Source organism: Barbus barbus (assembly GCF_936440315.1).
Source record: "Barbus barbus genome assembly, chromosome: 12".
NCBI lineage: Eukaryota > Metazoa > Chordata > Actinopteri > Cypriniformes > Cyprinidae > Barbus > Barbus barbus.
The window spans coordinates 2,102,501-2,336,229 of NC_136740.1; the positions used below are offsets into that span (position 1 = coordinate 2,102,501).

The following is a 233,729-nucleotide window of genomic DNA, read 5'->3' on the forward strand; positions in this document are numbered from 1 at the left end:
GTTGCTCTAGTTGGCTTTCCTGCCTGAGATTAAACGTTCTTCCAAAACACCCATTAAACCCATTCAGCCTCACCTCAACATCCCAGCTGAAAAAACTGCTAGTTGTCACGTGGGAAAGTTGTCAGATCCGGGGCGATATATTTCAGTCACTAGAACATTTTTAGTTAAAAGTCCAATTACAAAAATGTTTTTCTCTGTTTTTTCTTCAGTTAGATGTTTTAATGTTTTTCAAAGAAGTGTCCTATGCTCACCAAGGCTGTATTTATTTGATCAAAAATACAGTAAAACATTAATATTTTTAAAATATTACTAGAATTTAAAATAACTGTTTTCTATGCAAATTTATTGTAAACTGTAATGTATTCCTGTGATGTGCAGCTGTATTTCCAGCATCATTACTCCAGTCTTCAGTGTCACATGATCTTCAGAAATCATAATAATATACTGACTTACTGCTCAACAAACATTTCTGATTATTATCAATGATGAACACAGTTGTGCAGGTTCATGTTTTTGTGGAAACCGTGATACACTACCATTGGGTTAATATAAAAAAGAAAAATGTATACTTTTATTAATCAAAGACACATTAAATTGATCAAAAGTTACAGTAAAGACATTTATAATGTTACAAAAGATTTCTATTTCATATAAATTGTTCTTTCAAATTTTCTAATCATCAAAGTATCAAAAAAAGTATCCCGATTTTCATGAAATATTAAGTAACAAACTGTTTTAACATTGATAATAATAAAAAAAAACATTATTAGAAATAAATTAAAAACTTTTTTTTTATAATTATTCCAAACTTTTGACTGGCAGTGTGTGTGTGTGTGTGTGTGTGTGTAATACATGGGAGGTGACTGCTGGATCACGGTTTGTGTCTGTTTGGTAGTTCAATGTAAAATATACATGCAAGTTTACATTATTGCTTCTTACAGTACATGATACACTCACTCAAGAGGTGAGTTAAGGTAATGCTATGATTAATTCAGTGGTTTATCATAATGCTGTATATCCTCTTCACACTCAGGGGTCGTGTGCGCAGACATTAGGTTAATTCTCCTTCGCTCTTCGTCAGCACAGATCTGACCTATGAGGCTGATGTGCACTGAGGATGAAAAAGACTTCAGTCCTATGACACAAAGACTTGCAAAAACTTAAATAGATGATACTAACGCTTGTTCCTTGAGTAAGTAATGAGACTCTGCGTCAGTTGGCTATTGCCATTGATTTGGCTCCTTTAAGGTATCTTGTGTGCACTATATATACAGCTGGACATAGAAATAACACTGACAATACCTGGCAGCCAGGTGTAAACTCGATTTCCAATTTGTAAAATTTGACAAGGTTGAGTGGAGAGGACCAGCCTGCTACCACACAAATGTCATCTAAAGAAACTCCCTTAAAAAGAGCCTGAGATGATGCTACGCTCCTCGTAGAGTGAGTCTTAACACCGAGAGGTGAAACCAGCCTGTGCACCTCATAGGTCAAAGAAATCACATGCCTTACCATATACGGCATCCTTTACTTCGTGGCAGGCTCCAAAACAAAGAAAAAACTGATCAGATTTACACCACTGGCTTGTGCAGTCAACATAATTATTCTAAGCTCTAACGAGGCAAAGTTTGTTACTTACTGTAACTTAAAAGACAGAGAAGATGACTACAAAACGACAAGCTGCGAGCAAAAGGGCACAGAGGCAACCTTAGATAGATAAGAAAAAAAGAGCTTAAAACAGGAGCAAAATCCTGCGATGCATTCACTGATAAAGACTGGAGGTCACCAATGCTCTTGAGAGATGTTAAGGCCAGTAACAGAACAGTCTTCAAAGTCAGAATCTATTCTGAAGTCATTTCCACAGGCTCAAACAGAGACCTGGAGAGCATTTCTAATATAACAGGTCCCAATAATGAACAAAGGATTGAAAAGCCTTGGCCAATACATTCCTCTTTTAAAGGGGTCCTATTATGCTTTTTCACTTGTTGAATGTTAGTCAGTGTGTAGTGTGTATGTTTGGGCATAAAACGATCTACAAAGTTACAAATCTCAAAGTCCACCCCAAAGGGAGATATTTTGCTTTAAAAAAAATCCCTTTTCAAGAACTACAGCGAACGGCTCGTTTGGACTACAAAGTTGTTTTCCTGTATTTGTGACATCACAAATTGTAAATCCCGCCTACGGAAATTTGACTGGTTGGGGAGAACTCTTGGTTGAGCACTGCACGCTTCAAAATCAAAACCCAGTGCTGGTGTTTATATCACTGTATTTCTGTTTATACTGTTTTCAGAAAATTTTGGATGTCATTTTCATTTAATCTTGCATATAATGTCTGATAAAGCAGCGTTTGTGAGCGGAGCTCTGTTTTGTGTACAGCGTTACTCTCCTGCTCCAACAGCACCTCCTGCTGATTTGGAGATATATGCCGCCACAAATAGTGTAAGTCTGTGGGACTATGGTATAAATAAATTCAACTGTATAACAGTTTCACTGCAATTCATGTTATAATGTTAGAATTAAAGAATAATAAACATAATACATATTACCTTTGCACTTATCTGTACATAGTCAATGCAGTTATTTTTAAGCTGTTGTTGACATCCCATCTAAAACGTGATTTAGCCAAAAAAACAACAACATTACCACTCTAATATGCCTTGCAATTTCCGTGCGTGCAAAGGTTCTGCGAGATCTTCTTGTTCAATATTCTCGGGGTCTGAATAGATATGGCAATATTGATGAACTTGCTGTTCTGGCAAGGGGCGGGGCAATACTGAAACGCTGTCTAAGCTGTTCGCCAATCACAACGCACTGGGACAGCTAACCAATCACGACACATTTCGTTTTTTGGCCTTCATCAAACCCGGAACTAATGGAGCCGTTTGTGTCAGGCTGGGGAGAAAGGTATTGTAATAATGTAAATTGTGTGACAAATAATGCAATTTTCAAACCAAGCATGAGAGCATGTTCTAGTACACCCCCAAAACAAAGTCAAGACTTTGTAAAAGAGCGTAATACATTATACAATATACAGTACTCTTTTCAATATACAGTACTAATTTTTGAAGCCCAAAGTTGGCGGAGCTAGCAGCAGCCATCTTGGCAGTGTGTCACTCCTGGATAATCGAAAATGGGCAACGAGGCGGGATGTGGGTGGAGCTGTGGTGCCTGTTTGCTGAAACCACACCCACCTAGCTTGACATGCAGGCAATCTACTGTCACTCAAGTGGCCAAGTAGGAAGCACTCAGTTGAAGCAAGGTGGATTGTACTCGAAATTGGAAGGTATCCCCCTAAATTGCCAATTGCAAATCTATACAACTGGGATGTGCTGGTGAGCTGTGGGATAAGGCTGTGAATCCCAGCCTGTCTTGACGTGGAGATCAATAAAAAAAAGGCAGCTGTCTACATTTTGTGCATGGACTATAGCCAGTAAGAAAAAGCTAATCAAACTTACACTGTGCTGAAGCTGGCTATTCCAACTTGTGTCTATATGTGCTTTCTTGCACTATAGGGTCCCACTTTATATTAGGTGGCCTTAACTACTATGTACTTACATTTAAATTAATCATTTGATACAATGCACTTATTGTGTACATACATGTTTTTACATTGTACTTATATTTTAAAAATACCTATATGTAATTACATATGTAATTAGTTTCTGTAGTTAAATTTATAATTACACTGTTGACCCATCCCTTACACCTTAACCCACCCTTAAACCTACCCATACTACCAAACCTGTCCCTAACCTTACCCGTATCCCACCTCAATAGCAGCAAAAGTGTTTTGCAATACAATATGACCACAATAAGTACATTGTACTTATTTTTTGATGTAAGTACATAGTAGTTAAGGCCACCTAATATAAAGTGTGACCCACTATAGAGAAGCTCAACAGCACATCAGCCAATGAACTGACATGTGACTGTTTAGGCTTCAAACAATTGGTTCCACCCAGGGGTGTTCCCATAGCATCAACTACTGATGCAGCATCGAAGTGAGCCTATGCAAGGGAACAGTTATTTTAAATTAATATTTCACAGTTTTACTCTTGTAATCTTGTATTTTTGATCAAATAAACACATCCTTGGTGAGCATAAGAGACTTCAAAAACTTACAGAGTTAGAAAAAATCTTACAGTCGACCACAAACTTCTGAACAGTAGTGTGTGCTTTTACTGTAAGTTTATACAGGCCACAATGTAGAACAAACAGAGACCTTTTATACACCGCAAAAATGTTAAATTAAAAAAATTAAAAATCAGGAAGGGGGCCAACACTTTTTCACTCCACTGTAACTCGTATCACACGTCTCGTAGCTCCATTGTGAACTCATCTGACTGTTGCCAGTACAGGACAGTCACAGGTGAGCTGACCTCTGACCCCTGACCTCCGGCTGTGTGCCGAGCAGATTTCTGTCTTCCTGGAAACAGAAGCAGAGCTGACACACAAACACCCAACATCAGGTCACAACAAACACATTTACACAAGTTAACTAACCTGACTGGAGAACAATGTGATAATGATACTAATGTCTTCATGTAGTTTACTTTCATGGCTTTGTTGCTGCTCTTTTTCTGAGAGTTTTTAATTACAAATATCACAGAAGCTGATTGATCAGTCAAGACATTGTTTGGTTAAATGCTCTCAAGTAATTTCTTACATTTCTGTGCTAGTTTTATGTCTCTCATTTCACCCTATGGTCTAAGAAAACATGAAATAAAACACCAATATCTCATATTACTATTTTTTTCCCAGTCACTGTTTTACATTTCTATTCTGTTGAACAGAAAGACAAGCTAGCTTTTTAAGCATCATATCATAATAATCCAGTTTGTATCCTCCTTGTTTGGCACAAAATAAAGGAAGTTTATGGATTATCACACTGCCATATTTTACAGTGATTGTCTGTTACATTGGATGGTAATTAATGAGTCACTAATTTGAGCCAAAGTCTGTCCCGTTCACCTTTCTCTCAGTCTTTCTGTGCTTTGTGTTTGTGCATATTCCCTCTGACCTCAATCAGCGTCCATCTGTCTCGGTGGCTGCTGTGCTGGATTCTGCTCAGACTTTAATTAGGCCGGTTATCTTGTTAAGACCCGTGACAGCATGTGGCACAACATGGCCTCCAGAGAGGAGCAAAGACTCTATGTCCACAGTCTGGAGAGCGTCTTGAGCAGGAGATACAGCAAGTCAACAAAGTAGAAAAAGCTCTTTGGTTTATCATCTCAAATCCTGCTGCAAAACATGATCATCAGGATGTGTTTATGCAGCTTTGAAATCATAAGTGAAGCACCAAATTTTAAAATGTATGTTCTTTATTTAATTTACGGTTACAGTTATGCATTTAATTAGCGGACACTTTTATACAAAGCAACGTGCAAAAAGGAACAAAAGCGAGTGTGGTTACTTAACAAAAACTATTGAAAAAAGTCACTTTTAACAAAATAAAGTTTGTTAAATAAAATAAAATTATAAACATGTTTTAAAAAAGACAAAAAATAATAAAAATGACAAAAACAACAGAATAACTCAAATTGAAATACTAATTAAAAGGTCCCACTTTATATTAGGTGGCCTTAACTACTATGCACTCACATTTAAATTAATCATTTGGTACAATGCACTTAGTGTACATACATGTTTTTACATTGTACTTATAGTTTTAAAAATACCCATATGTAGTTACATCTGTAATTAATTTCTGTAATTACATTTATAATTACACTGTTGACCATCACTTACACCTTAACCCACCCTTAAACCTACCCATACCACCCTAACCTGTCCCTAACCTACCCGTATCCCACCTCAATAGCAGCAGAAGTGTTTTGAAATACAATATGAACACAATAAGTACATTGTACTTATTTTTTGATGCAAGTACATAGTAGTTAAGGCCACCTAATATAAAGTGTGACCAATTAAAATATCATTAAAAAACTATAATAATACAGTGAATTCTATTTACATAGAAACAGCAAGTGGAAACACATTGATTTTAACAACTAAAACATATACCAATAATCTTTGTTTTATTCACAACTTGGAAAAAAACTTTTTTACACTCTTTAAGTCAACAACATTTGCAAAATACAATGCCAGGTTATTAGACAACTAGATTAGGAAGTAAGCTGTTCACTCAAGTTCTCATGCTAATAATATATTGTTATAATAAATGTTTATATATATACAGTATATATATATAAGCATTTTCACTAGTGCTTTTGGAGACGCTGTCTATATTGTCTACTTGGACAGAAACAAATGTCAAACCTAAAGGTCTTTCTATAACATCCCAAACAATTAATTGCGTCATATAAACACAACAGTGAAACTGTAAAGAAATTACTGACTGCAAGCTCTGGGGTTAATGAGCACAGGACAAAAGAGACTTTAATTGCTGTTGAGCAGCGGGGCCTACAGAAGAGAAGAGGTGGAGGTGGAAGAAAAGAGGAGGAGAGGAGAGGAGGGGAGGCGTGTGTTAAACAGACTCTACTGGATTAAATCCCTTACAAGCCGTCTGGTGACTGATTTGGACTAGCAGTACAGGACAAACACAGAGACTAACCTGCAGGAGTCCACAGAAACCAACAGCCTCAATACAGAACATCAGCTGTTACTGTAAGTCTCTGTTATTGACAGATTGTTTATGGCTATCATAGATCCTGCCTGTGTTTGACTCGTGGATTGTTCTGTAGCACAGGTAAGGAGATGAGATGATCTGATGTGTGTGTCTTACTCCGGTGTGAATGACACTGATGGACGCGCTCCAGTTCTCTGCGTCTCTCTTTATATTATACTCTATATGATTATATTTCATGAAGACTGTCTAAGGATTGCTGATAACATTAGACTGCATTTTTCTTGTACTTGATTGTTTAGCTGCTTATTTTCAGAGAGTCTATGATTATTAATTTGATCAACAGATGTTAGAACTCTTCAGATTTTTCTTTATGAATTGGGTTTTAGTTGAGGTCATGATTGAGTAGTTAATGATTAAAACATTTGCATTTATCATGATAGTCATAACTGCAATACTGTTTCTCATGGTATTGTTAATATAGGATCTCATTGTAAGAAACTAGAAGCACGAAGCTTCTAATATTTTGTGTCATTTGGTTAAGTTTATACCTCTTTTCTCTTTTTTGACAGTGGTTGAGTTACCACAGTGTTGTCGATAAACGTTGTGATTAACACTGATAAAGGACTAGAAACTTGTACTTGTAGTGTATTTCAAATAATTGTTTTAATATACTGTACTTAGAGATATTATAAAATTTAATTAAACTTGTGTACTTAAAGTACATTTTTAAAATGTGCACATTGTAGTAATGCCAAATTAAAGGATTTACTTTCAAGTACAAGTGTTAATAATCTTGCGTTGTACTTTAAAGCACATTTATTTGGTTATGTTGACTAACGTACTAAAGCACATGCTGATTATAATTTTAACTGTATTGTATAATTCAATAATACAGTTGCAACAACAGAAATAATTATGATATTACATATAAACATGTACTTAAGTACCTACTTAAATAGATCAAAAACACTAACAGCTAACTGCATTTAATATAAATTAAAACAGCAATACGCATTCATTTAATTGTCAGTAACATGCAGTTATTCTTGTTAATTGCATTCATTTCTCAGACAGATTTTCTTTTGGCTGTAATTCTATTGTAGCATTGTAAATGCTCTCAAATATCTGAGAGGAACAATAGTGACGTTTAAATGAAAGATGACATATTTCACATTTAATTCTTTTTTTTTTTACATTTTTGTTTAACACATTTGTGTTATGACTAAAGCAGAATTAAAGGCATTTAAAGATCCATATGGTTCTTTACTAGACTAGATATAGTTGTTTATATATATTTTTAATGGATTCAGCAGAAGGCGCATTAAACTGCCTTGTGTGTGTCTGACTTAAAGTTCTGCCTTCATTCGAACCCGACAATCTGGCTAATCGTGGATTTAGACAGGAAGATAAACTGAGATGAAGTGTAGATTGAGAGAGACTGGGGAAACGGCTTCACGCTGTTCTCAACCACTTCCATCTGTCATCCTTTCTAAGCTTGTGATCTTCACGCACCAGATTTGATCATGTGCTTCATTCTTCCTGTATATGGGTGGCTGAAGCTGTATGTGCTTTTATTATATATATATATATTGTTTTATATTGAGGCCAAGGGGTTTTTCTGGTTTCATCAAAGGTTGCCTGTCTCACAGCAGAATCCTTCCACAATTGAACACGAAGCACTGGCAGATGCACTCACCCGACAGACACAACCGTTACTAGACAAACCACAGGCAAAACCCACACAATCTGCCATCTAAGTTGTCTGCTGTTGATGGAGAGACCGTGAGGCCTGGATTTATTTGAATCAGAATTGTATAAATGTCAGTCAGGGATGAGTATTATTAATTTAGTCATTAGACATATATTATTTTTAAATTCAATAATGTTACAACAGTTAACAGTCATCAAAACTAATTTGAATTTTGCCAGAGAGCATCACACAATGTTGTTTGCATCTCCAATAAATAAATAAATAGAACCCAAAATTGGATGCTGAATTGGAGTTTGACTTGGAGGAATGACAGGAAGAGGAATTTACTGAAATAAAATTCAAAGACATTCAACAAAAGAATTTCCATAGTAACAAATATTAACACAACTGATTATTTCAATTTATTTGTTGAAATATTGTATAATTTTTTCTCAACTTCAATAATGACACAACAATTAACAGCATCACAACAAATTTGAACTTTGATAAACAGCATCACATAATTTTCAGATAACTAAACAGAAATAATGACTTCAAACATTTTAATCTATTGATTATATGTTGTTGTTTAGCTCAGTTTTGAAGACTTTTCTGGGAAATGATGCATTCTTCCAGCATGATCCATCAAATTAAAATGAGTAAATATAGCAAAATAAATATAAATTAAATACAAATGTCTATTTCTATCATTTAAAACACTTTAAAACATTTTAATGTGTCTGGTATTACACTTTTTGTACATGATACATATACTGTAAAGTTCAGCAGAGTTTCTCTGCATTTCATTCCATTTGAATCCTACTTCCGTAAATTCTGCATCCTGTTTTCTACTAATACGGTACAGTCGTACTCAACGCTCCCTCTCTTCTTTAAGCTGTGGACAGTATATAACTCCAGCTGCCTTCCTGCCAGCCATCAGTTCAAGCGCTTAATTAATCCAATTAATGGGCAAAGTTCATTAGGTAGAGTAGATACATAACACTCTCTCTCTCTCAAACACACGCTAATCCTCTGCAGACCCTTGATGACGACTCTTTTCTTGATCTATCCTCATTAGGACAGACTCTGACGTACACACTTCCACTTGTGCGGGCGTAAATGTTCACACTGTATTAATTCAGTAGCTTCGAGGAACTTAAACTGATAATCCTGAACTCTTAAATGGTTCTTGGTGTTAAATTGCAGGTTCTACAGATTAGTCTAATGGTTTCTGAGGTTTTTTAAAGTATCAGTAGATGCTTTTCAGAAGAACTAGAGAGTGTAAAAGTTCACTGAAGATCATATAAAGGATTGGTCACAATTTGGGGACCAGTTCTCGCTATTAACTATGACTTTTGCCTTTTGCCTCCTAATTTGCTGCTTATACATAGTTAGTAAGGTAGTTGTTAAGTTTAGGTATGGAGCTTAAAGGTTAAGGGGTCTAGAATAGGATCATACAGAATAAGGCGTTAATATATGCTTAGTATAGTAGTAATAAACAGCCAATACGCTATTAAATGCATTCTAATAAGCAACTAGTTAATAGTGAGAATTGGTCCTTAAACTAAAGTGTTACCAAAAGATGTGGCGTCAGGCTGTCAAACCCCTTCGGTTATAGCAGGAGCCTTTATTTTTAAGTAGAAAATTGTAGTAAGGCTGGGTGGTATGATAGTACATACTGTACGGTGCAATGCTGCAAATCATGTACCATTTATGTGTTGTTCCTCATGGTTAAATTTTACTCGCAACAGAGTAAACACTGCAAATTGCAACTGAAGTTGTTGTAATGTCATATAGGTCATAAGGGTCAAATGGGTCACTGAACCACTGACACTGAAAAAAAGTGCACTTAATTGTACCAAAAGTGCACGTGTAATTCAAATCTTAGAAGCTTTTTTTTTTTTTAATAACTGTAACGAAATAAAAGGCAACTTACATACTTAAAGAGAGACACTTTATGGCTGCTTCGGTTTGTTGCTCCTTGGTACTTTTTCTGTTTTTGTTTGTTTGTCCTGTCTTAAGCAACATTTTTCCGATCAGCTTCACTAGAAACGCACTCTTGGACACAAGAAATAGCACACCAGATAACCTTTTGCCGACGTTTGAACATTCAGACATTTTACTGGACATTTTAGTTGGAGGAGCTGCATTTCTTGCGCTCCAGGCGACGCAAGCGAGGGAAGCGCACTGGTGCGCTCATGAAATCCATACAGCGCGGTTTAAGGACTCCGCTGCCGAGTATTCACCTGGCAAATCTCCGCTCCCTTGCAAATAAATCAGACAAACTACAACTCCTCACCCACACAAAAAAGGACTTTTTAAACTCTTCTGTGTTTTGTTTCACGGAAACCTGGCTGAACGAATCTGTCCCGGACAGCGCGTTACATCTAGACGGATTCCAGCTATTCAGAGTAGACCACATCACCGAGTCGTCTGGGAAAACGAGAGGCGGTGGATTATGTTTTTATATCAATGAAAGCTGGTGTACAGATGTGACAGTTTTAAAGAAGATGTGCTGCCCAAACCTGGAAGCTGTCTTTATTAACTGCAAGCCTTTCTATTCGGCGCGTGAGTTTTCCTCTTTTATTCTGGTTAGTGTGTACATTCCTCCTGAGTGCCGCGCTAGAACTGTTGGCCGTTACTCTGACTCTTTCATTATCATTCTCTGTGATTTTAATAAAGCTAATCTCACCTGCGAACTGCCTAAATACAGACAACACATCACATGCCCCACCAGGAACAGCAATATACTGGACCATTGCTACACTGTTTTAAAGGATGCGTATCTCTCTGTCCCCCGTGTAGCACTGGGACTCTCTGATCACTGTTTGGTTCATCTTCCACCAGCCTACAGGCAGAAACTTAAATCTGCTAAGCCTGTAGAAAAAACTGTAAAGAGATGGACTGTTGAAGCAGAGCAGGATTAATAGGCCTGTTTCGAACTTACTGATTGGAGTGTTTTTGAGGCTGCAGCTACTGATCTGGATCAGCTCACCGACGCCGCGACATCCTACATTGGTTTCTGTGAGGACATGTGTACCCACCAGGACTTACTTAACATTTAACAACGACAAACCTTGGTTCAGTACAAAACTCAAACAGCTTCGCCAGGTCAAAGAGGATGCTCACAGGAGTGGGAACAAAGCCTTGTACAAACAGGCCAAATACACACTGAATAGAGAGATAAGAGTGGCAAAGAAAAACTACTCTGAAATGCTAAAAAAAACGACTCTACATCAGTGTGGAAAGGCCTGAAAGCCATCACCAGTTACAAGACCCCTCCCCCCAGGTCCGAGGCCAATCAACAACTGGCTGAAGACTTGAATAAGTTGTATTGCAGATTTGAAATACAAATACCTGGTCTGACACCCCACACCCACTCTGACCGTCTCACAGCCATTAACACCTTCCCCCTCCCTCCACCCTACTGTTTCTTAGCCTGTAATCAAGATCTGTGAAGAAGATGTAAGCAAAGTCTTCAGGAAACAGAAGATAAGGAAAGCCAAAGGCCCAGACAGTGTCTCTCCAGCCTGCCTCAAAGCCTGTGCTGTCCAGCTATCATCCATCTTCACATTGATCTTCCTGCTTCAAACGCTCCACCATCATCTCTGTACCCAAGAAACCAAAAATCAAAGGACTTAATGACTACAGACGTGTTGCGTCTGTGGTGATGAAGTCATTTGAGAGGCTCGTGTTTGCTCACCTGAAGGACTTTACTGGTCCCTTGCTGGACCCCCTGCAATTTGCTTATGGAGCAAACAGGTCTGTGGATGATGCAGTCAACAAGGGACTACACTTCATCCTCCAACATCTGGACAAACCAGGGATTTACGCAAGGATCCTGTTTGTGGACTTCAGCTCCGCCTTCAACACCATCATCCCAGACACCCTTCAGAATAAACTGACACAGCTCTCCATCCCACCTCCGTCTGTCAGTGGATCACGAGCTTCCTGACAGACAGGCAGCAGCTAGTGAGGCTGGGAAAACTCACATCCAACACCTGCACCATCAGCACTGGAGCTCCTCAGGGCTGCGTTCTCTCCCCACTGCTCTTCTCCCTCTACACCATCGACTGCACATCTAAAGACCCCTCTGTCAAACTTCTGAAGTTTGCAGATGAAACTACACTCATCGGCCTCATCCAGGATGGTGACGAGTCTGCTTACAGACAGGAGGTTGATCAGCTAGCTGTCTGGTGCAGTCACAACAACCTGGAGCTCAACACTCTCAAAACTGTAGAGATGATAGTGGACTTCAGGAGAAACCCCCCTGCTCTCCCCCCACTCACCATCATGAACAGCACTGTGACTGCAGTGGAGTCATTCAGGTTCCTGGGCGCCACCATCTCCCAGGACCTGAAGTGGGACAATCACATAGACTCCTTCGTGAAAAAGGCTCAGCAGAGATTGTACTTTCTTCGTCAACAGAAAAAGTTGAACCTGCCACAGGTGCACATGACACAGTTTTACTCTGCTGTTATTGAGTCGGTCCTGTGCTCTTCTATAACTGTATGGTTTGGGTCAGCCAACAAATCAGATATAAGAAGACTGCAGCGGACTGTTAGGTCAGCAGAAAGGATCATTGGTGTCCACCTGCCCAGCCTTCAAGACTTGTACTTCTCCAGAGTGAAGAAACGGGCAGGTAACATCATCACAGTCCCTTCTCACCCTGGACACGACCTGTTTGCGCTTCTCCCCTCAGGCAGACGCTACAGATCTCTGTGCACTAGAACATCTAGGCATAAAAACATTTTTTCCCCCATGCCATCTCCAGCCTAAACAACTAACACAGGAATTATTACCTGTGTCCTGTAATTCATTTCCCATCTCTAATTATTGACTCTCCCCCTAGTACTTTGTAAATATATATGAATATTTTTCTAAACAGCTGTATATATAGAGTAAATGAGGCACAAATCTGTACATAAATCTTCTGTTCCAGATTCTTACACATTATTATTATTATTATTATAAGTCTTATTTAAATGTTTCTGTTCTCATGTCAGATATGTATATATGTATGTATGCATGTATGTACCAGAACTTCTTAAAAACCACAACAAATTTTGTTTGCGCACACTTGGCGAATAAAGCTGATTCTGATTCTGATTAATGACGGTCTCTTAACACTTAAGTCCACTTTTAAAAAGTGCAGTTTGCAATAATGTCAAATTAAAAGTTTTAAAGGTGCCATAGAATGCATTGATACAGTATTTTAAATTGTTCTCTGATATCTACACAGAAGGTATGTGGCTTAGGTAAGGGCAAAAAATCTCCAGAAACGATTTTACATGTCCATTTACAACCCTAGGATTTCTCCCTAGAATGAAACGGTCTGTTATTGGCTTATTTGGCAGGGTCATGAATAATAATGAGCTCTGCTCTGATTGGCTGTTTCACAGTGCTGCTCAATGTTGAGCTCTGCTCTGATTGGCTGTTTCACAGTACGGCTCATCAGCAAGACAGAAGCACAGGGAGGAAAATATATATTTAAATACTTTCTCTCGCAGTTATATCGTCGGGTAATTATACTGTATATAAAACGCGGGCATCAGGGAGCCGTTATTAATATGCGAGGCATTGAAACTGCTTTTGAACAATCGATCGCGTTATAGTTTCACTTTCAAGAGAGCGATCACACAAACTATGTTTACATTATGGAGCAACAGTACTTACCACACATTTCACAAGATCAGATGCTTGTCAGTGGTGCTCAGGATCTGTAAGTCATTCGCCATCATCCTCATCTCTCCTTACTGAGAGTGAAATCGTATGTACTGTCACAGGCTACCGCTAGCAAGGAGCTAACCATGTCCCTTTAGTGGCTCGCGTTATTTGCTTTCTGTGCCTTTCTGAATACAGACACCAACCCATCCCTGCACTTCACACCCCCTGCACGTCCTGGAACATAAAATTTATTTTGTTATTTTCGCTGTTGTCTGCGCTTGTTTGTTTACAATACCTGCAGAGCTTCTGATGGTTCGGCCGGCTTAGAACAAGGGCGGGTTTATGCAAATGTTGGGGGCGTAGTGATCCCGACTGTTGCGTCACAGTCGGTGTTATGTTCTGATTCGCCTGTTTTTCAGTGGTCTTTTTTAATCACGAGATTTACATATGAAGGAGGAAACTATGGTGTTTGAGGCTCACTGTATGTCATTTCCATGTACAGAACTGTTATTATTTAAATATGCCAGGGTAAAGACAGTTTTTCATTCTATGGCACCTTTAAAGTACATTTTAAATCATAGTTTTATAATGATAATCCTTTGTGAAGTACACCTATTTTGATGTGTTGACCAACATATTAGTATAGTATTTGATTATAGTAAGTATTTGATTATAATTTTAACTGTAGTGTGTTATTTGATATTACTTTTAAAGTTAATACATTTTAAATGTAGTCAATTGCAACTTCATCATACACAAATGTGTAATTACTTAAGATCCAAATTTCATAGAAATTACATTAAAGTATATTTTAGTTTATCATAAATGCTTGTCAGTGCATTCAGCAGTAAAATTTAACCAACTTCAACTTTTCCTTTCCTTCCTTTAAAAAACAATAAAATTATAAAATTGCATGTAAAGATGCAAGTCCACATAAAGTGGGTCAAAAATAGTATGAATGTCATAAAAATGTAATAGTTTAAAGTAAAAGATGTTCCAGTCTTCTGAAAACGTATCAGGACAAGAGTTTTCTTTAATTGTTTCTCCAGGCTTTAGACGAGCCGCTGCGAAGAGGCAAGAGCAGGATCATCAGCCGGATTTCATGTAAATACACCTGGAGAGGAGGAGGCTGAGTAAGACACAGTAAGCAGCAAGAGACAGTTTTACAGGATTTAGACAGAAGCAGGCTGGCTCTTCTTCTACTGAAGATACGGATCTAGAAGCTTTAAGAATCAAATAGCTGACTATTTGATTAATTTGACTGCATTCAACCCACAAATGCATCCAGCAAGCTCAAAAAAGAGCGAGGGGCTTTTCTCCTTCTTCGTCTATGCCATCTGTCTTTCCGTAAGCACTGGGACAGGAATGCCGGGTGCAGACTACAATCCTCATCCTCGCTTCATCTGCACCCCACTTCCCGCTGATGCCGATCCCGAGTGTTTCACCACAGCGGGCGGCCCCAGGGGCCCCGGATCCGGACACCACGGCGGGCCCAGCGGGAACAGCAACGGCTGGTGGGGGATGTCCGAGGAGGCCAAAGCCACGATCCTGCACCTGCGGGAGAGTTTGGTGCAGCAGAAGGAAACCATCCTGGACCAGAGGGAGACCATCCGGGATCTGACTGCCAAACTGAACCTGTGCGAGGGATTGAGCCGCACACCTGCACACCTGACCCATCACGCCCACCATTCCTACCCCACAGCACCCGACACCGGACACCTCGGGCTGGAGCTGGGCCACTATGGCGACGGGGTCGGAGGGCATCACGCTGCGCTGAGCGAGAAGCATGTGACGGGGGAGATTCCTTCACCCTCGTCCACACCGGAGCAGATGAGCAGGATGCTGCAGAGCCTAAAGGAGCGGCTGGACAACCTGCAGGTACACATTTATATTAGGGCTGTCAGTTTAACGCATAAAATTAATTAATTAGTTATTAAAACATAACACGATTAAAATATGGAAGTCGTCATAGTTGGGTAAACTTGAAGAGCAGTGAATGGGAGGAGCATTCCCATTTGCTCAAATAGCAAAAGAAAAACTCCACAATATTTTCATGACTTTCAATAAAAGGAAAAAATCGAGAGAGACTTATAACGGCAGTCAGAAGAGAGAACTATGTCAAATTTACCATCCATCCCATAGACGCTGCATTAGAAACACCTGCGCATTAGCGTAAACTAGTTTTTTTGTAATTTGATGCAAAGGTAATTTAATACAAATAATAGTGTTAGAATATTTCTTTCTATAGCTACAATTTACACTCACCTAAAGGATTATTAGGAACACCATACTAATACTGTGTTTGACCCCCTTTCGACTTCAGAACTGCCTTAATTCTACGTGGCATTGATTCAACAAGGTGCTGAAAGCATTCTTTAGAAATGTTGGCCCATATTGATAGGATAGCATCTTGCAGTTGATGGAGATTTGTGGGATGCACATCCAGGGCACGAAGCTCCCGTTCCACCACATCCCAAAGATGCTCTATTGGGTTGAGATCTGGTGACTGTGGGGGCCATTTTAGTACAGTGAACTCATTGTCATGTTCAAGAAACCAATTTGAAATGATTCGAGCTTTGTGACATGGTGCATTATCCTGCTGGAAGTAGCCATCAGAGGATGGGTACATGGTGGTCATAAAGGGGTGGACATGGTCAGAAACAATGCTCAGGTAGGCCGTGGCATTTAAACGATGCCCAATTGGCACTAAGGGGCCTAAAGTGTGCCAAGAAAACATCCCCCACACCATTACACCACCACCACCAGCCTGCACAGTGGTAACAAGGCATGATGGATCCATGTTCTCATTCTGTTTACGCCAAATTCTGACTCTACCATCTGAATGTCTCAACAGAAATCGAGACTCATCAGACCAGGCAACATTTTTCCAGTCTTCAACTGTCCAATTTTGGTGAGCTCGTGCAAATTGTAGCCTCTTTTTCCTATTTGTAGTGGAGATGAGTGGTACCCGGTGGGGTCTTCTGCTGTTGTAGCCCTCAAGGTTAGGGCTGAACGATATATCGTTATCGTATCTATATCTAGATATGAACTTTCAAGATATTACTATCGAAAAAAGCAACGATATAGACAATATAGATTTCCCCTCTCCGCGCTCGCCCCGCCCTGCATACAACTCTGGCAGTCACACAACGAACATCAGTTTTACGAGTGCCCTTGAATGCACCGCTAAAGACAACGCGCACACACTACAGAGACAGCGGAGAAATTAAAAAGAAAGAAAATGAGTGCGGGAGATAATGCGGCCGGTGGTAGTGCAGAATCTGACTTGGTGCCAAAACATAAATCATCTTCCATTATTTTGAGGTATTTTGGATTCAGAAAAGACGATGTAAACCAGAGTGACGTGTTGTGCAGGTCGTGCTTAACAAAAATTGCGACTAAGCAAGGTAGCACAACAAACATGTTTCACCACCTGAAACAACACCATCGCGTGCTGCATGAAGAGTGCATGACAATGAGAGAAACACCGGGGACTTCTCAGTCATCCCAAAATAAGCCAAAGCAAAGTTTGATTGCTGACGCGTTCAGTAGCGTTACGAGTCGACGTCCACCAGTGAGTTCTTAAAAATAAAACTACACTTTCCAATTTTTTTTGTATTATGATGTTTTTATTTTTCTGAGAAATGCTTGGTTTTCACTGAACCCGTAGTCATATCGTATCGATATCGAGATATCTGGCATGAAAATCGAGATATGAAATTTTGTCCATATCGTTCAGCCCTACTCAAGGTTGTGCGTGTTGTGGCTTCACAAATGCTTTGCTGGATACCTCGGTTGTAACGAGTGGTTATTTCAGTCAAAGTTGCTCTTCTATCAGCTTGAATCAGTCGGCCCATTCTCCTCTGACCTCTAGCATCAACAAGGCATTTTCGCCCATACTGGATGTTTTGCCCTTTTCACACCATTCTTTGTAAACCCTAGAAATGGTTGTGCGTGAAAATCCCAGTAACTGAGCAGATTGTGAAATACTCAGACCGGCCCGTCTGGCACCAACAACCATGCCACGCTCAAAATTGCTTAAATCACCTTTCTTTCCCATTCTGACATTCAGTTTGGAGTTCAGGAGATTGTCTTGACCAGGACCACACCCCTAAATGCATTGAAGCAACTGCCATGTGATTGGTTGATTAGATAATTGCATTAATGAGAAATTGAACAGGTGTTCCTAATAATCCTTTAGGTGAGTGTATGTCTACTTGATACTTTCTCATTTAACACAATAAAGGCTTTAAATGATCTTTTGTTGGTATTTTCACAGCCAAATTTAATTTGTGATTAATTAGATTAATTAATCAACACATCATGTAATTAATAAGATTACAAATTTGAATGGACTGACAGCCCTAATTTATATGCATTTCTACAGAATTTTATACAGTACAGATGGGTTTCAAAGCAGCTTCACAGTAATAAACAGGGAAATAACAGTGTTGTACAGTTATGAAACAAATTCAGTTTCCGCTGTAAAGCCGCTCTACAGAAGACAACAGTGTCATTATTCAGCTCAGTTCAGTTCAATTACAGATTCGATGTTGCTAAGTTCATTGATTCATGAATTTGATTCGGCTATATGTAGATTATTTTGTAGCTACTATGTAGTTTTTATAGTATAGTCTGTACAGTATTTCAGCTTTAGTTTGTTATTTTAGTACATCAAGTTAAACTAAATGAAAATGAGAAATGTATAGTTGAAATGAAATGTTGATTTTTTTTTTACAGTTTATTTCAGATGACATTTATTTTGTTTCAAGTAATACATTGACTATAATAACTCTAATTCATATATATTCATTATTAATAATACAAGGGATGATAAAAATGATTGGGCACTAAGTTTTTTGTGGTTTAGGGTGGAGTGGTGATAGTCAATGGATCCTATAAATCAGGGGTGCCCAAACTCGGTTCCGGAGGGCCTCTGCAGGACACCAGTTTGGGCACCCCTGCTATAAATAGTGCTGAAAGATTCTGGTCTGTCATTTTGAACTGATCTAATTTTATTTAATAACAATGGTTTCATCAGTTGGAGTGATATAAACATGTTGGATTTTTGATATGCAATCTGAACAAACTGCAAAAAAAAGAAAAAAAAGGACTCTGGACTTCGAGGTCGGAGCCGTTACCAGGATCAGCAGCATACAGTACAGTACCTTTTCTCAGACCGCTGTGATTGTGTTTGCAGACGAGAAACACCTCCAGCAGCTACTCCAGCTCACTGAAGGACCTCCTGCAGAGAAAGATCGGCGCTCTGGAGCAACAGATGCAACACCATCACTATGCCTCGCAAACCAGCGCCGCTCACACCGACCACGAGCACGAGGGGGAGGATGACGGTCACCATGACGACAGAGACCACGACAGCCATGATGACCACGGTGATCCTCACGACGAGAGTGATCACCACGACGACGACAGCCACCATGACAACAACAGCCACGACGACGGACACCAAGACTACGGTCACCATGACAACAAGGCCTCCGAGCATGGCTTCGAGAGCTTGTCGTATAACCTGCAGGGTCACAGAGAAGCACAGGGTGCAGGAGCACACAGCAAACTGGACGCAGTTCTCAGTCAGCTGCAGCACAGGCTCACTGATGCGGGTGAGACAGCTGATCAGATGAACCCTGCTTAAGAGCACTTCAGCTGGACCAGTCCGACCGCTTTCGGCCCTTAGATGCTCTAGATAGATCCTGGTCAAGTCACCTTTATTTATATAGAGCTCTTAACAATACAGATTGTGTCAAAGCAGCTTAACAGTATCAATTAGGAAAATAATGTGTCAATAATGCAAAACGATAATAGTAAACATTCAGTTTTCAGTGACCATAAAAGCAGTTCATCATTGAATTCAGTGATTATCATCATCCAGCTCAGTTCAGTTCAAATAGTATCTCTGCAATCAAGCCGACTCGACGATATCACTGGAAATGAAGTGTCCAGCGATATCGTCAAGATGATTCAAGATCCTGGTCAAGATGATTAGGGCTGGTAGGCCAGTAAAAAGTCAGTTACTAAGTTGCTATAACCTGTTTTTACCTTTAATCAGAGTGAAATTTGTTAAAAGAAAACAAACAAACAAAAAAACTGATGGTTTATTTATTTTTGAGTGAGAATGTCATCATTGAAATTTTAATGTAGAAATTTAGACAGTGCTGGGTAGATACTGTTACCGATTACAAATGACACTGTAGTTAGTAGCGCAAACTATCAGATTACTTAATTAAGAGTAGTTTTTCATTTCTTTTAGATTATTTCTGATCTAACTCGTTTATCACATAGCTTTAAATAAAATTATTTTGTACCATTTTGATACAAAATTTCACAAAGAGAACGAAAATAAATTCCATTCCGTGGAGAAAAGAGAAAATAAATAAATGATGAATAATTTACCGTGTGAATGATAGGTAATCATGTAGTCAATAAAAAGTATTTGTAATCTGATTATTTTTAGAATCTAATTACATAATCTAGATAATAATGCTGACATTAAATCAGTTACTAAATTTAGACAATGTAGAAGTGTAATTAATATAAAATCAACAGCAAAAAAAAAAATGAAAAAAATTGTTTAAACTGAATTAACTAAATTAAATAAATCTTTAACAATTAATTTAATGACTAAAAAGTATTTATACCATTTACAGACTCCATAAAATATTCATATAAGTATTCAAAAAAACTTTCATCCATATTTCCTGACAAATGTGCATCTCTCCTTCTTCGAGTCTGGTTTAGACTAGTTAGACTTAATCTTAAAAGCTAATCATATCATTTTTTTCTTTAAGACTGGTCATAACTTTTTTAAATCAGTAACAGAAATTGTTAGATTGGTCTAATCTGAAAAGTAAAACTGATTACTCCTTGATTAGCTGCATGTTAGTCAAACTAGTTCTTAACATACTGGTTATAAATCACACGGTTCTGCCTGTAAAGCAAACCCTGACGCTGATTATCATCTTCACAGGCTCCAGAAAGAAGAGCAAACCCACAGAAGCTTTCCAGATCGGCTTCCCCATGAGGACCAACTACATGTACGGCCGGCTGAAGAGCACTCTGCTGCACGAGATCTTCTCCTTCACGCTGTGTCTGTGGATGAAGGCTGGCATCGGGCCGGGGCTCGGGACGCCCTTCTCCTACTCTGTGCCTGGACAGGCCAACGAGCTGGTGCTCATCGAGTGGGGAAACAACCCCATGGAGCTGCTGGTCGATGACAGAGTGAGTGAAAGAGATGTGCACATATTTTATCATTTGGACCCAGAAATACAGAATTATTGAGAATTTTCTTTTTGGATTCCAACTGGAGTTTAAAGGTTTGGGGTTGGTAAGATTTTTTATGTTTTTTTTTTTTAATTTTGTTTATGATTTTTTATGTATCTTGTGCTCAGCAAAGCTGCATTTATTTGTTCAAAAATACAGTAAAATTGTGAAATATGATTGGAATTTAAAATAACTTTTTTCTCTGTGAATATCTGTTAAACTGTAATTTATTTCTGTGATGTGCAGCTGTATTTTCAGCATCATTACTCCAGTCTTCAGTGTCACATGATCTTCAGAAATCATAATAATATACTGATTTGCTGCTCAAGAAACATTTCTGATTATTATCAATGATGAACACAGTTGTGCTGCACAATATTTTTCTGGAAACTGTGATGCATTTTATTTTTCAGGATTCACAGATGAATAGAAAGTTCAAAAGAACAGCATTTATTTGAAATAGAAATCTTTCTAGGAATTTCAATTCACCCTGCAGGATCTTATTTGAATTCTAGAGGATTCTATTTGATCCCATTTGGATCTTGGAGGATTAAATATTAAACATTCCAAAAATGAGCCTAGTTCACATTCCTTAAGAGAATTCTGTGTGATCTTGCTCTTTGTTCTGATCTGATCTCTCTCTCTCTGTGTGTGTGTGTTGACAGGCTGTCACGTTACCGCTCTCGGTCAGTGATGGTAAATGGCACCACGTGTGTGTAACGTGGTCGACGCGGGACGGCCTGTGGGAAGCCTATCAGGACGGAGTGAAGAGAGGCTCAGGAGAAAACCTCTCACCCTGGCATCCCATCAAACCTGGAGGTGTCTTCATACTGGGACAGGAACAGGTAACATTCAGACACAGCATACTGCTCATATTCCTCATTTTACTTGCACCATTAATAAAAAAACATGAATAAATTAGCAACTGCATAGCAACACCCTGGCAACCATCCACAACCCCCTAACACTGCGGCAAAAGCACTGATAGATATTTAAACCAAAAAGAAGTGAGCTTAATTGCATTGAAAGACCACCTGTAGAGTAAAATCTTAAAATCTTAACTTTATTAATGAAATGCCACTTAAGTGTATTTAAAGAGACACTTTCATGGCTTTTTTTAACACACTTAAAACAATTCTAAAAATGTGCTCTTTGTTATAATGTCAAATTATGTTTTCTTTAAAGTACATTTTAAATCAGTATGTTTAATAATGTTTTGTCAAGTTTTAAAGCACACTTATTTTAATGTGTTGACTAACATACACATGAATTTAAACTGTAGTGTATTATGTGTGGTGTGTTAAATACATTTAGGCCCGGTTTCACAAACGGGGCTTAGCTTAAGCCTGGACTAGGCCTTAGTTAAATTAAGATATTTAAGCAATTTTTACAAAAATGCCTTAGAAGAAAACATTAAGGTGTGCATCTTGACACAGAACAATGAGACTGACATAGTTTAAGATATGTCAGAGCAAGATATTTGCAGTTGAGACAGCTCAAACATGCATTTTAGTCTGGGACTAGCTTAAGCCTCGTCTGTGAAACCGGGGGTTAAAGTTTAAATTGCAACTTCATTTTTACAAATGTGTAATTCTGAATATATTTAAATACATGACACAAGTTTGACCATAAAGGTTAGAAATGCCATTAAAGTAGTTTATCATAAATGCTTGTCAGTGCATTCAGCAGTAACACTTCAACCTCAAAGATAATAGAAGTCATTACGATATTACATATAAAGATGTACTTACTTAAGTGGGTCAGAAACACTCTAACGTTCAGCTAATTGCATTTAATATAAATTGAATCTATAATAAATAATTCTAAATAACTTGCAATTGTCTAAAAAAAATTACATTCAGTTTATACTTAAGTATATTTTTTCTAAAGTATATTATTTCCATAATAAATACTCCTTTTTTTTTACAACTATGCTAAAGAATACATATTTTTCCACAAGGAAAGTCATATACGATATGAATAAGCCAGTAAAGTTGTATTCAAAGTTGGCTTTAAGTATAAAGTTGCAAAATGTTGAAGTGATTGCCTGTATTTCATTTACATTTAGTCATTTAGCAGATGCTTATATCCAAAGAGCCTTACAAATGAGGACAGTAGAAGCAATCAAAACCAACAAAAGAGCAAAAATATGCAAGTGCTACGACAAGCTAAAACAAATCAGCTTAACACAGTACTCATAGCAAGTTTTTTAAAAGTTTTAAGTCCAAAAATAAATAAATACACATATATATTTATCATATATACACACACACCAAGTATATAACACACTAAACTCATTCTCTAATATAATATTCCCCAATCTCCCAGGACACACTGGGCGGCCGTTTCGACGCGACGCAGGCGTTTGTTGGTGAAATCTCAGATGTTCAGATGTGGTCTCATGTTCTCACACCGCATGACATCTACAGCCTGGCGTTGTGCGGAGGTCACATGACCGGTGACATCATCGCCTGGACGGAGTCAGTGGTGGAGCTGCACGGCGGGGTCACCAAATACCCCTTTGACCCCTGCCATTAAAGAGAAGGGCAATCCACTCACAAGTGATTTCAAAGCATTCTGATGATGACTCGTAACCTGATCATAATGCAAAATTCATTCAATATGGCCTTCTGTTTACATGAGAAACTTGAACGACCCCTTGACCTCCAGGATTTCAACAGGGACCCGTTCTGTATCGTTTCAGTGTTTTGTGTAGCAAATGTTTTCTTGCTTAACTTTTTTATTTTTACTCTACAATGGCTCTTCAGTGCCATTCAATGTTTGATGCATGACATATCGTCCTAACTCGGATAGAAAACCGTAGATCAGAAATAGGATGTGAAGACAGAAGTGTTATAAATGTAGGTGTAAAAAATAGAAACAGGCTCTATTTGAGCAGTGAGCTGAAGTTAAAAGATTGATTGAATCTTAAGATACAGCGAAACCAAAGAGAAGAGTCACACACCGCGCGCTGCCGTTGTGTTTGTACATCGTTTTTGTGTTTTCTAATTCTTAGGTTTGACTGTACTGTCCAGATGTTAAAATGTGTAGCCATCTCAAAGCTGAGCTAAATAAGCAGCTATTCTGTGATACGTGTTGAGTTTCAGATTGTGTCGTAATTTAGTTTAATCTACTGTTTAATTTACTGTAAAGGTTTCAAAAGAATATAATTTTCCACTAATGTTTGTGCATTGGAATTTGTTATGCATTTATTGTTTTTAATCAACCTGTTTTCATTTGTTTGCAGTTTTGAAAGCAGAAAGACAATAAAGGGACTGAATTTTAAAACAACTTTCATAGCAATTTCATGATTTCTGACTAATTCTAAAAACTGTTTGCATAATATTGTAAATGATTTTCATAGCATTTCCAAAGTGAATTCTTCCGGCTCGTCTGCAGTCCTGCAGTATTGATCTCTCAGTGAAACAGAAGCCTGATCTTATGCTGGTCTTCACTGCTATTATTACAAACTCAGCTATTTAAGCATGTGCTTTATTGAAGGAAGTCAAAGTATAATTAATGCAATTTGTTTGTAAAGATATTGTTAGCTATAAAACTTGTGCAGTTATGGTAATTCAGAAGGGAAACTTTGTTGTCAGTTGAGAGCAATATTACCCCAACAAGCCAATGTAAACATCTCAATTGCATTGTCTGTAAATTTGAAACAAACAAACACACAGAGATCTTACTTTTTATTAGTTTTCTAAAGAACATTCTCAAAACAACCTAAGAGGATAGCTAAAAAGGGCTTATTTATTTATTACTCCAAATGTATAACCGGGTATCTGCAGGATTTTTCTAATTCAATTTACAACCTTTAAAGACCTTAACTTAACATTTCAGTCTTTAAACTATTTTTAAGAAAAGGAAAGATCAACAGTATGAATTATTGTATTAATTTAAACAATTATCATCAATCATTATATTAAATTACATGTATCTTAGTGTCTTAATTGTTTATATTTTTATAATGCATTAGCTTCTTGTCGATCCACTGGTTGACATTTAAAAATATGTAGGAAAAACAGCAGAAGGGCTTATTGAAAAAGCAAATTCATTCTCGGCCAGCAGGGTTCACTTTCGGAACAGCAGAATATAGCGGATTTCAGTCCTTCACGGTGTAGTGTGTTACCAATTGTCTTCTTGGTGACTATGGTCCCAGCTGCCTTGAGATCATTGACAAGATCCTCCCGTGTAGTTCTGGGCTGATTCCTCACCGTTCTCATGATCATTGAAACTCCACGAGGTGAGATCTTGCATGGAGCCCCAGTCCGAGGGAGATTGACTAATCGCACCAACTGTTGTCTCCTTCTCACCAAGCTGCTTGGTGATGGTCTTGTAGCCCATTCCAGCCTTGTGTAGGTCTACAGTCTTGTCCCTGACATCCTTGGACAGCTCTTTGGTCTTGGCCATGGTAGTGAAGAGGCTGGAATGGAAGATACAGATTCTATGCACAGAAGTCTTTATACACACAACGAGCTGAAATTAGGAGTATCTTCTTAAAGTGACAGGACTAATCTGTGTTCCACATATGCACATAACCAATCCGTGGGAGCCAAAAGTCCTGCTGGTTGGTAGGGGATCAAATACTTATTTGACTTACTAAAATGTAAGTGGGCAAACTTACAAAATCAGCAGGGGTTCAAATAATTATTTCCCCCCACTGTACACATATACACACGCACACACATCTTGGTCTAGTTTAACTTGAAGTACTGAAGCTAAACCTTAAATAAACAAACAAATAAAGGCAAATAAAATAAATGAATAAAATCTGTAAATTTTTTTTTTTAAGACAAAAATTAACAAAATAACTTAAAGACAAATAATTAAAAAATTTAACTGAAATTAAAGAGAAAACTAAAAAAAATCTAATTCAAAATGTTACCAAAAATATATATAATTGAAAAAAAATATATACTTTTCCTATACACTGTCCATGAGTACAAAATTGCAACTTCATAAAAATTGTTTCTCATGAATTGAATACTCATAGTTTCTAATGAAGTGACATTCAGCCAAGTATGGTGACCCATACTCGGAATTCGTGCTCTGCATTTAACCCATCCAACGTGCACACACACACAGCAGTGAACACACACACACACACACACACACACACAGCAGTGAACACACACACACACACACACACACACACAGACACACACACAGCAGTGAACACACAGACACACACACAGACACACACACAGACACAGACACACACACAGACACACACACACACACACACACACACACACAGCAGTGAACACACAGACACACACACAGACACACACACACACAGACACACCCGGAGCAGTGGGCATTTATTCTGCGGCGCCCGGGGAGCAGTTGGGGGTTCGGTGTCTTGCTCAAGGGCACCTCAGTCGTGGTATTGAGGGTGGAGAGAGCGCTGGACATTCACTCCCCCCACCTACAATCCCTGCCGGCCGGGGACTCGAACCCACAACCTTTGGATTACAAGTCCGACTCTCTAACCATTAGGCCACGACTTCCCCTTCTATTTTGTGTGTTTAACAAAACAAATATTTCTAAGTACCCCTGTTTGGGAATAATACGATTCACCAGCAGCAATCAATAAAGCACACGCAACATGAATGTTTTTATCCATTTTGTTTATTAGAGTTGATTGGCACCAGTGTACCATAACTGAGTTTTCATTTTGCTACATGAATTTTCCAACAATCTGTACCATTCTGTGGCCAATCAGAAGCCGGGAGAGAAAACAAAGAGGAGGAAGAGGAAATGCTTTCATCTGTCCTACTGTATTCACAGACTAGCTGAAAGGCTTTGGCACCTTTGCACTTCTCATCAAGAATGCCCAGATTTTTCCAGAGTCTCCGAAACATCATTCTTGCGTCTTCATCAGACCACGTCATGCCCGAAATATGAGTTTAAACGCATAGCTTATATCAAGGAATGTACTGCTGCAGTCAGCAGCTGATGCTATTTAACACTTGGAGTCTCTCAGTCACATACGGACAGCCTGTGGCTTCGCATACAATACACCGTGAAGCGGATTCACTTCAAACGATTCGGTACGGATGCTGTATACTGGCATCCTTTACATGTGCAGCAAAGCTTAAACCAGTTAAGATCTGCAGTACTAGTTACATACTCGTAGAGAGCAAAACAAGCTGTGGTTTAGTCGAAACTGTGCTGAACTCTAGTAAAGTGCCTTATAAACATGGATTCTAACTCCAAACTATTAAATAGGTCTCAATCACTACAGCCAAGCTTTATACTAATCGGGAAAAATCACAAAAGTCAAGCAAAATGCACTGCTAAACAACTCTCAGTATTGACCGTATCATAATTAGTATATTTAAATAGAGCGGTTATTATGTTAGACTACAGACGCTATTAGTGTTCTGTATGATCAGTCGTTTTAAAGATCGTTATGGATTATTTTATTTCTGATTTTGTTACCGCTTTGTAATCTGTAGCCTATTTGAACAGCGATGCCAATTCTTTGCCCAGCATGTTCATGAGTTTAGAAATACAGAACGCTAATAGTCGCCCAAAACACTGGCGAAAGACGCTTCAGTTCAGTACAACATGCAACCCCCATCCTTATTTCTCACATAGAAAGAAAGAACAATAAATAAAAAATGCTATCAATTTGTGTTGTAAACAAACATAACAACATGTATTTACAAACAGAAAGGCAAAATATCATGTACATTGGAAAAAGCTGCCATGGACTCCTTCAAACTGAACAGCACTGAGTAAGAGGAGTGACTAGTGTTTCACACAAGCAACAATACAGGTCATCACATCATCTGGCACATATCTCAAGATCGGGGATAAGAGGAAAACATCTTTCCTTGGGGATAAAGCAGCAGACACGTCTTTCTCTGCCATAGCAAACACACATTCTGAAAGATAGGACTTCAAATTGAAATAGTTCACCCAAAAATGAAAATTTGCTGAAAATGTACTTACTCTCAGGCTTGATGGGAACATGTCTGGAGAAATGTGTCTCTGCATCAGTGTCTCAGCAATGGATGCTCTGCAGTGAATGGGTGCCGTCAGAATGAGAGTCCAAACAGCTGATAAAAACACCACAATAATCCACACCACTCCAGTCCATCAGTTAACATCTGGAGAACACAAAAGCTGAAACACATCCAGCATTAAGATGTTTTTAACTAAAATATGAGAACATAATCCATAATAACACTTCCTCCAGTGAAAAAGTCCACATCAAAATCCAGCCACGTATTTGTTTAGATCGGTTTCAGCTTGTAAACGGGGTTTGATCTGTGCAGATTTCTCTCCTGATTCAAACCAGGTGACTGATTCACTAGAGGAAGCGTTATTATGCAAAACGGACTCATATTTTCAACAGTTTGACAACAAATCCATCTTTAAGGCATTTTTATCAGCTGTTTGGACTGACGGCACCCATTCACTGCATAGCAACCATTGCTGAGACAGTGATGCAATGACACACTTCTACAAACCTGATGAAAAAACATCTTGAATGGACTGTGGGTGAGGAAATTTTCAGCAAATGACCATAATCAGTCCTTTAATAACATCTTTTTAATTTTTTTTGCTTGAAGTAGGAAAGAGTTAGAGAGCGAATCTCATCAAATTTGTCAAGATCAAGAGTCAAATTTCATTCCAGAAATACGAAATTAGATTTCATTCCACCAAACGCCTGTATGCATCTATGAGGAAATGTGCTTAGTTATGGAAATAATGCCAAATAATAATAATAAATACATAAATATCAGCCTTTTTAAATCACACACAATCTGTTTTCTTAGTGTGTGGTATAATCTGGACATGTTTTCGTGAGACTCCCCCAAGAACAGTTTTGCAGCCCCTGTGGTTGAGTTTAAACCTAGTTAAGTTGAAACACTATTGTGAGAACATTCAGAAACAGGGCTGTGGGACTGTTAAGGCTCTTTTCTTAAGGTGAAGGAGCTTATTCAAGGATTCACAAATAATAATGTGCATTTCTACAGATGTTCTGATGGGTCAGTGAAGTTCAACACATCAACTGTGCACAGGAAATGACATCACCGGTGGGCCGATACCAACATTAGTGTAAAACGCATAACCTGTTTCATAGATATGCTGAAGTGATATGTAACCAATAGGTAAACTGAAGTGATACACTCAGCTCAGTAACGCTCGATATGTGGCATGAACAGCAATGACCTTCATTTACATCTTCATTTATAACATGTAAATAAACTCAAATGAGTCAGAGATAAATAGTGTCAGTTCAGAAAAAATAACATTAAGACCGGCAGCAGAATAGACTCAGTAACTCAACGGCGACCGAGCTAACAAAAGCCTTCAGCGTGAACAAAACGTCCGACTCGTCTCTGCTAAAGCTTCGGTTACAGCCGTCCCTGATGATGATGGTGATGAAGAATACATCAGGCTGTTTGGTCGTCTACCCTGTTTGTGTAAGAACTTCACAGTAAAATGCTGTAAATAACAGGAACGGCAGTTGAAACCCACCGAAAGTGAGAGCGGAGGGAGTGTGAGATGAGGATGGATATTTATGCAGGTTTATGAATGTCATGTTTGTCAGTGAAGTCCTATAGAATGTCAGCATAATATAGTGAGTGTCTGTACAGACTAGTGTGGTAGTGAATAACACTGTGTAGTGTGCAAGTGTAGGAGAAGTATGGAAATAAATGATGCAGTCCAGACCACTGAAATCCAAACAGAAGATGACGACGTTCTGGTTTCCCAATGACATCCATCTCTCCATAAAACCAGAATAACAGATTGGTCTGACGAGAGCTACCTTAATGAAGGATCATTGGTTTCCCAGAGAATGGAGGAAGCGTATGGATGGATGGATTGAGGAGGAATGGAGGACTTTCAGGGCTGCTCTTCTTTCTTTTTTAGGGAAATGCGTTTCTTCCTGGCTGCAAGCATCTCATAGAAGGGGTCCACACTCACAGCAGATCTGAAACAAAACAGATCATCTCATGTGCTATACTTAAACCAGTTATGTCTACTGTATCATAATTCATATGCACACTTCTAATTCCTCTAATGATCTGCATGATCAAAACTTTGCTGTTAAACCTGTCGCACACAATCTACTCCATGACTTTTTTTAGTGTAATTGGTGCAATTGCTTCAGCTGGTGCTTCACGTTTCTTTTCGCTGTGAAATCTTGACTGATTTTTATCAAATAACTGTAGTCATATTTCCAGATGAACACTTACTGGGCTGAAGCAGCTCGGCTTTACTTGATTCTCCAACAATCATTTCTAGAAAAATCAGCGAGTCTCAAATCTGATCATCAGGATCTTTTGAGGAATGTTTATTTGTTCATCTCTCAATCATCATTGTCTTGCATTACATGTTTTTTGAGTATTAAAATATCATCTTACTAGGACAATATTGGAGATATAGTGTGACAACTGATATTTAAATCATTTTATATAAGTATCTGCTATGCTGTTACAGCATCAGAATTTCATCTTACTTTTTGTCCATTAAAATATCAGCATCTGCCCTGTTGGTGAGGGACATATTGGAAGGCTTGTGAGGTCAAAATCTACATTTCAGAAGTGTGTATCTGCTAAAATCATTTTTGCACCCTGAGAAGTACACTAGCATAAATAATGCTATTCCTATCAGGAGATGCAAATATACTTCAGTTATGTAAACATTTGTCAGAGGCTGATAAAAGTTTGGACTGAAGTCAGGTTAAATAACTTGCGCCCCTTGTTGTTAATCGTCCTTATCTCTTTCACATGCCGTGTCCTCTGAGATCTTCATGAATCCCTTCAGTGCAGATAGTGTACTCACTTGATGCTGTGGATCCATTCGTCCTTCTCCTCCGGGGTGGGAGCTGAGATCCGGTACACCATGTGGTTTCCCTCCACCACTCGACCGTCGGCCTCAGTCTTACACGCTTTAATCAGCTGCCCGCGGTTATTAGGGATGTAGAGCTCAAAACAGTTCTGCACAGAAAACACATCACCATCAACAAGCAGAGCTCACAATCTGTCTCTGATATACAGCCCAGCACTAATGGTCAATAAAGAAACCTGCAGTTGATCTATGAAAAGTGTTATGGAAATTGTTATATGTAATTAGCTGCATTTGACTGTGTAATGAGAATGTCAACAGACTTACTGGCTTTCTGGGATCTTCGACCTCTCGAATGCTCAGGTTCTCCAATGGTATAATGCCTCTGGGCTCCTTATCCTACACACACACACACACACACACACACACACACACACAGTCAGTCAGTACTAGCTATTATGGGTCAATTCAGTCCTTTTAGTACATATACTACAAAGGTTTGAGGTCAGTCCTCTGCTTACCAAAGCTGCATTTATTTAAAGCTGCCCAAAAATACAGTAAAAATAATAATATTGTGAAAAATTACGTTTTCTACGTTAATCTCTGTTAAACGTAATTTATTCCTGTGATCAAAGCTGAATTTTCAGCATCATTACTCCAGTCTTCAGTGTCACATGATCTTCAGAAATCATTCTAATATACTGATTTACTCCTCAACAAACATTTCTAGTTATTATCAATGTTGAAAAAAGTTGTGATGCCCAATAATTTTTGTGAAAACAGATACATTTTTATTTTTCAGGATTCACAGATGAATAGAAAGTTCAAAAGAACAGCATTTATGTGAAATATTTTGGAACATTATAAATGTCTTTGTAATTTTTCATCAATTTAACACATTAAATGCATTTAAAAATAATTACTGACCCCTAGCTTATACATCTAAAAAAATTAGAATATCGTGAAAAACTGATTTTTTTTTGTAATTTATTTCAAAAAGTGAAACTTTCATATTTATTTTAGATTTATAACATGTAAAGTAAGACATTTCAAAAGTTTTTTGTTTTAATTTTGATGATTAGAGCTTACAGCTCATGAAAGTCAAAATCCAGTATCTCAAAATATTAGAATAATATCAATCAAAAAAAGGATTTGCAAAGCAGAAGTTCAAGTTCTTTAAAGTATGTTCATTTCTGCACTCAATAGTTGGTCGGGGCTCCTTTAGCACAAACTCCAGCATCAGTGAGGAATGGCATGGAAGCGATCAGCCTGTGGCTCTGCTGAGGCACTATTGAGTCTTCAGCTCGTCTGGATTGTTGGATCGACTGTTTCTCATCTTTCTCTTGAAAATATCCCATAGATTCCATATGAGGTTCAGGTCAGGCATGTTGGCTGGCCAATCAAGCACAGTAATATCATGGTCAGCAAAGCACTTGGAAGTGTTTTTGGCAGTGTGGGCAGGTGCTAAAGTCCTGCTGGAAAAGCAAATCAGCATCTCCATAAAGCTTGTCAGCAGATGGAAGCATAAAGTGCTCCAAAATCTCCTGGTAGACGGCTGCATTAACTTTGGACTTGATAAAACACAGTGGACCAACACCAGCAGATGACATGGCAGCCCAAATCATTAGTGACTTCAGAAACTTCACACTGGACTTCAAGCAACATGGATTCTGTGCCTCTCCACTCTTACTCCAGACATTGATTTCCAAATAAAATGCAAAATTTTAATTTATCTGAAAAGAGGACTTTGGAGCACTGAGCAACAGTCCAGTTCTTTTTCTCCACAGCCCAGGTAAGATGCTTCTGACGTTGTCTCTGGTTCAGAAGTGGCTTGGTAGCCCTTTTCCTGAAGACGTCTGAGCGTGGAGACTCTTGATAGTTTTGTTTAGTCTTGATAGACTCTTGTTAGTTTTTCAGTATGTTTGAAAGTATATTATTTCGGCTATTGGTACTTCCAGGCTCTCTCTCTCTCACGCACGCGTGGTTTAAAACACCAAATAGTTATGAAATAGCCCATGCACGATAATATCGCGTATCGGCGATCTCACAGGCTGGCGATATGACGATATGAAAAATGACCATATCGCCCAACACTACTGTAGAAATGGTTGTTTAATGAAACTCAAATGTAAATATTCTAATATATTGAGATGCTGGATTTTGACTTTCATGAGCTGTAAGCTCTAATCATCAAAATTAAAACAAAAAAACTTTGAAATGTCTTACTTTACATGTTATAAATGTAAAATATATATGAAAGTTTCACTTTTTGAAATAAGTTACAAAAAAGTTTTTCACGATATTCAAATTTTTGGAGATGCACCTGTACATAAGGGATAATATGCAGTACAATCAATTACTGCAAGGATCTCTAATACTTGATTCTGATTGGTCATTTGCAGGATTTTGTGGTCAAATAATTTCACACAATTATGCTGAACTGTATAACTGACTTTCCGGAGCCAGTGATTTCCTACATATTTGTGCTTGTTTCAAATCGCTTATATTACAATCCAATAAGTTGATCCCATTTATTTATTGAGTTTCATGTCAGGGCCCCAATTTTGATATGACAATTATCATGATTCATTATCCTGCCTAATAAATGGATAATTACCAAAAAATACATTTATTTGGTATATAAAGCTGTTTGTATTTCAGAGAGCTGCATATTAAGATGAAGCATGGTGATATGGTTCTTGACTTACTGTTGTGTACTCAAAGTAATAGAGGCAGTTGTCAGTCAGAATGAACCACCGCCTCTTCCATGTTTTCACACGCCCTCCTGAGAAAGAAGATTACATGGATTAGAGGTGTAAATCACACAAGAAATGAATCATTTCCTCTGTGTCAGCCTGCTAAACTACACAGATACAGCAAGACACGTCTACACACGTTAGTAGAGTATACTGCCTTATAAAACCAAACAAAATTTCTTCTAAATTAACCGGACGATTAGGCCTGATGGGTGATGTTTGTCATGTTGACCAGTCCAAAACTCTTCACCACGATGCTAATGAGTACTGGTTAGTTGCTGTTGTTTACTGGTAAGAGTCAAAAGAGCTCATCTACAGGTCTCTGTGAGTATTTATGTGAGAGGCAGGTCACTTTGCAGGTCTGCAGAGGAAAATGGTGCATCTGATCACTAGTGATGGGACGTTTTTTTAAACTTTGGATCGACTGAATCAATTGCTTTGCAAAATGATTCACCATTTTAATGCTTTTATTTGTCAGAACAGTGTAAATGTAACAAAAACTCTGCCAAAGCGTGCATTAAAATATATTTTATAAACCAGCTGCAGATGATATATTATTGGAAACGTAATGTATTAAATGCAGTTAACAAGTGAAGTGTCTGTTTAATACGTTTTATCTTATTAATTTGTGGCACTTATAATGTTGTTTTATGGAGAGCTTCATTAGTCAGGCCACTACGAAAATAACAACAACAAATTGTCCTTTTTTTATACAAATGTGTCATTAAAATGTCCACAAATATATAAAACCATGTCTATGGTAAAAACTGCATGGACACTGGTTCATGTGGAGATTGTGAAACGTGTGATACTTCCAAACTGTTACGAACAAAGCCTTGAGTACTACTTAGTTAACACTTAGTAAAGTATCAGCATACTTCTCTTCAACAAGCTACATTATTCGAGGAATTATGTCTGGAGCATAAATGCTATAATAATGATGCTTTCCAAACATAACTAATTAGAGATAATAATAATAATAATTCATTACATTTATATAGCGCTTTTCTGCTTTTCTAAGCACTCAAAGCGCTCTACATTGTGAGGGGTGGTGTCTCCTCGTCCACCACCAGTGTGCAGCATCCACCTGGATGATGCGACGGCAGCCATAGTGCGCCAGAACGCCCACCACACACCAGCTACAGGTGGAGAGGAGACAGAGTGATGAAGCCAATCAGTGTAAGGGGATGATTAGGAGGCCATGATGGTCAGAGACCAATGGGGAAATTTGGCCAGGATGCCGAGGTCACACCTCTACTCTTTTCGAAAGACATCCTGGGATTTTTAATGACCACAGAGAGTCAGGACCTCGGTTTAACGTCTCATCCGAAAGACGGATGCACCGATTGCAATTTTCTTGGCCGATTCCAATTTACGTTTTTTTTTTTGTAAGTGTGACCTACCGATAACGATTTTTGCCGATTCCATTTTTTTTCTAAAAACTTTAATTGACAGCATATACAAACAAAAATCCATGCAATTTTTTTTTTCATTACAATTCCCCCAATCTGGACAAAGTTACCGATGTTCTCTTACTTAAACAACTCTCAAAAAGTGCTCTGTGACTAGAAAAGAGGTAGAAACTGAAAATGAGTTGCTGTATAACAATACAGATGTCATTTCCCACTAGGTTTCTTAAATTGGCATTTTCTCACTCACCTTATTAAATTCTTACACTGTTTCAGTTAATTCAGTTAGAATAAAAATAAATTGTAGAGCTGTTACCATTCAAATGAAATCAGTATCAACTGATCAACAGACTATCTGATGAAGCTGAGGTGCCAGAAATGCACTTACACTGCAAAACCTCAAATGCATAAAGAATTTGATAAGATTCATGTTTTAAATATTTTTTAAACACACAAATAAGAAATATTGGGAAAAATGCAATGATAGCATTAAATGAAACCAAACCAGTAGGTGGCGGCAAATGACTGTTTGAATGAGTGAGTCATTAGTCCTTTATTCAACAGGTTCGTTCAAATGGTTGATTCCTTCAGAAACGAGGCAAGTGACTGTCTTTATGAATGGGTTACTGAATCATTGACTCACTTGATTCATTCAAAAACATGGATTCATTCAGTAATGAAACACTGCTGTGTTGCTCGGAGACACACAAGAGTTCTGCTGTGGCTTTGATTGGAACTATTTTCATCAGCGAAATTGAGCAAAAACAGACAATATTGTGTCTAAAATGCAAGTCACTTAATTTTAACTCTTGTTTATTGAACTACTATTGTATCATTTTGGTCAGTATGCATATAACTTTCTGTGTGTGCTGTTGAGCTCATTTGTTTTGAATTCTGCATGAGTCTCTCTCACACACTCACTCACTCATCTGGCACGACAAAAATACATTATCAGTCAGCGTAAGTGTGACGTCAAAACAGACCGTCGGTCGATCGGTGCATCTCTATCACTAATAACATCATTCAGCACCAATCTGAGATGTCCTTCTCTACGAGATGTTCTAGTGAGGGAGAAAAGGCTGTACGTACCTCCTGAAGGGTGGACGGCACCAGCATCAGCAGAGAAATCACAGGTCAAGCAGAGCAGGAGCCAGAAGAGATGGGGAAAAGGGAACGGGGACGGATCACAGGAAACAGAAACACAGAGACATGGGGAGAGGGAAGAAGATTTAAAAGCTTTTAGTGCTTGAGAGATCACAGAGCTCGCCATGCAGAAAGAAAGTAAATCTCTGAAAGTGCCAAACACATTAGAAGTGATTTTTTTTTTTTTTTAGGAAAACAGAGCAAAGCACAGCAATGAAATAACAGAAAATCATGCGACGCAATGATGGAGACCCTGCCAACCACTTCAGTTCAACAGAAACGCTCTCGGAGAACATCAGGACAGACTCACCCAGTTTGAGGAGCCAGCCTTCTCTGTCCGGGTTGAAGAAAGTGTGCGTCAGGTCATTCCCATCATCCTCTGGGATCTTGAAGGGCTCGTTCTTGATGCTGTCATACAAATTCTGAAGAAAACAATAACAGTGATTATTAAAAAAAAAAAAAAATGTGAGGCATTATTATAAAAAAAAAAAAAAAAAAATTTCACACTGACTGTGATTTGGGGCGACACAGAGACCTGAATAAGGCCATTTTAACTCTATTTATGCCCAAATTCCATTTTATTAAAAAAAAAATTCTAATTCCACATTTTCTTTCATTTTTCTTCTATTTTTTCCCATTGTAATTTTTCTGGATTATATTTTAGTAATTTTTAGTGATCAAAAAGCATGTCAAATTCATTGAAATCATGAAACGTATACAACTGAACATCAATTTATTAAGTTTAACTGTTTTTTTTTTTTGGTCCTATTTTAAAGGTTTGATTTAACTGCAACAATTGTAACAAACAAATTCATAATTCAAAAATTATGAACATCATAATTCAAATTCAAAAAAACGGAATTCATAAAACTTTAAAAATGGAATAATTTACTAACATTTTTACAATAACAGGGCCCTATGGAACATTTTATTTTTTAGAAAATTTGTGCTGTATGTTTGAAATTTTCTGGATTTCTGATTTAATACAAATTTATTACCAAAAATGGTGGTTATCAAATGAAGGCATAAAAACCCCTATTTAATTAATATTTGAAAATTAATCAATCAAAGAATGTTTTGGTTTTTGCAAGAGTTTACTGTTAAAATTAAAACATGGAAAGAAAAAATTGTGGGATATTTCTTAAATATAGTTACTAATGCTAATAATAAATATGACAGAGTGCCATAGCAGTCTTTTTGCACTTTAACGTTCACAGACACAAGTCCATAATATAATGATTTGATTAAACGTATAGACTTACATTTGATTTATTCAAGCAAAAATGCCAAATTCAGTTTTATTCTATTTTTATGAGTGGACTCTTTGATTCCGTCTAAGTTTTCCACATCACAGAAATCACAGGGCACTTCAGAAGTCGTTCATTTTCATTATTTTAACATTGAAAAAAACGACACAGTTCAGAAGAGACATTAACGCTGATTTCTTATGCGGGCGCACACTCACTCTGAGCAGATCCTCTGGTAAATCTCCTCCTTCGTTGATGCCTCTGTTCATGCTGATGAAGCGCTCCACCGTGGGCTTGTCCCTCACATTAGGGTTGTGCAGACTGGTGTTCAACATGATGATGGCAAACGACAGCACGTAACAGGTGTCTGCGAGGAGAACAGAGTTTAAGGACTGAGAGACATGGTGGGTCTACTCTAGGCAAACAATAAAACACTCCTGAACTGTAGTAGTAACAGGTTTGTGGTTGACAAGTTCTGAAATGTTCTCTGAATTACACAAGCAGTCAAATCCAGACACACCTACTCAATAATGACTATCCTGCGCAGTGTGCATTTCTGACTAACAGTGAAGTAACGCCGATGGGTATAATGTATGCATGTAAGACCTGTGCTCTGGAAGACTCCAGGATTGCAGTGACAGTATCTCTGTGCAAAAGCCTCCATCATCCTGTCGATCTTCTGAGCCTCGCCGGGCAAGCGGAAGCTCCACAGAAACTGCCTGTAGTAAACATAAACGTACGGACACATCAGGAACACATGCACTGCACAACAACTGTATGAATACTATTCAACGATATATATATTTATGAAGAAACATCCAGAAAAGCTGCAAATATAAAAATCTGCTGTCTTACCGAAGTGCTTGTACCAAGTTCAGATCCGTGAATTCGTGAAGATCAACAAAAGCTTGCAATACTTTAATATTGAAGTCATCTCTGAAAGAGACGGAGAGTCATATTTTAACAACATCTCTGTTTTTTAATATGTTCGGTTCTGACTAAACAGGCAGCAGGGATTTATCACAATGATAGATTAAGTCAAATCAAATTAATTTGGTATAGCACTTTTCACATTGTTTCAAAGTAGCTTTACATAAAATCAGGATGTTAATGTTTATAATATCTTCATGCATTATAGTTGCATTTAGCAGATTAGAGCTGGGCGATTACATTTTGCAACGATACAAGCAAGTGATAAGCAAGGCTAGTTTTAAATGATTAAAAATAAATACTGTAATTAGCATGCTGTTTTTAGCCGTTAGACAGTTTGCAGGGTATGCACTCCTATGCACTTCCACTTCAGCCATACACAAACATCGACCATTAGATGCAATGCTTTTTTTTTTTTTGAGCATCTGAAATATAGTTTTTATACAGTTTTGTACCTGCTTAGCATATGTTATCGCACAACAAATATATCAAACTGCTTTTTTCACCAATTAGAAACTTCTTTTTTTTACACTATCATAAAAAATAATACAAATTCTTGATAATTGTAGCATGTAAGTGTAACACATAATAATTAACAATACCTTTCACCCAGATAGTCTCCTATTGCAGTTTTATTGAGTCCTTCTCCTTTGTACAGAAACTGGGCAATGTCCTCTGGAGTGTGTCTCAGAAGCTCATTCTCCACTAGGAATACAATGCCCTGTGAAACAGAGGACAACATGCAGAAAAATGAAGAAATAACAAGATTTAACATAAAAACAAAACACTAAATATGCTCCTGCAACATAATAATATGACAAATACTTTAGTAACATATTTTTATGAATGTCAGGAAAACCTTTGTGTTTTTGATTAAATATATATTAAAAAAATAATTAATTAATTCTTTATTTAGCAAGGACACACGACATTGACAGTGAAAACATTTACAACATTGAATAGACTTCTGTTTAAAAAAAATATAACTATATATATATATATAAAATTTATTTTTTTTACTTTCTAGTCATCAAAGGATCCTGAAAAAAATTATCACAGTTTCTACAAAAATATTGTGCAGCACAACTGTTTCCATCATTGATAATAATCAGAAATGTTTGTTGAGCAGTAAATCAGTATATTATAATGATTTCTGAAGATCATGTGACACTGAAGACTGCAGTAATGATGCTGAAAATACAGCTTTGATCACAGAAATACATTACAGTTTAACATAGATTCACATAGAAAACAGCTGTTTTAAACTGAAATAATATTTCACAATTTTGCTGTTTTTTTGATCAAATAAATGCAGGCTTATTGAGCAGAAGAGACTTTCAAAAACAGAAAAACATTAACCAAATTTCTGAACGGTAGTGTATATATACAGTTGTGCTCATAAATTTACATGCCCCTTGCAGAATATGCTAAATATGTATAATTTTATCAAAAAAGAGGGATCATAAAAATAACATGTTATTGTTTATTTAATACTGTCCAGAATAAGCCATTTCACATAACAGATATTTATATATTCTCCACAAGACAAAATAATAACTGAATTTATAAAAATGACACTGTTCAAAAGTTTACACACCCTTGAATCTTAATACTGTGTGTCATTTCCTGGATGATCCACAACAGTTTTTGTGTTTTGTGATAGCTGTTCATGAGTCTCTTGTTGGTTCTGAGCAGTTCATCTGCCTGCTGTTCTTCAGAAAAATCCTCCAGCTCCTGCACGTTCTTTGGTTTTCCAGCATCTTCTGCATATTTGAACCCTTTCCAACAGTGACTGTATGCTTTTGAAATCCATCTTTTCATACTGAGGACAATTTGGGTATTCATACACAGCTATTACAAAAGGTGAAAACATTTACAGATGCTCATGAAGGCAACGCAATGCATTAAGAGCTAGGGGTGCAAACTTTTTGAATTGGATGATCAGGGTAAATTGTACTCATTTAGTCTTCTGGGAAACATATAAGTATTTATGTAGCTTCTTAAGTGAAAAAAAAACAAATCTTTAAACAAAATAAGAAAAATGTACGCATCATCATGCTGTTCAAAAGTTTACACCCTCTGGCTCTTAATACATTGTGTTGCCTTCGTGAGCATCTGTAAATGTTTCCACTTTTTGTCCTCAGTATGAAAAGATGGATTTCAAAACCATACAGTCATACTGCTTGGAAAGGGTTCAAATATGCAGAAAATGCTGGAAAACCAAAGAACGTACAGGAGCTGGAGGATTTTTCTGAAGAACAGCAGGCAGATGAACTGCTCAGAACCAACAAGGGACTCATGAACAGCTATCACAAAACAGAATGGAAACAACACAGATTATTGTGATTCAAGGGTATGTAAACTTTTGAACGGGGTCTTTTTTGTTATTTTTGTCTTGTGGAGTATACATAAATGTTATGTTATGTGAAATAGCTTATTCAGGAGAGTACTAAATAAAAATAACATGCAATTTTCATGATCCCTCTTATTTAGTTAAAATGATTAACATTTGCATATTCTGCAAGGGACATGTAATCTTATGAGCGCAACTGTATATTAAAATGCAACCCTGTGATATTATTGCTGGTAAGCAATAGCTCTTTTTTTTTTAAACAGGACGGCTTACCTTTTTCGGGTCCATGTTGAATTTCTTCCTGCCCATGGCCACATGCCGACTCTTCTGTAATGTTTTACTTCAAAAAACAGAGAGGAGGTCAATACTGTTTTCACGTTTAAGGGGTGAAGTACAAGGACTCACTTTGAGTGTCCTACAAACCTACAGCATGGAAAGTTCAAGTTCATGTCAACGACTGCACTGTACACACACAGCTACTGAGAGATAACATATGAAAATATGAAATGATAACATCTGTGTGCTTTTATTTGAGCAAACACTGGAGAACCAGAAGCACACACCGGTTCCCATCAATACAACAGGCAGATGTGAGACTAACCTGCCCTCTGTGCTGCTCTCCAGCCCCTCCACCTCTATAATGGCTTCTCTCAGCTCCTCTTTCAGTCTCTGGATCTCCAGAATCAGCGCTCCTTTCCTGCGGCGGATCTCCTCCAGCTCGGAGCGCTCCTCTGGGCTCAGGTCCGCTGGGACTGTGGAGAGAGGGAAAGGGGGCAAAATGAGGACGCAGGGTCTTTTCCGTTCCTATTGACTATACATCCAGGCCTCTTTCACACAAACCCCCTGTTTTCCATGTTAATGGTCTCTTGTTTTCCTGCTGCCCTTGACATTCTGTAATTGCTGGCGTGTCTAATATCATTCACTTTATGATGTGAGATGGAAACGCAAACATGATTCGGGGCTGCACACATGCGCAGGAGCTGTTTACATACTGGAGACGTTTATATTCAGATTATCTGTGGACTAACGGACGACTCTTACGACACCAGCTGGTGTTTGGAGGGTTTCAAGGAAGCAAGCCAGGACAGAACAGAGCCAAACCCACAGCAGCTCAGAAAGCAGCGCCTGCAGGCAGAGACACATACTCTGACGCTCCTCCTCGAAAAACAGATTTACACAATCTTCAGCTCAATCCCTCAAAAACATGACACTATCAGTCAGTGATATGCAGTACAACGGGGTCTAAAGTCTGAGATCGCTTCTACTTTGCATTTTTCTACTTCATACAATTTGTTTCCATTGCACTTCAAAATATCAGAATGGCAATTATGTTACATTTGGGCAACAGAACCAGAAGTACAACCCACACCAATCCCTTTCATCCACCTTGTTTCAAGTATTTTAGCTAACACTTTATTTTAGGGTCTCTTAACTAGTTGCTTATTAGCATGCATATTACTAGAATATTAGCCATTTATTAGTAGTAATTAAATACATATTAATGCCTTATTCTACATCCCTAATCCTACCTAATACCTGAACTTAACAACTACCTTATAACTATTAATAAGCAGCAAATTAGGAACTTATTGAGGGACAAGTCATATTTTAAAAGTGAATAAGTGTTCCCTATTCTAAAGTGTTACTGTATTTTAATTTAAAAAGGTGCAAAATAAGCCATATTTGTTTCTAAAACAGCAGTTGCAAAAAATGTTTAAAGGCAACGATTTAAAGCAAAAACTGTGCCACTTCAAATGATGTCAGTTTTGTCATTTCATCTGTCATTTGAACCGATTTATGTTTCATCTGCAAATCCTAATTTTGCACAAATACCGAAAATATATATTTTTCATTTCTTTTTTCATTTAAATTAAATAATATTCAAAACAACCATCCAAAAATACCATAAATCCCTTGTTTCAAAGGGATTCAAAGGGTTCAGAATAGCAAAGATTTTATTCTAAAACAGCAGTTACATAAAATAACACACAGGTTAACAATGACCAAAATAAAACTCCCAGATCAATTACACGTATTTACATCTGATTAGTCACTCAGAAATAGACATGATGTGCTCATCACAATGTTTCTTTCTTATTTAAACCCCAGGTGTTTAATGTGGACTTTTATACTAGGCCTCCAGCCTATCTTCAGGATCTTCCAGTGAGGCATGAAGTGTGAGGCTGAACATCACAACAAGGCTATATCTGTCTAAGAATTCAAAGAAAAACAGAAGATACTGAAATATCCAAGAATGCCCCCCAAAATATATGTGATGAACAGCTGAAAAATATGACATAAGGCTCTAAGAAACTACGAAAAACACAATGTTGACATTAATTCATTCAGCTTCTGATAAAACCAAATAAACACATTAGAGATGTAAACAACTGAAGGAGGCCAAACATGAATGAATCCAGAACGACGCCTGCTGATGAGAGGCTGAATTATGTACAAACAGCTGACATTAGAGTTTAAAGCTTTGAAATAAGCACAATATGACGCCTTCTTCTCCCCAGAGCTCGTGTGAATAAAGAAACAACGCTTGACTTACTGTAGTCCACATCATCCATTTTGGGGGCTTTGCTTTTAGGCATATATGTGTCGGAATCGAATGTCATTCAATAACCGAGAGATAAGGATATATAAAAATATACCCCACAAACGAAAAGGAAATAAATAAATAACTAGGCGGAGGACCGAAAGGACTCAGACAAAGGAGGAGTCGAGAGCGGAAGTTGCGCCTCAGCAGTAAAATCCACGACGCGGAACCGCGGCCATCTTGGTAAGGGCTACTTCTGTTTAGGTCGGTAGAATTTTTTAATATTATGTAATAATGGCATTTATTACACTAGTACTTACTTAGTACGCAATAGTGGGGATAATTTATAGTTTTGCAACACTGTTCCCTTTAACTTTTGTAACTTTGTGGCGATGGTGTTGCAACCAACTAACAGTAGGGCTATAAAATGGACATCTCTTTAAATTTGAGCATGAATTTATTTTGCAAATCAAAAAATACCAACCCCCATCAACCCCTTCCCCACGTCCACCACATTTCAAGATCTTTGATTCAGCTCAAGGTACACAATAGTTAATGTGCTAACACGATATGCTAGTTGGCAGTGTATTTAGTTTGTAGTAATAGTAATTATTCCTACAGGCCTATAATTAGAAAAAAAGTATTAAACCAAATGTTTTCATTATATACAACAACTTATGTGTGCTGAAATAGTAGTATGAAACAATGCACACTGTCCTAAAATAATTTGATTATACCATTCTGTGGGTGGATTATATTTAGCCAGCTGATTTGTGTTTGTTTGTATTTTTGTCCGAAATTAATGCACATGAACCAGAGGAAGAAGAACAAGATTCAGGCTTTCTTCCTCATTTCAACACCTTATCAAGGAGCTTTTGGGCCACAATCACCATTGGTTCGCTCACTTGGGTTTTTAGCCTTTCTAAAGCTAATTTCTGAAAATATGTAGAATAAAAAGAGCTATATCATGAGTCTGATGACTTATGGAAATTCTGTCACATTTGCTGATATGCTGTATAAAGTGATATGCTATAGAAATATGTATACAGCACTGCAGAATTTCCCATTCTGACCATCTCTGTATGATGGTGTTCTATGAGTTCATGTGATAGACTTATATTAGTCAAATACATGTTCAAAGAAATCACCACAACACATCTTTATTCTTTGAGAACAAATAATTATTTATTTATTTTTTGCCAAACTCAATAAAGTCTTGTAAAAAAAGAACAGGAATAGGATTGGCAAAGCCTTAAATCAAGCATCATGTCTTAAAATCATAAATATTTTCAAATTCTTTAAAAAACATGACCTCAGGCTTCAGCAACAGTTCAATAGGATAACAAAAACACTACATATCAAGTATAATATTGTAATATAACAAAAATGTCATAACTGACAGTTACACTGTAACTATAAGGCAGTGCCAGATATTAAAGAAGATTATGATACTTGTTTTGTTATGATGTAACAGTACTATGACCTATATGACAACCAAATGGAAAAATAGTTGTTGGAACAATACAGTAGCTGAGATTTGGGTTCTATGTAAATGTGAAAAAAAAGGTATAATGGAACAAATGTGTGTGGTCTTACATCTGTTTATTATTCAGCCTGGTTCACTAACATATTAGTGTTTTACTCTGAATAATGATTGCTTTTATTTAGGGCACTTGGTATTACAGGGATCTCCTGACTGGAAAAGTCTATAAACACTAACCAAAGGGAACATAGACAGGGCACCTAGCATAGAGCCCAGCTGCACCACAGCTCCACACCACACGAGAGCGCTGTGACCTTCATCCCGCAGGATCACTCCAATAATCACCTTCACATAGGACAAAGTCAGGACAAATACGACCCAGGTTATGACCTAAAGATAAAGGGAGAAAGAGAAAACAGAGATTATGTGAGTTCTGTTGCCCTCACATTACATGTTTGCTTAAGTATGCAGTAGCATGCACACTATGTAGTATATACTGAATATCTCATTAATGTAGTAAGAGAAGTAGACTACACTGTTAAAATGAAAGGTTCCAAAAAGGGATTCTTTGGAATGATGCCACAGAATAACTATTTTTTAGAAGAACCTTTCAGTAAACATTTGTAAAAGAACCATTCTGAACAGCATTTTAAAGATCTAAAGAACCTTTTTCCACTATAAAGAACCTTTTGTGCAATGTAAACATTCCATGGAACGTTAACGGTTCTTCATAGAACCACTTATGCCAAAAAAAGAACCTTATTTTTTAAGATTGTAAATTCCAGTGCCAGTAAATTTACTTTACAGTCACATTTACTGGTCTAACCTATGCTTGTAATAAAATATGGAACAACTAAGACCAATGGAAAGCATTGTGTTAGAGTCTTACGATGAGTGCTGCTCCTAGGTCATGATTGATCAGCAGAGGGCAAGGGCTTAGTGTCGCCATGGCCATTATATATGCTCCAAACCCTGTGCCGGTCACTGTCAGAACCCCCATCAGCACCAGAGACCTTTGACATTATTAAAGGAAGCATGTCAGCCAATCAAATCCAATTCAGACATGGCTTAGTTGCATGAATTTAGTGCATCATTGTTCTCACCTGATTGGCACAAACATGGCAATGAAGCAAGCCACTGGATTGGCTACTGAAGACAAAGTGGCTGCAAGATGATAGGCCTGATTTCCATACGGCAAACAGGAGTAAGACTGGACCGAGGGCAGGACTGCATTGGTCAGTGCATTTACCCAGGCCAGAACCACAAATATGAAGACCAGCTCCATTGTGCTGTAGGTTCCTTTTCCAAATGAACTCTGTTGCTTCATCACCGGGCCTTCAGGAAAATCCAACATGGGCCTTTGTTCTGGAGTTTCATTATTTGGGGACTGGCTCATATCAATCTTCTCCACCCGCTGAGAATCATTAATATAACCTTTGCTCTTGTGTTCCCGCGCCACAGCTGGGTGGAAGTTGAGTAACAAGAAAGCACCCAGGCACACCAACATCATCGCACTGAGGAACAGGAAGAAACCCTGAGCGGAGAAGTTGGCCGGCTGGTAGTGTGCCTTCAGTTCTCCATCGAAGCCCCAGGATGAGTTCCCCATGCTAAAGTTTGCATTAGCACTGGCATTTTTGCAGTGGACCACCCCTACGCCTTGGATAAGAGCCACCAGTGCTGGGACAAGGCCGCTTAGACCTTCTCCAATGAAGTAGGTGGTGAGGTACTGAGGCTGTAGACGCATCATGAAGGGTAGAAAGGTGACAGACGAGGTGCAGTCCACCACAGACAGCAGAAAGCTGAGGGACAGTAGGGCAGCACTGTGTTCGCCTCCTCCAAAAGTAAGCGTGTAGTTCCAGAGGAATGCCAGGAGGAAGGTGGCCACCACACCGACCGTCACGATGGTGTAGATAACGGGCCGCTCGTCCAGCACGCCCGGTCTGAAGCGGTGCATGAGCGTGATGAAGAGAGGCCCGATGTTGGCCATCTGGATAATGATTGTGAGGTAGGAGGGCAGGTACCAACCCTCAGGAATGGAGGGGACGATCAGAGGTAGCTCCACCCACATCCCGTTAATGGCCACCCATGATCCGATGCCAAAGAGGCAGGCCAACACGTGTGTGAACAGCGACATGATGAAGGCACTGAGGTCCACACGTCAAAAAGGCAACTGGTTTTTAAAGGTTATCTGAAACATGGAAGTACAGGGAAACTAATTAGTTTTGCAATAGCAATTTCTTTGACTTTTAAAGTGCTGTCAGAAAACTTAAATACATTTGATAAACTGAAGCAGTACCAATACTACTTTAACATTGTACTGTGCATAACAGAAAAGAGAATATTTGAGAACAGAAGCTGAGAAGCTCAGATTTCATGATGCCATAATGCCAGTCTCAGCCTCAGACGTCATGCCCACAGACCGTTAGCTGAACATCTGATGCATATCGCACGCAAAATTGGAAACACTTGAGGAGTTTCGAAGTCATCAGTCGGATTGGTTGAATTATATAGGATTTCCAGGAGATGTGTGTGTCGCGCTCTTTAACATTCTGCCTGAAAAACAAAGATGCCGTGACGCCAAACCCCCTCACGAAAGAAGAGAGCTGTTGTGTTTACAACTGTATTCATCAGGATCAACTAAACACTGCATTTTCAAACGTATGTGAAATATTTAAAGTTTGTGGCATAGAATCTTTTGAAAAAATTAACCATGGTTGTATTACAGTAACCACAGTATTTGTAGTAAAACTGTAGTAACCACAAATTTACCATGGTAATAATAATAATACATTTTAGTACTTACTATATGTAACACCATGTTTATTTTTCATGAGGTACCCTCAAAGGTGCACCTTTGTAACTTATCTATACCCTTAAAGCATGCATACTTGTACGGTACTAATATGCTCCTGTTTAGGGGTATAGGTGCACCTTTGAGGTTACTGCCCCAGTAAAGGGCTAAAATACAATTTTAGTATATTTCATTTCTGACAGTGTAAACAAAAAAAGGCCTGTGAAATGTTTAAAAAAAACATGGCTTTAAAATTTAATATTAAGTGAGTATAATTACTGATTATATTCTTTTAATAATTTAAAAGATCATTTTAGTTTACAGGTATCGATATCGACGATACTGGGCTTGAAAAGATCAGTATCGGATCGAAAATAAAATAAGAGGTATCGCCCATCCCTAAAAGAAACTATGCTTCTAACCTAGGGGTGGTTTATATTTGGTTAATATTTGCGCACTATCAGCACCGGGTGATGACGGAATAAATGCTCATAATCCAGCATACGGCACTCGCATTGAACAAGAGTGAATGGTTTGTCCGCTGTTGTTGTAATGTACTGGGAAGCCAGAATGTGCATCCATTAACAGATACATACATTAACCGAACCCTGTTTTTTTTTACGCGTTAAAAAACCGTGGTCCCAGCGCGTACCGAACCGTATTTGGAGAACCGTACAGTTAGATTTTTTTCCACAAACCGTTCCACACCTATTCTGACCACAGGTCGAGGGCTGTATGTGAGGCCATGTGGTTTGTGAAGGTTTCTTGGAACTGTGGCTTTGGAAAATGCAGACCATGTTGGTAATTACAGAAGTCAAGACCATAGTTGGCTAAGAATGCTTTGGCAAACCAATCCAAAAATGACCAATCCATCGTCCTGCAAGGTTTAGCTCCATCAAACCTGCGTCTAGAAGTTTCTAGTGATCCTAAAGACCTTGATTAGCTTGTTCAGATGTGTTTAATCAGGGCTGGACCTAAACTTTGCTGGAAAGTGGCCCTCTGGTAGCAAGATTAGGCATCCCTATAATGACTTTTGCCTTTGCACGCATAACTAATTACACTAAAAATATCATATAAAAAAACAAACATGCATTTTCAGTTGTATTTACTTCCCTTTATCGAGTTCCATTTTTACTGCTATTGAATTTTTGCAGTTCTCTCTTATATTTCTGTTTTGGTAATGTTTGAAATCACACTCTGAATCAGAGATGTCACAAGACCTTTCCCATTCAAACTTACAGTGCTAAAGCCGAACAGATTACACATAATAAACTCACCAGACTTAATACTACACCAACAGTTCCAGTAATTACTGCTGTATTCACTCCCTGATCACCTTCCTTGTTCTATGACAACCATTTCCTTCTACCTGATTATGTTATCAATTGAGCCCATTCACAATAATCAGTTTGTGCTCATACCAGTGGCTATGGACTCTTCAGTGCCCTTGAATCTCCTTTTGGCTCTTTGGTTTATAAAACACCACTTTTAGTGTACTAAACTGGCTAATCTCACAAACACACACATACACGTCCCACCTGATTGTCCTGAGGTTTCAGTCCATTCTGACAGCAGTTTAATCAGCCTTCAGCAAGAGAGTTTGAGCTCTGTTTTTCTCGCTCTTTATGTTCCTGTAGGCTCTGAAATTCACCTGAGGGTAATAGAAGCATGCAGGCGCGAGCTGTGTAAAGCAGGGGTCCTTTATCCCAGTGGGCTAGCATTCAAAACCATGTGCCCGACTGCCCGGCGGAGGGTGAACAGGGAAGGCGAGAGTAAGCATGACGCAGTAACTCCTCCCTCTCTCTCCCTCCCTCCCTCCCTCTCTCTCCCTCCCTCCCTCCCTCTCTCTCTCTCTCTCCCTCTCTCTCTCCCTCCCTCCCTCCCTCTCTCCCTCCCTCCCTCCCTCTCTCTCTCTCTCTCTCTCCCTCCCTCCCTCCCCTTCCCTCCCTCTCTCTCTCCCTCCCTCCCGCCCTCTCTCTCCCTCTCTCCCTCCCTCTCTCCCTCCGTCCCTCCCTCCCTCTCTCTCTCTCCCTCCCTCCCGCCCTCTCTCTCCCTCTCTCCCTCCCTCTCTCCCTCCGTCCCTCCCTCCCTCTCTCTCTCTCCCTCGCTCTCTCTCTCTCATAACAACCTTGACATTGAGCTGAAGCAGGAAGTGTAGCTTATTACATGACAGAGGCTGAAGCAGCTGCAATTCAAATGATCATTTAACCCTCTCTGTAAACTCTGGCAACAATTGTTAAAATAACATTTATTTATTTATGTTTATTTACTAAATATGGGTTAAACACCATACAATTGCAGCTCACAGTCTAGTATTTATCATAACAGTTTTGGGAGGAACACATTTAATGGGGGAGCTGGGGCATTATTTTAACATTGTGATGACTGGGAAAACAGCCCAATTATCCAGAATTAACCCTATAACTGGAGTCTCTCAGTATGACAAAGTCACACAACCTTTGCCAAAAAGAAGTGTGCTTAACTGTGTTGAATGTGCACTTTTAGTGTACTCCTAATCTTAAAAATATATTTAAAAAGCTGTGTTTGCAGATAAAATAATATTAATGAAATAAAAGGCTACTTAAGTGAACTGAAAGAGAGAGAGACACTTTCATGACTGTTTCTTAACACATCTGAGTAGACTTTTAAAAAGTGCATTTTGTAATAATATTAATTTAAAAGTTTAGTTTGAAGTACATTTGAAATAATTGTGTTTTAGTCTTTTGTCATGTTTTAAAGATTTTGATGTGTTGACTAACATACTAATGCACATGTAAAGTACTTGATTATAATTGTAACTGTTTGTCATTTGATATATTTAAAATTAATATACTTTAAAAGTACTAAATTGCATCCTTACAAATGTGTAATTACAAATATACTTAAATACATGACATACACGATATGCTTTAAGTATATTTGTGTTTATTATAAATGTTTGTCAGTACATTTGGTAGTACATTTGAACCATATTTCAAAGACAGTAGAAGTAATTAGGAAAATACATATAAATATGTACTTAAGTCCTACTTAAGTGGGTCAGGAAGCACTTAACTAAAATTTACTAAGCAATGAACTACATTTTCAGCTAATTGCATTTAATATAAATTTAAACTATAAAACATATTTAATTAATTGCAATTAATTAATGGCTGAACATCTGTGGGAGATAAATGATTGAAAATGAAAATCATTAAATTTTCACTGAATCTGTTTCAAAATCTTCTCAATAAACCTGCATAATTAGTTCATACTGTACATCTCTCATCCAATATCTTTTGTTGCTTTCTTTACAAAAATAAACAACTAACTGTTCACAAAGTGCTCTTTAAATTACTTTTAAATACATATTTAATTATTTATTGTAGTCACAATATGTTGATGACTGTGGCTCTGTCATTCACCACCTGTTACTCAAGTCATGTGTTATACGTGAGGCTTTTTAAAAATCTTTCTTTCAAATGGATTTCATGTCCTTTAAACTCAACACTCTTATTGTATTTAAGCTTACTGTCGCTCTATTATTACAAAAGACAAAAAATCACTAGATTATAAAATGTGCAAGCTTAATGAGATCCTGAAAGCCTTTACTGTCACACAATGGGAACCTACACACATGTGAAGCACAGTCATATATTATTTAGAAACACTGAGAAACAACTGGCATTTGAAAAATAATTTTTGGGGGATAATTGTTGAACTTAAGAGTGATTCTTGACCCACTTAAATACGACTTAAGTGCATCTTTGTATGTAATCTCGTAATTACTTCTATTGTTTATTGATATGGTTAAAAGTGCTACTGCTGAATGTATTGACAGGCATTTATGATAAACTAAAATATACTTTAATTTTATTTCTATTCAGACTTGCATGTATTTAAATATATTTATAATGACACACCTGTAAAGATGAAGTTGTAATTTAGTGCATTTAATATATATTAATATTAAATAATTTAAAATTATAATCAAGTACTTTACATGTGCTTTAGTATGTTAGTCAACGCATCAAAATAAGTGTATTCTTTAAAACATGACAAAAGATTAATAAAACAAAAAGGTTTTAAAATGTACTTTATAGTAAACTTTTAATTTGACATTATTGCAGTTTTTGAAAAGGTGTACTTCTGTGTGTTTAGAGAAACATAGTCATGAAAGTGTCTATTCTTCACACAGAGCTATCATATGACATAGGAAGACATGGAGCTAGTTATATGATATTTTAATGGTGTTTTTGGAGCCTGGTGGAAATGGTCGCTCTGAACTGTCATTGTATGGAAAGGCTGTTAGATTAAAGATTCGTGAAAAACACTTTTAGATGTTTCTTTTCTCAAGGTTTTATGCACTACATGTTGTCAAGTAAATTTCTGTGAATGATTTATTTGAAAAGTCCTCTGACACTGATGTGTTCTGGCTCTGAACTCTTTCTTAATAACTTCTCTGCCAAGAGTCCAGCTCCATGGTCACTTGTTAAGATGAGCTCCTCCAAGGCATCGCAGTGAGAGCTGTCAGCATTTATAATATCCTTGAACGGCATGGAGTGTAAATCAGTCGTAGCCTTTGTTAGCACACAAAGAATGTTGAGGCTAGAGAAGATCATTTCAGAAGAAACAATTCCCAAAAAACCTAAAACAGTCCGGTGTGAGACAGCAGAATTAGCACTTATTATGAGAAACTTTGTAGTGTAAGTTTTGCAAGGCCATACTGTAAAAATATCCTGTCATATCAGAAAAACAACTGGTAGCTGTGTAAACATATTAACACAAACTGTACATTTTACAGTTTAAAATGGTCAATTACAAAAAAGTAGCATTTTCTGCTGAATTATCAAGGCTACACTGTTTTTAAAATCTGTTTTTACCTTTATAATATACTGACAATCACCTTAAAAACAGGTTGCAAAGAGAAAACACACAATTAATCAAAACTCATCGCGAGTAGCTTTTCCAAAAGCTGAGCTAAAACTAATATATAGAAGATGCAAATAAACCACTTTTTTGTGCGTACTGGCACTTCTGACATGTTGCCGGTACTCATATGATCCCATATATGATTAGATATTATATAGAAACTATGTAAATCACACTGCCCAGGCGGGATAACCCCTCATCTCGACCAATCACGTGAATGAATGCAAGCAGGGTCGGTCTACTTCATTGTGTGCTGCGCGAGAGCATGTCAGGGGATGCGTGCGGAGTAGTAGAATAATAATTAATTATTGATTACTAATTTGAATCAGGACTTTATAACGAAAATCATATCTTAAAATGAAAAGAAGCAGGCTTTTGCAATCACATCATTTTAAACCTTAAACTCCTGGAAGGTCTGAGGATCCAGTGAATGAATTCAAACAGTAAGCTCAAAACAGCGCTAATGCAGAGAAAACACGGCCGATTTCATCAGCGATTATGGAGAGAAAAGTGTAACCCACACAATTAACTATCATGTTTTAATCACATATTATGTATGTCTTTTAATAACTATTGAACGACTTTATGGATTTATATTCGTGTTTGGTATGTATGAGTTTGAAAATTCATGCTTTAAATGTTTCTTCCAATCAATTCTTTGTCAAATGTATCATAGTCTTGTTATAGAAATCATGTCCAAAATTATACTTTACAAGAGCGGGAAAATTTGGACCATGTGACTGATACAGGATTTATGATGGGGAAGAAACAGAGCAACACCCCTAGCTAAGATCATTTCTAATTGGTCAAGACATCCATTGGGACGGGTCCGAAAGCCGAGTTTAAAACTCAGCACACCATCAAATTCCTTCTCTCTTCTGTTTTGCTTCAACTTTTGCCACCGCGTGTTGACGCTGTTTTTTAGCGCTCTTTGAGCGTGCTCTGGCCTACATGCCAGCTGCTAGCACGATGAGAAGAAAAACCACCTAGTCTCGTTACATCCTTTTATCCTTTTACTTTAATTTCTGTTCTTTCCGTTGAGTTTGTGTTCTGTAAAAGTTAAGTTTGCCGCAAAGTCCAGTTCGACTGCACCTGCTTCAAACTTCAGCTAGCAACTGAAACCATCTCCAGCCAACGCCCAATGTTTGGCTTCCCAAGATATCACTACAAACGACCACTGAACAGCCAATCAGCAACCTCGGGAAACCCCCTTTCCTGCAACGACAACGACAAAAGTGAATCCCTTAACTCCCAGGGCAACGCAACAAGTAACTTGCAGATTTTTGCTGAGCTGGTGCATTTAATATAAATCTTATCCTCACTGAGAAACTCAATGCGAGGGTTAATTAAGTGATTGATGGTTGTTCAGGTCTATGCAATTGAACATATTGCTGTAAACTTGGGATATCACATTTTCATTCTATTAAACTCATCCTTTCCTCACTTTTAATGTGCTAGATTAGTTTACATGTCTTAGATTTATCAAATGAAGCCTTATTTATATTGAAAAGAGAAGTATCTTGTGTTTTGTGCTTACAAGTTAATGTCTTAAACTGCCGATCTTTGTTACTGTGCTATTTAATAGTGTTTTCACTATATTTTGGATTTACGGCTTGTGAATCGCAGTGATTCTGTTCAAATTCCCTATAAAATCATAAATCATTCCCTTTGAGCTAAATTGACCTGTTTCCCTTAAATTACATATTACCTTTACACCCGTATCTCAGGGAACCGAGGTTATGTAAGTAACCGAGTATGTTTTCTTTGTTGTATTTAAAATGAACAAAAATCAGTGTATTCCTGTACTTAATCAAATTCCTGTTTGCTCCTCTTTCTGCCAAATGATTTGTCATAGTATTTGGTGTCCCTCATGGTAAGAAAATACAAGCACAAGCACATAAAGTTTAAGCACATTTCATTTAACTCCAAAACACAAGATGAAATGTGTAATCCTAAATATGCCAAAAACAGCTGTGAAAAATCAATATGGAAAATTCTTACCACAGTGCATCATCCTGGGACTTTTCTTGGCGCTGAATTTTGCAAAAATGCACACAGCAGTTTATAGACCAATTTATACACAACTCTCTATGAAATATTTTATTTGAACAGGTTTATAATTACAAGAAATGTTATGATTAGTGTCATTCCACAACTAGGTCTTAAAAGCACTTTAGCACTGATCACAAATTCTATGTAACCTTATTTTACAAGATCACAAACGTACAGTAAATAAGCAATAATGCTACTGAACATACCATTATTTACAGCATCAAAGATTTACAGTACAATAATAGCAGGTGCATAGCAGAAGAGGATCTCTTTCCAGAAGTGGATTACATAAACCAGCATTTATAAGGTGATGAATAATCACAGAAGTGAAATGGATTTTGAGTGTCAAATGGATTTTGCATAGATAATCAATTACTACCAGACATTATTATTTCTTGCCAGGCAATAAGACAATCATCACAGTTCATTCAACCACATTCAGTAGCACTGCTCAATGACTAAACACTGACCACCTCAATATGCAAATTTATGTGCCGTATTTTTGGCCAAATATTTGATTATTAATGCCTTCATTTGTTGATTCTCAGATGGAACAGATTAAAGCAAAGCAAAAAGCTAAAGCAAAGTATGCCTGCTAAGAAAAAAACTCAAATGCTGCAATCCCGAACCCTCAAAACCCATTTCAGCTCTCCAAACTTAAGAGAACAGAACCGCATATGCACAAAATTAAAAGACACACATATTTTATATGTAATTTGAATCAAATGCTACATCCATAACACTTGGTACAATGGTATAAGAATTCAACCCACGACATTCACAAATAGGTTTAAGGCAAAAAATGAATACAGCAGACTTTGCCCTGAGCAGGACGCTGTAAAAAAGCAGGTCATATCAATGTTGATTTGTTTGGCTCAAATAAAAGTCAAAAATCACAGCTGGTGCTGATAAAGGAGCATTTGTGATGAGTATTAATTCAGATAATCTCATTGAGACCTACACTTTCATATCCTCAAAGGAAGTTATTACAACCGATGGCATGATTGTTCAAAATCAAATAAGACAGTTCTTTATGGGAAAAGAAAAACAAAGCAAATATTCTATAGATATGTCTATATACTGGGACACTGAGGTGTATAATTAAGGAGACAAAACAGTAAACGCAATGCTAAAATACCTCCCTAAACAGACTCAAAGTATTTAAAGACCTCATGAAATGACTTTTCTATGTTGAGTTGTTCGTCCAAGTCAAGTTGGAATGATTGTATTTACACCACCATGAAATTATAATTACCAGGATTTTCTTAAACTCCAACTTCTAGAGTTGGTAACGTGCTAATCAAAGAATCATGGCAGATCGTTTTTTCGATTAGACTATAATAAGAATATTGACAGTAAAATTAAACGTGACTCCGCTTGCATTTCTGCAAAACTGCATTTTACTGCAGTTTCCAGATTAAATGAACACTAGAGGCAGTACACACCAACAACTGCCACACAAATTATGTTTATGGGGCAGATTATTGATGAATAAATGCTTATTTTTGCATGTCGTCTTGCACAATACTCTGTTATGAATACAGAATACCTTTACCATAGTGCATTATTTGTAAACTAATACATTTTGTCATTTGCATCACATAATCAGCTCCATATGTGTGGCATACATTTCTGACGCAGTAAACTTGCTCGGTAGCCCACCTGGTAAAGTACTGCACTTGCAATTAGCAAGCTAAAAACGGCATGCTTTCTTCAGCAAATGTGTTTTTATCTCACATTTGCTTTTGTAAGCAATATAGGTTAGATTCCATTGATGAAAAGCCACAACATGTACAATATAACCAATGTAATGAAACATTGCCACAGTCACATTTAACTGTTTAGGAGACATTTGTACATGCTATTTAGCATCACACACTAGACCTTTCGATTTGAAACTGCCATGAAATGTGCTATAACCAACACAATATCATTTTGCAACCATTTTGTATCCACAGGCACATTTCCTTTTTTTTCATGGCACTGTGCTGTTTAATAAATCTGCATCTGCAATGGGGCAAAATTATATAGCTTAAAGTGCCTCTTGTAGTCATGTCATGTGAAAAGTGCACTAAAATGTACCTGGAACAATGTATGGTTATGGTTTTGCTATTTGCTATTTACACATTTCAGGAAATGCAGGCATAGTCATGTATTTCTTGGGCTCATTTACCACCGTTAACCAGTATTTACTATTTGCTAATGGTGGCAGGTGGTATATTTCATGTGGTCTTTAAATTCTTACTCTAGACCCTGAAATATTCTAGCACTTCAGACCTGAGGATATAATAGCCACACTTACACAAAACAATAACATGGACCCCAAAAGCTCAGCTTATCATAAAGCCTAAACCGTAAAACAGCAGTATTTTGGTTTGTATTTTGCATCACTGACTGTGGGGAGAAACTGATACAAAGGCAGTGGCTTTACTCTTGAGGATGCAGGGTCAGATTGAACATTTGTCCCTACATCAGGCAACAACAGAAAATAAAGACATCTGTGCATATATGCTGTGTGAAGCAATACATCTTTGATACTACAGGCGTCTTGCTGCTCAAACCCATGCAAAACATTCCATCGGTCTCTCGTTACACACAAAGCAGGGAGTCCATTTTGTAAAAACAAAGTCTGTGAAGGTAAAAAGTCAATGTTATGCTATGAAACGGATGGTGTAACACACCTCAGAGCACTAGTGGCCAGCCATGAGAGTGAACTGTCTGAGCATGGCCACTGATCTGAGGCCTGCTGGGGTGGTTTTCTGTCCATCCTGCGGATCAGGAACGCCTGCCTGGTTGAGCTCATGGTATGGGACAAGATGTGGTCATGTTGGCGGTCTTTCTGCCTCATCTAAAGAAAACAAATCACAAAATCACTCAATGTGCTAATAATCTACTGGGACTTGGCCCAAGTCACAAAATGGGACTTAAAAATAACATTTAGACAGTGAAAATAGGACTACACTAATAATTGTACGGAGCCCCACAGATGGCATGCAGGACAAAAAATAAAGAAAATCTTGCGCACGATTTACTAATCCGTTCACTTGATTTAAGTAAACTGTGTGCACGAAATAATTCCTTCTATTGTCTGGATTCTCATAAATTGATGTAGATGCCTCTCATTTGATTCCATGCAATGCTGCAAGGCTTTTGAGAATGTGTGTATAACTCATTCCCAACTAAAAATAAAACCCAATTAAAGTGTCTCTGTCAATAACATAACAGCAGCAACAGGTTTATGAGAATGCAGACAGAAAGTGTAACCCCCCCCCCCTACTGATTTAAGATCAGTAAGAAGGTTTTTTTCTTCTTTTTTTTGGGAAGAAAAAAATATATTTATAGATGACATTTATTATCTTACAAAATATTTATATTTAAAATAAATGCAGTTATTTTGAACTTTCTATTAATCAAAAAAAAAATTTCTATTCATCAAAAAAAATCATCAGCGCAAATATGTTTTTAACATAGATAATGATTATAAATGCTTCTTGAGCAGCACATCAGCATATTAGATGGATTTCATGTGACACTGGAGACTGGAGTAATGATGCTGAAAATTCAGCTTTGATCACAGCAATCAATTACATTTTACAGTATATTCACATAGAAACAGCAATATTTCACAATATTACTGTATTTTTAATTCAGTAGAGTGCAGCACCGTATAATACAATACAGTAATACAATTTTTCATTTGTTTTAACCATAATCTAAAAGCCATAACATTTTACATCTAGACATTTTTATGTGAAAACAAGACAAAATGAGGCAAATGCAGACTGCAGCAGAGCGGTGAGTTTAACCTGTAGGTGAAGGTGAGTCAATGTCGGCAGAGAAATGGTCGCTCCCCAACGCTGCAATAGAGCTCCTGGGTCGAATGCATCTCTCACCAGAGAAACTTCTGCGTAGTAATGCCTATATCAGCACAAAAACAGAGTTATTTATAAAAATCCATCTGACCAGTGACACACAGGCACAAGAAACTTTTGGAGCATCTCAGTATTGTATGTACGAATGTGGTTTGTTAGTTAGCGGTTAGCTGGTGTACCTTGCGTGTCAGCGGGCTGCTGGGAGCCGAAGCGCTGCTGTATAAACTGAGGCTGGAGTTGGATCTGCTGACGGTCAGGCCTTTAGCGCTGCCTCTGCGGCCCGACGCCTCGAACGCGTCCGGAGAGAGATACTTCTCCTTTATCTTCAGGTTTGTGCGTCCCTTTACTGTGTGTGCAGAAGGAATGATGCATAAAAGTCTTTACTGACACTACAAATAACATAAATGCAGCCTTGCTGAATAAGTATTATTATTAATAAGCCAGACTTAGGAGTTTAAGGCAAAAATTGTTGGTTATAGTTAGTTATTAGTGAGAATTGGTCCCTAAACTAAAGTGTGACCCATTAAATAAAATTACACAGAAAATAGCAAGATCTTCTAAGCTGTCGGCATATTGTTTGTCATCTGATTTCATCCACAATAAGCAGATTTTGAATAAGTGTGAGATATTCACCTCTACAGGGGTCATTCTTCACTAGAAACTCATCTAATGCCGTCCATCCACCACCAACTCGAACCATCAGACTGCTTCTGAGAATACGAACCATCCGCAACTGCTGAGAGTCTCCAAACTGGGGAAAATCACAGAAATATCATCAGGCATGTAGTCATGAATATATAGCTGTGCTGCCCCATTTACTCCTGCTATTAACATCTGATTTGAGCATTCGGATGGCATAAGGCTGTGTATACACTCGTTGGTTCTGGTTTTAGTCCATTTAGTTCTAGACTAAGCATTGTGAGATAAGTTGATCTTAAGGACCATTGGTGGCAGTAGATCTTAAAAAAAAAAAAAGCAAGATTTTTTAGTTTTCTCAACTTTTTGCTGTCTGCTGAAACTGGTTGCCTTAAACTTTTACTTTTGCTCAACTTTTTTTTACAGTGTAGGCTTACAACGCTTTTAGGAAACGTAGCCCTGGTTTGTTTAGCATTCACACCGACCAACATTTCCTATGATGAGAAGAACAGATATGCTTGTACATTCTGTCCTTTTTACAGTTGAATCTTGTGACATATGTCCTGTTTTTGGTTCTTTAGTGAATGGTAGATGTCTTTGGTCCGTGTTGCATTCATATATCAGTCGAACCGTACCAGAATTGTGATCAGATCACCCAAGACCAGGTGTTAATATCAGGTATACACAGCATTATTTGTACTGAGAATAGAATTTCACTTACCCTGTAGCGATTTGCACTTATTTGCTCTACTTGATATCTCTTTGGACAGTTGCATTGAGAGACCTGACGACTGACCTGCAGAGTTGAGGTTTTCGTTAGTTGTCTTACAGAAATACTCAAGGCAGGTAAGAATGTAAAAACAGAGCTACACATACCTCCTCATTGATTTGGTCTGCATCAATTGTCTTTCTGTAAGGGTCTCGGCTTGGATGGAGGGCACTCACAAATTCATAGTAGTCAATGAATCCATCACCGTTAACATCAAATATGTTAGCGACCGCAGTCATTTCCAGGGAGTTGGTGGGAAATTCTGTACATATGCAAAGTCAAATATTGCAAACGGATACATATATACTCATTCGACCAGGCGATATGAAATTTTCCCATACGTATATTCTCTGGGTGGATGAAGATATGCTTATAACATATATAAAACCATGTACATATATTAATGATATCTATTTGATAATAGTTATATAATATTATATGATGCAACGATCTATGTCGGCAATATATGCATATATATATATATACACACATATATATATACTGTGTACTCTCTCTCTCTATATATATATATATATATGCAAATTTATTAAAACATCATATATACAAAAAATCTGTATGTTTATATATGTTTTGCATTTTTTATATATATACATGTATAAATACGTGTCTTTTTATGTTTACTCCTAATATCAACATGTATTGACTGGTTTTTAGGATGGACATAAAAAATCGTAAAATGTATTACATGTATATTTTACATATATTTCATATAAGCACATGAAATTGTTCCAATTTCTAATATTTTTCATATATGTTTTAAATTCATATGACAGTTTCATATATTGAAATTTAATACATGTACACATGTTTTTGCATATGGGTATTCACCCAAACAACTTTATGCTAAAAATCAGCAACCAAGAGTTGTAATGCTCACTAGAGGCCAGAACGCTGTCGATGAACTCCTTGTGAGTGATTCGTCCATCCTGATCTCGATCGATGCTACGAAAAACATCCAGTATCCGGGATTTGAGGTGACTTATCCACTGCATGTATCTTTTCCGCCAGAAGTTGAAGTCAAAATTAGCAAACTCCTCCAGCTGCATGTGCCAGAGAAATGGTTCTTAGACAGCCATATGGATTCAAACACATACGGGTTGTTTTATCAAAGCTACAGCACGGTCATGTTCACCTCTTTCAGCCTCTGCAGATGCTCCTCTAGTCTGCTCTGTCTGCCGTGGGCCAGAAGCCAGAGTTTCCTCCACTGACTCACCAGCTGACTCATCATGGGTGTCTGAGGGTCCAGCTTCTCCAGTGGAAGAGGCACTGACGGCGGGGGCTTCGCTGTGCCTCTCCTCTCTATGCATCAATACAATCCACAGAGATTACAGCTGATAACATGCACACAATTATCACAGCAACGAATCACAATGGTTCTTTACTCACTTGCTGGTGCTTTGCGACTGGGGGAAACCTGCTGCTTGGGAACCAGCTTGTGTTTACAGGATTTTGTGGCGTTTTCAATTTCTGGTACCTTCCCTTTCATCTCATTCATGAAATCCTTAAAAACGAAACAGTAACATTTCTTGACCTTGAACCTTCATCATGGCTTTGGGTTTTTAGAGGTGGATCTGCTCTGATTTTTTAATTGTGGGTTTGTGCGTGTCTATGTTTTCATATTTTTCATATGTCTGTTTTTATTCATATTTATTTCATAGTTATTTTAACAAGTTAAGCTAAATGAAAATGAGAAATGAGTCTTGGGCAACTAGCTGATATTAAACAAGTTACTTTTTATTTTATTTCATATAACAAAACTGCATTTTATGGTTTTGGTTAACTAAAAATAATTGTGATGTACATATGCATGTGATGGATTATTAAATTGTTTTACATTTTCAAATATTGTGGATCGATATCACTTCACTGATTTTTGTTTGAGACAAAGAACAAAACAGGAAAGTGTTTAAAAAAATAAAAAAAACATGACAGGACCTTCAGGATGAAAACTGATGCAGATTTTTGCCCGATTTTATAAAGGTTTTTGAAGTAGATACACAGGTGCCAAACCTTATGAAAACTGTATTTTTAAAATTAATCTCTTCCTTCTGTCAGGATAAAGTATTGATCGTTGTAAATACATTTTATTTATATTTTTGCTTTTCTTAAAGGGACAGTTCACTCCAAAATGAAAATTCTGTCATCATTTACTCAGCTTTATGCCGTTCCAAACTTGCATCACTTTTTTCTCAGCAGAAGAACGAAAGTCATACAGGTTTGAAATGACATAAGTGAGTAAATGAGGACAGAATTGTCATCTATTTTAATTTTTTTTTAAAGTTTAATGTGAATAGATTGCTATTATTACCGTGTGCTGAGTGATGAGATCAGCAGTGAGCTCGAGGTCTTCAGTCAGCGGCTCCTGCTCCTTCAGATTGAGAGACTCTTCAGCGGAGGAGATCCAGTCCAGTAATCGCTGTATCTCCTCTCTCTCTGCCTCGAGAGCAGACAGTGTGCTCTGGATCCTCTCGGCCTGCTGCTTCGCCCACGTCTGGACCTGAGACATGAAATCACACATATAACACGCACACACACACACACACACACACACACACACACATATATATAATCAAGTCAAAGGTCATTTATCATAATTGTACAAACGTCCACCTTCAGCTTGTGCTTCATGTGTCTTTTTTGCTGTCAAAATCTTTACAAATTTTTTATAAAGTAAGTGTAAGAATAAATTTCATATTGTAGTAATATTTGAAAATGAACACTTTCTGGACTAAAGCAGCTCAGCTTTACTTGATTATCCAGACATCTTTTTTTTTTTAATCAGTGAGTCTCAAATATGATCATCAGGCTTTTGAGAAATGTTTATTTGTTAATTTCTCAATTATCATTTTGTTGCATTGCATTATATGTGTTGATAATTAAACTAAGCATTTCAATATCATCTTACTAAGACTAATTATTGGAGCAATAGAGTGACGACTGATATTTATCTGACGTACTGTTATAAACATCTTATTGATTTACGTGACAAGATATTTATTTTTGTTTCAATTTTACAGAACGATATTTCATCACTTCAATTATCATGCCTTTATAGAAAAATGAATGAGACTTCCAGAACCCGATGGTTTTGCTCAAAACTGTCGACAGATTTAAACGAATTAACATCTAGTAATCACCGACTCACCTCGTCATAGCGAGTCTTTGCGATGCTGATCCATGATTTGATGGTGATGGCCGAGTCTGGATGGCAGGAGGACAGAATCTCCTCACCCAGTTTGTGAATGTTCTCCAGCACCGTCTGCTGAGCGTTCAAGGAACTCATCGACTCCTGCAGATCACAAAGACAATGACGTGACACTCATATGATACCAGTCTCTGGAGTAATAAATGAGTCCAGGTCCACAGTACCTGATGACAGGTACGAAATGCCAGAAGAGCCTCCTCTTCCTCAGGCAGCACTCCGTACTTCAGGACCCTCTCAACATCCGAAAGATGATCCAGGAAAGAGTGAGCCATTCCATAAAACTCTTCAGCCTGAGAACAAAGATGTTGGGATTATCACATATGTCTGAATGTACCTCACATACAATGTTATTTTTGTATTATTATACCTTGCATTTTAATTCATTTTTATTTTAGCTCAATCTAGTAATTTTTTTGTCTGTTTTAGTTATTTTTATTAGTGCAGTACGTTTGGATTATCAAATATGCCTGAATGTACGATGTGAATGTGTATGGTAAAAAAAAATATACCGTGACATTTCAGTTTTACAGTTTTTCTCGATGGCTTAAACACATTTTTTCTTACTGCTGAAAATAAGATAATTTACAGTGAAATTCTCTCCGATACATCACCAGTGTAAGCTTCACGGGGAAAACTTCTACATCACTCTCGTCAACGTAGGCCATAGTTACAATAAATATTTATCTTGACTTTATGTTGTGGTTATTTTGGGAAAAACAGTATGGGGCATTTTCCCCCACTCTACCCTATATCTATATATATATATATATATAATTTTTTTTTTTCCTGTAGTGTGCAATCACACGATGTTTGATGTTCATCAACATCAAAATCTACAGTACAGTGTTATTTTAGTATGACTATACTTCGTAAATATCAATATTTATTAATGTTTTTTACGTTTTAAGTTTTAGTACTTTTGTGTATTTTAGTAATTTTTATCAAATTTAGCTTTTTAAATGTCTTAATTTTGATTTCAGTTTTAGTAATTACTAATTTAGAAAGACATTTTGCCTTTGCAACTTACTGAATATTCAGTTTTATTTATGTTAACAGTAACAACACTACAGTACCTTGAATGTTATGTGCTGTAAGTGCTTGGGATTAAAGTGTCAGCTAAATGCATAAATGTAGCTATAAGTGTTTGTGAATGAAGGTCCCGTGATTATCAGTGGCGTGTGCTGGTACCTGCTGCAGCGCGGCCTCTAGTCGAGTCTGTCTGGACACAGAGAGTTTGCACACGGCCTCCCAGCGGCCCTCCAGCTCCTCCATCTGCTCCTGCAGCCAGCGGGCATCGGCCGTGCTGCTCCGCGTCAGATCCCTGACCGAGCGCTTCAGCGTGCGGAAACAGCTGGCACGCTTCCCGAGCTCCCGCTGGAACACCTGCACATCAGAGGAGGTGCAGAGCTCACCTACAGCACGCTATACACTACCTATAACACACTGAGGTCATATGTGACCCATGCTGGCAAAATGAGAGGGAATGCTCACGGGCCAATTTTGAGCTAAATGCAAAGAAAGTGAAAAATATCGATTTTGGTCAAATTTAAGGTAATTAAGCCCTCGCCTAGCGATCCCAATGCTCCAAATAGTATTTAAACATCTTAAATTATCTTTATTTGTACGTTTTCTGAGAATTACAGTATTTAAGTAGGCTATTTATGCAAATATAATCAGTTATGTCTTAAGTTAACATTTGGGGAACTGTTAGGGAACATACATCTGATGTGTAACATTATATTAGATCCCTGAAGTACAGTCTTAATATAGGCCGTCTGTCTCATTAATGTTAATCTAACAATAAATAATAATCAATGTATTTGTAATGAACACACTGAAGTGAGTTTTACATTTGGTTTTCTTACTTGAATGCTTTTGTTTAGATGTAAAATGAAAAAAGTAATGCACTATTTGTTCTACTGTTGTTGTTTTTTTGCATGAAACGATAAAAGAAAAGAGGGAATCACTGGTTGCTCTTGTTTGAACTGCTTTTGTAGTTTTAATAATCAATCTATTTGTAATGAACACACTGAAGTGATTTTTTGATTATTTGTTTTCTTATGTGAATGCTTTAGTAAAATGAAAAAAGTAATACACCGCACTCGTTTCTCTCTTATATATTTTTTCTGTTCTTATTTATAACAACAAATATAAAACAAAAATAGCTATACTGTGATTATTAATATAGTAATTGTTATTAAGAAAATAATTGGAGGGAAAGATACAATGTTGCAGGGTGATTTTGCTTTGGAACCTTCAGAAAACTTTAACTTATTTTTTCTCGAAATGGACTTTGCTGACTTCATCGACTTCAAACAAGGTGTAGCTCAGTCATTTTTTTCAGATTCCAACAACTCATATATCATTTTGAAGGTCTTCTACTGGAGAATGTTACTAACTCTGGTCACATATATCCTGAGATGCGCTGTACCTTGTGCTTGTCAATCAGATTGTTGACCAGGTCTTTTTCACCGCAGACAGGCACATCTTCAGCCAGCTGTGGCTCGGCTCTGTACAGCCAATCATTAAGAGCCTGCAGAGCGTCAGTGAATCTGCCTGAAAACAGCAGAGCCTCTTCCAGCTTGTGTTGCCTTGGGACAGAAAAGCAGAGTTTAGAGCTCAGAAACAGACTCACAGCGCACTACAGCGCTCTCGTGGGCTCACCTCTCGCTGGATTTGCCGCTGATGGTATCCCATGAGTCTCTGAGCTCAGACACCATGTTCTCCAGGTGCTGCGTGTCTTCAGGACTCTGGGCTTTCTCCTGCAGCGAGCGGCCACTCTTCAGACAGGCCTCGTACATCGGCCGCTTCGAGCGGAGCAGTTTCTGGAACTCCTGAAAACATACAAATTCACCTTATAAATGAACTCACTCAATTGACTGCTTCTGTGGTGAAATTTCCAGAGTGGCTCAGACTTTACTGAGGGTTTATACAGCAACTTTTAATGGGCACCATCATCAGAAATAACCCCTTAAGAATCTATCCATCCTTTATTTTTATGGAAACATTTTTCTGCTCACAATTCAGACTTTTTTCCTCCTAATCCTGAGCTTCTGCTGTGGGGAAGTCGTGGCCTAATGGTTAGAGAGTCGGACTCGTAATCGAAAGGTTGCGGGTTCGAGTCCCCGGCCGGCAGGGATTGTAGGTGGGGGGAGTGAATGTCCAGCGCTCTCTCCACCCTCAATACCACGACTGAGGTGCCCTTGAGCAAGACACCGAACCCCCAACTGCTCCCCGGGGCGCCGCAGCATGGCTGCCCACTGCTCCGGGTGTGTGTTCACGGTGTGTGTGTGTGTGTGTGTGCATTTGTTCACTACTCACTGCTGTGTGTGTGCACTTGGATGGGTTAAACGCAGAGCACCAATTTCGAGTATGGGTCACCATACTTGACAATACGTCACGACTTTACTTTTTTACTTTTTTTTTTCTCATAATTTGGACTTTGTTTCTCATAGTTCAGAGTTTATATTTAACAATTCAGACTTTTTTTCTCTGAATTCTGAGTTTATATCTCGCAATTCAGTTTTGTTTTGTTTTTGTGTTTTGCCAAAGAATAAGAAATAAAAAGGTTATTGCAACTTTTTATCTCACTGCTTTGATATCTTTGCAAGTTATATATATATTATACATATCAAAGAAAACCAAAGTTTTAAGTTTTCTGGAAATTATTTGCAGTGCCAGTGCAGCTTTGTCACCTGACCCCAAACTCTCTCACACTGGCCTCAGACCAGAAGACCATCGTCACTGAGTCCTGAGATGTGAAGTACCTTTTGTTCAGTGAGCTGCTGTTTGATCTCCTCCTGTGACACTGCGATCTCTTTGTGTGTATCCAGCGTCTGTTCAACCTCCGTCATCCAGTCCACCAGTAAGTGCCATGATTCACTGAACTGTGGAGGTAAAAAGCACAGAAGTTTAGTATTTGCCAAATGATTTCCTGAGAACAGAGGTCTTTCTGTTGGTGTTGTAGTTCATATGAGAGGTCAAAACCTGTTTAGCGTGTCTTTTGACGTCCTCGAGTGTTTTCCCCCTGTCTGTGGTGTGTTGGAGGAGTTTCTTGTATCGGTCCTGGACGGTCATGATCAGGTTCTGCACCACATCGCAGTCTTCCTTCCTGCTGAGCTCCGACAGACGCATGGCAGCGGTTTCCACGCATGTCTTCCTCTCTCCATAAGACTGCACCTCACCTACCAGCACCTACAGACAACAGGACTGAATCACACAGACACTCACAGCAGCACACACACACACACACACACACATACCCTGTGCTCCTGAAGCTGAGCGCAGACGGTGTCCAGGATGAAGCTGGGCGCAGGCAGAGTGTTTATGGTCTCTTCACACTTGGCCAATTTGGTCAGCAGGTCCTGGACATTACTGTTAAACTCCTTTGCAAGACCAAGTCCCTCTGTTAACTTTGCCTAAAAATAAAATGATATTATAGTTGACTAAACTAAAACTGTACTTTAAATAAACTGTTACTTTAACTAAAATGAAATTTAACTGTAATAAAGCTAAAATAAAAAATGTCTTAGTTGCCAAAGCAACATTCTCATTGTCATTTAGTTGTTAAAATAAATTAAAATGAACTTAAATAAAAAAAAAATATATAAAAACTATATAGCCATATTAAAAAATGAAAAAAAAAATGCTCACAAAAACAAACAAAAATTACTTAAATTTTTTTTATATGATTATATTAAAACGATTTACAACAGTATCTCAATGACACTAATACTATATATGATACTAAACATACACATTCAATACTTCAAATCCATATCATAATATTCTATTCCATATCATAACATAAAATTATTTTTAAAACGTTGATGGAAAAGTATTTTGTTTCTTTTAAGATTAACCAGTAGATAATTATTTAACATTAACATTTAAAATGTCAACAGATCATTCACAGCCACACTTTTGGAGTACATAACATTTTAGAGACTTTGGTTAAATTTGACAATAAGGTTCCATTTGTCAACATTAGATAACTACATTAGTTATCATGAACTAACAACGAAAAATACTTCTAAAGCATTTATTAATCTCAGTAAATATTAATGTCATTAACAACATTCATATTTTATTAAAATCAAAAGTGATACCTTTTAATATTATTTATTCAACCCGAGTTGGCATAAACTAACGATAAATAGTTTTTTTTTTAAACTAAAATTAATGGAACTAGTGTTAACAAAGATGAATATATGCTGTAACAAATGTATTGCTCGTTGTAGTTTATGTTATGTATTAACTAATGGGACCTTACTGTAAAGAGTTATCCTAATCTTTAATTTGGTCACACTTTAGTTTGGGATCCAATTCTATTCCATTCTATTAACTATGACTTTTGCCTCTATTAAACTCCTTATTTGCTGCTTATTAATAGTTAGTAAGGTAGTTGTTAAGTTTAGGTATGGAGTTTAATGATTAAGGGATCTAAAATATGGTCATGCAGAATAAAGCATTTATTGGAGCTTTATAAGTACTAATAAACCGTCAATATGCTAGTAATATGCATGCTAATAAGCAACTAGTTTATAGTGAGAATTGGCCTAAACTAAAGTGTTACCTAATTTTTTCATAATTAATATGTATAAAATCCTTTTAAATTAAGAAAATTAAACTCTCAAAACTTCATGTGAGACGATGTTGTAAGCCTGTAGATGGCTATAATTATGCAGAATATGCTGTCATCACCTTTCTTTCTTGCATTTTAGCGTAGACAGCGCTCCACTTCTGCTCCAGTATGCATACGCTATGCTCTGTGCTGGAGCCCCGGGCCACTTCTCTGCCCTCCAGCATCCTGTGGATGGCGTTGCGCACATTTGTGTAGGCGTGCATTTTAGAATCCATCTCATTACACAACTCCTGCAACGCAAGATACAGAAATGAGACTTCAGGGTTTCACTTTATTTTGATGGTCCCTATAACACATTCTGTCGACTATAAATAACGTTGCACCTACATATATACTAACTCTCATTAGAGTGTAGACTGGTAGGGGTAGGGTTAGAATAAGTTGACATGTACTTGCAAAGTTACTTACAGTCAGTAGATTATCTGTTGGGAGACTATCACTATAAAGAGTTGACAGATATTAATCAGACGGCCTACTATTACTCTAATGAGAGTTTGTTGACACGTAAGTGCAACGTTATTTATTGTAAAAAGAATGTTCAAAAGAGACCATCAAAATAAAGTGTTACCGACTTCAGTGTAGGATTGTGTTCTATAAACACAGTTTGCAGGGTTAAGACTCCAAGTTCAGCATGCAGTATTCAAGTACTCATTACCAAATGAGCGTTCAGTCTCTCGTTGGCAGAGTCTGGCATTCCCCACACCGTCTTACTGGAGGACAGCCTCAGGTCTGTGTGTTCCAGCCACTGCAGGAGATCCTGGATCTCCATGGTTACGTCCTGAACCTGAAACCCAGTTATAAGGCCGAGTTTATAATACACACACACAAATATACTCAAGGTATACAGATACATCTGAAAAAATTTGAATATCATGAAAAAGGTCAATATTTTTTGTCACTCCTTTCTGAAACCCATATATTATATAGATTCATTGCGCATAGACTGAAATATTTCAAGCCTTTATTTCTTGAAATTTTGATGATTATGGCTTACAGATAATGAAAACCCAAAATTCAGTGTCTCAGAAAATTAGAATATTACATAAGATCAATGAAAAAAGGATATTTTAAACAGAAAGGTCAGGCTTCTGAAAAGTATGTTTATTTCTATGCACTCAATACTTGGTTGGGCCTCCTTCTGCATGAATTACTGCATCAGTGCGGCGTGGCATGGAGGTGATCAGCCTGTGGCACTGCTCAGGTGTAATAGAAGATGGGTATTGCATGTCATAGAATCCTCTCACATGCAATTATCAAAAACTATTTGATTTCTCATTGCATGACCCATTTAACTGGAAACTCACTCTCTGTCCATAACAATAATTAAATCTGTGAACAGCTGTAATCAGATCATGAATGAATCATTCAATGCGACTGTTAAACCATTCAACAGGCTAATTGAAACGAACCTGCTCAAAAGTGTAACAACGTGGGGAAAAATCCTCAAAAAAAAACAAAAAAACAAACAAAGTGTCATTTTGACCTGGAGAGGAATTTCTCTTTTTTGCTACTGAATGTTATTGCATTGGACTCACTGACTTTGCTCACACAGTGTATAACAACTTCCCCCTCAAAAAAAATAAAATGGTTAATTTTTGTACTTTCTGGGGATTTGATTTGGTGTTCTTTGGTGTTCCCAGAAAAGAAAAGAAAAAACTGGCCTGCTTCTAAATATCTCATTATGCTGCATTATTGCCAAATATTGATTTGAATCCTTTTGTCAAATTGTTGTAATTTCAATTAGCACAAGTTCTGTACTTAATTGTCGAACTAACTGGTTGAAGGCCTCGTTGATCTGAGTTTATGCACCTCAGTTTTGGAGTGAACATTGCCAAAATAATCCACAATGCTTTTTTCACTCAAAACTGGACGTGCATAAATTCAGATCAATGAGGACTATCATCAGTCAGTCACAAAAAGAAATACAAAATCTGAAAGAAAACAAATAGAGGAAAAGATTGAATCCAAGAATTGGTAATAATATAGAATAATAAGAGATTTACAAGCAAAGGCCAGTCATTTTTGACGGAGCACCAAATTAGGTAAAGGATTAGGTAAAGGTTACAGATTATGTAATTTATTGAGAAAAAGGGGAATAAACCTATGAGACAATGGGACCCACTAAAACAATTCTGTTTTCATGAATTCTGTAATCTGGTTTATTTGCTGGTGTTTGTGGTCACCTGACTGAGGTTATTTTCCAGCTCTAGCTGTCTGCGCTCCGTCTCACAGCGTACAAATTCCCAGCGTTCATTCAGCTGTTCCAGACGAGTCTGCAGGACATGTGAACTGTCTCCCGCCCCAGACTCCATCAGATTTCTGCCGACCAGGTTCAGAGAGTCTACCGTGTGCACATGGGACATCACATCATTCCGCAGAACCTAAAGGCACACAACAACCACAACCAAGTAGTAGCCAGTATACAGTACAGACTGTGTAAAGACTGTGTAGGATGCAGTAAGCAGTGGCTGGAGTGAACGTGATTTCACCAAGTACAACATTCTAATCAACCAATCGGAATCGAGGGATACATTTAAAGGAAATGTCAGTTTTAGGCTTACAACCAAGGTTGCATGCTCTTCTTTTTCTTATTCTGAACATTTGTCATATCATTTCCCTCTGATTTTAGGAATAGGTTACGGGTAGGTTTAAGAGTACACTCTTAAAAATAAAGGTGCTGAAAAGGTTCTTCACAGCGATGCCATAGAAGAACCATTTTTGGTTCCACAAAGAACCATTCAGTCAAAGGTTCTTTAAAGAACCATCTCTTTCTTACCTTTTTATAATCTGAAGAACCTTCTTTTGCCACAAAGAAGCTTTTGTGAAACAGAAAGGTTCTTCAGATGTTAAAGGTTCTTTATGGCACCATTTAGACAAAAAAGGTTCTTATACGGCATCGTGAAGCACCTTTATTTTTAAGAGTGTAGGGATAGGGTTAGCTCTATATTTTTTAGGAGGTTGATCCTGTCTTACGTGGCTGTTTCATATACTATTTATAAAAGCAGTAGCCAGTATCCCAGTTAGCAAAATTATGTTTTAAGAATATTTGATAATAGTTAGTAAAGTAGTTGTTATTTTTTTTATTTTTTTTTTTATTTTAAAAACCTTTTTTCTTGGTTATATGACCATAAAGGAAACATGCACACATTATGGGAATGTTTTTTTTTGTTTTTAAACAAGTAGGAAAAATAAATGCTAGAACATCCAACTAAAACATTTCTGAAACGAAACATTCCATGAGTTTTTATAACTGTTGAACAGTTGTAGAACTGTTGTTCATACTGTAACTTTGAGCGAACCTGGCTAGAACGTTAACATTCCTTGCTAGTTGGGATACAGTAGATCTATGCAGCATTCAGTAAGCAGTACACTAGTGTTTCATTCGAAATGAGCAAAAATCACTGCAAAAGTGAGGAAACAACACTGGCAAGAATGTGCGTATAAAAACATGCCACAGACAACTTGGAGTTTGTGTTTGTACCTTGTGCTTGGCTAGCTCTATCTCACAGGTTTGCAGGTCAATGCTGATTGGCTGAGAGGCCTGCAGTAGGTCAGCCGTGTGGGCGAGCCAGGCGTGCAACTCATCAAGAGTGTTCTGGAACTGACCCAAGCCCAGCAGTGCACACTCCAACTGGTGCTGCTCGAAAAAACAGTGCTCTCGTTGAAGTACCATTATGATGAAACAGTATTTATTTTTTCATTTAGCTGAGATTTTACCTGTCTGCTGACAGTCTCTGACTCCAGATTGTCCCATCGCTGACGGAAGTCACTCAGTGGAGAGATGGACCCAGGCCGCTCAGTGCCCGGGGAAAGACGACACACAAAGCGATGGTTTAGACTTTCAATCTCGATCTTCTTCTGATAGAGCTCTCGCTTAAATTCCTGAAAGGAGAGGTGATGGTATCACCACAAATTTGTTTGTGACACAGTTTTCAGTTTCTCGAGGTAAGTTTGTGTGGTCTAACCTTCAGGTCACATAGCTGCTCTTTAACTGATCCCAGGTCAGATCCCACTGAGAACTCCTCGGTGGATTTCAGCTCTGCAGACTTCAGCCACTCAAAGAGTCCCTTCAAGAGAAGGTCATATTTTTAAACTTGCTTTTGTAGTGTTCTCTTGATCCACTCTATAGTATATGAATATTTATAAATGCACATTGTCAGTTTCTTCCATTGTCTCATGAAGTCAGTGCAACCAAGAAGAGAATTTACTGAAATATGCTAACTTTAATCCAAATTCTCTATGGCTAACTTTGGTCTCTCTAGAAGGGCAACCGAAAGTCCTGCCAATTGTCAGGAAATTGGCCAGTCTGTTAGAGACTCATCTCTACAACCACATTAAGGGATGAAAATTGAAATACTATAACTGTAGACAGAGACCTACCACCACTGGATGAGACAAGATAAAATAAAATAAAAATTGTGTTCAAACTTCATTAGGTAGGGTGACCATGCATGCTTTTTCTAAATTGCCTAAAATTTCTGGGTTTTGGCTTTGTTTTTCTGTTGTTTTAATACTTGCTGAAGGTAATGTCTGAAAAGTAGTTTGACCAATAGCATGTAGGCATTGTACACAATCGACCAATCATGGCGTGCCAGTTTTACAAAATAAATTAAAAAGTGATAAACCTCACAATTTAAACTTTAAACCGTTTTCTTTTAAGAAAAGGGATGAGTCAGAAGTATAAATTATTCTATTATTTAAAACGGGTTTATGTGGGTGGATTTTCGCATTGGTCTGAACAAAAACTGGATTATTGAAAATGCACATTCATTCTCTGCCAGGTGCTTCATAAATATAGTTGTTTCCCCGGTAACAGTTGTAAACAAAGTAGTGCTCAGCTCATAAATTATACTTTACTTTAGGTAAAATGAAAATGCCATCGAAACTTTTCTGAAGACAATCGGTTCCCATTCAGAGGTTAATTCATATAAAAACTTGAATTAGCGAGAATAAGAAAAGTGTGAAGAAATATAGCCTATATTGACAAGGAAAGTCCACCGATAACCAGCATAAGCCTATATTTAATTTTGGTAATTTTAATTTAGGGCTGTCAATCAATTAAAATATTTAAATCGCATGATTGTCATGAGTTAGCTTTTACGGAGTGTCTATTTACACTAAGTGCAAATAGCCCATCTTGTTGGCAAAGGCTATTTACACTAACTCCGCCTGCTAACGTGTGATTGCGTTAGTCAACATTAAGAAAAGAAGCTAGATAAATATCAGTTTCAGTTGCGTAGATGGTAAGGCGCATGCTTTTTGACGCGAGCGACCCGAGTTCGAGCCCACCTTTTGCCAAACATTTTTTTCTCCCTTTTCAAATCTCATATCGCATCAGAAAGGCATTTATTTTCAATAAAAATGAAGGAAATAATCAAAAAGTTGAAAATAAAGTATCGGGTAGGTGTAGGGAGGGCTTTATTGTCCCAATAAGGTGGCATCCATTTAATAAATTTGAATTAAAATTATAATTTACACTCAGTATGTTATTATTGCGTACTGTTTTATAATGTACTACAATACTGAGGTGCAGATAATTGCCACTATTTGCAATAAGTAGTATAAATAGCACAAAATCTTGCTATTTTAACATAGTGTAAATAGAATCTATAGCTATTTGCACTTAGTGTAAATAGAATATCGTAAAAAAATACTGCTATTTACACTGAGTGTACATTGCATCTATTGCTATTTGCACTTGGTGTAAATAGCGTCTAATTGCTATTTACACCGAGTGTAAATAGCATCTATTGCTATTTGCACTTAGTGTAAATAGCCGCTGCCTAACTTTTATTTGTTCTAAATGTACCTTAAATTAATACTTTTCAAGTTTTTAATACTCTAATCAACATGGACATGGACAAATATAGATGCTTTATGCAATATGTTTATTATTAGTGAAACAATAGTTAATATAGCGCATGAAGAGTAGACGTTTCATAGGTCATAGATGTTTTTCAAAGAGCTTGTTCATGTCTATTAGACACATGAAAAAAAAAAAAGAACATAGAAACCAGGTTCCTATTACTTCTCTTTCTTTGCACTGAGCAATTTACTTACACAAACCTGCTTACATTTTCGCAGGACAGGGCAGCTAACTTATTCTGAACATGTAAAATGTGCATTTATTATTTATTTTTACATTTGTTTGTCTCTCTATGCCCACATACTGTATTTTGATGCAGCTAAATTCTCAATAAAAATGTTTTCATTGGTATATTTTTCTGTTTCTGTTGTCAGACAACGGGATGAATATGAAATAGTGACTGAAATGCGACACTCCATTAAGACTTACATAACCAGCTCTCCCTTCCAAGATGTTAATCTGCACAAAAATCCTGATTTATAATCGTGCCGTCGTCTGATAAAATCAAGTAGGCTACACATAAGATAAAGACAATTGCTGTGCTGTGATTCAGGTATACTTGCATGTAAAATTAGAGAAGCAACATAATATGTGCTCTAACTGAAAGTGCAGCTCCTTTCAGCCGCTCGCTGAACAGAGCAGACGCGGACAGAGAGGTGTGTGCGCTGGGAAAGAGAGACCTCGTGCTTGTGCGGCAGTCAGCTTCAGATGCATAATATTTATATTTTACGATGGCCGAGAGAGCTCAACGCGCTGCAAATAGAAAAAACACCTGCAAATTAAGAAAACAACTTCCTCAATTTTACAACGCACACGCTGCAAATGCTCACAACATAACCAAATAAAGAAACACACTGCAAATAAAATTTATTTGGTTGTATTGTGAGCATTTGCAGTGTGATTATTTATTTGTTTGTGTTGTGAGCATTTGCACCACCTGCTGTTAAATTGATGAATATGTTTTCTTGATTTGCTGGTGCTTTTTCTATTTGCATGTGTTTTCTGAAGTTGCAGCGCATTGAGCTCTCTCGGCCACCGTAATATTTGCTACAAGCAGGATACACAAGAAGCACATTCAACTCGGACACGCAGACGGTTGTCGTGGTAATAAACACCATTTGCGTGTCCGCGCTTAATGCGTATCTCGTATATGAAAAGCATTTTAGGGGGCCCTTGGCTTTTGGGGGCCTACCTTTGCCTAATGGGTAAGTCCGGCCCTGACTATAGGACAGGAAGAGCTAAATAAACTTATCACTGCATCTAAACCAACAGCATGTCTATTAGATCCTGTACCCACTAAATTACTGAAAGAGTTGTTACCTGTAGCAGAAGAACCGCTTCTCAATATTATTAACTCATCGTTATCTTTAGGCCCCGTCCCAAAACCATTACAAATTACAAATTACAAACCCATTTCAAATCTTCCGTTTATGTCTGAAATTTTAGAAAATATTCAGTACAGCGTAGTTCTGGCAGGTCACGTGAGTCAAGCTTGCATCAGCTGACTCTCAGCTGATCACATCTACCTATAAGGATACGACACCTATAGCGACATTCTTATATAAGCGCTATTCAGTATTATTCAGCAGCTTGCTTGCTCGGGAGCAAATGCCCTCCTCCATCCCCAACTCCTCCTTTCGCCACAGTCAGGACTTGGCTTCTGACATTCCTGTTGAATCAGATTCTCTAATCTTGAATAATGTGTTACACTAAATGTAATTAAGTACATTAATGATATCTGCATGGCTCTGTTCTGTTAACCCTTGGGGGGTTATTATTATCGCTGCTCTCCCTGCTCATTAATGACAGGCTGCATGGATGAGCAGGGAGTTTTTACCCAGAACAGAACCATACCGCCTAACCAAACTGTATGCTGAGTGTCTTTCATTGACGATGGTGGTCCTGATAGAAGTTGTGTTTGCTCAATTGTGCTCCTTCTTGCAAAAAAAAGATGATCTCTGTGAAGAATTTCAGTCAGGTTTCAGGCCCCATCACAGCATGGAAACTGCACTTGTTAAAATTCCAAATGACTTGCTTCTTGCATCAGACCAAGGCTGCATCTCATTGCTAGTTTTACTTGATCTTAGTGCTGCGTTCGACACTATAGATCATGATATACTCATAGATCGATTACAAAACTATACGGGTATTCAAGGGCAGGCTTTAAGATGGTTTAGATCCTACCTGTCAGATCGCTACCACTTTGTTTATTTAAACGGATATCATCTCAATTATCACCAGTAAAGTATGGAGTACCTCAAGGATCTGTCCTAGGTCCTCTGCTATTTTCAATATACATGTTGCCCCTTGGTAATATTATTAGAAAATATGGGATTAGTTTCCATTGTTTTGCTGATGATACTCAACTATATATCTCAACAAGACCAGATGAAACTTCTAAACTATCTAAGCTAATAGATTGTGTTAAAAATGTAAAAGATTGGATGACCAATAATTTTCTCCAATTAAATTCAGATAAGACAGAGATATTACTTATTGGACCAAAAACAGTACACGGAATCTCTTGGATTAGCCTACAATTTGCAACTAGACGGATGTACTGTTACTTCCTCTACAGTCAAAAATCTGGATGTTATATTAGACAGCAACTTGTCTTTTGAAAATCATATTTCCAAAGTTACAAAAACAGCATTCTTCCATCTTAGAAACATTGCCAAGCTATGAAACAGTTTCCGAAGCAGAAAAGCTAGATCATGCATTTATGACCTCTAGACTGGACTATTGTAATGCACTGCTAGGTGGTTGTCCTGCATCCTCAATAAACAAGCTACAGAGGCTAGAGTTCTTACCAGATCAAGAAAATATGATCATATTACCCCAATTTTACAGTCTCTGCACTGGCTCCCTATTATCCCTGTATCAGTTACAAAATATTATTACTTGCCTATAAGGCCCTAAATGGTTTAGCTGCATACCTAACTAGTCTTCTACCACGCTACAATCCAACCCGCTCCCTAAGGTTGCAAAACTCTGGACTTTTGGTAGTACCTAGGATAGCAAAGTGCACTAAAGGAGGTAGAGCTTTTTCACATTTGGCTCCCAAACTCTGGAATAGCCTTCCTGATAACGTTCGGGGTTCAGACACACTCTCTCTGTTTAAATCTAGATTAAAGACACATCTCTTTAGCCAAGCATTCACATAATGCATTTTATAATCTTGTACTGCAGTTCTATCTGCTCAAATACACATTATTATTCTTTAGCTTGGGTTGAACAAATCATTTTTGCTTGGATGGAACAGCAGCTACGCTAATTATGTCTCTATTTGTTTCTCTGTTTCTGTTTTTCTGTTTACCATCCCGTGGTAACTAGGAATTACAGAAGCTTCAGTCTGGTTCCAACCCTTAAATGATCTGAGATGACCAAACACCTGAGAAGAGATGATGCCAACCCCTCAGAGGATGCCAACCCTCAGACAATATACAGAATTACCAAATTTTGCCATAAGTTAAATATATTAAGTTTCTACAATATATATATTGTAGAAACTTAATTTCCCGTAAAGCTGCTTTGCAACGATGTGTAATGTAAAAAGCACTATACAAATAAACTTAAATTGAATTGAATTGAATTGAATCTACATTAGGAATACCTTGAAAGGAATTTAAACTTGTTCCTTGCGGGTAACTCACCTGCATACTGTCCTGATAATGGAGAGCCATTCGTAAACATTCTTCTAACTTACGGTTGCACTCTGTCCAGATCTTACTGAGATTGTTCCAGGTGCCATAAAGCTGCAGAAAAAGACAGCTGGATAGTGAGATGTGAACAAATGAATGCATGTCCAACAGTTTCTTCGAGGATTAGTCTCAATTCAGTTTCAAATACAAACCTCATCCAAACTTTTGGTGACCTCTGGCTTGTCTGTGTCACCACAAGCTGACATGAGTTCCATTCCCAGAATTCCTAGTGTGTCCAGGTCACCTTGCAGAGAATCAATGTCCTCCCTGAGTGTCTGAGAAGGAAGGATAAAACCAGGTAATGAGCATATGTTGTGTTTTGGAAGGGATGTACTTCTAAAAGCAACTAAAGTAAAACTAGCAATATTACATTGGTCAACCAGCTTCACCAGCATTTCGGGTTCACCAGTTAGACCAGCACTAAACCAGCAAGGGCCAGCCTGGACCAGTATAGAGCAGAGAAACATTGACCACAGTATAATTTTTGTAGCCTACCTGCATGGTCTCCAGGCTCTGTCGGATGGTTTCTGAATCTGATCGACTGGAGTTGAGGTCCAGAACAGCTTGCTGGGCATCAATCAGTCCAGATGTCATGTCACTCAAATCATTCCAAAACCTGATTGCCAGATCCAGGAGATTGAGAAGCCACTTCTCCCTCTCCTGAGCTTGCCTTTGAGCCTCCTCCCAGCGGCTTGTTAGACTGCAAACCCGGTCTTGAATAGCTGAAATTACCAAGATCATCATAGACAGACCATGCTTAAGAAACAATAGTGTTTATGAGATGTTTTAGCATATAAAGCTGCATGTGCCAGAAGATGTATGAGATTCATGTTTGAGGTACCTGTGCCAATGGAACTGTCCCCAAGAGCCCCTGTGTTGGTCAGGAGCTCCTGAGCCTGTGTCCTCACACTGCTGAGGTCCAGATCCACTTTTGAGAGCTCAGACAATGTGTGCTTGTTGTCCTGTAACTGCTCCTGAATTCGTGGGGTGAGGCCTTGAAGAGCCATTGAGGCCTGCAGGTGACTACACAGACGGTCCAATCTCTCTCCAATCAGAGTCATCCTCTCATTCAGCTGACATGGACATACAGAGTTTCAGGCGTGAGCTAGCATTTATGCAGCTAAAATGTGGCAATGTTGTCTTTCTATACCACTTTAGTAACATAAAACATATGGCTTCTTTGAAAACAGGTTATATCAGTGTATTGCATCAGTGGGTTGCATTCCTGTAGTTCAGCTGAGCAACATCAACAATTGTTAGCAACATCAAGTTCATGGGTTTAAATCCCCAGAACTGTATAAACTGATATACTGTAAGTTATGAAAAAGCTTTTAAAAACAGGTTAATTTTTAAACCTTCTCAAAGTGTTCAGTACACTGGTCTTAGCATCTACAATGGAGTTTTTGGGCATTCATCAAAAGTAGGTCCCCTCTGTTGAGGTCTGACTTATTCAAGTTTAAGAACCTCTGATTTATAGCTACAAACCATGTTAAACCAACTACCATAAGAAGCCGATTTAGCTGGATTCTCCAGTATGTATTATGGAGAAAAGTCTTCTCTGTCTTGAAAAATAATGCTGAGGCGGCAGAGTTCAAGAATTCAAAATTAGATTTTATTGCAAGAAGACAATAAATCTGAGATCTCTGCAGAACATCTGACTCACTCACAGCGCACCCTTTTCAACCAATGATCTTATAGCAGGTGTTCTCCTCCCAATGCTGCCTAACTCTTCACCTCATTAATTGGTCTCTTGTTCTCTTGTAAGGGTGGCAGACTGTCAACTAGCCTATGTCAAAACATATAACAAAGTGACTATTTGGTGTATTTGCCACATCGTTTTTATCCAAAGAACATGTTGAAGGCCAATAGACCCAAAAGAGCTACTTAGTATCAGTGCTGATGCCATCCGCAGCAAAAATCCCATTCTTTTCCTTGTGACTTCTCTCACAGTCGGCTTTTATAGTATCTACAATTGTTTTCTATAGGATAAATAAAATATTTCATCATATGCACCAGGAATCAGCATCGAATCTACATGTGTGTCACCTGTGTGTAGCGGGGCAGAGACTCCTCCAGTAATCCAGCAGCTTCTCGAACCCTGTCTCTGATGGCCAGGTGCTGCTCTTCAGTGTCCCTGGCTTTCTGGCAGAACTCCTCTCCCTGAACTGCATTCAGGTCTGATAGACGCAGGGCCAGCATGATCAGCCGTGCTATCAGTGGCTTATGCTCTGCAATGGACTCTCTGATGCCCTGTTTGGAAGTTTTGGAGCAACATGATCAAACATTTATGTTTGTATTACTTCGTCTGAAACAACTAATGAAGTCTAATGATTGCAAAACAAAGTTAATATATTGAACACAGTGTGCTATATTGAACTATAGCAAATGGGAGCCCAAACATGAGCATCTGTTGTTAATATCTTGCTCTGAAGTATCAAGTTGTTTAGTACCTGTAAGAGGTCCTGTTGTTCTCGGAAAGCCTCGTAGCTGATGGTGTTCAGGGTAAACTGGCCAATAAGAGATTTGGTTTCCTGCAACCATGGTAATACCTCAGCATAGCCCTCTGAGAACTGAGACAAGAGCGACTGAGCATGTTCCAGTTGAAGCAAGACTTGGGAATTAGTGGCAGTAGTGATCTGACACTGCTCCTGTAAGGTGTCTAGGGAAGACTTTGAGGGGGAGGGAAAAACAGTGGTATTATGTTGGTTCTTACGTCAAAATATTTAAAAAGTTATTAAGAATGAATATTAGCTTACCTGGAGTCTCAGTGTCTCCCCATCCTCAGTGTACATCTGCAGGAGTTCCAAAATCTTCACCATTTTCTCAATGTTAAACTTATGCTGCAGAATCTCTACAGCAAATATCTGCAGAAAAACAGACATTATATGGACTATTTTAAAGTATTTTACAGAATTTGTAGTATATGCACTGAGAACATCATTGTGAATGTGCAAACTTTCTTCAGGTATGTTATACTAACTTTCCGCTCATTGAGCTGGGATGCAATGATGTCTGGGTCCAGATTAATGGCTCTGAGCTCTTCCAATGCCAGTGAAGTGTCTCTAAACCAAGCCAACTCTTTCTCAACAGCCTGTTCCAGCTGATCAAATGCAAACAGGCTGACAGGTAAGTAGGCATTTAGCAGCTGTATTTATTCAAAGTGACTTACAGTACACTTCAAGCAACCTGAGGTATCCACCTGTCTCTTACCTTCTGCCTTTCAGAAGAACACAAGACTGCGTCCCCAGTCTGACTCTGGGCAGCAGGAGCCAGCAGCTCTCTCTCGATTCGACCAAGCCACAGGTGGAGGTCTTCCTGACTGGAGGTACATCGACTAGATGCCTCCAAAGCCTGTTCCAGCCTCTGCAGGACATCAGCACTACCCAGACTCATCACTGAGTACCGGATACGCAGACTGTCTACCCGCTCCTGCACCAGCTGGGTTTCCTCCTCTTTAGATTAGCATGTGAATGATTGAAACATGTTTGAAACATGTTCTTGTGGGCACTGTGCAAGGTTTAGTGTATACAATAACACAAAATGGGAGGAAACACCACCTGAAATCTTTTCCATGAGCTCATGAGCATATTGTTGGAGTTTCCCCAGGTCGACACTCTTAGCTTTTATCTCTTCAGTGACTGCCTAAAAGGTGATAAGGAAAAGCTATTTTGTTCCACACTGAATCTAGTATACAAATTTATTAATGAATAAGCAAAACATTTTCTAATGTTTTGCTGACCTTGGCCTGTCCTGTGGCTTCTTGCAGATGGAGCATCCCTCTCTCTGCAGAGCGGAGCTCAGCTAAGTCCTGATCCACAGATATAAGCCATTGCTGAAGTCTGTCTGTCCTCTCCTGGAATAGCTGAGCTCTTGGCAGAATGTCCTCCAGAATCCTGTGTCTGTGAAAACAAATTCATTATTAAAACAAAACACATAACGTCAGATTTACCCACCCAAAGCATCAGATAAAAAAAGTTGTGGTTGGCTCTTTTATGTTGGTCAAACAGCCCCATCTAAGTGGGTCTTCCTGGGACCAAAATGTGGACCAAAGTGTCAACCAGACTGACCTGCTGTTGGCGCCCTGAAGTAGAGCCTCCCACTTGAGCTTGAGCTGTGCAAGCTGCACTTTGGTCTTTTCACTGTCATTTCCCTGAAGCCCCTCTGCCAGGTTTGGACCCTCCTGCATCAAGGTCTCCATACTTGGTCTCCTGTCCTCTAGGAGGCGCTGTAAGAGCTGCAGGACAAGAAACTTCTGTTTATTATGCTAAAGACATGTATTATGCTTCCTCCAAGGGAAAGGGCTTTCAAGGAAGTGGTTCTCAATCCTGGGATGCTTCTCAATATTCAATTTGATGCCAGAGATTGTCTTAATATAGGGAGATGAGAGGGTCTGTATTACTTACTATTGGAGAAAGCGTAATGGCTAACTTGGATCACGTGTGTCGTGATAACCAATCACGTTATAGCCTTGACGTCACTGAATTTCAGTCAGAGTTGTGCGACACTCAATCACTGTTTACGGATACCATAGGAATGAATGAGAAGTGTCGTAAGCTAAATCCCACCTGCCACAAAAAGTCAGCATGACTTCTTTTATAAAATGGCATTTTTTTCAGAGTAATCTCTAAAAATAGTTCAATCTAAAAGTATTGTTTAGTGTAAAACATGTTGAGGATTAGCCGATAGGCTGTGGATTCATTAAATGATGAGCTGTTTCCTCTAAAAAGCAGTTTATTTAGCGTAGTGAAACCTCTCTTCCATTGCCATCCATTCAAATAAAATAGCCTCTGGTCTCCATTTCATTAGCATTAGCTGTTACGCTTTTTTGGCTAATGGTTGCAGGCTTGCCTTCTAGTGGCTTTGTTGATGCTTCCTCATCTCCCCGCTTTTCTGTCCTCGAGCCTGTGACCCGTAAACAGATCAAACTCAGCCATCTTGAAGGACATCTCAATTCCTTTGAATGAGGAGGCTTACAGAGGAGCTATGAGTGAGGATAAACAGGTGTATCCTATGCGGGAGTCTTTCTCATCGAAAAACATGATACAGCTGTCAATTCTCCACCCCTTCTCATCTGTCATAATAATTTAAATTTACATTTTACATTTGCAGTTTAGATAAACCGTACATGTTATATATTCCAACAGGGCATCTTGCTTTATTAATATTTATTATGAATATCTTAAATAACTTTAAATAACTTAACATAAACAACATAAGGGCATATCCCATTATCACAGCTGATGACGCTTTGAAGTGACGCTTGAGTGGTCAAGAATATCCCAGTGTACAAATAACCGTTCCTTTGATTCCTCTGTCCTCTCTTTCTTTCCTTGTGTCCTTCCTTCATGCCTTCCTTCATGGAGCTAAGACACGAGGAAAGGTAGCGAGGAAAGGAAATGAGGATGCACAAATAAGACATGTGAAGCACCCCTGGTTTTGGAGATGTCCAGGTCAACCCTGCTTCTGGGGACCCACTGTCCTGCAACTTTATCTCTAAAACAAAACGACCCTATAGGTCAGGGGTGTCCTGGTCTTGGAGATCTACCTACCTGCAGAGTTCAGTTCCAACCCTGATCAAGCACACCTGTCTGTAATTATCAAGTGCTCCTTCAGATTAATTAGTTGGTTCAGTTGTGTTTGATCAGGGTTGGAGCTGAACTTTGCAGGACGGTAGATCTTCAGGAACAGGATTGAGCACTCCTGCTATAGGTCATTTGTGCAAGCCAGTGTTGCCAACTTCTTTCAACTAAAGTAGCTTGAAAGCAAGCCCTCGTGCCTGTGCGGCAGTACTGGCGAGGCTCAGAAACTGAATAAGGTTTGTCCAAGAAGTCACTAGATTTGTCTCCAGGTGCTTATTTGGAAAAAAGTCTCTAAAGGGGTAACACTGTTAAGTTGGCAACACTGGTGCAAGCACCTTATTATGACCTATATTTATATTTTAAAGTTAAGCACCCTCTAGCTGATACAAAAATAGTGACAGTGTTGTGTCTGCTGTCATGAAATGAAGAATACTGTCATAATGACCAATCAAATTGCGTGTTCATTTAAATGCAATGTGTGGACTTTATATATGGTCCTTTACCCACCATTTGTCCCATTTCCATTTCGCAAAACACATTTACATTAATGCATTTGGCAGAGGTGTCGGAAAGTGATTCACAGTGCATATACATTCTATGAGCATGTGCGTTCCCTGGGATCGAACCCATAATCACATATCATAACGCAATGTTCTACCAATTGAGCTACATGAAGCAAATTATGATGCAGATAAAAGGGTACAATGCATTTATATGAAAGTGTGCTGTTGTCGATAGGAAAGTGACAAACGACCTATACGGTTGGAGGACATGTTGGGAATTGCCTTCCTAATACAGTTTTGTAGAACAGCCCTGTTTGCTTCTTCAAAGATGCTTTGTATGAGGAAGCAAACACACATTTTGTTCATAGAGGTATTGCACCTTCTGAGAAGCTTCATAATGCACCTTGTTCTCTCTTTGTGGTCCTTAAGCCAAATACTTGTATCATGTGTCAGAGGATCATTGTGGGCATTCAGGTATGTTTTACCTTACTCACTAAGCTAACAAAGATGTCTATCTCAAAAAGGTGAATTTTTTTTTTTCCCCCACCCATTCCCATATCATACACAAAGGCATTCAAAGCTTATTATATGCATGAACTTGCCCAGTATGCTTCTCAGTTCAAGAAAAGTTTACAGATGGGATGACAAATTACACGACAAGGCTTTAAAATAGGGTAGCCTTTTTTATTAATAGTTTATGTAAATATTAATGTATTAGTTTATTGTTTGTTTGTTTATATAGCAACAACTGAGTTTTTAACATACCTTCTGTTCTTGCAGCTGCGCTTTCACCACTTTAAACTCTGAGGATGGTGGTTTTTGATTGGCTGTCAGATCCTCAATCTCGTAGACCCACGTCAGCAGCGTTTCGAGATTTTGCTGGAATTTCAACGGATCCCTGAACTCATCTTTCAGAGCCAAAACACTTCTGCCATCCTTAACATAAGACCAGACAATATGCTATCACGTTTTCATAAAGAAAGGACAGGTTAGGGAGAGATACTGTACCTTCCATTGATCTAGACTTGATTCCTGGTCTGAACTTGATTGACCATCACTCTGCAGCTGTGAATCAGAACAATTTTATTTAATTGGAAAATGAACAAATTGGTGAAACATTGACTTCAAAATCAGTTAAATGAAAATGGTAAATGATCGTGAAAAATAAAGAAAAACATGTCAAATTAAAATAAATGAAAATTAAATTGAATAACCTCTGCAAGTTCCTCAGCAGCTCCAGTAAGGACTCTAACAGTTCTCGTAACAATAGGGTCACCTCCTTTCCCTGCATGAGGATACTCTGTCACCTCTACAATCTCAGTAACAATTGTCTCTGTCACCTCTGTGACTTCTGTGACCTCTCGAGTGTTCAGAGGCTTCCAGGACCAGGGACTTCCAGAATCCCTTCTCTGCAGGCTGGCTCTCCTGTCCACAGATTCATATTGACTCAGGGGGGATCTTCTATACTCTGGAATATTACACCTTCTGGGCAAAGACCCATTCCGTGGTGTTTTTACCGGGGACGGAGTGCTTCGCCAGGCATTGTCCAGAGTGCTGGTTGTGGTGACAGTAGGGGCTGGGGAACTCCTCTGCTTGTCCGGTGTTGGAGTTTGTCGAAGAACCTCTTCCACATCCTCTTTCCTTGTTTCTTCTCTAGGAGGCTCTGGGAGCGGCCATTCTCTCCGTTGCTGGTAGCACTCTTTCAAGACGCTCTCCTCTGACTTAACTTGTTTGGACTTTTGTCCCAAACAGCTAGGTCTGCTAATGAGGTTACCCATGATTCTTCAATCCACGGGTTACTTGGATCCCTTTGCCATACATACAGGCGTCGCCTAAACTACCTACAACACAAGGAAGGTCAAAGTGAGAAGATACTCTTTAAACATCTATACCCTTTCAAGGAAATAGTAGCCTATTAGTTTCCAGTTTCCACTGCAGTCTTCAAAAGAGATTCATCCAGCTCTGACAAAGACCACTAAGCGTAAATCTCAATTAGATTCCTTGCTGTCCTACAAAGGAGAGTCTTTTACCACTTTCACGCCAACAAACACTACTGTCATTATTTATACGGCAAAGATGGTAGCACTTGACTGAGGCTGTCCTGACAAAGAGGGGCCAGATTACTGCTGGAAAACTACAACATGAACACAAAATTGCTAGTACTATCCATACAAATGCAAGTGGCAAGCCTGTTTATGAGGGCAGTCTCCTCCAGGATACTCACGGCTCCTCCTGGCAGCCACAGCCACTGTCCTCTGCCAAGACTATCTGCGGGATGGCCCTGGGAAACCATTTAGCTCCTGATCAAATATGACAGGCATGGAAATGCTGCTTCAATTCTTTAGCACAAAAGAATGAACAGTGTTTTTTTTTTAGTGCACGTGTTCATGGTTTACTGGGATACACAGACCACATGCCTGAGGACCAGGACAGCAATGAACACGTAGACACATACCGAGTTTAATGTTCAGAAACACTTTTTCAGAGATAATGTTTTTCAACTTAAGGCGAATGTGTGTGGTTGAAATTCATGCAGGCCTTTACCAGTGATCATCATTGACTAAATTACTGTCCTGATGAATAGGAAATATACATATTTGTAAAATACAAAATTACAGGCTGCTTTGTGTGCATTACAATAGCGCAATTAATAATAAAAAAATAAAACAATTAAAATGCAACAGTGCTATTTCAGTGCTCATAGAATCTGCCTGAAGATTGCAGGTGATAAGTGAATATGCACCTGTTTAGTGAAGAAAGATTACTTTAGTGCTGTCAAACGATTAATCACATCCAAAATAAAAGTTTTGTTTACATAATAAATATACACAGTGCACACTCATATATTATGTATATATAAATACAAACATATGCATGGATATATTTAAGAAAAATATGCTATGTTTATATATTAAATATATTTATATATAATATAAAATATAATAATATAAATGTAAATACATGTGCATATTTTAAAAACATATACTGTATGTGTGTGTATTTATATATACATAATAAATAAACTCAGTACACATACATACCGTATATTATGTAAACAAAAACCTTTATTTTGGATGTGATTAATTGCGATTACTCGTTTGACAGCACTACTTTCTTTATCTACTTTGTCGCAGATGTACAGCATGTGCATATTGAAATATCTGACTGGTAATTGCATAATGTCTGCGCAGAGTTGTGTCTTTGTTGAGATCTCTTCTGAAACTACAGGAGACATGAGTTTACTGGGGTCTGTTTTGAAAGAGAAAAATCTAAGAAAAGTCTCCATTTGCTCTCTTTTTAATCTCATTCCTGTCTAAGAGAAATGATTAAACAGATCTAATTTCTGATTTTATTTTCTTATGGATAAAAGCAGATAAAAAAACCTAACAAATTTGCAAATCTTTAATTTTAAAGAATGCAATGACATGTTAACCTTTGGGCTGATGGTTTTGTTAGTGCAGGAAATACAGAGTTCTGTTGAATCCAGATAAGCGTGCATGTTAATTGCACAGGTGAGCTGGGTCAGTCCAGGTCATTGTGGTTCACTGCATGATAATGGCGAGTGCTGAGGGATCTGGCTCCAGACAGCAGACAGACTCAGTGTTTCTAGATCACTGGAGCAGAAGACTTAGTATCAGCCCACATTCTAGCAGGGTGGATTATCTTGTATAATGTGTGACTTGAGATTGCTAAAACGTGACAGGAAATACTGTAATGATGAGTTTGATGCTCTGGATGCTATCTTATAAATTGATTAAGCTAAACAATTACTGAGATCTCTATGAAATAGCTTTATTTATACTCATTGTTCATGTATTTGCAACACTACAGCAGAGATACTGGTGAATATTAAAAATATGGCTTTTAAGATCATTTTTCTTCATTTGGTTTCCATAAAGTGAGCACATAAAATCTATGCAATCAATCTGAACAATATCACCATCGACAAATGCTCTTCCTCAAATCAAGTTTAATTATATTAACTCATTCCATCCATCTCATGCCCAGCCTACATCCTTGATGGATTACACATGGAGGATGGGAAGAAGTTTACAAAAGAAGTTTTGAAACAGTCAATGAAGCTACAGCCATTTGAATATAAAGATTTACAAGCATTATCGCACCTGCAATGGCTGCGGAGTTAGAGGTGACAACATTTTACACCTCAATGCTGAACATTTCAATAGAGGTGATGTCATCTTCTGTATCTGATTGTCTAAATGAGCTAATTCCCCTGCTCCAGGCTGTTTTTTTGTGGATGTTGCTTGTTTGTTTTAACTGGTGTAAAACTGAGCTAGTGATGTTGGTCAGTCTGCAAGGTTTTTCTGTTTCACCATTGAGGTCTTGCTGGTTAAGCTGCTCAAGAAACCTTGTTGTAGCAGCACATTAAGATCCACCGATCTCCAAAATAAAACATACAGTGCGATGGTGACCAGTGCCTGAACAACTGAACAAATTAATGTAATTGTCTAAAGCTTGAGATAAATGATACAGATTGCTTCTCCTTTGCTTGTTTATCAAGACTTGTCTGAAGCAGCCACCCTCTTAACCCAACTCTAATGTATTCTCTGATTTAAGACCACCCTGTGTAGCCTCTTGATATTGATTTATGAGGCATGTCACAGACTGGCCCCCAGTGAGCTAGATTAACCCCTGTGATGGGCAGCTTTGTGCATCAACAATCCATAAAGAATGATTAATATAGTCTCATCGCTTACAACAATTACCTCAAACTGAAAGATTCTTGTCATATTCTAATGAATGATATGTCAAACAAATAAAGGCGGCAGAGATGCTCGATGGGTGTGGGCACTGTCAGAGAGCACCATGACAATACCCTTTCCTAATCTGACCTCAATATGGCAGACAGACGGTGTATACTGGTGTCATGCCACGATCTGCTGGTGGATTAACTCGTATATACAGCAGTGAGAGTGGTGGCTCTCTTGGGATGTACTTGTGTCTTTTTATGGATTTCTTAATAGTCATAAATCAACACTCTCTGTGTAGGTGAGTTCGTGCAGTGATCATGATAATGGTTTCTCTAATTAACGAGGAGACCCACTAGAAACGTAAGAGTGTCTGGTGTTAAGTGAATGCATAAGATGAATAAACTGCATAATTATTACACTATATTTTAGTTGAAATTATGTTGTATGTTAGGCAACATGTTGGTATAGAATTTAAAAGTTGATTCAGTTCTAAAAGTTTACACTAATAAAGAAACTGCAGGGAAGAATGTACAATAATATTATATATTTAACTTCAATAGCAATGAATATATAACACTTGAATGTACTAATTCAAAATAAATAGATACTCACAGAACAGTGAAATGAACTAATTACATCCAAATCCTCGCAAGCTGTTTCTACCCGTACCAAATTTCTGCCACAATCGCCTTCAGTGGAATTTAAGTGGTTCTGATAGCATCACTGTCTGTCTGCATCCAAAGCAGCTGCTGGTTTCAGTGAGAAAGTTTGAATGAGTCCAGAAAGAGGTGGCGGTTGTGGCGGTTGGGGTCTCTGTGGTGCATACTTACCCCCGTGCATAGAGGAGGACAAACGGCCAAACGAACAATTCCACAAGTTCCTCCGTCATCATTCAAACAGGAGAACAAAAAACCTGTCTTCTCTCAGCATCCTTTGAGAGGCCTTCCTTTCCAGACGTAGCCTATAAACATGCGAAACCTTCACATTCACTTACTCAAACAGGACCTCACTTGCTCAGAAATCCCGGTTTAAACACACACACACACAGAGTTTATGCAAGATGACCCATGCTTTTCTGTCGCCCACAGCCACAAGCAAACAATGTCCCTCTCTCCCTCCGGCTGCCCCCTCCCTTCAGCGGTATTCTCTTTCTCTTGCCTTTGTTGTGCACAGTCCCATAGAGGAATTCCTTGCTGAAGCAACCGACGGGATGTTCAGCTGCTGGAAAAGTCCTGTATGCTGTGTTTTCCGAGCTCCAAGATAGCAGGTGTTCCTCGTCCGGTGGTTTTGGTAGAGTTAAGGCAGGTCCGTAAGTCGGCAGCCTGTTGTGTGAACTCTTGTGCCAGACATTTAGACAGAGGAGCAATCCCTTCACCTCCCTCTTTCCCTCCTAGCGTTAGCCCCTCCCCCAGCTCCTCTTTTGGCTCACAAACTCTGCTTCAAATGAAAACGAGGAGGATAAAAAGCTTTCTAAAGACCCCCAGGCTGCTCCCGAACATTCACATGTTAAGTGACAGCTGCCTCTAGCCCCTCGCTCTCGTTTTTCCCTCCCTCTCCGGGGCAGACCGAGGCGGGCTACAAAAGGAGCCAAGCATCCCGCACACAAAGCCCCCATTACCATTCAAAGCCCCCGCCACAGCTACAAAGACGACTAATTACTGTAAGACATCTCTGATTACTTTCAAGTCACTTTCAGTCCCGAAATTGCCAAACAAACAAAGAACAGTAGAGAAACCAATAGAGCGAAGGACTCGGCCGCGTCTGCCTGAGTTTTATGGGAGTTGCGTGATGCTGCGTCTCCACTTTTGCAGTCTTTTCTGCTCCGGTGATGCTTGAGAATAGAAGCTTCTATCGCCACTATGTCTGTAGGTGTCAGATCTCAAATAATCCCTCTGATTGGTTCCCATAGGGCATGTGAGGGAGAGTGAGGACAGGTGTGTATAGCAGGTGCAGTGAGGAGACTCAGGTGTGTAACAAACACACAATTCCCCCATTCTTTCACCACACAAAAGACTCTACCCAACACCTGCACTGTTACGTATCCTTCATCTCACACAAGAAACACTCGATTGTTCAATAGAACCGGTCTCTAACATATGGGAGAGAAGTGGAAGTCCTTGTGATGCCACTTCATTTACATACAGTGACCCTAAAACATATTTGAAGCACACTTCAAAATGCAGGATGTCATTGCAGCAGATACAAAACATAAATAACTAACTAACTAAATAAATAAAATAAATCAGGTGGCGCTCTTTTATCAAATGCAACATAATAAGCTTGCCTCTTGTGGCCTAGTCGTGGCCTAATGGATAGAGAGTTGGACTTGTAACCTGAAGGTCATAGGTTTGAGTCTCATGTCCGGCAGGGATTGTAGGCGGGGGAGTGAATAACCAACACTATTTCACAATTATGACGTTTCTTCTCAGAATTGTGAGTTTATATCTTGCAGTTGCAATTATGGCTTTATATCTTACAATTATAACTTTATATCTCGCAATTCAGAGAAAAAGTCAAAATTGTGAAATAAAAAATGTACTTATTTATTATTTTCTTCCAGAGGGTAAATCTAGACAGCGCAGGGGTTTGTGTGGCCAGGGTCAGGCGTTACAGATCTGAGTAGGGTTCCTCCTGCAGGTGTAAATGTGTTGTTGTCTTGCTCTATTTCCTGTCTCCAGGCAGTGTAAATGATCACAGAATACAGTGAGTGTAAGAATGTGAGTCTTGACCTTGAGTGTAATGAGCCGGGGTGACAGTGAGGAGCCCCCCCCCACACACAAACAGTGGAAGGAGGAAGAGAGGAGAATAAAGAAGAGCACTCGTGAGAGAGCGGCAGAGTACACACATCCACTTTATGATGATGAATGAGTACCTCGAATTCAGTAGGGACCTGCAGAAGAGGGGACGACACGGCCACTACACTAACCACAGCACTTCAATTATTAACCCCGGCCCATCCCCCGACTGAGACAGCACAGCCAGCTAAATAAAACAGACAAAAGGAGGAGACCAGGAAAAAAGAGGAGCAACAATGCCTGTCACCCTGACTGTCCTGGGAAAAGAAATTCAGTGCTGTGAGCCCAGGAGGTCAAGATATTTAACCTGAACCAGGCTCTTAAACAGAGACGGGACATCCTGAGTTATGGTCCTAAAACAGACCACCTCTGAAAATCTGTTTTTATGATGTTTATGAATGCACATGCCAATATTTAAAATTCTAGATCAGATTTGGGTAGCAAATCATATAACTATATATGGATTTAAATACAAATCTGAATTGCAATTGCTAGATATAAACTCACAATTCTGAGAAGAAAATTATTGTGAGATAGCCTATGTACTTACAATTGGGTGAATAAAAAAGTAAAAACTGTGAGATAAAATGTCAATTATCGTTTTTATTTGTTTATGCTGTAATATATTGTGACGAGCTTCCCGAGTCCACATCAGCGTTCCCCTGGAGATTCACGTGGAGCACCTGCTCACAGCTCGTCACGGGCTGATCGGCCACACCTGCGCCTCGTCAGCCGGGCTGCACTTAAACAGCGTGCTCACAGAGGAAGGGGGAGAAGCCTCTCCATGAGACAAGAACCTAACGTGCTTTTCTCTATCCCGTTCCAGACAGCAGTGTGTAACCAATCAGCACCTCCACGAGCACCGCACGGACTCACCCGCACCTGGACACGGCCGAGAACGCCACCACCACCCACGTATTCATGCACTTCTCAATAAATCTCACCCTCCGGGGCCTCAACCTGAGCTCTGCTTGTCGCGTGTTCCTTCCACCCTGCCACAATATATATTAAAAAACAGCATATTATTATGATTTCTGAAGGATCATGTGACACTGAAGACTGGAGTAATGATGCTGCAAATTCAGTTTTTGTCAAAGGAATAAATTTCATTTGATCATATATTAACATAGAAAACCGCTATTTTAGAGTCTAGCTTAATTATCATTCACCATTTTTATCTATATACTGCCGCTTTGAGTGAACCAGCACCTAAATCAGTCTTCTACTGGATATAAAAAATGGCAGTTTAGTGATATAACCATCCACATATTTATAACTGATATATAAACAGATAATTCCAATTTAGTGATTACAAAATCAAAGAGTGAGTGCGGTTGGGTCCCCATTTGGCAGTGCTGTACTGCCATTATATACCCAATCTGACAGAGACACCTGATCCAGGCCTGCTCACTCACGGGGAAAATCAAATTGTCCTCCCAGATCATTTACCCAGTGTGTGAATCATATGATAACGTTCAAGGCAGTGCACTTTAGGTTTTTTACTTCTATGGCAATTCCAGTCTTCTGATCTTACAAATTTAATGAACAATCGAATAAAATATATACTTATGAATTCAACAAAATCCATGTGCCTTAAAAATATCCTGCAGTTCACATATGTATATATTGTGCATAATGGACTGTATGAAAGCTGTGATATGAGTAATATATCAGCTCGGATCTATTGTGTGCTGCACATGTGGCTTGTATGTTCAGAGAGCAGCAGATGAATCAGCGTAATGCCAAATGGGCTGCAGATGTGGCCAAATGTGATCACGGGTCCCCTGTGTGTAAATACCCAGAGAGCCCTAAAGTGGATTAATCCCACAGACATGTTCTCCTCCCCCACCACTCCTGCTTCAAATCAAATAACACACAAGGGTTCCTCCTGTATATAATCAGCACCTCAGCGGACAGGTCGTGTGAGCCCTGTCTGGTGATTCATGAAAAACTACACACTCATCTCCTTTGGGCAGCAAAATCAAAGTATTGTTCCACAAACACAATGATGTGCACCATAACGGTCACTTCCCAAAACACACTGGCGCTGACCGCTCATTGTGAAGGCTTCCCTGCTGGGATACTGGAAATAAAACCATCACAGGGGATCAAATACAAAAGAGGCTGACAGAACGCTTGCTTGATATCAAACCACAGTCATGTTATCCTTTTGAAACAGCAGTTACTTTACTTTACAAACACAGTCGCTACATATACTGAAGCTAGAAAAAGGGAAATAATGTTTTTAAATATAAATGGTATGCTGAGTACTATTTGATTATTATCTGATTGCTATTAGAATATAAATGTTAATATGTGAAGCACTGTGCAACGCATAACAATAAAATACAATAGTATGCTATATTGTTGTTATATGTTCATTGCTGAATGTATAATTCAGCAAAAAGCATACAGTTATGACACAATAAGTAAAAGCAATTATTTTGCATTCTAACAAATTTTCAATTTTATGTAAAAATGTTAGCAGTGCACTGAAGGGCGCAATATAATGTGACATAAAAACAATGGCAATGGTGTTTTGTCACATAGCTCCTTACTGGAAAAGTCTTATGTTTTGAAAATTATTTTGAGAAACATTACTGAAGAATGTACTTAAGTTAGTAACCTGGTAACCTGCAATTGTTATGTTAAAGAGCTATACCTGATCTTACCCTTAAATTTATTTTTGTTGGTGTAATCTTATTTATGTTGATTTAGCAATGTTAAAAAACATTTTTAATTTAATTAAAAACAATTAGTTTAGATGTTAAAGCTAATTTATTTAGGTTACTCATTTTTTTCAGTGTACTTTAAGCTGTTTGTGTGACGCATCTGAAGCTGATCTGACAAACAGATGTGTGAATGTGGTAATGAATGTGACAGGATCGTGTTAGAGCTCAACCTCTACACCTGAGTCAATTACTGTGTGACAGCCAGAGTCTCCTGTGAATACTGACCCGGCCCGCTAACAAGATCTCAGTCTACCTGCTATGATGAGAGGACAATACACCAAACATCTCTAGTGTGCATTACAAGTACACTTTTACCTTAAAGGGGCTATCATTTACTCACCCTCAAACCTGCATGAATTCCTTTCTCAGATATTTTGAAATGAAGGCCAGTAAATAATGACACAATTTTAATTTTTAGATTAACTTTATGTGATTGATTATGCATAAATGGGTTTATCACATTAATGATGTGCACTATATAATAATAATGTACAAAGAAATTCTTAAATTTTTTTGGTAGCACTTTACAATTCCAAAGGTTCCATTTGATAGTATTAGTTAATGTAAACTAATAATGAAATATACATCTAAAGCATTCATTAGTTATCATTAAATTCAACATTTGATAATAGGCCAACATTATTCAAATATATCTGTTATTATTGTTTAATGGACCTAAGCAAACTAACATTGAATAAACAGTTGTAACAATAATTAATAAACAATAAATGCATTGCCCATTGTTCGTTAATGCATAATGGGACCTTACTGTAAAGCAGGGCTAGGCAACTCTGGTCCTGGAGGGCCGGTGTCCTGCAGAGTTTAGCTCCAACCCTAATCAAACACACCTGATTCAGCTAATCAAGCTCTTCAGGATCACTAGAAACTTCCAAGCAGGTGTGATTTGGAGCTGGTTGGAGCGAAACTCTGCAGAGCTGTGACCCTCCAGGAATTTAGTTTGAGACCAATGCTGTATGACCATATTTTGCATCCCTTAAACCCCACACCTAAACTTAACAACTACCTTACTAACCTTTTTTTTTTTTTTTTTTTGCTAATAAGCAGCAAATTTTGAGTTTTCTGAGGCAAAAGTCATAGTTAATAGTTAGTTAATAGTGAGAACTTGTCCTCAAACTAAAGTGTGACCCAATTATCTTTTAACAGTATATGAAATTTACTTGTGTGCTGTCCAAAGTTTATCAGGTTCCAACAATAAGTTGACTATTTACTGAATCAGCAAACACATTTTAAAACTCTGTATGCAAGTAAAAAAGAAGGAGGTGTGAGGTGTGTTTGTCTGAGGAGCGCTGCGCAGGAGGAGGGAGCTGATGTTTGTGGCTGTCATTATAAGGGTCTGGACAAGGAAAAGGAGACCATGCTGTGCTGTAACCCTTCACCCTGCTCCATCACGGCTCTGTTTGCAGGTTATGTGTGCGAGGCTCATTTGAGATGCAGAGTTTGCCACAGGCTCAGGATAAAGACACACAGACACACAAAGACTTCAACGTTAGCAGGAAGCAATGGATGAGGCCCTGGGCAAGAATCAGACCCACCGACTCCAGTCATAAAAGATGATACTGAGGAGCGAAGTTTACATTCAGCCAAAACCAAAACCGAAAATAAAGTTTTTGTAATTAAATTTGATATAGTTTGCTAGAAAGCTCATACTAATACTAACCCTAAGGATTTTCACCTGTAAAACAAAACAACAGGTGAAATCCCAACAATATGCTTGCAACAATCTGACACTGAAGGAGGAACCTGAGCCATATTTAGGAACCGGACCAGATCACAGAGACTCTTCTGACTGGGACTAACAAGCCACCACCTCAGCAGCATCATAGAAACAATTAATTGTGACTTTTTTTCTCACAATTCTGACTTTTCTTCTTACAATAGCAAGTTTATATCTCAATTCAGATATATATTTTTTCTAGAATTGTGAGATAAAGATTTGCAATTGCCAGAGTCCAATTATGAGGAAAAAAATAGACTTTTTTTTTTCTCAGAATTTACGTATTGCTATTCTGACTTTATAACATGCAGTTGTGACTTTCTGAGAAAGTCAGCAATTACCTTTTTAAATTATTTTATTCAGTGATGGAAATGGCTTCCATGTATTTTCACCATGGAATAAAAAAAAACCAAGTTGACTTCTTATCACAAAATTAAGAGTTCCTGTTATTTATTTTTTTAATTAATTTATTTTTTTGCAATTCAGAATTGTGAGATTTAAACATCTTATTTAAACTTAAAATAGTCAGAATTGTGATATAAAAAATTGCAATAACCTTTTTTATTTTTATTCCTTGGCAGAAACAGCTAATATTTTTCTCGCAATTTCAAAATTATTTCTTGCAATTCTCTCTTTTATAAGAATTGTGAGGGAAAAGGGGGAAAAAAAAAACTTAATTCTGGGAAATTCTATGAATTGTATGAAAAATAGTCAGAATTGTGAGATAAGTTGCAATTATCTTTAAAAAAATTTTATTCCTTGGCGGAAACAGACTTTTTTTTCTTGCAATTGTGAGTTTATATCTCATAGTTCAGAATTTGTATTAATTTCTCACAATTTTGAGATTAAAAGTTGCAATTACTTCTTTTCCATGGTGGAAATAAGCTTCTATATGTTTTTGTGTAGACTGTAAGTACAAAACTAGTCCATGAAGACTGGCAGTGGACGGCTCAATTACTGTTGACGTGAGCGAGACACTGAAGAGATAAAGCAGAGAGACAACACTTCCATTGTGGACAGATAAGAGAAGGTCCACTGTAAGACGGTGTGTTTTTCTCATCGGAGTCTAATGTGCTTTCAGAGTGTTCTCTCATGTGTGCGCAGGGCCCCACACAAACCTGCACCCCGCTCTCCTCAACCAGCCTCAACACAAAAGAGCTCTCCTCTGAGGAGCTGCACCTCGCTCTCCTCTCGCAGGACGGCCCTCCAGGGCTGGGGGATTTATGGCTATAGCTCAAGCATATTCTTTGAGCATATTTGATAGGGATGCTTATCCCTGCACCATGGGGACAGTGTGTTACAAGCCTCACATCACCGCCTTTGATCAGCAAAAAAGGCCCCTGCCCACACAATTACCACTCATCAAAGAGGCCTGCATATTCCGGATGTGCTCAGGACAGGACTCATGTGCCTTTTTTTCATGTATTTTTATCCAGGTGGTCAAAGAATATTTCTCACACACACACACACACACACACACATATATATATATATATATATATATATAATAATAATATATATGTTTGGTTTTAGTTATAAATAAAGATCATTAGTCTTAAATCCAATGACAAAAGCCACATGGCATAAATGTCTCTCCACTTTTCTCCAAACCTTAATGTTCATCTTACAGTATGATGTCATGAGAAGTGAGATGTTATACTTCATCACAAGACAAAAGGATGGAAAGCCTGGGTGGAGACGGTTAAAGATGGTCTCAGTAGTGGCACAAAAGAAACTTGAGCTTATTCAATATTCAAATAAAAAGCTGTTATATAACAAGTAACAGAAGATCATAAAATGATGTCCATGAAATGTATGTTTTGTGTGACGAGGGATCCAGTGGTCTAAAACAGAAATCACCGCCCCATATCTAATTTGATGAAGAAAAACCAATACTGGTTTCTTACTAATTCTGTGGTGCCGATTCAAAATAATAGAGCACATCACATTTTCCCCCACAAAATATGGGGCATTTCGTAGCATTGTTGCTTTTGACAACCATTTGTAAGGTGAAGAAATATTATTCCTGTGTATTCTGTATTATTCCTTAATCATCAGAAAAACTGCAAAGACATGATTCCTGTCTTCATCTTAGCCAGATTACAACTGTTTGTTAAATTCTCAGCTCATTTTCACATTTATGAATGAATCTGAAGACACTATTTTATGCCTAATCCTGATTTTTACCTTTTCCCCAACTGCTTTGCAGTTTGAGTCAAATGATAGATGAAAAGAAATGTAAGAACTATTTTAGATTGTTGTCATTTATTGGTTACTAACTAAATGTAAGTAAATGTGTGACTTTGATCATGTGACTCAGGCACGTGATGTTTATTGGGAGCATTCTCAAATAAGAACAAATAAATGTTTGAGGTAATTTCAGAAGCGTCCTCAGACGTTTGGGCTGGAGTGTATGTGAGAGACTCACAGCAGGATCGAGTGGAGGGAGTCTCTTCTCCATGGTCTTCAGCCAGTGTCGCAGAGCCCTGATCTGCCCTCTGAACTCACTCTGCCACTGACTCCACTCCTCTGAATCCATCCTAGCAACAGTGCAAGAACACATCACACTTCACATATACGCTGGGAAGTAGACTGGTGACAAAGCAGCAGCTCAAAATAAGCTCAAAAATTAATATCAAATAAATATTATTTTCATGGGAGTCACGTTTAGTCACTACATCGGAATATTTCCATTTGTGTTACTATTGCTCTTAAATGTAGAAAATAATCATATATGTTGAGAAGACATGTACAAACATCTGACTGACATTATAGTGTTTTTATGTTTTTTTGGTCATACTTTATTTTAAGGTCCAATTCTTACTTTTACTTACTTACTTTTGTCATTTAGCAGACGCTTTTGTCCAAAGCGTTTGTCCAATTCTCACCATTAACAAACCATTAACTATGACGTTTGCCTCAATAAAGTCCTAATTCGCTGCTTATTAATATTTAGTAAGGTGGTTGTAAGATTTAGGTATTGGGCAGGAATAGGGATGTAGAATATGGTTGTGCAGAATATGTGCTTTAATAAACAGCACTAATATTAGCACTAATAATAGGCATGCTAATAAGCAACTAATAGTGAGAATTGGTTCCTATACTTAAGTGTTATCAGTTTTTTTTTTCTCTCTCGTGTTTATATTTTATAGATATTGTTTTTCTGTCTATTGTTGTCTGTTTTGTTGACTAGTGTCTTTAGTTAATCTGTCTTTTATTACCCAGTGCAAAAGAAAACAACATTTTGACAACAGGCCCTTTAGTGTGTCATAATAGAATAGAATAGAATAGAATAGAATAGAATAGAATAGAATAGAATAGATCATTAAACATTGTTGTATACAAGGCTGTGCTGTATTGTGAATGTAGTTAGATTTTTAGACATGACAGAGAGTGGAGTGATTATATTCAGCACAGCCTCCGTGCCTTAATAATTTCATAAAATTCACACAGAGCACAAATTAATCAATGTAATGTTGTCTTTCTGCTAGAGGACGTCAACAGATGTGATATGTACTGCTGGAAGAAGAAGAAAAAAGCAGCTTGAGATGGTTTGCTGGTCTTAGCTGGTTTTGTCTGTTCTTGCTGGTCTCCCAGTTTCAGCAGCTGAAGAGCACCCAGCTAAGACCAGCAAATCAGTCTAGGTTGCTTTAGTCTGGATTTTTAGCAGGCATATGGTTAGCAGGTGTATCATAGCTGTTATATAATGTATTTTAGCACAACATGAAATTCTGCTCAATTTTACTATACACTGCTCAAAAAAATTAAAGGAACACTTTTTAACAAAGTGAACAAAGTGAAGTGACATACGGCCAAGTATGGTGGTGACCCATACTCGGAATTTGTGATCTGCATTCAACCCATCCAAAGTGCACATACATAGCAGTGAACACACACACGGAGCAGTGGGCAGCCATTTATGCTGCAGCGCCCGGGGAGCAGTTGGGGGGTGGGGGTATAGCATCAAATCTATTAAATATGATATTGATCTGGTCAGTTAAGTAGCAGAGGGGGTTGTTAATCAGTTTCAGCTGCTCAAAGACAATGAAATTAACAACAGGTGCACTAGATTGGCAAAAATGAGACGATACCCAAAACAGGAATGGTTTTACAGATGGAAGCCACTGACATTTTTTCCCTACTCATCTTTTCTGACAGTTTTTCACTAGTTTTGCATTTGGCTAGGGTCAGTGTTTCTACTGGTAGCATGAGGTGATACCTGGACCCTACAGAGGTAGCACTGGCAGTTCAACTCCTCCAGCATGGCACATCCATACTTGCCATTGCCAGAATGTTTGCTGTGTCTCCCAGCACAGTCTCAAGAGCATGGAGGAGATTCCAGGAGACAGGCAGTTACTCTAGGAGAGCTGGACAGGGCCGTAGAAGGTCCTTAACCCATCAGCAGGACCGGTATCTGCTCCTTTGTGCAAGGTTGAACAGGATGAGCACTGCCAGAGCCCTACAAAATGACATCCAGCAGATCACTGGTGTGAATGTCTCTGACCAAACAATCAGAAACAGACTCCATGAGGGTAGCCTGGGGGCCCGATGTCCGCCAGTGGGCCCTGTGCTCACTGTCCGGCACTGTGGAGCTTGATTGGCATTTGTGATTGAACACCAGAATTGACAGGTCCACCACTGGCGCACTGTGCTTTCCACAGATGAGAGCAGGTTCACCCTGAGCACATGAGACAGACGTGAAAGGGTCTGGAGAAGCCGCGGAGAATGTTATGCTGCCTGTAACATCATTCAGCATTAACGGTTTGGTGGTGGGTCAGTGATGGTCTGGGGAGGCACAGACCTCTGCAGGCAAGACAATGGCACCCTGACTGCCATTAGGTCTCGGGATGAAATCCTTGGACCCAATGTCAGACCCTACACTGGTGCAGTGAGTCCTGGGTTCCTCCTGGTGCACGACAATGCTGGCCTCATGTAGTGAGAGTATGCATGCAGTTCCTGGAGGATGAAGGAATTGATACCATTGAATGGCCCCCACGCTCACCTGACCAAAGTCTAATAGAACACCTCTGGGACATTATGTTTTGGTCCAGATTGCAGCTCAGACTTTTCAGGAGCTCAGTGATGCCCTGGTCCAGATCTGGGAGGAAATACCCCAGGACACCATCCATTGTCTCATTATAGGAGCATTCCCCGAAGTTATCAGGCATCAGGGCCACACAAACTGCTGAGTACTATTTTGAGTTACTGCAATGAAATTTCAGCAAAATGGACTAGCCTGCAGCATAATTTTTTCACTTTGATTTTCAAGGTGTCTTTGAATCCAGCCCTCTGTAGGTTGATCATTTTCCTTTCCATCAAATGATGTAGCATCCTTTCGTTCCTAACACATTACCCAGTCCATATCAGTATAGATATCCAGCATGATATTTTTCCCCATTAGTCCAGGTGATATGTGCAAAATTTGAGGTGATGTGTTCACTTTTTCATAAAAGCATGAAACTTGGTACACTTGTAAAGTTTGCGGCCCTGAACATTTTCAGAAATGGAGCCATCGCAAAAACACCTCATGGTTGCCATGGCGACCATTTTACTTTCCGCCATAACCAAATTATGTTTTTTTTGTGTCATATCTCCTGAACCAAACATGATAACACAGCAAAGGTGATGTCTACCCCTATGTTTGGATGGTCAAGGATTACAATTATACCATACACAAAAACATAAACTTTTCAGGTGAAGAGTTAATGTGAAATCAGCAATGTGAGAAGGAAATAACAGCATATAACAGCAATAGTCCCTATTAATTTTTTCTTTCTTTGATAATAAACTAATATTTTATTGTGGTAATGTGGTGATGCGACAGCAGCCATATTGTGCCAGAACGCCCACTTCTCACCAGCTAATTAATATTTTATTCAATAGTACAATAAAATATTGTTTTCAAGAATACAATCATATATTTCAGAGATATTAAAAAATATCATCTCAAGGAAGTGTATTTTTTCTTACCTCTCAGGCAGAGTCGGGTAGGCGGTAGTATGTTTACAATACATTCTTGTTCTCTCAGACGGCAATGCAATCTTGCTAAGCTGCGTCCTATCTGCACCTCTTCTGCAGCACCTCTGTCATTTTCTGTGGGTCTCTGGAATCATCAGTCAGCGGTCAACAAACTTCATTCTGGCCATTGCTTCTCAGTCTACTCTTAGTATCTTGGGCTTGACTGAGACCTGGATTCGTCCAGGAGACTCCTCAACCCCTGCTGTTCTCTCTAACAACTTCCCTTTCTCTCACATCCCCTTGTCCAGCCCAGTCTCATGAAAATGCATATAAATAGTATGCCAAATAAAAATTAAAACTCGTGGTATTGATACGCAAAAATGGACTTTGGCGTACATATGATACAAACGTGTTTGGCGTGCATATAACATGCAGTTTTCGCATACATATGATACGCATCTAACCCACAATCCTAATCCTATCATAGCATATACACGCCAAAGTACATTTTTGCGTATAAATACCACGTGTTTTCACTTTTATTTGGCGTACTATTTATATACGCATTCATGAGATCAGGTTGCCCTGTCAGTTTGGTAGGGTACTGGTCTTCTCATTTCTAATAACTGGAAATACTCAACCCACTCTTCCCTATGCAATAAAAAAAAATATTTAGAGTTTCATGCTATTATGGTAACAGCTCCTGTTAAACTCCATATTGTAATGATTTATGGCCTTCCTGGTCAACTGGGCACCTTTATAGAGGAGCAGCTTGGGCTGCTGTCCTCATTCTCTGTGTATGGCAGTCCACTTGTTGTCTTTGGTGACTCCGAAATCCATCTGGAGAAGTCTTACACTGCAGACTTCCACTTCCACTCCTAGATTCATTCGATCTCTAATGGCTTACCACCACAAGCACAAACAAATCAGGCAACCAGCTTGACTTAATTTACACATGCAATTGTATTACAGACAACATTTGGTAAAACCACTAGACATCTCTGGTCATTTCTTTATTACATTTAACCTACATATTACTATCTGTGTGCCACCAAATCCTCTACCAGCTACTTTTAGGCAAAACCTATGCTCCCTTTCACTCTTCCATCTTTCCTCTGTAGTGTCATCCTCTCTTCCCTCACCCACCCATTTCTCATCTCTGGGTGTATATACAGACACTTTATGATCCACTTTAACTTCTTGTCAAGACAATATCTGTCTAGACAGGCCAGTGCATTCTGAAAATGTTCATCCAACCTAAAAAGTTGCTCCATGTATCATAATTTACTGTATTTTTGCTGAGCAGTCTTTTGGGTGGCTCACCAATGTACTAGATTTCTCTAATACAAAAATTTAAGGCTTGACCAAAATTTCTGTGGGGAGAAGAATTTATTGAAGCTGGTAGTGTAGCAGTTCTTCAATAGCAATATTAGCATGTCTTCCTTCAAACAATCTTAACCCTTGTATGAATCCTAGCTTCTCCCAAAGTTCTGTCAGTGGGATATAATTTTATACCTGAAGACAAAAGGGCTAGACACAACAGATACTGTTAGGACCTCCCGCTGGAGATCCTGCAATCTGCAAGACGTTCCTGAGGAATGCTGTTCTGTTGTTATTCTACTGGAATGGACCATTTGGTTCACACCTTTATAGAAACAGTTACATTGTTTATTTCACAGAATAATCAACTGAACATTAACCAATCAGGTTTCAGAAGTGGCCATTCAACTGCTTTACTGTCGGTCACTATAACCCTGCAGATTGCGAAAGCTAAATCCAGATCATCAGTTCGTATTCTGCTGGATCTATCTGCCACTTTTGACTCTGTGAATCATCAGATTCTCCTGTCTACCATCACTGCACTCCACTGCTTTGAATCTTATCTCACAGGTAGGTCCTTTCAGGGTTTCCTGGGGAGGAGAGATATCAAAAGAACATCAACTGGTCACAGGGTTTCCTCATGGATCAGTTCTTGGACCCCTCCTCTTCACTATATACACTACATTACTGGGACCCATTATACAAGCACATGGTTTCTCCTACCGTTGCTATGCTGATGACACACAGCTCTATCATTAATTTTAATCAGACAATCTAATAGTAGCTGCATGGATCTCAGGCTGCCTGGCAAACATCTCAGCATGGATGAAGGAACATCTTCTGCAGCTCAACCTGGCAAAGACTGAGCTTCTCGTTTTCCCTGCCCCTCCGACTCTACAGCATGATTTCATCATCCTGCTTGGTTCATCAAAAATCATTCTTTGGTGACCAGCTGAGCTTCAAGGACCATAAAGACAGCTCAATCATGCAGGTTTGCATTGCACAACATCATGAGGATCAGGCCCTCGTCATTTCAAGGCTGGACTATTGCAGTGCTCTTCTGGCTGGACTTCCATTATGCGCAATCAAACCTCGACAAACGATTCAGAATGTTGCGGCACGACTGGTCTTCAACGAGCCCAAAAGGGCCCACTTCACTCCTCTCTTTATCTCCCTGCACTGGCTACATTGCGGCTCGCATCAAGTTCAAGACATTGATGTTTGCGTACAGAACAGCCACAGGCCAAGCACCCTCCTACTTCCTCCTCACTATTACAAATCTACATCCCCTCCAGAAGCCTGAGATCTGTAAGTAAGCGATGCCTCGTGGTAACATCACAGAGAGGCATTTTCATTCACCTTTCCTGGTTGGTGAAATGATCATCCAACACTTGCAGTAATTAACAGAACACCCGACACGTTATCTGAAAGCAACACTAATTTAATCCCATACCCAACCCATTTGACATAAAAACTGGATACCCGAACCACACCTGCATTAAATCTCCTATATGAGGTAGGCAAAACTCATTTATTAAAACTTTCATTCAAATTGTGAGTAGATTAAATACAGAAAGCAAGCAAAGTGTGCTCACTTTAATATAATCACTAAAGCTGTCAATCAGTGGCAGAGCGATTGGCTACATTGCTCAGCGTGTACTGGGCCGAGTCGAAATAGTTGTGGTTATTGGACCCGCAACCCGCCCGTGCTTGTCCCCATCCAGCCCACACCACACAAATATTATTTCAACCATCAAATATTAGCGATTCACCGGCATGTACCTTCCCACATGCAAGACTCTGGCTTCCCCCTTGTGGACAACATAATAGACAACTCTCTGGCCTCAGAGAGTGATTGTAAATTAAGTTTACATGAAATATGTTTGAAATTTCATTCTGCATCTTCTGAGATTTCACTGTAATCCTTTTCATAAAGTCATTGAATTAACCATTAACTGTTCACCTGATTGCGTTGGTGTATGCGTGTGATGTTAGAGCATTGTTGAGAGAGAACAAGAATGTATTGGAAACACACTACCGCCTGACTGAGAGGTAAGGAAAAATACACAGATTTTTTTTTTTATATCTCTGAAATATATGATATATCTCTTGAAAACAATCTTTTAAAGTATTATTGAATAAAATATTAGTTAATTATCAAAAAAATAAAAAAATGAATAGCCATAATATGGACTTTTGTAAATGCTGTGATGCTCATTGCTGATTTTACCATTAACTCTTCACCTGAACAGTTTATGTTTTTGTGTATGGTATCATTGTAATCCTTGACCATCCAAACATAAGGGTAGACATCACCTTTGCTGTTTTATCATGTTTGGTTCAGGAGATTTGACACAAATACGTAATTTAGTTATGGCAGAAAGTAAAATGGTCGCCATGGCAACCATGAGGTGTTTTTGCTATGGCTCCATTTCTGAAAATGTTTAGGGTCGCAAACTTTTCAAGTGTACCAAGTTTCATGCTTTTATGAAAAAGTGAACATTTTCACATATCCCCTGGACTACATTGAGATCTGATGTGTTTTCAAAGTGTTCCTTTCATTTTTTTGACCAGTATAATCAGCAGCAGCAGCAGAGCTTGTATCGTCAACATGTCAGTAATATTAATATGTCAATAATATATAGCAGTTTAAGGGAAATCTCCATGAATGGGTTAAAGCCTATAAATCATAACTGTGATGATGAATTCAATGGAAAAATGATTGACATATTTAGGTAAAACATAATCATGATAACCCCATCGCTCATCTCCTATAATATAATATAATATAATATAACACTATTACACTTTAGCTCAGACATGACCTACAGCCTCAACACATTACATTTGTGGAATTTAATTAAAAAATATATGGGGTTTATTATTAAATTAAAATATAACATGGGAAATGAACATTATATGTTTAGTTTACCCATACCGTCTTCCTTTCTGAGCAGCTGCTTCCTGAAACAGAGGGGACACATGCTTATTACACCACAACAAGCACATTCTTATTGATTCACTCACAATTCACTATTATTGCATATGGAACATTTTCAGCTAGAAAAAAATATTCTATCTCTCTGCTGATCTGAAGACATACCATAGAGCCTCCATCATGCAGCATGGGCACAGTTAATGCAGGAGGAGCAGAGAGGCTGTCAGCAGTGTAATGGCACAAAGGCAGGCCGTCCATAAGTGTGTCTCCCTCTGGGTTCTGTCTTTCATCCTACAGATTTAACACAATGTCATCTGAGCCTGTCATTCCACTTCCCTAGCCCCAGAGGACAGCATCCACCGAATACTGACTGTTTCTCTAATCAGCACCATACTTCCTGTCGGTATGTTTAAGCAGTCTGGTGATTACTCATCTTTGTTCTTTAACTGCTTACTTTGTAAATGTTTTCTGATATATGATTGCTAGAAATATGTGTTCTGTACTGTTTATATACTGGAATGTCATAGTGACATGGATTATCATTTAAATTAAACACGACATAAAAGATCAAACACAAACTCTACAAAGTCCAGAACTGATCTTTCCAAAATAATATTTATTTACACTTGAGTATAGTGTTAATAAACTCACTCTTTATTACCACTATCTCTTAAAGAAAAGTTCATCCACCAGTTAGTATTTCATACATCTTTTACTCATATAATCTTCCATATATTGGTGTAAATTCAAAAATCTATTCATCTTCATCTTTTCAGAACACTTTATAGCAAGTTAGTAAAACATGCAAAACATTTTTTTACATATACATCAAAAAAGAACAAAAAAAAAGTAAAGAAAAGAAAGAACAAAAGTCAAGTCAAGTCCAATTAATATAAAAACAGGCAAAGAAATACATGGGAGGCAACGAATGACCAAAACATGTTTGTTTGTTTTTCGGCACAGGAAATGTAAAAAAATTTAATTGTAATACATTGTCAAAGATGTAATCAGTATGTGTAATGCAATGCAATGGTTTGATTGAGTGCTTTATTTAAAAACTCATATTGGGGCTAGAAACAATGTAGGCAACAGAACTCCGAGATTCTACATAAAAGTCCACATTAAGATCAATTTAATGGATCCAAATTATTTTGTTGTTTTGAATGATTTTTTTGTAAACTCCAAAGTCCAGCTCCCAGCTGATGAAAACAGGAGCAGTCCACTAAAGTGTCAGTTCTTGATATGATATCCAAGGCAAACTTCAAGGTAGCCCTAGCCTCTAGTGTCTTCATGCAAATGGCAGATGCAATGGAAGGAGGAAACCTTCAGTGAGGCTCTAAAAAACAACATTAAAAATATACTGTGAAGCAACAAAATGACAAAATGGCAACAAAACAGTGAATGAAGGGAAACAAAAATGTCAAACATATGTACATACAAGGCAGAATCATAGAGAGATGGTGAATATTTAATAAATACCTGAATGTCTAAGAATGTGGGCTGCTGATGAGCATCATTCATCTCCAGATCCAAGACCAAATGTGAGGCACCCTCAAGTTGTCCATATCTAGTAACCGATGATCTCTGTGAGAGAAAAAAAACATGACAAAACATACACTATAAACGACAAGAACTTTTACATGGCTTAATGCTGTGAAGAAAATCCTTTAGAATAAGCAGACATACAGTATGTCATTCAATTTATTAATAAAGAAGCTGATAGGTGTTGAGACAATAAAAATAATATAGAAAAGTTAAATCAATGTGGTCTTTAGGACACAGCGGCAATAAATGTAAATTTAGTTCAACTTACAAGTACTACATTTCATCCAGATCTGCCCAGATGTTATGAGTGAGGAATGGATGAGACACCTGAGTCATCTGAAATCTTCATTGGATATCACATCAGTGGAGGACTGACAGTAAATCTGGGCCTTGAGGACTCCTTTATAGAGTAGTCAGGAGTTTTGAAAAGGACTTTGGAGACAGACTGGATCCAGTAAATGAAAAATGGACTTTCATAACAAAAATAATATCCAGTTTTAGGGGACATTAAAATTGGCTTGTTGTACAAAGTGCTTGCTCCTCCTTTAGTGTTTATGTATGTTTATGTATAAGTGTAGTGTTTTTTTACATTCTGTGAAACCAGCGGCAACTTTTATTTGATATGATGGCTAGCATCCTCTAATATATCCATCTATCAAATCTATACAAATATGTAAAAATAACCACACTCTTTGTTAATCTAATTACTTTTTTTCTAAACCTTGGTATATTTTTCTGGTACATTATGCTTAAATAAACCTAAGTATAAAAAGAATTCCCTAAAATAACATGTAGAAATGTAATAGTAATATTAAATACAGTCTAATCAGAGTTTGATTTAAAAAAAAAAAAAATCTAAATGTAATTTGCTGTATTTGAGCTTTTCCTGATTTTAGAAGCTGTACTTAGTATAAATCAAGAAAAGAAAAACATCACTTTCAAAATATGCAATATCTGTATGAACTGAAATAAACCTAAATTATGGTATCAACTACGATTAAAGCTAAACAGGCAATAGTTCTTAGGCATCCAAAATACATAAAATGGAAACTTAACCATCGCCAGACAAAAAGATACTGGTCGTTTTTGGAATGCATTTTCCTATACCAAACACATGCAAAGCAGAATAAAGTGATTATTTTTTTTCTTGAGTTAATTTATGTGTCTTATGTAACTAGTGTATAGAGTCAGCTATCATAATGAAAGCTGCAGGACCATGTGGTAAGTTTGTTGTAGGGTCCGGCTTTAAAATCTGCGGCTGTAACCAGAGGACGTATATGAGGATGAGGAGAAGCTCATGCTGAATCCAGAGCCAGTAGCATCAAAGCTGCCTCTTCTTGAACCTGTCCTAGAGCCTGTCTTGGATCCAGACCGAGATCCAGAAGCAGATGCGGCACCACTGACATTGTAAGGACTGTAGAGACCTTTACTGGATACTGATGAAGCTTCCAGAAGCCTAAGGCCAGATCCCTCCTCAACCATGCTTCTGTCCATGGCATCTTTGTAGGAGATCTTCAGTTTGGTTTTGGGGCACGTAAGGTATTTTGTGTAAGCACTCACATCTCTGAGCTTTTGTGCTGTACGGCCATCAATAGCAGCTTTCCTGATTGCCTCCTCTAGGGAGATTCGTCCCTCAACCTCTGGCTCAATAAGGCCACCAGTGAGATACTGCACTTCCAGGAAACGTTGCCCTGCCTCATAGTAAAGCCAGCCTTTCTTGAGAGCCTGAGCAGCAGACATTCTAACTTTAGTGCGAGGATCCTCAAACCCATGAAAAGCTTTCTGGGCCAAGTTGAGTCTGTCAACCATTATCTTGTCTATAAGACCTTTCTCTGTGGCTTCAGCAACTGAGAATTTCTCTCCAGTAGATGGGTCTATTATGCCACCAGTGCAAGCCTGTGCCTCCAACAGTCTCTGGCCAGCTATAGAATCCACTAAGTTCCTACGCATGGCTTCAGTGATGGAAACTTTTTCTAGGCTATCTGTATCAAGGATTCCAGCCACAGGACCGGTCTCCTCGGTTGGATCATTCCATACAGTTGCAGGAGTTTTGATGGAAGGTATGGGGCTCATTGGATAAGAGGAGGTGGAACCAAAGGAAGAGGAGCGGGAACGGAAGCCACTCATGTTTCCAGATAGCATATCAGCAAATTCTGTGATAGAAAGTGTGCCAGTGCGGTACTGCTCAATTGCACTCTGGTCGATAAGACCTCTTGCAATAGCATCATCAATGTCATACTGTTGACCTGATCTTCGGTCAATGAGTATAGACTTTTCTACCCCTTCTGAGGATGTTATTGTGATTTCTTCCCATTCGCACTCTTGCTCTGAAAGTTCAATGTAAGTCTGATGGTCAATTAGTCCTTTGCGGTAAGCTTCATACACAGACATCTCTTTGCCTGAGTCAGGATCAACAATGACGACTCTGCGTTTGCGAACAGAGGACTTGGAAGAAGTCTTTGTCTCGCGTTTCTTTTCTTTAAGAAGCAAGAGCACAAGACCTGTGTCTGGGTCGACAATACACCTGTCCATCAGTTGCAGGTAGGTAAGATTCTCCTCGGTGTTTGGGTCAAAGAAGCCCTTAGTGTCATCCGATGGGTCACTGAGGATCTCGTTCATCTCCTCATCGAAAAAGCCTCGGTTGTAGGCCACTTCAACAGGCAGTCTGTGACTCTGCTCTGGGTCAATGATTCCTCCAGTAGCAATCTGGGCCTCGAGAAGACGAATTCCATGGTCTCTCAAAATCAGGCCCTTTTTCATAGCCTGGAACAGTGAGATCATTTTGCCTGTATAAGGATCTTTATATCCAGTTACAGCCCTCTCAGCAGACAGGAGCTTGTCTTTGAACTCTGGACCGACGATTCCCATCTTGACTGATTCATTTACAGTTAACTTGAGGTTCTTGATAGGGTCAATGATATAACCTGTGGCTGCTTGAGCTTCCATCAACTCGAAAGCAGTGCCTGGCCTGATCATATTCTTTTTCATGGCTTGGTAGATAGACAGTCGGTCTTTACTAGACTCCACAAACACGCCAGCAATACAGCTTGAGCCCTCAAGATATTTTCGCAAGCTATCGCTCACCTCCTCCACCGTTAGTAGTCCCTCATTAAGCTTGCTGACTGTTTGTTCATCGATGATTTTTGAGCGGAATAACTCTTCGATTGTTATTTCTTTTCTGAGACCTTTGAAGAGCAGTCTTTTGTCTCCTAGAGACAACAGATATTGCCCATCTTTGTCTAGCTTACATCTTTTCAGAAGTTGAGAATATGAAACTTTTTCATCAGTCAATGGGTCGACGTATCCTTTAACCTCATCTGAGAGCTTTTCGTTTGTCTCTTTGTTAATATATCCACGTTGTGTGGCAATCTCTGTTGGCAAGTGGAAGTTATATTCTGGATCAACAATGCCACCTGTTGCTGTTTGAGCTTCAAGAAGCCTTAGGGCATAGTCCTCTGGGACAAGGTCCTTTTTCATTGCTTGGAAGAGGGAGATCACCTTTCCACTATATGGGTCCTTATAGCCAGTGACTGCTCTCTCTGCAGACAGGAGCTTATCATGAAGTTCTGGGCCCACCACGCCTTTACGCACTGCTTCATCTACAGTGAGCATTTCATTCCTGACAGGATCAATAATGAATCCAGAGGCAGCTTGAGCCTCCAAGAGGGCCACTGCAATGTCAGGCTTCATCAGCTCTCTCTTCATTGCTTGATAAATGCTCATCTTGGAATTTGAATCAGTCACCACTCCAGCAACACTGCCAGTTCCATACAAATACTGCTTAACACTTTGCATCTCCATGACATCCCGCATAGTCTTATTCTCTTTCTTCAGCAGATTGTAAGTCTCAAGGTCAATGATACGGGCATTGTAGAGATCTTCAATAGTGATTTGACGTCTTCTTGTGCTGCCGGTCTGAGTGCTCCCCCCTTTAATGATTTCTCTCTGCTCCAGAATCTCAATTATAATGATAATCATTCGTTCCTTTGTTATATTGCCAGAACGATATTCTTCCAGAAGCCGAGCCCTCTGATCTTCAGGTAGTAGATTTGAATTCATGACATCCCAGAGAGACATAGAGCCCTGACCTTCAATGGGTAGGTCAATCTGGGCATTGGAAAGATCACTCTGGGTTTGTTCTTCACTGTAAAGGTATGTCTTCTCCACAACAGTTGGGGTCTGTGGTTTGGAGAGCTTTAGTAGATGTAAGCCTGTATCTGGATCTGCCATGCACTTGTCTTTCAACTGTTTGTATGATACGTTCTCATCAGATGCAGGGTCAGAGAAGTACTTGCTTTCAGCAATGCTGCTCGCCAGCTGTTTGGTAACATATCCGCGCTGGATTGCAGTCTCAACAGGAATACGATGACTGTTTACTGGATCAATAATTCCACCAGATGCCAGTTGCGCCTCCAAGAGAGGCATGGCATGTTCTTTGGGAATGAGGTCTTTGTCCATGGCTTGATATAGGGAGATCTTATTGCCTGTGAATGGGTCTTTATATCCAGTGACAGCTTTTTCAGCAGAGAGAAGTTTCTCATGAAGCTCTGGGCCAACAAGACCTGCTTTAACAGCATCATCCACAGTGAGACATTCATTTCTTGATGGATCCACAATGAATCCTGTGGCAGCTTGAGCTTCAAGCAGGGCAATACCTGTGTTCTGTCTGAGGAATTTCCTTTTCATTGCTTGGTAGATGCTAACTTTCTCTTTTGTAGGCTCAAGGTAAACTCCAGCAATGCTCTCAGACCCTTGGAGATACTTGTTGACCGAAGCGTTTTTGCTAACCTCTTTTGGAGTCTTTTTACCTTTTTCCAGCAAATCATAGGTAGACTTATCAATGATTTTGGAGTCAAATAATGATTTGGCTGGAACTGGTGCCCTAAGTCCCTTAAAGCAGCCCTCTTCTTGTTTCTTGGCATCTTTCTTAGTAACAATTTCAATTAAAACCTTTATAATCTTCTCAGTTGTCATTGTCCCAGATCTGTATTGCCTTATCAGGTCAAGCCTTTGCTCTTCAGTGATATAGTCAAAGTTAATGAGCTCCCATAAGGTAACTTTTCTCCCTTTGAATGGTCCACTCTGAAGTTCAACAGTTGCCTGAGTCATTGCGTCTTTGGTCTGGGCATCAGTGTACTTCATCTCCTCTTTGGCATTGATAGCTTGTTCAGACAAAGGCAGAAGCTGAAGGCCAGTCTTTTTGTCAGTGACACATCGTATAAAAAGCTGTGGATATGTGAGATATTCCTGAGTGTTTGGGTCAAAGTATCCCTTAACTTCATCACTTGGGCTGCTCAAAAATTTCTGGGTTGCATCATCAAAGCAGCCCTTTGTGCAGGCAATGTCATGTGGAATACGGTGACTTTGAACAGGATCAATGATGCCTCCGGTTGCCAGTTGTGCGTCAAGCAGTCGGACTCCTTGTTCCTTCATGATCAGGTCTTTCTTCATAGCCTCAAACAGAGAAATAGTTTTTCCAGTGTAAGGATCTTTATAGCCTGTGACAGCTCTCTCTGCAGACAGTAGTTTTTCATGAAGTTCTGGACCGACAACACCTGCTTTGACAGCCTCATCTACTGTAAGTTTTTGGTTTTTAACAGGATCGATGACATATCCCGTGGCAGCTTGTGCTTCCAAGAGATTAAGAGCAGGCCCAGGTCTCATCATATCTCTTTTCATGGCATCATAAAAGGACATTGTTTGTTTGTTTGAATCAATAATTACTCCAGCAATGCAGTTAGTGCCCTTCAAGGCATTGCGCACATGCTCCATCTCAGACACGTCTTTTACCAGCAGTTGTCTTTTCTGCAACTTGTTATAGAGATCTTTGTCAATAACTTTTGATTCAAGAAGTTTTGTAGCAGGTACAGGCGCTCTCAGGCCATCAAAGGCAAGCTCATTCTTTTTCTCTTTTTCCTCTGCCACAGTTAGAACAATTTTGATTATCTTTTCAACTGTAATTTTTCCCGTTTTGTACTGGCGGATAAGATCTTTTTTCTGGTCTTCAGTGAAGTACTCAGAGTTTATAATCTCCCATATGGTCACAGTCTTTCCTTTAAAACGGCCAAATGGCACAGACACAGTTGTCTTGTCAAACACATCTCTTGTTTCCTCATCTGTGAATATCCTGGCATTTTGAGCAGCCGCCTCAGAAATGGGCAAAAGAAGAAGTCCTGTTCCTGGATCAGTGACACACCTTTCTAGTAATTGTTGGTACATCAGATTTTCTTGGGTGTTTGGATCATAGAATCCCTTGACATCATCTTCTGGATTTTGTAGGATTTTATTGGTGGCTGCATCAAACTGACCCTGCTTATAAGCTATTTCATTTGGCACACGATGACTATTGACTGGGTCAATAATGCCACCTGTTGCTATCTGAGCCTCAAACAACCTGATGGCATGATCCTCCCCAATGAGACCCTTCTTCATAGCTTCAAAGAGGGAGATCTTTGCCTCTGAGTATGGATCCTTGTAGCCAGTGACAGCTCTCTCTGCAGACAGCATCTTGTTGTGAAGTTCAGGTCCAATTAGACCCTCTTTAACTGCCTCATTGACAGAGAGTTTCTTGTTTTTAACTGGGTCTATTATGTATCCAGAAGCAGCCTGTGCCTCCAGCAACACTAGCCCCGTCCCAGGAGCAATCTTCTTTTCCTTGATGGCTTGATAGATGGGCATTTTTTGATTTGGATGCACAAGCAGGCCACCAATGCAGTTCTTGCCCTGAAGAACTGTTTTAAGTTTGTCTGTCTTGCAGAGTTCTTGGACTGTGGTGTCACCGCTCTGGAGCTTATCATAATCCATTTTGCTTAAAAGTCCTACTTCAAAAAGTCTACTTGCAGGGACCTTCTCACGAATGCCATCGAAGGATAATGGAGAGAAACCATGTGTGCTGTCAACTTCATTAGAAATACTTTGACCATTGAGGACTTTTTTGCATTCTGTCTGGATATGAATTTCCTGGGTGATTTTTTGATTAACCTCCATCTGCTGAAGTTTCTCACGCAGTTTCTGGTTTTCCTCAGCAAGAGCCCTTTCTTGTTCAAGCCTTTTCCTCTCAAGTTCTTGCATCTCTTTCTGCTTGATGAGCATCTCTTGTTCAGCCTCTTTCTGTTTTATCAGAGCAGCATCCATAGTAGCCTTCAGTTTAATCTTCTCATCCTCCATTTGTTTTCGTTGACGTTCCTGCTCATCCTTAAGCGCTTTTGACTTTTTGACCTCTTCTTCAAATTGGCTCTCTAACCTCTTCTTTTCATCCTCAATTTGTTTTTCCTTCTTCAACAGCATCTCCTTTTCTGACAAAAATGTCTGCTGGAGAATTGTTTTCTCCTGTTTAATTTGTTCTTGCTGAGCATTCACCATCTGAAAAGAAGAAACAATGAACAAATGTTAAAAAAAAAAACATTCAGAAAAATTATTTTAAATTATGTAAATATCCATTTTATGATTAATGTGAACTCATTAGGGAATATAATCAAAGATTAGAACATTTGTAACAAACAAAGGAACTGATTTAAAGCAATGTTAGTTTTTGGAGAGAGGGTTAACAATGACATGAGCAGCAAATTATGCCATCTTTTACACAATACCTCTTTGGACTTTTTCTGTAACTCCTCAGCCTCTTTTTTCAATTTTGCCTTCTCTTTCTCAAGATCAGCAATGGCTTTACGCAAGTCATCTGCTTCTTTGTTACTGCCCAATCGCTGTATTTCCAATGTTTCAACAATTGTCATTTTCTCTTTGGTGGCAAGCTCGGTCTCATGAAGTCGGGCACTAATCTCATTTGCCTGCTTCTTAAATTTCTTGGCTTCCTCCTCAGCTCTAGACTGAGCATCACTGAGCTGGGACACCTGAAGTCTTAGTTTCTCTGCCTCAGCTGTTATAGCCAACTGTCTTCTGCGCTCCGCCTCCAATGATTTTTGGAAGCCCTCAGTTTCCTCCTCAAGCCGTTGCTGCATCAGTTGTTTGTCTTCAAGCAGCTTTTGAGCTTGCTCTTGGGCAAGGTCTTTCTGTCTCTGTAGCATTTCTGCCTCTGCTCTAAGTTTAGAGGCCTCCTGAATGGCTTGCATCTTTTCTTTAAGCATCTTTTCAGCAAGTGCTCTTTGCTCGGCAAGGTCAGTCTCTGCAATATGTCTCATGCGAGCAGTCTCCTGGGCCTCAATGCTGAGCCTGGCAGCGTCCTCGGCAAGTTTTTTCATGTTCTCAGCCTCCTCAGCTAAGAATATTTGAGTATTATCTTTGTCCTTCTGCATAAGACGTTGGTTCTCCTCTTCAATTCTGAGCTTGAGTTTGATGAGCTCCTCCATTTGAATCTTGACTTTGAACAGTTCCTCCTCTACCTGGGCTTTCTGTTTAACGGCATCACCGACCTCGTCCTTAAGGCGATAAAGCTCCTCATCCAGGAGAGTCTTCTGTTTGTCGGTCTCATCCAACCGCAGTTTAACTTTCGCAAGCTCTTGCTCAACCTGAGATTTCTGCTTAAGTGTTTGCTCTGCAAGTGTCTTTTGCCTAGCCATCTCCTCATCAGCCAGCTGTTTCTGTTTCAGCGCTGCTGCCTCTGCCTGGGCACGCTTTTCTGCCTCTTGCTCTGCCTCTTTTCTGAGCCTCTCAGCGGCTTCTTGGGCTTTGGCCTGATTGGCTGCCTCAACCTCAGCAGCCTGACGCTGACGCTCTGCATCTTCTGCTTGTTGGCGGAGGAGGGCAGCCTCTTTCTCTGCCTTTTCTTTGGCCTTTTCCGCTTCTTGGGCAAGCTTCTTGGCTTTCTCAAACTCCTCCTTTAGCCTTTTCTGTACCAGGCTGTCCTCCTTCTGCTGAACAAGAACACTTTGGACTTGCTGTTCAGCTGTAATTGCTTTCTCAGCAGCCTCTTTGGCAGCAAATATTTGCCTCTCAGCTTCTTTGTCAGCATCTTGTTTTTGCTTTCTGGCCTCATCAGCTCTCTTTTTGAGACGCTCAACTTCTTCCTGGGCAGCCTGGCGCTGTCGAGCAGCTTCCTGCTCTGCGGCAGTAATCTTTTTCAGTTTTTCTTCAGCCTCCCTTCTTCTGTTTTCTTCCTCAAGGGCAAGCTTGCGTAGTTTCTCGGCTTCCTCCTCCGCTCGTAGTTTGCTTTGTTGTGTTTCGTCTGCAATATTCTTCAGCTTATTCAGTTCAAGCTCCAAATCAAGCTTGCCAGATGAAGCCTTTTCAAAGTTCATTTTCAAGATACGAATCTCCTCTTCAACTATTCTTTTCTGTTTGAGAGTTTCATCCACAATTGTTTTCTGTCTGTCTAATTCCATTTCAGAGGACTTCTTGAGCTGTTCGATCTTCTGATCAATGTCTTGCTTGTGCTGGGTTGCCTGATCTTCAAGAGCTTTTCTCTGGTAAGCCTCCTCATCGGCGTTCCTTCTCAGGCGTTCATTTTCAGCCTCTTTTTCTTTTAGAGCTATCTCTGCTTCAGTTTTCAAGCGAGTTGCCTCATTAATGGCAGCAAGTTTCTCTTTGAGAATTCTCTCAGCTTCCGCTCTCTGTCTCGCTGCTTCTTCCTCAGCCACCTGTCTCTGCCTCTTTGCCTCTTCAGCAATAGCACGGAGCTTGGCTGCTTCGTCTGCAAGATTCCTCAGTTTAGCAGCTTCAGCTTCCAGAAGTTGTTTACTCTTTTCAGTGGTGGACATGCTGTCCTTTTCAGCTTTTGACTTCAACTGCAAAAGTATGTCCATTTCACTTCTAACTTTGGAAAGCTCATCTTCAAGCTGCTTCCGTTGCTGCACTGCAGCACTAACCTCATTCTTAAGACGGTACAGTTCATCGTCGAGCAGTGATCTCTGTTGCTCGGCATGATCAAAATCAGCCCTCAAGCGGATCAGCTCCTGCTCTGCGGAGAGCTTCTGTTGCGCTGTGCTCTCTGCCAGCTTCCTCTGCCGCTCCAGCTCTTGCTCGGCCATGTCTTTCTGTTTTAGGGCAGATTCTTCAGCTTTGGCCCGTTTTTTGGCCTCACGCTCAGCCTCGTCTTTCTGTTTTTCAGCATCTTCCTGTGCAAGAGTCTTTTTGTGGGCTTCTTCCTCTGCCTGGAGCCTTAGACGAAGGGCTTCATTGGCTTTTTGTCTCCACTTTTCAAGCTCTTTCTCAGCCTCCTCCCTTGCTTTGTCTGCCTCTTCCTGTTGCTTCTTGAGGTGTTCTGCCTCCTCCTGCAGTTGCATGACAGTCCCGTGCTTCTCTCGGAGCGACTCCTCAAGTTTGGATGTCTTCTCGACAAAGGACATGCGCTTGCTCTGCAGCTCAACAGCGGCACTTTTCTGAGCTGCGTCTTGAGCGAGCTTGATTTGTCTGTCTTTCTCGATCTCAGCCTGCTTCATGTGTCTTTCTGCCTCCTCTGCCTGCATCTTGAGCTTCACAAGGTCATCCAGGGCTTTCTGCTTCAGCCTGGCAGCCTCTTTCTCTGCTTCAGCCTTCAGCTTCAACTCTTCCTCCGCCATCCGCTTCTTCTGGGTCTCCTCTTTAACCTGCATGCGAAGTTTCTCAGCCTCTTCCTGAGCAGCTTTGCGAAGTCTCTCCGCCTCTGCGGCCTTGTCTCTAAGCTGGCTGAGCTCGTCCTCTGCAGTGGACTTTTGCTTCAATGTAGTTTCCAGCTGAAGTCTTATGATGCGGATTTCTTCCTCTATTTTGGACCGGCATAGAAGAGTCTCCTCCACTTGTTGACTCTTTGATTTGATCTGTTGTTCGGAGAGGTTTTTGAGCTCGTGCAGCTCCAGCTGGATGTTCTGTTTTTGCCTTTGAGCATCCACAGCAACAATCTCTCGTTTGCTAACCTCCTCTTGCATCATGAGCCTGAGCTCCTGTGCCTCTTTCTCCGCTTTGGCAATGGCCTTGGCATGACCTTCAGCTAGCTGCTTCTGTTTGTCTAACTCTGCCTGCATCTCAGCCATTTTTTTCCTCTCTTCTGCTTTTAGTTTCTCAGCAGCTTTCTGTATTAGTGGAAGTAAATCGTAAAGAAAATCATGATTAAGATTAAGCATGACGGGGTGTTAAAAGAGTAGTTTACCCAAAAATGAAAATTCTGTTATTATTTACTCACCATGTCATTCCAAAACTGTATTGACTTTCTATGATATTATATTTTTACTTTCTTCTGTAGAACACAAAAGGTGACGTGTGTGATATATCTATACACACACACACATATATACACATATGTGTCTCGGCCACTCTTTTTAACATAATAAAAGTAAATGATAACAGCAGATGTCAAACTTCAAAATGATGATGATGATAGCTTTGTTTGAGGAGCAGATCACCAATCAGCAAAGTTGCTATTCACTACAATATTTTTCACTGTATAGCGACAAAAATTTTAACCTAATTCAATATCTTCAGAAATCTAGGAAGACAACGCAAAAGTTTTATGAACGGCTGTTATCGTGTTTCATCACTTTTGAAGTTTGAAAGCTTCAGATCCTTTTCTTTATTAAATGTTTATCTTTTGTGTTCCATGGAAGCAAGAAAGACATTTAGGGTTTGGAATAACATCAGGATGAGCAAATGATGACAAAAGTTAGCATTTTTCAGTGAACTAATTCTTTAAGTGTTAAAATGATTATTTGGCTCAAAGAAAGACAGGCTTAGATGCAATCATGACAAACAGGGTTAAGGTAAATTAACAGTCAAAAATCATATGCAATCATTTGGGTTATCGTAAGATGATATAATTAATGTATGGAGACACAAGACATTGGTTTATAACACTACACTTTCACAACATGCGAGGGAGAAGCTCCCAAATGGTAGCACTAGGAAAACCATTTACTACATTCCAGTTAAACAACGTGATTAAAAAAAAAAAAAAAAAAGCTCTGCAGAAAAATATAGAATGTAATCAATATGCTGTTGCTATAAACTAAATGACTGGATGAAAACTGAGCACACAATTAATGCAAACTACCAGTGTGTTAAAAACAATTCTGCCTTTCTAAAGATTTATAATTGTTAAGAATGAGAACTTGATTTGGTGGCCTGAAAAATGGTGAGAAAAACATAACTAAATACCAACATTGCAAGCAAGTACTCTAGTTAGCAATGGAAAATGAGCTATAAGTGTTAAAAGCAATGATTCAGGCAGACAAGCAGGTTCTTATCTACATATGAAGAGGAAAGGTTAGTATGAAAAGAACATGATCTAAAAATGACCTTAAAATATAAAAAAATAAGGGCAGTAGGAATCTGATTCTCAAATAAGATTATACCATATACATATAAACACACACACACACACACACACACACATATACACACACACACACACACACACACACACACACACACACACACACATAAATATAGGAAACTTCAATGATACTATAAAGTTTTCAGTGATGCATCTTAACAACATAATTAAAATATATAAATATATTAAATATAAATATATTAAAACTATGACTACTTTATTATATTTATGTATTTTAAATTAGGTATTGTGGAGATTACATTTAAGGTAATTTAAACAAAAAAATAATTATAGATACAAAAAAAAAAAAAGGATAATCTACCATATGAGCAATGAGAATCAGAAAACTACAATGAACAAAAGTACCATAACATTTAACTAGAAAGGGTAAATCATAAAAGCTTGATGGAAGAAAATGCAGAATATTCATGAAGAAGGATACTGGAATATTGGTATGAAATTACTATAGCATAATGAAAAGTTTTACCTCTTTAGAGCCCAAAAAAGATCAAGCAATCATCAAGACAAAGCACTGGCAAGCAGTTAAGAGAAGCAAAGAAATCAAAGGTTAGGGTTTGAAAGACATACAGTAGTGAGAAAAGAGAAAAGTATATAGGAAAGGTGGGCCTCATATGACTTGCTTTCCCTAGTGTGTATCAGACACTGTCTGATGTACAAATATAACATTCAGTGTTCTGTTAAAATACATCCAAATACTTCATCAGCTGCTTGTATCTTTTCAATTAAATTAAATGTATCGCAAATTAATCATCATGAGCTATTCTTTCTTCTTTTTTGTTGCAAAAATGAAAGTGTAAAAATAGAAAAAATAAATAAATTACCCTTAACAGATAATGTGATTATTAATGCTTAATATTTTAATCAAGACATAATTAGGGCAGGATATATACAAATGTATTCTACCCATCACATATCTCTGAAACGCAGTACCATACTATTGAAAATAGTTTTATTTGTTCCCAAAATGACATAGAAGAAATGTCGAGTCAACCATACATTAATTAAATGTAGATGTGTTTTTCTGATGAATGGTTGGTTGGGTTGGTTAATGTTAGGTGTTAGGTTAGTGTGGTATGAACAGGGTCCCCTGATGCCACGCACCTCCTCTCCCTCGATGCGCCGCTGCGTGTCTGTGATGAACTTGATGTACTGACTGGTCAGCGTCATCAATTCACTATAGCGAGTTCTCAGAGTGACATACTATGGAAAAGACAAAGCATATTGAAAAATTATAATTAAAAAAATTAAAATTGAAGTTGATAGGATAACATAAGTGCACACTGAAAATTATAAACACCATAGTAACCTATGCAGCAGTCAAATAATGCAAATGGATAAGAAGTGAATGATCTGAGCTCTTTCTAACCTCTTGAATGATGTTATCAGAGGCAGACTCCATCTTGGTTTTCTTCAAAGGAGAAGTCAGAGGTTCGACCTGAGCTTTGTAGGCAACCAACTGAAGTTCATAGTCCTGGAAAAAAATTAAGATTTTAGCACTCCAACTACAAATTGTAGATAAATAATAAATACATTTATATGCTCTCTCTTACTTTAATGGTATCGATGTAAGCTTTGGCGTATTTCTGGCACTCATCAACTTTCTCTTTGTTTTTCTCAATCTCTTCAAGCAGTTTCTGTAAAAAAAAAATCTGCATATTATACTTATGCCTTTGCAAAAGGTTAACAAAAAGAATCTCATTGCAATGTATGACAGAGAACTAATGCACATCGATTCATATTCCAGAAGCTTCTCTTCTGAGACTTAAAACATTCCTCACAAGATCTTTATTGATCTTGTTCCATATTTCACAATGTTCAAAATTTCATTTTTAAAATGCTACACTGCACATTTGTATAGATATTTGCATGTTTATGAAGTGAATAACACAGCAAGAGTATGTGATTTATTTGTCTTTGTAAATTTAGACACATACTATACAAAATAATACTTTATTTATTACATTTGATGTCACTGGTTATTGTTATTTTCAGTTTCACTTGGACACTGATCACTAAATGAGCTTAACTGTAACTGTATCTAATGATGTAAAGTGAGTGTTGGGAGTAACTTGTCATAGCATTTATGCTGTTCACCTTTGGATAGGTAACTTAGATTATCACTAAAAAGTCTTCAAACAAGCGTGAAGTATTGCTTAACCCACTATCCGTCACTAGCTGTTAACCCAGGGTTAAGCGCCGATGGATAAAGCTTGTGTCATTCAGTACCTTCTCCTGCGCCAGTTGCTCTTTGAGCGTCTTGCTGTCGATTATGGGCACGGCCTGGATGTTCTCCTGCCGCTGTTTGGCGTCTGCGATCCAGCGGATGAGCCAGTCGTAGGTCTCCCTGTAGTAGCCCAGCTGCCGGCCCAGCTGCTCCAGCTCGCGCTGCCGCAGGTCGATCTGGGCGAAGACGGCACGCCAGCGGTCCTGCAGGCTGCCCAGGAGCTGCCGGTAGTGATCCAGCTCGGCGTCCCGCTCGCAGTGAACCTGAAGCATGCGCTGGCTGACCGCCGTGGCCTTGGCCAGCTCACTCTCCATGTCGTCAAACACGGGCCGCTGGGTTTCTGCCTCCGAACGCATTCGCTGAACACAAGTGAACAAATTGATTTCATCCCAAATTTAATGCAACCACATTATGCATACAGTACACTAGGAGGTGTATATGTTTTTTCATTAAAAATAACTGCCAAACATCCCAACATTTGGCAAAAAGTCTTGACTTAAAGGTATAGTGTGTTTTTTCTGTGTTAAAATATTGTTAAATTTTGTTAATTAATATGTGACCCCGGAACACAAAACCAGTCATAAGGGTCAATTTTTCGAAATTGAGATTTATGCATCATATAAAAGCTGAATAAATAAGCTTTCCATTGATGTATGGTGTGATGTATTGTTAGGATAGGACAATATTTGTCTGAGATACAACTATTTGAAAATCTGGAATCTGAGGGAGCAAAAAAATCTAAATATTGAGAAAATCTCCTTTAAAGTTGTTCAAATGAAGCTCTTAGCAATGCATATTACTAATCAAAAATTAAGTTTTGATATATTTACAGTAGGAAATTTACAAAATATCTTCATGGAACATGATCTTTACTTAATATCCTAATGATTTTTGGCAAAAATGAAAAATCAATCATTTTGACCCATACAATGTATTTTTGTCTATTGCTACAAATATACCCCAGCGACTTAAGACTGGTTTGTGCGCCAGGGTCACATATGGATACAAGTAAATTGTAAGTTAATTTCCCCAAAAGATCCAACACTGTGGCTTTCAAAGCTAAATTTGTTTGTTGAGAATCAGCCAAACTGACACAACCCATGATATCAGTCAATTACAAATACAGTCTGTTTGCCCAACCAGTGGCAGATTGGGAAACCTGTTTGAACACAGTCATTAATTTTTGCTCTTCCGTTCAGTGTCAGAGAAAAAGCACATTTCACCATTAATGTCTTCCAAGCTTGGCTTAAAATACTGAAGGCATCCTTTTTTAAACACAATTTTACACTAATTTCTCTTATTCATACATCTACATCAGAGAGCCACAACCAACTTCTAAGGTGACTTGAAGACTTTCTTGATTTAAAATTATACAAAACAAGCATTAAAATATGCTAAAACAAAATTTAGAATAGCTATTTTTTATTTTTTATTCACTCCCCTCAACAACTGTAAAATTGGTGTATATGAGGAAGCCTTATTTTAAAACGGTTTAATTTGTTTTAAAAGTGTTAAGTGAATTCTAAAGCTGGAAAAGTAATGAAAAATCCTTAAACATTTTTTATAAACAATATACATTTTTGTTTTTATGCCAAGCTCTAAAATATTTTATTTAATATAAATTGTAAGTACACATATTTTAAAAAATCCTTATCCAGTAAACCACAAACAACTGGAAACATATCAATTAACTGGTTAAAAAGATCAGGATCCTTAAGGAACATTCAGCTCTTAAAACCTCGGGAATCCTAAAACTGAATTTACAGAAACTAGAAATGTCAGTGCTTAGAATATTGTTGTGGACAAAGGACAATAAGGATGAGAACCACTGACCTACATCCTTGTACATGTTACAAAATGCTACAAGAGTCATCTAGTGTTATACAAAATGAGCAGTGAATATTACCTTGAGCTCAGAGCAGTAGTTGTCCACCTCCTGGACGTTTGTAGGAACCGTGTGAACCTCACGCAGGCGAGTCTCATATTTCTTCACCACATCTTCTGTCCCTTGTGTGCTCCGGATCACAACTTCTATTGTCTTAAGTCTACAGAAAAAAAGAATTGCCTTGATCTGATCTTATGCTCAAGATTATTAGTGCATAATAAGACAGACAAATGAATAAGAGACAAAACATGAAGGACAAGCAGCAGCAGATATGCTATGCAAAGACAAATTCTGCACAGGTGAGAGCGCTCCTTACTTCTCCAGGTAGACTGAGGACAGGTTGTAGGTTTGGTCCATCTTCTGCAGGGTGATGTCCAGCTCTGAGCGCAGCACTGGAGTGCTGGACTGCTCCGGAGAGGACAGCACCTCCTCAGCTTTCTGAGACACTCGGTCCAGGTTCTTCTTAATGCCGTCCAGCTCCATTTGCACTTTCTGTTTGAGCCACATTGATTCATTTGGTTAAATATGACAAAGAACATGGTGCATAATTCACATCATAATCAAAAGAAAAAAATGAGAAATTATATTCAAGGTATAGTTAATTAAAACTGAAAGTAAAAACCCTTAAAAAAAGTTTTGTTGCTTGAAATAAAATGAAATATGAAAAAAATATATTTCCCTTATTTTCAGGCAACGTTTAATTTTTTAGTTTAACTTGATGTACAAATATATATATAAAAAAAAAAACGGAAATAAAAATGTCTATACAGTGACAAAAACTAAAAATTACTACAATTTTAACTAAAAGTAAAATGAAAAAGTAAAAACTGATTCAAAATATTAATAAAAACTATAATAGTATCTCAAAAACACTAAAATAACACTGATCATATCTTGGAGATTTATTTATATTGTGACATTATTTTCAGCACAATTAAGTACAAATTTGAATACCATAATGGGCTAAAATGTATATCTAATATTGTTTGTTCTGGCTTTAATTTAGTTTGTATTACTGTAATAAGCATCTATTGACAGTCACAATAAATCACAATGAGAAAAAATTGGAAGAAGATCTCAGGGAAATGTGCTTAAATGTCACAAAAAACAATATCACAAAGCAAAAAATCTTAATGGTCATAAATTGTGATTTTGGGGATGTGTTCTTGACATGTTTGTCAAAATTCATCCATTTATGAGTCACAAATATGATTTGAATTTGTATATACATTCTTCAGCTGAAAGAGAGTTTTAACTGGATAAATGATAAAGAGCCAGAGTTTTGTGTCGTACTCTCTGATCAGTGGTCTTCTGCATGCAGTCTCGGTGCGGATCTTTATCCACAGGTAACCGGATACGGGCCACCGTACGAGACTCGCACTCTTCGATCTGCTGGCGCAGGCTTTTGATTTGGGTGATGTATGACTTGCTTATGGATTCATCCTGCTCGCCTGCGAAGAGAAAAGATTTGTTATTACAGTTTTCTAACAACACTAAAGGCAAACAACAGTTTATCTCTTCATTTATCAGTCTGCTGCAGCCAACATTCATGACACTTAGTCACGTCACACACATTCCATCTGTGTTAGTGGCTCACATTTCATCCCAAAATAATATATTTAAATGTGCATGAAGAAAACGAGGCATATTTTGAGAACTCTTACAGCTCATACCAGTAAAATATGTTGATGCGTCTGCATACTGCATTTAAATTAATTAATTTAAAACAAGCACTACCATGATGCAAAATACTATACACAGTATATGTGACCCTGCACCACAAAACCAGTCATAAGGGTTAATTTTTCAAGACTGAGATATATACATCATCTGAAAGCTGAATAAATAAGCTTTGTTAAGATATTTGACTGAGATCTAACTATTTGAACATCTGGAATCTGAGGGTGCAAAAAAATAAAAATACTGAGAAAATCACCTTTAAAATTGTCCAAATGAAGTTCTTAGAAATGTATATTACTGATCAAAAATGAAGTTTTGATATATTTACAGTAGGAAATTGACAAAATATCTTCATATAACATGATCTTTACTTAATATCCTAATGATTTTTTGGCATAAAAGAAAAATAAATAGTTTTGACACATACAATGTATTTTTGGCTATTGCTACAAATATACCCCAGCAACTTAAGACTTATATATGTGGTCCATATATATGTGACCCTGGACCACAAAAACAGTCTTAAGTTGCTGGGATATATTTGTAGCAATAGATAGACAGATAGAGAATATAGATATTTATATAGTACTTGATATACTAAAATAACTAAGACAACTTTAATAAAATAGCTAAAAACTATATTGACATAAAAAAAAAATAATGACAATAACACAACAAAACTAAAAAACCTTTAACTTAAACTGAAATAAAGACAGAAAATATAAAAATAAAGTCTCAAAATATTAACAAAAACTATAATAGTAAAAAATAAACTGATCAAAAATAAAATAACTGAAAAATAATTTTAAAAGTTTTTTTTTTTTTTTTTTACGGTTTTAGTTTTAGTTAACTATAATAACCCTGGCTGGACATGGTCCTGACATGTTTCAATGGATTTACCCAACTGGATGTCATGTAAATGAAAACTATATATGACCTACTGTATACAGATTGAGAAATTCATGGTTTGACCAGCTGTGTGTTTTTCTCTATACTATGCCACTATGTTGAATGCTTCAGTGCGTGCACACTCTGTGGAGATGCGCTGTTAGCTAAAGCAAGGAAACAAACTATAACAAAAGCTGACACTACATGTTTTCCCATTATAGAGCAGCTCATCCATGATAACCAAACTCATCACAAGACTCACCCTGTGCTCTGACAGCTGCTCCTGAAATGTGAATTCAACAGTTACCCAACATCCACAGAAACACCACATGTTTCAGTGTTTCATGCCATTGGTAATGCACAGTGGGCTCTATCAGGGGTTCGTGTCTGTACCTTTCTCCAGGGTGCGGAGCAGGTTGTCGTAATGCTGTACGGTCTCCTTGTAGTCCCTCTCGATCTGCATGCTGTCACTGGAATCGAAAAGCTTAGCGTCCTGGCTGTCCTTGAGGAAGTCCTGATAGTGCAGCTGGAGGTTCCTCAGCATCAGCTGGTACTCGCCTGGCTTCATCGTCTTGAACTGAATCATACAAGGAACCTTAGCTACTTTTACATTCAAAACGGATGTATATATTTGCATCTTTCCCTGAAGTGCTGTATTTGATTAGTGCAATGACAAAATTAAAATAATCCTTAATAATCTTGATCTGGTCTCATCTGAAATCTGTTGCAGAACTATTCTCAGATGTTATAACAGCAGAATCATGTCTACTCTTTAATTCATTTAGAAGAGCCCTTGAAGGCTCTGTTATTCAATAAAGCAATTTTTCTTGTTTACCGCCTGTTTCCTAAATATAACTCGGTCGGTCTGCAACCTAACAATCAAATTACTGAATTAGAGGTAAAATCCCATGTTGCTTTTCTTTCAGAGTGAAATAACCAGACAGTACATTTACTTCTAAGTTTCACAGCATATATGCACTGATCTCTTTCAGAAGCAAATACATTTCATCAATTAATTGTGTTAACTTAATGGCTAAATCATCAATTAATGACTAAATCACAGAGATGTGCATTTATGTCATGAATGAAGCGTAGAGCGGACCATGGTGATGTTCCAGGAGCGGATGAGATGGATGTCTTTCATCAGGTATTGCCAGGACAGCAGACTCCTGAGGTCAGTGTGAAGCGTCTGCCACAGAGCCAGAGTCTGCTGGTGACCGGCCTCCAAACTGACAGAAACATCAACATAACATCAGCGTCAAAATCTTACAGTGTGCTTCAGGTCATACTGTCTACTAAGAAAAGAGAAATCGGAAAAAAAAAAACTTATATTTATTTATTTCAGACTTTTTTTTTTTTTTAGATGGACTTGTATTCAAATAACTATCAAAATGACTAAACACAACAAAATAACTAACTTTAATTAAAACAAACAACATAAATATGAAATAAAAAACAAGTGAAAATATTAATAAAAATATAATAGTATCGTATATAGTACTTTTCTCAGCTAGTTGCCAAGGGGAAATTTGTCCTTTTTATTTCAGCTAATTGCTGAGGCAACATTTCTCATTTTTGTTTTTAGCTGAAGTACAAAAATAATTTATTTTAATAATAATAATTTTAAAAATTAATAAATACTATAAATATGCATGTTTAAAAACACTAATAAATCGGACAAAAGCACAGAACAAAATGACTCAAACAGTAAACACCAATGTTTGTTTGAAGTACTGCAGAAAACACAACAGTGTAGTGTGTGTGATATACCTGGACACGGTCTCGACAGCCTCCTTGTTGACGGGCGGCACGAGGAAGCAGATGGACGGCACAATGGCCTCGTTCCCCGAGCGGTTCAGAACCTTCCACTTGAAGGGCTGTGAGTTATTGATGAGCGCGCACTCGTCGCCCTTGTGCATGGTGATCTGTCAGGAGAAACAGGGGTTTCGAAGAGGCGACAATAAGGTCAATAAACTATGACTATATCAACATGTCATTTTGTTGACGAAAAAAGACGAGACTAAAATGTATTCAAAAAAATACAACTTTACCAAAAACGTCTTTATATTTTCATCAAAAAAGGAGACAAAATGTTATTGCAGACTACTCTATACGTCTGTATGTGAGCTTTCATGAGTGCGGCTGCCAGACATCAAGAGTTCAAATCCTCCAATCAGACCTTCGCTGTTACAAGGATACATTTTCTGCCTGGTGTTTTGCTTAGTTTAAGTAATATGGCAACCATAATGAACAACAATCTTATTGCTAAAATGTCAAGTTTTCATTGACTAAAATGTTGAGACTTTTAGGCCTGATTTCACAGACAGGGCTTAGACAAAGCCAGGATTAGGCCATAGTTCAATTAGGACATTAATGTAATTTTTACATTCAGTTGAAAGAGCTCAGAATTACATTTTAGTCAGGGACTAGTCTTAAGCCATGTCTGTGAAACCGGGGGATAGTCGACTAAAACTGAATAGGATAAGGTAGACTAAACATGATAAAAACCAGTGCTTAATTTGTAAATATCGAGGTCCCAGAACAAAGTGGGGTGATGGATCCGGCATGTGATTAGAGGAGGGAGAGGTAACGGAGCATTACTCTGTATATCACAGTTTTACTCATCCCCCCAGCTTTCAAGTTTATAATGAGGGAAATTCCTGCAAACATTTATTCACAAGTGTGTATAGGCTATGGATCCGTGCATTATGTCTTGTGAGAGCAGAGCAGTTCACATGTCGTGTCTTTTGCACGCTCAGGTTCTTTATTTCAAATGTAGATGAGCCGCAAGCGTGGTCATTATAGAGGATTTTTCATATTATGCACATTATAGGTCAGCACAAACGTCTTTCATTGGCGCGTGAGGAGGGGGATCCGACAAAATGAGGTGCCGGATCGGATTTCGGAGGTGCCGGATCCGGATCCGGCTTGTTCAGGCACAAATTAAGCCTTGATAAAAACTAAGAAGGAGATTTAAGACAGCGAGTCTCTACCTCCATCTGTTTGAAGTCGCACACGGCCTGGATGGGCAGCTTGCCTCTGAAGGGGGTGGTGGGGTTGCGTGGCTTCAGCTGGATGATGGACTTGGCTCTCTTGTTCAGGCTGGTGATGTCAGACTTGAACTCGTTCAGCTGCTCTCTTTCCTCCTGTGGTCAAACTCACTTAGTCAGCTTAAAGCTACTTATTAATCTTACTTTTCATTTTAATACCGATATAAGAAATGTTTTTCCATTGAAATACAAGTTTGATGGTTAAAATGAAGAACTTAAAACAGCCATAATCATCAGTGATATAATTTTGCAGGTGTAATGTTAAATAAATATTATTATTATTTTTTATTTTACTAAACTTTTACAACAGTAATATTTCTTATTGTTTTGGTTCAGTCAATTTTCTATTTCTATTATTATTATTATTATAATTATATAATGTTTCTTAAATACTGTATTTTTCCTTTTAGTGAAATAATACAATAGTGTTATTTTTATATTTTATTCTGACTGACTGTTTAAGTCAATTCAATTCAAATTTATTTGTGTAGTGCTTTTCATGATACAAATCGTTGCAAAGCAGCTTTAAAGAACATTTTAAATGTAGAAACATTATATTTAGGAGTAGGTTATTAGTGGTGACTATGGCAGAAATGTACAGTAAAATCATGCAGTTAAAGTAGTTACAAATTACATGCAATCAAACAGACGGTGAACACCATTAACTGTAATGATCATATGTTGCAATTAAACCTTGCCCTTTGCTTTACTTAAAGTTTAATTTATTTTATTTTTTCACAACATTTTAGCCGAACAAGCACAGCAAATGTGGCTTGTTTATTTTAAATTGCATTTTAAGTCACAATTACAATTTTCATCAGAAAATTATCTTTAAAAATTAGATTTCTCCAATTGTGCTACAATATTGTGACATCAGTGTTGCAATATTACAGTAAATGTGTGTAGTAAACAATCTCTGGAAACCAAACTCACAACAGCGTCCTGCAGTAAATCCTCCAGGCGAGTGGCAGTGGTGCTGCGGTCACACATGTACTTCTTCTTCATGGTCTCCTGCATCTTCTTCATCCTCTCCTCAGCATCTCTCACATCAGCAAAGAACTACGGGTTATACAGTAGAATACTGCTTATACAGGTACATGATTGACCAACAAAGAATTGCACATGGTTACATGATGCTGATGCTGTACCTGGAAGTATGCAGTGTTTTCTTTGAGATGAGTTTCAATGCAACAGCACACCTGGAGGATCCAGCTCCACTGCGTCTGCAGAGCTGCGGTGAACGCCTGCAGATCAACACAACACACATGTAACACTCACAACATACACTAGTGTTCAAAAACATTGATAATAATCAGAGATGTTTATTGAACAGTAAAGCAGTATATTAGAATGATTTCTGAAGATCATGTGACACTGAAGACTGGAGTAATGATGCTGAAAATACAGCTGCGCATCACAGAAATACATTACAGTTTAACACACATTCACATAGAAAACACTTATTTTAAATTGTAATAATATTTCACAATATTACCGTTTTTACTGTATTTTATTTTTTCTTAAAGCCTTTATGCATAATGCATTATAAAAGTAGTTTTAATGCATTCGTTATGCCTTATGCACATTATAAAGCACTGAATGATCTCATGAATAATTGTAACCACAGATAATACATTATACCACTTATCAATTCAACATTACACTGTGCATTTCACATTTGGTTATAATTCTGTACAACAAGATATACTGTATTACAATACACATTAATTATAATCATCCATTATATCTTTTAATAACCCTTTGTGATGCATTATACACAGGCCCGGATTAACACAGTGTAGTGCCCTAGGGTGACAACACCCCTTCCCATTTACAATATTTAAGAGCACTGTCAAAAATCCAGGATCACATTCTGATCAATCAGAAAAATTTGCCTTCCAAGGTAATATATGACTCAAAGTGATTTACAGGGTCATTACTGTATTTTTTGTAATAGCATTTTTTTCTAATTTTATTAAAAGTATGTCATTATGTCAAATTCAAAAATCTATATTTATAAGCTTTTCCAAAATTTCTAATAAAAAAATTGAATAAGAACAGATAGAATAAGAAAAATAAGTTACCAATCATTGTATCATTAACTGTTCATTTTGTATGTATCTGCATCTCTTCCAGCAAAATAATATATATATATATATATATATATATATATATATATATATATATATATATATATATATATATATATAAAAAACATGAAAAATATTTTAAAGGTCTAGTCATTATCTTAATCCCTTGGTGCCCCAGGGCACTCGCCCAATCCCGTCTATGAATAATCCGGCCCTGATCATACACAAAGGCTTTTAGTAAAGTGTTAGCATGTCTTCTTTTAAAACCATGAATAGTTGACGGCGTACCTCAACAGTCTTCTTGCCTGGATGTCCGTCTTTAATGAGTCTGTCTCCAGTGGCCTGGATGTCATTGATCTTCTTCTCTTTAAATTCCAGTTCTCGCATGAGTCCCTGAGGAATAAATTAGACCATGAAAAACAAGGTTTAACCCTAACCCTAACCAGAGAAACAGGATTATAAAACGCTGTTTTTGGCTCTTACGGAGTAGTTCTCTTTCTTTGCAGCCATGTTGGTGTTGCGCTCACTCCAGTCGTAGTTGACCTCCTCTTCCTCTTTGTCATTAAGCCACATCAGTTCCTTGGTGGCGGCGTTGACGAAGTTATACAGCTGGTCAAGATTTCTCAGGCGGGACTTGGAGGTGTTCTAGAGAAGAAGAGAGACGTATGCTGACACTCTGCAAGGCCTAGTGATTTTAACTAGCTACCGGTTAAAACACTCACCAGCAGTCGGGTGTACTGCAGATCCAGTTTGCCCAGATACTCTCTGTATGTGCCTTTACTAGTGGGCGAGAGCTGGTTCTGAAACACACAAAGAGGAAGAGATGTCACAAGAGACCATCTAAAGCCCACTGAAGTCAAATTAGAAAATACAGTAAAATCAAATTTATTTGTATTGAGCATTTCATGGCTTTTTCTTTATGCCTTAAGGCAAGGGTCTCAAACTCAAATTGGCTGGGGGCCATTGCTGTGACTGACATCTCATAGGAGGGCCGTTTTAACATTGAAGCACAAGAAGAAAGCACAAAAGTTCTGGAAATTTACTTTAATTGCTGAGATGTTAGCTCACATTTCTTTTAAATTACATTACTAACATATTTTTTTCATGCTTAACAAAAATATAAACAACAGTGTTAAAAAATTAAAATTATATAACAATGCACAGACAGTTACCTACTTTATTTTAACTTAAGTAATTTATCAAAACTGTGCTGAACCTTACACTGAACAACTGCGATCTCTGAATACATTTGCAAACTATTCTATTTCTTGCCAGACACTTGGCAGCGCTTCTGCTCACACAACTGAGCCACGTTTGCCCTGATGGAGTTCACAGTTGAAACCCTGAGTACAGCTTCAAGATGAGCATCACTAAGCCTGGACCTGAACTTGCATTTATTGAAGTTCATAGTTGAGAAAAGTTTCTCACACAGGTATGTGCTTCCAAAAAGGCACATTAACCGACTGAACACTTTGGAAAGCTCTGGGAAGCATGGAGGTAATTCTCTCAGAAACTGTGCAGTCTTGTCTGCATTTCCTTGTGCCTCTCTGAATTTAGTTTTTAGCTCACTGTTGCACTGCAAGTCAATAAGTTCCATTTGCAACAAATTTGGGACACTCTCCACATCAGCTGAGAAGGGGTCTGCAAACAGCTGGAAAGTGTCACAGTGTGCCTTGAAGTCACCAAAACGCTGATCAAATTCCTGAAGTAGGTTTTCAACAGCAGAGGCATATTCATCACCATTGAATGCTATGCCCTCCTCCACAAGAGATCTGCATGTTGTGAAATGACTGAGATTTTTTGCAGAAAGCTGAGTTTTCCACAATCTCAATTTTGTGGAGAAGGCTTTCACACTTTCATACGCTGCTGTGATGAGATGACCAGGGCCCTGGAGCTTCAGGTTAAGGATGTTCAGCTCTTGTGTAATGTCCACTAGGAATGCAAGGTCCATGACCCATTTAGGATCATCAAATTCAGGAACATCCATTCTGCCATCTTCCATAAATCTCTTCACCTCTGTTCTTAACTCAAAAAATCTCTTCAAGACATTTCCCCTGCTGAGCCAGCGCACCTCAGTAAAGTAAAGTACATCACCATATGTTGCCTCAATTTCTTCTAAAAAGGCTCGAAACTGGCGGTGCTGTAAACTTCTTGACCTGATGTAATTGATGCATCTTAGGACAACAGACATGACGTGTTCATATTTTAAACATTTGCTGCACAGTGCCTGCTGGTGTATAATGCAGTGCAGAACAACTGCTGGATCTGCGTTTTCCTCTTCCAACTTTCTTTGTACCAGCGCTACCAGTCCATTTTTTTTACCTGTCATAGATGGGGCGCCATCGGTGGTAATGCCTACTAGTCTGCTCCACGGCAAACCAGCACGTTCAATCGCGTCGCACAGATGCTGAAATATATCTTTGGCCGTTGTACGGCCGTGAATTGGACACAAACTCAGCAATTCTTCCGTCACCTCAAACTGGTCATTAATACCTCTGATGAAAATAGCTAGCTGAGCAGTGTCAGTTTTGTCTGTACTTTCGTCAAGCGCCACAGAGTATGCAGTGAAAACTCTAGCTTTCTCGCATAGCTGGTCATAGATGTCACTCGATAACTCGGTAATCCGCTCTGCCACTGTATTGGCCGATAGAGAGAGATTGTTGAACATGTTCTTCTTTTCTGGACATAGAATATCAGCGACCTTCAACATGCAGTCCTTCATAAACTGCCCTTCAGTGAATGGCTTTCCTGCTTTAGCGATCATTTCACTCACTACATAACTCGCTTCAACGGCAGCATCAGCATCCTTTTTGGCTCTGTGGAAAAGGCTTTGCTGGGACTTTAGCTCTCTCTGCAACTGTGTGGCTCGTTTTTTTCTCTCGTCTTCCTGGTAATTCTCATACTGGTCTCCGTGTTTAGTCAAGTAATGACGCTTGAGATTGTATTCCTTCAGAACGGCAACTTTTTCTTTGCATATCAGACAGGTGGCGTTTCCATTAAACTCCACAAAAAAATACTGCAGTGTCCATCTTTCTTGAAACAGTCTGTGTTCATCATCCACCTTCCTTTTCGGTTTGGAATTAGACATTTTTGTTCACAGCCAAACAAAAAATAAAATGCTAAAGCCCAGAAATCAGATAACGTCTTAGCAAGTCTGCCGGCATGCGCGGGTTTTTTGCGCTATCATCACTATTTTTTTTATTTTTTTTATTTAACCGTGTTTTAGTTTCTAGTACATATTGAATGGGTAGTTTAAATTGATATAAAACAGCTACAAATAATAATAATAATAATTTTAAAAATAATAATATTTTTGCGGGCGCGATTTGCGTTATATTTTTTATGTCAGTTGCGGGCCGGAGTGAGGGGGAGGGGGGGCCGTAAATGGCCCGCGGGCCGGCAGTTTGAGACCCCTGCCTTAAGGGCTGTTCACACCAAGGACTATAACTATAAAGGTTATATAATTGTTGCAATTCTATGAGATTAGCATAGTCCACACCACAACTATAAAGATAACAAGAAAGAGGAACGATATGAGGAGTCAAGTTTTTTAGAAGTTTTTTTTTCCCAACTGATGAACAATAAAGACTTTGACAGCCAATCAGAATCCATCCTGCTTTTAAGAGCTTGAGCATTTAAAGTGGCAGGCAATAATACTACAGCTTATAATAAACAGAACATTATTGTCCACTGATAATACCGCTAATACAGTTATAGTCATATTTCATTTCTAAATTACTTTTAATTATTCATTCATATTCATGTTTTACTAGAATTGTTTTCAATTTCTATAGTTAGTTATATGGTAAGTTAAAAATTATGGTTCAGGCAAATTTAATACGTGTGTTTGATTGTTTATTGGTTAGCACATGCCAGCTACCATGGCTATATTCATGACAAGAAACAAGTGAAAAAGGTAAATAAGTAAATAAACAATATAAAAGAATAAAAAAAATGGTAAAAAAAAAAAGTTTGTCTTTGATAAAAAAAAATCTAAAACTAAATCTGGTTTCACTTCATCACAAAATCTTTTCATAAGAGTCAAATAAAAGGTCTATAGGAGGAGGTAGACATCCCAGTCCATTAAAATATGCCTTAAAGATAATGGACTTTAGCGTACAGGACATCATTTACACATAAACAATCTTTTAAGAAAAGTAGTATGAAAACTTGAAAAACATGAAAAAAAAGTAAAGAATTTAAAGTACCTCATCTGTTCCTGCGCGCTCGATCTTAGCCTTGAAGTCCTCGATGGTTTGGTGAAGTCCTCTGTGGCTTCCCAGCTGAGACTCCACCGAGGGAAGGTCGATGCCCCACTCGGCCGTATCGATCCTGCGCTGGTTCTCCTCCACCCACGATAACAGATCCTGCGCGTAACGCAGGGTGACCTCGTCCAGCTCGGGCCGCACGCGCTGCACGGGCTTCTGGGAAATTTTTGTGATGGAGACGTGAGAGGCCGTGCTGACGCTGGACTTGAGCCTCAGATTGTAGTCGCTGCGCAAGTTCACCAAGCGCTCGTGTAAGCGGTACACCCTGAGAAAAGAAAACCGCTGTCATTCGGTTCGCTTACATTATCTGTTATAGATTTCCATAGTCGTTTCATCCAAAAGAATCACTTGTAGGTCCAAAGGGGAAAGAAATATCCCTTTTAAGCTCTTTCGCCGCCAGCGTTTTTGAAAAAAGTTGCCAGCCACTGCCAGCATTTTTAAAATTTCATGGCCCCCAGAACATTCTGTTGTATAAATATCTGAACATGCAATACATCAAAATAATAATAAGAGAGCCTCTACTTCTAAACAAAAAACTAAACAGTTTTATCCTAGCTTCAAGCATTATTTTTTATCAACACTTGGATGTTGGTAAGTTTCATTAAAAAAGCAACATTTTGAGCAATTTTATCAACATCACACTACATTTGGATCAGATTCACAGGCCTTTAGTACTTACTGGATCGACATTTCACTCGGTAACATTAGGCAGTTTTCATTTATTTGCTGTTTATTGCTGATGATTGCCTTATTCTTCATATGCATATGCTTGCAAATGAGATTGCTCGTTTCTGTGTCTTTCTGGTCTGTGTTTTTGATCGGCACATTCTAGACTATGTGTAATAGCGCCCCCTAGCGTATAACAGTGAAAACACGAAAACCCAGAAAATTCCATGTTTGGCAGGGAAAGAGTTAATGCACTGACGTCTACTGGAAGAAGGTTCTCCACTATAGTAGTACGGACTCACCTGCGATACATCTGCTCTGCCTGCAGGTGGCGTCCGTCTTTGAGCAGCTGAACGTCGTTAAAGAGGAGCCGAATCATGCCGTCGGCTTTGTCCAGATCCCTCTCCACCTCAACTGTGTGCTGCGCTGGTTTCCCGGCACTCAGGAGACGGATATCCTGCAACAAAACTGAAAGTCACTACAATGCAAAGTTTATACAGCAACTTCATACTTTACGCTCACATTTTGGAGCCTGGACCACAAAACCAGTCATAAGGGTCAATTTTTTGAATAAATAATAATATTTCCATTGATGTATAGTTTGTGGACAATATTTGGCTGAGATACAACTATTTGAAAATCTGGAATCTGAGGGTGCAAAAAAATCTAAATATTGAGAAAATCTCCTTTAAAGTTGTTCAAATGAAGTTCTTAGCAATGCATATTACTAATCAGAAATTAAGTCTCGATATATTTACAGTATGCTAAATATATCTTCATTAAACATAATCTTTACTTAATATCCTAATGATTTTTGGCGTAAAAGAAAAATACATCAAATGGGTCAATCATTTTGACCCATACAATGTATTGTTAGCTATTGCTACAAATATACCCGTGCCACTTAAGACTGGTTTTGTGCTCCAGGGTCACATTTGACCGAATAGTAACTGTATAAGTGTGTTTAGAGGATGTATAATCTCACCGTCTGCAGTAGAGACTCGGTCTGATTGAGCTGTTCCTCACACATGCCTGATTCCATCTGCACTTTACTGACGGTCTGCTGGAGACGCTCTAACCTGCAAACAATCAGAGTTCACAGACAATTCAATTACACTTTTATTCTATAAACTGGCAGTTCGTGGTCAGAATAAGCTGCTATGAGGACCAGACGTTACGCCGATTAGTCAAAGGTCTGATGTACGCGAGACTATAACACAAACAACTGGAAGATTTCTCAATCAAATGATAAGACAAGAGTTTCAATACAGTAAAGACTTTGAAACTAAAATAATACAAATGTGAAAAATATGATGGGGAATTACTTCATACGACATTAAAAATCAGCCAGACATGAGCTGGTTACAAGCAATTAAAAAAAAACAAGCAAGAAACTCACAGTTTTCCACGGCGAAGCAAATACTCTAAACGATACGGGTCTGTCACAAAGGCCATTTTTTTACAGTCCGACAGCATGCAAGACTCTCTCCAAAATGCATCAAAAACATGTTTTTCTTGTTCTAATCTTGTCATGGGACTCGTACAGACCAAACCACAGCCAGGATGAAGTTATTGTGGCGCTTGGTCATCCATTCCACAGTCCATAAAGAAACAGCGTGCTGCACATTACTCTCGTCCAGCGAGAAGCAGCATTGTCTTGTGACCGGGGACGTGTCCTGGTGTGGATGATACTCCCTCTCCTTCAAGATGATGGATATCGATAACTATTTCATTTCATTTACGTCAGAATATAAATCGCAACATTCTTTTTCGGTCTCAGAATCGGTAAACTTGCTACACTGCTTCACAGAAACTGAAGAGAACAATCAATACTTTTATTTGGAAATCACTCATGTGACGAATACGGATTCATCAGTCTCTATATAACTAGGAAGGTTTAAAGATTTAAAAGCCAGAATTTTGGAGATTCGTTAAAACTATAATAATCACATGAAGCAAAACCAAAACTGTTCAATGTTTTATAACTAAAACTGAAACTCTTTTCTCCATTCTCCTTGATTATGAAAAACAGTTCAAGGTTTCTTGCATCAAAACAGCTATAATTTCGTTCTGTTTTTACTACAGTACATTTAAGATATCGGGAACACTTTAGAATAGGGAACACTTGTTAACTATTAACTACGACGTTTCCCTCAATAAGTTCCTAATTTGCTGCTTATTAATAGTTAGTAAGGTAGTTGTTAAGTTCAGGTATTAGGTAGGATTATTAGGGATGTAGAATAAGGCATTAATATGTGCTTAATTAGCATGAATACATGGCTAATATTCTAGTAATATGCATGCTAATAAGCAACTAATAGGTGTAACCGTAAAATAAAGTGTTACCGAGATATGTACTGTAAATGATCTCCGTTATGATTGTATAAACGCTTCGCATATGAAACTGTAGTTCACACAGTCGTTCATTGGTGAATAGTGAACAGCCACTAATATGTAAACATAGTTTGTGGTTACAGCAGTTTTAAACGATGAAAATACATACAAACAGTGTTTTCACTTGTTCGTGACAAACTAAAAATCACCAAAACAGCAGCTGAAGAGTAAAGAGAGAAGCTCTGTTTGTGGATACCACATTCTGATAACTGATATTTTGTAATGCAATAAAATGCATGGATTTTAAGTGCTGAAGTGATACGTTGTGAGACCACACTGAGTCTGGCTCTCACACAGCCCTCATTAGTCTAGAATGGCCTTCAATGTGTTATAACGGCTGATGTAATGTCAGTTTTTGGACTGGCAGACGGTTCTGTTCCAGTCAAGCTCTGTCAGTTCATTACACACCCATTACATTCCCATATCCTCCATGACCACAGAAACAAAGCCACGACGAAACTAAGATAGGTCTGTGTTTTAGACGTCTTCCTCACCTCTCAAACTCTATCCGGAGCAGTCTCTCCCTCTCCAGAATAGTCAGATGTAGACGCCCCCATTCCTTCTCAACATCAATGGGATGATAACCAGGAGGAACCTTGACCTGACCAGCGTGAACCGCGCTCTGTGAGGAGATGGTGGTAACTCATGTTAAGACAGAGGAAACATATCATTATACAGAACTACTTTCACATCTCATGTTTCATGTTTAAATCTCCATGACTGTAGCATAATAATCCTGATCCTGTACAAACCTCAAAGGACTGGTAGAGGTGTTTGGAGCGGCTCTTGTCCGAATCTTTGGCGGGAAGCTCTGTTTCTTTAAATTTCAGAAACTGACGCCACAGAAGCTGCAATATAACCACACAAGCAAATTAATAAATAAACACACAACGATATAACACAGTGCAATAATTTGGGAGTAACAGGGTTATTAACTAAGACTAAAACCACATCTTCATTAATTTCAATAAAATAGACTTTAACTGTAATAAAATATAAAATAATAAAAAAGAACCTTGTAAGCTATTTTATTTTAGCTGAAGTACTGAAATAAAAAAAAACTAAAACTTAAAAACTATTATGACATTTAAAGAAATGAACTGACAATAACATTTTGAAACTTGTATCTTTTAAGTTCATTGAGGCAATAGTCGTAGTTAACTGACTGGAATATAAAGCGTGCAAATAACAGCGTGACCCTCGATAACCCTTAGCAGGTAGATCTGGATGCTTCAGTGAGTATTTGTCAAAAGCACCTGCTCTTTGTTATTCCTCTAGCATGGAGTGGCATGATTGAAGATAAGCTTCACAAAGCTGGTAAAAAATCAAATCTGCTCTCAGATTAAGATGATACACATCACACAGCCGCCCCACCCTGATGAGACACAGCCATACAAACTCAGACAAAGCAGCTCAGAGCCAGGATGTGGTGTCATGTGACATGACTCATGCTCTGCAGAGAAGGATTTCCTCCAGTAACATGCCATCGGATGAAGAGGATAGGGTTCTCTCTCTGTTACTGGCAGTTTTAAAGGGGGCAATGTTTTTTTTTATATATGTATAGATAAATAGATATAGATGGCTTTATTTTTTCAATTAGTGCTAAATTTTATCTCACACAAAATAAGAATCTAATTAAGAGTTACTTAATACAGATAAATTGACATTAAATATAATTAATAAAACTAGAAACAGCCTAATTTATATAACTTTGGCAAAAACAGCAATGCACTGCTGCAGGAAAAATAAATAATACAATAAAATAATAATAATAAAAAAAGCAAATATATTTGTTTGAACCATGCAATGTCACATAAAATAAATGACTATTAAATAATCCAATAAAAATTTTATAAATAAATGCAAAATAATAATAAATATAATAATACTAAATGCAATAAAACTAAAATAAAACAAAATAATAGGTAGTGTTAATTTGGTGCTGGTCTAATTGTTAAATCACCATAACCATGTTGCTGACCAGCAAAACCTACTGGGTGAAGCTGGCCGACCAGCGTGGATTTTGCTGGTTAAACTAGAACTCGAGCATTCTATGCAGTCTCCAAATCACAGCATATTTATCTGGTCCTTTAAACTAAGGACAGTGACCCAGATACTTCAACACAAAAACAATGTGCAACTCACAGACAGCACATCACGACAGATAATGAAGACCGCAATCATTCAATAACTGAATACAAACAGAGTAACTAGTAGCAACCCAGACCACACAACAGCAGACTCACCTCGACCTCCTCATAGCTGCTGGGAAACTTCCTCTCCTCGAAGATGAGAATGTGATGTCTGATCCACTGGAGAAGAACGGTGATCAGCTCGTAATACTCCTGCCAGCGCAGCTCCAGCTCCTGCAGCCAGGAACAAAACCACACCAAAACTACTCAGAGAGGAACAGGAAAGCTCTTTTGCCCCGGTGCTAAGTCACTAAGTCACTTACCACATTCACTCAATTAGGTGTCAACAATCATAGCCTTGTCTGATGTGAAGGGAGGGATGAATCAAAGCACAGAAAGAGCTGATGCAGGGGCTTATTTATCGATAGTTTGTGACACAGATCATCTAATTCTCTTCATAACAGATGCTGATGGCATGAAGGAGGAATGAAATAAACTGCCTCTGACAGCAGCTGGATGCTGTTATATAAAAGCGGATGGCAGAGATCCAGATCACACAACATCTATTACCTCTTCAAGTTTATATTCCTAAACCTTTTATCCTCCTTAAAGGTGTAAACAAGGAAGCCTTCAGTCCTTTTGTAACCCCAATGAGGGCCAACAAGGGTTTTGATTCACCATATTTGAATGCATGCAAATGAATTTGTAAAGGACAAATGTTAATATATTGTTGTGCCTTTTCATTGCTCAAAAGGCTCTTTATAGAGAATAAAGGTTCTTCAGATTAATAAAATGTTCTTCACATTAAGAAAAATGGTTCTCTTAAGAATTGTTCACGGTTCTTCGTCACTGCTAAAACCCCATTTTTGGAACCTTTTTGTGTCTAGTGTGGAATATACTTGGAATGTAGTCATATGGACAATTTTAGGAGCTCCATAGTCTTAAAGTTTAACAATAGTAACTTTTCAGCAACAGTTTGCAGGCAAAAAGGTCCATTGTCAATTGCATAGAGATGTATGAAGCACATCTTGCACAAGCCACTTTCAAACCATGCATCTTTCTGTTGGTGAAGATGGTGAATTTGTATAACCAACTTGAATGTGAGCAAAATCTGCTTGGGCAACTTCTTCGTATTCACACAAAACTCCAGATTGTGTAGATTCCTACTGGATTTTGCCTGTGACATTTCGCCGAGCAACAGTAAATGTGACCGCACCTTTAGTCCCCATTCACTGTAACTGTATTGAAGAGCAGCATGAACATTCTCCTTAACTTCTCTTCTTGTGTTGCACGAATGAAATAATATCATGAGGTCTGGAATGTGTTTCTGAGTACATGACGATCAATTTGATCATTGTCAGAGAGACTGGACACTGATGCTATTCAGCAGTAGTGTGGGAATTTTCACAGGCAGGAAACCTTAAGAAACCTCATTCATAAAAATGCTTCATTAGTTTTATTAGATTTGGTTCGACGGCATATTAACTGGACTATGTGCTGACTGCTTAAGTCTGGAACTGGGTTGTTAAGTAGCAATTGCGTCATTTTAAAATGATGAGGGAAATACTCACATTGGCTTTGACGCCGTCCTGGACGTCTGGGATGCGGGGCATAGCATCGTAAAGGGAGGACACATAGGTGATGATGGACTTCTCATCAGGATGAGGCACATCCACATCTGCAATGAAAAGAATTGTAGATAAATAAGCATTCATTGTTTCATTCAGGATGTTCAATAAAGACATGAAAACGTATGATTGTTTGTGTCATTTGTTTAAGCAGACTGCATTTGTCTACTGTAACTTCATGGAAGATCAGATCATATTTCAATCAAACAATTTTGATTTCGTCAACATGAAACGGAAACTGTGAACATATTTTCTTCTCCATTGTGATGCATATCCAAATGAAAGCTTCTGAACAGGTAAAATGTAAAAAAAAAGAATTTTGTCCATCAGGAACTGATTAGTTTATTTTGACCGTTTTCGTTTGCTAATTGCTGTGATCTTGCGCCGGTGAACAAATCATCAAATAAGTTAGCATTTTTAATAAAGAATACAAAAAATGGCACAAGAATAAAAAAAAAAACAATTATGTGGATGGATAAACCAGGCATGATAAACACTGTAATATTCATATAAAGTCAAATGGGGTCACATACTTTTGACACTTTTCAAATGTCAAAGCTCATGGGATCATAAAATCAATGAAAGATCAACCTACGGTGTTACATTTAATCAGGATTTAGCTCCAGTACTTGGTGTTAATATCTAATAATTGTTTTAAAAATCAGCTTATAGCAGTTTAACATTACCCTCTGCGTCAAGCAGTCGTGTGACCCCAAGCTCTCGCTCTGCCACTGAAAAGGCCTGTTCCAGGTTCTCCAGGTTGGATTGGCGGTACACCTTCCCCATGTCAATAAGCCTGGGCCTGGTGAAATGAAGAGAAACAAAACCATCAGCTTCAGGAAGTGTGTAATAAATGCAGCATACAAAGTTTAAATCACTGGATCACTGAACAAAAAAATTCATTGCAAATGCAATCCAATGCATGCAAACACTTATGCATTAACTAACATAAACTAAAAAATACCAATATATTTGTTACAGTTCATGTTACCTCCGGTCCATCAAAAAACACTAACAGATACAACTTTTGATTTCAGTAACGTATTATTAAACATTGAACATGAACTAAGATTAATAAATGCTTCTGAAGTATATTTCAGTTGTAGTTTGTGCAACTAATGTAGTTAATGTTAACAAATTGAACCTTACTGTAAAGTGTTACCAAAAAATATATAATGAAATCAGAATGATTTTTGGTTCTTTGGAGTTAGTGGATTTGAATACTGCACCATATAATATGTATAAAATTTGCTTAATACTAGGAGAGATAATGAGTTCAAAGATGCAGTTAAAGTGACCACCTGCTCCATAAATCCAAATAACATCTGTCTCCTGAGGGATGGAGCCATAACTCACATGCCATGACTTCCCAGAGATGGGAGTGGCTCCGAACAACAGAGAGCGGACAAACTAAACACATTTACACCGAATGATTCAAAACATCAAAACCTTTAGATTCTGCACCATTATAGAGTGTTATAAATGAAGCAAGCACCCAGTCATCTCTGTGAAATGTACGCTGGAAGGCATGGCATAAAATTCTCCAGCGTGGTATTGAGTGTCTGCCACCAAGCTCAGATCGTCCGTCCTGAAGCCTCCGTGGATCTGCCTCAGGTCCCTTTCTGGTAAATAGCCCACTGAGCTCCAGTCCGGCCCGTATCCCATCTGAGAGTCTCCGCTGGAGCGAGCGCCTGAACTCTGGGAGCCCCGGCCGGAGTCCAGGGAACTCTCGGAGGGAATATCCTCGCACAGCATCACCACACGGTCCTCCACGTCACTCACAGAAGCCATAGTGCTCCTGGAGCGGGTCCGACGCTTCTTGAAGGACAGACGCCTTTTCATGTTGAGCATCATCGTGGCCCAAAATGTGCTTCCACGCAATGCAATTCCAATTATATAGTTCTTGCAATTCCAAATATCAATATCTCCTCTGCATGGTATTAGTTACTCTTCAGTTTCTCAAATTCTTTTCCCAGATAGCTCCAAAAAAGAAAGCAAACTGTACTTGCGGTGCTGTTTTCTGTCATGCAGGTGGTGCCTGTAAAAGCCTCTTCCTCATTTCTGAAAGGAGGCAGATCTGACAAATCCTATGGGTGTTCCTGGCTGACTAAAGCATTGAATCCTCTCTCTTCATTTCAGGGTCAGCTGGGCGTTTCCAAGCTTTGCAGGTACATGTTAATGTTTCAGAAAAGCTGCCCTGCGGGGAGGCCTGTCTCCACTCCGACAGGCACCACACCTCACGGTATTTATCTTCTCAGCCTTTATTGTACATTTCTTATAAAACTATTTTCTCATTCATTCTCTTCCTGCTCTCCTTTGTCCTTGCGTCTGCATACAGAACACACTCCCATTACAGAACAACTGCTGGATCTGTGTAGACGGTTGTTTTCCACTTACAAAAAACTATCATTCATTTAATTGATGCTCATATTGTTCCAAACCCATGTGGAACAGAAAAGAAGATATTTTTAATCGTCTACGCGCTGCTCTTTCCCATGCAATAAAATCAGTTTGGGCCACCAAGCCTCAAAAACTTAAGGAAAGCTGTCCATACAACTTCAACTATTTTGATCTTAAAACTATTAAAAAATTGCATTAATCTATTTTAGCTTTTAAAACGGCTACTTACTGACATTTAAAAATGGTGTGTCACGGTGCATCTAGTACATCTCATAACTGTTTCTTGAGCTCGGCAGCCCATTATAACCGTATACCACTGTATATTCAAGAGCTGCTCATAAACTCTGCATGATATCTCCTTTTGTATTCATCAAAAAATAAATGTCAGTAACACTTTACTTAAAGGCTTTATGTGAAAGGCATTATAAAAGTATTCATAATGCATGTTGTAATGCAATTTATTTTTTTCATAATTAATTGCAACCAAAGTTCAAATGCATTATAATATTTGAAGGTTTGTTTGTTATGAGTTGTAATGCATTATGCTTTCTAAAGGTGAAAAAATGACTAGATAAGTACTGCAATGTATTATAGCTGTGACTACATTATTAATGAGATCATAAAATTGATTGTAAAGTGCATTACAAGGCATTATTAATGCATTAAAACCTTTACGATGCATTATATATATATAAAGGTAAAGTGTTACTTTAAAATATTCAAAAAGGCTGATTAAACTCTAGAAGACCGCAAGAATAAACTGTCAGTGGTGGGACAAGTTTGATCAAGAGTGAAGCTCAAACTCGAGTCAGGTAACACATTTCTATATTCCAACATGGTTAAAAGAAGGCTGTATTTTTGAGTAACTATCAGACTAATGATAAATATTTCAAGAAAATATCAGGAAACTTACTGGTGTTTGTGTATAACGGCATTGAAGAGCTTTCCGTCCCTCCAGCTAGTAGTGAAGTTATCGCAGCGGATACCAGAGTAACCGTCCAACATACGCCGAGACCAGAGGAGCAGCTTCTCCTTCGCTGACATATCATCTGACTGACCGTTCACCTGGATATCTGAAATCTACCAGCACAGAAAAAATGAGTTTTGTGGATTTAATAACACGTGGTAGCAGGAGCCATATCTTCATCATATGCAAATCAATAAATAATCAAAGTGGTTGATTTCTCACACAAATTTCAGTCATGCACTACAAACAAGCCCCACTGAATACCATTGACCTCCAAAAACCCCTCTGAGACCCGTCATTAAACTTAATCCATGAACAAGTGCAGCGAAAACAACGCAGTTCATTAAAGAAAAATCCAAGCTTGGAAATTGGTTCACCGTCAGAGTTGGGTAAGCTATATATTAAAATGATAGCTTTCCGAGCTATATATTGTTCAATTTGAAGCATTAAAACAACTGTATCTGCCAAAAAATAATGAGGATCTCAAATAGAAAACATGCATTTTAGACTGAATATAGTTAATAAAACAAGCATTAAACTAGGTAATGTATGTATTTGACTACAAAAAAGACAAAAGCTTTACTTTTGGCAACATTGACACATATTCTGATAATCTGGTTTCAATTAATCAGTTACAAAACAAACAGCTGACTAAAATGAAAGTCAGACTTCCAGACAATAAAGTCAGACTAGAAGAGTGCGTTTGAATATTGTTTTTCAGTATTGTAATTGTTCATGTACAATACAACATGCCATTGAAAACAGCTACATGCTAAAAAAGTAGCTTCTTATTGAAAGCTATGCTAACAATGACTGATGTAGTACAGCTGCTTTTAGTTACTCACAAACACTGTTTTAAAGCTTCGATTAGAAAAAGTTATGGTGACCAAATGGGTTGAAACACTCTAGACTTAAAATACTGTAAACTTAGTTTTGAGGAAATCTTTTAGAAATAGTGCTTTTCTATCCTTATTTAAACAATAATTGAGTCATTCAGTCAGACAAGAAGACAAACACTTGGAATAAATCAGGGTGTGGTTGTAATTGAACACCTTGAAGAACAGATTCACATAATTTAGATCTGCAAAACATCCTGGATATTAGATTATGAAATTAGTTTAGATCAAAGACTCTCAATTCCTCGTGGCGCCTAAGACACAGAACAGATTTGTGTAGAGAATCAAACAAACTGCTTCATTTTAACATTCTACGACTGCTGTGGTTGATCATAATGGATATTTCTGATTAAAGGAGATTATTTCAAAAAATGCATGTTATTGCATGAGGCAGATACTGGTTTGAAGCGATTGACCCCGTTGATGTTTGATTGTAAAGCATAAAATCCTTATGACCCAAGACACCAAGACAAATAATTAAATGAACCAGTGATTGATCCAGACTGAAGTGATTGATCAGACTGATCAGGAGCCCAGGAGGAGGAGGAGGTAAATGGTATGGGAACTCAACACTGACAGAATAGGAGACCTGGAAGTGCAGGATGATGGTCCATATGAGACCCAGCGTCAGCTTTGGGTTTCCGTCTGCAATGTCATCGTTCCTGATATTCACCAGCTTGACCTGAGAGTTACAGAGAAGAACAGCATTTCACATTTGAGTTTATGTTTAATTTGAGACACCGTCTCAATACTGTATGATTGAATTTTTCCATGAAAACACTCAAGGAGGCACATAAAGCAAAATGTCTATGCTGCTCTTTTCCCCACTAAGACGACTGAAGATGCACAAATTGTCTAGATGGCTTTTTATAATGCTTTGATGGTCAGATCTGTTGTGACCAGTTCCAATTAACTTTAACTTCATGTAAGGGAGCAGCTTGGACATTCTGCTAAACATCTCCTTTGATAATCCACGGATGAGAGTTTGGACACCAACAAAGTTGAATAAGGACAACTATAATTTTTGGACAAACTCTGCTTTTAATGTAGTTTGTAAGTTGAGTCGTACCTGCCGGTGCCTGAGGAAATCCAGTGCTATCTGCACATTCTGCAGTTTGTGGAATCGCATGCGTCCTTTCTCACGAGGCTATGGAGACAGACAGAGGGGGAATAAGACACATAACATTGTTTAAAGAAGAGACGAGACTGAGACGTGTCCTTGAGAGCCCAGAGAAACTTCTTTGGAAGGTCTAAATGAAGAAAGACTGAAGAACAAGGAGGACTTTGTAGTGAGGCTACAATATTTATGAACACTAATAATGCAAAGAAAAGACCCCATGAAATCACAATGTTTATGTCTGCTAGCATTGAGGACATGTATGCTAGGTGAGAGAAAAACTAAATTTGCATTTAAAATATACATTTTTGATATTCTGATTCATGTTGTGATCAGGAGCATATACAAACTTGTATCCAATAAGCTCCATGCAAGAATGAGTATGTTCCCTACATAAATAATACCTGCTTTGATATGCCACGCCCCAACTTCCTGTTTCAATGCATTAACACAGATAATGAAAAAAATAATTAAACAAACAAATAAATAAAATGCATGTCGAGTCACTTCATGGGGTCTTTAAGCTTATTTGATAAAAGTGATGGTCTTGTGGCTTTAGGGATGTAACATGGTATAATATTGTGGATGAATGCTAAATAAGTACTGAATGCTAAAAAAACAAACAAAAAACTTTCTGTATTATTGGAAACAACCCAAAACATGTGACTCCCCAAACACACTCCAAGAGTGTGCAGACATCAGTTTGTGACCTGAACAGCTTTAACTTAAAAAAGCATGTCTTGCACAAACTTATAATCAGCTATATATTCCTTCAAAATAAATGTGGATTTATGTGGCAGTTACAAATATCATTCATATATCGGTCACACACCCAAACTGTGATGAGGTTCAGATAGATGATGTCATAAAGAGACACCCAAGGCTACATTATTTATGTCAAATTACAAAATAAAAGAATTAGAAGCAAAAACATGCTTTAAGATTTTTATATGAAATCTTTTGAAATCTTAAATTTCTTTTATTTATAAATCTTAAAAAAGTCTTTCAATATTGTTGTATAAGATGTTACAGCATACGGTTTTACAAAAATAATGAGACCGTCTACGGAAAAAAAAGTCTCAGAAAAGCGGAATATAGATTATTTGAATTTGGCGCTCCCTCCTGCGAGCTCTGACGCGGGCTATGACGCTTCTGTCATCTGAGCGGGGCGTAACTTAGCGATCTGCTTTATCCATAAAAAACTGTTTTTTTTTTTCTTCTACATTTTTTATATGTGTGTGTGTGTATTGTGTGGGGAATGTGGCCGTGTCTGCATGATTATAATATGTATGGACGCACATCAGCGTGTTTATTAGCGACTCTATGACGGCTATCATTGTGATTCATTGATCAGCTATTATTGATTATATGGCCCATCTGTTTGATTATAATCTGAATGGAAGCACATCAGCGTGTGTTTACTGACTCTATGACCATGTCTGGCAATATCACTTCACGTCTGGCAGTGATATTTATCATTGTAATAACGAATAACGAAGAATACTTCAGTATACATACTATATACAAAGCATTTTTTTTCTATTTTTTTTCCTTTTTATTACTCAAATAATTATTTTTGTATTTTTTAGTGCTCAAATAAATCTGTCTATTATTTTATAATTGAAAAACTATGCAGGAACATGTATAATGACTAAAATAGCTTGTATAATTCTGCAATCCATTTGGTGGTTATTTTTCCTCAAACAGGGGGGTGGGGGGACTATAAATAGTTTCAGAAAATATTGCAGGAATCTCATTTTTCATGGTATCTTCTTCAAATTTGAAATATGAACTCATGAGACCAGTGGCTTTCGATCCATTACTTTTCTGGATTGCTCCAGGACTTATTTCATGTATTTGTATATGAAATAAAAAAAACATTCAGTGTGGAAAAATATTTTTCAAGGCACGTCAGTGCCTATAACTTTTTATCTTTTTGAGCATTATCAACTCTGGATGATAGATAGTAAAGCCCAGAGTCTCTTCTTTCCAAAGATACCTAATTTGTTTGTGTAAGCACACTTTGTCACAAACTGTTACCATTTTAATTTAGGTAGGTTATTTTCACCTGCGAGGCCACAAATGGCAGTGAAGGTTAACAGGTTAAGACAGCAATGTTTTTTGTTTTTTTTTTTGCAAATGTATCTTGAATCTTTTACATTTTTAAATTTAGAATTCTTAATGAAGTCTTTCAACATTTAGCTGCCAACCTGCTGAATAATGTAATCTTGCTGAATAATAGCCTGTAATCTTTATTTTAATCAGCTGAGATACCTACACTCTTAAAAATGCTGGGTTAAATACAACCCAGCGATTGGGTTACTGCCCAGAAGGTCGAGTTAAACATTTAACCAAACCGTTGAGTCAAAACACCCCAGCTGCTGGGTTTGTCGATTTTTACCCAACTCTGAGTTGTATTTAACCCAGCATTTTTTAGAATGCAGCATTTATTTAGCCGTGAGACATAAAGTAGCATTGAAGTAACTCTAATAACAAATGAAAACAAGACTACAGCAAGACTGGCGGACGTGACATCATGCGCAAGCCAGCCACAGTGAGTGACCCATGCTAATGAAGCATCTGCATCACTCACCAACCGCACGCTCCGCACAACGTCCCGCTCCCTCGGCTTGACCAGCAAGAGAAGCGCAAAGAGAGCAGACAGACGTCAAAGGGCAAAGGTCAGCAAAGAGATGGTGGGTCAGAGTCAAAGGAAGGTGGGATGAAAGGCAGAGAAAGAGTCAAAGCCACACAGATTCAAAAGAAAAGCCGAAGAGTGACGTTAATGCCAAGAAATGAAGCAGTTCGAAGGGAAGATGTCAAGAATTTGCCAGGAATATCTGAACCCAGTGTTTTGGGTGTGATTCAACAAAACGTGTTTCGAATTTAAAGACCTATTCCAAGGCATCACCCATTAAAATGTCTTCTTTGACCTGGAGATCTGGATCAGGTCTTTGGATTTGTGTGAAGGCTGAGGGCAAGGTTGGAGGTGGAGAGGTAGACTGGGGTTAGAGATGGGTCTTCTCATGACTGGCTGTTTAGCTGCATTAGTGGAGGAAGAAGCTCGGTTACACTCACCAGTGTCTCTCCGGAGAGGACCTCCAGAAGGGAGATCAGGTTATGTCCATCTCGGAGATCTTCATACAGGTCATTCACATGATGCTGAGTCTGAGGATGGAGAAAAAGCAAAGATCAGTTTATGATTCCAATACCCAACTCGACAGTCAATTCTGAAGATTTCATTCTTCAATCACAATAATGACTGACTGAAACAAACACTAAACTTACAACCCCAATCCTAACTGTAGCATTGTGTTTCTAGCACATGCTGATTACCGTTTGATGCCATCAGATTCATCCATGATTTTTCTGGACGTTGAACGTTTGACTGTATGATTTAGTTGAATTGGTTAAATTGGTAGCAGGTTTGTGTTTAATTAGTTTGGAGGACAAAATCACGCACCTAATTTCCACTTTTGGTCATTTTGTTGACAACATTTTGTCATAATCTATCCATCCTCATATATATCCCCCCCCCCCCCACATGAAACACAAGATGTTAGGCAGAAAGGCTGAGCTTCTATATTTTTTTTTTCCCCATTCATGGAAAGTTATTGGTGATCCAATCCAAATCCTGTACTGACTTGGTACTTTTATGTCCTTTTTAGAGCTTGGCAGTATAAATCTAGATCCAGTGTTCTTGTACAGGATAAAAACAGAAGCTTAGACATGCTGCCTAACATCTAATTTTGTGTTTAAGTTTGAAACAACATGATCATTTCTGGGTATCTGAAACAGTTAAGACTCCAAAACTGGGAAGCTCGAGCAGGGGCTCTAATCACAAGTATTTATGTCTCTTGTTAAGAGAGGGAAAAAACTGAATTCAAAATGATTGATTTGCGTTTTTCTCAGCGAGTACAGGACAGGGCCATGCATGGCTGCAGGCAGACGAGCGGCTCACCTGCCTCACATAAAAAAAGATCCGTGTCAAATGATTTACTGAGTGACAGAGTTTAAATTAAATTCTGAGGCCACTCAATCATTGTACAGTTGGTTTATAAAACCTTGTTGAGTCAGATCTCAACTTCAATAATAAAAACACACAGATTTTCTGTGGATGAAGGACAGACTGGGCTTCCTCAGGTACAGTATTTATCATGCAGCTGATGCATCAACATGCTCTGCTGCAAAACACTCAAACCTCTGCAGCTCGCTTGAAAATCCTTAAAGGTACAGCTCACAGAAAACTGACAGTTCTGTGATCATTCAGTCACCCTCATGTTGTTGCAAATGCATTCAAATCAGCATTATTTTAGTATCATTGATAAATATTGCATTGATTTTTAATTAAATTCTAGTCAAAGTTTTAGTAATTTTGTTGTTTGCCATTTTAGTTTGTAATGCGTATTTATTAGTTTATTTAGTTATTAATTATTTTAGTACATTGAGTACTAAATTAAAATGAGAAATGTAGCTGAAATAAAACAAGATTTTTAAAAATTATTTCCATTAACATTTTGTTTTGTTTTGTTGTAGCTTTAGTTTAACTATATAACCCTGTTTCCAAACAAATCTGAATTTTTTTACTATAATAACAAATCAAATCTGTCAAGTTCCAGGAAGGACTAAATAAATAATTACAGCATATGGGTTTGGAAGAACATGACAGGTGAATGAATGATGACAGGATTTTAGGATCAAATATTCTTTAACTAACAGTGTAACTCAGCTAAGCCTTTTCACAATTGATAAATTTAGCATCATTGCTTCCTATAATAATCCAAGTACAATGACAAAGCTGCTGTCACTGTACATACAGTATGTGAGTGAGCAGATGGTGTTGCATGCACAGGACATGTGATGAGGCAGTGCAGACGTCTTTTTCTGCATTTCCTTTGGTTCTTTAGCTGCAGTGCATGAGACTAAAACTAATGGCAACCAATGGTCCATTTTCAAGCTCAAGCTGTGAGCATGTTTCTACATTCCTCATGACAGCAGAAGAGCCTCGGGAGGACAGGAGGGGAGGACTTGATTTGTATGGAAAAAGCAGCCTTGATGTTCTGCCAAATAACTCATTTTGGCTTCCACAGAAATTAAAAATCAAAGCGGTTTTAGAACGACATGAGAGTGAGTAAATGAATCCTCTCCATCGTGGAAACTTAACGTCTTATTTGGTTAAATGTTGTTATACCTTCTGAAATTTGTACTTAAATATTAGATGTAATGTTAGATCAAATGTTCAGAATCGCCCTTTCTCTGAACAAAAAAAGTGTAATGTAATGATATTTAAATGTCTTGATATAAAAACTGGATAAATGACTTCTTCAACTGCTGTATGAAGCAGAGGACAAGGAAAGGACAATAGACAGAAGCAACCGAGGTCTAAAGATAAGCCAAACTGGCATTAGTTCAGCACAATAAAATCAACTGAATAAAACCTCCAGCCTCTTTTCTTTCACAGAAACATCTCCTCATCTAACTGAAAGTGAAAACCAGACAGAGCTCATATTGAGCCACTAGAGGTCTCTGTTGATGCATTAAATGTCTATGACTGAACAGATCCACCAGCAGAACCTCACGTGCAAGTCATACTGTCTATGATTGCAATTAATTTCATCACAATCAATGACTCTTTGCTAGAATGTATTATATCACAGTCAGTGTTCGACACATTGGCAAAACATCAATCCAGACCTAAGCAATGTATAGGTGCATTATACTGTAATAAGTCTCATTTGTACCATCTATCCCCATATATTTGACCATTAGCCCATGTTTTCCTCCCACATACTCCGCTCAATCAGCACAAAGCAATAGCAGCATCTAATAACTGCTAGATATCAGCTGATGACAGGGACAAACCACAGCGCAAACGGTTTTGTTGATCTCTAAGTGTTTGTCAAGGTCAAACTTCAGTCAGCAAATACAGATGTGTCAGTGTAGATAACAGCCAGATTATTATAAAATAAGGGCTTATATTTGATGGTTTAAAGAGTGAAAACATACTCATGTTTGTACTAAATACAAATGATTTGAACATTTGCTGCCGAGTAAGTTATATATGTGATGAAATTATAACTTTTTGCATACAATTAATATAAAGTACAATATATAAAACAATTGTTTTACCCAGGAACTTTCATAACAAATAAGATAAGGACGTGTAATAAGATAAGGTATTTGATAAAAGGTCCAAATAAATGAGAAAAAAAACATAATAATCTGCAATCACAGATGACTTTCCAGATGAGATTACATTTAAATCAGACTGATCTCTATGTTAGGGTTAAGATGAGCAGACAAACATCTGCAGCACATGTGCTACTACTGTTGGCTGAACTGACGAGTGTTTATACCCTGAATATGATATGCATGCTGCAAAATGAATCCAGATGTTTGTCTTATATCAACTCTTTTGTTCTGAAGGGGTCTCGAGTTTAGCCTCCTCTACGGTGAAAGAACAGACTTGATTGATTTGTACGAGTGCTAATAACCTCCAGTCTTGTCCGGTACTACATTTTCATTATCTTTTGTTTGGATTTTCAACACACACCCTTTCTGCTTAAATACTAGACTAGATGATGATAAACGAGCTGTGTGTAGATTTCTAACACGTGTGGACAGGATATGATCTGCTTCTCTACAAATATCTGTCCTTAACAAAAAGAATCCCGTGGAGGATACAAACAGAAATCATGTTCAGCCCAACAGCTGTTGCGCCTCCCCAAATGGAAGAGGCTTTAAGATGAGTACACTAGTTTCTAAACTAAGTGTTGTGACATAGAGGTTAAAAATTGCACTGGTAACTAACTAGTAGTGGTAGGTGTGAGCAATACACAGGGAGACGTGATAAACTGGGAAAAATGTAACAATGAGTATTATCTGTCCATCATGGTTATAGTGCTGCACTGTAATAAAAGATCATGTGTTTAAGCCTTTCTTAAAGCGATTTTACATCATTAAAGTGGAATAAAACATGAAAGAACTTCATTTGATCCTCGCACACTGTTCTGACTACGATTATTATTAGTTAACTGAAACTAAAACTAAAGCCATAAAAGATTAAATAAAAAATTGTTGCTTGAAATAGTTTCAGTTTTTAGCTTTTTCCCCCTCAACTTGATGTACTAAAATAGCTAAAACTGAAATAAAATTGTACAATTATATAGACATTGATGACAAATGATCAAAATTACTGTACTTTTAAACTTTAAAATTAAACTTTTGAACACATAATAGTGTCTCAGTGATACTAAAACGCTTGTTTAATCAGTTTTCTAAGCGCACACACCCAAAGCTACAGTACAGAAAACATTAACACATAGTTCTTCTTCATGGTTTACTTGTCTTAACTAGCATGAGAATGTTTTAGTTTTTACTGTACTATTAGTTTTGTTAAAAACACTGTTTTTTCCATTAAAACTACATTATGATATATCACTTCACAACAACAATATATAAGATCTTGATCACATCGGCCATTGGAAGTTCAAACTCTACTTGTGCTGCAAAAGTGTATGATAAGTTGCATTGGATTTGTTTGTTAAAATGATAATCAAATAATCAAATCACAATTTGAACATGAATGGATGAGTAGGATCAATAATCACTGGTCATATTACCCTGAAAATTGCAGTGAATAATGAACGTAAAGGTACCTTTATTAAGTGTTTGTTCACCCATTTCGTGAAAGTCTTCTTCTGCACTCGGTCCCGTTCATCTGCAAAAGACAAAGAACAATAGATTCAACACACTTCAGAAGTTTTCAGAGTAAAAGTCTGGATATGAAGGAATTTACGTAATTTAATACTGCTGATTATTAAAATAGTGCTTTGATGTTAAAGTTTAAAATGCTAAATCTGTGCAATACGGTTTCGAATCATTCATCTGTTGATCCGATTGTTACGCTCAGCCCAAAACAACACTGATGCAACCACCAGTGTGTGTTTATTTCCAACCCGACTGTTTAATAAGAAACCGACAAACTGCAAGTGAAGAGAGAAGTGCAACAAAGAATGCTTTTAAATCAGCTCTTTTTGCATAGGAGCACCTCACACCTTCTACCAAACTATTAAAACTCAGCACCCCCGAGGCACACCATGTGAGAAACTGATCTCTGGGTAAAGCCGGAGAGAAATGACTGCAGGAGATGTCAAGACAGCTCCACTGTCAAGTAAAGACGGAGCGCAGGTTCAGAGGGAAGAAAATGCGATGCATTGTGAGGCCTCAGGCTGGGAAAATGCTTCAGTGTGCATCACTCATGACTAACCGAACACCACAGACACACCCACAGCCTGCAGAATCATGTTCCTCCAGCAGCGAGAAACACAGCATGTGTGTGCATTATTTATATATCATAATAAATATACACAGTACACACACATATATTATGTGTATTTTGGATGTGATTAATCATGTGACAGCACTAGTGCATTGTAATTACATTTAAAATACTTGTACTTAATTAACGTGTCGTTACACTGTTATCTTTATCCCTATCTGTAACCCAACCCTTACTCCCAAACCTACCCATCCCGCAAGCTTATTAGCAAAAACAGCATGTAGTTACACAGCAAATCCATTATCTTGCAGGTATTTAATGCTAGTTTACAGTAGTTAAGGCCACCTAATATACTGTAAAGTGTAAGGTTAGTGTTCAAAGTAACAGAAAAATTAGATATTTGTGTAGAAAACACACAAAACAGCATGCAGAAGCATGAGAAATCTATGATAGAGATTTCAATAGCAAGTGAAAGAAGAAAACTGCTGTAAACTCAAATCATATCTCATAAATCATATTTGTCTAATACCAAATCTGAAGCAACTGCATCAGGTGCACAGGACATCCCATTACCATCTCTAAATTGAAGAATGGTGACGACGGATCAGCTTTGACGATGCCATTTTGCAGCAAGGACTGAAAAACGTTTAAAGATACTAGAAATCAAGTATCAAGCAATCTTGAAGAAATGCATGAGCCGAAACAGAGCAAACTTGAGTGGCTCATCCAGTCAAATCCCAACACCTCAATCCAATTAATTAATTAATGCTTCTGTGGAATCACATGTTCTCCGTTCAATCCAGTTTTGGCAAGTACAGCAGGGTACTTCAATGCATAATACCATATACAATTGAAATTGTTTGCAGAGTAATGTTAAGAGTCATTTAAAACGCCCAGCGATTGTTAAGTGTTGAGGGAACAGCTGATTCAGACCCGCAGGACTTCTGCTTCTGATGGGTGTGACGAGCAGATTATGAAATATCATCACCATGGTGACTATCATGGGTGGAGGCAGTAAACCTTGACCTCTGTCATTAATGTAAGACTTCCCTTTAGTGTGTGAAGAGTCCTACTGTGGGTGATGATGTGGATAATTATGAGCAGCTTCACGGGGGTCGTCAGTAGACCTTTGTCCTTTGACCACCGTTCACTGCTTTCTATCCTCTCACATGTATAAAGTTACAGCGCTAATGTTTAAACCAACGCCCTTGTGATTCAGCGCACAACTCCTGCCCTCTGGGGTGTGTGAGGCTCGCAAGAAAATTCTTTTTTTTTATCTATAAAATGTCATTTTATCCAGTGTTATTGAATGCTATAGTGTCTAATGCACTTTCTCTGTTTGCTCACTGCTGTTTGCTGATGACGTACTAAACAAGCCAATCAGGTGCAGGACTGTGATGACAGGACAACTTAGTCCCACGTTTTACAAATATATGTCATCTATTTAAATATTGGTCAGGTGAGGCAGCTTCTGTGTGAGCCTTTTTATAGTGCATAGTTTCTTTGAAACTAAATTAATTATTGAATGAAATTGATATTCTTACCCCATTTATGCTTAAATCTTAATCTGACACAGTTTCACTTCTCAATTACATTGATCTTGTTTTATGAATGGGTTACACTTTATACACTTAAGTCCACTTTAGAAATTATACTTTGTAGCTACACGTCAACTTCATCTACTAACTCTAACCTAACAGTCTACTAACATGCTAATGAGAGTTAGTTGACATATAGTTGCTTATAGTGAGTAGAATGAATGTCTAAATAAAATGTTACCAAAACCAAAATACTGCTTAAAATCAAAGAAGTTCATACGCTATTAATAACTAGAGATCGGACTTGTACAAAGAAGAAATGTCTCTTCCATCATGAGCAGGTGCATCAGAGAGCCTTCCTAAGTACCTTTCCTGCCTTCCACGGCTTTCAGCATTCCCTGATAGTGCAAGTCATCTGAAGGGATCCTCTCCCTCTCCAGGCTGTCGGACGAATATTCCCTCCGTCTCTGCTGCGTACTCATCTCCTTTACGTCACGCTAATACAGAGTCACAAACCGCAGTTACAAGCTCCTTATCTTCACTTGTCCAAATTGAAGTTCCTGTTCTGCTTTCTTTCTGTTTAACTCCTGCCGTCCATTTCCTAGCTCCTCTAAATGATGCCACTAGCTACAGGTTGTGGGCCTGCTCTTGTTCTGACTGCAGAGAGACATGGAGGTTGGAGGGCATTGCAGGATAAGCTTGGCTCCGCCTCGGCCCTAAATTGTCATGTTGGTGGAGCCGAGGCAGGAAGAAGAAGAAGGAGTGGAATCAGGGAAAGTGAGCGGGAAGGTGTGTCCGCCAGCATGCCTCATCTAGAATCCCACACCCTCTCCAAACACACACACTAAATCATCACAGTCTCTAAAGAATAACGCAACAGGAAGCGTGTTGAGAGTGGAGCAGAGTTGTGTAACTTCATGCTAAACAAGTGTGTATAACTGGTAAAAAGAGATATTACAGGAACAGGATTACACAATCACAATCTAAAACTACTCATGCCAATAAACATTACACCACACACACACACACACACGCATCCGCCTCTTTAATGATTAACCACTGTGACATACCTGAGCGGTTGGGCAAGTATGACTAACTGAGAGTCTGTGCTCTGCCAGTGAGGCAGGGTGAGGCTCTGGGATGGGCCGCTCAGGTCTACACACGCTGGAGATCCAAACCAACCCCAGCCAAATACATAACCAGAGGCGGCAGAATCAACAGCCAGAAACACAAAGAACATTCTTTAAAAGAATCATCTGGCGTTCTCTTTCGCATGAGAGTGTGCACAATCTTATATATCACTAAAGAGGGTGTAGATATGCTCAAAATTGCTAATAAACAATTACCGGACTTTGGAATAAAATTTTAGTCTTTACCCTTCAAAATTTAACGTGTTACTTGCAAATCTACACCATTTCTGAGTGAAGTAAAACACTGAAAACAACACTGCATTTCTTTTAGCTGGTTAGGACGAGAACGACTTATAACAGCTCTGCTCATGTCATAAAGACATAAACCTACAGCAGAAGATGAGGATGAGGATGGGGCCTTCGTCACACGCTCATCATCTGAACAGACCCGCACCATAAGCTTTGAGAAGCTGCTCATTTGATAACCTGTTCAGGCTCGCCGGTAACTATAACAGCCTGAACTTGACAGTGTTTGCAGAATTGGCAGTTTTTTTACGATATCTAACATATTCCTCAGCAGATATGGAAGCTGACGCCTTCATTTTATAGACGTCTAAATGTCTGTTGATACAGGAGAAGGTATTAAGGTGTGGCACAAAAACTACCAACACCTATAATAGCATTTACAACCTTTTCTTATGATTTATATTTTTTCTGTCTATTTCCTACCCACTGTGATTTCAAGTTTTGTAACCTTAAATAAGTCAATAAGTATATTCACATAGAAAACAGTTATTTTAAATTGTAATAATATTTCACAATATCACCTTATGATATTGACTACTTTATATTTACATAATTACATAACCTCATATTAGCTCTGATCATCCTTGTTTAATTACAGTGCCCTTGAAGTTTATTAATTTATAATTAGATCATTTTTTATAGACGTAGTTACCAATTCACTTATATAATTATTATAAGAATTTATTAAAATTGGTTAATTATATTATGATATTGAAAATATCTGATTTAAACCACAAAGAAAGAGTAAATCTGCTGATTGCAAGGACACATTTATGTGATGCTCTTTTAATGTGTTTTTAGCCCACGGGATCACCAGCGGTTTCCATACAGCATAACATCATTCACAGACCAGCTGATACTTAATCCACACAAAATGACACGAGCTGCTGAGATCTGATTGGCTGGATTAACAATGAGCCGAGCCATAAGAGATGAGCTCACAAGATGCACGACGTTACACAAATACAGCCTTTGATGATATTCAAGAGCTTTGTTTGAGACACGTGATATCCAAAACGTGATATCCTTGAGCACACCCATATATTTAGATGAACTTGCCCTTAAATGACATTTAAAAAGAGTGTGCTTGGTTCTCGGCCAGAGCTGTAATATGGACCAGGCTTTATTCCAACAGTCAAGTCTACACAAGACAAATCGTTCATGATCCTGCACACGCGCAGGGTGAAGCATGACGGACCTCTTGAATCAATATCAAGTATTCATCTTTCAACCTGAACACACCCCAGATCTTTCTATGAACCACATGCACACAAAAGCACTCTGCATCTGAGGTCAGAAGATGGAGGAAAGAGTCAACGTGATCCGGTCAGATGTTAGTGTGTGTGATAATGAACCCTGTAAAGCTTGACCAAAACAAACAAACAAATCCATAAATAAATAAATATAAATAATATAATAAACGCATAATAAACGAAATAAACGCCCCTCAGAAGCCTGATGATAAGATTTGAGACTCACTGATTTTTCTAGGCACGTGATGCATGAGCTGAGGGTGGATATTTGCACCTTTTACTTGCTAAAAAAAGTCTAAACAATCAATCAGAGACAGAAGGCATGCAGTAGATACGACAGGTTAAACAGCAAAGTTTTGATCATTTAGAGGCTTTAGAAATGTGACACACTAAGCTTTACGGGGTTAAGCAATCAAATTCCCTTCCAGTACAGGCCGAGATGAGAGTGTAGAAGCAATCTGGAACATAAGACTGAAGGTTGTCTTCAAAGATAATGAGACTGATGTTATAAGAACGGTAACTCCTCACATTCCCGTGTTAGGCGTAACAAACCGCTTTAGCTGTGAAAGTGCCTCCCAATCCCGACTTTCTCTCTGCGTGTGAGAGCGTGTAGAGGAACGTCTGTCTGTCAGAGAGGAATGTGTGTTCGTCTGCTTTGATCCACCTGAATCACAGACACACCCTGTCCTTCCCAATCCCAACCTCAACAACATGACAGCTGAGCTCTTTCTTTCTCTCCCTCGCATGCTTTTTACTGGAAGCCATGATTATGTGACTTTACAAGAGCTAAGGGCATTAATGCTGCAATTGCAGCTTTGCATCTGTGCTTCTCTAAACGCTGTGATGTGATAGTCAGCGCTGGAGTTCAGCTGGAGATTCACAACAGAACATCAACAGCAGCAGCTGAGATCTAAAATAACCCATTAGAGCTTCTGCGCTCGTCTCCTCCAGCACGGAAAACAGACGGAGCTGCCAAGCTCTTCTGCAAACTCTCTCACAGGCCTCTTCAAAACGATGACATGCACTTCAAGTATTTCTTATGCACTTTCTCTCCTGAACGATTTATCAGACCAAGTTATTTCAAATGAAAATAAACTATCTTTTTTCTTTGTAATATTTAATCTGCATGTAAAAACTTGCTCTAAAACAACTTCATTCTTCCACTGAAGTCAATGTGATTGTTGAAGTCCTGAGAGTCATGCCAAATTAGAGCATAAAACACAACAAGGAGGTACAAACCCTGTTCCCCATCTCCAAACTAACATGGTCATGACCTGCTGGTTTGAATTTTTGCACGGTGAAAAGTGACTTTCAAATAAAATAATGATAAACAATTCAAATAAAATGTAATTAAAATAAGTAGTTATTAAATATTCATTTAAAATATTCTACATTTAATACAGAATTGCTGCGTGCAAAATTATTAAATATCTCTATTAGGGTTTATGCAACCCTTATTTTAAATTTGAATGCATCCTGCTCTGTGCACAATTCATTGGGGAATGTTATTCTAATGAAAAAAGTGTTTCAAATTCAGTAACTTGCTCTGTTACGACTTTCCTTTTCTGCTGATGAAGCCTTCTCACATTTCTATATTCCATATACTTGATTTTAGCAACTGATCATCCTGTTGCATGCGGCAATCATTCACATCATCAATAAATTATTTGTCTCCCTCTTCTGGCCAATAATTACTATATAATCATAAACCTGGCAGGTAATTTTACAATGGCTGAGGTATCTGAACAGCTGAGGGAAGCATCATCTATAAAAGATAAACCTGCATGAGATCAGCTGAGAACTATGACAGCACTTCTGCTTTTGACTGCATTGCCTTAGTGACACAATAACTGCTTCCATCTGAGATGCTGACGGAGCAGATACGATGGACGTCTGAGAAGAGTTGTCCAAACACACAGTAGCCATGGCAGCGGATGAGAAGGACACACTCTTACTCATGTCTGTATTTATAGTCTGAACGTAAGTCATTCAAAGGAAGGGCTGACCGCACTGAGAGGACTCATTGTGAAATCACTTCACCAAACCAAAATAAATCTCAGAAAAGATGAGTGTTAGATCACCCTCCAATCACACCAGCAGCTTACAGTACATCAAATCAAAAATTGCTCATGAGTAATAGATAAACACGTAAGCGTGGGCCTTTCCAGAGCCCAGAATATTGGGAGTAAATCCCCAGCTTTCTGACATTGCCCTTATTACTAAATTGTGATGCTTTTGGGTTAGGGTTAGGAAGCATCACAAGTCGGATGGAGGGGAATCTCAGTTCATTAGGAAGTCGTTGGGAAGTCCTAATGGTTCCTCTAACCATTAGGAAGTTGTGGCCTAATGGTTATCGAGTCGGACTCGTAATCCAAAGGTTGCGGGTTTGAGTCTCGGGCCGGCAGGGATTGTAGGTGGGTGGAGTGAATGTCCAGTGCTCTCTCCACCCTCAATACCACGACTGAGGTGCTCTTGAGCAATGCACCGAACCCCCAACTGCTCCCCGGGCGCCGCAGCATAAATGCTGCCCACTGCTCCGGGTGTGTGTTCACGGTGTGTGTGTGTGTTCACTGCTGTGTGTGTGTGTGTGTGTTCACTGCTCCGGGTGTGTGTTCACGGTGTGTGTGTTCACTGCTGTGTGTGTGTGTTCACTGCTCCGGGTGTGTGTTCACGGTGTGTGTGTTCACTGCTGTGTGTGTGTATGTTCACTGCTCCGGGTGTGTGTTCACGGTGTGTGTGTTCACTGCTGTGTGTGTGTGTGTTCACTGCTACGGGTGTGTGTTCACGGTGTGTGTGTGTGTTCACTGCTGTGTGTGTGCACGTTGGATGGGTTAAATGCAGAGCACGAATTCCAAGTATGGGTCACCATACTTGGCCGTATGCCACTTCACTTCACTTTTGGTCACTAATAAAAAGTGTGAGGATGAGAAGAAAATAATGGCAGGTGAACATTTCTCATGAATGGCAGTCTTGTTTCAAGCTGTATCACTTCATCTTCAGTGAAACAAAGTTATAGCCATGAGTATGAAACTGAGACTTCATCCTTTTAACACTAGATGGTGGCAAAACACAGTATTCACAAGAGAAAAATGCATACCTTGTGTATTTACTATAGATTTTATTTGAGAAACACCATGTATCACATCCTTCCTGACAGAAAACACTGAAATGACCGGCCATGTTTTCTAATCGGCCAGTAGAAACTGCTTGTGAATCAATCTTTTTGCATGTTCAGTTTTGCTGACATCCGATTGGCTGCTGTGTCTTTAAAGGGTGGGGTTATGAATCCATTGGTTGAATGGATGGGCGTGGCTAAGTCAGTTTTGCAAAAAGCAAAAATAGCTTTATATTCACAATTAACATTGTTTTTGTAATTAAATGTAGTATAAAATGTATTTAAACAGTAGAATGCTGCACTGTTGTCACAAAACCTCACCATATTGCATATGAACAGTGTATAGTCATAATTTAGCTTGCATTTTAAGTATAGTATAAATATTAAAGTAAGAGTAGTATGCTATCCTGAACATAACTTTCCTTCAATAAAGTGCCAGTTGCCAAATAAATAAATCAATTATTATTATTAATCAGGCCATGAAAATGTAGGATAACTATACAAGAATTAAATATAATAGTTTTAGATCATGTTAACTAGTTGAAGTATGTGAAGTAAAAGCACGCATCATATTGCATAACAAACTGGCACCAGACTGCGAAAGTCAAGTGATTAAAGTGATTTATAATTTCACCAGCAGGATTGAGATGATTAAAGCAGCCAGACATTACATAACAGTCGACGATGTGAATAAAGCTCTCTAACAGTGGTGTGATTAAGTGAAAATCCAGGAGTGACTGAGACAGGCTGCTCTGTATCAGACTTACCAACACAACACATCTGACTGTACAGCAGCTCCAGTCTGTCTCCATAACTGCTCTGGTACATATCTCCATCACTGCGACTGCTACAGCGCAAAACATCCTGAGACATGGCCAGTGTCTGCTGCAGTCATGCTTAAAGACGGCTAATGATTTCCCATGCCTCCTCTGAACTTTAGTCACGGGCAATAATCAAATTATATGGCCTCCATTATCCAATAGCAAAGCTGCCTAGGTCATCTGTTTTCCAAAGAATGGGCATTTAAATAAAACTTAACAGACTTACAGATATGTCATGCAACTTTTTTCAATTTTAGTTTAAGAAATTTTAAATAAATTATCCAACAGGCCTTGTAAGGCTAGTTTTATTTTTTATTTTTTTCAATGTCTATTTGTTTATTATTTTTTTTAGTTAGTTTTAGTTATTTTAGTACATCGAGTTAAAATAAATGAAAGTGAAAAATATTTATTTGGCAACTCGATGAAATAAAATCATTTTGTTTTATTTATTTTTTATTTTTTTACTAGCAAAATTTTTATTTATTTTTTATTTATTTATTTTGTTAACTAATAACCCTGGACATGACACACAGAGAAGTTGTGACTATAATACATATTTTACTGTACAAAGTTTATTATGATAATCACTAATGATTTGGTAATAGACCAGATTGCCAACCTAATGAACACTGAGGCCACTGAACTCTCCATATTTCCGTCATGGTATAAATAAAAAATAAAAAAAGGTAATTGCAACTTTTTCACAATTAAAAATTGTCCCTTGCAATTCTTAGTTTATATCTCATAACGCAGACTTTTGTTTCAGAATTGCAAAATATAAACTATTACGAAGTCAGAATTGGTATTTCTGAGTTTATATATATATTAAAGTCTGAATTGTGAAATAAAATCAATGCAATTACCTTTTTATTCTGTGGCAGAAGCTGTGAATTCTATTGGACACGCATATGGAGGAGCATTATTAACAACAACCAATGCATCAAGTTTAGAAGAACGGAGCTACAATTAAATGCAAGTAATTGATTGAGACCCAGTTAAGATGTACCACAGTATATTATGAAACCTCATTTATGAGTCAGTGGCTAAAAATAACAGCCGAACTCAAGCAGAAGCATCCCTTTGTTCCATAAAAGCCCTTAAATCACATCCAAAGAACAGCGGCAGCCCCTTTATGGCTCCTGAAGGCCAGTCTCTGCACACATCTTCTACATGCCCCGCTGCTCCCTAAAGAACACACACTCATCCAAACATCCTACAGGATCCAAGAGCAAGACGACACAGCGGCCTCACGCTCAGCCCTCCGGCATGTGTGCGGTTTACATCAGCCGTCTGGAACTTTCCATTATAGTGGTGTTATGAGTCAAGAAACTATATACGTGCTGATGGTAGGATCCTATAGGATTATGAACATTTCTGATGTTTCTTTTTATTCAATGCACACATGGAAAAACTGAGCCTCTGGACTTCCATTTGTTATTCAAAGTTTTGATGTCATTTGCAATTCAAAGTTGTGAATTACAGTGATACTACAGTCTGGGATGTGTTCACATGTGCTCTATCAGAACAATACAGGCTGTATAGTGTACTCACAGAACCAACAACGATCTTACGACACTGCTGTATCAACTTACTATGTTCAGTAGACTACAGATACAAGAATTTAATACTATAGTCAGGTTCAACAGAGACAGACAAACCTAATCAAAACAGCACTGATAAGCTAATGGTGTCATAAATGCAGAATGTAGCCTACTTTATTAATATATTTTTATTTGTAAGGAAAAAAACTAATTAATATAATGAATATTGCTTCAATATTCTATTTATTATTTATCACTTTATGCAAGGCTAAATATATTATGTTGTTTTGCATCTTAATTTAAGAATTCTTAGATATTTTGACTAGAAGCAAGGCAAAAATGCTAAGTAAGATAAGCCTTTTTTTTTTTGAATGGGAAAAAACCTTAATGTTTCTCTGCAAATGTGATATCTAATACTACTTTATTTTGCGTTTGCAAAAATAAAATTTTTTGAATTGCATGTGCAGAATCTATACATTATGCTTCAATTTTGAAATTATGTCAAGTTTCAATTAAATACATGTATATATCAAAAATAATAGATAGTAAATTGTGTAAAATGTTGCAGTAATGAGAGAAATTAGTCAAAATCTAATCAAATGTTAATTTAAAATTATATATTATTTTATATTATATGGTTTTTAAAGTAACTGTGCATGACTGTTCATAATAATTTTTTCAAATTTCCTAATGGTATTAATATTTTCAGTAACAGAGCCAGATTTGTAACAGAAAATATGTTCAAAAAGGTGTTCAATTGTCAGCAAATATTTTTGAATTAATGCTCATAAACAATGCCTAAAAGCTTTCAATTAAATGTATTTGGGGGAAAAAATAGGTCGAAAATTCTGAAATGTGTTGACAGAAACCAAATTAAAAATGTTAATTGAAAAAATATATATATATTATTTCAGAGTAACTAACTGTGCATGAGCATTCATTTTTATAAATGTGAAAATGTATTCACTTTCCTAATCGTATTGTTATTTCAGAACGTTGAGGCAATGAGAAAATATGCTCAAAACATGTTACATTTTCAGTAAATGTTTTTAAATAGCTCATAAGCACTTCAGATCTTGTTTTTTTTACAGTCAAACCATAAATTATTCAGACACCAGATATAATTTTTGATATTATTTTTTACTAATGGGTGCAGGACACTATAGTTCATTTAACTGAGGAGAGCAAAATAAAGTAAACTGTGATATTATGCACAAAAATACAGTGGACTAGCAGTAAAATTTGGGATCAAAAATGATTCAGACACTTTGACCTGAGCATGCTTTGCTTAAGTGCTCTTCATTAATTGCTAACGCAAACTTTTTCCACCACAGACAGAACAAAATGAAGCATTGCTTGGTGATTGGTTGAGCTAAATTGGTTTGATCTAACTGTGTTCTTTAATTTATCAGCTGACAGCTATTCAACCCAATTCATTACATACCTTTCTATCAAAGTTATCTCATATTATCAAGATCAATTTGATAATGAATGAGTTCTTATATCTTATTACCATTTTCTAAACTACAGTGAATAAACTGTGATAATGTGAGAAAGGTGTCTAAATACATTTTGGTTTGACTATGTCTAAAAATTTAATTTGTTGATGCACGTCTTTTAAAACATGTTTTAAATCTTTGAAAACAAGATTTCATTGTAATCACCAGTTAAATAAAAAAAAGTATGCCTATCCATATAAGCTGCATTGCCAATCCCCTTTCTCATCTGACAAAGGGTTAATCTTCCTGTCCACAATGTCCTGGCAGAGCAAGAGAAAGAGAGACCAGCTTCTACGAGACGAAACAAGCTAAGAACTTGAGAACAACGAGATCTTCTAACTCACTACCGCTGTGACACCTCTGTGTTTCCTCAAACACGATCAGTGTGACAACATGCCCCAGCAGCAGCAGGGTGGGGAGAGCGGACCGTGAGGGGCTCAGCGGCATTAGGCCTGAAATCAATCTGCATGAGTCAGGCAGCGGGAACAGGTGGAGCGGATGGAAGACATGGCCTGTGTTCAGACATTTAAAAAAAGACGCCAGTGCAGCGTCTCTCAGCCAAACGTGGAGATCTAGCACAGTAACTTTCTCCTGAGTTTCCTCCACTTCTTTATCATGTCAAGTTTACATTCCTTCCATCCATTCTCACAGTCCTCTAACACGCTGAAAACATCACTGTGCTTTCATTCACTCTCTTCTTTCTCACTATTTGTACTCTCAAAGTGTGAACATGTTTCAATACAGAGTTGAATAAGATCATAAACCAGCGTGTCTGAACATTTAACACCACTCCAGGGCTTGCAGAACCGGTTGAGTTTGAAATCAGAAGACACACCTAGTCTCTTTTAGGACAAACTAATTAAAGTATTTCATCAATCCAGAGATAATGAAACACCCAAAGGCAATGGTGAATGTAAGTAATCATTAGAACTTTAAAATAACTACCCATCTTCACATTATTCAACAATTCATACCAAATTCAGGTTCAGTGTAAGTCAATATGAAACTGAACTGACTCCATTTACTTTCTTAACACATACTTCTTCTGAATTATTCCCAGTGCATGCTTTTCTATATTTAGTACATAATATTAGTAGACTGCTTAATATCTGCTCACGCTTTATTTTGATGGTTCCCAACAGATATTTTATCATATAATAACTTTGCAAGTACGTCAACTAATTCTACTGACCCTAACAGTCTCTATACTCTAGTGAGACTGATACTCTAATGAGAGTTAGTTGAAGTGTAGTTGACAAGTTACTTATAGTTAGTAGAATATCTAACATGGACTAATATGGATCTAAATAAAGTGTAACCATTGATGTGTTCATTTAAATTACTTTGCCTCTGAAACGTTTCGTTGATTATTTATTTGTCTCCAGTGTGGTATGTAAGCCCACTTGGGTTGTAAATGATGTTAACCTTCAGGTCTATTGATAGCATCTGTTGTATGTAGTGTTGTTATTGTTAACTAAAACTATCACAAATATTTTTCATTAACTGAAACAAAACTGAAATAAAACATATTTTAAATATAAATACCAGACGAAAAACTCGAAATACTTAATTGAAAACTAAAAATGTTGATTTGGCAATTAATACAAATTTTAAGTACTAAAATTACTAAAACTAAAACTGAAATAAAAATAAATTCAAGCTGAATAAAAAAATATTAAACTACTTAAAATGGCAAATAAAATAACTAAAATTAAAATAACCTGAAAAATGTGAAAATACATAAAATAAACACTAATTAAAATGTTTATTAAATACTCTATTAGCATGTAAATAATAGTGAAATTACATATATGCTGTTGATTGCCACAGACAATTATTTTGACTTAAATTTTTTATTAAAAAAAATAAAAATACAAATGTAGTTGACAGCTGCGAAGCAAAGTCCACACATTTAGTTGTGTTTTTACAAAGAAGTCGTCATAGATGCTGACCACAAAGCTAAAAATAGACAGTATACAGTAATATACAGTAAGGGTCAGCATTATGTTTGGAAACCAAAGCAACTTTGGAGTTACAGTAGGGTACATTTCTCTATTATTACAGCGTGAGAGAAGCCTGCTTCAAGCTCGAAACAGGTGGAAGCGTTTTTACAGCTCTCAAAAATAGCGCAGATACGGGACACCTCACATTCCCATGCAGACACAGAGAATTTCCTTCTGAAATCCAACTCTCGTCCTGTTTTTCCACCCACCCACCGCGCTTTAACACGATCAAACCATCCGTCAGACCTGCCGAATATAACTCCTCCAGGTAGAGCTCGCACCTACATCCACAAAAATAACTAACGAATCATCCAAAACTAAAACACATCACAGATAACTAAAGTGTGAACGGGTTTAAATATGGAATAGAATTTAGAACTCGATGTCTGAAAGAGAAGCATTTTGTATGACAACACTGAGATGTTCCTTCCCACCTCCGCCAACGTTTGACACACAAACAAACATATAATAAAAGACACTTAACTATCTGACCTACCAGGTATGATCTTCATGAAGTTTGAGGAACAGCAAAGGCGGACAAGCAGAGCAATACGTGCCAATAAAGAGAGAAAAAGAGTCTGGGTTTGTTTGGTGGCCACGGCCCCCTTCTTATTTTTGACGGCCCATGCCTGCTGTTTGGATATGTCAGCTGCTCCCGGTGGCTTTGCAATTAGGTGGGCGGAGGCTAAGGGTCGGGACGGGACGGGGGCGAGTGGGGTGGTGTGAGTGGGAAAGGGGAAAACAGCCCACTGTGGATATAAATATCAGCCTGGGCTCACACTGGCACAGATAGAAACTGATGAAACCAGCGCTGCCCTCTTGGAACAGAGATCAGTTTTTTCCTGGATGATGATTGAGTTATTCTCTGATATATTGCATCACAGTCTCTCGGCTTTACTCTCCCTCAGAATTTGCTTCAGTTCTGCTGTCAGTCACTAAGGGCCAGTTTTTACTTAGCACAAAGCGTCTTTTGATGTCTAAATAGTACTGTCAGGATTCACTAAAGACATGCAGTGAAGAATTAGCACTGAGAAGGCGTGGACAATTTGTAGGAGTTTTGCCTTAAGACACACAATTTATGGGAGAAGAGTATTAAAATTAATCATGCAATTACGCAATTTACTAATGTTTGCGCTCATCAAATTACTGGTATTTGCTCCATTATTTAACACCCCAAAAAAGCATGTCTTAAACTCTTTTGTGCTTGAAATGGCTGCAATTATTGTTGCTAGAGGAGGCACCGCAGAGAACAGAGAGCACGTGGTAGAAGGGAGAGGATTTTTTCCACACGTAGTCATTTATTTGGAACGCCAGAAGAACACAGTATCCGAATGTCGATATGTAAATGAGATGTTGCATCTGTGTTCTTTAATTAGCCCCAAGACGGCAGTTTCATTAATATTTGTGAGGAATAATTGGCATGAAATGGCAAAATACAATGAACTGATAGAGTGTACCCTTGTGAAAAAGAGCACTTTAAATCTTAAAAGTATATTTTGAAAAACTGTACTAGCAGATAATATATGAATTAAATAAAAAGCCACTTAAGTGACTTAAGAGACACTTGCATGACTGTTTCTTAACACACTTAAGTACACATTTAAAAAGTATACCTTGTAATAATATCACATTTAAAGTTTTTAAATAATTGAATCATTAAATCATATAAAAATAATTGCTTATGCTTTAAAGAAGTACATTTATTTTGATGTGTTGTCTAACATACTAAAGCACATGTATAACACTTGATTATAATTTGAACTAAAGTGAGTTATTCAATATATAATTTATAGTTAATATATTTTAAAATGCAACTTCATCACTACAAGTTTCAATAGAAATACATACAGCAGTAAAACTTTAACCATATTTCAAAGACAATAGACGTAATTACAAAATAACATATAAAAATGTACTTAAAGGTCCTATGTGGGTCAGAAACACTCCAAAGTTCAACTAATTGCATTTAACATACATTTAAATGACAACATTTTATTTCATTTGCAAATAACATGCATTTAATTGTCTATATTCAGCTTGCACTTAAGTATATATTTTAAAAGCATATTATTTCCATAATAAATACTCTTTTTAAAGTATGCTAAAGTAAAGTGTACTCCTTTTCACACTTGGAAAAGCACATGAGTGCCAGGGTTCATGTTTTTCATTTATATATGGGATTCCTGGCATAATTGGAAATCCCTTGTGCCATATCACGAGCCTTTACTGGCCACCCATGAAGCTGGACATAAACTAAATATAGTGGAGTTTTCCACAGTAATCCACTGAAATTAGCATATGGCGCTGTGAATTACGGTGTTGACAGAGTGTCAATTTTATTTGCCCTACATGTTTACAGCGCTTATGACTGTGATTAAATCAAGTATTTGTAGGCGTCTAATTTGCAGGACTTGGCATGTGAACTATTTGGAAAATGAGATGAGCACTGACTGATCAAAACTAGTATTCAGGCTCATTATAAACAGGTCTAAACATGTGTGGGTCAGCTTTCCTGTTGAATTAACGTACACTGAAATTAATCACCTTAATTTAGCATGTAAATGATAGACTAATAAAAGATGCTTTCAGAAGTTTTAAAGCTACTTTTTTCAATCAAATACTACTTTATTATGGTAGGACCTCTTATTGTCAGTAAACAAACAAATAAATAAATAATCATGGCAACTAACTTTACATAATGCTTCATCCACACAAGCAGGTGTCAGTAGCATAAAATCAGAGACCCCTTTTGTACACCGAAAAAACAAGTGGTGTAGGATTTACTTTGAAATAATTCAATAATTAACTCAAAAATTGCTAGTAACTTTCATAAATAATTCCAAAGAAATGGCAAGTAACACATTGAATTAAAAAAAATGTAATTATTAAGTAGAAAGACTTGAAATAGTATTTTCTTGTCAAATGTACTCCAGTAATCTTTGTTTTATTTACAACTTCAAACAATCATTTTAGAGTCATGTTATGAGTCATGTTATGAGTCAGATGATCATTTGAATGAGGCAGTGAAGCAACAAAACAAAAATTAAGCATAGAGGAAAGTCACTTCCTCTGGGAAAAATATAAGTTCTTATCATGTAGACAGAAAAGACTATTTCAAAGGAATTTATCATAAACCTTTTACATATTTCTGTCAGTAGAAGCACTGATGGTTTACTGAGGTATGGCTAGATCTGGGACCATTACGTTTTTCATGAAAAGTAGGCTATTTATCACATGTCCCGTATTATTAATATAGTTTAATGGGTTTATTATCTCTGTCTGAGCCAGTGCATAATCTCTTGATTTTGGTAAGACAGTATAAATCACCAATAAAGACAGAGCAACCTGTTATATTCATGCATGCATGTCAACATTAGCTGACAGCAACCAGGTCTCAGGGTAGCCTATCCATTGACACCTCATAAATATTCAACAAGAAAACAGATGTAGGAGAGACTAGCTGTCAAATGATTAAACTATACATGGTATAACACTAACTATAGCATTGAGAGTCAAAAGTCCAATTGCACAACGGGGTAAAGCTAGGTTTATGTTATTTCTAATACACTTTTTACTTTAAAAATAACATTTTTACATTCTGATACATTAAGATTTAATGATGAATATTTATAAATGGAAGCAAGATTAATACGAATGTGTGGATTCCTTAGCCAGCGATGTCATGTGTTGTATGTTAACCAGATTTTAAGATGTTAAAACTTTAAGCATTACGTGTACAAAAAAAATCCAATATCATATTTTTAAAAAGAGCTAGGTAAGAAGTGAACAACGAAACTGTAAACCTTTAAGATCGAGTGAAAGCATGAAAAAAAATCTGCCTAAACATAAAATGACTTTCAAATATACCCCTATTTTGAGAAAATGTCACTGGAGTCAAAAGTATGACATTTCATTTTTATCATGAATATAGACCCGTCTCTACAAAAGGTGAAGAGATGAAGGGCCAGTTATAGGAGTCACAGCACCAGACACTGCTAGAATGTGTCCAATAAGACTTCTTAAAGTCAGTTTAATTAGGCTCCTCTGAACCGACTGCATGACTCATGAACTGCACCACAATCATGTGGCACTGAGGAAATCGAGAGCGCCTGTCACAACATCACAAATATGCAGGAATTTATGGTGGAGGCGGACAGAAATGCTCACTTGCACAACACTCTGCTGCTTGAACAGAGAACAGTGCAAATGGAGATCTTAAACTTGTTGCTCATACATGTCCAATGTATTACTCAAGGATTACTAATGAATAAAGCATTGCTTCTAAGCCATTACAGAAGAACAAAAAGTTACTAGGTACAAAAAAAATCATTTCCATCCTAGCTGTAGGCTAAAATTTCACTTGACACCACATGACGGAGCTTCAATTGAAAAGATCTGCTGAAGGTGAAACAGGGAGACAGATCTGGAGAGATACAGTAGGGGGCAGCAGAAAATTACAGAGATGAAACCTCAAGCACATCTGACTCGAGTTAGTCTAAGCATAATATTGTACAAGTTATTTTTCCTCTTCAAATCCAATTGCATTTGGTTGGAATATGGGAAATGTGGCTTCTCAAAAGATGCCTGCCACGATGAAGTGACTAACAAAACCTTCAAACAAAAGGCTAATTGTTTTTGGATGGTTCCTCTGTGATACACCTACTGAACACACCCATTAGATTGTGCAAACTCTTTAACTACTTTCTGTCATTTCTTAATGCATACACCCAGATTCACTAACTCTACAAATAGTAGATTGTTCCAGTAGTTTCTTTAAATGGCTTTGCATTTATACAAGCATAAACTGAAATGCAAATCTATACAAACAACAAAAGCAACTGCAACACGCATTCCAGAGATCTCTGTTGCACTAGGGGAGGAAGACAATGGTCGAATTTGGGATGGACAGCTGTATCTGTGGTATGTCAAATTACATAATAAACAAAGTGACAAAGCAGAAGTCTCCAGATAATAGTTGGCCACTGGAAACCAGATACTAGGAGTAAAAAAACACAGGAAATAACCAAACACACGTGCTTCCTGCAGAAGTGGCACACAGGGTCCTCTAAGCACAGCATTGATTTTTAGAGGAGCTCTTTTTTCTATTCAGAGAACTGAAAAGCTATAGCTGTGGTTTGTGTTTGGCAGCAGGGAGTGGAGAACTGACTCCAAACATTGTTGTATTGTCAGAAACACAGTGCTGCTTAACTGCTCATTACTGGCAGACTGGTATTCCCCATGAAAAGAATGAAAACTTGCAACTGAATCACACGCCTCAATATGCTACAGAGCAAATGGTGGTTGCGAAACATTGCACGCATAATTTGATGTTTTGGGTGTGGATGTGGCATGAATCACTGCGAGAGGTTAATTTCTCGAAATAACTGGAACAAATATACCCAGATTTGTGCTTGTAGAAAGCAGCAGTGACAAACAGGACAAGCTGAAAAATATCACTAAATAAAAAAATGCACATTGTTGCATGGACAACACATGTTTTGAAAAAAGCTCCACAGTTTTTGATACAAGTTGCCTGCACTGCAGTATAAGCTTCTCTGCACAATCTGCAAAACCTACTTATTAATGTTTAATTCACTTAACATAAAGCTCAGGCACCGTTCACTCAACACACATATAAAGTTACACGCCTCTCAAGCAAAGCATGCTCAACCATCTAATAACAGCACAACTATTCTGACACCACACCAGTCACCTTGAACCTCCCACACAGCAAATAAGGATGGAAACCGGAGCAGTGCAACCAACATCAAAGCACGTTAAAGAAAGACTCATGAAAAGGACTCATACCTTCTACGAATTTGGGGAAGGTTTTCTCCTCGGGATCTTGGAGTGAATGATCCCAGCAAGTCTCTTCAATGGGACCCTGCAGGAGACCACGCTCTATGGCCAGCTCCTCCAAGACATCATAGTCCAAATCATCTCCTGTGATCTCTGGCACTGGGGGTGTAACAGGTTGGTCTGCAACAGGACTGGCAATCTGTTGTACTTCAATCACCTCCTCTACCACAACGATCTTCTTCCGCATGGCGTCGTCTAGGGACTGTTCTTGCTCGTCGCAGGTATTCTCAGGTGTGATGACAGGCTGTGCAGGGGCCTTGTTATCCGAGAGCTTGCTCTGCTTCTCTAAACTCTGCTGTGTGTCAGGAGCAGGCGTGTGTTGTGCAACGCTGGGAGGTTCCCCCTGCTCGGGGAGGGGGGTGAGCTGGGCCGAGGCTGCTGCTGCTGACGCTGAGGCTGCCGGCGCTTCCCACTGTCTCTGAGGGGAGGGTGTTTTTCCTTTCAGAACCTCCCGTTTTTCAGGCGAGGGCTGCACAGGCTCCACCTTCCCTTTGTGAGCCGGGGCCTCATTCTGTACAGCTGTTGGCTGCACGCTCTCCACAGCATGCATTCCCTCAGGGGATGTCTTTGCAGAATCATTTGTTGGGCCCTCGACCTTAAGAAAGTCAACCTGACCAGCATTCTCGGTCTTTAGCTCTTTCACCTTTGTCTCAGCTATAGGCGGTGGGACTTGTTTTGCAGCTAAAGTTTTGTTAGCAGATTTCTGCTTTTTCTTCTTTCCTTTTGAAGGCTTTGAGGCATCCTCTGCATCTCCGTCTTTTGCAGCTGTAGTGACTACAGGTTTCTCAGTCAGTTTTGCTGGTGATGGCTTTTGTTGAATAGAATCCGAATCTGTATCAGATTCCAATTTCTTAGGCGTTCGTGCAAGGACTTCTGAAGTCTTGCTGGAGTCAGCTGTGGCAATCTTCACTTCAGCAGCTGTAGACGGGGACTGAGATTCAGGGCTGAGATCAGGCTTGTGACTTTTGACCTCTGCCTTGACCTCAGCTATAGAAATGGCACGAGGAATCTCCACCTTTTCATGAACTTTCGAAGGACGAGTGTTGTCATCTTTAGGTGCTTCTTGGACATCCTTTGTTTTTTGGGAACCAAGTGCTTTCTGTTGTTTGTTAATCATTTGAACAGTGCTAGATGCTGTGGGTGGCACTGCTGTCTTCTCCACAGAAACCTGCAGTGGCAGATTAATCTCTGATTTCTTTTCAGCAATGTGTTTTGACAAATCTTCTTCTTTCTTAGGCAGGGGTGGCACTGCTGATTCTAGAGATTTGACAGACACCTGGGTGCTAATGGAGGTAGTTGACTTTGTCTCATCGGCATGAACAGCAGGCACATCATGTGGTTCAATGGAGGTCTGATTTGTAACGTCTGTCTTGATTGGTTGTTCTTGCGCAATTTTGGTCAGCATGGTTTTCTGTGCTTTCTCCAATTTTGGTTTTGATGGAGAAGGATGAGGAGGATCCTTATGCGTTTTGCTATCGATTGAGGGTGTGGTTTCTACAGAGACATTAATGCACACGTCTTCCTTGGTCTTTTCTTTGACTGCTTCAATAGAGACAGAAACTGCAGAGGATTGCACTGCTGTTGATAAAACGGTTGGTATATCCTGCACATTTTTGGTCTTTGTGTTTTTTTGCATTTTTTGCACTTTTGGTTTTGATGGACGAGGAGCATCCTTATCCTCTTTGCTATCATCTTTGGATGTGGTTTCTTGAGAGACACTGACACTCACTTCTTCCTTGGGCTTTTCTTTGACTGCTTCAGTAGAGACAGAGGATTTCACTGCAACTGTCTCTACTGCTGAAGAAGCAGCTGCCACATCCTGCATATTTTTAGTTTTCTGTGTTTTCTCCACCTTTGGTTTTGATAGAGTAGGATGAGGAGCAGTCTTAGCCATTTTACTATCATTAGTTACTGTGAATACAGTTTCCTGGGAGACTTTCATAAAGATGTCTTCCTTTGGCTTTTCTTTGACTGCTTCAGCAGAGACAGAAAAAACAGAGGATTCCACTTTTGTTGCCTCCACCTTTGACAAAACATATGGTATATTCTGCACATTTTTGGTCTTTGTAGTTTTCTCTGCTTTTGGTTTTGATGCAGTAAGATGAGAAGCATCCTTATCTATTTTGCCATCACCTTTGGGTGTGGTTTCCTGGGAAACACTGACACACATTTCTTCCTTCCTTTCTTCGACTGCTTTAGCAGAGACAGAGGATTCCACTGTAGTTGTCTCCACTGCTGGTGAAACAGTTGCAACATTCTGCACATTTTTGGTCACAGAGTCTTGCTGTGTTTTCTCCACCTTTGATTTTGACAGAGTAGGACGAGTAGCAACCTTATCTATTTTGCTATCACCTTTTTGTGTGGTTTCCACTTCTTCCTTGGGCTTTTCTTCAGCTGCTTCAGCAGGAAATATAGTGGACTGCACTGCTGTTGCCTCCACAGCTGGTACATCCTGCACATTTTTGGTCTGTGTGGTTTTCTGCGTTTTCTCCACTTTTGGTTTCAGTGGAATAGGATGAGAAGCATCTTTATCTGATTTGCTATCCTTATCTGTTTGGGATGTGATTTGAGAGACCTTGATACACACTTCTTCCTTGAGCTTTTCTTTGACTGCTTCAGTGGAGACAGAGGATTTCACTGCAGTTGTCTCTACTGCTGATGAAACAGCTGGCACATTTTTTGTCACCAAGGTTTGCTGTGCTTTCTCCACCTTCGGTTCTGAGGGAGTAGGTCGAGGAGCATCTTTAGCCATTTTGCTATTATCTGCAACTGTGGATGTGGTTTTCTTAGTGATCTTAATAAACACCTCTTCCTTGGGCTTTTCTTTTACTGCTTCAACTGACACAGAGGATTCGCCTGATGTTGCCTCAACTGTTGATGAAGCCTCCTGCACATTTATGGCCATAGTAGTTTTCTGTGTTTTTTCCAGCTTCGGTTTTGAGGCAGTGGGTTGAGGAGCATCTTTAGCTGTTTCAGAGGATGTGGTTTGCTGGAAGACCTTGACAAATACCTCTTCCTTGGGCTTTTCTTTGACTGCTTCAGTATGGACCGAAAACACAGAGGATTCCACTGCTGATGGAACAGCTGGCAAATCCTGCACATTTTTCATCACAGGGGTTTTCTGTGTTTTCTCCACCTTCGGTTTTGAGGGAGTAAGATGACGAGCATCCTTAGCCGTTTTGCCATCTCCAGCTGCTGTGGATGTTGTTTCACGTGAGACCTTGATAGACACTTCTTCTTTGGGCTTTTCTTTGACTGCTTCAGTATGGACAGAAAACAAAGAGGATTCCACTGCTGTTGCGCCCACATTTGAAGAAATGGTTGGCAGATCTTGGCTCACATGAACCTTTTGTATTTTCTGAACGAATGCTGTCTTGGTGCATTCCTTGAGTTCCATCATCTTTTCCTGTTCAACTGGCTTGGCATGGTACGTTTCAATACGAGGCATTTGGGAGACCGAATGCATAGCGACCTTCCTCCTAACACTTGGTTGCATCTCACTGGTGTAATCGCGGATATCAGAAAGCATGGGCTGCTCTTTGGATTCCCTGGGTCTGATCTGAGCGCTAGACATTGGACGACCTCTAAATCTTGGTGTTCTCTCATTGGATTCAGTCATTTCAGCCTCATCCCTGCTCGGCATTTTGTGACGATACGCCTGTCGATCCAGCAAAGCCTCTTGCTTTTCTGCACCCATCCTGCCGGGTTTGGGAACATAAGACGTTGGACCCTGAACCGATTGAACCCGTTCTGCCCTGCGGGCGATGGCCAGAGTGGCAGCTGGCCGTTGTACTCTCTGCAGCGGCGTGGGAACGATCTCCGGAGGCAAATGCAGGTAATCGCGCAAGTAGACAATCCCTTCATTTGTAAGGTACCAGTAGTAATGCCTCCACGCAAAGGTCTCCCTCACATATCCCCTGGACTTCAGCGAGCCCATGGCTCTAATCACATGCAGGTTATCCACGCTAGGAATCTCAGGGTGCTTGGTCTGAGGCCGTTTGTCTTTCTTGGCCACCATGACGCCATCCCGAAACAGGCGCTCATAGATGGCCTTCAGGTTGTCCAGGGGCATTACCATTCCAGCAACCATTGTGCTTCCTTAGTCGTGCAGCGTCTGAATAAACAGGAACAGCTTTGCCAAAGAAGAACAAATCACTGAATGACCTCAGTTCTGTGGCAGAGCCTGCTGCCACGTGCTATCAATTCAATCAAAAAAGACGCTAAAAATAAATACAACCTGCTATTCTGCGTTTGTCCGCTGTTGTATAGCTAACTTGCCTCCTAATCAAAAGAGTTTCTTCTTTCTTCTCAAACGTTCTCGGAGGCAAAGGAAAAACTCAGAAAAGGAAAACTGTGCTCTCCTTTACTCAGCCTTCCTTGGAAGTGAGCATAGTCCGGACTGGCAGAGCTGCAATGAGAGGGGGTGTGTGTAAAAGAGAGAAAGAGGGAGAGTACTATGATCCCATCGGCTCCTCCCACCTCAGAAACTGTTAGAACCAAACTGCCCGCTCGGCAGACTCTCAACAGTTGTGAAGTAAACACTTGCAAAGATAATCAGCAAAAGTGCAGCGAGCAAAAATAGAACTCCAAGAATAGAGAAAAAAATGTGCCTGTTTAGCACACCTATGTCTCACTGAGGCATATGCACAGAAAGGGCTAGGAGGAACCACCCACAGCTGTGCACAGCACACATTACACACCGCCGGGTGTGTTGGATCCTCTCATAAGGAGAGAGAGTAGATTGGTCAATGAGAAGCTAGGTTAGAGAAAAGGAGACACCTTTCATGTATGCCATCCAATAGGTGACATTTACGGTTATTAACACCCACCTCAGGCAAGCAAGGTTTACACACTTCATATCATGTGACGGGACACTCCTTTTGCCCTACAAACACTTGCACTCCTCAAAACATTCCTTACAGCAAGTCCTTTGGATACGAAATAAAAAAGGTTGACATAGAACATTTGAATACGCATAACTGACTTAACTGATGAATCACATACTGCACAGGAAGAAAGCATGAGACAGCAGCGACTCCAATGGGGAAAAAAGTATGTCATTGTTAATGTTATTATAAGTGCAAACACAAAACATATGGTACGGTTTAGCTTATTTTAAACTAATGAGCAGCTGGTTAATGTTTTGCATAATGACACATTTGTATATTTCCATACATCTTTGATTATGGTGTTTAAAGATGTTTAAAGGCTGCTCACACACACAGCATTACACTAAGCACGTTTTCACAAGCACTGCTGGCAGGACAGTGACATGACGCAACCGTCTGAAAGAACGGTTGAAGAATTCATCTAGAGCTCTATATATCTCAATCTCAATATAGCTGCTGAATTTGAGTTTCCTATGAGAGAGTCTACTAAATAAAGCCATGCGCTTTACTGCTAACCTTTGGAAGGAACCAAGAACGCGGTGTGTGATTCGAGAGCGAGAGTAAGGCAGGGATAGACACAGACAGATGCAGATAGATGAAGCAGAAAGTGAGAGGGGTAGAGTTGCACCGATTGTCTCTAATGCCTTCTGGAAAAACTGAACAGATACTTCTTAAAGACTACAGCAATTACCAATTTTCTGAGCGTGTATCTGGTAGGAATGAGTGGTAAGGATATGCCATACGCAGCACTTCATACCTCAAACGGACAAATGTTTTTGTTTTATTCACCATGGAAACAGACAGTGTGTCCTGTTCCGGGAAACTCAAATATCCTCTCTTTCACGTCGTTCCAACGGCATGAAAATAACTTGTGGGCAGCTGTGTGGGACATCACAACCAGGAACAACCTATGTGTCATAATCAGCACAGATGAATGTTGGCAGTGCGTACAGGACCAGAAAAAAAATATATTATTTGTTTGCATTCATTAAAGACATTGGATATTAAGCTACTACGTTTTTTGTAGAATTTAATTTGTGTTTTCATTATAAGTATTCCTAATTATTGTGATGATTATTATAATTTTACGACCATTCAGAGGTTTGGGGTAAGTAATATATTTTTTAAAGAAAATATTACATTTATTCAACATTAAATTGATCAAAAGTGACAGTAAAGAAATAATGTTTCAAAAGATTCCTATTTCAAATAAATGTTCTTTTGGACTTTCGATTTATAAAAGAATCCTAAAAAAAAAAGGTTTCCACAAAAAGATGAAGCAGCACAACTGTTTTCAACATAATAATCATATTCCTTGAGCAGCAAATCAGCATATTAGAATGATTTCTAAAAAATCATGTGGCATGAGTAATGATTGTAAATTAAATGATCATTCAATTACAATTGAAAATATATTCACATAGAAAAAAAATTGTAATAATATTTTGCAATATTACTGTTTTATTGTATTTTTGCTCAAATGAGTGCAGCCTTGGTGATCAAAAGAGACTTCTTTGAAACACTGAAAAATCTTACTGACCCCAAACTTTTGAACTTGTATAATTTAAAATATGATTAGCTGTTTGTCTAGAATGTTCATTTTAATAACATTTTCTTGACCTAGAAAGAGCAATAAGGGATCTCTCTCTCTCTCTCTCTCTTCTCTCTCTTCTCTCTCTCTTCTCTCACCCTCTCTCTCTTCTCTCTCTCTCTCTTCTCTCTCTCTCTCTCTCTTCTCTCACCCTCTCTCTCTTCTCTCTCTCTCTCTCTCTTCTCTCTCTCTCTCTCTCTCTCTCTCTCTCTCTTCTCTCTCTCTTCTCTCTCCCTCACTCTCTCTCTCCTCTCCCTCACTCTCTCTCCCTCTCTCTCTCTCTCTCTTCTCTTTCTCTCTCGGATGTTTGTCAAAAACTACTAAAAGAGTCAATTTTGAGCCTGTCAGGTTCTAACCGGGCTCAGCCAGGACGATTTCAATGGTTTTATAAACAACAGAGGCTGTAAAACAAAAGATGTACTCTATTTTATAACAGTATACATTTCAAGACTTGTTTCCAGGTGCACACAAATAGTCCCAGCGTTTGTTTGAAAGGTTTCACTAGCTGAAGACTGTTTCAGATCCATCTTCAGGTAATCAGTCAGAGTAAGCAACTACACATAATCACAATAAACATAACCTCTACTTATAAAAAAAAAAAAAAAAGAAGATCCTCCAGAAGTGAAATTTCTTCATAATGAATAAGAAGTGGTGATTCACTGATAGTTATTTGTTCCTCAATTATTCCTATGTGCGTCATTAGAGAGACTTACAGTCACATTGTAATGGATTTCAGTGCAGAAAACCTCTTTATTTAACATTAAACAAAAGATAAGTGATAAAGAGGCTGGAGGTCACCTAACAGAATTTAGTGAAGAATCTGAATCTCCATTTGGTTTGTTTCAGCTCTTTGTATGTGTGCCCAGTTTGCCCATAATAGACATGATCTGGCTGTCTTCCCACTGTAAAGTGTTCACTAGTGCTCAGAAACACGTGCCTTCCTCCTTCAGCCCGCTGACAAAGGTCGACATGCCCCAGGGATCAGATTTGCATGTGTCCCTGGCAACAGATAGACAAGCCAGCTTAATTAAAGAAATTCTTCCTTTTTTAACATACTCATATTAGATTTCATTTTAGCTTTCGCATGACTTTTTCCAAGCCACTTTCAGTCCTAAAAAAGATTTAAATTGTGACTCAAAAACTCCGATATGACTGGCAGATGCATGAAACACATGAGTGCCACGTGAGAATTTGTCACATTGTCAGCATCATATGAAAATGAGAACAAAGTGTGGTGGAGCTTGTGTTTGATTTATATTCAGCTCATCTTCTGAAGAATCTAAACTGAATACTCTTCAGATCTGTTGGATGAACAGGGCTGAATATGATTTGCAATAATGATGTGGAATGCAAATCAATCTGAGCACACAGAACACACCCCTACTATTAACAGCCCCTCTAAAGTACACACTACACAATATAGCTTTCATAGCCTATATTTGCTTACACTGAAAAGTCAACTGATATTTTTTTTTCCCCATTTAGTCTCTAAAAAAGTAAAAATAAATTAAATCCTTTACTCAATTTAAAGAATATAAGCATTAAGAAGCAGTCCTTTTTAACATTCAGACTTATAAAGTTCAGGCTCTAAGTGCTGTAAAGGTGCTTTAGCTGTCCCATATGACACCACGATCCGTCAGAAGGCCACAGTATCACCTCTCACCTCCAGCACCTGTTCACAACCAGAGGAAACCCAATCTCACTCTGTTCCCAGCCGATCAGGAACCTTATATGGATGGAATCAAGGAGTTCTGATACACCTGGAGAGCTCAAATATGATCCTAATTTCAATAATTGCCAGAACTTTCTCATCTAGTTCTGCATCTTATCATATGATCTTAAGGAAGTAAACATCATTGGCAACTTTTGGAAAAAATTGCCCCAAGTGTGTTTATGTTGAACCAACTCCAACTAACATTTCTTATCATGCTGTTTTAATTTCCTGTTGTACTTATCCTCCCACTTGCAACACTCAAAACAACTAATCTCAGAGTCATTTAGCACTAAACGAGGCATACAGTGACAGTGATAGTGATTCTTGCCTCACTAAAGAGACCATGCTCATCTGCTTGAAGCATCTCAATGTGAGCGAGCAAGGTTTATGATTAGAACCTCAAGCAATCATGGGGTGATGCAGAAAAATTCAACCATGATGGACAAGGTTCCTCTATACTAGGCATTAGCAACAAACTTACAGACATAGTAGAAGGTGGATAAAAACATAAAGTTAGAACAAAGAGAACTTAATTTTACCAGCATGTAAAAGACAAATAAAATCTCTGAACATTTCTGACATTTTATTTTTTCTGAAACACAAATATTTGTATATTGGCATTCAAAAAATAAGCCAAAAAACTCTTTGTGCGCTCTATGATCCAGAGGACATGATCTTACTGGACTATGAGCAGGAGTAAGAACCAGTTAATGTTAATGATGAGTTTTCCTGCCAGACCTGGTCCAAGCCAAAAGCCAAAGAATTGTTTCCAAATTGAAGCTCATAAATATTTGTGAAATGCTGGCAAATTTTAGAATAGACTTTTTCAGATGCACATTAGCTTTCCTCCCAAAAAGTGTTTTAACCATCCATTCCATCCATCCATTTATTCTCCAAACCGCTTATATTTTGTAGGGTTGCAGGAGAAATTTTGATGTTAATGACAAATACATTCATAGGTAGTTGAGTGAATCTATCAAAACTAGCCAAAACTAAGCCACAAACTCTCTTTAATTTGATTTTGGTGGCTACAACAACTAGTTTGGAGACCTAAAGCATGTAAAAGGTCTAAAAGTAGCTTTTTGTACCTGAACCATACAGGTTTGATTTATTCTTAACAGTCATCCTCTCCAAAATATTTTCCTCACGTTCTCACACAGAGCCACATTATTTTAGGAATGACTCATGAAACTCTCAGCACTACTGTTTGTGGGTATTTCTTTCAAATCTCTTCACGTTTAAGTGAGGCACACAGCTCTGACGTCTGAAGCAGCGCAAGCTCCTTCTCTCACGGGCTACACGTGTCTATGGAAAGGTAGTAAAATTATGTAACATGGCAAAATTGACAAGTCTCCCTTGTGTTCTCCACAGCCTGTGTTCTCCATGAGTCATGGATCACTCCAGCTTGTCCATTTCCTAAGTGGAAAGAAACACAAAGTCTCCGATTATCCCTCGCTGAGCACCGCCAACCGTCTGGCCAACACCCACAGCCTCAGCGAACGCCCAGAGCACAGGACCTTCAGCTCACAAAAACAATACTGATATCAAAAACTATTCATTCACTGTTATTATAGTCCACGTTTTCAACTATTTAATCCAATCTTCTGTTACATTTCTACTAATGAAACCCAGGTTTGGAGTTGGAACATGATAGCGTGGAAGTAAAACCCAAGAATGCTTTGTGAGCAGTAAACAGCTACAGAGGAAAAACTCCTGATTGAGGTTGTTGGGAATTTGAAACAGGCCTGATTTCCCAGCTGCCCCTGTGGGAGCGCAGTAGGAGACTCAGATCAGTGTGTCAGAGGAAAAGATCCAGATCCATTAGAAAAAGACCAGATAGACAGCTCAAGATCAACTTGAACTGTAGATTTAATGGTCATCATTATTAGCACATGACCATTAAAATAAAGACCAAAGAAGGTTAGTTCAACCAGCATCGTGAGATCATGTTGGTTGAGCAGCTCCATCATAAACTAGAATAAACCAGCATGGGAATTCAGACTTAACGTCTGCCTGTGCAAATCTCATAGTTTCTATAGTGCTTCATACAATACAGACCGTTTCAAAGCAGCTTCACAGTAATAAACAGGACAATAACTGAATCAATGATGCAAATTTCAAATAGGGGACAAATTCAAATTCAGCTCTAAAAAGAAGTTCATTTCAAAATTGATAGCACAATTCATCAATTATGAAGACAATTTGATTCAGCTATATAGCAGCCTGACTATTTCACTGTCAAATACACACTGAAACTCAAAGATCTTCATGGCAAAGTGCCAAAATAAAAGTTTGGTTTAATGTGAAGAAATTATGACAGAAGTATATTTGTCACGATTCGTAGAAGCAAGGAGCGAGTATACGAGGAGTAAGCCAGAAATAACCGTCTTTTAATGACAAGTAATTCAACTCAGGAACACGGGAAGACATAGACATATAACAGCGGACAAAGAACCAGGGGAGAACACAGCACTTATAAACAGGGAACGCAATCAGGAAGAACTGAAACAGGTGCAGAGTAATTAATCAAAAACCATGCAAACTAATAATTAGAACAGGAACTAAACCAAATATGGACAAACAAGGACTCAAACGTGACAATATTACTATTTTTAAAATGTACTTCTCAAATTAACAATAATATTTTTATATTTAAAGATTATCATACAACTGATTATCAACATGTATATCTTTTTTATTATTTATATAGTTGTGTTGTGCAGCATATTATTGGACAATAAATGCAAATATAATTATGTTTTCATTAAATTACATTTAAAAATGATTAAATTGTTCAAGTTTTAGACACAATGTTTGATGATAAATTTGTGTTCAATCATAAAACATCATAAAACACAGAATGGAGAAAAAAATTTAATAGAAAACACAGAATTTAGGGAAAATAAAATGGATTTCATGGGGCCCAAAATGAATTGTAGCATACTCTGGGAAGTTTAATTGTTAGAACTTGAGAATGAATGTAACTTGTTTGTTTACAAACGTGAAAAGCATTTCCTTCTCCATTAATGGTAAACAAATATTGTATGAAAAATATACATACGATATGATACCATTTTCTAGGCCTATTTCCCAGCCCTAGGTGCAAGGGTGTTTTGGGTAGTTTCCACAGCGTTGCTATACACATTTCTGTGTGGTTGCTAGGTGGTTTCACGCTGGCTCGAGAGTCGTAAGAGCCAAACACCCAGTCTCTGGAAAGGAGTCAGCTTCCTTCAGTGTTTTGTAAACACTATTAATATACTTACGCAATCACATGCTCACCTGAAGTGCAGAAAAGCAAATTGAACTTGCAATTTTTACACAAACGTTGAAACTTTGCTAAGCTTATGAGAGGAATTGTGTATGTCAGCCTATTAGGACAGAAATCACTCCTATTTGCCTTGATTGTGATGATGTTAATGTCCATCCGTACTCTACATTACAGTCATCACCTACCTTTCTTGCTGCTGCGCCAGAATCGATCTCCCAGAATATCGCCCACGTCCAGACTCATCTGATGCATGTTTGAATGGGTCTAACCGCACCACCACATCTTCCCCATGTGGACAACACCACCCCATCTGAAACCCATTCCCCCGTAACACACAGGACCGGAGGGGGGCACGTCGTGGAGAAAGACAGGGGAATGCAGTGGAGAAACAAGAGCTTCTTTTCATGTTCTGCTCACAAACACACAAAGTCATGGAGTCCATAAATCTGTCCCGTCCTGCCCCCTCTATTCTCCCAGAGCCCCATACATCTGCTCCGCTCCAGCAACACTTACTTCCACACAAACACTGGCCTGTTCTGCCACACCAACTAATTTAGCCTGCAATCAATGGGACGAGGTTTATTGATGTGTTGTGAAAGAGAGCGCAGGCTCTTGGTTTGGGGTTTCAGAGCCTAATTTGGCAGCACAACCAAATAAAACTTTCTTTAAGAGGAGGAATTTATTGCCACCATTAACTAAAACCAGGCATTTTGGAGGATAAAACTAATAACCAGTTACTGGCTAGACCAGCTTCTGCAGTGTTTGGGATAACAGGGTGGGGAAGAGCGCTTTGGACTGTTGATAGGCATTATTAGAGAGAAGGCTTTACAGCATGAGTGTCCTTCCCATAGCAACTCCACACCCAGACGCCTGATTTACTACTGCCTCGAGCTTTTGTGTCAGTTTAAGTGGCTGGCTTTGTCTTCAATAAGAAGATTATGGTAGATGTTCCTGTTAGACTGAATCTTGAGAAGCATTGTCTTTGGGCTTCTTTATTCACATTGCAGTTCTTAAGGTGTTTATAATGCTAAATGAATTGTACCATCCCAACTATTTGTGATTATTTGGCATGCAAGTTATTATTTGCATTTATTTTTAGATGTTTTTCAGAACTGACCTAGAAATTAGGGCTACTAAATATGAAAAAATAATAATAATAATAATAATAATAATAAAAACAATAATATGTTCTATATTGAAAGCATGATTATTTAACACCATTACTCACTGACTTTGGAAACATCATGCATTTAATGAACTTTAAAAAACTGCCTTTTCAACTACTTTTCTTGAACTTTAAATCTAATTATAAAAAATATATATATATAAAATTTGAATATAGAAATCTGGTAATGATGGAAACATAGAAAAAAAGTAGTAGTGGATACTACTTTTTTTTCCATATAAAGAAAAATTTGGATCATCACTGCATAAATGAATGTTGAAAAATAGTTTTATTTTGATTTTATTGTTTTCATAATCACGGGAAGACAAAATTATATTGTGACCTGAAAATAGAATTGTTGTTTTGTACTACATCATAAAGTTATCACTGCAGAGAATGTTTACAGAATAAACAAATGTGACCCTGGAGCACAAAAGCAGCTTAAGTCGCTGGGGTATATTTGTAGCAATAGCCAACAATACATTGCATGGGTCAAAATTATTGATTTTTCTTTAATGCCAAAAATTATTAGGATATTAAGTAAAGATTATGTTCCATGACGAAATGTTGTAAATTTTCTACTGTAAATATATCAAAACTTAATTTTTGATTAGTAATATACATTTCTAAGAACTTCATTTTTAAAGGAGATTTTCTCAATATTTAGATTTTTTTGCACCCTCTGTCAGGTGTGGGTGAAGGGATGAGAGCGAGGACTCACTTGCAGGAGGAAATAGAGCTTTATTAATACAAAAATTAAATAAACAACAAAAACTACCCCGTAGGGGAAAACAGACTGGCAAGGCAGGACAAGGTAGGACAAGGCAAGGCAGCACAGGACTTTACACAGGGAAACACCGACGACGAACCGGCACAGGACTGCAAACACAAGGAGATTATAAAGGGAGCAAATGAGGAGGGTAACGAGTAAACACAGGTGGGGCAAATTAACCAATAATCAGGAAACAAGGTGGGTGGGGTCAAGACAATTGACATGAGAGCATATGGCACATAGAACTAACCATGTGCAAAACAGGACATGAACACGCAGCTAATGAGGAGACTCATAAGCCGCGTGTTCACAAACAAAAAAAAACATGAAAGCACGCAGCCCGTGAAAAAACACAAGCTGCGTGCAACACAGAGCAAAACAAAACAAGAAAAAGCACGCAGCCGTAACCGAACCGCGTGCCGAACAAAACACACACACACACAGAGGAGTGCACGCTCCCACAGCGAGAACAAACCTGGAGCATGAGTGTCCGAACCCCGACACGAAACCAGAACTGAGCCTGAACAAGGCAGGAGTGCCGGGATCCGAACACCACGCCCCAACATGAAACAGAGCACGCAGACGAAAGAGTGCGCGGCCCGAGCACACTCGAAGCTGCGCGCTCACCAGAAAACAAGACAAGAAGGGAGTGTCAGGGCTCCGTCACCAAACCATGAATAAACTAGACCGAAGTGACAGAACCCTGACACCCTCAGATTCCAGATTTTCAAATAGTTGTATCTCAGCCAAATATTGTCCTATTCTAAAACAATAATACATCAATGGAAAGCTTATTTATTCAGCTTTCAGATGACGTATAAATCTCAATTTCGAAAAATGGACCCTTATGACTGGGTTTGTGGTCCAGGGTCACATATACTGTCAGTTGACCGTGTACAGATGAGATGAGCTAACCACAGAAAACATTACATTTTAAACTGCTAAATAAATTATTCTATTGCAATAACACGAGGTTCATCTAGTAAAAACACATCTGCGAGTCTTTCACCATGATCTGAAATGCTTCAGATTCCGGTCTACACATGTTACTAATTTTCAGTGACATTCATTGTGAAATAAAAAAATCATGCTTTTGCAAGTCTTCTGAAAAACATGGTTTGTAGGAAATTTTACTGGTAACACTTTAGAATAGGGAAAACCTATTCACTATTAACTACGACTTTTCACTCAATAAATTCTTTATTAACTGCTTATTAATAGTTATAAGGTAGTTGTTAAGTTTAGGTATTAGGTAGGATTAAGGATGTAGAATAAGGAATTAATATGTGCTTAATTAGTCCTAATAATTGGCTAATATTCTAGTAATATGCATGCTAATAAGCAACTAGTTAAGAGACCCTAAAATAAAGTGTTACCATTTTACCATGGTTTTAGTCAAATCTGAATCAGAATGAGCTTTATTGGCCAAGTATGTTTACACATACGAGGAATTTGTTATAGTGACAGAAGCTGCACAGTGCAACAGAAAGACAGCAACAGGACAGGACACAGATAATAAAAGAATAATATCCAAATAGGTATATAATATAGACAATTATGTGTGTACAGGTCTGATATGTGCAAATTTGAAATGAAAAAATTAGACAAATGAAAAAGTAAGAAAGTGTGGTGAATAAATAATAGAGTTGTGTGTTCCACGTTTTATTGTCAAGTGTTCATGACATGGATTGCCTGAGGGAAGAAACTGTTCCTGTGTCTGGTCGTTCTGGTGCTCAGAGCTCTGTAGCGTCGACCAGACGGTAACAGTTCAAAGAGGGAGTGTGCTGGATGTGAGGGGTCCAGAGTGATTTTGCCAGCCTTTTTGCTCACTCTGGATAAGTACAGTTCTTGGAGAGTGGGGAGGGTTGTACCAATGATTCGCTCAGCAGTCCAGACTACCCTCCGTAGTCTTCTGAGGTCAGATTTGGTAGCTGAGCTGAACCAGACAGTTATTGAGGTGCAGAGGATGGATTCGATGATGGCGGAGTAGAACTGTTTCAGTAAGTCCTGTGGCAGGTTGAACTTCCTCAGCTGGCGAAGAAAGTACAACCTCTGCTGGGCCTTTCTGACAATAGAGTCAATGTGAATGTCCCACTTCAGGTCCTGAGAGATGGTGCTGCCCAGGAATCTGAATGACTCCACTGCAGTCACAGTGCTGTTCATGATGGTGAGTGGGGGGAGATCAGGGGGGTTCCTCCTGAAGTCCACGATCATCTCCACAGTTTTGAGCGTGTTGAGCTCCAGGTTGTTAAGACTGCACCAGACAGCCAGCTCCTTAACCTCCTGTCTGTAAGCAGTCACTGTCCTGAATGAGGCCGATCAGTGTGGTGTCGTCTGCAAACTTCAGGAGCTTGACAGAGGGGTCTTTAGATGTGCAGTCGTTGGTGTAGAGGGAGAAGAGCAGTGGGGAGAGTACACAGCCCTGAGGAGCTCCAGTGCTGATGGTGTGGGTGCTGGATGTGGATTTACCAAGCTTTACTAGATGCTGTCTGTCTGTCAGGAAGCTGTTGATCCACTGACAGACGGAGGTGGGGACGGAGAGCTGGATTAGTTTATTCTGAAGGGTTTCCGTGATGATGCTGTTAAAAGCGGAGCTGAAGTCCACAAACAGGATCCTCACATAAGTCCCTGGTCTGTCCAGATGCTGCAGGATGAAGTGCAGTCCCATATTGAAAGCATCATCCACAGACCTGTTTGCTCTGTAGGCAAACTGCAGGGGGTCCAGTAAGGGTCCAAAACCAGTCTTTCAAATGATTTCATGGCCACAGACGTTAGAGCCACAGGTCTGTAGTCATTAAATCTGTACTTGCATACTAAATCTATTATTATAGAATGTATTGAGGTCTCATACGCAGTTACCATACAAATAAACAGTTAAACTACAGTTTCTATGCACAAACTATGTTCTGCAGCGATTTATATGCATAGGTAAGTTTTTTCAGTTCTGCAGAAATCTATTTAGAGGCACGTATTTCCAATGAGCCTATGTTGCAACGAAGTCTATAAAAAGGAACACTTACACTGAAAAATCAACAAGTAAAATTTACTTAATTTTTCCTTTGCATGTTTTTGCACATATTAAATAAAATTTACTTAACTAAGTTATGTAAAATTAGCAAAGGAAATAAGTAAATTTAACATGGCCAGTTAGAGTTTGATGAGTAATTTCTACTTAATTTAGTTTATGTTAACTCTGCAATACTCAAGTAAATTTCACACAGTCACGGTTTGTAAACTTTACTCAAACAATATAGCACTGAACAAACAATCATGCTATTAAAGCATGTGGTTCAGTTACAAACATGTAAGTAAGCAAGCTTGCAATCCTTTTTAAGATAATATGTCTAATCAATAGAGTTATTACCCAAATAAACACAGTGACCTCAATACTTGGTACACACTACACAATGACGGTAACAATCAGTGGATAGTGTTTGAGAAGGGGTCGTTTTGAGTAGAAAATGAACTCCAGATGTCACAAAAGAGCAAGTTACTAAACCTAACAACAAAAGTGTCCATAAAACTCAATTATTAATGATTCATGCCCCAGTGCATGATGGGAACAACAGGATCATAGCTTTGATATTTACTTAAAGAATCCTTGTAAACATAAACAATTCCAACTAAAATATACCAAGTTCAAAGCTTAACTTGAGTACTAATATAGAATTTACTCCTTTTTTAAATTCTTGCCTGAACTAAATTAATGTAGAAATTACATTTGTTTTCCTGTAGTATTTACTTCACTACAAAATCATTTTTATCAGTGTAGGTAGGTAATATAAAAACATGCTTTGTGAAGGCAGCGTGCAGCAGAAAGCGAGCGTGTTTGAGCCGTGAGTCAGCAGGACGGTTTTACAGCACATCAGGGTGTGGTCAGCCGGGCCTGCAGTCGCCATGCCAACATGAGTCACAGACGGGCCGTCGGCTGGTAAACACACCGTCTGCGCTGGAAAGCAAAACTCACACGGACAGAGACTCCTGTGCATTTGCATCCCAACTGAACGTCATAAACCGACAACATATTATTTACCAACTTAAATAAGGGCACATACATAAACACTCAATAAAACATTAGTATGCATATCTGTCGGTAACATACTGTACATCCGCCAGCATGCGTTAAAGTGATTTACGAAACATCCTCTGCTCATTAAAAGTTCAGTTGCACTAGAGAACCAGTGCAGTTCTTTCCAGAAGAAAACTATGTTTTATTCATCTGAGAAAGACTCGTGTGGGAATATGATTAACATATAATTTTACTGTCAGACATTATCAGCGTCTTCACCCTGATCTCTCTGCTGTCTGTTAATAATACTAGCATTTCTGAACCGCAGTACGGCCCTGTTTCACCAGGAGAAGTCGTGGCCTAATGGTTAGAGAGTTGGACTCGTAATCCAAAGGTTGCGGGTTCGAGTCTCGGGCCGGCAGGGATTGTAGGTGGGGGGAGTGAATGTCCAGCGCTCTCTCCACCCTCAATACCACGACTGAGGTGCCCTTGAGCAAGACACCGAACCCCCAACTGCTCCCCGGGCGCCGCAGCATAAATGCTGCCCACTGCTCCGTGTGTGTGTTCACTGCTGTGTGTGTTCACTGTGTGTGTGTTCACTGCTGTGTGTGTTCACTGTGTGTGTGTGTTCTCTGCTGTGTGTGTGTTCACTGTGTGTGTGTTCACTGCTGTGTGTGTTCACTGCTGTGTGTGTTCACTGTGTGTGTGTGTTCTCTGCTGTGTGTGTGTTCTCTGCTGTGTGTGTGTTCGCTGTGTGTGTGTTCACTGTGTGTGTGTGTTCTCTGCTGTGTGTGTGTTCTCTGCTGTGTCTGTGCACGTTAAATACAGAGCACGAATTCCGAGTATGGGTCACCATACTTGACAGTATGCCACTTCACTTCACTTCACTAGGCCTGTTCACTATTACTGTAGAAATGAAAGACAGCACATCCCTTTATGACTCTGGACCAGCTGCTAAACCGGTCTAAACAAGTCTCAGACTAGCTAAACTAGTGTTTGACAGGTTTAACTGGTCAGCCAGTTGTGAATTGCGAAAACTGCGAAAAAGTCATGTTTGTTTTTTTCTTATTGCAATTTTGCAAATTTAATATACTTACTAAGCTTACTAAGCATAAACACAGTAAATTTTTCATAGTCAAAACTTCATTCATCAAGGATACATTAAATTGATCAAAAGCGATAGGAAAGACATTTATATTTCAAATAAATGCTGTTCTTTTGAACTTTCTATTCATTTCAAAATGTATCACGGTTTCCATAAAAATATTGTGCAGCACAACAGTTTTCAACATTGATAACAATCAGAAATGTTTGTTAAGCAGAAAATCAGCATATTAGAATGATTTCTGAAGATGTAAGAGTAATGATGCTGAAAATACAGCTGCGCATCACAGATTCATATAGAAAACTGCTATGGTGAATGGTGAGAACAAAAGACTTAAAAAAAAAAAAAAAAAAAAACTTTTTAAAATATTACTGACCCCAAACTTTTGAATAGTAGTTTAATTGAATCTAATTACAATACCACTAACAATAACTGTGTGGGGAACAAAAATATTTAAAAAGCATGTTGTTCACTACTCACTACTTTATTTTGAATATTACATAATAAACTATTTATGTATTATTTTTATTTAAAATATAAATATTAAATGAATATTTATATATTAATAGTCATCATTATATTATTATTATTATTATTATTTCCCCTGATAAACCTGTTCATTTTATTGCATAAAACAGGAATTGTGCTATGCATTTGATCGTGCAACACAGATGAAAGTAAACACACTCTGATATCTGAGCTGCATCAGGTGATCAACAGCTGTTTTCAGTTATCAGACCAGATCATGTGTCAATCATCCCGATGAGGCACTGAAAAACATATCATATAATAGATAAGAAAGCGACTGATAGTGGCAGCTCTTGTATGTCAGTTCCTGTGAGATTGCCATCTATCTCACAGCCGAGGCAAATCTTCTCTAGACAAGTCCAGTCTAGGTGAAATTCCTCCAGTGAATCAATCCAAAACCTTGCCCAAGTCAAAGAGCGTGGAGTACTTTATGATCTCTCTGTAACTCACAAACTCATAAAGCACACTGCATTACGGTCATGAATGTCAGTTTTGTTTTGGTCTCCTCCTGCAGGGAAAGGATTCCTTTTCACACCCCAGTGAACACCCAGCTGAATGTCCGGATCTGTGCGGCGGGACGGGTGTGGTGCGGCACGCCAAAGCCTTTGATTCCCACACAACAGACCTCATCCAATCAAACAAACAAAAGCACAAAGGCTGATATCTCATATCAGCAGCTCTGTGATCATTTCCATTGTTACGCATTAAACAGCCCTCACTAACGCTGCCAGAAACTTCAGAAAGCTGCCCGAATGTGCCTTCATGCACCTCATATACAGTAGGGCATATTTTCCACTGGACATTCATTCCTACTGACATTTTGGCTTTTAAAAGCACAGTTTTCATGCACTAAAAAAATGGCGACATCATCTGTACAAACACACAAGCTTAATTCAGAATAACTGCTTACTATTTCTGCAATATAACGAAACAGAGCAGTGCAATAGTATGCTACTCGAAACTGTGTGTCTGTGTGTGCATATGTATGCATATTTTGCAAGATACAAAAATATGTTGTTTCTATTATCAACAACTTTAAATAAATAGTTTTATATTTCTCCATTGGTTTAAAGCTGCAGTCCGTAAGTTTTGCCTCTTTGTCGCCATCTCTGTTTGAGAATTGCAGTTGCTTGCGGGTTGTGAGTCGGCACGGCTTCAGCGTGGATGAATCTAATGTTCTGAGGAGTATGTGTGGCTGTCAGTCACCACACCGGTGTGGATGTTTACTGTACTTCACAATCACAGATACTAGCCTACGTATTGGAATATATGACCCAAATAAGAATTTCACCTTATATTGTCATCTGAACAAGTAACAAGTCTGCCACGTTTGTTCTGACCAACTGAGGAAAAAAACATTACCATAAATCACGCTACCAATGGTGGTTAAATCTAACGATCGGTTAGCTCGTATCACATCAAACCCTGCAAATTATTATTATGGTTATACTTTATTCTCAAATTATTAATGTTAACAACATCAGCATTGCGTGACTATAGTGAGTATAGTGTGTATTAGAGTGTACAGTAGATTTCCATTTCTGTACAGTCTAATATCTAATTGTCATGCCATTCGAATTTCAATCTTAAATCCCTATGAGATAAAGAAAAAATGCCTCCGAAAGCAACGGCGCTGAAAACGCACTCTATTTTTACTCATCTGGTTCTGGACCTCATCTGGACCTTATAGTGACACCTGTCTGTGTGGATGTCTTATCACACTCACAAAAAAACTTTCATTCCTATAGAACTGTATTTGCAGTTGTTTTTGTCACCCAGGATCTTAAGCAACTCAAAGTGTCTGCATTCATTTGGCAAACTGCACTAGTGCATACAAACAAATAATATAATATGTTCATTATAATTAGTAGGTGCTGTGGCAGTCTAATAAGTTCAGCATTTTGCCATTAACAATAATGCAACAACTTTATGTGTGGAAAGTAATCTCTGCCATGTAATAAAATAGTTAATTATTGAGATATATATTGCTAGATATAACTCACAACTGTGAGAAAAAGATATAGACTCTATAAAGTACAAAAACTCTATCAAAATACATCAAGACATAAATTCAGAATTTTTCTATAAATTTTGAGTATATACCTTGCAATTTGGACTTTCTGTCCTCAAAACTGCAAGGAAACAATTCTGAATTGGGAGTTAAAATGTCCTAATTACCCTTTTCATTCATTTTTATTTTTTTTATCCTGTGGTGGAAACAAGCTTCCATATATTATGCTATCAAGCCTCAGTCATTAAAAGCAAAAGAAAATCTTTGAAACAAAAAGTGAAACAAACCTGAACTGTGAACAAACACATCTTAAGACATAAAACTACTCCTAAAACATGATAGCCTCTGCTACATGCTGGTAATGGCAGAAACCTGACGTTATGTGTATGGATGGTTGTGTGTGTGTGTGTGTGTGTGTGTGTGCCGCCTTCTCAGGTTACAGTACAGAGGGTCTTAAGAAGGTTTGATTTCTTTAGAGAACAATGAAAATAAACTCCACCCTAGTAAGTGAAAGGCAGATAATCTAATGGAATAATGTACCTGGCCGCTCTTTACACACTGTAGGCTGACAGTACACCCAGCGGATGAGATGTTTATGATTAAAGGCCTTGAACCTGTTGAACAATGTCCATCTCTACAAAAGAGCCCTACCACACCCTCCCTCAGCAGTCAACACTCGCTTACACCCTAACTACAGTGGATTACAGTCATCTGTATAGTATCCACACTGTTATGGAAAATAGTCTATGAAAGCTGCCACCTTTGAGTGTTTTCTGAGCTCAGTGGAGTGTAAAACAGAGCCGAGGGTTGTTTTCTAGGACTTATGAGAGTCGTGGTGTGTAATACTTGTGGAAGAGACATCTACAGCTCTGCTGCATGTGGTTCCAGCTCATCAGGACAGCAAAATGAAGGGAAAAGTGCTGCAACTCACCTAGAAAAGACAAACACACAAAGAAAAATAACATTAGTTCACAGCCTGTGGATATAGGGCATCTAATTACAATAGATTCAACAGTGAGATCCACCGAACAAGACACCTGTGCCAGCACACAGACCTCAGGGTAAATTCATATGGATGTCACAGACACAGAGAGATTTAGATGTATTACAACAGAATGAAACACTGCCACCTGCTGAGCATTGAGTGTTACTGAGCACACAGACAGATGACGCTCATAAATCTATTACATTTCATCAAACGTGTCTGATATGTGCCTATATGTGCCAATAATGTTTATGATGTCTCTTCTGCTCACCAAGGCTGCATTTATTTGATTAAAAATACTGGAAAAACAGCAATATTGTGAAATATTATTACAATTTAAAATAACAGTTCTCTGTGTGAATATGTGTTAAACTGTAATTTATTTCTGTGATCAAAGCTGTATTTTCAGCATCATTACTCCAGTCTTCAGTGTCACATGATCTTCAGAAATCATTCTAATATACTGACTTACTGCTCAAGAAACGTTGAAAACAGTTGTGCTGCCTAATATTTTTGTGGAAACTGTGATATACTTTATTTTTCAGGATTCTTTGATGAACAGAAAGCTCAAAAGAACAGCATTTATTTGAAACAGAAATCTTTTTGTCACATGATACATCATTACTGTCACTTTTGATCAATTTAATGCATCTTTGCTGAATAAAATTTAAAGTATTAATAAAAATCCCAAACTGTTGAACAGTGTACATATTACAAACATATCCTTACCAATACAGATGCTTATTTAGTACATCTATACAATAAATGTTGCATAAAAGCTTATGTACTTTGTATTATTTCTGCACGTAATACATATAAACTATAATTTACTGTCATTTAAAACAAATTCATATGTAGCTGTGCTAGTTATGTTTCTTTGTTCTCACATAAGATAATCATAAATTAATATTTAATGTCCATTTATTTACTTCTTTTTGTTAGCCATGTAGTTGAGGCTTATTTTAAGATAACATCTGACTGATTGTATATTATCTGTGCACAGAAACACCCTTAAATACTGAAAAATCCTTCTGTCCCCATTAAGGACAGCCATACATCTTTAGTGTTTTGGTCAAAGGACAACAGATATGGAAGGTCATAGTGGGACACGTTCACTATCAGTGTGCGAGGTCTCTGAATGGTGAGCTGGCATTGGCATTAAACACAAGACCTTTCCTCTGAATATTTCCATAAGCTCATAGAGCTTGACACGACAGCGAGTGAATGCCAGAGAGCTCTGGGCTCAGAGTGAGATGTCAGAGCAGAACAGAGAGCTTCAGTCAGAAGCAGACGCTCACGTAGACTCTTTTGACGGACGATTCATTTCCGAAATGCCACACAAGCACAGAACAGAGTTCAGCTGTAATGATTCTGGTCATTTTCTTATAAACAGCATCCATTACAGACGTTGCGTGTGAGAGTGTGTGACTTCCCACAGTATGTGTGTGTGGGTTTGCATGTACTTCTTCATTCATGTCTGCATGTGTCCACCTGTTTAAATGGATCACAGGAGATCACCAGCAGTCAAACGTCTGCACTCACACTGATAAAGCCTGATATAATACAACTATGAGTATAGTGGAGTGAGTAAAAAACATGTTTGAGCTGCAGCTTTGTCTATCCAGCTCTGCTCAGTCCGGACATTCATCGGCCAGCGATTATTTAAAATGTCACTCAAACAGTAGAGCGACACCAAGGACATGGGTTCGCTTTCCAGGGAAGGCAAGCACTGATTAAAAAATGTGCTCGTGTGCAATGCAAGTCGCTTTGGATAAAAGTGTCTGCCGAATGCATAAATATTAAATGTTAACACTAGTGAAGGAGGAACATGTATGATGAGCACGTGATGATAATGATGATTTTACTTCATAATTTGCTCCAAATCACCAATTAAAAATACTACTAATTAATTAATTTGTTTTTTAAAAATGCTACTTTTTAAAGAAACTGCCACTGTATGTAAAACTTGATTTTGTCAACAAACTAAAGGTTCAAGAATTTCAGCAAGCATTCATTAAACACTCATTATTTTGTAATTATGTATCTTCCACAAGTATTACACACCACGACTCTCATAAATCCTCATAAGTTTCCTTCATTTATACATTTGAATTAACTCATGAACTAATAAGCTTAACGAGATGCATATTTATGTCAGTCATCCATAAATCAAACAGGTTTCAGAACTACATTATTATTAACTATTTGCATCTAATTGATTTTATTTGAAAAATCATATTTCCAAAAAGCATTAATCAGCTTAATTAAACTTATTTGGTTAAAAAGTATGAAAATGGTTCAAATGCAGCTAGCTATTTATAAAACAAGCAAAATTAGTTGAAATTTATGACATTGAAACAAATTAAGAAAATTACAAAAATTACAAAAAAGTAGCCTCAGCACCCATCCAATCACAGCCCAGCGTATCCCATCATGCTCTGCCTGTTAGGACTCACGCTTTTCTAGATCCTGTTCTTATCTAATCAGATATTTCAATGATTCATTTGTAATAAAAGCTGGTTTGGTTATAGTTATTTCTCCCAAATTCCCAGTAATCTTAGTTGAGTGCATTGTTTAAACAAAACCAATAGATTTTTATAAACTTCATATAGTACAGATATGAATTTAACACTTGGTGTTTTTAATTATTCTGACAATGCACTTGTTAGAAACCAGAGCCAGTCTCATATGACACCCGTGAGTGTGTTATCTGCTTCACTAGCCAGTCAGCGCTTTACACCTGCTGTGTACACCTCCACCCTGTTACCCAACACAACCGTCTCCTACCTTTACTGGAGCAGTACAGATCCATCCTCTAGTGTTTTGATTTCTCTCTTCTATTTGCTCTAGTTAAACGCTGTTTCCCTCAGTCACGTCTCTGTCTCTGGTTGTATCGCGTGTTGTTTTCCAGAGCTCCAGGTGAAAGCGTTTCTCCTCCCACCAGATATTCCCACACTACCACTGGCTGAGAGCCTCTTTGTAGAAAAGAGGGTGTATCAGTAAAACAGCAATAAACCACCACTCCAGATCCGTGGCCTTTGTTGAAATGTAACTCTGGTCTAAAGCGGTGTGTGTATCCCATCACACACACAATGATTGCACAGAGCAATTACATTCAGTCAAAGTTCAGATGTGTAGATTGCAGACTCATACATCCCAAATCAGAAAAACTAAATATGGCTTGTTGGAAACCTCATAGTTCAGGCCTGCCTCTGCTTCATTCACTCCCAGCCTGCACCACTGGAGCAGCGCCAGACACTTTAACAGGCCAGAGATCCCGTCCCATCCCGTGAACACCGTTAAACACCCACAAACAACGAGAACGGGGTGAAGACAGAGCCCAGTCCTGCTAGAGCAGCTCAAACTCACTCGTTTCCCATCGAGCAGATATTTCACACAATTACAACGAGAGCAGCTCTCTTCACAAAGCATTCAGTGATGCTGCTGTAATTATTGTGTTGTCCTTTCTCCTGCTGTAGTTATAATCCAAGCATTACATTACTCAGGAATGTTCTCAGTAAAAAAGAATGACTCTAGAGCATTACTGATCACAGTAAATGTTTTGTTGTGTCTGTATACAGTGTGATTTACAGGTCACATTAACAATGGATTATATTCAAGACTGGCATATTCAGCAGTGAGTTTCCATACAAAACATATTTAAAGGGTTTGGAGTCTCAGGTATTGTAAGTGAACTTTGAGACAAAACCTAAATTTAAAGATGAAAATAAAAATAGATCAGAGATCTGAATGACTTTGTTTTATTACATACAACACAAAAGACAAGTTCTGCATAATATTTTTGAAGGAAGTCTCTTCTACTCACCAAGACTGCATTTAAATGATACGGGAAAAAACTGTAAAATTGTGAAATATTATTGCAATTTAAAATAACAGTTTTCTATTTTAGCTGTATTTTCAGCATTATTACTCCAGTCTTCAGTGTCACATGATCTTCAGAAATCATAATAATATACTGATTTACTGATCAACAAACATTTCTGATTATTATCAATGTTGAAATAGACATTTTTGTAACATTATGTATTCACTGTCACTTTTGATCAATTTTGAGTCCGAAATTCTCGGACTCAAAATTAAATACGACCTCACGTTTCAATCACATTTACACACTGCCTCCAAAACTTTTGTCCGTCATAAATAATTCGGATCAGGTCCGATTTTCTGTTTTCACATCCATAGCAAGCATTTTGATAGGAAAGGATGACAAATACAACTACGTTCACTACGTTTACTGACCCCAAACTTTCCTTTCAAACTCACACGCATGCACGTGAACAGAAGTGAGCTTTTACCACGGTATTTTGTGTTTTGCTCTGATCTCTGCTGTGAATGTGTACGGTGGTGAGCTGTATGAGCAGAAGAGGGCGATGTTTTCCCAGTACAGCAGAACAAAACTGAACGGATTCGGACTCTTTATTACTGACAGATTAAACTGCATCTCACAAACTTAAAACTCAAAAAGTTAGGAGCAGAGGCGGACAAAGTTCACAACTCCATTACTCGAGTGAATGTACAGATACTGCTGGTCAAATATTACTCCATTACAAGTAAAAGTTGGAAAGACAGATTTTTACTTAAGTAAAAGTATAGAAGTACTTGCTTTTAAAAGTACTTAAGTACCAAAATTAAATTTCCTTTTTTATTATTGTTGTATGTAATACTTGCAATACCTCTGAAGCAACTTACAATGCATTATACCTACTGGATACACTGACTAGCTTGTAGTATCTTTGGATTAAAGAGCTTTTAGAAGGTTAAAAACCTATGGAGAAAAAACTAAATTATTTAACACCCCTACCCTCCCCCACAAAAGCAGGATGGTAGTGATCTCCCACTAGGGTCACCATACGTGCCATTTTTCCCAGACGCATCCTGGCCAGGATTTCTATATTGCCTAAAATATCTAGGATTTGGCTTTGTTTGCGTGTGCAGACCGACCGGTGTGTGCCATCGGTTCCTTATGTTTTCGAAATGCTCTCGAGGTACTTTATTCAAAGTACTAAAAGCAATTATTAATATTATTATTATTATTATTACAAAGCAATATAGAAATCCTGGCCAGGCCGCATATGGGAAAAATGGCACGTATGGTCACCCTATCTCACACAGCTCTGACAGGTACATCTACAGGTACATCTCAAAAAAAATTTTGTAACTTATTTCAAAAAGTGAAACTTTCATATATATTTTACATTCATTACATGTAAAGCAAGACATTTCAAAAGTTTTTTTTGTTTTAATTTTGTTTATTAGAGCTTACAGCTCATGAAAGTCAAAATCCAGTATCTCAATATATTAGAATATTTACATTTGAGTTTCATTAAACGACCATCCCTACAGTATAAATTCTGGGTATCTCTTGTTCTTTGAAACCACAATAATGGAGAAGACTGCTGACTTGGCAATGATCCAGAAGACGAACACTGACACCCTCCACAAAGAGTGTAAGTCACAGAGGGTCATTACTGAAAGCTGTGGCTGTTTACAGAGTGCTGTATCAAAGCATATTAAATGCAAAGTTGACTGGAAGGAAGAAATTGGGTAGGAAAAGGTGCACCAGCAACAGGGATGACCGCAAGCTTGAGAATACTGTCAAGCAAAGCTGATTTAAACACTTGTGAGAGCTTCACAAGGAGTGGACTGAAGCTGGAGTCAGTGCATCAAGAGTCTCCACGCTCAGACATCTTCAGGAAAAGGGCTACCAAGCCACTTCTGAACCAGAGACAACGTCAGAAGCGTCTTACCTGGGCTGTGGAGAAAAAGAACTGGACTGTTGCTCAGTGGCACAAAGTCCTCTTTTCAGATAAATTAAAATTTTGCATTTCATTTGGAAAAGGTCTGGAGTCTGGAGGAAGAGTGGAGAGGCGCAGAATCCAAGCTGCTTGAAGTCCAGTTCGAAGTTTCTGAAGTCAGTAATGATTTGGGCTGCCATATCATCTGCTGGTGTTGGTCCACTGTGTTTTATCAAGTCCAGAGTCAATGCAGCCGTCTACCAGGAGATGTTAGAGCACTTTATGCTTCCTTCTGCTGACAAGTTTTATGGAGATGCTGATTTGCTTTTCCAGCAGGACTTTAGCACCTGCCCACACTGCCAAAACCTCTTCCAAGTGCTTTGCTGACCATGATATTACTGTGCTTGATTGACCAACATGCCTGACCTGAAGCCCATATGGAATCTATGGGATATTTTCAAGAGAAAGATGAGTAACAGTGGATCCAACAATCCAGACGAGCTGAAGACTCAATAGTGCCTCAGCAGAGCCACAGGCTGATCGCTTCCATGCCATTCCTCACTGATGCTGGAGTTTGTGCTAAACGAGCCCCGACCAAGTATTGAGTGCAGAAATCAACATACTTTAAAGAACTTGAACTTTTGTTTTGCAAATCCTTTTTTTTTTTTATTGATCTTAGGAAATATTCTAATATTTTGAGATACTGGATTTTGACTTTCATGAGCTGTAAGTTCTAATCATCAAAATTAAAACAAAAAACTTTTGAAATGTCTTCCTTTACATGTAATGAATCTAAAATATATATTGAAATAAGTTACAAAAAAATGCAGTTTTTCACAATATTTAAATTTTTTGAGATGTATTGTACCTGTATGTGTAACCATTCATCCACATTTAAACAGTGGACAGAGTGATAAGGGAAAAAAATAAATCAAACCTGCTTTAAAACCCAGCAACACTGGGTAGCTGTAAAACTTTACAAAAGCAACACTGCTTTAACAAAAAAAATATTATTTGTCATCAAAACAAAAATGTCAAAAATGTTGTCTAGTTGCTTTCGTGGTACTTTGCTGTCACACAAAGAACGGTTTATGCAGTGCTGCTTCAAGTCCAACACCTGTGTTATGTTTTATTAGGAGCAAAATCAGACAATATTGTGTCTAATATATACCACATTATTAACTTTTTATTATTGAATTGTTGTAAATAAATATCACATTTGCAACTGGTCAGTGTTCACAAAAAAGCTGTGAAATCCCTTCATGTTGTCACGCGCTCTAGTCGAGTCGAGGAGAACAATCAACACCTTTCTCCAATGGAGCAAAATCACAGGGAAACATGGATCACGGGAGTTAGACGAACAATACCGGACATAAGACACGGGGAAACACAAGGCTTAAGAACACTGGGAAATCAAACGAGGAAGAACTGAAACAGGTGAGGAGTAATCAAACACAGACAGAGACTAATGAACTAATGATGACACCAAACGAGGACAGAAACAGGAAGACCAAATAAGGGCATGAGGAAACGAGGGAGGAAAAACACAGGACACAGGGACACAAGTCTGACACATGTAGCCCTACAAGAGTGATTACTGACAAACTGTCTGGAAAAAAAAAGAAAGTCACATTTTGGAGAATAAAAAAAAAAAAAAAAATCACCCACTGACTTTCAAAGCTGCTACATAGTAACGACTATCTACTTCGAGGACCTCGACAGAAATGTAATGGAGTGAAAAGGACAAATGTGTCTTTCAAATGTAGTGAAGTTAAAGTCATAAGTTTATAATACTCAAGTAAAGTACAGATACTCAAAAAGTGTACTTAAGTACAATACTCAAGTAAATGTACTTAGTTACTGTGCGCCTCTGGTTAGGAGATACCCAGAGCAATATGAAAAAAACTGATCAACTAACAAAACATCTGGCTGTTTATTGATGTGTTTGTGGCTGGTTAGAACAAAAACAAAACTAAATAAAATTCAAATCTGCACTAAAATTACTAACTGGTAATTATTTTTGGTTAAAAAAAAAAACTAAAAACAAACTGAAATACAAAGACATTTCAGTTTTAGTTTATTTATTTATTTATTTATTACCAGTTAGTCATTTTAGTACTTCAACCTATTTCATTAAGCTGCCAAGGCAATATTTAAATTTGTTTACATTTTTTTGTCTAATATTTATTTTATTTCAGCTTTATTTCAATTAACAAATATGTTTTTAAATAGCTTTAGTTATCAGTAATAACCCTGCTAATTTGTCATTTAAATCATTAAATTCATAAATGTATGAATTTCTAAAGTTAATCATAACCTGGTATTTATGCGTGAATAAAGTGCTTTCTTGTAGAGGGGTAATAGGGTCTACAGCAGAGTAACAACAACTGAGGAAACTCTGGACAAGAGAAGAAATGAAGCCAGACGAGACTGATGTCAGTTTGAAGCTGGCACGACTCTGCTGCCAGCTCAAGCCGCTGAATACTAACCACACATACAGCGGCTGTCCAACAAACCCTGCACAACACCACTACTTGTTTACCTCGATTACATTCTGGGCTTCGGCTCGAAGACCACCAGAGGGACTGTTATCTAGAGCAGTTTCTTGAGCTTTTTGTTTTTTGGAACCAAGTACAATATTAAAAACTTAAAAAAGTATTATTGATTTTAAGTTAAGCTGAATATTACATTAATAGTGACGTAGATCTCTTTTAGATTGTTTAAGAGAACACTAATCAATCTAATAGTGACTTGAAACATAACTTTTATAACAAAATATAATAGAAAAACTAAAGCTAAAACAACTATTAATTATGAATAACAAATCATACTAAATTGGCTTTATGTAATTACGTAATGCCAACTTTTTCTACATTTGATAGTTAAAACCCTTAAAACAGAGTTTGTCTGACAAAACAGAACATAGTGTATGTTTTCATTTGTTTTTTGTGCAAATATACATATTAATTATTCATTTATTTGTGAATAAGTAGAATGTTTCACGAAAGTTGAAGATGGTCTTGTGGCGTCATCAACCAATCAGTGTCAGTTTCCTGTGTTTCGAGAGTGATGCGTCACATAGTATTTGCTCAAGCTCAGGTGATTTGCTCAAAAAAGCCTATATGTGGAACTGAGCAACAATGAGCAAAGATGGCAGAACCCAAATCCAGAATTCACCAGTCGAGCCATTCAAATGCCATCAAGATGAGCATTTCCCAGGATTATAGAAAGAGGAAAGTCTTTAGGATTTCAAAAGAATAGTCGTCATCAGATGGAAAACAGTGCATTGCTGAAGAATTAGATTGAGCGTAATACATCTTTTGGTGCAACCCATGAACCCATCCACCCATGCAGTCCTCTGTGGGCTTCATCAGAGAGCATGACGTCTGTGGAAAACAGGGCTGGGCACAGCCAATGAAATGAGCAGCTCAGGGGAGGAGCCAACAGGAAGTCAAAGAATGAATGCAAACTTACAGGAAAGCCCTGGGATTCCCTCCCGCTCGGAGAGAACTGTTATGTCTGGCAGCGTGAGTCAGTGCCAATGACGAGAGACGTGAGCGAGCAGTGTGTGTGTGTGTGTGTGAGGGCCAAGAAATAGCAACACCCTATGAAAACATTATAGACGCCACTGTAAAGTTCACAAACCACAGAAGCTGTTGGTCCATAAATATCTTCAGCTCAGTATCCAAAGGGACCCATAAGATTTTCATGCAATCACTGCAACTTCCTCTAGTATAATCATTTTTGCATAATGCAAAAGTCCTCAGTGTCACATGATCCTTCAGAAATCCTTCTAATATGCTGATTTGATGCTCAAAAAACATTTCTGACTTCAACTAAGGTTGAATAGGCACTGAGAAAAGGCCTAGAGATGACTATTAAGCATGAGGAATGTGCAGTCATGGTTAATTATAGCACTATGACGTGACTTCATATGCAAGAAGACATTCACAGTGAGGGTCGAGATTCACAGACGCTCGATAATGAATGTCTGCTGAGAGAAAGCTGAACTGTCCTCTGTAACACGGTGGTTTTACGCAGCCTGATTCTGGCCGTGCTCTGCGAGCTAAAAGGACGAGAATAAACCAAATGGATGATAAATCTTTTTCACGTAAACCTGTGGGATGAGGAAAGCAGCGTGAAAATCCTCACACGCTCCAAGGAGAGGTGAACACCAGCATCTGCGATGCTATCGATCAAACCAGCTCATCCTGAGCATGCAAGTTCTGACATTTACAGTCTGAAATAAACCATTATATAGCTTCTACTGCACATAAATACCCATTTTTATGGAATATATCCCATTTTAGCTCCTTTAAGCATCTGTATGAATGATAAATCTTTGTTTTTCAATATTTTGTCATTCATGCTGCCTTTGTTTGCCATGTAAAAAAGGTGGTCACATTTTATTGTATGGTCCAGTTCTGGCTTATTAACAAACCATTAACTACGACTTCTGCCTCAATAAACTCCTAATTTGCTGCTCATTAATAGTTAATAAGGTTGTTGTTAAGTTTAGATATTGGGTAGAGCAACTAGTTAATAGTGAGAATTGGTCCCTACTAAAGTGTTATCAATATTACATTTTTGAGAAATGTTGCATTCTCACGTCGCACTTTCCTCTACATCACAGGTTTTGTTTTGCGAACCAACACAAAGTTAAATGTGACCACCATTGAGTTTAAACATTATTTTATTGCGAGGTAAACGTTTTGACCAAAGAAACTTTTTATTGTTGTGATTTTTTCCCCATTATTTTGTAATTTATTCATGCTGCATTTGCAATGTAAAAAGGCTATATTTCAAACCACAGTGAAAAATAAAATAAGAGCAACTAGTTCTGTTCTAGCGCAAAACTTTTGCGTTCTCCCATAAATCTATTCTGGGGACAATTTTATCTCCAAAATGTAGCTACGTTTAGCCCCACACACACACATAAATATGACCTTCCGGTCGCTCTGAGACAATGCCACAGCCGGACGCCCCTCCCTGTCCAGCCAAAACAATCACAACATTTCTCTTGCTTATCTCTCACGGCATTAACATGTGTAACAATGAATTAATCCTTCACCTGACCTCCCAAGCTTCTTTCATTATTCTTCCAGAAAGGGAATCTTAAACACTTGAGACTGAAGAGTTTAAGGCAGAACAGAGCCAAGCTCACTAAATCTGATCAGACTAGAGTTGTACCTTTCAGAATCGTGATCTCATGCTGAATGGATCTGGAAGTCATGACTGATTGGTGAATATCTTCAGGAAGCTCTGTGTCTCAGGTCTGTCCTCGAGCACCTGCTGTCAGATAACAGCTCTCTGTCTCTGTGTCTTTTCTTCAGTTGTTTGGCTTGTGGTCAAGCGGTCAGCCTGTGGTCTTATCGCTCCTCTTCCTCACTCACATGCGGTCTCCCTGTGCTGGAATCTGTCCGTGTGTCGCCCATCCCTTCCACCAAACTCACCCTGAACCGGGAGCATCCTGTCTGAGCCAATCCCTCATTCATATTCATGACGGCCCGGCCAATCCCTGCACCGCTGCACGCATACATTAGTGATCAAAGATTATTATTACACTGATCAAAAGTGACAGTAAAGACATTTGAATAGACTTTTGAAATTTCTATTCATCTGTGAATCCTGAAAAATAGAAATGCATCATAGATTCCACAAAAATATTGTGCAGCACAACTGTTTCCATCATTGATAATAATCAGAAATGTTTGTTGAGCAGTAAATCAGTATATTATAATGATTTCTGAAGATCATGTGACACTGAAGACTGCAGTAATGATGCTGAAAATACAGCTGCAGATCACAGGAATAAATTACAGTTTAACACATATTCACACAGAAAACAGCTATTTTAAATTGTGATAATATTTCACAATATTACTGTTTTTACAGTATTTTTTATCAAATAAATGCCGTTTTGGTGAGCAGGTAATACAAAAATATTAGACTCTAAACTTTCGAACGGTAGTGTAGATCAAATCTTTAAAGTAATTAATCATAGGCTAATATTTAGCTCTCTCCTCATGCAGTCTTTTGTTTTCCTCTGACCTGTTGAAGTATTTTTTCCAGCTGACTAGAGAAGAAAGGCCAATGAAGTGAAAGTATTTTTCCTAGACAAAAGCAGAGCTCATCTCTGAAGATTTCAAGAGGTCCTCGCTGCAGCCTGTAGCGCGATGATGTACTGGATCAGATCCAATACGTACTGGACGTTTTTACGCGCATGCGCGGTGGTGTGTTTTGGTGACGTCATAGACGCATGCGCAGTAGAGAGTTGGTGAACAATCGCACGTGCTTTGGTCTTTCGAGAAGCATCTGCAGAAAAACGATGGATTAATTGACAACAGTGATTGTATGTCGGTAGGTAATTCATCTTTGGAATCTTTATTTACTGTTTTGTTGTTTCAACATTTATAGTAGTGTTATCCGAAGCGGTATAAACGTGTCGCTTAATGTTTAGCTGACATGGCTTTTATGTTGAGCACAGGGATTCTCATTTTAATCGTATACTTCAGTATATAATACCATGCGGACAGACTGCAGGGCTAATGTAAAATTAATCTGATTTTGTTTGGCTAATGAATACTTATTTGTTATTGTCTTGTTTTAGATGAATGACTTTAAAAAGGGCAGTTGCCCAGTAGTATAAGGTAACCAGTATCACTGTCCTTTTTGTGAGATGTACAAAACCACATCACAACTGTCCATAGATATAAAACAAAACAGTCATTTAAAAATGTTTGTTGTCTGTATTAGGACCATATAGCAATGTGACTTCATCTTGCTGCCATCCTGGGCATCAAACCATTGGATGATATGTGTAAGTCTATTATTATGTTTAAATGATCAGTTCCCCTTAATGCAAGTAAGGAGTGCAAGTTATATTTTGACATAACTAATAATTGTATCTTCCAAGAATCATTTAATAGAAGTAATTTTACAGATCATGAAACCAAAAGGCAGAGAGATGTATTTGCTTGATTCATTGTATGGCCCTGGCTTCAGAGATTGCCATTATATTGATTCCTACAGGGTTTTTTTTTAGATATAATATTAAGAGTTCAAAAGAAATTCAGGATTATGGTAGTTCTGTTTTATACCATACATCCTTTTGCATGCATTTTGTTTTTGTTTTATGGCTCATTTTTCATTGAAGCTTAAACTATTTAAAACTTAATCACTGTGACTGGAATTATATTTTATAGTTCAAACATAAAATAGTTTAAAGAGTGATAAATGAGCCAAGAATTTGTTTAGGGTTGTTCCACCCCAGTTTGTTTGTTGATTAGTATGTCATTATTCATTTTATTATTAGACCATTTTTGTTGACCATTAATTGTTGTTGTTTACATGCTTTGTAGAATACTTGCACAGCAACTACATCCTGGGCCATGGAAAGAGTATGGACGTGAGGATCTCAGCGTAAGCACTTTTCTTGTTGCCATTACTAAATTCCATTTTAGATATTCAACCACATTTTATTTTTGAATAATTATAACATGTTTATTTCTATTTAACTCAACAGGGTGCTCCAAGGCAGAGTTGTTCAAATAATTGTGGAGTGTTTGTGTTGATGGTAGGAAGAATTGTGTTTGATAACAATAAGAAATGTTTATTTTCTTGATAGCTTTGTCAGATTGTCGTCTGTCATTGTTAATTTATTTTATTAGTTTATGATCAAAACCAATATCCTACAAACTTTAGATATTGATGCAATCAACAAAAAACATTTAATTATAGTTTATTACTATTGTTAACGTCTGTTTTGATGTAACTTACAATTAATGTTACAGTACGCATTCTATGTCGTAATGGGAGGTCACTTTGATTTTGCTGAGGTGAGCTATCAAAACTAATAATTTGGGAAAAGTTTATTCTCAAAGGGTGATTGTGATTTACATTAAGCATATTTTCCAGTCTGACATGGCTGCAGTAAGGAGATGGTGGTGCTTGCTTCTGCGAACAAATTATCCTGTGAAGTAAGTGTATTTGCAAGTACTTCCTATAAATAAAACATATTTATTAGTATTGTAGGTGAAGGAGGAGTAGAAGTAGTAGTGTTTTATCCTCTCGTCAATAATATTAATTTGCACAGTATTTGGTATTTTATGGTGATTTTTTTTATTTTTTTTCCCTGTGTGGAGTAAATTCTTTCTAGGCATTCTGTGTAGTTTACACTTTTTTTTTTTTATTAATTTAAGATCAGATGCTGAAAGACAGCTATACTCAGAAAAATGCACAAAACAAGGAACACAGGAATAACTTTAACTAAAATAGGTTTGCTACAACTAATCTGACAACTGATGATAAAATGTTCAAGTTCCTTTTTCCATAATTATTCCATGATTGATGCATGTTTCTTTCTCTTTCTTTCTTTCTTTCTTTCTTTCTTTATTTTTCTTAAGGAGAATTGGAAATGGAACCAGATTGCATAAGTAAGGTGGGAGTTTCCCTATTCCCTATATTTTCCTTTTTTTTTAGTTTTTTTTTTTAACATGTTTAATGTATACTTCTTTTTTTGACAAGTATTTTATATTGACTAATATTACTATTTTTCTTTTTTTTTTTCTTCTACAGATGCCACCTGGCATCCTGAGGCATATCCTCATGAATGTGGTCAAAGAAGATGGAGATGTGGCTTTCTTCAGACTGTCTCTGACGTGCTGGCTTTTCCATGATGTTGTTTGTGAAGCATCATTCAGAAAAGAGGCTCATTTTGCCTGCCTTGACAGTAAGTTATTTCATTTTATTATTTTTATACTTTTACAAGTAGACAGTTTTTTAATTCTACACTACACACTACGTTTAAACAGCAAATGCATTAAGCTTTGCTCAGAACTTTTAATACTTTAAATCCCTTTCTTACAATAGGTGTTGTCAACTGGAGTGCATACTCCAGTGATTACAAGGAGATGTATCGAGTGCCATATAAACTGACCAATTGTCTTTCGTGAAGGGACTTATTTAAAGACTTCCTGCCGGGCTATATTGGAGATGGAAAGAAAGGAATCCTTCGTGGAGTTTGAAGGTTACTGCTCAGCAGACTGCTTCATCTGTGACGACAATCACAATAGCCCCAATGACAACTAGTTTGTTGTGCTATATTTAAATATAAATGGTCACTTGACTGAGAACTGCTTGATCTAAATGCTGTGATCAGTTTGTATATTGAACTTAAATTCATGTGTAATGTTGTGGGTTATTTTTTTCTTCCATGCACGTACATGTCTTGCTGACACTGATCAGCAAATTGAAGAGGAACCCTATGTGCAGATCACTGTAAAAAATGAGTAGGCTATAGTCATTAAAGAAGGAACTCTTACCAGAGAAAATATCAAGCACACTTTTTTTGTTTTTTTTTGACATCTGACAAGATTTCTTGGTGCTGTTATTATTTTTGCATTTTCCCTTGAATGTCTACTGGTATTTTAAGTTGTTTACAGAGTTTATTGTATTGTACCTTTAAGATTAAAATGACATAGAGACGTTTCTTTGACTAATTTTTGCTTCCACTCAACAGTAAATATAACCTGAATAGAATAAAATGTTCCACATACACGCATTAAAAATAATACTTGACAGTGCCCTTATGCTATCAATCCATCCAATTTAGATTTAAAAGCTCTAAATCATGATATTTAAAATGAGAAATTCACCAATAATTACTAATTACTATCCATCAGTACTACTACACATGTTAGAACGTCATCACAATACAACATTGAGCATGCATGTCACTTAAAACCAAAACCAAAAAAAAAAAAAAAAAGTCACTTAAAACCAGCGCGTGCATTATAATCAGATCGCTACTGCGCATGCGTCTATGACGTCACCAAAACACACTACCGCGCATGCGCATAACAACGTCCAGTACGTATTGGATCTGATCCAATACGTCATCGCGCTACAGGCTGCAGCGAGGACCCTCTCGAAGATTTGCTCCCCTGGACATTACACAAATAAACATCCCACGGAAACAAACACATTCCCAGCATACTTCACTTCAAACCCAATAAAACACAGTTACCGGCCAATAACAAAAATATTTCTGATATTTGTGTACCAGAATGCACAAAGTTATTTCATGTCAACTACCCATAAATGAACTGAAATCACAGCACTGTCACATGACACATGACGTCGTTTTCAAACATTTGTTTTCCCTCACTTTGAATAACATGTATCATCATGTAATGAAGAGTAACCCACAATGTCCATATCTATACACAGAATGTAGATGGAAAGTTAGTGACAGACTGTCAGCTGTGTGTGTGTGTGTGTGTTAAAGCTCTCTATCCTGTCCAGGATGAATGAACAGGGAATGTGCCAAACCTTACTGACAATGAGTCTGACCAGGACTGAGCTTCCTGTGTTCAGAGCCAATCACATATAAACACAGCAAATCAACACACATCATGAGTTTGAGCGGATCGTGAAAGAACGCATCAAAGAGTGTCTATTAAACACATGCCCTTCTTCAGTGCTGTTTAAAGTCATCAAAGTTATCTGATGAAAGCCCAGAGTGTGCAGAGCTGACATTTAGGCAAACAGGAAGCTCAAATATAGTTTTGATATACAGTATAGTGTTTGTGATATATAGGGTTTTGATATATAGCTGCTTTTGGAAAGGTATGATGATTTGAGTGAAAGTCAGGACTCTGTGAAAAGAGTGAAGAAAGTGATTGTATATAAACATAGCAAAGTACACCTATACATCTCTTAGGTACACATATGGTACAATTTATAAGAAATCATCATACAATTATATGACAATGAAAATGACTTATGCAAAAGTCAACAAACATAAGTCACAAAACACTGATTGATTAGGGGAAAAACTCAATACATCCTCTCCCAAAAATCTCTGTTCTCCACGCTTTATACCATTTTGGTTGTATATAGTATGGCATGGATGCTTAATCATTTTTACAGTTCCTTACAGTGCTTCTGGAACTACATATCCTACAGAACTACAAATCCCAGCATCTCATTATACAGCATTGGTCTCAAACTCAAATCCTGGAGGGCCACAGCACTGCACAGTTTAGCTCCAACCCTAATGAAACACATCTGATCCAGCTAATCAAGCTCTTCAGGATCCCTAGGAACGTCCAAGCAGGTGTGATTTGGAGCTAAACTCTGCAGAGCTGTGGCCCTCCAGGAATTGAGTTTGAGACCAATGTTATACAGCATCTAACTGTGTATAATCACAATCCCAGCGGACACATTCTGCTGTGGGCGGTCTCAGGAAATATGCTCATTAATAATTCATTATTCAGGAAAACCATCTCTACATTTTTGGTTTTAAGTAAATGCTTAAAGATCACAATCATATGCTGTTGCTTGGCTGAGACGGTCATGGCGCATGCACAAACTCTCAGTGATCGTTCTGGAGTGGTTTAAGCACAGTAAGCACGAGGAAATCTGATCTACGGTATTGCATGAACACAAGCACGCTCACCACCCTAAAAAGACAGCAACCCAACTGATTACAGGAAGCGCAAGCGCTGCAAAACAATAGCATGACTCCCAGAACATTCACTACTGCTCCACCTGCAGATTACCGTCACAATGACACTTACACAGCACAATTACGCTGGATTTACCTTCACATACCTGTAAAACAAAGGCTCCCAGTCTCAATCTGACACCTGCTAATAGTACTGCATGCTTGAACTTATAATAATACTTACTACTTATTTAAAAATATAAGAGGAGATATTCTTTTAAGAGAAAAAACTTTTGCGTTTCAATTAAGCCTTTTTATTTTCTCTCAAAGTAACATTGGCATTATTTACTGACAAAAACTGATTTTTTTAGTTTTTCTGCAACATTACAAACTAAATACAGGAATAATTAATTAGATGTTTCCCACAAATCATGCCATCCTATCTAGCAGTTTGAATATGTAAATTAGTTAATCCATCCATGTGCAAACTGCCCTATTGAACTGAATGCAGTAATTGATGTAAGAATTGTTTTGAATATGATTTACTTGGAAATTCATTCTGCTTGTGTTTTATGAATAACGTGCAATGCATGGATGTAAAACTCTTCTGCTGAATGGACTGTCAACTGAGGTTGTTTCACTCAGTTCAAAGAGAGTTCACCATCAGTGGCACCCAAAAGCTGTATGTCCTGAAAACATTCCAGTCCTCTTAGGTCATGCAATCCCACAAACACATCTAAACACTCTGCTGGACTCTATTGAGAGACTATGTCTATCTACGGCCCATGAATGGACAGAAGTAATGCTAAGCAAACACACACTCATATCTGAACAGATGAGACTCTGGATGAGTGTGTGAGATCCTTTCATTGTGTGTGTTTGTGTGTGTGTGTGTGTGTGTGTGTGGAAGCACTGGGACCTTTTGGCTCAGGATCTCCTCTAATCACTTGTCACTGTTTTGGCTCATTGTTACGGTTCCAAATTCACTCACAAACACCTGACAGGATATCCATGTGTTTTGTCTTCGAATGCTCAATTTTTGTTTCCATTTAAAATCCACTTACATCAGCATTTTTCTTTAAAGTCGGCATCGTTTTTTTAAAATGCAAGTTATTTATCTAGATCTGAATCTCTATTGATCTGAATGATTAATCTGTGCATGCTTCATCTTTACATTTTTATCTGTTTAAAGGGTTCAAGACATGAGAAATCAAATTTGCCTTGATCTTCTGACGTATTAGAGGTCTTTGTACTATTAAAACATCATGCATGTTTCACAGCTTAAAACTTTCCTCTCATTATAAACAAGGAATTTATTTAATAAATCTCCAAAAACGGCTTGTTTTGATAATGGGGGATTTGTGACATCAAAGGTGCAAATACATTTGCATGACAGCCTCCAGAGCAAGACATTGACCAATCATCATCACCATAGGCCCCGCCGACTGGTATTCGGTCTCTTAACAGCTGACATTTGGCTATGGGTTTGCAAGCGTCACGTCAAAAGCAAATAAAATCCATTATAATCACTGACATTGTCTACACTGCACACAGTATACAGAGGCGCAATCAGTTCCTTACAGACCTACTGACAACAGGACAAATGGAACAAGTAACAGAAACTTCACTTTTTTGCTGGATAATTTTTAATGGCGCCCAGGATCACGTCAGAGGATTATATGTTTGTTCCGAGCATTTTATTTAGCAAACAAGGCACAGTGTAATGGAGAGCTTGCAAAGAAAGATGAAGCAGCCAACTGTATTGGATCTGACAGCAGCTGCAGCGCAAACCAAATGTAAATGATTACCTAATGCTTTGTCTGAAACTGAAAATGTTTTTAAAACACTTACTGCAGAAGTGAGTGACCCGGTTACGGTTTCGTATGGAATGGTGTTAGCCCATCACAACAGTGGGCGTTTACCGACAAGCCTTAAAGGAGCTGCCTTAAAAACACAATTTCAGAAAGAGGGTGTAACGGTTCACAAAATTCATGTTCAGTTCGATATGACACAGTGGTGTCACGGTTCGGTGCGTTTTCAGTACAGGGGGGGTGGGGGTAATTGCTTACTTCGGAAATTAATATATATAATTGCTTATGTTGGAAACATATTTCTGTTTTAAACCATGAAGGTGAGCCAATGGATATCACATAAGCAACGTGCAAACTCTGAGTTATGCCGGTGATCTTAATCAGTCAATTCCCTATGCAGAAACTGAAAGTAAAAACGGAATGACGGAGTAATGACGGAGCTTTCGGCATCTGACGCCGAAAAATTGATGTTTTTGACAATATCTCTGGCTATCGTTGATACAAGATCATTGTCTTTCGACGCAACCCAGCAAGGGAAGGTTATCGTGGGCCCGTCCGCTACGCCAGTGGTTCTCAAACAGGGGTACGTGTACCCTGGGGGGTATGTGAGATGACGGAGGGGATACGTAAACAATATTCTGAGTTTTGGCATTAATTTAATTCTACCCCAACTCAAAGTAACTTTAAAACCAAGCATGCATTTCTGACAAGCAAAATGATGTTTCTAATGTAAAAACAGCAAAATGGGAGTGCCGTAAACGGTCAAATACAGGATATCCAATCAGCTTTCCTCATCTTCTGCGGTCAAAACTGACTGCCTCCACACAAGCAGCGAGCATGTGATAGGATGCCTGCTGAATATGCTGCTTTGGCAAATCGTGCTGCTGTTCAATGTATATTTAAAGTAGATCTTCACTTAATAGCATGAAGAGAAAATATCTATGCCGCAACTTCTCTTTTTCGACAGTTCATTGTACCATAAAAACATACTGTAAGTTTCAAAGCTTTGTCCTCACTGCAATCAAGCTGTAAAAATGACTTGTTGTCTACGTTCTTCAGCTTGTGATGTCAAGCTGTGGAACATACAAGTCCAGTTGGTGATTCAAACCACTTGAATCAGGGAAAATAATGCAGTATGAATATGATTTGCCACTGCACACACTCAGACTGACACAGCTGGGGGAAACCCAGGCCCTGGCAGATCATTCCTGCCTGTTGATGAATGCTGGGAATGGAGGGAAGAGGAAGTTGTTAGACACTCACAGGTTTCCTTTGTTTTGTGTCTCACGTCAGCACCTCAGCACACAAACACAGACTCAGAGACAAAGTCAAGGCCAAGTGCCACACACTGAGAGACGGGGCTTCATTAGTTCAGACAGACATCTGGAAACCTGCACAGTTTACTACGCTTTACAAGAATATTTGGTCACACTTTAGAATAGGTAACACGTATTCACTATTAACTACGACTTTTCCCTCAATAAATTCCTAATTTGCTGCTTATTAATAGTTAGTAAGGTAGTTGTTAGGTTTAGGTATTGGGTAGGATTAGGGATGTAGAATAAGGTATTAATATGTGCTTAATTAGCACGAATACATGGCTAATATTCTAGTAATATGCATGCTAATAAGCAACTAATAGATGTAACCGTAAAATAAAGTGTTACCGAATATTTCTGGTTGCTGTTATGGAGGAAACGGTCCACTAGAGGCTGTGCTCACACAGTCAAATGACAAAGAGTTAGTCGTCTGTCAGTCTGGACATGTCAAATCCAAACTCTGGTGATAAAGACGAACACAGAAGAAGTCAAAGTCATTACTGATATCTTTCTTTGGACGGCTGACTGCGGATATCTAAATAAAGCTCTGAGTGAAAGTTCATGTAACCCTGCCAACCATAAGACAACAGAAATGGCTGCTTATCTCACTTCTACAACAGTTCTTCTGGCGCTGGTTCAGGCCAGACACAATGAAACCATCTACCAGAGAATACACCTCAACATCTCCAGCTCTTATTCATGATTTGATGCACACAAGCTGATGCTACGTCACAAAACCTTCTACTCATAGAGTAAACTACCATACAAACATCTGAAATCATGATTTAATTATGTCTGTAAGACATTTTATACTTTTATTCAGCAAGGATGCATTAGTCACTTTTAATCAATTTAAAGATATTTATGGACATCAACTAGAGATCTCTGATAAGCTATTACTAAATATAATGTAGAAACTTTCATTTTCTGTAAAGCTGCTTTGCAACAATTTGCATCGTGAAAAGTGCTATACAAATAAACATGTTATAAACAATTTATAATGTTGCAAAAGACATATTTCATATATGCTGTTCTTTTGAACTCCCTGTTTCTAAATATTTCTTGAGCAGCAAATCAGCATATTTCTGAAGATCATGTGACACTGAAGACTGCAGTAATGATGCTGAAAATACAGCTGCAGATCACAGGAATAAATTACAGTTTAACACATATTCACATAGAAAACAGCTGTTTTAAATTGTAATAATATTCACAGTATTACTATATTTAAATACAGCCTTGATGTACAGAAGAGATTTCTTTAAAAAAATGTTTAAGAATCTTACCAATCTTAAACGTTTGAACTGTAGTAAACTTGTAAAATTCAGTTCCTTCAAACTTTGGAAGGATCATATTCATTCAGTTTTGCAAACCAAACCTGTTCACCACCTCAATCATGATCTGGTTTCCATAATTAGATGTAGGAGGGGAATATTAAACATGCAATCCATTCACAATCATACCCATTTTTACAGAACAGAACACATTTCTATATATTCCTGAATATATGCTCAACAGGTGCTGCTGACTCAGCACGTCACACAGCAAACAGGACTAAATATATTTAGCGGAAAGCTCAAGACTTGCCAAAGTGACATCTTTCTGCAGACTGAGCCATAATGTATTGGGCAATGCAAAGGCAATGCAGAACTGACACAAACTGCATGCTGAGACAAGGGCAATGACCAGAAAAAAAATCAAAAAACCTTTCAGATGGAAACATGTCTCGAGTGCACTTAAGTGCAAAAGCCAATGGTTAACCGATGCAGCCATGAGTGCAAACACAGCTATACATTACTAGCTGAAACATGCTTGCATCAATGACACTGTAAACAATAGTCAAAAGTATATTTTCACATTTTCTGAAGACACTCGCCTGTGTAAGAGTCACAGTCACTGTGGCAGGGTGTTGCTATGAGGTTGTTGGCTCTCCAGGTGATTGCTTACTAGAGTTGGATTGGCCACACCCAATAGGAAGTGACCACAATTCAGAGGTAATGGCATTCTGGGAAATGAAGTGCTCTTACTCTTCCACACAAATGTAAAGTATATACAGCATAATTAAATAACAATGTCTACAGGTGACATTTCAAACAGATCTCTTTCTGTGTGAGGCCGACAAAACCTTCAACTTCAAGACTTCTGAAAGTCTTTAAACCTTTGTGACAAACCTTCCATTTCTACACAAGTTATACATTAAAAATATTAGTGTATGTTTTATAAGGAAATGCTACTTTAATGTTTCAATCTACTTCAAAATGTCACGTTTAATTACTCTTTGGAATTACTTGTGACATTTATGAGCAATTTCTGAGTGAAAACTGTTTTACAACCAAATATTTTTCAGTGTACATAAAACACTTTGCGGTTGGAAGAGTTTCTTTGAATTTCAGTTCCTATTGATTCAACAAGTAAAGCAAGACCCTGCCCGTGAATAGAGTTTAACTCACCATACTTTCATAAACACACATGAACAGATCTCACCGTACTTTTCTCTGTTGATTAATCACAGCACAATTGGGGATAAATTGTTTTGTATTGTATAAGTTTTCTGTGATGTTATGTAGGGCTGGGCGATATGGCAAAAAATTTAATTGAATAAAATCACAATCATGGTAATTTTTCTCCAAAGTGAAAGTTGTAGAAACCAGACGATTAATTTTCCTTAAAATAAATATCTAAATTAATTTCTTAGTTTCTGCATGTTCTAATGAGTGATATTGTTTCAAATCAAGAAACAGGTTTGGGTTGCCTGATAATATTAATAATAATAATAATAAGAATAAATCACTTTTTTGTCTCTTAGAAATGCACATTTGATAGCAGCTTGAGTTAGGATGCAGAGGTAAATTTTTATCAAAAAAATTGCAGCGCAGCAATTTCATTTTCCAATTCCTGTTATGACACTGAAAACCTGTTGACTGTGTTGCTGACGCAGAGATGGCCTTCTGCTGTGGAAATTATAATAACAATCACTGTAATCAGGCTTACGTGCGCTAATTACAGAGTTCAGTAGAGAGCTGGCGACCTCACCCACAATGCTTTACCTCTGAAGCACTGTCAAATAAACAGGAAGCACAAAACTGTGCGCTCTTTTAGCGTCACGTTAAAAAAACAAACATTAGGCCACCCAAGCTAAAAGCAGCTCTTAAATGAAGAGGAGAGCGGCGTAATGTCAATCACAGGGAAGGGGAAACCCATTTCAGAGTTATTTAAAACTCATGTGGAGAACAGCATTCAGGATCCACATCTGAGATCATTACATGCACTCAGGTCTATTATTAGTTTAGGTCATATAAAGCAGGATTTCCCCTGCTCTTCTGAAATGCAAAATTAGCTCTCTAGTGCATGCAGATCGTTCGCTGAAACTAGTGGTGTTACGATAACATTTCAGTCGTCAATATCAACACCAGTTTTAAAGAAATTAATACTTTTATTCAGCAAGGACACATTAAATGGATCAAAAGTGAGAGTCAAAACATTTCTATTTCCAATAAATGCTGTTCTTTTGGACTTTATATTCATCAAAGAATACTGGAAAATAAAATGTATCATTGTTTCTATGAAATCATGAAGCAGCACAGCTGTTTCCAACATTGATAATAATCAGAAATGTTTCGTGGAAGTCGTGGCCTAATGGTTAGAGAGTCGGACTCGTGATCCAAAGGTTGTGGGTTCGAGTCTCCGGCCGGCAGGGATTGTAGGTGGGGGGAGTGAATGTCCAGCGCTCTCTCCACCCTCAATACCACGACTGAGGTGCCCTTGAGCAAGACACCGAACCCCCAACTGCTCCCCGGGCGCCGCAGCATAAATGCTGCCCACTGCTCCGGGTGTATGTTCACTGCTGTGTGTGTGTGTGTGTGTGTTCACTGCTGTGTGTGTGTGTGTTCACGGTGTGTGTGTGTGTGTGTGTTCACGGTGTGTGTGTGTGTGTGTGTTCACTGCTGTGTGTGTGTGTTCACTGCTGTGTGTGTGTGTTCACTGCTGTGTGTGTGTTCACGGTGTGTGTGTGTGTTCACTGCTGTGTGTGTGTTCACTGCTGTGTGTGTGTGTTCACTGCTGTGTGTGTGTGTGTGTGTGTGTGTGTGTGTTCACTGCTTTGTGTGTTCACTGCTGTGTGTGTGTGTTCACTGCTGTGTGTGTGTGTTCACTGCTGTGTGTGTGTGTGTGTTCACGGTGTGTGTGTGTGTGTGTGTTCACTGCTGTGTGTGTTTGTGTGTGTGTGTGTGTGTACTGCTGTGTGTGTGTGTGTGTGTGTGTGTGTGTTCACTGCTGTGTGTGTGTGTGTGTTCACTGCTGTGTGTGTGCACGTTGGATGGGTTAAATGCAGAGCACGAATTCCGAGTATGGGTCACCATACTTGGAAGTATGTCACTTCACTTCACTTTCTTGACCACAAAACCAGTCATAAGTGTCCATTTTTCAAAACTGAGATTTCTATTTGTCTGAGATACAACTATTTGAAAATCTGGAATCTGAGGGTGCAAAAAAATCTAAATATTGAGAAAATCTCCTTTAAAGTTGTTCAAATGAAGTTCTTAGCAATGCATATTACTAATCAAAAATTCAGTTTGGATATATTTACTGTAGGACATTTACAAAATGAACATGATCTTCACTTAATGTCCTAATGATTTTTGGCATAAAAGAAAAATCTATCATTTTGACCCATACAATGTATTTTTGGCTATTGCTACAAATACACCCCAGCGACTTAAGACTGGTTTTGTGGTCCAGGGTCACATATTAGAATGATTTCTGAAGGATCACGTGACACTGAAGACTGGAGTAATGATGATGAAAATACAGCGCTGCATCACAGGAATAAATTACATTTTAACATACATTCACATAGAAAACAGTTATTGTAGATTGTGATAATATTTCACATTTTTATGTTAAAATTTTAATTTTTTTATGTTTAAGGTTTCTTTTTTTTATAATAATATAACCAATATATGGTAGATGTGGTATAAAATTGTTAGGACATTTTGAATTAGAAATAATTAGATCATTTTAAACAAGGTTTTGTCAAGTTGGCTTTGACAAACTGCATTATTGTAGTTAAAATGACACTTAAGTTTCTTTCAAATTTCAGTTTCTTTTATTTTAAATTAAATTAAATTCATATTCTTTTAAAATTTCAGAATTTAATAAGAATTTCAAAAGAAGGCTTCTAAATTTTAGCAATAAAAATAACAAAAAACATCACCACACACTCTCAGAAGAAAAGGCACAATGCTGTCACTGAAGTGGTATCCTAAGGTACAAAAGCTAAAAAGTTCATCTTTGTACTTCATTTATCCCTAAAAGGTTGATATTAGTAACTTAATGGTAAAAAGAAGTACTTTAAAAGTTCATGCTTGTACCTAAAGTGTAGCCTTTTGAAAGGGTCCCGCTCCAGTGACCTGTTTCTGAGAGCATACGATGTATCAAAGCTCTAATGACCTGTTGAATTAGAAGTAATTCAATGAGTGGAATCAGAAGAGGCATCATTAAGCTCCTGATGATGAAGGCGATCGGCGCTCGTGGTGGAGTATGTGAGGGATGCGTGAGCAGCTGTGTGTCGGGTGACCCATCATGACATTCCTGATCCTCATGCTGACCCAGTCATGCAAGTTTGAGTTTCTCACATGCCACTGTACTGCGGTAAGCTGCTGCTTTCTGGCTCAATGTAAATGTTACAAACGTGTCATCTGATAAAAGGTGCTGATAAAAATCAGCCATTAATCAGCCGTAGTAAACTAAGAATGAGGGTGCCGTGAGAAGCAGGAAGGCCATGCATGATCTCAGAGGATTGACTGCAGCTTCACTCGGACGCTCCTCAGAGTGCTTGAAAAAAGACGCCATCTATTGGTTCTCGCTCCGCTGCAATAGAGGGCTCTTAATACGAAAGAGAAACTTCTGGAGTGAAATGACTCTCTGGTATGTGAGCTCGCCTCCATCGGAGAATGACACTGACTCATGCTCTAGTAGCCGGATGATCATATTCCAAATAAAGCAAGGGCAAACTTTAATGCCTGCGTGAGTGCAGAAGTATGAAAGGACACAAAGGACACTTGTCCTTGGACAGTTTACACTGTGACAAGTCCTGATGAAATACCCTGCAACATTTCAGATGAGAGATGCACAGAGATTTACAGCAGAGTCTATGAGTCTGAGATCAGAGTGAACATCTGAGATTTCAGTTTCTGACAAAACTGATCCTGGAAATATAGATTTAATTAAATGTATATTTACTTTAACTTATTATCTAAAATTAATCAACTTTTCACTCATTTTAAGTCTATATCTCATCTTTACACACATGACGTGAATCACACTTTGTAAAGAAGAAACAAACCATAATCATTAAGTGGAATCAGAAGCAGAGTAATTACATTTCTAACAAATGTCCTCTGTACTCTTGGATGAGTGTCAGCGAGAGCATGAGTGTGTGAGTGGTCCAGAAATCACACTGAAATTCTGACATTCTAAACGTAATTAAATCTTAATTAAATAAAATAAAATGAAATGAGAGGAACAACAATAAAAAAAGAGAGGAGAAACAATAAATGTATGGTATGTGGAAAAATGTTTTTTTGAACCTTAAACGCATTGCATTACAAATATACAAAATAATGTTTTTTAGCATCATATCTTAACTTAAAATGTGAATTTAATTACACACATAAACTGAAATCTGGGTTTCAAAATGTAATTGAAATCCTGGGGGGAAAAAACACTTAATTAACTAACTAAATGAATGAATAAATGAATGAATTTAAAAATAAAATGTAAATTAAGTTTACTTTTCACTCAGACCTTTTATCTCTATATCTCTCCTTTACACACATGGCATGAATCACACTTTATGAATAACCACACACACACGCGCACACACACACACACACACTCACAGAGATCTGGGATATGAGGGGGAGAGAATGTTCTCGGAGTAACAGATGACTTCCTTCACAACTAGAACAGTCCATGCCGTCCATGTCCCAACTCCTGGTGTGTGCGTGCGTGTGTGTGTGTGTGTGTGTGTGTGTGTGTGTGTGTGTGTGTGTGTGGGGACAAAGACAGTGAGAGGACATTTCTGTGAATACATATGTGCAACTACAACTCCTGCCCCTGAGTGTTGCGTGCTGGTATTCTCTAACCACACACACACACACACACACACACACACACTCGCACACACACGTTTAACCAGGTGCTGTCTGAACTGAACCTGAAAGTGTACTGTACAGCTTCTTACACACTAAAGAAAGCTAGCATTTGCATGACGAATGAAGTGGAAGAAGAGTAATTTCTCATTGGTTAACAGATGCTATCAGAGTTTGTTTGCAGTTTCCTCTGCGCCCCTGTGACGTCTCATCCTCATTCAAATCAAGATCATCACTCTGAATCAATGTGATCTTTACTGAGCGCCCTAAGTAGCCTTGAATAAATGCATCTGCTAAATGAATAACTACTACTCGTCTCTGTAAGTTTGTGTGCACATATGAGAGTGAAGCAAGCACACAAGGCCAGGGACAGGGGAGCGGGTCGGTTTCATTCAGCACACAGAAGCTCTTTGTGTGGTCAGATATTACCTTTGAGCAGCACAGCCGCTCAGACACAGTCATTTATAGACTGACCCCTCAATACTTCTGTGGAAAGCGCAACTGTAATTTCCATCTGGCACAAAGAGAGCAGTGTGATCACAAGCCAAGAAACAACCACTGACATCGAGGGAAATCCCACTCAGATCCGTCTTACGTAACACTCAGCATTAAGTATAAGAATAACTGTGGAAAAATGGAGTAATACTGAGACACATCTCATACTGCCAGCAATGTGACTACTCTGAAAATACTATAGTCTTTATTTTACATGTTGTTTTGTTAAGAAATGTATCTAAATGAATCATTTAGTGGCTGTGACCGCCTTTCAATTCATGATGCTGCAATGCATACACTGTTAGACATTTCTACAGTTATTTACTGTATATCTCCCAGTATAATACTGCAAATTCCCTTTACAGTATTTTTTTTAAATTGCTGTATACTACTGTATTTGCTGTATCGGCCTCTTTGGCGCCATACTATTGAGGTTGCTTTATTTTCCTCATTTCTTACATTTGGACTGACACGATTTGCCCTACACTGTGTCTACAACGCCGCGACAGCTTGGGACTGACTACACTGGATGTGTTACATCGCTATAATGATTGAAAAAATCTGTTTGTCCTTCATGTCAGAAACCGTGCGAGCGCTTGGAGTACATCTGTACGTCAGAAATATACCGGGACTTCACTTTACTGTCCGCATACACTGTAGATAGTATATATAATGGGTTCTATATTGTTTTTTATCGAGTCGTCCGAGGAAGACACTGAAGCAGCGGGGCAGCGCAGCGGGCTTTGCCCGGGAATGAACCCGCGAGAGTGGAAGAGTTCCCGAGAACATCGAAATATTTACTGCATTTTTGTATTTGTGTTTTAAAGGCAACTGCAATGAAGCATCAAGAAAGACATGAGCATGCCAGCCACCCTGAGACTGATAATTCATGGTAAGAGAACAACTATGGTTTTGAGAGAAATGTTTTTAGTTTTTGAGGACCCATGTTTTTAGTGAGCAAATATGGATTTTTTGACAGCCGATGCCAATATAAATGATATCACTATTTAATTTAGAGAACGCATTGAAATCTGTTTATTTTACATATTGACTTAAATAATTAGAAGTACATTTGAAAAAAAAAAAAAACCCTGTAAAATAAACAAATGTATACTTTCAGTAATAACGTCTTGATTCCGTAATCTTAAATAAAGTTGTTAATTCCTGCGATTTCAACAGCAGAACGCTCCTGTCTGCATCAAATGCACTCATGAAGTCAACCAGTTAGTTTTGAAGTTTATCTGCTTGTTGGTAGATTCATATCAGTAATGGTGGCAGATTTTGAGATTTCCCTGAAACAAAAAGCATTTACATGAGATGCAGAATGAGATTTATACATGATGCGTATCGGTGACAGATGGCACTACAACTGTGTCGGTCAATAAAAGGAAAGATGATATGGAATGTAATGAGCTTTAATGGTGTTAATGAATGAGAATAAATAAGCTCAATATCATAGAACCAGACTTTTAAGCATTTTTAATATTTGGGCTGAGAAGTGCATTTTAGGCTCCATGTACACCTCAACATGCTGAGCTTCAAGTTACATGATTAAACAATCACACACAGATAAACTCACACAACCACGTCCATCAAACACACACATGCATTCTCTCTCTCTCCAGCCTAACAGTAGCGGCGTATCTTCCCAACCAATGCATTCATCACATCTGATAAATTCAGAGCTCAACTATGTGGAAATCTTTCAGCAGAAACTCCTAATAAGGAAGCTGCAGTCAGTGTGAGTTTCTGTGGGACTGAGCTTTGACCTGCAGACAAACACCAGCAATAACACACACAAATAACACACATTTCTCATCTATTGTGTGTCAGCTCTGAAAGAGGACTGTTCACTCTTACATACATATCCAACACTGCTCCTACATGAATGGACGGTTGACATCATGACAGAGTGGAAAAACAAGGAAGTAGAGGTCGACCAATATATCATTTTATTCATTTCATTTCAGCATCTTTCTCTGTCTCTCTCCTTTTTCTGTACATAACTTACATATTTTATATGACAATAAAACAAAGTGAAATTTTTCATTTTTATTGAGATTTTAATTTGAATTAATTGCATATTTTATTCATTTCATTTTTTGTTTAGTGTTTTAGCCGATTATTGTATTTTTCCTCAGTTATTGTTACGGTCACATGACAACAATACAATTTAATCAATGACATTAAAAACAAACAACGCATTATTCAGTTGTGTTATTTTGAAAATTTCTATTTTACATAACTCTTAAATTGTAAATGAACTTAAGATTTTAGTTTTGATCTGGATGCAAATCATTGAATATTTTAAACTTACATTAATTTTCATTTTTGCAGCAATGAGTGAAAATGAGAAAATGCATTAAAAATGAATGACGTTCTGCGAATGCACCATTGAATTAACAAATCGAACATCTCTTTGAATTTTTTGTTTTTACCTTTTTATCAATGTATATGGCACAGTGGGCAGAAAAAGCACTGGAAATGAAGCAGCCATATAAGGGGATGTGCTGAGCGCCGGTAAAGCTCTCAGCACTGCTCTGTGAACGCTTGAGCCACGCTTCTTCCAGAAGTGTCCGCATAATAATGACGGTACAGATGAATATCTCACTGATGCAGCGACACACACATCTACACACATGATGCCACAGCCACCAACCAATCAATGATCAATCCCTCACACAGAGCAATCATATGCACAGACTCAAAACATAAAGAAAGCTTGCATTTTACAACAAGCATGCAGTTATTTCTTGGTGCCAAAAATACAGTGGAATTTAAATTGGCCCTTGCTAAATTATCAAGACTGCCAAAGGACAAAAATAGCTGTTTAATAGGAGGCCATACAAGCGGGGGCAACATGCAATGTTATTTTAAGCCCTTTGGGGGTTTCAGCAGGAAACTGCATGGGGCAAGCTGTTAGAGAGAGAGAGAGAGCGGTAAAGAGACACAGAGTAAGAGAGAGAGAGTGTGTGTGTGTGTGTGTGTGTAATGATCCTGGTCTACGGCGGCTCACTGACGCCCCGCCACCTGCTGCTGCAAATAACATTAGAGGATGCAAACTCTCTCAAATACAGACGTCTATAAAATGGGCCAATCTCAAGTGAGAATTCACCGACTCAAAAACACTGCTCTCAGAACATTCGCTGCATTCATATACAAACACATCAGCACATGTACATGCACATTCCTGCACTGATTATTCGGAGAAAATCTGCTGTTTATAATGAACTCATTTTGATAATCAGCAAGTTTTGTACATAAAATGCACTCAATAACTTACGTTATCTTCATGCAGTGTTATTTTAGTATCACTTTAGTTCATTTATTTAATTATCATTTTTATTTATATTTATTTTGAGTTAACATTTTGGTCATTTTTATGTGCGTTTTTGTCATTTTAAATAATTTTTTGTAAAATGTGTCTATGTAGTATTTGTTAATTTTTATTTATTAGATTTAGTTATCTTCGTCCTTCAACTTCAGCTAAAATATTTAAATGTTGGCAACTAGCTGAAATAAAATCAATTTAGATTTTCTTTATATTTTATTTCATTTCAGGTAACTTGTATTTTATTTCTAGTAATAAAAGGTTTTTATGGTTTTAGTTTTATTTAACAAAAATAAGAACAAGCTAAGAAGCCACAAAAATGCATTCTTAAAAAGAAAACCTTATTACATACTTTACATAATATTATTTTTTTAGACAATATGTATAAAAAAAAAATAAAAAAAATAAAAAAAAAATATTGACAGCCAAATCAAAGTCACAATGATGCAATTGACATGCATAAATATGCAGGAAAAAAAGAAAAGAAAAACAAGACATTATATCAATTATATCATTTTCCTGAAGGAAAATTCATAATTTATCCAGATTGACATGATCTGACCAGCTAGTGCTACTAAACTGCATTTCCCAGCATTCTCTGAGGCAGCACAGCAGATAATGAACAGGCATGAAACAAATTCTTCTTTGCCTAGTTTACTCTGGACTTCATCAAACGGAGAATCCTTGAGCAGAAACATGGCTTTTCCTAACAAAAAAATAATACATTCATTAAGACATTCCCATGTACCATTTAGATGTGTCTATGAAACTAATTTCAAGCATTAATTCTACACTTTTAGATCAAAAACATTTCAGTCAAAATAGTGTCTGAAGTTGTCAAAAAATATGGTTCAATAAGCAAGAAAAATTTGCTTTGCCATCAGTTTCAGTCGATCCAGGAAACAAACATAGTTGTCATTTTTTTAGATGATAGACATCACAGAAGAACATGTTTCATACGAAACTCTCTCAAACATTATGGTATGCTTCCATGGCAATGGGTCTTGGCAAATGTGGGAAGTGTAATGGGGTGGGAGTGACGTTTCCATCAAACCAGCGTGAACCTCATGAGAGAGACGGCTGACTTTCCACAAGGTCACTGATGAGTTACAGGCGGTTTACAGAACAAATACTTTCCACTGTCAGACATCAGCAGAACAGTAGCACACTGACCCAGGCCAGCGCTTAATAACGGCCATCAGTGTGCTGAGCTGCGACACACCGAACTCAGCGGAAAACATGGTGAATATACACTACAACAACTGTTTATCAACACAATGTATGCTTTCATGAAGCAACATACAGTAAAACACTGGAGTGAACTACTGTCAAGCTTGTTTCACATGCACACTCACCGAATCCAATTACCATTTACGAACAACCAAAACAAGCAACTGCCAGCAACAAGGCCACCATCACTCATCACAAGTCATTTTCATAAAGCAACAGCTGTTTGTAAACAACAACAACAATAATAATAATAACCTACATTCATCATTAGACTCCATGGACATTACCTGTCTGACATTCTGATTTCTAGATGCACAAAAACTCATTTCCATTGAAATTTGGTGAACTTTTTGGCAAAAAAAAAAAAAAAAAACTACAATTCAGAGAAAAATGCTGTGAATTTTATGCTTAAAATAGGGAAAAAGTACTATTTTGGCAAATAAAATTAAATAAAATCTTAGAGCTTAGATTAAAAAAACACTCAAATTCAGTGAGAAATTTAGTATGTTAATGCTTACAACAGGGAAAAATCACTATTTGGTGTTTTAAAATGAAATAAAATAAAAATCCAAACAAAACATACATAAATAAAAATAAACATTAAAATTCAGTGACAAATTAAGTGAAGTTTATGCTTAAAATAGGGAAAAGGCTTGAAAACTTTCCTTGAAAACAAGATAAAAATACATGATATTGCAACCATAAGACAAAATATGTCAAATTAAGGATGAGCAATCAAGCAGGAGAGAGGGAGAGACAGGCAGAGATGGCATGTGAATAACATCCCGTCTGACGTGCCTTAATAAGGAGATCCCACAGAGTCTCTGGCAGAGGAAACGAGAAAAGACAAGAACGCTGCTTCTGTAAACTCCCAATTTACAAACACACACACATGGACGACGAGACAGTGATTCAGCACAGACCTCCGTCCCACTCGCTACACAGGGACAAAAGTGGGGCGGTATTTATAGAGAAGACATCACCACTCTGTCTTCCCCACAATCAGGTGAGAGAACGGAGGAAGAAACGCAAGCAGGTGGAGCACAGAACGGGCCAGAGATGCTGAAAAGCACTGAACTGACACACTTTCTCTGAAGAAATCAGGTTATTGTCGGATTCTTTTGACCAAAGATCACTTAGTAAAGTAACAGCACACCTTTCCTCAACAAGACACATGATTCGAGGAATCATTCATATCAACAAACAGCTGTCTATGATTGCACACTCACTGTTTTTAGAAAACACTAAAGTGGAAATCATCATATACTACTATTCAAAAGTTTGGGTCAGTGAGATTTTTTATTTTTTTTGGAAAGAAATTAATACTTTTATTCAGCAAGGGTGCATTAAATTGATCAAAAGTGACTGTAAAGGCATTTATAATTTTACAAAAGATTTCTATTTCAAGTAAACGGTGACCTTTTGAACTTTCTATTCATCTATGAATCCTGAAAAATAAAATGCATCTCAGTTTCCACATGTTGTGTGCAGCACAACTGTCTTCAACACTGATAATAATCAGAGATGTTTCTTAAGCAGCAAATCAGCATATTAGAATGATTTCTGAAGGATCATGTGACACCATATACATATTTTACTATAGTTCTGATCAAATAAATGCAGCCTCTGTGAGCAGATGAGACTTCTTTCAAAAACATTACAAATCTGCCTGCACTTCTGAATGGGAGTTTAATCATAAAGTCAAAGCCAAGAAACAATAGAAGTGATGGAAAAAGTGAAAAGTATTAAAAAGAGATGATGAGAGCAAATATCAAGCTCCTAAAATGTAGATACTACAAATTGACATGAGAAATTCAAAAGCAAGGGCATTCTCTCCACAAAGTCAGTAAATAAAACACAAATATAAAGACACTGTGTGAGTTAAATGCATGAGGAGAATCGCACAGCCTCGTCCGGCTGAACTCGACTGACCCGAGCTGGAGACAGTATCCTGGACCAGACAGCATCATGCAACAGAACAAGCGTGCGCTCACAGCCGGATGAATTAAACATGAGCGCTTCAATTCAGCCCAGAGTGAAAATCAAGAGCCCTCAAGTTAGATATAAGGTCCTGTCTGTCTGTCTGTCTGTCTGTCTGTCTGTCAAAGCTAGAAATCATCTCTCTGTCTGTCTGAGTTAGAAATCATCTCTCTGTCTGTCTGAGTTGCTGCAGTGTTATTGAGGTCAGTATGAGAGCGTTTGAAAGCCTCCAGCAAATCTACTCTGAACTCTGTCAAACTCTAGAGACTGACAGACTGACAGACAGCATGTGTGCGTATCAATAAGCACTGAGCACCCAGCAGCTGAAGACCGGCAAACACACACACAGATTCATGTCATCACTTCCAGCCTTTCCCCAATGTGTGGTACCTTTATATTTCTCTCGGACGTTCTCATAAGCTTGAACAAAGTCCTGTTCATCTGCGTTGGGTGGCAGGCAGACGGGCTCGTACATGGCCATTGGTCCTGTCCTCTGTGCTCTGTAGATGATGATGTGTGCTCTGTGCTGCTGTGGATGAGTGTGAGCACTGAGCAGCAGCGCTGTAGTGTTTCTCTCTCTCTGATCTAAACTTCATTCCAAAGCCAGCGCCGGCCACACCCCCTCCTTCCTGACTGGGAAACACCAGCAGGCCCCGCCTCTTAAAGACACACAAGACATCAATCTGATCACCCATACAAAACACCTCACCAGCCTCTCACAGTTTGACACACTACCAACTATTTCTGAAAGGTGTAAATGCAGTATACACTAGTGGTACATAAGTCTGGAATAATTAAGACTTTGAAATAAGTCTCCTCTGCTCACTAAGGCTGTGTTTTATACAAATAGTGAAATATTATTACAATTTAAAACAACTGATTTCTCTGTGAATATACTGTAAAATATAATTTATTCCTGTGATCAAAGCTGTATTTTCAGCATCTTTACTCCAGTCTTCAGTGTCACATGATCTTCAGAAATCATAATAATATACTGATTTACTGCTCAACAAACATTTCTCATTATTATCAATGTTGAAAACAGTTGTGCTGCATAATATTTTTGCGGAAACCATGAAATACTTTATTTTTCAGGATTCACAGATGAATAGAGTGTAAAAAATTGAAGAGTGT

The 233,729-nt window shown here is 38.1% G+C and overlaps 7 protein-coding genes across 13 annotated transcripts; 2 read left to right on the forward strand and 5 right to left on the reverse strand.

The window, feature by feature from the left end:
- Positions 1 to 6,535: 6,535 nt before the first annotated feature.
- Positions 6,536 to 24,508, forward strand: LOC306877624 (neuronal pentraxin-2-like). Of its 2 annotated transcripts, none has more exons than XM_079429488.1 (6): positions 6,536 to 6,627; positions 14,996 to 15,824; positions 19,147 to 19,567; positions 20,932 to 21,182; positions 21,890 to 22,069; positions 23,553 to 24,508. In XM_079429488.1, exons 2-6 carry the CDS (start codon positions 15,225 to 15,227, stop codon positions 23,760 to 23,762), a joined length of 1,662 nt encoding a protein of 553 aa, XP_079285614.1. In that variant the 5' UTR covers positions 6,536 to 6,627; positions 14,996 to 15,224; the 3' UTR covers positions 23,763 to 24,508. The 2 variants fall into 2 exon arrangements, with proteins under 2 accessions (XP_079285614.1, XP_079285613.1); XM_079429487.1 differs by having other exon boundaries at positions 6,566 to 6,709.
- Positions 24,509 to 26,847: 2,339 nt separating this feature from the next.
- On the reverse strand, positions 26,848 to 43,622 carry LOC306878489 (cytohesin-2). The gene is made up of 12 exons (XM_079430900.1): positions 43,430 to 43,622; positions 41,477 to 41,627; positions 41,149 to 41,215; positions 39,125 to 39,243; positions 38,448 to 38,528; positions 38,199 to 38,311; positions 37,811 to 37,959; positions 36,656 to 36,767; positions 33,746 to 33,822; positions 31,365 to 31,436; positions 31,035 to 31,189; positions 26,848 to 30,180 (listed from the first exon to the last, which is right to left on the reverse strand). Exons 1-12 carry the CDS (start codon positions 43,494 to 43,496, stop codon positions 30,093 to 30,095), a joined length of 1,251 nt encoding a protein of 416 aa, XP_079287026.1. The 5' UTR covers positions 43,497 to 43,622; the 3' UTR covers positions 26,848 to 30,092.
- A 964-nt stretch (positions 43,623 to 44,586) lies between these two features.
- Positions 44,587 to 49,487, reverse strand: LOC306878490 (solute carrier family 52, riboflavin transporter, member 3-B). Its single transcript, XM_079430901.1, has 4 exons — positions 49,230 to 49,487; positions 46,004 to 47,088; positions 45,790 to 45,913; positions 44,587 to 45,290 (listed from the first exon to the last, which is right to left on the reverse strand). The coding sequence occupies exons 2-4, from the start codon at positions 47,032 to 47,034 to the stop codon at positions 45,078 to 45,080; spliced, it is 1,368 nt and encodes a 455-aa protein (XP_079287027.1). The 5' UTR covers positions 47,035 to 47,088; positions 49,230 to 49,487; the 3' UTR covers positions 44,587 to 45,077.
- Positions 49,488 to 54,688: 5,201 nt separating this feature from the next.
- Positions 54,689 to 60,986, reverse strand: LOC306878350 (microtubule-actin cross-linking factor 1, isoforms 6/7-like). The gene is made up of 7 exons (XM_079430635.1): positions 60,830 to 60,986; positions 60,039 to 60,193; positions 59,884 to 59,958; positions 59,160 to 59,277; positions 58,706 to 58,872; positions 58,461 to 58,572; positions 54,689 to 57,502 (listed from the first exon to the last, which is right to left on the reverse strand). Exons 1-7 carry the CDS (start codon positions 60,942 to 60,944, stop codon positions 57,477 to 57,479), a joined length of 768 nt encoding a protein of 255 aa, XP_079286761.1. The 5' UTR covers positions 60,945 to 60,986; the 3' UTR covers positions 54,689 to 57,476.
- Positions 60,987 to 107,231: 46,245 nt separating this feature from the next.
- On the reverse strand, positions 107,232 to 233,154 carry LOC306878348 (plectin-like; the record flags this gene model as incomplete). 3 transcript variants are annotated; one of them, XM_079430633.1, is made up of 34 exons in its annotated part: positions 107,232 to 107,976; positions 108,120 to 108,224; positions 108,454 to 115,547; positions 115,775 to 119,128; positions 121,507 to 121,605; positions 121,772 to 121,876; positions 121,956 to 122,039; positions 122,632 to 122,988; positions 124,536 to 124,674; positions 124,831 to 125,006; positions 125,808 to 125,965; positions 127,476 to 127,659; positions 128,185 to 128,311; positions 128,853 to 129,007; positions 130,076 to 130,228; positions 131,066 to 131,191; positions 131,281 to 131,376; positions 132,511 to 132,615; positions 132,706 to 132,867; positions 132,945 to 133,022; positions 136,431 to 136,755; positions 137,459 to 137,613; positions 138,142 to 138,235; positions 140,045 to 140,172; positions 140,303 to 140,398; positions 141,797 to 141,916; positions 143,254 to 143,360; positions 143,997 to 144,112; positions 146,624 to 146,790; positions 148,163 to 148,255; positions 148,643 to 148,720; positions 151,769 to 151,858; positions 156,349 to 156,410; positions 232,986 to 233,154. In XM_079430633.1, the coding sequence occupies 32 exons, from the start codon at positions 233,074 to 233,076 to the stop codon at positions 109,431 to 109,433; spliced, it is 13,497 nt and encodes a 4,498-aa protein (XP_079286759.1). In that variant the 3' UTR covers positions 107,232 to 107,976; positions 108,120 to 108,224; positions 108,454 to 109,430. The 3 variants fall into 3 exon arrangements, with proteins under 3 accessions (XP_079286759.1, XP_079286757.1, XP_079286758.1); XM_079430631.1 differs by lacking the exon at positions 232,986 to 233,154 and adding an exon at positions 175,986 to 176,586; XM_079430632.1 differs by lacking the exon at positions 232,986 to 233,154 and adding an exon at positions 158,877 to 159,168.
- Positions 176,591 to 180,431, reverse strand: LOC306877577 (uncharacterized protein; the record flags this gene model as incomplete). Its single annotated transcript, XM_079429420.1, has 2 exons — positions 176,652 to 180,431; positions 176,591 to 176,601 (listed from the first exon to the last, which is right to left on the reverse strand). Exons 1-2 carry the CDS (start codon positions 180,124 to 180,126, stop codon positions 176,591 to 176,593), a joined length of 3,486 nt encoding a protein of 1,161 aa, XP_079285546.1. The 5' UTR covers positions 180,127 to 180,431.
- On the forward strand, positions 210,081 to 213,318 carry LOC306878351 (uncharacterized protein). Of its 4 annotated transcripts, none has more exons than XR_013784943.1 (9): positions 210,081 to 210,189; positions 210,586 to 210,649; positions 211,191 to 211,251; positions 211,355 to 211,405; positions 211,623 to 211,667; positions 211,747 to 211,808; positions 212,235 to 212,264; positions 212,407 to 212,560; positions 212,701 to 213,318. XR_013784943.1 is itself a non-coding variant. In XM_079430637.1 (9 exons), the coding sequence occupies exons 7-9, from the start codon at positions 212,246 to 212,248 to the stop codon at positions 212,781 to 212,783; spliced, it is 261 nt and encodes an 86-aa protein (XP_079286763.1). In that variant the 5' UTR covers positions 210,084 to 210,189; positions 210,586 to 210,649; positions 211,191 to 211,251; positions 211,355 to 211,405; positions 211,623 to 211,667; positions 211,747 to 211,808; positions 212,235 to 212,245; the 3' UTR covers positions 212,784 to 213,318. The 4 variants fall into 4 exon arrangements, 3 of the variants coding, with proteins under 3 accessions (XP_079286763.1, XP_079286762.1, XP_079286764.1); XM_079430637.1 differs by having other exon boundaries at positions 210,084 to 210,189; positions 212,235 to 212,269; XM_079430636.1 differs by having other exon boundaries at positions 210,084 to 210,189; positions 212,235 to 212,269; positions 212,786 to 213,318.
- Positions 233,155 to 233,729: the final 575 nt, after the last annotated feature.

Excerpts from the sequence above, each read along its gene's own strand:
- LOC306877624 (XM_079429488.1), top strand. The coding sequence starts at position 15,225 with ATGCATCCAGCAAGCTCAAAAAAGAGCGAGGGGCTTTTCTCCTTCTTC. Across the intron at positions 15,825-19,146 it reads AGCGGCTGGACAACCTGCAG|ACGAGAAACACCTCCAGCAG; the intron begins GTACACATTTAT and ends TTGTGTTTGCAG. Across the intron at positions 21,183-21,889 it reads AGCTGCTGGTCGATGACAGA|GCTGTCACGTTACCGCTCTC; the intron begins GTGAGTGAAAGA and ends GTGTGTTGACAG.
- LOC306878489 (XM_079430900.1), bottom strand. The coding sequence starts at position 43,496 with ATGACATTCGATTCCGACACATATATGCCTAAAAGCAAAGCCCCCAAA. Across the intron at positions 38,312-38,447 it reads AACTTGGTACAAGCACTTCG|GCAGTTTCTGTGGAGCTTCC; the intron begins GTAAGACAGCAG and ends TGTTTACTACAG. Across the intron at positions 33,823-36,655 it reads AGGCTGGCTCCTCAAACTGG|GAGGGCGTGTGAAAACATGG; the intron begins GTGAGTCTGTCC and ends CTTCTTTCTCAG.
- LOC306878490 (XM_079430901.1), bottom strand. The coding sequence starts at position 47,034 with ATGTCGCTGTTCACACACGTGTTGGCCTGCCTCTTTGGCATCGGATCA. Across the intron at positions 45,914-46,003 it reads GCCATGTTTGTGCCAATCAG|GTCTCTGGTGCTGATGGGGG; the intron begins GTGAGAACAATG and ends ATAATGTCAAAG. Across the intron at positions 45,291-45,789 it reads ACCTAGGAGCAGCACTCATC|GTCATAACCTGGGTCGTATT; the intron begins GTAAGACTCTAA and ends CTTTATCTTTAG.
- LOC306878350 (XM_079430635.1), bottom strand. The coding sequence starts at position 60,944 with ATGCAGTGGATAAGTCACCTCAAATCCCGGATACTGGATGTTTTTCGT. Across the intron at positions 59,278-59,883 it reads TAAGTGCAAATCGCTACAGG|TTTGGAGACTCTCAGCAGTT; the intron begins GTAAGTGAAATT and ends GATTTTCCCCAG. Across the intron at positions 58,573-58,705 it reads GCAGCCCGCTGACACGCAAG|GCATTACTACGCAGAAGTTT; the intron begins GTACACCAGCTA and ends GTGCTGATATAG.
- LOC306878351 (XM_079430636.1), top strand. The coding sequence starts at position 212,246 with ATGGAACCAGATTGCATAAGTAAG. Across the intron at positions 212,270-212,406 it reads AACCAGATTGCATAAGTAAG|ATGCCACCTGGCATCCTGAG; the intron begins GTGGGAGTTTCC and ends TTTCTTCTACAG. Across the intron at positions 212,561-212,785 it reads TCATTTTGCCTGCCTTGACA|GGACTTATTTAAAGACTTCC; the intron begins GTAAGTTATTTC and ends TCTTTCGTGAAG.